Source organism: Biomphalaria glabrata, chromosome 12 (genome assembly GCF_947242115.1).
Source record: "Biomphalaria glabrata chromosome 12, xgBioGlab47.1, whole genome shotgun sequence".
NCBI lineage: Eukaryota > Metazoa > Mollusca > Gastropoda > Planorbidae > Biomphalaria > Biomphalaria glabrata.
Window position 1 is genome coordinate 25,018,397 of NC_074722.1, and position 228,817 is coordinate 25,247,213.

General features: G+C 37.8%; 2 protein-coding genes and 1 long non-coding RNA gene across 6 annotated transcripts; all 3 read left to right on the forward strand.

The window, feature by feature from the left end:
- Nucleotides 1-16,980: 16,980 nt before the first annotated feature.
- Nucleotides 16,981-20,109, forward strand: LOC129921930 (uncharacterized). The gene has a single exon (XM_056005299.1). The coding sequence runs from the start codon at nt 16,981-16,983 to the stop codon at nt 20,107-20,109; it is 3,129 nt and encodes a 1,042-aa protein (XP_055861274.1).
- An 8,455-nt stretch (nt 20,110-28,564) lies between these two features.
- Nucleotides 28,565-157,039, forward strand: LOC106071842 (mediator of RNA polymerase II transcription subunit 15-like). Of its 4 annotated transcripts, none has more exons than XM_056007140.1 (18): nt 28,565-28,695; nt 35,616-35,703; nt 37,008-37,059; nt 37,935-38,120; nt 40,021-40,053; nt 42,385-42,545; nt 43,198-43,275; nt 43,389-43,460; nt 44,354-44,403; nt 44,867-44,970; nt 45,230-45,373; nt 46,606-46,669; nt 46,794-46,842; nt 48,799-48,971; nt 49,566-49,735; nt 78,982-79,083; nt 139,434-139,531; nt 156,862-157,039. In XM_056007140.1, exons 1-18 carry the CDS (start codon nt 28,625-28,627, stop codon nt 156,931-156,933), a joined length of 1,767 nt encoding a protein of 588 aa, XP_055863115.1. In that variant the 5' UTR covers nt 28,565-28,624; the 3' UTR covers nt 156,934-157,039. The 4 variants fall into 4 exon arrangements, with proteins under 4 accessions (XP_055863115.1, XP_055863117.1, XP_055863116.1 ...); XM_056007142.1 differs by having other exon boundaries at nt 28,610-28,695; nt 48,817-48,971; XM_056007141.1 differs by having other exon boundaries at nt 28,610-28,695; nt 37,941-38,120.
- Nucleotides 157,040-210,675: 53,636 nt separating this feature from the next.
- Nucleotides 210,676-218,724, forward strand: LOC129922092 (uncharacterized). Its single transcript, XR_008774098.1, has 2 exons — nt 210,676-212,920; nt 218,231-218,724. It is a non-coding gene; the product is annotated as an uncharacterized LOC129922092 (long non-coding RNA).
- The last annotated feature ends 10,093 nt before the right edge of the window (nt 218,725-228,817 follow it).

Sequence of the window (228,817 nt, forward strand, 5' to 3'; positions counted from 1 at the left end):
TTTCTCCTGCTACTATTAAACCAAAATAATGATTACCAGTAATTAATTGTCTTATTTGTTACTTTGTTTTTTTTTAATTAATATTTTGTCTATGTCAATGAATAATTGTGCGAAGTTTCAGCTTGATCCCAGAATGAGTGTGGGAGAAATAACGTGTACACTATTTTACCAGACAGACCGCGTGAGTAGATATAAGCTTTGTAAGTAAAAAAAAACACGCCCTCCTTAGTCCAAAGCTCACAATGAAGTATTTTTAATTGTCTAGATATAATTACTATTTTTTGTTGAACATCAATTGTTCAACATTTGGAACAAAACCAATGCTCTACCGGAGCCGTCTCATTGTTACACAGTTACATTTATAGAGACGAACAATAGTAAGGCTTCTATTAACTACAATGTATATTTAAAGGGCTACTTTTCAACCCTATTTAACAGTCATACAAAGGGAGATTAATTATCAATTTTTTTTAAAGAAAGAGATGCATTCATTATTTAGAAGGAGAAAACATGAACTAGTAAACTTGAGTGCAAGATAGAATAAATGTTTGAAAGTAACTTTCTAAGAATAAATACTTATAAGAGGCGAAATGATTTTTAAAATTTAGACTACTCATCAAATAAGTTCAATTATTAAACCTCTTTAAGGATGTTTTCTTAAACATATAATAGTTCTTAACTTTGCATTTGTAGCAGCCACCATATCCACAGACATATATATCTAAGAAAGGTAAATGCTTAAACAATTTATTATGATATAACTTTAATGGAGCGTGCAGCAACGGTGCAAATAATCCACCTTGGTAACCTACCTGGTGTCAAGGCTTCCACTCCATAGTGGTACTGATCTCAAGCCTCACCCACAGCTTGCCATGAACTGGTTGATTTCGTGAAACACGGACTTGTTATGATGGCATAGGGATAAATGTATCTTTGAAGTTTCAGAAACCTTGTCTGCATACACTGCCACTCCTACCACTACTATGTTGTCACCACCATCTATAATGGTGTTTTAAAGAAATTTAGAAGAAAAAAAATATATTTTAACCTCATTGTCGACCTACTACGAAAGAGTATTCTGAATTGCTTTAAAATTTTGCTGCTGTTACCTTCAGACAGTTTGACCCACTAAGTAAACAAAATGTTTCTGCATCTTTTAGATTGTGGAATACATGTGGCTGCTATCAACTAAATAAAATTATTTCTTTTACTAACGCATATTAATATTTTAAAATAGGTTTCCTTGTGTTTGATTATTCGAAAATTGAAATTGAAATTTCTATATTAACAAAAATGTGTTTTAGTCTTCAGGTGTCCTGTTGTTAATTGTGTGTGTGTGTGTGTTTATTTATCTTTTTTTTATTATAAATATCTTTCTAGAAAATTTTGAAAAGACATTTTTGTCTTTCCTAACGTAGAACTTGTTATTCTATGGAGTGTCAATGCATTCTCTTCAATGCATCGGACAGTTATCTATATTGGAAAGAAGCTGGCACATATGGCATGACACTACCGAATATTTATTTGTCCTTGATGAGTTTGGCTTTAAAAATAACACAAGAAATCTATATATAAGCACAAGGGCCATGACTGATTCACTCCCCTATTGCTAATTCTCCCAATTACTGTGGTCGAAAAAATACGAAAACTTAAAACCTGTTATTAACTTCCCAGGCATATAGAACAACTAAGCTATTTTCACGATCGATATCACAGAAGTTAAATGTACCAAAAACGATTTTTTATTCTTGATACTAAATATTCCTAAATATGAAAAAGGGCCCGGAGGTATGCACTCGTAATTATAAGTAGCTCAAATCTCGCTGGTCCTTAATCATTTCCAGCCTGCTTTAAGTTTGGACCACAATGTCTTTTGTCTACAAAGAAAGTCTCCAGCCTATTAAAAAAAATTAAAGCTCGTGACTGTTATTGACAATGCTTTTTAAAAAAAAAAAGACTGATGTATTGTTCACTAATGACTTACAGGAGATCTTCTAACTCGACACCCCTCCTTTTTTCAATATTTATCAAAATGGACTCGTCCATTCTATCTCAAAGAAAATAAATTAAAGAAGCAATTTAGTGGCCCATTCAACGGTATCCACACCTCAAGTAATGATTTAATCAATAAGTCTAGATAAGAGTTGTTTATTAGTTCAAGCACGATTAGCTGAAGTGTAAGAAATAAAAAGGGACAGAATTTTTGTTTAAAGATGAAGTTATGGTTCCTTGACAATCCTCTCAGGTGCTGTTATATAAAAGCACAAAGAAATGGCCACCTAACTTTAAAGGAGGCTAAACAGTGACCAGGCAAACCCTCGTTAAATATAAAGTGCACCTTGGCATAAATAATAATTTGTTTCCCTTACAAATCCTAGACAACAAAAATAAGCGAGAAAATTAACACGCTTGGCTTCCGAACAGAAGGGTCCCTGTTCAAATCCTGGTGAATTGGGATTTTTAAGGCACCACCACCCAGCTCTAATGGGTTTCTTGACAAAGATCTCAAAGTTTAGGATAGGAACTTTAATTAATTGCCCATTGATGGAATAAACTAGACTAATAAGTGATCAGGAAAGTAAAAGTTATTTTATAATTAGAAACTTTAGTAAAAGAGATTGATAATGCAGACATACCGTGAAGACATTCAGTTTCAATGTGCTAAGATTATAGCTCTGTATACAAAAGATAATACATAAAATTTTGTAAGTAGCTAGATCTTATCTTTTAGACCAGTGATTCCTAAAGTGGTCTATATAGACCCCTATGAGATGTCCACGGGGTCTACGATAACAGATTTCATTTAAGTTGGTCGTGATTTTAATTTTTACATTTCATTATTGTAATTCTGTCATACACCAATATATGATTTGCACCTTAGTTAATCCTTTAAATATTTATCCTGCTATTCAAACGAAAAATTGTATTTAATTTCAATACTTATTTCAATAGCTTAATTTTGTCTATATGTAACTAATGTTTAACAAAATGAAATTTAGTCTGTACAGCGATGATTGGGATTCATTCCTTCCGAGTCAAAGAAGCGGTTGCCAAGTGACTGTTTTAAAGATACGATATGAAACCAATTACGCTGGAGGATCATCTGAGACAATGTGACCCTTACAAAAATAAATAAAGATTTGAAAAACTTTAGAACACTCAAATATAAAGTTCAGAATCGTTCCAAAAAATCTCTCTTTTACGTCATAATATAGAGAAGATGTTGGTTTGTTGGCGTCTTACAATATCTCTTTACTTATATATTTAGCTGCTTTGCAGCAGCACCAGAGTTTCCTCTCCGGGACGCATTCCTGGGCCTTAGATAAAGGGGTCATGGGTAGCCTCTGCGTCAAGATCCCTCTCTCGACCTTGCTGATGAGATCCAAAGGAACGCTTGCGTTACATTTGGCACCAACTCAGTTGCAGAAGCTGCCGGAGGGAATGTTATAGTTGCTATTCCCAACACCTATGGGGCTTCACTCCTGATATTTCCTCGAGGTTGTCTCCTGAAGCCTCAGTACCGCAAGGTGAGCTCCATCTGCCCGAAGCTCCTGGTTTTGTGGCGCCAGGTATCCGCCTTCACCCATTCACCTGTTAGTAATAATATCTAAGCAACACGAGCAGGCCCGGTGCTGGACTTAGTTGTCAGAGGCTATCTGAGACGCATGCCTTTAGGAGTATTTTATAGACAATGGGAAATTATCCCAATTGTCACCCCTGGCCATGACAACCTTTTTGTACCAGCCCTTTTACACAAACCTACATCTGATATAATAAAACAAATTTCTGTAAGCAATAATACAGTTCAATGGCACATCCATGGCATGAGTTACAAAATTAAAAGCTTCTTATGTAATTCTTTGCAAACGAAATATATACAGTTAGGAATCAACGGCGTCACAGGTGTAGCGCTGTGTGCCTAATGGTCGTCGTCTCCTTATTGTTCCACACAGTGACCCACGAAACCTTTACCATGTTTGGGTAGGCCCCTAGAGCTGCAAGGCATCAAAGGTTTGAGTTATGTTGTCCTTCTGCTAGGTGGTTAGCAAGCCAAGGTTAATGAAAACAGTTCCGCAGATTCAATATTTGTTCCACGCGTAAAAATCAAGAAATACAATATTTAACAATGATACTTATTACTTAAGGCAAGTTTATTAATTAATATTTAATGTTGGAAGGACTACTTCATTGAACAACAAAATCCTATATGAAACATAATATTCATAGCAACCTGCAAAAAAAAAAAAAATTAAACATTTCCAGTGCGTTTTGTGATTCCAGCAATACTTATTAATTGTTATTTTAACTGGTTTAAATTTGAATTTTTTTCAATAAAAAAGTTAAATCTCTATAACTTAAAATATGTAGTTTTAAATTACTTTTTCACTCTTCAACTCACTACAGTTAGAAATGTGTTGTTGTTTTTTTAAAATGTTTATGAATTTGCAAAACTTTGCACGTTAAGCAGGAGGTCTACCGAAAACCAGAAAACATGGCAAGGGATCTACGAGACAAAAAAGTTTGGGAGCCAATGTTATAGACGTTACTTCAAAAAAGAAGATGATTAAGTCATACACAAATTTATAATAATAAACGCTATAATGACGATTCTTAATGCTTCATAATGATTTATTATTTGAAGTCAATTCAAAAGAGAACTTTCTATATCTTTTGTTTTCTATTAATGAATAAACAAAATAAACACAATTTTAAAAAGCAACTAGTGTTGGATAGGATTTGCTGGTGGGAGGGGAGGGGTAAGAGTTGTCTAAAGAAGGAGCCGTTGGACTGACACCACCACAAATCAGATGTCGATAGAAATCGGTCACGTGCTTTGAAGAGGCAACCGGGCCCGCCAAGACAAACACATCGCAGCCAAGATGGCGGAGCCACAACCGGAAATTAACCCTATAGATCCCAGTCCCGACAGACATGTTTTATAAGATCACCCCCCCCCCCCACACTACCTCTCCCAAAAGCATCGTATACATGCGTATCACGCTGGTCTTGATTTCCCAAGCGGGGAGGGGGGAGAGACTTGGGGGGAGGGGAGTGGGGGGGGGGGCTTCATAGGAGGGGGTATATTTCAGCAATGAAGATCATGGAAGGAGATTTGGATGAATGATGAAAATGCAAAGAAGAAGATAAAAAAAAAAAAAGACGAGATAAATGACATCTTCCTAGTTTTGGATTTGAAAACATCAACACTTGAGTTCAGAGACAGAACGGGCTCAAAATCTAGACACAGAACAACAACAAAAAATTGAGCCTCAAATTTTAATGTACTTCAAGAGGTTTTAAATTCCAGCGAAAAATTAAATTCTTAAAAAAAAAAAAGACAACGTTTTAAACAAATTAATTTTTGTTGCCTCCGTGAAGATTTATGAGAAATAGAAAACAAAATTTAGGAATGAGAGAATTTTCTTTTGACAAAAAAAAAGGATTGTTTTATGTATTGAAATTGAAAATTTATTTAAATTTAAACATAAATCAAGAACTGATTTTTTTTGTTTTACTCCGTTATATTGCTTGCGCATGAAACACGTACACACGAACATAGAAACACATACACAATGACGAAAAGATACAGAGAAATGAATGGAAAGTTTGAAATTGTGTGTTCACATTGAGGCGTTGTGATCGAAGGATTAGGCTTCCGTACCCTAGAAAAGGACGCGAGTTTGAATCCTGGTGAAAACTGAGACTTCTAAACTCGTACGTCCTTGAACCTATTCAACCCCAATGGGGAAATGAAAGGCGATTGGTCGCTTTGTTGGGTACATGACATTCCCGTTCACCAATAGCATTGAAACACGAGCTGTGCACCAGTGGCTCCATTAACTACCGGGGGCACCACTCTTAAGTCTTTCTTGTTTGCCCCCTTAGTTTGTAGTTTATGTTTCCGTTGTGTCTTTGACAATTTTATTTTATTGACAAAATCTCAAAATATATTTATTAATCTGTTCCAACAGATACCTGGTATGAGCAGATAGAATTAAGTCCTGGTACAAGTTCACAGCTCAGAAGCAAGCACCAGGTCGATGAACTAGTTAGTCATTTTTTTGTTAGTCTGTCTGTCTGGCAGGATTATTTTACACGTTTTGTTCTCCCACTTCCCATTCTCGGATTAAGTTAAAAATTTGCAAAATTATTTAATGTCGATGGCAACAATTGAATCAATCAAAACATCAACTAATTAGTTAAGTTATTTGTGGTAATTAAATGATTTTTTTATATAGAAAAGGGGAATAAACCTAGCAGTATTGAGAGAAATTGCAGCAATATAACTTTTGTTTTCACCTAAATAAGCTTTTTGTTTTGTTTTTTTTTTTTTAAAGTATCTTTTTAAAATACTTTTGCTTGTTCAACAGTTTGGAAACTTTTGAGTCTGTGGTCAATGTTCTTCCAGGTTATAGCGCACCTAATCAGAACCAAGAGGATCGTCAGGAGAGATCAGCCGATTGTGATACGAGATGGACATGCCCCCTCCCCCTCCATGCGATTATTTACCTTGAATATCTAAATTCAGCTATTAAACCAAGTACTTAGCCAATGAAACAGTATAGGTTACATTTAAAGGTTAGTGGTTACATTTATAGGTTATAGGTTATATTTGTAAGTCATAGGTTACATTTATAGGTTATAGGTTACATTTACAATGGTAGCACAAGGTACAATACTTTTTATGAGAGAAAATATCGGAACAACGGATATTCCTGAACAGGTCACGACGAACCATCTGTAGAAATCACAGCTTAGGGGCAGAATCAGTTTGACATAACTAAAACTTGTTATTCATATTTTAACCGATATATATAATATGTCATTCCCCTGTTAGCCGATTGGTGTGGCGGGGGGGGGGGGGCGAATACATCTACTGCCCTTCCCACCTAAACCCTTTGAGTGGGGGTGGGGGACGGTCCTACTTTTATTTAGAAATCATAATTTGTGAATACAATTAGTTGAATTACTATATAATTTTTATATTATGTCGCTACATGTCTGGTATCTTAGCCGATTCGGTGAGGTGGGGGGGGGGGGTGGCGATTGCTTTTACTGCCTTCCCAACTCTAGCCCTCTGAGAGGGAGGGGCGGTCCTATTTTTATGGAGAATTCATAGTTTGTGAACAAAATTAGTTGAATATCTATATAATATAAGGTACATATTGATGTTTTAGCCCATTTGTATATTTGGTCGCACACAGACTTTCTTATCTCAAATTTTTTCATTAGTATATATATATATGCTGTACGCGCGTTTATCCTTATGGTTAGGGTTTACTGGGCGTTAGGCTTAGGGTTTAAAAAAAAATCGCCCCCCCCCCCACCAATTCCAAAGTTCTGGATCCGCTACTATCTGCCGGATAGTTTGTCTGCAGAGACACATGACCTGTATGGGAGCTTAAAGACACTACGCATAACAGCAGAGTTTCTCGCCAAGGCTCTACGGGAGGACTGATCCTTCCAGCCTTGCCACCAATTTGAGTTCATCTCAGGATCCGATAGTGGGGCCTGGCAAAACAGACCACAAGACTATTATAAGTACTTTAAGCTTTTAGCGCCTTTACTTAACAATTTCTCTTGACGTGATCTATTTAGCTAACACTAATAACATCCTTCATTTAGGCGTCCTGTCTAGGAATATCTTAAGTATCCATGAACATACTCTGTTATTATATTAAAACTAACAAATATGTTTAGTTGTCAAAAACTCTCTGTGACTCAACAATCAATGGCGGATTTGAACCAATTTCAGTATTTCCTTGCATTCAGAAGCTAACGACTTGACTCACTTCTAAGTTCATAATGTTCATGTTTTTTTAATAAAACTTTTTTTTATCTCATCGATTTTCACAAAGTATTAAAAACATAACTTATAATTTACAGTTTCAAGATACGAATCTTTTAATTTAAAATACCATTTAGGATTTCATCATATCACAAATGAACCAAATAATTGTAATTGTTTACTTGCCTTAAACTGAGAACTGAATCAATGGCATCATACCAGCAAGGAGTTATGCAAATTCTTATGATTTAATCAAAGACCTTGGATTTGAAGTAAATACAGGAAAGGTATATAAATATTCTTTAAAAAAATAAACTTAAAAAATATATAGTTTTAAAAAATATACTTTAAAAATTATACTTTTAAGAAATATACTTTTAAAATTTTACTTTTAAAAAATTCTATATTAAAGTGTGTCTAATATTTTTTTTTACAAATAACAACTAACTAACTAATCATGCAAGTCTAACATAATGTGTATATTACTTAATTTACTCTGAATTGACCAACGTTCTTGGGTCGCTTTCTCAGATAACTTGCACATAGATCGACTACTTCTTCAGTATTATTATTTGTTACATTGTTACAAAGAAGCCTTATCCCTAAAGTGAGTGTGTGTGTGTGTGTGCATACATCGAACATGTGACTGTTGTTCGTGTTTGGTTCTCTATTGTTCTTGTTATACTTAGCAATACTGAGGTGCGCCAGTGTAGTCAGACTGAATTTCCATTTAATGATCTAATCCTATCTTATTTTTTTTTTGTACAGTATGTCTACACCAGGTCCCAGCATTGTCAGTTTAAGCTCTTGCTTAACTCGTAAATCTCTTTGGTCTTAGTAAGAGGGTCTTGGGTGTTAGGTTAGTAATAAAGTCAGTGATCAGTCAAAAACCTAGATCCAGTTGGGTTTTTAATTTACTACCGGGTTTTTAATTTACTACAGGGTTTTTTTTCGGGGGGGGGGGGAGATGGAGGTAACGTAGGGAACTAGCCAGATATTGAAGAAGCAGCAGCACTGGTCCCCCACTAATTATCTCCCCGGGACATGCTCCAGTCTTTTAAGTTTGGCTCCTATTTAAAATCTAGTATTGGTTTAATTTCTTAAATCTGAATGCTAGCACGTTTAATTACACTAATTAAGGCATTCATTCCAGTGGAACAATGCTGTAACAAATCAATAATTCCTCTCTTAAATGTATTATTGGAATGCTAAGATTGTTAATATTTCGAATACAACAATAACTAAGAAAAAAGATTTTTTTTTAAATTTTAAAATAGACTGTTTCATATTTAAAAAAACATAAAAATACAAAAGATAGCAAAAAAAACAAACTTGTGAATTATTTCAATAATGAAATCAGTTAATTATTTTTTTTTAATTACATTGGAAAGGAAACAAAAAAAAAGCCACACATCTTACTCCATTTTAAGTGTTATTTAGCAGGCACGCTTATACATTAAATGAGTGAGAGAGAGAAAGCAAGAGATAAAGAGAGAGAGAGAAAGAGAGAGAGAGAAAGAGAGAGAAAGAAAGAGAGAAAGAGACAGAGACAGAGAGAAAGAGAGACAGAGAGAAAGGGAACGATAGAGAGATGGAAAGAGAGAGAAAAAAAGAGAGACAGAGAGAAATAGAGAGAGAAAGAGAAAGAGAGAAAGAGAGGGGAAGAGAAATAGAGAGAGAAAGAGACAGAAAAAGAACGAGAGAAAGAGAGAAAGAAAGAGAAAGAGAGAGAGATTTCATATTATTGAGGTGGTTTGACTTCACCGTGGTATGGACCCGAACAACACTGCTGCCTACTTATATCCACACATCAAAGGGAACAAGAAAACCACGCCTGAATACGGCATGCACAAACAATCCTGATCTTTGCAAAGAAATTAGAGGAAGCTTTTAAAAACTTCTCTGTGACTGAGGTAGAAAAAAGCTGGACGTTTATACGTGATGCTATGTACCAAACATCATCACTGGTCTTTGGGAACAAAACAAAGAAAAATGAAGACTGGTTTGAAGCAAGTCTGTCAGAAATGGAAACTGCCACTAGAAACAAAAAGAGTAGCCATGCTAAACTACAAGAAGGAGCCCATCCCAAGTAACTTACAAGCGCTCAGATCTACACGAAACAATGTCCAAAGAATAGCAAGACAATGCACTAACAAATACTGGCAGGACCTATATGAAAACATCCAATCTTGTGCCGACTGTGGTAATATCAGAGGACTATACGAGGGCATGAAAAAAGCTTTTGGACCTCACACCAGCAAGTGTGCCCCGCTGAAGTCAAAAGATGGCTCAATCGTCAGTGAACTTGCACTACAAACGGAGAGATGGGTAGAGCACTATGCAGAACTTTACCAGATTGAAAACGTCATCTCGCCAACTGCTTTGTCTAACTTCCCACCACTTTCAGTTTTGAACGAAATAGACGAAACACCCTCGGTAAAGGAACTGAGCACAGCCAGTGACATGTTTGCAGACGGGAAAGCACCCGTAGGAGGTGGCATTTCTGCAGAAACCATTCAGGCTGGAAAGCATGCCCTAATCAAGCCCACTCCATGAACTGCTATGTCTGTGCTGGGATCAAGGAATGGTCCCTCAGGAATGGAAGGATTCCAACAAATAACAATCTACAAAAATAAAGGTGACCGCTCCTATTGTAACAGTTACAGAGGCACTTCACTTATTAGCATAGTTGGAACGGCTTATACTAGAGTAATACTAAAGTGGCTGCAGATCTTGGCAGAACGAGTGTGCCCAGAATCGCAGTGTGGCTTTAGGGCCGGTAGATCAACAAAAGATATGATTTTCTCCCTGCGGCAGCTACAGAAAAGCAGAGAACAAAAGCAGTCCCTTTTTATATCTTTTATTGAATTAATCAAGGCGTTTGACCTTGTCAGCAGAACCGGCCTGTTTGCCGTATTAGAGAGAATTAGCTGTCCAAACAAGCTACGGAAGCTAGTGTCAGCTTTTCATGAAAATATGCATGGCACTGTACAGTTTGACAGTTCCGCCTCTAGGCCATTCATGAGCGGAGTAAAACAAGGATGTGTTCTGGCTCCAACACTATTCGGCATCTTGTTTTCAGTTGTACTCACAAGCGCTTTTAAATTCCTGGAAAATGGAGTATACATCCACAGTAGATCAGAAGGAAAGTTAATTAACCTGGCACGCCTTAAAGCCAAAACGAAGAGACGGCGTAACTTGATTAGGGAACTGCTGTTCGCCGATGATGCGGCACTCAAATCTCATTTACAAGAAGGATTGCAGAGGCTTGTGAATGCTCTAGCAGCTGCTTGTCAAGAGTTTAGACTTACAATAAGCCTCTCCAAGACTGAAATCCTGGCACAAGATGTCGCAGAAATACCAGTGATAGATTTAGGAAATCACGCATTTACGATGGTCCAGGAATTCACATATTTGGGGATGACAATAGCCAGCAACCTAGATCTAGACACTGAGCAAACAAAGAGAATAGGAAAGGCTTCTGCAGCAATGACAAAACTCTCCAAGCGTGTGTGGGAAAATACCAAATTGACTACGGCAACAAAAATCCTGGTCTACAATGCCTGCGTTCTGAGCACACTTCTTTAATGGCAGGGAGAGCTTGGCAACTTACATGCGCCTAGAACGCAGATTAAATAGCTTTTACCTACGCTGCCTGTGAAGCATAATGTGCATCTCCTGGAGGGATCATGTCACCAACCAGGACGTTTTGAAACGGGACAATATTCACAGCATCTATACTCTTCTTACACAGAGAAGACTACGCTGGCTTGGGCATGTCACTCGATTGCCAGATGAAAGAATCCCTAAAGACATCCTATACGCTGACATTGCAGAGAAAGTCAGACCCAAGGGCCGCCCAAGACTAACATACAGAGATGTCTTCAAGCGAGACATGAGAACCACGGGCATCGACCAAAGTATGTGGGAGGAGATAGCCCAAGACCGGACAGCATAGAGACAGAGTGTACGTGCTGGTACGAACTTCGCCGAGTGCAAAAGAAACAAAGCTGCATCAGCCAAGAGAAAGAAAAAGAAAGCTGCCCTGTCAGCTAGTCCTAGGACAGATGCATATCCATGAATGAGCTGTGGAAACTCTGCTGCTCCAGAATTGGCTTCATCAGTCACTCTAGATTCTGCCCCGTCTCACGACGAAACCAAAGCCAGTGGCTCATCTGGGCGCATCCATTGTTTTCCGAGACAGAAGGGGGTAGGGACCCGGCATAGGCTCTCAATAGTCAATGAAGTCTTACTCAGCCTTAGATTTACCAAATATCTTCCAGGCCTTAATGCTTAGAAAAGTCATTAAACAGTGAACAAATAGACAAACACATATTTTCTTATGAACCTAGTACCGTGTGAATTGCATGTGAAAAACTTTTAAATCCATGAAGACGTTCTTCATTCATCTTCTTTACAAAGCTTATATCAACTCACTCTGTCTGTCTGTCTGTCTATCTGTCCGGTAAAAAGTTAGTTCACGTTATCTCTTCCTCACCTAATCTCTAATCAAGCTGAAATTTTGCACTAGTATTTCTTGTACCTGACAAAACAAGAATCAAAATTTTAAAAATTAACCAATTAGTCTATGAACTATTGGTAATTAATTATTTTATTACCAAATTTGGTATTGAACAAGGGGAAAATATTGTACTTGTGACAAATGTGATGATATAAGTTAATTAGTCCCCTTTAACCTTTGTGCAGAGAATTAGGTCGCCCCTTAAAAGTTTGAAATTAACAATGCATAATTCCTTCTATTTTTTATGAGCATTTCTATGGCACAGTGCTTTTTGTATTTGCCTTAGGAGGCTCATTCCTCAAGTTCTTATTCAAGTAGTTCAAATTAAAAGAAAACGCATTTTAAAAAGCGATCATGGTAACATTTACACTCTTTCTCCACTCCCAATTTCCCAACTGGTCCAGAGTCCAGACAGATGATAGGATCATAGCGCAAGGACAAAGCTAAAAGCATGAAATTGTTATACAAAACAGTTGGTAAAATTGTTTCTAATTACACAGGTTTATCATTTGTTTATCTACAAATTACTCTACATCTATTACAAATTTAATTACATGACGTCCAAACTAATTAATTCTACATATCCTTAGTATATGCCAAGATTCACCACAGTTTCAACAACGAACCCTGGTCACACGATGACCTCCGTGTGACCGGTTCGGCTTATACTCTTCGAGGACCTCCGTCATCCGTCTGAGCACCTGTGTTAGATTATTCTTCCTGGACTTCCAGTCTCCAACCATGATGCATGTTGTAGGATGCAATCATAGGACAGAGCGCACACAAGGGCTTTGCTGGCCTTACGCTAATTACGTTAATTCTAATAACTTTCTTTAGTTCTGGGTCTCAAACGGCATCGATGAAGGCATCAGTGACGATTACTTCAAGGAACTCCTGTTCAGCTATGGGGTATGCCATATAGGCAAGGCGTTCTATGTTCGTTTTTAGCTCTGAAGGGTTTCACCGACCCGCTGTTGTCTGGTCTTCAGCTGGACTCTATAAACTTTTTGTAAGTGCTTGTTTCAGTATCGAAGCTCCATAGACTGAACGAGAGCAGCGTATACCTGCTGGTTTGGAATGGATTGAAGTACTTCTGAATCCTTTCCGTTGAGGGCCAATACCAGGGCGTTCGCTTTCTCCGCCTCGCTGCCCAACTTGTTGACCTTAGCAGATGCCTCAAACTGTCTTCTGTATACTGACCAGGAGACGGACCCATCAAACACAGGGGGTTTCATCTTTCCGAGCACTTCGGGTAACATTGATCATGTATTAGTCACCGGCGCCATGCTGAGCCCTTCTCTAACTTGAACCTTTACTTCTCCTATGTCTTTTTCTACTACATTGACTCTCTGGTTCATCTTGACCTCCATTGTGGTTATTTTCTGGTTCATCTTGACCTCCATTGTGGTTATTTTCTGGTTCATCTTGACCTCCATTGTGGTTATTTTCTGGTTCATCTTGACCTCCATTGTGGTTATTTTCTGGTTCACCTTGACCTCCATTGTGGTTATTTTCTGGTTCACCTTGACCTCCATTGTGGTTATTTTCTGGTTCACCTTGACCTCCATTGTGGTTATTTTCTGGTTCACCTTGACCTCCATTGTGGTTATTTTCTGGTTCATCTTGACCTCCATTGTGGTTATTTTCTGGTTCACCGATACCAATTCAGTCCTGATCCCTGTGTCTAGTGTGTCCGTTTTGCCCTGCATTGTTCTAATGTTCTAATCCCTATATCAAGTGTGTCCATCTATTACTGCATCTTACCAAGGAGCTCAGTTATATCTGGCCCTACTTCGAATTGATAACTGTCCGGGTCTTCTTCCTCGTCAATCAGGGCCTGCCAGAGACGAGCTGTAAGCGTCTCCTTGCTACCACTCCAAAAAGCAACAGTCTATAGATAAAGCATTAAAATCAGAGTACGAAAATTGTTTAAGTTTATTCTTTTTTTCCCTATGTGTACTTATTTTTAGCATACCTTGCATCGTTCCGCTTTCTTTTAGACTCTATAAAAAAACAAAACCAATCCTAATAGCCTAGCATTAATAAGGTAGAACTAAGGTCTTCTCTTTTTTTTTCGAGAGAGAGAGAGAGAGAAAGAGAGAGGGAGGGATAAAGCAAGGATGGTACTTTGTAACACTGTAAAAAAATAAAAACCTCCCGGAGACGACCTGTAAGCGTCTACTTGCTACCACCAAGCTTCAGACTTCGGTACCGAAGCTCTTGTTTTAGCTCTTTAATCAAGAGTTTATCTAATTGTTTCATAATAGGGGAAGACATAACAAAACTACCTCCCTTCCGTTAGGTCGCCTATGATCCCAGTTTTGACACCTATGTAATTTCCTTTAAAGGAAGCAACTCTACCCCCCCCCCCGGAAAAAAATCCTGGCTACACTCATGATATATAATATATATATAGATAGATTAGATTACATACTCGACTGTGATAACCAAAGGTAAGTAACTGTTAAATTAAAGAAGATATATATATTTAAAAATCACCTCCCTTATTATAATACCAATTTTATGATTGCCTCTGAAGGTGGAAAAAGCCACTAGTAATGCGTTCATTTGTCCCGTTTTGGTCTCAAAAACTAAACAAGAGTTAAAATCACTTTTCGATTTCAAAAATCAGAAAACAGATTAGATACTAGAGTCTGATTTCATGCTATTTTGCAGCTTGCAAAATTCTAGTGGAACGACTATTTTATATTTACAAAGCTTACATCAAATCACTCAGTATTTCTGTTTGTCTGTCTGTCTTTTAAATGTTTGTGCACGTTATTTATCCGACACCCAATCTTGAATCAAGCTGAAATTATGCTAATTATTTCTTTTACCTGACAACACAACAACAAAAAATGACCAATTTATTTTATTAATTAAGTTACTATTGGTAGTTAGTTATTTTGTTTCGTATCTCGAAAAAAGGGAAGGAAATTGTATTTGACTAAAGTTTTTTTTTTTAATGTTTGTTATACATGTTTCGGATGTTCCTTCAGAGTTGAAGAAAATTTACTTCCTAGTCCAGTGATGCCCAACCTAAATCAATCTGCGGGCCATTTTAATTTCCAACACTACTGTCGCGGGCCAGAGGAGGGAAAAGATACAGAAAGTTAATAAAATTGACCTGAAACTATTTTTATTTCAAACCCGGGATCTAGTAGGCCTACTTACATTGAATAATTGGGTTATTTAAAATTTTGTTTTTACACTTACAAAAATGGCTTAATTCTGTTTTGTTGTTCTTGTTCTACAAAAAGTAAAGATCCGTTCACTTTTCCTTGTAGATTCTATAGTTCTGTTTCATTAACGCACACATGTTAAATGTCTTGGTAGTAATCCATTAGACAAAACCATATAGTCCTTGTCACGTCCCTAGTGACACCTCATTGTTTACAAATGAGGACATTGTACCTATCTCAAATCAGGTCAGCGTACCCACGCTTAAATGCCAGAAAGATGCCGATTAAAACTTAGCTCAAGACTACAGCAGGGAAACAAAATTAGCATAGCTTAAGTTACAAACACAGTTCCTAGCGACACCTCATTGTTCACAAAATGAGGACATTGTACCTATTTCAAATCAGGTCAGCGCACTCACGCTTTAATGCCAGAAAGACGCCGATTAAAGCTTAGTTCAAGGCTACAGCAGGGAGACATTAACGTAGGTTAAATTACAAAAACAATTAAAAGGAAAATTAAATGTAAACGGGTCAAGGAGTCAAGGATGGGTATTGAATTGTCACTGTTCTTTATCCTAAAGAAAGATATAAAAGGCGGACTGTTAGCTTGTGACGGGAGAGAGAGCTAGAAAGTTAGACTTAGTAGTCGCTAGTTTTTAAAGTAAATATTTACTCATTTTATTCAACATTTCACTGAATCCTGTATCTGTTATATATATCTTTGTACATACATTTATTGTTTCAAGTTCAAGTTTTAAATAATTAAAACTAAAGAAAACATATCAGCACTTTGTTACTTCATTACTTGTTAAAGTGTTTGAACTATAATCAAGGCACCTCCGAACCCGCATATGTCACAAGTTTATAGCATCAAGATCTGCCATTTAAATAAACGTAACAAACACGTGACATAAATTGACACCTCCGACGGCTGTATGTACAACGAATTTATTCATCAACGTGATAACTACTACAGGATCAATACTTTCATCTGGCAACCTTTGACGTCTGCCACGATAACCAACCTGCAACTATCGAAACAACTCTTTGACAGTTGTGTTGCAACACACCAGAACTACAGACGATAGTTCTACGTCACAACTCAGCCTCTCACTACGAAGAAAACTTCACGTTCAAGTCTACTACATGTCTTTATGACAAGGTCAGTACAACCTTACGTCATTTTACAGGCTTGATCTATCAACTTAGATCGCCTTGTATATTTACTTACTAGCGACAAGTAATTGTTTTTCATATTGCCTAATCAAGCGGCAACTATTATTTACTGTCACTCACAAGTGATCAGAAATCATCTTATAACGACGATTTATAAGGTGAAACATTGAACTAGTGTGTATCTTCTAAATAAAAAAATAACCTAAAAACATTTCAATTGAAGTATATTCAAGTCTACTTTTGAGTAACGACAATCATTTAGACTCAACCAACAATTTAACAAGTACAAGACTACTTGCAACTGAATTACCATGGCAGCTAAAATGTTGACACTACAAGATTTTCTCGAGATGGCCAAAGAATTAGCCATGCCTAAACCAGAAAGACTACAATGGGCAAAGCAAGAACTTGAAGAACATGAAAAGAAAGTATTAGCCCAACGAAAAGAAGAGATGGAACATGAACGCCTAATGAAAGAAGAAGAACGCCTTATAAAAGAAAGAGACATCCAATTAGCTCAGGCACAAAAAGAAGCAGCGAATGCCCAACAAAGGTCTGCAGGTTTTGACAAATATAAACAAATGTCAAAAATGGCAAATTTTCAAGAATCGAAAGACAATATTGATTCTTATCTGATGCGTTTTGAAGAACTAGCAAAAGCATCAGGTCTACCTGAAGAACAATACTCTAGAACTCTCATGAGCCTTCTTACGGGTAAAGCCATAGACATTTGCATTCAACTTCCAGCGCACGAACTAGACAACTATAGCAATGTCAAAGAAGCACTCCTGAGACAGTATGGCGCTACACAAGATGCATACAGAAAAAAGTTCTATACAGAAAGGCCTCGCCAAGAAGATGATCCATTAATATTTGTATCAAACATGACAATGTGGTTTGATAGGTGGATCTCCTTGTCAAAAATAGAAAATTCATACGAAAATCTGAGAGAGCATGTCATCATAGATGCCATCACACATGCACACTCAGAAGATATTCAATCCTTTATCATTGAAAGACAACCAAAAGACATTTTGACTCAAATAGTACGACAATACAGGGCAGCATATCCAAACAAACCTATTAAACAGTCTGCAGAAGAGAATTTCATCTGTTATACCAAAGAAACCAGAACACCACGATTCTCAAGACCAGAAAAAACGCCAATATGTACAAACTGTAATTTCAAAGGACATTATGCTTCACAATGTAAAACCAGAGACATAGAATGCAGTTACTGTCATCTTAAAGGTCACTACGCAAACGAATGTAGAAAGAAACTAAACAACTTAAGTGACAGATCCAAAGAAAAACAAGCAGCCAGGTACCAGCCACAATCTACAAGAAATCAAAACTATGGTAATCAAAACTATGGTAATCAAAACAAATTCTACAACAGAAAACCTAGATCTGAACACGCAACAATGACTATAGTTACAAAGTCTAAAGGTCTAGAATACTATCCAGGCTTAGTTGGAAACCAGAAAGTGGAAGTGATCAGAGACACAGGTTCGACATCCGTGGTCGTACATTCAAAATTCGTCAAGACTCATCAATACACAGGCAAATATGTTGCGGCTACAGCTTTCAATGGTACAGTCAGCAATCTACCTGTAGCAGAAATTAACATTACAACACCTTTCTACAGTGGTGATGTAGAAGCACTAGTATCAGACAATTTACCTGTAAATCTGTTGATTGGCAACATTAAAGGAGTTCGTGATTGCACTCAACGAGACCTACAAGACTGGTCGAAAGCCATAAAAGTAAGCCAAGAATGTAATGCAGTCATTACAAGATCAATGACAAAAGAAAACATTGAATCAGAAAATCTACAGAATGAATCAAACTCAAATCAACAAAATGACAACGCAACCAAAGAAACTACAGATCAAGAAACCACTAATCAAAATGAAATGACTAGCAATTCAAACATCCCACCTGAATTCAACAATGAAGAATTTAAAGAAGAACAAAAGAAAGATCCTACTCTATCAAGACTATACAAAAAAGCACAGACCAATATAAATCCAGAAACAAACAATGAACCATATCTTGACAACGGAATGCTTATGAAACGAAGCAAAAACAAAAATGAAATCATTGAACAAATAGTCGTACCACAAACATACAGAAAGACAATAATTGAATCAGGACACAGCAAACCTTTTTCTGGACATATGGCTGTATCCAGAACAAAGAAAAGAATTCTACAACATTTCTATTGGCCAAGCATAACGAAAGATGTAAAGAAGTTCGTCAGTACATGTCATATTTGTCAAATGAAAGGACCTAAAGGTAGACACACTCAAGCACCAATTCAAACTGTAGAACTCACAGACAAACCATTCCAGAAAGTCGCCATTGACATTATTGGACCCATACCAATTGAATCAGCAAGAAAGCATAAATACATACTTACTTTAGTTGATACATGTACAAGATGGCCAGAAGCAATACCATTAGTCAACATAACAGCTATTGACATTACCAGAGCTTTGTCAGAAATTTTCTCCAGAACCGGACTACCAGAGGTGATACTAAGTGACCGAGGGGGACAATTTACAGCGGAAATCACGAAAGCATTCATGGACATGTACAAAATAAAGATGAAATTTACAACGGCCTACCACCCACAGAGTAACGGGCTCTGCGAACGTATGAATTCTAGTTTGAAGCAAATCATATCAAAAATAGCAAATGACAACCCACAAAATTGGGATCTTTTAATACCAGCAGCACTTTTTGCTTACCGAGAAAGTCAACAAGAAACTACAGGTTTTTCTCCATTTGAAATGCTCTACGGCGCAAATCCGAGAGGACCTATGGCAGCACTAAAAGAATCATTAATGGCACCAAGACAGAATGCAACAGCAACAAAAGCAGCATTTCAACATGTCATAGACACTCGAAATATGGTCATTCAAGCATGTCAAAAAGCTAAACAAGAAACAGCAAAAGCCAACATAGCTACCCAAAGACGAGTAAACGAAAGCAGAACTTTGAGAAAATTAGAACCAGGAGATAAAGTGAGACTATTATTGCCAGATAAAAAGAACAAGTTTTTTATTCAATGGCAAGGACCATTTTTAGTTACCAAGAAAGTCACAGACGTAGACTATGAAATTGAAATAAACAAGAAAAAGAAAGTCTATCACATCAATATGCTACATAAATATAATGAAGAAATGCAAGAAAATGAAACAGTGCAAGACACAATTACATGTTTGACTATTCTTCAAGAAAGTGATTCAAATGATACACAAGAACTCATACTCCCGAATCCAATATCAACACAAACAGAATCATGGAAAGACATAAAATTGAACAATTTATCATGTCAAAGAAAGCAAGACGTATCAGAAATACTAAAGAATTACTCAGCAATTTTTACCGACGTTCCAGGCAAACATCAGTTATCGAACATGAGATCAATTTGACTAGCGACAAACCAACAAAACAAAGACCATATCCAGTTCCAATACATTATAGAGACTTTCTACAAAAAGAAATCAACCAATTACTACAACAAGGCATAATTGAACATTCAAATTCGCCCTACGCAGCACCTATCGTACTTGTGAAACGACACAATGCTACAACACCTAGAATGTGTGTAGACTTTAGGCAACTCAACAAAATTACTTGCCTAGACTCTTACCCTATGCCAAATCCAGAAGATCTCATGACACAGTTTGCTGAAGCAAAATTTTTTACAAAAATAGATCTTTCAAGGGGATATTACCAAATTCCAATGAAGGAACAAACAATGTAAACTATACACAGCCTTCACTACTGCATGCGGACTATTCCAATTGAACTACATGCCATTTGGTTTAGTCAATGCAAGTAGCACATTCAACAGAGCAATACACCGACTATTCGGACAAAGAAAAGATACTGTTTCATATATAGACGACATATGTATCTTTCACAAATCTTGGGAAGAACATTTGCAAGGACTAAAAGAAATCTTTCATGAACTAAGACAGCATGGCTTCACTATCAAACCAAGCAAAATGGAACTAGCCATGAATGAAGTAACATTTTTAGGTTACAAAGTAAGCTACAACTCTTTAAAACCTCAAGATGAAATCATCAAGAGAATATTAGACATTCAAGTGCCTAAGACAAAGAAACAAATCAGGAGTATACTAGGACTATGCAATTTCTACCGATGTTTCATACCTAATTACACGACTCTCACATCACCCTTGACAAACCTTACCAAGAAAGGTCAACCAAACAAAGTACTTCATTCACAAGAACTGGAAGACACTATAACGAGAATCAAGGACACCTTTCCACACGAGTCCATTCTCAAGTTACCAGACCAAAACAAAACATTTCACCTTGCGACGGACGCGTCCTCCGAAGCGATCGGAGCCTGTTTAATGCAAGAGCACAATGGAACACTGCATCCCGTGTTCTATATTAGCAGGAAATTGTTACCAGCAGAAACCAGATACTCTACAATTGAAAGAGAGTGTTTAGCGATAGTTTGGTCCATAAATCGCTTTACCAAGTATCTGTTAGGATAACCATTCAACCTACTTACAGACCATTTTCCTCTCCAATTTCTAAACACTAGAAAACTGGCTAACAGCAGACTAACACGATGGAGTTTAATGTTAACAGACTACCAGTTTACTGTAAAAACCATACCAGGGAAGATGAACGTCTTAGCAGACACCCTGTCGAGATGTACTTAGATTACAGCTACCAGAAACAAAACTTGGACATTTTTGTTTTTGTTTGATTCATACATTGACTAAAAATGATTATATATGAAATGTATATGTCATTCACTTTATTACTATAATAATTTTTTTCTTGATTTTTTTTTCTGCATTTGCCATGCTTACATGTTATTATTGTGAAGAATTTTAAAACTAGAATACTGTATTTTATTGAATATTATAACTGATTTTTATACACGGAAGAAGTATCTGTAATATCATTGTACGTTAGTAACATTATTATATATAAGATTGAGCGGTTGCAGTTCCGTTTTACTCAACATGCGTCCCGCTTAGGAAGAGGGGGGTATATGTCACGTCCCTAGTGACACCTCATTGTTTACAAATGAGGACATTGTACCTATCTCAAATCAGGTCAGCGTACCCACGCTTAAATGCCAGAAAGATGCCGATTAAAACTTAGCTCAAGACTACAGCAGGGAAACAAAATTAGCATAGCTTAAGTTACAAACACAGTTCCTAGCGACACCTCATTGTTCACAAAATGAGGACATTGTACCTATTTCAAATCAGGTCAGCGCACTCACGCTTTAATGCCAGAAAGACACCGATTAAAGCTTAGTTCAAGGCTACAGCAGGGAAACAAAATTAGCATAGCTTAAGTTACAAACACAGTTCCTAGCGACACCTCATTGTTCACAAAATGAGGACATTGTACCTATTTCAAATCAGGTCAGCGCACTCACGCTTTAATGCCAGAAAGACGCCGATTAAAACTTAGTTCAAGGCTACAGCAGGGAAACAAAATTAGCATAGCTTAAGTTACAAACACAGTTCCTAGTGACACCTCATTATTCACAAAATGAGGACATTGTACCTATTTCAAATCAGGTCAGCGCACTCACGCTTTAATGCCAGAAAGACGCCGATTAAAGCTTAGTTCAAGGCTACAGCAGGGAGACATAATTAACGTAGGTTAAATTACAAAAACAATTAAAAGGAAAATTAAATGTAAACGGGTCAAGGAGTCAAGGATGGGTATTGAATTGTCATTGTTCTTTATCCTAAAGAAAGATATAAAAGGCGGACTGTTAGCTTGTGACGGGAGAGAGAGCTAGAAAGTTAGACTTAGTAGTCGCTAGTCTTTAAAGTAAATATTTACTCATTTTATTCAACATTTCACTGAATCCTGTATCTGTTATATATATCTTTGTACATACATTTATTGTTTCAAGTTCAAGTTTTAAATAATTAAAACTAAAGAAAACATATCAGCACTTTGTTACTTCATTACTTGTTAAAGTGTTTGAACTATAATCAAGGCACCTCCGAACCCGCATATGTCACAAGTTTATAGCATCAAGATCTGCCATTTAAATAAACGTAACAAACACGTGACAGTCCTAACGTAGGTAAAGATACATTTTGAACTTTTTTTTTTTTTGGGGGGGGGGGGAATTTTCTATTATTTGGGAGGACGTTTCGGCGGGCCGGATGGAAGCACGTCGCGGGCTGTATCTGGCCCGCGGGCCGTATTTCGGGCATCACTGTCCTAGTCATATGGAACGACGGGAGGTGGCAGGGCAGGGCAGGGTATGAACCCAGTCCAAACGGCAGTACAATGCGCATACCTAGCGACCAGACAGCCATCCAGCCAGCCTGGTAGTATAAGCTCTCGGCGTTCCAGTATCACCTCATCGTGGTCGCCGGGTGAACACCCTGCTCTCTTAGGTAGCCAAGGGTACTGGTTGCTCGCTACTGATGGATAAGCAGTCAGCGAGTGTAAAATGACATCAAAGGGGTTATGTCCAGCTCCCCCCCCCCGGTGGGGCTCCGGGGCAACGGTGAGTAAGAGACCTAACGGAATCTCCGAAAAGCGGACAGCGCTGGACACCAACTCGAGGGTTGGCTGGGATCTCCTGAGTCACGACTGATTCGCGGGTCTCTCTTTGGGCAAAGACTCTACTGACTGGCGCGGCCTTCGCGGGCTGTGTCGGGCTCTAACTAGATGCCATTTTCTGCTATACCGATGGGTCGGTATTGAGGGATTCCGATAGATCTGGGTATGGGGCCCTTATAGTCTACCCAGACCTGACAGAACCATATCGGCTCTCTCATCCAGGCGGTTTCGCTGCATGTTCCATGTACGCTGAACTAACAGGGATAACTCGGGCATTCGAGGATATTAGAGCCCAAATGACCCTATATGAAACTAGCGCAACTACTGTAGTGCTAGTCACCGACTCTCGCTTCAGTCTCCTGGCTATGGGTGGCGGCGAGAGGGTCGCCCGTAATAGAAGAGGCAGTCGGCGCCGCAGATAACATCCTCCAAGCCATTGGAGCTGTTGTTTTTATGCAAAGGGCACCTTCACATTGCGGCGTGAGGAGCAATGAAACGGCAGACACACTTGCACGAGAGGGAGCTTTGGCAGACACTCACCTCGAAGAACCAAGCATGTTTTTACTAGGAACGGCAGAAATCCGATCACTCATTCATGAGAAGTGGTTAAGGTCCTGGAAGGAATCCTACAGAGCACCTAGTGTCTGGCAGCATATGAGTCACCCAGATCGCGACGATCCGTGGTGGCGGTTGAGGATATCAGAACAAGCAATCATTGAACAGTGTAGGACGGAACACTGTCCTGTTGGGGCATACCTTACCCAGTTCCGCCTACGACTACGACTCCCGATGCCGTCACTGTGGAGAGAGCGTCGAAACAGTGTCGCATATCTTGTACGTGTTTCCCCAGCTCAGTGAGCTAAGGGGAGGGGGGCGTGTCTGAGCAGTTACTCGACTTATATGGTAGCTACGAGGTATCGCCGAACGGCCCAGTTTCTTGCCAGAGCACTACGGGATGGATTGAGTCCTTCCTGTTCTGATTTTTCAATAGCATCTGTGTCTGGTAGTATAAGCAGAATTAATCCCTATTAATATACTATATTATACTAATACTAATTTATAGGTAACCGCTTTGAAACAAACAATAGGTAACTATACAATCTTCTATTTTCATATTCATAGCAGAGTGGTTAGTATGTGGTCCATGGGAAGCGTGAGCCATGAGCTAGAATTCAGGTCCGGATTTAGACTTGATAAGGCACTCAGCTATGTGAGATAGTGGGCCCTTGTAAAGAACAATTTATTACTTTGTTTTTTCTAGGAAACAACGTATAGGCGCCCCAGGCAAGTTGAGGCCCTAATCAATTAAATTTTCTTTTCGTCACCTGCGCCTGTCTTCAACAAAGCTCGAGAATAAGTGAATATATATATATATATATATATATATATATATATATATATATATATATATATATATATATATATATATATATATATATATATATATATATTGACTTTACTTTCATTAAAAACAATGCAGGTCTACAATACACCAGAGACGATAGGTTACTAGAAAATAATTTACATTTAATCATTTTCACAATGATATACTAATTAGGCACCATTTTCCCTCTCTGGAAACTGGCAGCAGAATGCCTCTGGCTAATTTTTTGTTTTGTTTTATAATGGGGGGTTTAACTGCAAAAACACCTGACAGGGGGTTTTAAACTCAAAACCCCTTTAAAACCCCTTTGCTGCGCTGGGAAAAGTGATGGTTTAGTATTAAAATCTCACCTAAAATAAACAAAATCAAAGCAAAAAATCAGTCTCTAAATTCTGTTCCCTCCCGTTCCGGGGGGTGATATTTCATTTCGGGGGTGGGGTGGGGTGAACCCCAAACCCCCCTCTCCCTGGCTACGCCCATGAAATAAGTATATATAGGCCTATGGGCGTAGCCATATATCCTCCAGTCTGCTTAAAATAATGCACCTCAACGCCCAGTCATGCAGTAACAAAACCCTTGAGCTGGCAGACACCATCACTGATGATAGCTACGACATCGTTTTCCTTAGTGAGACATGGTTTAAAGAAGTTGGTGATGAGCCAAGAACCATTGAGCTAACGCCCCCAGGCTTTATTTTAAAGAGTCTACCTCGAAAAACAGGCAGCGGAGGGGGCTTAGCAATACTGTACAGAGATAGTCTAGCCAAGTATGTAACAATAAGACCTGAAAGCTCAACGTACACGACCTTTAAGATGTGCGAGTTTCGCCTTTCCCACCACAGTAGAACACTGACTTTTATTTTCCTGTACCGCCCACCACCAAGCAAGAGAAATAAACTGACAACAAAAGTTTTCATCGAAGAATTTCAAGACCTCCTTGACAGTCACATATCAACAAAAGATCTATTTGTCATAGGCGATGTGAACTTGCATTTTGACAGTGAAAATGAGACATACGCGATGTCGCTGAAAAATGCGCTAAAGGATCGCAACTTAGACCAACTGATAAATGTTCCGACACACGTCAAAGGCCATACTCTTGACTGGATTGTTACAAATGCAAGTGAGCTTGTAGCCAAACTCAATGTCTCAGACCGCGGCTTGTCAGATCATTTTCTCGTAAACTTTGAAATGCGCCTATCAAAAGCAAAAAGGCCAAAGAAAAACGTGACTTCCCGTAAACTTAAAGCCATAGATATTGCCTCCTTCAAAATGGACGTGACCTCTTTGCTGTTGCAACAGAGCAACACAGACGTTCTCAGCAATTACAATTCTTGCTTGAAAAAGTTGCTGGACAGCCATGCACCTCTTGTCACTCGTACAGTCTCAGTTAGGCCATCTGCACCCTGGTTGACGGAAGACATAAAGACTGCCAAACTTATTCGCCGACGTGCCGAACGTACATTTCAAAAGACAGGTCTGACGATACATCGACAAATATACATACGAGAAAAAAACAAGGTTAACCGTATGATTAGAGACGCAAAAGCTAGTCATATTCGACAAAAAATCGAAAATTCTGATTCTTCAAAGGAGCTATTCAGGATCACCGCTGAAATGTTAGGGGGAGCAAATAACGAACGTTTGCCGTCATCTATCCCATTATCTGAACTTCCTGATTCCTTCAATAGATTCTTCATTGGGAAGATTGAGCAGATTAGAAATGACATGCCATCCCTCTCATCACAGCTTGACCACTCTCCAATTTTTCAAAATACTCCTTTTTGCGAGTTTCAGCGTGTATCTGAAGATTATGTCAAAAGTACTATTTTGAAGATGCCAAATAAGTCATGTGACCTTGATCCCATTCCAACCTCCTTGCTCCTTGAATGTTTAGATGAGCTTGTACCTACAATTACCAACATTGTGAACTCTTCACTGACTTCAGGCATTGTACCACAGCAATTTAAGCATGCACTTGTCAGGCCCTTATTAAAGAAATCCAGTCTTGACCCGGAATGTCTAAAAAACTATCGCCCGGTATCAAATCTTCCCTTCCTGTCAAAGCTTCTGGAGCGCATCGTGTTAGTGCAAATTCTTTCTCATCTTGAACAGTACTGTCTCTTGGAAGAATTTCAATCTGCATATAGGAAGTGCCGTAGCACAGAGACAGCAGTGGTCAGGGTACTAAACGACTTACTTCACAATTCCGACAAAGGCCACATATCAATTCTTTCTATGCTGGACTTGTCCGCAGCCTTTGATACGCTAGACCATGAAATTATGATGGCCAGATTCTCTGCAACTTTTGGTTTAGCAGGAGTCGTCCTAAAGTGGCTTGGATCCTACCTGACGGAACGCACCCAAAGTGTCGTTGTTAGCGGGACGGAATCAACAAGCTTACTTTTGAAGTACGGAGTACCCCAAGGATCAGTTCTAGGCCCAGTACTGTTCACTATGTACACATATCCACTCAGCGGTGTCATACGGCCAACCGGCATCTTATACCATTTCTTTGCCGATGACTCACAGTTATACGATTCATCAGTACCCTCAGAGGTGTCCCATCTGGCAGAGAATATCAGTGGTACCGTTGCAAGGGTGAGCGATTGGATGGTTGAAAATAAACTCAAGATGAACGAAGACAAGACAGAAATAATTAAGATTGGCACTAGGAACAATGTCTCAAAAGTTGAAAGCACAGATTCTCTCTTTATCACGAACTGCCATGTTCCTTTTGTCCATGTAGTGCGGAATCTTGGAGTTTTCTTCGACTCAACACTATCTTTCGACCCACACATAAATCAGCTCTGCAAAGGTCTTTATCTGCAGCTGCGCAGATTAGGCCAGATCCGACCATATTTAACAACGGAGTCAACAAAAACGCTAGCTGTGGCATTCATACTCTCCCGCCTTGACTACTGCAACGCCGTGCTAGCAGGTATACCTGATGACAAAATAGCCAAGCTGCAACGTATACAGAACAACGCCGCTCGAATAGTCCTTAAAAAAACTAGACAAGATTCTGCTACTACGCTCTTGCGCACGCTCCATTGGCTTCCCGTGAAAGCGAGAATCGATTACAAGGTCGCCACACTTTGTCATCAGTGTATATATAACAATGAGATGCCCTTGTACCTTAGCGAACTGATTACTCCATATGTCCCCCAGAGAACCCTGCGCTCAATGGACTCAACGCTTTTAGTAGTGCCACGCTTCTCCCTCAAAAGCTACGGTCTGCGTGCTTTTTCAGTTCACGGACCAAAGGTTTGGAACTCACTCCCCATTGATCTCAGACAGACAACATGCTATACCACTTTTAAGAAGAACATTAAGACCTACTTGTTTAAAACTTTTTTAGATTAACTGTTATTTCGGCAGTTGTGTTTATGTTTGTAATGTTGTTACAGCGCCTTGAGCCTACATTTTGTTTGTTAACAGCGCTTTATAAATAAAATCATTAATTAATTAATTAATTATTAATATATATATATATATTAAACTGGTTGTAAAATAGGCCTATATGTTACGTTATGATCAAAAATTATTTAAAAAAAAAAAACAACAACTCGCATTTATCCAACAAGTTTCAGACACTTAATTGAAATTCAAGACAACGTTTTTTTTAAAATTATGTCTAGATCTATTCTAGACCTCTATTCTATATCTGTATATAAATCAAAGTCTTATTGAAGAGTAAGATGAAACTAGAAAAGTTGCAAAAATGAGATCCTCATAACTTCCTAAGAATTTAATGTGTGAAGCAGCCGTCGCTTAGGTCACAATTTAAAAAAAAAACATTAATTACAGGTCAATTTATGCTTTATTTACGACTTGACTTATGTTTTCTTCTCTCGTTTTCCTTCTCTCAGACATTTTAGCATACAATTTAAAAGTTAGGATTGTAATAATTTTTCAGTTGGCAGTTCAGAAAAACTAAAAATATTAACTTGTTTTCATTTAAAAAGAAAAATGTCGGATCCAAACAGAATGCAGGAAGATTATCCTGCGGCTTCATTTCGAATGAAAATAGTTAATAGGCTGTAAGATATAAAAATTCAGTAATTTAGTATAGATCTAGATCTTTATCTCTTAAGATCTTACTAGTTCTAGTCTACCAGTGGTACTTTCATTTCAACTTAGATCTCTCATCTAAAAAAATATTTCTAAGAGTCTAAGTAGTAAGAGTTAGAGTACTAAGAGTTAGACTTAGAGTAGGAGTAGGAGTCGTAGGACTCAGTAGGAGTCTCAGTCTAGACTCTAGACTCTGTCTCTATCACTATCATCCTATGAAACTCTATCTAATAGATCTATTAGATTCTTATATTACTAGATCTAGGTCAAATTTTTATTTCATTTTTTCATTTGGTGAAGGTTTAACTTACAAAAAAACTGAAAGCAGATTCTTATTCTGCAACTAAAGAAAGGACTATAAATTAAAAATAGCGGTGTTTCTTTGAATTACCACTCATAATCATAATGAAGATTTTATTTTAAAATAAATTGGGTCACTTCATTGTCTTCATGCTCCTATATAGGCTATAATAAAAAGGCAGTTTTTGTGCTTTCTCCTTTACGCCTATAGCGCACATTGAGCTCTGTTAAGAAACACCACTATGTTATTGCTAATAAATTATATATCTGTGTTAATTAAAAATTATTTAGATTGTATTAAAAGAAGTAGAGATTCACTTCTGCAATATGTATTTATAGTATATTGCCCATCTCCCTCTCTCTCTCTATATATATATATATATATATTGTTATAAACCTGGTGGTGCCGACGCAAATCGCCCCAGGACAGCGCTAGACGAGCAGTCAACCATGACGAGTTACGACATGGTGGTTCGGGAAGGATCGACGTCGTGAACAGAGCTCAGAAGCGTCACGAGAGTTGTAGTCATCTGACCACCTAAAAACGTCGAGCGGCGTTCTGTCCGGTTCGAGAAGGCCAGCAGGGACCGTATATAAGAGCGGAGGTGTAGCAGTCAAGACGGTCGAGAAAAAGGGCTCAATACAGCAAGGTTCACGAGAGACGGTTCACGACAGGGGCTCAGAACATGGTCAACTACAGCACAGTTCAACGGTGTGGTTCTGTACAGAGCATTACGACGGTTCAGTGCGGAATACTGTCAAGTACAGTTGAGACGACTGGCGCCTTGATCTTGGTCTGCGATCGAGTCCGACACAACGAGCCTAGTGTGTGAAGTCAGTCCTGAACTGTTGAACCCAGTGCAAGCCCCGAACGAGACGGAGAGGCCAGTGCAAGAGTTGATACAGCGGTACGGTGTTATCGGAGAGATATTTGTACAGTGTACATGTTGCCAATTGTACAGTATTGGCTGTTATTTATTCAACTATTAAAGTGTTACGTTACTTTGGAGCCCTGAGTTGTTAAGTTTTTTAAGTTGGTGGTGTATGGTGCAGTTTGCAGAGAGCCTGGATAGTGAGATTCGTAACAATATATATTGTTATAAACTTGGTGGTTGCACAGATGGGGGTAGTGGTGTGAGTGTAGTCAGCCGACGCAAATCGCACCAGGCCAGCGCTAGACGAGCGGTCAACCGTGACGAGTTACGACGGTCAGCCGAGACGAGTGTCAACACGGCGGTCCGGGAAGGATCGACGTCGTGAACAGAACTCAGGAGTGTCACGAGAGTTGTAGTCATCTGACCACCTAGAAACGTCGAGCGGCGTTCTGTCCGGTTCGAGAAGGCCAGTAGGGACCCTATATAAGAGCGGAGGTGTCGCAGTCAAGACGGTTCACGGCAGGGGTTCAGAGCCCGGTTCACTACAGTCCGGTCGACTACAGCACAGTTCAGCGGTGTGGTTCTGTACGGAGCATTACGACGGTTCAGTGCGGAGTACTGTCAAGTACAGTTGAGACGGCTGGCGTCTTGATCTTGGTCTGCAATCTAGTCCGACACAACGAGCCTAGTGTGTGAAGTCAGTCCTGAACTGTTGAACCCAGTGTAAGCCCGGAACGAGACGGAGAGGCCAGTGCAAGAGTTGATACTGCGGAACAGTGTTATCGGAGAGATATTTGTACAGTGTACGTGTTGCCAATTGTACAGTATTGGCTGTTATGGACATTAAACCTTTACGTTATTTTGGAGCCCTGACTTGTCAAGTTCTTTGAGTTGGTGGTGTATGGTGCAGTTTGCAGAGAGCCTGGATAGTGAGATTCGTAACAACTGGTGTCAGAAGTGGGATCGGAATCGGATTGGATCGGATCTACTATGGCTCGTCTGAAACTGCTGTACGAACTTGAATTTAGAGAACTGAAGGAAGAACTCCGTGGACGAAGGCTGAAGGCATATGGAAACAAGGAAACTTTACAAGCACGCCTCCGAGAAGACATGTTGGAAGAAAATGAAGATCCGGACACATATCTTTTTGAAGTCGAACCGGACTTGCTGGAACAGCTCACCAGTAGTATGCAGCAACAGATCACCAGTACCATGCAGGAACAGATGGCAGCTATGAACTCGGGGCTGGAAAACACCAATTCCAAGATAGATGCCATGAACACCAAGATAGCCGCCATGAACCAACGCATACCTGCTGTGGAGGAGAGAATCAACAACTCAGACATTCGTTCAGATGCTAAAGCCAGAGAGAGGAGCCTTGGTGGTGATCATGATGACCCATTGAAACCTGACGAAGCCGTTGAGAGACATATGCAAGTTGAGAGATACCAGCCAGGTCCGAACCTAACAGACGTTGGTCCAGCTGCCAAGACTGGAGAGGAAAGTCCTGATGGTGGTAAAGAGAATCCAAGGCAGTCTGACGTTGACATTGATGGACATTTGAAAGACGAAAGTCATCGACAAGGTCTGAAACCAACAAGTGATTGGCCCGATACTGAGACGAAAGAGAGAGGTCCTGATGGTGGTAAAGAAAGCCGAATGGAGCCTGAAGCCGAAGACGAGGGATCTTTGCACGAGGAGTGTTGCCAACCTGCCCCACGAGCATGCCCTCCAGACAAGGCTGGAGATGATGACCTGTCCCACAATTCCCTGTCCTGTGGATTTGAAGCCCATCCCAGTCCTTCTTCGCAAAGCCCTATGAAGCCACCTCTTTTGCCAACAATCTTGGTATCCCCAGCCCTTACATCCGATACCTTTCCATGTGCCAAACGGCTGCCCTCAATACCGAACGACAAGAGAGCGACGCGACCACGACATCACTGCAGTCACATGAAGACCAACTGGCGAAGAAGAAGAAGGCTACTTTTGTTGAATGCAAGATGGATGACGATGCAACCTCAATATCACTGCAGCCACATGAAGACCAACTGGCGGAGAAGAAGAAGAAGGCGACTTTTGCTGAGTGCAGTATGGATGACGATGCGATCACGACGTCGATACACCCAGATGAAGGCTAACTGGAGGAGAAGAAAACGTCTTCTGAATTCCACGTGGATGGCAATGAAAGCACGACGGCGGGGCAACCAGGTCAAGGCAAACTGGAGGAGAAGAAGGAAGCTGACTGCAACATGGATGGCTCCATCAAGCTCAAGAGGCAAGCCAACTGCCACCGATCGACCCCCACCTACAGCGATGAAACTTCACAGCCAATGCCATGATGTTGATTCTGTCCGGGACGGACAGATCTAAGGAGGGGGCAGTGTTATAAACTTGGTGGTTGCACAGATGGGGGTAGTGGTGTGAGTGTAATCAGCCGACGCAAATCGCACCAGGCCAGCGCTAGACGAGCGGTCAACCGTGACGAGTTACGACGGTCAGCCGAGACGAGTGTCAACACGGCGGTTCGGGAAGGATCGACGGCGGTCCGGGAAGGATCGACGTCGTGAACAGAACTCAGGAGTGTCACGAGAGTTGTAGTCATCTGACCACCTAGAAACGTCGAGCGGCGTTCTGTCCGGTTCGAGAAGGCCAGTAGGGACCCTATATAAGAGCGGAGGTGTCACAGTCAAGACGGTTCACGGCAGGGGTTCAGAGCCCGGTTCACTACAGTCCGGTCGACTACAGCACAGTTCAGCGGTGTGGTTCTGTACGGAGCATTGCGACGGTTCAGTGCGGAGTACTGTCAAGTACAGTTGAGACGGCTGGCGTCTTGATCTTGGTCTGCGATCTAGTCCGACACAACGAGCCTAGTGTGTGAGGTCAGTCCTGAACTGTTGAACCCAGTGCAAGCCCGGAACGAGACGGAGAGGCCAGTGCAAGAGTTGATACTGCGGAACAGTGTTATCGGAGAGATATTTGTACAGTGTACGTGTTGCCAATTGTACAGTATTGGCTGTTATGGACATTAAACCTTTACGTTATTTTGGAGCCCTGACTTGTCAAGTTCTTTGAGTTGGTGGTGTATGGTGCAGTTTGCAGAGAGCCTGGATAGTGAGATTCGTAACAATATATATATATATTGTTTATAGTTTATTTATTTATATATGCCTACCTATATAATCTATATGTAGAAACAGACAGAAATTTAAAAAATCTATATAAATTATAGATCTATAAATTAATTATTATAATTTAATAAACATGATATTTTCAACTAGGCTACATGTATTCTCTTTCTTTTAATTCCCATCCAAGGACCCTCTTCTTTTCATAATTTGGATGTTCGTTTTGTTACACCTTAACATCCCCTCCCTCCCATAGATGCTTTTCTTTGTTTTTTCATGACTCTCTCCCACTTCCCTCCACTGCCTGTATGATAGGTTGTGACACTACACGTTTAGTGTATACCTCTCCTCACCACCAGCGCTCGCCTGGCGTGATCACCTGCAGTGGGCATGGTCTCTGGCTTCAAATTAGCAGCCCGCACTTTTTCTTTCATTCATAAATTAAATATTCTAGATATCTCGATCTAGGTCACATTTATTCATTGAAAAAATCATAGATTTATTAATCCCAATAATATTTCTTATTACGATTTTGCCTTGTGCACTATAGGAGAATGTGTTAAATTAATTATTATCGTTGAAACACCTCCTTTTTTAATTTAGATCTGACGGCAGTGACAATCTCTGTTATTAATTATTTAGTAATATTAGTATTATCATCTATAAAAAAATTATTTAAAATATATTTAATATTAGTATTATAAGTCTAATTTCTTTTATATAGGGAGGTGAAATTCCGGAACTTCCGGTGTCCAAAAAATGACATAAAACTTGAGACAAGAGTTTTCCTTACTGCTACATAGTTCTTTGTTTGAAATCGATTATGCTCACTATATATAAAGATATCATTGCTAAAAAGAGTGAATTCGATTACTTTTGATGATGGAGAACATTTTTGTCTTTAACAACTTTTTGAAAAAGAAAACTTTCAATTTAAATATTTTGCATTGAAAGTATATACATTTTTATTTTTGCTGATACTCATCACAGAAAAGTCGTACCCTGTTGATTTTTTTCCTGCTAATAGTACATGTTTCTGGCTATATTCCTACCAATTTTCAGATCGATCTATTGTCAACATCGAACAAACTTGAAAAAAAAAAAAATAACATTGACCTCAATGGACTTTTCAGGTTTTATTTTTTTTTTATAGAAGATATTGTTTGTCACCAACAAATGAAATTATAATCTTGTAGCAGATATTATTAGCTACAGATCTAGATACTTTTGAAAGATTTTTTACCTTGCAATTTTTTTAAAAACGCATTTGAAAAAAAATTGTTTCCTGCGATTTTGATCCCAATTTTAAAATATTTTGCTATTTTCTGCCATCACAATTTCGCCATTTTGTCCCGCCTCTCTGACATTTCTTGTAGATCTAGACCCGATAATTTGTTTATTTCATCAATATTTACATTTTAAACAACTGACGTTCATAATTATAAATGAAATCAGAATTGTGAGCTAGAAATTTACTACGAATACTAGATCTACTATTAAATTTCTTATTTAATAAGTAGATCTATTGTCTATGAAACTCAATTCCAACTTTTTAACTTTTGACCTTGGGGGTGTGTCTCGCCGGCTGAGCCAGCGACAAGCTCTCACTTCACTTTTTCCATGTCAACCAATGTTAGGTCAAAACGGCACAAAAAAAATCATAACTTTCTTAATGTTAAACATACAGTCATAATTTATACACCATTAGAAAGTTCTTTTAAAGTATCTTAATGATGTACTAACGAAAAATTGTTTTTTCAAAGATTTTTTTTTTTTCGCCTCCCTATTCTATATAATAGTAGTAACATCTAGTAGAATTTGCATACTGCTCTAACCATCGCTCCATTTGCATTGTACAATCACTCTGAATATTCTGATGACTCTGATGTCTGGGTAATTACTAAACTGACAATGGCAAACAAAATGCTTTTATGGTGAATCTCTTCTTTATGATAGTGAGAGCTTATCAACATGCATGCACCAAGATAATAAATTAAACAGTTTTCACTTGCGCTACCTGTGGCTCATAATGTGCATCTCCTGGAGGCATCTTGTTTCTAAATAAGTTTTGAAACTGACCATACACACATCATCTATGCTCTTTTGACATGCAGAAGACTATGATGGCTCGAATTTGTCACAGGTATGCTAAATGGAAGAATTCCTTTTAACATCCTCAATGCTGAGCTTGCTGAGGGAGTCAGACCCAAGAGATTCCAAGGCTAACCTACAGAGATGTCTGCAAGTGATATCTGAGGACTACAGGCATGAAAGAAAACATGTGGTAGGAAACCACACAAGATCAGACAAAATGGAGGCATACTGTACATCTGGTACGAACATCACCAAGCTCAAAATGGATGAACCAGTCATTGCTAAGAGAATGAGAAAGAAATCAGCTCATTTCTTGTCCGCAGTTCTGGAAAGAAAGTGTTGTTGAACAAGTTGTTGTTTTGCTGGCCTTGATATATTTTAATAAATGAAGGTGCATAATAAAATGTTCATAGTTAATGAGCGCACAGCTTTATGTAAAACAAATGATGCACACTTTTTTTTTTTAAATAACTTATTTTGAATCTATTATTTCAGGGAAGAAGTTATGAGAAATAGTCAGACCCAGATGCCCAAAACTAGTTCTGAAATGGAAGATTATGTGTTCAACAAAGCTCGTACAAGAGTAAGTACATTCTAACCAAGACATGTGGCAAAAACTGCTTGGCTATCTATAAAGTTTGAATCTTGATTCAAGCTTAGCTGTGTTGATTGAATGTCTAAAGGCATCAGAAAAAAAACATTTACCATATACCCCTTCTCTCCAATGGTCGATAAAAGATATTGGACCATAGTGGGCTTAGCATGCTTTAAAAATGAAAGGGCGTTATACAAAAACATAAAAAAAAAAACACAAAAAAAACTTATTTAAACCTATAACCAGAGTTTTAAATTTTCTTGATTTTGTTATTTACGTTTTAAATTTTATTTTTTAATAAAATATTTTGAAAAGAGAAATGGCTATAATATTGTAAAAGAAAAAAAAGGAAACAGTTTTCTATAGAGTCTAAGCTAGAAACTAAGTCACACCCCATTTTGGGGGTTCAATTAAAAAATTGACATGAACTGAAGCTGCACCTTTTCCATTGCTTGTCGCACAGATAGAAAAACAAAATGAGGGCTGATGAAGAGCAAGGGAGCAGTTAATACCCTTCCTTGTGCTTGTGAATATGCTCACCTAATTAAATAATATCTAATTGTGTCCTTTGCCCCATTTCTTTTGTTTTGTCCATCAGTTGGGTTTGCTACAAGTGTCTATAAAATCACTAATACCTGCATATCAATATTGTGGACAAAGGAAAGGGAAAAATGAAATTCAAGCAGATTGGGATGCTGCTTGCAAAAAAGCACCAGTGAAATTAGATCTTGATGTTTATCAGGCAATGGCAGAAACATGAGGCAGATACATTCCAGTTTGAGTCTATGGAAGAATGTTGCAGTACGAGGTCTGTGAAATTCCCCCAGGTAGCCTTGACCTTCCAAAGTGTCAACCATCCACAAAACATAAGTCATGAAAGTAAATAGAATGCCACAATAAAGTTAGCAGATGTGGCGTGGCAATAAGTTTACAAGTCTTAAATTTCGAACCATGATTGTAAACCACAGTCTGAATGTAAGACACTCAGATTTCTACCCTTTGAAATTTGCAATATGGCGCTTCTTAGGTTTGATAGAATAACCTAAGACAGACCTATTACCACAACAAACCAGCATAACTAAAACTTTGTATGCCAGTCTGCAGCAGCTGAAAAAACAGCATGCTTCTTTTCCTTGGCAGTAATTGCTTTGCAACAAAAAGCTGTCTGGTTGAAGAAAAAGAAAGTCTTATAGAAAACATAAATGATATAATTTTAAAATATTTAACTTAATAAAGAAATTAAGAAGTACAATAAAAACATTAATGTATTCAAACATTTTTTGTTTGTTTAGGAAGAGTATTTGGATCTTGTGGCTCGTCTCTTGCTTACAGTTTCAGACCAAAGTATGTAAACTAGTTTGTCAGTCTAGTAGTCTAATGTAAAAGAGAGATTTTAGTTATTTAGTCACTTATAATTGATAGTTGAAATGCAATGTTTATCATATGGGGAGTCGATTACAGTTGATGTAATATTTTTTGTCAATTTTAATATTACTTAGATCCAGTGCTTTTTTTTTTTTTTTTTTTTTTGTAAAAAAATAGGTGCCTTTACTCAGTGATGGATTGCCTAACTTTTAATTGTGTAATATATTATTTAGAAGGGTGCTGTAGAGTTCTCACAGTGGCCAACTGCTTTTATATTCCACTCTAGTTCTGGTTACACTTTGTAGAGTTCTCACAGTGGCCAACTGATTTTATATTCCACTCTAGTTCTGTTTACATTTTGTAGAGTTCTGATAACAAGTACAGAACTCAACTTCTTCCTAACTGACCATCCAAAATCTGTATAAAGTGTTTTAAGTGTTGGGGCAATGACCAAAAGCCTGCAGAATCTGAGCAAACACAAGGTGCCCTGATTAGTCCTCCCTATGGTGAAGGCTATCCTGACCAAACAAACTAAAATGCAGGTCACTTTGTTCCTATTTTGCATAACCTCACTATAGAGGGAAGAAGAGGAAACAGTGTAACATAATCTTTATGCCTGTTCCAGGCTTACCTCATTCAGATTTAACTAGTGCTTGTACATTCAACCTCTGGGTTCTAAAGTCTGATTCAAACTTAAAGTTTCACTACCAGTAATTGAGCGAGGGCTAGATGACAGCTTGACCATTCAACCCTCCTTTCAAGTGTTCAAAAGTCATAGAGGTTATTATCTCAATTGAGCTTTTGTTGTGTTCATATTAATTTTTTTTTTTTTTTTTTGCATGGTTTCTTTTGAGATAAAGATAAAAAAATGAACCTTAACATGGGTCCAAACATGGGTCAGCCAGGAGGTCCAATGAGACCACAGGTTTCAGTGTCAGGACAAGACCAGGACCCTATGAATGCACTTCAGAGCCTAGCTGGACCATCCATGGGGCGCCAACAGCATGGAGAAATGTTTGGCGGGTCGTATGAGCAAACTGGTAAGATAAGATTTTGTTCCAACATTAAATTCGTCTCTATAGATTTCATACCTTTCAATCTTAATAATTGCAATAATCATGTTTTGCAATTCGGTTAAATAACTGCTTAAAAATTATTTTATTAAATTGTGAGCAATTTTTAAAAAATCTTAACACTACCATGCACATTTCTTAAAAGGCCACTTTCATTGATTTCCAATGTTTTGATTATTTAGTTTCTGCTACTTTGCTAAATTGATAACTAGAGAAACAGACAATAAACTTGGTTTGATGTATAATTTTCTTTTCTTGATTTATCATTACTATTTGACATCCCCAAAGGTCAGTTCTAGCAGCTCCTAGTTGCTGGGACAAAGTGTATAAGTTGAGGCGATACAAAAGGTCAACTTTATAACAAAAAAAACAAAACAAATGTTTTTCATAAAAGTGGACGACCTTTAGATGGATAATTTTTCTTTATGAAACCCCCACACCTCTCTAGACTTTTTCGTCCACTTCAATTGCTAAAATTCTGTCAGCACATATAATTTCTGGCATAAATTAGGTCTACGTGCTAGAGGCTTGTTGCTGCTAGCTGCCCAATAACAAAATAAGTTTTAAGATTAGGTAATGGGGTAACATTGAAAATACTTTATGATTATAACAGTTAAGCCTATGCCATGACTAGCTTTTGGAGCTGCAGTGGCTGAGCGGTAAAGCACTTGGCTTCTAAACGGGGGTCCCAAGTAGGAATCCTGTTGAAGACTTGGATTTTTAATTTTGGGATCTTTGGGCTACTCTGAGTCCACCCAGCTCTAATGGATACCTTACATTAGTTGGGGAAAAGTAAAGGCGTAGGCCACAGAATCAGATGACTTTTTCATCATCTGCCCCATAGACCACAAGGTCTGAAAGGGGAACTTTGACTAACTTTAGAGTTGCACTAGTAAGTGTTCTTGTTTTGAATGACCATTAATTGTTGTTTTTATTTGGGTTGAGTAAAGTGTTTAGTGAAATTAATTGAAAAAGTTTTGCATAGATATCCTAATGAAATTTTTCTTCAGCATGATCTAGCTTTCTCTGACACGATGTCCCTATTTCAATGACACCCTTGTGTAATAGAAAGAAAGATTTCATTGAAAGTCTACAACACCCTCATGTTACTGTGCAACTTTATTTCTTAGTCATTTGAAGCATTCTTTCTGTATCAGCACTCTCCTGTCAACTAGCCCCTACACAGTCATTCTTGAAACACACTTCAAACACTTGATCAGTTCACTCAGCCAAACAATAACAAAGTCTGTCAATACACACACAATACCAAGTCACTCAAAACAAGCACACTTACTGACTCAGTAATTTGTGATTCTTGTAGCCTGTGGTAAGACTAGCTTTGTGATCTTTTAAATGGCTTTCAAATTATGACATTTGTAGCCTGTGAGATCATGCTTTTATCTTGAACTTTATTAAAGGAACTATTGGCAGTTTTTAACTAGTGTTTGGTTAAGACATTTTTTTACTGCCTTCAAATTGTTTTTTTTTTTTTGTTTCTTTTGTTTCTTTTTATATTTTCCGCTTGTTTAGAAAAATATATTTATACATGGGTTTGAATGTGATCAACAGTATTCTTATTTCCTTGTTTAGAAAAATATATTTACACATGGGTTTTAATTTGATCAACAGTATTCTTATTCTTTCTTACATGTACCCCTAACAGGTTATAGTTTTTTCCCCTTGTGAACCACATCCTCATCTAAGTACCCTAACTCGAAAATACAACCCCTGCCCTCTTTTATTTTTACCAAGATTTGAACCAAAGTTTTGAAGCTAAGGATTTTACCCCTCAGCTACTTTATCCACTTGTATAATTATAGTTTCATGCTTTTTTATTTGATTTTTTTTTCTTGTTTTGTGGGCCTAGGTGACCAGTTCGTAAACCAGTTTGATTCTTTAGGTAACCTTTGAATGTTTAAACTGTTTGACCCCTCCAGTCTTGCTGTATGCATGCTATCTGGTTGCTGGTTTATTCCTGTTATTCCTGATTTACCATTACTTTGGTAATAGTGTATACTGTCTGCATTTTACATAGCTCTATTACAGCATGCTCTGAGCTGTTTTGTTTGCTTTTACCATCAACTCAGTGTCAACTGTCCTTGTATTGCTTTAGTGAATACAAACCTGACCAAGTTCTGCTGGGAAAGTTAATATTAAATAACCTCTGTATTTGCTTGTTTGTTCATGGTTCTCACTCTGTCTTGCCCACTTGTAGTCTTTGGGGGGAAAAAAAACCCTTAAGCAATGATAATGTTTAACTAACATAAAATCTGATGCCTATTATATTGATATTATGTTCTGGGTTTTTTCAAAATAACTTTTCTCACTATCTAATAATGTTTGTTTGAAATTTCTCCTATACTGTATGCTCTCATTTTATTCAATAAGCTATTAATGAGCGTAATCTGGTAATAATGCACACTTTTTTTTTTTCTTTGCTTTGAAATGTACATGCTTTTTTTTTTTGCTTCATTTTTGGTTGCTTTCAGTATGATGAAATAAATGTTGGTTTTAATTTCTTCATCTTTGAAGATACAATTATTAGATTTTTAGAAAATATTTATTACAGTATCAGTTTTGATATTTACTTCATAGATTTTTCTCTGCTAAAATGGTGTACTATTAAACAGACAGTTGTAATGATAAATTGCTATTGCATTTTATTTGTCTTTGTGAAAATGTAATATTACGCCTGTAAAGTATTTGTAACATTTTCCACCAGGTAACATAATGACATTGAAAATCCTACACTACTTTACTTCTAGTTATGTATGAGCATGGTGACGTTGTCTGCCCTATGGCATTGTCTGAAGTTAGTTCACTAGCACACAACAGTCAAACCTTATTATAATTTAGACATTTATTCCTAAAGACTCTGTCCCTTTACAATTTTAACTCCTAGCAAATCCTGAAAGCAAATGGAATTGTCTTTAGTTTTTGAAATCAGCTGTTTGGAACATGACTGACCTAAGTTTGGATAATATTTGTTTATATAAAAATATAAAAATTTAGGTTGCAGAATGATCTTAAATCAATAAACTCTAAATTGTCATTTATGAGCACTGAATATAGTTGTGTTGTGTATCTTCTTCTGATGAGGCATGAAATATAGTTGACATAAAGCTTGAGGTCTTGTAACAATATTATCTGTTCTGCATGTTTTGCTATTTGATGAAACTTTTTTTCTTTATATTATTGTTGCCACATGATTTGCAGGCCTATACATTTATTAGCATTGAAATGGTGTAAAAGTGATTTATAAAGTCTGTCAATGAGCAGGGTCTTTTGGGATTCTCAAGAAACAATGTTATCTATTTTTTAGGTTTTATAAAAGATCTGACATTAGTGCTTTTACATTTGTACACTTATCTTCCACTGTTGTTCAAGACTTGAGTCCATCTGACTCACAATATCTCCAAATAATGTATTAACACAGTGGAACTCAGCACTTTATTAAATTTAATATTTGAAAATATATTCCTTTGCCAATTTTCAATAGATGGAAAATGGAAATATACAATCACTCTCTTGGATAAATGACACAATAAGTAAGCTCAACTTTATCTGACTGCCTATTAAAAGGATGGCTATTGATATTGTAAGGTTCCTCACTTCTTCCTTGTCATCTGTTTTCTTTTTAATTTTCAATACAATTGGTGTCCATTTTATTAAAAGGTTTCTCAAATTATAAATTAACATTATGAACTAGATGTAAATTGTTATAAGTTTTAATTGTGATAATTACAATAAAATGTAATTTAAGCCAAACATTACACAGAAAGCTCTATAATATATTTCTTAAAGCAAAGCTATTTTATATGCTTAGTAGCATTCTTGAGAAGACCTACTTATATACTTCTTTATGGTAAATTGATTCAAGCAGTTGACAGAATAGACTAAGACATTGCCATACAAAACAAAACTTCAGACATTCTCTTGAATTTTATTATGACAAATTTTAGAATCTATCAAGCTTGTTTATCTTCATTCACATACAATTGTTTAAATAGAATCTTTGTTTGAATTCAGTGTTTAAAATGCTGAACACAGATAACTAGCTTGTTTTAGTTCTAGTAAGATGTGTCTAGTCAGTATAATATTATTCATTGTATATCAAGTAAGGTATATATTTTAAAAAAGCTACGTATTCATCATTACAGCTTTGTTATGGTAGAATTTAATGGTTAATAGCTCACACTCCATTAAATAAAAGTTACACATTGATCCACAGGTGGAATGATGCAAGGAATGGGAGGCCCTATGGTCAACCAGCAGCAAATGGCCAACCAGCAGTCACAGCAGCAGCGGATGATGGACATGAGGCAACAGCAGCAACAGCAAATGCAGCAGCAGCAACAGAGAATGATGATGAATAGGATGCCCCAGTTGCAGGTATATGTATCCAATACTGCAGCTGTTGTTAGGCAAAGGAAATAGACTAGCTCAAGTAACAGTATCAACTCATTTCAAACTGAATGGAAACTTTGTGACCAGGGTGGAGGGGAAAAGTATATTATTGGTTATATGCAAAAGGGGCCTGCCATTGAAAGCGGTTCTATCCCAGGCAAAAGACAAAGAGGAATGAAGAAAGGTGGTCAACAGATCTTGTGTGGTGCCACAAGGGTCCAACAGATTAAGGGACAGGTTTAGGTCAGGAAGTGAATCATTTGGAACTGAAATATTAGAAAGATAAGGACCACAAAACACTAAGCTGTATCCTAAATAAGTGGTTTGATATGGTAGTTTTTCATTGGTTTCTATTGGATATCTATGATTCTACATCAAATAGTTCTGATAAGCTTATTCTTTTTGGTTTTATGTAGATAGAAAATAAAAAATTTAAACTAGCAGCAATTAAACATTAGAAATTTTTTTTTTTTTTTTCATTAACCTCTATGATCCAATGACTAGATGATACAAGATTAGTATTCGCCTATGATTATATGATTTTCCAAGAGAGCACCCAACACATATTTCACCTGATGACATTTCATGAAGTTGGTCATTAATACAATTGTATATGTATTTTTTTTTTTCATTTCAGCGACAAGATGCCTTTTTAGTGACCTCTCCTCAGGGTATGGCTGGTGTGCAGGGACAACCTATACCATCATCAACTGGGGTGAGTCTTTTATGTGGTGGAGAGGGGGGAGATGTTACCCTTTAAATCTTACAAGTCACTTTAGTTGGTGAGATGTAGTAGCAATGTGTTGACATTATATTTTACATCGTCAGATATCTTACCAAGGACCTGGTGGACCCATCAGAAATATGGGACCTATTGGTTTGTCTGGACACTACATGCAGGTTAGTAGAATAACTTGGTTGTTTAATTTTTTTTTTTTTTAAATGGAGCAAAACAGGACAATGAAAATTAAATTGTATTTAAAAGACAATCATTCAGACCATCTTTATATTTAACTGGGTCTTAAAGGCTATATTTAAGTCTTAAAGGTTAATGTCTTAAAGTTTAAATAAAAATCTTAAAGGTTATATTAAAGTGTATATTAAAGCCTTGATTATGTTGAGCAATATCTTGTTCTTACTTCCATTCCATCTATAATGGATTGTAAAAATTATAAAATAAAATGGATGTTGTGTCATTTTGGTGCCATATGCTGTTTACATTGTGGACTGTAATACCAATTGGTTGTGATGTTCTACTCATCATGTGCACTGCAGTATCAACATAGTAAATATTATATCCTTAATAAGTAATGCAATATTAATTTGGTGTTATGTAGTATCTTCTTTAAATAAGAAATACTAGCATGCTATACACTATCCCGCTGTTTACATTGTATTACCAACTACCTCATTTTGAATCCTGCAATGTCCTATATGCTATGTGCAATCAAATGGCAAAGTGATCTGATGTACTAATATTAAGTTAACCCAGAAAATGCTCTTCAACCTCCTCCCTCACTCAAAAAAAAAAAAAAGTATCATTTAGCTTTGAACAGCCACACTTAGATCTAAATGTTTTCAATTGAGAATCAATTCTTTATGAAAGAGTAGAGCCTTTAGACAGTTACCATTGAAACAACTGCTCTAGCATCCAATCTTTCCTTACCAAGAAATGTAATTGTTGAATCGTTTTATTACCCCCAATTTCATTTTTACTTTAGTCACTTTAAGAATTACTGACAACTGATCACTTTGAAGTAAATAGTTATGTATAATTTTGCTTGTTACTGTAGGGTAGAGACATGGGGTTGCAAGGTATGCCAGTACAATCACCAGCTCAGAAGTAAGTAACCACTGATTTGAGACAGTAATTATTTTATGGTATTGGCAAATAAATGAACTTACTTCTGTAGTTTAACCTAAATTTGATTAAATAATTGTCCTTATCTTTATCACCATGGATTCAGATTCATTCAATTTAGACTTTTAAAAATATTATATAATGTTCCTACAATATCTTTCACACTAAAAATAAATTATATAATTTATTCTGCTTGTTTGTTTTTTTATGTTGCTTCAATAATTAATATTAACAAGAATATTTAAATGTGCTTATTTAATGTCTGATTTTGTTTGACTTTAAAGTAATTTTATTGAATTCCTTATTTTGGAAAGGAATTACCTATGAAATTCATTAGATCTAAATATAATAGGCCATCTTTGAGTTATCTCCTTTTTTTTAAACTTTGCAATGCCAATTTTACTACAAGAAAGACCAAAACATTTTTCCCTGTGTTTTGATTCAGCTCCCCTCTGACAATGCTTCCATCCCCCCATGGAATGATGCCATCACCAGGTATGCGACCACAGATGGGCGTGGCATCTCCCAGTACTGTGTTGCACACTCCAGGTTAGTAATTTACACATATTTCCTGTCTAATCCTTTGGGCTGTGAGATTTTTTACTATCTTCTAAAGCACCTAGTAGGTTTGAGGAATAGTTTCCAGATAGATCCTTTTCATTTGTTTTGCTTTGATTAAAAAATGACATGATCATTTTTTATGCTATTTAGTATCTCTTCCCTCTTTCTGGTGTCATAGCATGTGTCCATTGTATGGTACCATTCATATCCTGTACTCTGATATTTAAATGATTGTTTTATAAAACAGGCACTGCTGTGTCTGACCCAAGTCCAGGACCCCCCAGCACCTCCTTGGAAGAGCAGGAGTACATCAGGAAACTTGAGAAGCTTTCTTGCTACATTGAGCCTCTGAGAAAGTTTGTGCTAGAGTCAGAGAAGAAAACAGATGAAGGTAAGTGATATTCACTTAAACTTTGTAACATTCAAGGTACAGTAAATGACAAAATATTCAAGGTAAGTAGCGTTCAGTCAGACATGAAGCCTAATTTTGTATGCTGATGTCTTGGACAGAACCTAGTTCTCTTTTCACTTGTTTGAGACAGCCAGAGTTAAACATTTTATTTGAGTGTCCTTCAGTTTATCTCACCCCATCAGAGTGCAATCATTTTGGTCCTAATAACTGGCTGGTCCAATGAAATGAACATAAATGAACATGTCATATTTAATTGTGCATTATCAAAAAAATTATAAAATAAAACGTGAAGCAAAATAGCTAGTGTTTCTTTCCAACTTTGCTCATCAAAAACAAATGTAAAAGCAAGTTTCTCAAAACAATCTATCTGTAGGTAAAAAAAAGTTATACCTAAATTCCAATCATTTGAAGTACACACCCAGTGTGATCTGATACATTCTCTTGAAGGAATGCACTTGAACAAAATCACCACAAACAATAGATCTTCATTTCCTTTCTTCTTGAAATAGCCGCACACCAGAGGTTAAAAAATATAGAATTTCTAGAGATAGTGACAAGAACACATAAAATTTCTCCTGCTAGATCTAAAGCAGGCAGATGCAGTCTTTTTTCTTACCTACCTTGGGTTTTGGGCTCCTGTATGAAATAAAATGACCTACAAGTCTACCTTCAAAAAACAAAAATTGTCGATTTGACTGCTCACTCAAACTGGAAACATAAAAGACATTATTTACTACTAGTCAGCAAGGCATTAAATTTATTCTGAATTAGCAAAACTTTAACAAGTAAACGTTATTTTGGAGAAGGAAAAAAAAAGTTTTTTTTTGCAGGGCATCATGAGGTGCTGCTGCATCGAGCATTATATACCATAGCTACTTTACAACTTTCAAAAACATTTTTTTTTTTTTAAAGTAGATACTTTATATGAAATAAACATAAGACTAAGACTGCTTTATTGATCCTTACGGAATTTTGTTGTGATTACAAGGACTCGTTTCTCATATAAAGACAACACAGTAGAAAAATACACATAAATACAATACATATAATAAAACATAAGACTAAGACTGCTTTATTGATCCTTACGGAATTTTGTTGTGATTACAAGGACTCGTTTCTCATATAAAGACAACACAGTAGAAAAATACACATAAATACAATACATATAATTTGTATGAAGCTGGTACTAATATAATATCATATGTTCACAGACAGCAAGAAGAATCACAAGAAAATGAAAAGTCTTCTGGACATTTTGTCCAACCCAAAGAAAAGGTGAGTAGCAAGCTGTCAGCCACATGATGTTTGTCCTAAAATCTGTTGGATTCTGAAAGGTGAACTCAATCACAAGGCTATGAACAATCTTGTGAGCTAATTTCTATTTTTTTTTTCTCAACAGAGTGCCCATCAATGTCCTTGAGAAATGTCAACAAGTCCTAGAAAAACTGGTGAATAATTTTTTTTTATTTTACTGTGTTTTGTTTTTTTGTCCTTAACATTTATTTATTGTTTACCCTTTAATGTAAATCATGTCTCAAAACCAATATTTGAAATGTAATGGAAAACTTTTCTAACCATCATGTTAAATTGGAGGTGATGATCTAAGACAGTATTTCTTAAACTTATTGTTGCTACACCACTTGCCCACAACCCCCCATACACACACACACCATTGAAAGATGTACTTCCCCACTCCCCCCTTTTTTTTTTTAGCAAGCTACGCATTCTGGTGTAGTCCTGAGATTTCCTCCTGCAAGCTCCAGGATAGAGCTTTAACATTTTCCTGTGTTCTTAGTAGCTAAAATGCATATTGCTGGCTAAAACATACTATTCATCCTAGGTAGAAATAAATGCAGGAAATTAAGTTGAATAAAGAAGCAGCATTGGCCAATACTATAATACAAGTTACATCATCATCGTAAGATCTTTGTGTTATTCCAGATGTCTTGTAGCAGGTCTGTTTTTATTACCAGCCTTCAACAAAATAGTGTAGGATATTCTGAAAATGGGCCATTCTGACTCGAGTAAGAGGAGACATATTGCAATGTCTTCCTAAATAAAAACAGTATGACTCTATCTTATTGCAGATGCATCTTGCAAAAACAGTGTACATTCTAAAAAGATCCTATTTAGAAAACAAAATGATGTCTATCAATAAATTATTTTAATTTTAGAAAATTGGAAGAGTGTCATTTTTACAAAGCTTAAATTAACTCACTCTGTCTTGGTAAAAAGTTTGTCAATCCAATCACAGATCAAGTTGAAATTTTGCACAATTATTTCTTGTACCTGTCAACACAAGAATCAATTTTAAAAAATTGCCAATTAGTTAATTAACTATTAACACAATAATCAATTTTAAAAAATTGCCAATTAGTTAATTAACTATTTGTTATTAATTACTTTGTTTGGTATCAAACAAGGTAAAGAAATTATACTTGACAAATGTGGTGGTTTAAGTTGAATTTGTCCCCTTTATACTTTTTTGCAGAGAATAAGTTTAAATAACAATAGATGACTGTAAAACATTCTATTTTCATATGCACTTCACTTGCTCAGTGATTAGTGTTTTGGTTTGAGGGGTTGAGCCAATGAGTTTGAATTCAAGTCATACAACCTTTTTGGTTATTTATATTAAATGCATTTAAGAAGCAATCACAGTGACATTCACTGTCTTCTTTTTCTCCTCCCCCTTCTTTTTCCAACTGGTCCAGACTAGTGATAGGATCATAGCGTATTGAGAAAGCTAAAAGCCTGAAATTGCACTAAACTAAAACAATTGGTAAAAATATTTCTCGTCTCACAGATGTATTATATTTAGTCTGCATCTATGAAAATTGTATTTACGTGACTTATCCAATATCATTGTTAAAGTTACACTTAACATAAGCTTTGTTTTTTTTAAAAAAGAGAAACATTATGTATGTTTTTCTTGTTACTTGATTTCTATTAAAATATGAGTTTATAAAATTGTGTACATCTGTTTCTTCATTATGGCAATTATCAATCATAAATCAAAAGTTTTTAAATAAAAGTTATTTTCCATACCCCCAAATACAATTGTGAATTCCCATTGGAATGGATTGAATTTTTCAGGCTAGTCTTCAAACATAAAATTTTTAGATTTAAAATGCTTTGAAATCATTTTAAATAATTCTTTTTCCGACAAAAAAAACCAACAAAAGAATGTTTAGGCGATGAGGCAATTGTAAAAATTAGAAATCTTGAAAGTCCTTCCCCTATTCATGTATTGGTCTGCGTTTAAAAGTACATATGTGTTGGGTAGAGAGTCACATATAATTGAAAATTAAAAACAAAATGATTGCATTTATACAGTTTTGTTTTAAAATTTTCAATGTTTTAATGTAATGAAGGAACCTTTTAATCATCCGTGTAAAAAATAGCTTAACAATTTATTACAGACTACCAGTTTCAATGTGCCAATAACCCAGGGTCACATGTGTCAGCCCCTGTTGGATGCTGTTGCCCATTTCTCCACTGCCACTATGCTGAACCACTCTCTCCACCGGACATTTGGACCAGCTCTTGAGGCTTACAAAGGAGCATCTCTTATCAAGTATGCTGCTTTCAATATTCTATGCTATGACCAATCGTTATACAAGGCCTGAACTCTGACCTGCAACGTCACAACCTGTGGGTAGTTGAGACCCTCATTGCCACGTCGTACAGACCTATGATATGGCAACGAGCTATTGGTCTAAATTACCCACAGGTTTTGATGTTGCATTTCAGTATTGAGGCCTTCTATAATGAATGGTCATGAGCTGTCTCTCCTGATGTCAACATGTTTCATTAAATTTCATTATAAAGTATTAACAAAAGTGTAGGTTAGTGCACAAAATAATTCTGGGTGCTTCCTCGTTATATTTTTTCTTAACTTCTCTTTTACATGTCAGTAGAAGTGGCCTTTTCAAACTCCTAGGATGCTCAAACTACATTTTTCTACTCATCAGAAATACCTCTCAATGGGCAGAGTAGAGCGTTTATATGTCTTCGCTTGATTGCTTGGGCTTGCCTGAAAATTATCCTTAAAAAAGAAAGCATATGCAGTGTTCCATATGATTGAGGATGTATACAGAGATTCATTACATAACGTTATTTTGACATCTTTTTAAAACTGATATATTTCAATATGAACTTCTTGTGTCAGAGCTCCCAGCCCACCTGTCAGCAGAAAGAGAAAGTTAGAGAAAGAGAAAACTGAGGAGCTGCCAGACATTCTGCAAGGGGAGATAGCTCGGCTGGGACGTCGGTTCATTGTGTCTGTGGACCCAAGACACCACCCTGGATCTGAGTCCCACCACCTGGTTTGCAAACTTGGTGAGTACTTGTACAGTGTTGTCTACTGCTGTTGTTTTCATGTCTTTAAAATAAAATATTGGAATATTAATAGTTTATTCAATTCCATCAGCTTAATCATAAGGTAATTTTCTATCACATTGCAAGCATAAAAAAATTATTTATATTCAATTTGTTAAAGATAGTATCAATATTAAGTTGTTAGGCACCTCAGTGCTGTCTTGTGTGGCTAACTCCAAATAGAGGTAACACTCAAATAATGAAATAACACAAGTGAAAGGCCAACAATACAAAGTGCTAGATGCTGATGAACGATGTCGATGAACAAGTTAAATACTATGAAGGGAACCGCCGAATGTCGTCTAGCTAAACCTCTACGTCCATAAAACCTGTCTCTCTCTAAAGCCGTCAAAAGTAGTCTGTCAAAATCCTATTCTTGTTTTTAATGTCACAGTCTCTTAGTCAAAACTTTCCCTTTTAATGAAACCAATAATGTTTTGGGTCTAATTCCTAATCCTGCCATAACACTGTGTATTGTGTTCCAGGGTAAAGATGTCATTTTGTATTGTCTAAGACCTGATTACCAAATCTAAATTATATCCTTTCATAAAGATTTTTAATCATGATTTGGTCATACTTACATGAGAACCATAGCTTTTGAATGACTTGTATATACCACTAAAGCTGAACTTAAAATATCACCTACAGAATTGTTTGTAGAAAACCAGAGTAGGTGGTCAAAAGTTCAGTATAGACTACACATCATTGGTCTTATGATTACATACTTGCTGGTTTTTTAATCCAGGCTTTGAGGATGCCTCTGAGTTTGCCTGATTTATACTGAATATCTATTAAGAATGGTAATGTTGATGGTCTATTTTGTTGATGAGTATATATATGTTACTGGTGCATGCGAGTAATATCTATTAAGAATGGTAATGTTGATGGTCTATTTTGTTGATGAGTATATATATGTTACTGGTGCATGCGAGTCCATATGACACAACAACAGAATGAATCAAGAATATACTTAATAACGCAGGCTGATAACTTCAACAATTTAATAAACAATAAAAAGGGCACAGTCCTCTGTCGTCGCTAGCCTAGCGTCGTCCTCTTAGGCGTCTTGTCCGTTATTCTTCTTGTTCATTATCCTACTCTGTTCTTACTCGTCACATTACTTAGGAAAAACCCGATTCACATTAACTTCTACGCATCTTGTGTCATTACATATTTCCTCCCCCCTTTATCAAAAAAAAAATTTTGTCAATTTTTTTTTTTCAGTCTAAAACACTATCCCTACTGTCATGTCTGTACAATATACATGGCCAAAATTTTGGGGAAAGACAAAACAAACATATATCTTGATCTTGATGGACATCATCATGTTTCCCATCTTCATCAGTTCCTGGTAAAATTGTCCATGTTCCTATGTCACAAAGTTCACACTGTAGTTGAATGTTGACACCAAGAAAACAATATGTACAGTTCCAATACAGTTATTGGTAAGAAAATATCCGGTATACAGTGTTCTAATCATCACTCATGTCATTGACGATGAAATAGTATAGTACAGTGTAATAGTTTCACCAACTAATAGTACTAAGTCCATCAAGACATGTATACAGTCCCCATACGACGATGCCTTTGTCGATTCCACAGACATAAAACAGTTTTTCAGAGTAAATACACATGTATATAGTCCACATACGAAGATGCCTTTGCTGACTCCATAGGCATAAATCAGAGTTTTTCAGAGTAAATACTGTCATTGGCTATATGTTCATGGCTGGTCGCCTCACATCACACCAAACCCTACCTGTCAGACAAAATGTAATATTTGTGTCAAAACAGCTTTCCAAATTATTCTACTTAACTTTTTTGTTGGGTACCAATAAGTATATTTTCTCTCCACTTACCATTTCCAAACTGACCTAGCCTTTTACTAATGGATGATAATGATTATATAAAAAAAATAATGACTGTAGATGATCATACTTACTTTAATTTACACCTTTGACTTCAATTATTGAAATTTTATAATTATCTCCCTTGATTTAATAAAATTCCCAATTTATATTTTACTGAGTTATCTTCCTTTAAAGGAAATAAAATATATATAGTCCATATATAAACAACTTATTCATACCCATTGACTAGAACATATACATATATATACATGCATAAACAAATCAAAATGAATAATCATTATTTACAACAGTTTATCTCACTGTAACTCTTGACAACATGTCAGCTACAATATTAATTTCTCCCCTAATAGCCTCCAATTGAAAATTATATTCTTGTAAAATTAGAAACCACCTGTATAATCTACCATTTTTAATACTTTTTTCTTGCATAAACTTAAGAGGCCTGTGATCAGATAACAATATGAATTTGTTTCCCAGTAAATAGCTTTCCAACTTAGTTACAACCCAAACAACAGCTAAAGCCTCCTTCTCTATGACACTGTATCTCTTCTCAGTATCAGATAATTTCCTACTTACATAAATTATTGGGTGTAATTTATCATACTGTTGCATCAAACAACCTCCTATAGCACTACCAGAAGCATCAGTAGTGACATAGAATATTTTAGAAACATCCGGTAATCTCAATATCAAATTTGTAGAAAAAATATGCTTAACTTTCTCTATAGCTTCTACACACTTTCTATTACAAGTCACTTTTCTAGGCTGTCCTTTCTTTAATAACTGGTTTAATGGATCAACTATCTCTGCTAAATTTGGTATGTATTTTCTATAATAGTTTATCATCCCTAGTATTGATTTAATCTGTTTTTGTGTTGTTGGTATTTCTATTTCTAATATCTTCTTTACATTATCTTCAATGGGACTGATAGTATTATTTTTTAACTCTATGTCCTAAAAATGTGATTTCTTCTAAGCCTATCTCTACCTTTTCTGCTTGAACTGTTAGACCATTTTGTTTAATTAACTCAAAAATCTCCCTAATTCCTTTTAAATGTTCTTTCCAATCCTCATGAAAAATGCATATATCATCTAAGTAACAGATTACATTTTTTCTATGACCTATAACCGACATCATCATCCTATTAAAGGTAGCTGGAGCATTTATAAGCCCAAAGCTCATAAAGTTCCATTGGAATATTCCATAAGGAGTGATAAATGCAGTATAAGGTTTAGCTCTATTGGTTAAAGGAATTTGCCAATATCCTTTTGTCAGATCCAATTTTGTAAATACTTTAGCATTGGACAATTTGTGTAATATGTCATCAATGTTAGGCATAGGGTAAGGATCAAATTCAGTTATCTTATTTAACTGTCTATAATCTATGCATAACCTTATATCCCCATTCTTTTTCTTTGCTATAACTATTGGTGAAGCATAAGCTGAATTGGATGGTTCTATTATTCCTAGTTTTAATAAGTTGTCTATTTCATCTTTAACTTTTCCCTGTAAGTGTAATGGAATCCTATAAGGCTTCATGAAAATAGGTTTGTCACTAGTTAACTTTATGTCATGCTTTATGATATTTGTTTTTCCTGGCAAACTGGAAAAAATTTCTTTAAAATCATTGATTACATTTATTATGTCTTTTGTTTTTTCTGGAGATAAATTTTCTAAATTCAGTTTTTCCCATGTTTGGTTATCTTTAGTTTCTAGTATAGGAATATTTTTAATATCATTTTCATTAGTTTCCTCATTGATTAAAACAATTAAACATTCATCTACTTGATTTTCATTTTCCACAGTTTCTGTATCTAACTTTTGAGTTTGATTTTCATTGTTTACTTCTGTATCCAAATTTTGAAATTGATTTTCATTTCTCTCATTGTATAACTTCAAATTATTTATATGATATGTTTTTATTTTTCCATTCATATTAATCTTATAGTTTACTTCACTTGTTTTATTTGTAACAACAAATGGACCCTTCCACTGTTTTCCTAATTTGTTTTTTAAGTCAATTACCAAAAGTAATACCTTGTCTCCTACCTCCAATGTTCTTAATTTTCTTTTTTCATTTAAGTTCTCATGTACTGTTTCTTTATATTTCATGTTATTCTCAAAAGCTTCCGCCCATATTTGTTTTAAATCTAAAGCTGTTTCATTGTCATTTTCCTTTTCTATTTTATTTAAGATCAAACTTTCTTTAAAAATTTGTATTTCATCCCTAGGTTTCCTTCCATGTACTAACTCATATGGTGAAAATTGAGTTGCCTCATGAATATTATTTCTAATAGAAAATAGAACAAAATTAATATATTGATCCCAGTTTTTCTGATTATTTTCTACAATTTTAGCTAAGGATCTTTTTATAACACCGTTAAGGCGTTCACAAAGCCCGTTGGCTTCCGGGTGGAATGGCGATGATTTAATGTGTTCTATACCATATTTTAATATCCATCTTTTAAATAACTCAGATGTAAACATAGAAGCATTGTCTGATAGTAATGTTTTTGGTATCCCATGTCTGACTATGAACTTTTGATCTAAAGCATTAATAATATTTTCTGTGTCTATATTGGATAATACCACTGCTTCAGGATATCTACTGAACATGTCTACTATTGTCAATATGTACTTATTATTATGTTCTGTTTTAGTTAAAGGTCCTATGATGTCTATTGCTATTTTTTGAAATGGTTTATTTGGTTCATCCATTGACTGTAATGGAGCTTTACCTAATTTACCCTTAAGTCCCCTTCTTTGACACATATCACATGATCTTATGTATTTTGATATGGTTCCTTTCATTTTAGGCCAAAATACTTGAGTTGCTAAATTTCTAAAACATTTCTTTATACCCCTATGTCCACTTAAATTACTGTCATGTGACAAAATCATGACATCCTTCCAATACTTTTGTGGTAAGACTAATTGTTTTATTTCTCTATCATTTATTTTTGTTTTCCTAAATAGTATTCCTTCTTCTATGACATATTTCTCCATTGGGTTATTATTTCTCCTGTCACTAATTCTGTCATATGTTTTCCCAATGATGTTATCTTGTTTTTGTTCTTGAGCCAATTTGTTTATTCCTTTCAATTCTTCTGTTTTCATTTCTTCAGTTCCATCTTTCTGTTTTTCTGCTTGCGTTTCGTCTTGTTTTTGACCTTGTATTTCAACTTCTTTCTCTTTATCTTCTTCACCATTAACTATTTCATCATTCATATCAATAAGTTCCTGAGTTTCTTGTTTTGGCTTGTTCTTAGATCTGGTTATTACCATATTACTAATGTAATTATCTGTTTCAGTATTCCTATTCTGCTGTAACCTTTCATATTTCTTTTCCCATGCTTCAATTTCCTGTCTTGAACATTCCTTCAAACCTGTTAAGTTTCCAATTAACATATCATGTCTCATGTTAGGTATGGCTACTCCCTCACAATGGCCAGTGTAAAAAGGTGTCTCAATAAACACTTTAAATACTTTAAATTCCTTTATACTGCCATCTGCCAACTCCACTTTCCTTGTATATCCCCTATAATATTGCGCCTCAATGAGATCAGCCCGAACCACGAGTGTGTTACAGCCACTATCTCGGATTGCCTTTATTGGAACATTGTTAATAAAAGCTGGGTAGAAAGCAAAATTGTTTTTATTTTCCCTAACAAAAAACACTCTGTCAGAATCTCTATTTTTATATTCCCTGCTTTTACTCCTATTGTATGTGTTATTATTGTAATTGTTGTTGTAATTGCTGTACCTATTCCTACTGTCTGCTCTGTAATTATTTCTACTATCTGTCCTATTGTAATTATGTGTACTACTTGATCTATTATAATTATTCCTACTGTTTGACCTGTTTTGTGTTCCCCTGCATCTCATAGCCATATGTCCTTTTTTCCCACATCTATAACATGTAACATCCCTGTTGTTTGACCTATCTCTACTATTGCTATATCTAAAATGTTGGCTATCCCTACTTCTATTTCTACTTCTTTCATTGTTTTCCTGTGTATATCCCACTAGATCAATATTCTTTTTATCTTTACATGAAAAAAGGTTGTTGGGATAGGCATTTTTATATGTTCTTATTATCTCAGTAACATCATCCAAAACTTTGGGATTCCTTTCTTTGATAAATGATTGTAATTGCGGGTCACACTTAGCTACAAAATTATCAAGTAATATAAAATTTTTTAATCCCTCAAAGGTACTGTCAATCTTCTCAAATCCCAGCCATTTATTAAAATAGTCTTTTTCCAAATTTATAGTGGTTTGTGGTTCTATCTGATTGGAAGGTGTGTTTTCAAAATATTTTTTTCTGAATGTGCTGGCATTGTGTCCATATGCATTCAGCAATTCCTTTTTTAAAATTTGGTAGCTATTTTGTACAGTATGATTATGGTTTTGACAAATTGTAAGAGCTTGCCCTTGTACAAAGTCTAACAAAATTTGAGACCACTCTTCCTCCCTTATATTACAATTAACCATTTTAATTTCATATCTCTTTAGGTAATCTGAAATGCAATCTCTAGCCTCCTGAAAGGGTTGTAGTTTTTTCCTCAACCAATGGTTGTTATCACTTGAAATATTAGTGTTGTTTGTGTGATTATTACTATTATTGGTTTCAATGTGATTGTCTGGGGCATTGGTAGTATTAGTATTAGATCTATCATTAGTATTATTGCTATTAACTTTTTGTTTATTTTGTTCAGCTTCAATTCTCAATTTCTCAAGATCATATTGTAATTTCCTATCTGCTTCTTCTTTTATTAATTGTGCTTCCCTATCTTTTTCTTTCTCCCTTATCTGATCAATTCTATCTCTCTCTATTGTCACCATTTGCTGTACATAGCTAGTTAGGTCCTTCCCTTTAAGTTCTAATTGTTTAGCCTCAGCAATAATTTGCTGGCGAAAAGTCTCCATATAATCAAAGTTTGGAGCTGTTGCCATTATGCTTATTTTATTTTAAACAATGTCTCAATATAGTTTTGATATGGCCTCCCTATTGGCCTAAATTTAGTCACAATTTAGTTTTCACAAAAACTCACTTTCAAATACTTCTTGTAATATATATATATTTATATATTTAAATACCTTTGCTCAGTGTTATATCAACAAATATTACCTCAGTGGACTTACTCACAACCACAATACTTGAATACAACTCAAAATTTTATATCACCTTAATTCAGTGGACTTACTTTAGACCACATAAACAAATATCATATTATATACTTTTATCAATACCTCAATACTTAATTCAATGGACTTACTTCTTGCCAATAAATACCCCTAGGACTATTCTAGTCACTAGTCTAGATTCAATACAACTTCAATACAACTTCAAATAGATAAATCAATATTATACCTCCAACAGTAAATCACAATCCAGTGATACTGACAAAAAATTTTATTCTGACCAATTAGACTGTGTTTAAACACATCTATAAAATAATGTCAACCGATTAATCGGGACAAAAGATCTATATATAAATAATTACTCCTTAGACTCAGTTGTCTTCAGGATAAAATAGATCTAAGGCTCTCATAGGTATAACAATTTAGTTAATACCTGGAAACAATCTAGAATTTATAATCTAGATTAAACGTGGCTTACCTTATCTACTTAAGATAAAATTACTAATATATAATAAGAATAGTGTAAAATAAACGTAATAAGACACAAAAAAAATAAATCTATTCTAATGAGATGAGACTTTTTAGAGGAAGTATACACTGAAAGAGACAAATAAAGATAACTTCACTTGACTTCTAAAAAAAAATAAAATGTACGTGGATACGAACAAAACAAGACAATCTAAACAATCATTGAGACTTTATTAAATGGAGCAGGTCCACTTTCTAATGTGTCCTATAATGACGCCCTTATCAGGCAACCTGCTCTTAACAAAGATCTACTGTCCCTAATAGACTTAATTTAATAATAATGGAGAGAAAAAATAAACTTATCTTTAGTTAGATCCCCTTTGTTCAGTCCACGGAGCTACAACGGTCAGTTCCACACAAGTTCCCCACTGTCTTAGTCTTAGGCAAGGCAAGGTGTGCTCCCACAGGCTACTCGACAGGCAGTACTGAGTTAGGCCAATCTCTCCTGTTGCTGCCACAGTATGGTACGGTTCTCAGATAAAGTCCTCTGGTAGGGTTCCAAGGTTCCGGTTCCACTTGATGATCTGTTGGTGCTGGCTTCTGTCTTCAGGTCAGGAACATAAGTCAATACTGAGACAAGCTGGTGGTGCTGTCTCAAGAGAGGTAAAAAAAAATGACTAAGTCTAACTCTCTCTTTTGATGAATATAAATTAGTCAACTTTACAAGTTGATTAGATGGTCACGCAGTGTGGTAGTAGGGTATACCATCACTCGTGTGTAGATTAGATTGTAAGCTCAGCAACACTGCAACAGTCAATTAATAGCTTGAAAAACAAACCTGACAAGGTGACTCGATCCAACGGTCAGCTTGTAGATACTAGATATGTAGACTCAGATGACTTTCCGTACTCCCAATAAACAGATAAACCTGACAAAATGAGGTATCTTCACTCTTGAGGTATATAGGTAGAGGTATACTGACGACGGACTGCCCTAAATCACTTCAACGGACGAAATAGTTCTGGATTCAGACACAATAGATATAGATCTAGTCAATATAGATCCAAGTTCAATCTAAAAATATCCAACATGGCTGACAAAGCTAGACGCTGGTAACGGTTTCGAATTTTCTCTAATAGAAAGTCTAGATCCACTGGAACAAAGATGCCAAAATCCAGCTGCAGTCCAGATAATTAGCACAGACGTAGGGTAGATCTAGTAGAAATAAACGAATGTTAATCCAGTACTTCTCCAGTGTACTTCGCCAAGTGTAGAATTGTAGATAGATATATCCAGAACACGAAGTTAACTAGATTGTAGATCAAAATGACGCCCTGGCCGTCGTGGGTCGCCACATCTGTTGATGGTCTATTTTGTTGATGAGTATATATATGTTACTGGTGCATGCGAGTCCATATGACACAACAACAGAATGAATCAAGAATATACTTAATAACGCAGGCTGATAACTTCAACAATTTAATAAACAATAAAAAGGGCACAGTCCTCTGTCGTCGCTAGCCTAGCGTCGTCCTCTTAGGCGTCTTGTCCGTTATTCTTCTTGTTCATTATCCTACTCTGTTCTTACTCGTCACATTACTTAGGAAAAACCCGATTCACATTAACTTCTACGCATCTTGTGTCATTACAGTAAACACATATATAGTGCTGGCCATGTGGCATTTTCTTAACTGTTTGCAGCAAAAAGTGAAGAACCTTGCACCAACCATCCCATTGAGCAGAACCAGCATTATGAACCATGGGGCCCGATTGAAAGGATGTTTGCCAGGGCCCTCTTCTGAATGTTTTTACAATAAGAACTATTACTTTAAATTACAACATTATTTCAACATTTCTTAGACATGATGCATAGGAAACAACTCAGACGCAATAGGCATCAGTGGGTTAATTGAAGTAATACGATACACTAAATATTTTAACCCTTTAAGTCCTACATCTTTAAAAGGCCATGACAAGAGCCATGACTGATAGTGATATACTTAATGTAAATGGTGGGACCATTGCCAGGGACACTGCCCAATTCAGAGCATTCGGTAAAATCAGTCTATGGCTTGTCAGAGAAGCAAAGAGAGCCCTAAATCATGCGGTGTCAGGAACCCAAATTCCCTGCTCGGACCTGAGACAAGGTATTGCCTCTGCCACCTATCAAGAGTGGCAGGACCGATGAGAGGCTGAGACTCACAATAAACTCAGGCAGATTGTGGTGGATGTCAGGTGGCGGTCCACATCTAAGGGTCTGACAAGGCGTGGTAGCACGACCATGTCCAGACTTAGGATTGGCCACACCTACATCACGCACTCTTTTGTGCTGAAGAGAGAGGAGCCCCCACTTTGTGAGTACTGTGACTCTCGCCTCACCATGGAACATATCCTCATCGACTGCCCCAGATACCAGGATGTCAGGGAGAAATATTTTAGAGCCACTAATTTAAAAACACTATTCAATAATGTCGACCCTGAGAAGGTACTGGGCTTTATCCGGGAAGTGGGGTTGTCTACGAAGATCTGATTTATGAATTTGTAAACATGTACAATTTACATTAGATTTTTACCAAATTATTAAATTTTTACTACCTCTACTATTTTAACTGTGAATAGACCTTGATTTTAATGATTTGACTGTATGGAATTTGGCACTTGTTGTGTGGAGGGAGAGTGGCCCTTGAGGGACTGCAGGCACGACATGGCCTAAAGTGTGCCATTGTGCCCAAAATCAAATCAAATCTATGGCTTGCCATCCCAAAGAAGCACAAGAGCTGAAAGGAAACTATAGATTCTTATTTAATGATTAATAGTTTGAGATCAAAGATTCAGGAGGTGTATTTTAAATTCAAGCTCACTGATATAACATGCACACACACAGACACACACACACTTGTTTTCCATTGTGCACCATGGCATAGCATTACTTTCTTATATATGTCCTGTAAATTAATTAAGGAGTGGGGATTGTTAGGGAATCCATGAGGAATCTTTTACATCACTGCATTATATGCCTTGATTTTCTGCTGTTCTCTACAAGTCTTTGATGTTTACTACTAGATCCCAAAGCCATCTGTTCAGAGTACATAAGCCTCCATATATGTGTAGAGCTACATGATAAACTAAAGACTTTGTCTTCAAGTGCAATAGTACATTAAAAGTTACTGTAAAAAAAAGTCTTAAACTACTTCTCTTTTTCATTGATAAAGTTTGGAAAAGCTAGGAATGGGGGCCGCACACACATATAATATGTATTTACAACTTCGAAAACATACATGTACCGGTATACTGTATTAAACATTTACATCTTTTTTTTTACACTACCAATTGAAGAATTACAACAAGATTTAGCGACTTCTGAAACTAATTTTACGTTTTTAAAATTTTGTTATTGCCTTTTTACATCACAAAAATTCATCACAACAATTCGGTTGTGCTGTTGTACTTAATGTAAAATATTTAATTTTACACTCGTGCATAATGTTCTAGAACTGTGGTGGAACTAGCTAACTAGTTGTTATCCTTGTGACTGCTGTCAAATTACAGTCTGTCAGCATCGAGTTGTTCTTACACTTGTTTTTTTTAAACAAAAAAGGCTTGTTCACGATTTATGAGAACCCAAATAATGTAAAAATTTAGCATCAGGTTTTTTTAAAGTGTGGAAATACAGCTTTTGGCAACCTTAAAACTCCGGTGGAAGGTCATAATTTGCTTAGAGGTATTTCGTCTGGAGCTGAATTAGCTTCTGCACTAAATGGTGAAGTGAGGATATTGAAAACTGGTTTCAAGATCTTGATGTCTTAAAATTTGCATTGCAAATTCAACAAGTCTTGTACTTTTCAACCATTTTACTAGAAACGTTTCAGCAAAGGAAAATGATTAAACATGTTTTCATTTGCTTGCTGGAGAAATGGAAAAGTTTTGTTTGAAAAGATGTACATACATTTCATGAGCAAGCAACCCATTGATATGATGACGATGAAAAACATTAAGTCCGTCTTCCACTCCTCATTAGAAATATTAGTAACAAAGTCACAGTCGATGTCCCTCAAAGAACATAACAATTTCTTCCTTGAGATCCCATAATCTTCTCAATACCTTGCCCATGCTGACCCAGTGGTTACTACTGTGGTACCGAACATCAGAATGTTTTGTTTTCACACCTTTAAGTAGCCTACTTCTCGGAACTGCGTATAAAGTCCCCTAGCTCTGATACGTTTGATACTGATACTGATACTCTGATACTGGGTCAATAACATGTTTGTCATTCAAGTCAGTTTTGTGCAAACTTTCCTGTTTATAGTTGGGATATTGTTCTTTTCTTTAATGTATTTTTTTTTAAAACCGCTTCAAAGCAGTTACGCTAGTTGTTACGCTTGCCATCTTGTTCCAAGCCAACCCAATAATTTCAACCCAGTTCTTCTTAGCATTGAATAAATACTGGCCTGAGTTTTTGTCTTTGACTAAATTGCTGGAAATATTGCAAACAAAAGCATAATCTTCATTTGTTTTAAACTTTTTAGAATTACACGCAAGGGGAATGTTTTTCTTATCTTCATCATAAGAGATAAGAATATATTTAAAATTATTTTTATTATATGTTTAATCTGTGGGCACACCTAAATTCTGTAAAACACTCTGGCATGTGGCCCGCAGGCCATAATTTGCCCACCCCTGATGTAAGGTAATAAAAAGAGATTATGACCTTTTTTGCTACTTTTTAATTTTATTGTATACTACCTTCAGTTATCAACAATACATGTCTCATTCAGTACATATCTTCCAGTTCAGGAATTACTAGTGTTCTTTCCCTTTGATCATGTTATAGACTGCTGGTGTTTTCCTGCTAACCACCAGCTTTCACTTTAAAGACAATCCCTATATATTATTCCTGTATCTAAGTATGGTTATTTGTTGGATGGTCTGAATTAGAGTTGTCTCCTTTGCAGAATTTCAAGCTTGAACATGCCCATTTTTTTTTCATTTTCAGCTCTGCCCTAATTGGGTGAAGCCTGTGTTCTTGTTGTGCTGGCTAGGTTTTACATCTTGATCTCAGACACTAAAACATACTCTTTTGTTTGTTCAAATTGATGTATACATATTTTGTTTCACATACCTCTTAGATTTACAATCTTCTTTTTATATTTACAATTGTCCACACCTCTATTATTTGATCTAAAACAGCGGTTCTCAACCTTTTAAGCTCGGCGACCTTTTTTTTTACAATCCCCCACTCTGACTTGACCCACACACACACATACAGCAATAGAAGAGTAGACAATAACAATCCATATTTTCGATGGTCTTAGGCGACCCCTGGCAAATTGTCAATCGACCCCCAAGGGGGTCACGACCCACAGGTTGAGAACCCCTAATCTAAAATGATTTTACCAAGTGCCTGGTTTTAGCCTACTTCTGTTCCATTGTTCGACCAAGTGCCTGTCTGTTGCCCACTTATTAGATTTACAATTGTTAGACCTAATCCTTATCTTCCATATTTAATTCTATAGTATTATGAGATAGGGAATATTAAGTTTAAAATCAGTACCAGAACCACACCATGTGAAAATATACCCCCCCCCCCACAACTACACACTCAAAAGTTTGCAACTTTCTCATAATTGCCAAAAAAACTACAGGAGCCCTATAGTGATTGTTGTGGAGTCCTACCATCTGTCTGATCCTGAGATGCATTTTTTTTTTGTTTATCTGGAGCAAGCATGTCTGTGATACTTTCTTACTACACATAAAGCTTTACTGCTAATAACACAGTATAAGCAGACACCAAACTACTTCTAAATGAGACACTTCTCTGAGTTTGAAGGGTTCACCAAAGTTTGCATGCACCCACTCGCCCATGCTTCAGAGAGCAGGCAATTATTCTAGTCTATTACTTTCATTTCATAGATCTTCAATTTGAACAAATGACCTCATCTCTTTTTTTTTTTTTTTTTTTTTTTTTTTTTTTTTTACACCAAGGTTTTGACTTTATTGTACTTGTGGAGGAAATAGATTATAGTTTCCAACATTTGTTGTCATCACATATCCCAACAACTACTCTTTTTTTCTTTGCTGTTCTTTTTTTTTTTTTTTTTTTAATAATCCAATTTCTTTGGATTTTTCTGATCCATTGTGTTTTTGTGACAGACTTCTTGGACTTCTTTTCTTTGATGTTTTCTAGTTGTAGTTAAAGAAATCTTCAGAACTGTTAAGTGAAAACTTTTTTATTTAGCTTCTCCGAAAGAGAGGCCACTATTGGTTTAGTGTTTTCTGTCTGTTCATTCAAGTTCACCATTTAGATCTGAAAAACTATGTAAAAGCAGTATTAACAAGCAAAATGAAAAAAAAATAATAATAATACTTTAAAAAAAAAAAAACAAAGCCTGCATTAACTCTTAAAGTGCTGAGCTGTTTTACAATGAGTGCATACAATATGGAATTACAGTTCTGATGATTAGAGGCTAAACTACCAAACGAGTCTTAAGGGTTAAGTGTTGCATCAATCAGTTTGGATCAGTCATAGATCTATACATCTGTGTGATAAGAAATGTTTTTACCTATTGTTTTTCAAATTTTCTTTTTAGCCCAATTTTCTGCTTTTAGCTTTCCCAATACACACTGATCCTATCACTTGCCTGGACCAGTTGGATAGAAGTGAGGGGAGAAAGAATGGGATATCTGGGTGATCACTTTTTAAATGTATTTTTTTTTTTAAAGTGAGCAAGCTGAATTCAAACTCATAGGCTGAAGGCTTCTCAAGCCAACACAGTAACCACTCTGCTAGTGAAGAGCTTATGAACAGGGAAGATTGTATAGCTATCTATTGTCCAATGTCATCTTTGTGTTCACTAAGCCTCAGACGACAACATATAAAGGGGACTAATTCAGCTTATACAACCACTTTGATCAAGTACAATTTATTTCCCTTGTGTGAGATACCAAACAAAATAATGTATTACCAATAGTTAATTAAATTAAATTAAATAATAGCTGACTTTTGTATCTAACATCAAGTTTTAGATTTGGATACAATTCCTAGAACCTTATTCTGTCTTACAGACAAATAATAATTCAGAATGAACTTTTTTTTTTTTCGGTTTGATTTTGTTACATTAATACTTGATTTTTAGATTTACACACACGTAGAAATTCAATATTGACTATATACATGTTACATCAGAAAAAAAAATTATGGACAAAGAACGGCCTAGATATTTTGTCACACCTGACACCGACGAAGCCGTTGATTGTGATTAATCGATTAAGTTCACTTTTCGTCTGCGCTTTTCTGTGAAAGTAATTTGACTTGAGGTCTCGATTGTAAGGCCATCTGTCTTTGTACGAGTTTTTTTTTTTCCATCTGGAAGACAATTGTCAATGGGTGCCAATGGCATAGCTGGGTTATTTGATGCCCCGTGCGGCCCGCGGCATCCGCACATGGCTAGCTACGCCTCTGCTGGGTGTTCTCGCTTTTTGCTCTTAAGCTGGCATCTAAATGGTCATCACAGCAGACTCAAGCATCCTTGTTATTGCCAAGTTTATCGTTACAATCTCCCAACTCTATTGTGTGTTCAAGACTTCTGCTCATTTACTTTTTATTGTTCGCTCCATTTCTCTTCCCTTGAGACGTCCCTTGTGTATTCGTACATTCTATGACCTATATCTCTAGTTCTTTGCCTGTTCGCAATGGTTTATCCCTTACTCGTGCTGACAGTGTTAGTCACGTGGTTCAACAATTGCAATGCTAGTTACAGAAGTGGGCAACAGGCAACGTTATAGCTTTTTGTTTTAATGTGTTGCCTGAATCTCCTCTTGACCTGGCACCTGGAGACTCACCACTAGTTGTACTTCATAAAGAACGCCTAAAAAAGCTCGCGTGGCTCCAGGTGCATGCCTGTGCCATGTTTGCGGGGAGTATTGAAGGATTCAAGGGAAGTTTAACACAAATGTACTTGTCTAAAAACAATTCACGATTTTGATTTTCCAGATCCTCAAACTTCATGCATTCGCTGTCTTTATGGAGAGACAAGAGGGGCAACTTACACAAAGCGTGGTTCACCTTTGTACCTAACTAAAGGATCGTGTATACGTCTGCACTATGACCTGATACAACTTCAATAAGCTTTTCTCCACCTAACACCCCAGCTCTAGTTTTTCGAGTTTATCTCGTCCTTTCTAAGCCAACCGATGACCATAATGTTAAATGATTCTGGATCTGTTGAGACATCACTTTGTGTTTTTGGTTTTTCAGTTATCCAGGTTTGAACTGCATGCTGATGTTCGTAGTCTCCCACCAAACTCGCGTCATCATTTGAAGTAACAACAACACATACATACATTCATCTCAACATCTTAATGTCTCAGATAACAACTCAAAGACCTTAGTAATATAATTTCTCTTTCTCTGTCTTTTTCTCTTTCCATCTCTCTCTCTCTCTCTCTCTATCTCTCTCTCTCTCTCTCTCTTTTTGTTAGTCTCACTCTGTCTCTCTTTGCTATATCTCCATTTCTTTGTCTATAAGAATTTTATTTGTCATGATAGATGAACAGGCAAACAGTAGCTTTGTCCTAAAAAAAAGAGGAGGGGAAGCCCAAATTGGAGTCAAACCCAACCGTTAATGCTCAATACAATACTCATTACAAAGTTAGCATACCGCAAAAGGGAAACCTATTTGGGGGGAAAAAACTTAGGATTATGTTTTATTACCTAGCTTACTTTCTCGTTCGTTCTTTCTAGACATGCAAGTAGGAAACAAAGAACGATCCGCCAGTACCTTATATTTTTGTTCCCAAATGAGAAAAACAAATGAAGTGCAGTGTGCACATAAACTAATGACGTCAAAGAACGATGTGATAATTGTATCTCATCTGTGTTGATTGGCGGACTAAGAAAATTATTATAAACCCAACAACCTCTTCGAGGGGAACCTGACGGAAAAAAAAGTAGTGCAATACCTGCCGAGATAGTATAAAGGGAAGAAAGAAGAAAACTGAGAATTAAGTCTGCCCAGATTTAGTATCTCACAATTTTGACGGCATGTTCTTTTGAACTGGATGTCGGCAGAGAAAACTGGCAGGTCACCTTGGCCAGAAGAACAGGGTCATGATAAGTTTCTTTATTGCAGACAACATGTTTTCTGGAAGTGCTCTCACTTAGTGTGTTAAAGTACACCGCGTTATCACTGAAGAGACGGCTAGAGTGCGAGCCCTTGTTTTACAAAAGGAATTAATATAGCTAGGAGAGTTCAATGAAATGAATACTTAGAGCCGGGTTTGGGGTTACGGGAAATAGTGGAGGAATTGATTGGAATAATTATTTGTCGTATCCCGTTTCTGCTTAAAAATATTTAGAACATTGTTTTTGACATTCATCGCGAGAAATTTAAAAACAAATTTAGAGATCCCCGCCCCCCACACCCCCCCCACCACCTCCAAACAAGGAAAGAGATTGACCAAAATATAGTGCATTAGAAATTTAGTCTGATAAATATAGAGTGAAGTATTAGATAAGTCTACCAATAAAGATCGCGTCTAGTATTAGAAATGTGTACCGTTAGAGATTGAGTCTAGTATTAGAAATGTTTACCGTTAGAGATTGAGTCTAGTATTAGAAATGTGTACCGTTAGAGATTGAGTCTAGTATTAGAAATGTGTACCGTTAGAGATTGAGTCTAGTATTAGAAATGTGTACCGTTAGAGATTGAGTCTAAATTCTTAGAAGAATGAGATCGAGATGACAGAAGCTGTGCGAGACTGCTGTATGAACTGTGTATGTAAATATGAAGTGAAGTTTTGAGCTCTTCATTTCTGCACAAACACGCCTTCGTTCTCCAGGATTTTATAGCAGAGTTTTTACACTAATACACTCTTCATCTCCATTCTCTGTCTCTCTGATCTCTCTCTCTCTCTCTCTCGTTGTGTTCTGTTATTTCGTCTTACTTCTCCCCCCCCCCCTGTACCCCCCTCCAGTCCCTCAAAAAACAAAACTGTGGAACATATACTGGAATTTGCCGACCTATCTAATTTTTTTTTGTTTAGCCGCATGGTTTACCTGTGGGTACCTCACCTTTCCTACCTCGCTCCCTGTAACTCACCTTCATAGTTAAGTCTCAGTAACTTTGACCTAGTGGCAAGATGGGAAGCAGTGTCGAGAGAGAGAAAAAAAAAAGACTGCCAGGTTACGCCGCTAACCTTTTGCTTTTGGGGGTGTGGGGGGCAGAACACACTATCACGCACCTTGCCTTGTTGCCCTCCCGTCTTTCTCCATTTTCCTCCTTTGGCGTGTCTTCAGACTTCCCCCACACCCTCAGAGCCGCTCAAGGTGAAACATGCACGCTGTCTTAAGGTGAGTGCTTGCGTGTGCAGCAAGAGAGGGTGAAACTTGATGGGCAGCTGATAAATAAATGGAAAGCTATTTTGTAATGACAGCAGCAAAGACCAAATACATATACATTGAACGCGATGAGAATAAATAGACATTAACCACGTCTTTTTTTTTTTCTTCCGTTCTTGCTTGTACTCTTGGGACTGCGAATACATGACTGTCTACATTTATCACAATGGGAAAATGGGTTCACTTGAAACATTTATAAGTAACACAAAAGTTTTTTTTTTTTTTTTAAAGACAAAATCTCCATTATACAACTGACCAACCTTTGTTAGAGCGATTATTTTGCTCTTAATAACTAATGAATGATAGATTTTTTTAAAGAATGGAACATTTTTACCCCCCCCCCCCAACCGAAAAAAGTGAATGTATAAATATATCAATTCTACTGATAGGCCTATCGATCCAGACTCACAAAGTGTCCAAAATGTTCCTGGAGGTCTATTTATTTATTTAACTCTTTAATGAGGACAGCTGGAGTACTCTCTCTGTCTGTTCAAGATAAAGATTGTCTAGACCAAATTTATTTTTAGAAGATATTTCGAAACATATAACGGTCAAACTAGAGTTTTTCACATTCTGGTTAATTAGCTGGTAATTCTTTTCCCGAAGATATACACCCAAACTGTCAAAATTCCAGAAAAATCGTTAGAGCCAATTTCGAGAACGTATCTAGTTTTTTTCCAGTGAAGAATTTGATAGCTGTACAGAGGATTAGTAAACAAAATAAATCAGTCTTTTTTTTATGTCCAAAGGACATTAAATCTGTTAACATTCGTTTTAGGCCCGGTGGTGTCCAATACGGTACATTGTTTGCCTGATGGTCTCAAGACATGTTTATGGTGTCCAATACGGTACATTGTTTGCCTGATGGTCTCAAGACATGTTTATGATGTCCAATACGGTACATTGTTTGCCTGATGGTCTCAAGACATGTTTGTGGTGTCCAATACGGTACATTGTTTGCCTGATGGTCTCAAGACATGTTTGTGATGTCCAATACGGTACATTGTTTGCCTCGTGATTAAAGGATACAAAAAAAGGTGCTGTATAAATATTATATATAGCTCCTCCTTCGTGGTCGAAGATGAGCACATTTCTCATTTCCTATGGACTCGAAGATGGCTGTAAAGTCCAATCCACGCTTTAAAAAGCCTGCCGCGTATGTGGCATGGGTGGGTTAGGTCAGTTGCAGATAGAGCTGCATCTTCTCTCAGCTTTTTGTTGGTTCGGCGCTCTTTCGCCCAGGCCACTCTTCTTGTTTCAAATCTTGAGACTCCGAGACCCACAGCATCACGCCATCAGGAGCGATCGAGAGCTAGTGCTTACCAGCCATGAATTTTGATATCGCATTCCTTGAAGGAGCTCTTGAGAATGTCTTTATAGCGCTTGTATTGGCCTCCTTGAGAGCGCTTTCCTGCATACAACTCCCCGTACAGAAGTCGCTTGGGAAGGCGATTGTCTGGCATGCGGACTAATATGTCCCGTCCATCGAAGTTTGGACCTTTTTACTGTCGCATTGATACTGTGCATGTTTGACAGCTTTAAGATTTCTGTGTCTGGTATTTGGTCGGACCAACGCACCTTATGGATACTCCTTAGCGTAGATGGAAGGAGTTTAGCTTTTTGGTGTTGCGGGAGTATAGGGTCCAGGACTTTGATGCATATAAGAGTGACGGGAGAACTACAGCACTGTAGACTTTCAGTTTTGTGGATATGCTGAGTCCTCTCCGTTGCTACACTTGTCCTTGAAGTCTGCCTAAAGCAGCACTGGCACGAGCAATACGGAAGTCAAACTCATCATCTAGATTGTCATTTGCTGGTATGTTGCTTCCCAGATAGACAAACTTTTTGAAATTTGCTAATTTCTGGCCATCTTTGAGAATGTCTGGTTCTGTGACAGCTTTATTTGGAGGAGATTGGTGCAGCACTTCTTTTTTACATTTATGGTGAGGTCAAAATGTTTGCAGGCATTAGCGAAGAGGGACAGGCACTTTTGAAGGTCTTCTTCGTTTGCGGCGTTTAGGGCACAGTCATCTGCAAATAGCAGGTCTCTGATGCAATCGTAGTTTACCTTGGTCTTGCCTTGAGTCTCTGAGCATTAGATTAACTTTTTTTTTTTTGCCTCGGTGCGATATCGTATGCCAACTCCAGTGCTTTCTGTGCGAAAGGCATCTTTCAGCATGGCGGTGAACATTATGCTGAAAAGCGTTGGAGCTAGTACACAGCCCTGCTTCACGCCATTTGAGACAGGAAAAAGAGTAGTCTTCGTTGTCTTGGACTCTTGCTTGCATGTTATCATGGAATTGGCGCACCATTGCTATGAATTGTTCCGGCAGCCGAATTCGGACGTCCGATTTGCCAAAGGCCTTCACGACTGACATTATCAAAAGCTTTAGTCAAATCTATGAATGCAGTATAGAGATTTGAATTTTGCTCTTTACATTTCTCTTGGAGTTGGCAGACTGTAAGATCATGTCAACCGTGCCTTTATCCTGCTTGAAGCTACATTGACTCTTGGAAGTAGGCCAGTTTCTAGGTGGTGTTATAGTCTGGTTAATAGCACGCTTGCCAGCAATGCATAGGATGGATATAACACGATGGCAAAACTGAAAAGTGTAGGGTTAAGGGTCGATCTATCGGAGGATGCTAACAAAGTTTAGGATTTTCATTGGAATAAAATAAAGGTCGGAAAACTGTGAAAGTGGGTGTGTGTGTATGTTGGAGGGGTGAGGGTTAGGGTCGATAAGCAACATTGGGTATATTAAATATTGAATTGAAGCTGAGTAAAAGTATACATTGTATGTAAGGCTAGCTTTTTTTGTTGTGGTCCGGAGAGCTGGGGGGGGGTATGGACAAGTAAAAGTGACACTACTATTCACGGACCAAAACCATATGTTCATGCGAATGGCGTTATAAAGCGGGTCTTTTGACATCAATTCAAAATTCATATGTCGGCAAAAATTACGATGCGCAGATAATTTTTTTTTTACAAAAAACGGGCTTTAGGGGAGAGGGAGAGAGAAAGAGAGCGTGTCTTTTAACATCATTGTAACAGATACACTTAATCACGGGCTAGAAGTATGTTAGGCTTTAAGTGGATCGTGTAACAGATACACTTAATCACGGGCTTAAAGTATGTTAGGCTTTAAGTGGATCGTGTAACAGATACACTTAATCACGGGCTTAAAGTATGTTAGGCTTTAAGTGGATCGTGTAACAGATACACTTAATCACGGGCTTAAAGTATGTTAGGCTTTAAGTGGATCGTTCAAATGTGGCCCGTTTATTGAACATTCTAAAAACAAAAAGGAGGGGATGTGTGGCCATTATAAACACTATAAAACAAATCAACGGGAGTAGCCGGTGTGTACTGCTAGTAACTACTATGTGCAACTAGTCTACAAGGTGTCAGCATGTTGACAGCCCAATGAATCTCGTTGTTTTCCTGCTCACTCTTTGTGAGTTGTAGGATTTCTAGTCTGTCTGATGCTCTGCTCTTAGGCTAAGAATTGAAAGGACGTGGGATTAAAAGTGACACCTCTGGTGTTCAGTGTGTTTTATAAAGGATAGAAAGGGGGAGGTGGGAGTGTAGATGTGGATGATGACCTTTATGGTGAAGGCAGATGACTTAAGTGGCAGATGATCCTCTGGAGAATATCTCTTATTCTCTCTGTTTCTCTACTTTGTCTCCTTACTTCTTTTTTTCTTCTTCTTTTGTTGAATACAAAAGCGCCCTGTTTATTTGTCACATTCTAACCTGAGATGTTGAGATTAATTCCTTTCTTTTCTTAACAAAGTAGCTGGAGCTATATTTAGCTTCTATCCACGAAGTCTGGGTGGATTCTTGTGCACGTTATTTCTCTCTCTCTTCCCATTCTCTGAGCAAGTGGAAACTTTGCACAGTTATGTCGATACAAAGACCTTGCGCTAAACAAAAACATTTTGATACAAATATTTCCAATCGCTCACATATATTATTGTTAGTGTAAATCATTTAAAAATTAATGACATGACTGATTCCAAATAATTGCAGCAATGTTGTTGCTTTTGTGCTGTTGTTTTTTTAAGTATTGTTTTATATTTTACTTTTTTTTTTTAATTTTAGTTAGTTCTTTTGATAATTTTTCTAAATAAAAAAATGAAATACTCACGGCGTCTCACATGGAACAAATAAACGTGCCCTTTTTTAAAATTATTCCACTGCACAAGAAAGGCGAGTTGAGATAAGTCTGATCAGCCATCCCAGCAAGAATAATAGCATAGAAAAGCCGAGGAACATGTAGGCTTCAGAGCAGGCAGAAGCTCTGTTGAACAAAGATTTAACAGACAATTAAATGAAAAATGTCTTCAACGCCAAAAGAAACTAGGACACAACTTCATAGACTTCAAAAAAAAAACAAAAACGTTTGACCGGGCTCTGCATGCTGGTTTGTGATAAGGGAGTTTAACATTGACAAAAACATTATCGAAGCTATCAAAGTCTTGTATCAAAATACGAATAGCTCAGTACTTCTGAGCAACCGAATCGGAGAAAGTTTTAATGCATCGATAGAAAGGCGGTAAGGATGCATTCTCTCTAGCTCTTTTTAACATAGCGTATTTCTGGAGCATAGTATGATGGGAACTCTAGGAGAATTTACTTCTAGCTTGACCATGAATTTCCCATATCAGGTGTGCAGACGATATAGACCTGATTGAAGATAATGCAGACCAGGTACAAGATTTTACTACAGAACTGGATGCTGCAGCTAGATAAGTTGGGATGGAGATCAATGCTGAGAAGAGCCAAATACAAGTTTGTGGTGGAGATAGTACTAGATGTTGCATGCTGTTGAATGGCCAGACATCACGAGCTGACTCATTGAAATATCTGGCACTGAACCTTGAGGCTGAAAGAAGAATTCCAGACTTTGAGAGTAAATGCTACAAAAAAGAAATTGCTGGGTAAAAGAATTGAACTCTGTCTGGCAAAAAGGAAGAACTCATTACTGTGAAAAGTCGAAATCTGATGCTGGTTTGGTCCTAGTGTAAGACATGACTACCTTCAAGGTACAGTGGAGAGCGCACGAAGAATGGGTCGCCCCCCCCCCCCCCCCCAAAAAAAAAAGATGGCTGGATAACTTAAAAGAATGGACTCTTGATATACCGGTACTATTATAAACAGCTGCTGACCGAGCAACGTAGAGGGATTTGGTTACGCGAGCTGTCACAGCACCCACAGGACAAAGGTTAAGAGATAATTGATTATAAATCACATATATTTATATTATCTATTGAGAGATAAGGGGAGGGATGGGCAGATAGATTTTTGTTGTTACAACTGTCGTGTCAGTATCCTTCGTCCTATCACTCGCTTGTTATTCTTGATTAAGTCTTACCTCTTGAATTGTTCTGAGTGTGTCTCGTGTGTTCTCTCTTCACCTCTCTCTGCTTCATGTTTCCCATTGTGTTCCTGTTTGTCTCAGCCTCAAGATTCTCTAAGTCTTGTTCTCTGTCACACTTTCTTTGTCTTTCTCCCTCTGCCCCTTTTTGTCTCCGGACTTTAGTATTCACTACGGATGTAACCAGGTCTGCTCTTTTCTTTGTACCGATGGGATCTCTCCCTCCCCTTCCCATGTGTCTAGAGGAGGGCGGAGTATGTATAGAAAGGTGAGGATGAAAGTAATGTACTTCTAAGAAAGAAAGAAGAGAAACACACACAAGAGCGCATGCGCACAAAGGAAGTGCAATATTGTGCTCACCTGGTACCCTCTGTGCACGTGACGTCACTGGGGTAACAATCTCTTTCTCCACCTTTCCTCTACCTTCAGATGCCCCGACCAGTTTTCACTCTCTCTCTCACACACACACACTCCTCCTTCTTCTCATTTTCTCCTTCTTTTCTCTCCTCCTTTTTGCTTTTTCTCACTTCCTCTTTCTTCTCTATCTCTTCTTTTTTCTCTCTTTCTCTTTTTCTCTATCTCTGTCTCTCTCTCTCTCTCTCTCTTATCAGCGACCTTTTATTATTTCTTGCATTGCAAGAGAGTTTGATGAGGAATAGCAAAGGAATGAGTTAGTGCCCTTAAAGATAGCGGCCTTTTTTTTTGGTCTCCTCTGAAAAACTGAACCAAATCTATTGGTTTATATGAAACATAGCTTTTTGTTTTCTTGGATGTTTCACTTTCTAAAAAAAAAAAAAAGGTTTACGTCCGTGTATAATGGGATCATTTCTTTGACATATTTGAGTCATTTGAAGGCTGTTTGTATTAGCAGAAAACGTGTACACTGTTGTTTGATACACGTCCACTCTGAAGCTGGAAGGTTTAATAACGGAGTGTAAACCCCCCGAGCCTCTTAACATTCTTTCTTGCTCCAGTTGAATTCTTGTTTTCCTAGATTGTTCTATGGAATCTTTTGACCTAAACACTTTGTGACATCAAACGCTCTTTGAACGTCTTCATTCTATTACAATGTTGGGAGGGCCGATACACAAGTAATGGCCAAGTGGACGAGATCAACATAAGGATTTCGGGCACAGGGAAGATGGCTGCTACTTTACCACATGATTAATGTATTACCCAACGACATATACTATTATTAGGCCCCATACTGAGAAGCCTATAGCGTCCGACACTCAGGACAAGGAAGTGGAAGGCCTAGAAAAATATGGAGACTACCGAGTATTATAATAATACTAATTAATACCCTTTCTGGTAATTGAAATTGAAGGTATCGAGCACTCATAATTTCTATATAGAATGAGTTTAGAAGACTTCTTGTTCCAGCTGCAAATTAAAATTTCGCCGTTTTGATTTTTTTCGCTCTGACCATACATACTTACAGATCTAGTTACAGCGTCGGAACTGTCAGCTTGAGCGCCATCAGCTTGATCTGTTGGTGTGGTGGCGCTTATGACGGATATACTCAGCATCTATCGCATTTTTTGTTACGTAGGTCTGACTGTGGGCCGACTCTGTCATTATAGTTTCCATGCTTCGGATCGCTTTGTATTAGCCATCTTTTATTTCTCAATCCTGTAGATTCAGCCTTTCAGAGTTATGCTCTTGGTTTGCCCTTGCCGAGCACGTGTTCACTGCACTACCTGCTGCCCCAAACCCTGTCATCAGAACTTATCCTTCTGTTTCTTCCCTGGCAAGAGATATTTTGTAACCCTCGTCTTGTTGTGAATTAAGTTATTTGTTTTGATTCCTCCCGACTGAATCACGTGTTTTCACAGATCGCGGGATAAGATCGAGGGTAGGGGAATGTGAGGTAGACCGCAGAACCACTTGAAGGAGAAATGTTTGTTTGAATACGCACACACACACACACAGATATTAAACATCTTGGCTTGTGAAATGAGAGAGTCAGATAGCGACCTAGCGGGCTATGCACTCTGGGGGCCCGTTTGAACCTACAGCGTACTGTTTAAAAACACGCTTCAGAGAAAACGTGAAACGGTTGTAATTAGATCTAAGTGAACTTATGATTGTAACATTAAATGCTTCCGTGGAGCCCAAAGTTGACGATTATCGTGCTGGGATGAGACGATTGTAATTATTTTAATTATACTGAAATTAAAAAAATGCTTTTGAAAGGATATCTATAATTTAAAAAAATAATTTTAACATCTTCATGGTTATAGTTTAAGTAATTTGTCAGCAGGCCAAATTTGTAAAATAACAGACTTAAGCTACTGATTAAAAGGCCAAAGTCGTAGATTAACAGACCGAAGTTATTGATTAACAGACCGAAGTTATTGATTAAGAGTTTGAAGTTATTGATTAACAGACTGAAGTTATTGATTAGCAGTTTGAATTTATTGATTAACAGTTTGATGTTATTGATTAGCAGACTGAAGTTATTGATTAGCAGACTGAAGTTATTGATTAACAGACTGAAGGTATTGATTAATAGACTGAAATTATTGATTGACAGACTGAAGTTATTGATTAACCAATTAAACTCATTAACTGAATAAATTGATTGATTAAATTCGTAAATAAGTAGAAGTCATTGATTAACAGAGGACATTCAGTGATTAAAAGGCTGAAATAACTCATTAGTAGACTAATGCCATTTATTATCAGACTTAATTATTTGATTAGTGGACTAAAATAATTAATCTCAGCAGACGCATTGTCATTGATTTGTAGACAATCTCACGTTAGATGTAGACCTACTGTCAAAACTCTGTAATCCTTCATACAGATACCTTTCTGCTATTAATAACAAGTAGAACTCAGCATTGACAAGTGATTGGCGTTCTTGTATATTGTATTTGGGTTATGAAGTTATTTAAAAATAAACTGTTCCTTGTTAAAGTATTAGTTCTAAATAGTCAGATTCTCTCACTCTATTGGTAGCATACTAAACCAGGGGAGCTAATGCAATATTGGAGTTGCATCCATTTTTTTCTCAGCCTCTTGTTCATATAGTTTATTTAACTTTACCCCCCCCCCTTTTTTTTTCTCTCTCTCTCTCTCACACACACACAAACTTAAACACAGATCACAAATACTGTACTAATTCTAGCTAGTCAAGAACTAGTGCTAATGTACATCATCAGTGATGGTTGTGGCCTATAGATTTCCTTATTACCCTATTCTTAGTTTAATTAGACTATTGATTGGACTCAGAGCCAATCTTTTATGTTTTTACATCTAACAGATATCACCATGCACATCTTTTCCAGTCTTTTTTTTGTTTGTTTACAAAGCTTATATCAATTCACTCTGTCTATCTGTCTGGTAAAAAGTGTGTGCACCCATCCTAGGATCAAGTTGAAACTTCACACAATTATTCATTGACATAAACAAGACATAAATCTTTTTTTGGTTTTAAAGTAACCAATTAGTCCATTAGTTACTGGTAATTAATTATTTTGTTTGATACCTGCAAGGAAAATTAATCCTTCAGTATTCATATATATATATATACAGTGCTTTTTTTTTGTAAAATAATAGGTGCCGGTACTCAGCGATGAATTGCCTAACTTTTAACTACAAATATATTAATACTAAACGTTACAATACATGAAAAGTATTACTTTTTTTCCCACCGGTGCGTACAAAAAAAAAAAAATATATATATTTGTTTGGTTTAGTCCATTAAATAACTTTTAACGCTATTTCTCCCTCACAAATTCTCCGATCATGTTGATACTTAATCAATTATTTATTCTACCTAACAAAACATGAATCAATAAAAAAAACAATTAGTCAATTAATAATCGGTAATTAATATTTTGTTTGATATTGATTAAGGGAAATAGCTTGTACATTATTAATATATTTTAAGGGAGGAGTTCTTCCTCTTTAGGGAAGTTTTTTTTAAAATAGTTTAGTAGTATTGTGATCACAGCATTGCTCTACAACTTGATCTATCAGTCTACTGACTTTGCTCTAAGTAGTACTTAAAGATCATTGCCCTCGCCGATATCGGCCGCCCTAGAATAAATCTACCTACCTTGTGTACTGACGCATGTAGTCTCCTCGGCAGGTGTTTCGAATGTCATATGAGCATGTACCTTAAAGTCGCTCTTCCAGTCTGGTAGTCTCTTGAAGTTCCCTATATTTTGTGTGTGTGTTAAGTTTGTTTTCTCCCTTGGCTGTCCTCCATACTGCTCAACTGATTGACCTGGAGAATCTCTTCTCCTTTCTTCAGGTAACGAGAGGCATATGCCGGGTCTAACCGAGCACAGGTCTAATGAGAGGTCTTGGAATAAAGGTCACTTGTACAAAAAGAAATATCTTAAAAGTTGTTTTTTTTTTCCTCATGCATTATTATTATTACCTCCCTGGATAGTTTATAGCACCTCTTAGCTTATGTCATACAAAACTGGTTACCAGAACTTTGATTATTTGCTTTGAACGTGATGCCTTCAAAAGAATCCACTAATAATAGATCATTATACACTGTTAGTGTGGGCTGTTTATCGCTTGATCTCTGCCATCAGTATTTTTTCTTTCGTGTTGTAGATGTTTCGTGTTCGTTGTTGTGTTTGTATAATAAATGCAGGTGGCATAAGTTTACTTTAGGTCTTAAGAACTACATCTAGCATTTATAGATATAGATATATATGAAATATTATTATCTATGTTTTAACGTAGACTTGTATCTTTTCTATATTTATGGACCTCCCGGGCTTGAGGAAGTGCAGAATAGGAGTTTTCTGTTGACAAAATTTTCGCTTGTTTTATATTGACCCATCTCAGGCTAATAGTGAAATCGGTCTTTTTTTTTTTCAGAGGTGAAAATTAAAATGGAAATATTCGATGGGCTTTTGTTCATTTTTATTTTGTTTTCTCAGCGCTTAGGGGCACGCGGCTCTTCTTTCAAAGCGTAAATGTGATGTGTAATTAGCACTTATAAAATATTAGTTAGCCTCGAAGCTGAACTTATGTGTAGTGCTCACAAAATCATAAGTTAGCCTTCGAGTTAAAGTCATGTTTAGTGCTAATATAATCGTAAAATAGCCTTTGAGCTAAAGCCATGTTTAGTGCTAATGCAATCATAAGGTAGCCTCTGAACTAAAGTCACACAATATAACGTAATGTCGATTAGACTCTTAAAAAATGGACTTCACATGAAGTTTGAAACGTTCCCCCCCCCCCTAGTAATTGTCAATTATCCTCTCTAAACTGTGCTGCTCCTTCCTACACATGAAAGAACATAAAGTCATGTTTAGTGCTAATACAATCATAAGGTAGCCTCTGAACCAAAGTCATGTTTAGTGCTAATACTATCATAAGATAACCTCTGAGCTCAAGTCATGTTTAGTGCTAATGCAATCATAAGGTAGCCTCTGAACTAAAGTCATGTTTAGTGCTACTACAATCATAAGGTAGCCTCTGAGCTCAAGTCATGTTTAGTGCTAATACAATCATAAGGTAGCCTCTGAACTAAAGTCATGTTTAGTGCTAATACAATCATAAGTTATTTCAATGTCTACTACTGAAGCTATAAATCTATCACGTCCTTGCAAAAAAAAAACAACTAGCCTTATTATCTCTCACTTATCTGTTTATAATTTAACTCCTTGATACCAGTTTAGTCACACCTTAAGATGTGTTAGTTTAGAGGGAGAAACGTGTGTCTATAATGTATTGATCTTTGTAGCAATTTGGCGGCATTTGATTTTTTTGTTACTTCATTAAAAGTAAGAGCTTAGTCTGACAATCGATAAAGAGTTGAGTAATGAGACTTTTGCATTTGTTGTATCTGATACCCAAAGTAACGCTCATGAACATTTTGACTGCCCCACTGTTTTAATATTTGACCTGAGTATAGGACATAGCACAAATGCTTTATGACTATATCTATTAATAATACTTTTGTTTATTTACAGAGGACATCAACCTACCCAGCGTCCCTCCTCTGATGGTAACTATCCCGAAAACGTACCCCAAGTCTAGTCCAAGATGCGACCCCACCGGCTGTCCAGGATATGGTAAGTGATTCTATCTCGTCAAAGTCTAGTGGTAGCTTTTAAAGGAAAGCTCTGGCAATGAAGACTGTTATTTACTAACATCTCTTTGGCTATGCACACTCTCTCATTAAATATAAGGAGGTGCAGTGGCTGAGTGGTAAAGCACTTGGCTTCCAAACCAGGGGTCCTGGGTTCGAGTCCTTGGTAAAGACTGAAATTTTGAATTTCGGGATCTTTGGGCGCCTCTGACATTAGTTGGGGAAAAGTAAAGGCAGTTGGTTGTTGTACTGGCCACATGATACCCTCGATAACCTTAGGCCACAGAAACGGATAACCTTTACATTATCTGCCCTGAAGACCACAAGGTATGAAAGGGGAACTTTACACTATTACCGTTTTTTTTTTAATAAGGATTTGCCTCCATATATATATATGAACTGTAGGAAGCACTTTGTCTTGCACTATACTGACTATACGAATGATATATACATCTATTTATTTAGACTACGTTTTTGCTTTTCGTATTTTTAACAAAACATTTTTAAATCTTAATTGGTCAAATTAAATTTGTTTACAAAGCTTATATCAACTCACTCTGTGTCTGTCTGTCTGGTAAAAGGTTTATACACGTTATCTCTTCCACATCCAATCTCGGATTAAGCTGAAGTTTTGCACTATTGTTTCTTTTACCTGACAACACTCGAATTAATTTTTAAAAAATAACCAATTAGTTAATTTAATCATCTTTTGGTAACTTATTATTTTGTTTGGTAACATAGTAAGGGAAATAAATCATACTTGACAGATTTGGTGGTATAAGTTGAATTAGTCCCCTTGAGGAATCTTGAGCCCTGGGTGAACATTTTTTGAGCATTAAAAAACAATCATTCCCCAAGATGCCCCCTTTTTCCTTCCCCTTTTCCCAACTGTTCCAGACAAGTGATAGGATCATAGAGCATTGTGAAAACCTAAAGCTGATAAACAAAAACAATTGGTAAAAATATTTCAATGCACAGATTAAATACAATTGCATGACTGATCCAAACTAATTAATACAATTACACTTAGTAAAAGATTTGTTTTTTTTTTAAAAGTAATTTTTCTTGTTTTTCTGTACAAACTTTCAACGACTTATAACTATCAACAGATCAAATGCTAGTACAAATACAAGTATATTTACATATTCATTGGAGTCATGCAGAGTTAAGTGAGACATGATCTTTCCTAGGAACTTATTTGGAACTACAAAACACATTTTTTCCTTTGTTTGTACAAAGTTTAATATCAACTCACTCTGTCTTTCTGTCTGGTCAAAAAGTTTTTACACATTATTTATTCCACATTCAATCTCGGATCTAGCTGAAATTTCGCTCAACTATTTCTTTTACCTGAAAATACAAGAATCTATAATTTAAAACAACTTATCAATTAATTAAATAACTATTGGTAGTTGATTATTTTGTTTGGTATAGAACTAGGGAAAGAAATAGTATTTGACAGATGTAGTGGTATAAGTTGAATTAGCCCCCTTTATACTTTGTGTAGAGAATTATGCCGCCTAAATGTTTGAAACTAACAAGTGCGCTTGAACTTGGCTTGGCTACCTAGAGGTTCGACACCCGACTCGGGCAGAGTTGTGTTTACTGAGCGCCTAAAGGCAGCACGGAAAACCGACTCCTAGATACCCCCCCCCCCCCCCCACACTGGTCCACAGATGAGATTGGACCAAAAGCGCTCTCAGCATGCTATAAGCATGAAAGTAGCGCTATATAAAAAGCTATAATAATAACTATATAACCCTCTATTTTCATAAGCGCTTCCCTGGCACAGTGGTTAGTGCATTGTATTGAGGACGCTTGAGCCCTTGAGTTCGAACTGAAGTCGTACACCTTTGTTATGTATTTAAAAACGGTAACATCCACTCAGATACAGTCTTTCTTTCCCACCCACCCCCTTTCCCAACTGGAGAACTCAAGTGATAGGATCATAGCGCTTCGAGAAAGCTAAACAAAAACGATTGGTACAAATATTTCTAATTGCACAGATTTATCATTATTAATCCCTGCAGTGGTGAGTGTCAAGCGCAAAGATACTATGGGACAGCACGGCACTGTTTCCAACAGATACAACACAATTATGGTGCATGGCGCTAACTGTAGTGTATTTCATTGAATGGAGAAGGTTATTGTTATTGAATTGAGCTGTCATCACGTCTTGGTATGGTATCTCGTAAATTAGACCTACAATCTTAACCCAATGGCTCGAATTCGACTGTTATTTAGTCGGGGAATGTTTTGTTTAGGCGTAGAAATAACACACACACACACACACAATCCTCTTTTCAAAATAAAACATTTCCATTCTTAAGTCGATATTTTAAAGAGATTGAACCCTCACTATAAACACACAATATAACGTAATGTCGATTAGACTCTTACAAAATGGACTTCCCATGAAGTTTGAAACGTCCCCCCCCCCTAGTAATTGTCAATTATCCTCTCTAAACTGTGCTGCTCCTGCCTACACATGAAAGAACATAAAACTGTATTGGGAAGATTCTTGTTTATTTTTAACTCTGTGTACTATTTTAGCTCTATGGGAAATTTGCTGATGTTTATCGAAGTGTAAACATTTTGTTTATTGTTTGTGCAACTTGACCTTGGCGCGTATTATTACGGGAGCGCTATACACAAAGTGGCAACATGAGAAACTAAACATTTGGAACTGTTCTGCAGAGTGTGATAAGTTCAACCCTATATTCACACTTGCGAATTAGAAACTAAGCCAAGTCTCTTGGCCATCATTCTATGATTACACTAGAATGTTATATTTGAGGAGGTAACGTTTGATAAGCGGGAGAGAAACTTTCACTAACTAGAGCTATGAACGTGACATCTTCATTCACTTCAGAAACTCTAGTTCAACTAATCTCTTGTGGCACATCAAATGCGTCATTAAATTTGTGTCACTTCTAGGTCTCGCGATCCGTGCGTAGACTCGGCCATTTTAGGAGTTGGTTGATGTCTAGATGAAACTACTCTAGTACCGGTATTATCGATAGCTCTTCTATTTGTCGTCTTTAAGAAGTCTTGTAAATAAGTGTCGCTACAAATAGGCGAACAAAACACTGGCTAAACTAGTCACATTAAAGTTTAAGCAACAAGTAACCTTCGGGCAAAAGAAACGACCAGGACAATAGTTGTCTTAAATAATGTCATTTTAATTGAGCTGTCAAGTTAAATTGATCTTCCGCTCTTAGCCCATTTAGAACAGGGGAAGGGGGGGGGGTTCAGTGATCAAATGTAGACTTTCATTATCGGCTGGAATTTCAGGACGCAATCACTTGACCAGCCTCTTCGTCACTCTCATGCCTCCTCTTGTCCATCCATCCGCCTACCTCAGGTCCATTGACATAACTTCAAGTCCTCTCTCTCTCTCTCTCTCCTGAAGTAAACTAAATAAGACAAGAATCACCACGAAAACACAAAATGTGGAACTAGTTTGACAGTCTTTTTTAATTCTGCTCTCTTGTTTACGCCGCCATTTTCTTTGAAACACGCCCCTTCAATCAAGTCCACGCAATCCACGTCTTCGAAATTTAAGGAAAAATGGGGTTTGGTGGTGGGAGTTCAACTGCCTGTCTTTACAAAAAAAAAAACTATTTTAAATTTTTCAGTCTGAGAATAGACTCACAATGAAGGTGGAAAAAATCTTGTTATGTCATTTGGAGCATAGGAAAGTTGAGCTATTTGTGGTTATTGAGGTCATTAATTTCGAATGTGTATTTTCTAATGGGGAAGGCGGTAGAATACAATTTTACGTCTGTCACAGTGTTTGTTTTTGTTTGTTTTTTTCGGTGCTCAGGATAGAGGGTGAATTCATGTGTAATTCTCTGGCCTATCCTGCTTTTGATAAATACCCAGAAAAGTTTTTCTCAAACAGCTTGGTTTTTTGTATATACCAATGACTTAGCAGCAACATTTAGGATTGTATAAAGTTTATTTCTTAATGTTCATATTGCCGTAACAGGACATCTAAGTAATCGTAATCTTTGCTGCCCCTTTTTAGCTGATATAATCAGTATTTGGAGTAAAACTTACTTTATTGTCTAAGACAGTACCAAGATATTTAAAGGTTTTCACTATTTTAATGTTCTCTGTAGCTACAGAAACAATCTTATTTTCCTTCTTTTCCCGACGAAAATCGATTATCATTTCTTAAGAATTTAATTTAGACTAGTGGTCTTCTGGAAACTTTTTGTTTTGAGAATTTATATTGTATGCACATACGTATGAACCATTTTAAAAACAATTTAAATGTGCAGTTCATTTTATTCCAAAGCTGAATAATATCCTAATTTCATATTTGTAACACAACTACACAAGTCGACAATCATCCTAGTTTACCTCTCTAACGTTTTCCTAATCCTAACAATAAACTTCTATTGGTTGATTCAATTTCAATTTTGGGAATACGATTTTTCTGTGTAATAATGTATAGATGTCGGGTCCACCTACACGTTATCGTATCACAACTCCCCTTGTCAACTCATTTCTGCTCATGGCTGCGTTGTGATATTGTCAAAATGTGTTGCTCACAGCCGATAACGGTCCTTTCAGCGACCCGTCTTTGAAGCTACCAGCCCAGGCGTGCCTGAACCGAATCACCTGTTTAAATTTACTTAGCGGAAAAAAAGTGTTTACGTATTTTTCTTTTTTTATTTTTTTTTTACATACAAATGTGGACTTTAAAAGGAAATTGACCCTAAAGTGCTACCATCAACAGACAGCCCAGTGTATATAAACACCAGCCTTCTAATCTATCCCAAAGAATGCCGCCTCGTGTAATTAATTTAGACGATCCCGGCGCCTGCCTGGAAGAATAGAGCAATGCTCTGGGTATTTTTTTTATCACGTGGAGGGGTTTTCTTAAAGCAGTGCTGCTTGCACTCCTCCTGTGTAAATGACCAATAAAAACACACTCTTCTTAAAGCGTTTGAAGGAATATTGTGAGGGTCAAAGGCTGAATGTGTGGGCATTGGTTCGGCGCTGGGGTCAGGTACAAAGTAAAGGATAAGGACACTGCCCATACCTGTGCGCTCACGTTGTTTTACGTTGTGTGAGACGCTGCTGGCTGTCATGGATACTGGCTGTGTTTGTAAACACTGTGTGTTTATCTGACTATTGTGTGCGTGTGTTGGATGCGTTGCTCGCTTTCTGCGGAGATGATGTAATGACGTCACTTTGCCTCATGGCAGTACACATGCACTGAACTAAGTTCCAGTTCTTCCTACTTGCCTACTGCGCCCTAACCCAAGCAGCTAAACCTGTTTCTTTTCAATTGTAGGCTTTCAATGGCTAAACTAATCTGAAAATGTTATATTTTTTTAAGGAAATGTGTGCTTGATAGTAATGTACATATGTTCCCGTATACACGCTCATTAATCATCCATTCAACTCCAGTCTGCTATATAATCCTACTATACGATATACTCATACCACAAACAACGGTATTAGTTATAAGATTTTTCTACGAAAGAATAATGCCGTATTTTACTTGGATGCGAAGAACCTGTGACCTACATATTAGTCACGCGGATACATAGACAAAGCCTTGTCCTTCTTGGTTGTTTTATCGTGTACTTTTCTTGGGCTAAAGATTGTCTTATCGTTCTCACCTTTAGGCTCTGTGTGTCGCTATGTAACAGTTCTCTTGCAGCAGTCAGCTGCTTCCAGGTTCTTGGAGTCATCTCTTCGATCAGACATGGAGTCTTCCAAAAGCAGATCGAGCACGTGCAACATGGAAACCTCGTGTCATCGAGAGTTGCATGTATCGAAATTCTTCCCAAGATAAATTGTTTCACTTTTGCTAGATTCCGGCCATGTCAACTATTCCGGCTCCAAGAGCAAGGAGACTACAGTTCTACGTTACGTCAGACGATAATGGAACAGACTACACCTTTCTTCTCTCACTTCTATAGGCTTCATAGTCATGGACGTATATCCCCGCCACATCAAATAGCTTAAATACACCACATGAATTGCTTTGATTTCACGCCGGACTGTCAGGCTTATTACATGTTGCAGATGGATAGCATTCAGAAGAAAGAAAAAGGTTTCATTGGGGCTGGAAATGTTGCCTGTGTATCTATTTTACGAAAAACTGAGCGATGGAAAATTTTCTGAAGAGCTCCCACGAGGAATTTAGAAACAAACCCATGAATTGAAAAATGAGCCTTTGGTCGCTCATCATCTTGCCTCCATACACATCCATGCCGCTTTATAAAACTTTGCCAGACTTAACACATAATCCTGTTGACTTCTTGAATATAATTAGGTTATGAAATATCTGCAGAAGTCTTGAACTGTTTGTTGTTGTTTTTTAAACTAACAACGTACAAAATGTCAGAATGTAATACACGTTTTTTTTTCTTATTTACAAAACTTACGTTATACATTTTAACCAGTACTTATGTATTTGATGAGAGATAATACGCCTTCTGTTAATTGCAGGTTTTTTTTGTTCGCCCACATCCTTCGTTCAGGGGCATATGTTTTTAATGGCGAACTATAGAGTGAACAGCAGATATTGATTAGTTTTCACAACATCCCTGGGAGTGAAGATCGAAAGAAATAGTTTGTTCCTTGAGTCAAAGAAAATGAAGAACTCTTTAGTTTTCACTTAGAGTAGGGAGAAGCGCCCACTGGTTTTGTAATGTCAGAATGTTCCTTAGCTGTGTCTGGATTTACAAGTATGATCCTTCTAATCTAATTATAATCATTTTTTTTCGCACATCAATGCAACAATATATTTACATTGTGTACCCGTGTGTTTACGTCTGTGTGTAAGAACGGGTTAATCTAAGATTAGCTCGGGATTCAATCCTTAAGAAAATCAGGAGCTTGTGACCCTTAGGCAGTTTGCAGTACAGAGTGCTACACCCTGGCAGAGCTGAATCGGTATTTGCTGTTCCTTTGATACTTCGGCTGCGTGGAGAGGTGGATACTGCTGTGTCTGCGACATCTTTCCGACCATAGCTAATGCCCAGGCATTAGTCCTATTTCTATATTATCCATAGTAGCTTTTAGATTGAAGGACATAGTAATGTGAAATAGACGAGAGCCACCAAGAATGGAATGAAATCAATAAAATGGGTACAAACGAAAATTCCTTGCATTGACCGGAGAGTTAAAAAAGAAATGCATGCGTTGATTGAACATTGACTGTTTTTTTTCATTCTTTTTTAGCTCTTAATGATGGAGTGCAGTCAGAGTGGAAAAAAAGGTTTAAAGATGATGATTGTGTGCGAATATCCTGTGTGATTTGCAGAGGCTAAATTATTTTGGGTTGAATTGACTTGAATATATTCAGGGCTTGCCAATCTCGCATTCTAACTGCAGAATTAAAAAAAAAAAAAGGATCCTAACATGGGCATTGAGATGCTGTAGAATACTACAAGGTATCACCCGCAAAGATCGCATCACAAATGAGGAGATTTAAGATCACAATGATATTTGGCCTCACGATGACCTGCTGACCTCTGTCAGAAACGCAAACTTAAACTTTTTGGCCATATCATAGGGCCTTCAGGACTCGCAAAGACCTTCCTTCAGGGAACAGGACCAGGAAAAAGAAGAATCAGAGAAAGTTAAGGAAGAAAACATTAAAGAATGAACCAGCCATTGGAAGAGATTCCATTCAAGGCGAAAGACAAAGGAATTGAACAAGACGGTGGACAGACCACGTGTGGCGCCCCATGGGTTCAACAGACTTAGGGACACAAGGTTATTGTATGTTTGAGGGCACATACGGTAACTACTTTGTCATGTCCTTTCCCTATTGACATTGAATGTTTGGTTGTAAGTTAGGGGTTAGAAGTAGACGATAGTAATTGTAAACACATTGATATGACTCCACCCAGTGTTAATGATAAGTTTACATCCTCTAGTATAGAGATGTTCTAAGTAGTGAGGACAATGGGTTACCACAAGGGTTTCTATCAACATTGGTTTAGTTTGTGTCCCTAGCACAGCTTTGCATGTGCCGCGGTTAATATGTGATGGAACATTTCTGAAATCAACTCTAGATCTGCCTACGTCTTAGGTGAACATTATGTATTTATTTTAAATTGACTGAATCTCTGGGAAACAAACAAAAAAATGATGTTGTTATTGGAAGTTCGTGATCCGCTGAGCTTATGCAATGAATGAAACGTAACAAAATCAACTGTGCACTTTAACTAACCCATCTATCTCCTGGGTTTACCCTGTCGATAGAAGAGCTCATCCATTTATGGCGTTCTATTGTGAAGGATGGGAGAATGGGTTGTCAAAGGGTTGGGTATATGGTGTGAACAATGGTGGTTGGAAGGATCGTTAATGACGTTATTTCTTAATGTATTTGATTTGTAATTTTATAGAATACAAATAACTTGTATGTTGAATTTTGTTATTGTTTTCTGTATTATATTATAGTTGCTTTTATTAGTATTAAATATCAGGTGACCGAGCCTCGCTCGGATTAATAATTTGTTAAGGAAGGATATATACCCGAAGTCATTTTGAGAATATTTTTGTACCAGGTGGCCGAACCTCGCTCTGTTAAATAATTTCGGAAGGATATATACCCGAAGTTATTTTGAGAATATTTTTGTACTAGGTGGCCGAACCTCGCTCTGTTAAATAATTTCGGAAGGATATATACCCGAAGTCATTTTTAGAATATTCTTGTAATTACGAAAATGAACGATCGGATAAAGACTACTAATCTGAAGAGTTGTTTTAGTGTTCTGTTAGTTCTAATTGTAGGCCTAATTGAACATGTCGATTAAATTTAAAGTCTTTTAAGTCCTCCTACAGTCTAGACAAACTACAGCTCAAGTCCGTCTTAAAGTTTTGCAATCCATCTTTTGCGTAATTGTATTGTAGGCTTACTATTATTGGCTTGGAAGAAAGTCTTTGCAGTGTAACTTCTCTACGTTATAGGGTAAAACATGCACTTAGTGACAAAGTAAAATGGCTCATTTTTTCTTATTAGACTTAAATCATTGCATTAGTTTTCTAAAGAAACGTTTCCGTAGGGCACCTCTGTTACGCCGAATAATATGCTCGTTACCCATACGGAATACGTGCCCTGCCCAGCCTGACTGTCGGACTATAAGAAGTTCATTCCGGCTTTTGCCATCCATCCATCCCAGTGGTGCTATGACCTGCTTTTACACATCCCTCCATTCAGATCTCTCCTGGGCTTTCCGTCAACACGCCCTAACTCCAAGCTTTTTACCGAGGTTTATAGTTAAATCAAAAGAGGCTGCAGCGTACGCAAACTCGTTGACCGCTAGATGGATATCATGTTTAGTGTGAGCAAGTAAGGCGTAGAGAAGCTGTGTTATGACCATTTCCTTTGTTTTGGTACAGGACAGTAGACACCGAAGCATGAACACATGGTAATAACTCACCAGCAAAATAATAATAATAATAAGGCTTGTCTTAGAGTCCGAAAATTAATGAGTATTGCAGCTGTGACCTACATATCTTGCCACATCCAAGGCAAGCATAACCATTATCCGCGGTGCTCGATTAAGATTTTTTTTTAGCGTCTGCGTCTGTCCTCGGCAGCAAATTTTCTTTTGGTCTCAAATGTGTATCCGCGGCCTCTGTATAGTGGGAATTCTTTAAGTCCGACAGTTACGCTGGACAGAGCAGTATCCTGTATGGGAGACGAATCTCAGACGAACGCATGCCAAAGGCAGTCTTTTTTGGTGAGCTAAAAAGTGGTCGACGTAACACCGAAACGCTTAAAACACCAGCTTATGGCGCAAACTTGACTTAGCTGACATAGAAGAGAGCACATGGTTGCAAGCAACCTCAGAACGAGACAGCTGGAGGGCACCAGCTAAATAAACAACAAAGTAAAAGGTATCCACACCGCTCTACACAATTAAAGTGTAAACAACTTATTAAGCACTTAAAACACAATAACTAATCATACATCGGCACAAGTGGCGTAGCTAGAGTATATGATGCCTGGTGCGGTACCTCATCTTGATGCCCCCCCCCCCCTAAAAAAAACACAAAACAACTAACTAATTAATAACATTGCAAAACCTTACTTTTTTTTCAAAAATAATATGTAGGCCTATTCATTAATCAAATATTGTTAATTCTTTCATGACCTTAATGACCTTTCATGACCGCAGCATTATCATAGCCTTTGTGTCGATGAAGTCAACAAAAGACTCACGAACCTGCACCCTGTCATTCTCCATGACAACATACCGTAAAATTTGGGAAATTTGATCCAGCTTTGCCTTTGAGATGTCAGGTGTACTGTCAAAAATAATAGAGAAATATTTGGCTTGTTTTACTTGCTGTATGATTTGTTTTTTTTAGCGTGATCCCCCAATATTGTAATAAATTCATTTTGTATTTGTGGAGACATGTATATATTCGATATGGAACAAAGCTTAGTTCGAAGCACATGCTCCCTCAAGAGTGGATCGTACTTTGATAGTAATTTTACTAACTCTCCAGGTTTTCGTCTCTTGTATAATCAAATCTTGGGCCTTGTTGTCAATATTGTTCCCTACTCTCAGGCAAACTTCAAGTTCCCTCCAAGCAAGCGATGACTGAATGTGAGCTCTGCTGGTCTCATGTTTTTCTATTTTCGGGGATAACCTCCACCACTCATTGAATCCATCTTTGGATTTAAATGAAGATTTGGTACTTGATCTTGTTGAGAAGAGCATGCAGGAGAAGCAAAATAATAATTTTTTTTTTTGGCGAATAACACATCCACTTTCTAAGAACTTTCTCGCCGTTTGACATTTGCCGGAAAAACCAAGCCTTTGAAAGCTTTCTAGCCTTTCCTTTTGCTGATTCTTGATGTCTATACGCCTCTCTGAATTGACTGTCCATACGCTGAACTGTTTCAGATCTTTGAGTGAAAAGGTGTATGCGAATATTATCTGTGATGACATCAGGCCAATCCCCAATGTCGTTCAGTCTAGAGTTTATTATCCTGCTTTCTGTATTGTTTACACTGTCTGATGGTTCAGCTTCTTGAAATTGTCTCGATGCTTCTTTAGACTTAAGAAATTTAAGAAACGCACCTCACTGCGGTCAAAGAAACTGCTTTATGCGGATGACATTGTTCTCTGGTCAACCGGCAAGAAAGCCGACCAAATACAGGCGGCATTACAAGCAGACCTCCAAACCATCTTCTCGTATTGCGACAAATTACAGATTCAGATAAACATTGCCAAAACGACCTGGTCCCTGTTCAGCCTATGGATCGACATTCTTAAGGCTCCATTCGAGCTTCAACTTAGTGGGCTGCGACTCCAACGTGAAAACACGCCAAAATATCTAGGGGTGACCCTGGATAGAAAGTTGTCAATGCTCCAGCACGTCCAGGAAGTTGAAAGAAAAGCCTCGGAGAAGTTAGTGTTACTAAGAAAGCTGGCCAGCACAAAGTGGGGTGCCAAAGCTTACATGCTACGCACATTGTACTTAGGGGCAGTCAGATCACACATTGAGTACAGCTCAAGTATATGCTTGTAAAACTGCCCTCGAATCACTCGACCGAGTACAATCACAGGCACTAAGGTTCATTTGTGGCACCTTTCGGACAAGCCCAACAAACGCTGCTGAAATCTTAATAAACGAGGCCCCTTTACATTTAAAGAGTGAGAGGGCGGTACTTACAGCCTATGAGCGCTATAAAAGGGGCGACAACATGTACCGTGTGTCCGAAATAAATCTAGTAAATTAGAGTCGAACTGTTCTATAGCTTACATTGTATGGAAGAAATAGTCAAGGAGATGAAACAAAATAGCGACATGACTTGTTTATAAATCGTTAGTTCATGTTTAAAATACAGTAGTTTAAGTTTGTTCGTGTCCATACAATTAGTCGTTTTTACTGAAAAGCTCACGGAAATAGGAAATTAATACACACTGGGGGAGTCTTGGTGCCCCTCTCCACTTGGTGCCCTGTGCGGCCCGCACCACCCGCACATTGGTAGCTACGCCACTGATCGGCACATTTAATTTCATTACTTTTATTTCATATTTCTATAATAAATCAATCTACAGTAAGATGGTGCGCAAATGTTTAATTAGGTCTATTGATTCTTTAAAACTCGTTCTTGTTTGCAAAGAAATAATTTAGTGTACTGCGGTAAGCCTAGTGACGTAAGCAACGTTTTTCCCGTTTACGTCATGGAAAATTTTCATTCATAAAACATTCTAGCCAAAATTAATTTTTCGATAATGAGGCATTTTCAAACCGATATAACGGTCGATCTCGAGTTTTCCCGATGTGGCCAATGAGTTGAGAATTTTTTTCTCACTATTATGCACATACCGTGAACTTTTAAAGAAAATCGTTAGAGCCGTTTTCGAAATAAAATTTATAAATATATATACATACATACATACATACAAGAATTGCTCGCTCAAGAGTATAGGAATATCAGGTGACCGAGCCTCGCTCGGATGAATAATTTGTTAAGGAAGGATATATACCCGAAGTCATTTTGGGAATATTTTTGTAATTACGAAAATGAACGATCGGATAAAGACTACTAATCTGAAGAGTTGATTTAGTGTTCTGTTAGTTCTAAATGTAATTGTACATGGCGATTAAATGTAAAGTCTCTTAAGTCCTCCTACAGTCTAGACAAACCATAGCTCACGTCCGTCTTATAGTTTTACAATCCATATTTTGCATAAAACTATTGTAGGCCTACTATTATTGGCTTGGAAAAAAGTCTTTGTAGTGTAACTTCTCAGATGATTATTTCAGACATTTAATTATGGAATTAGTATATTCATTATGGCTTTAGTACGAAACATCAAGTGACGCAAATCTCTACGTTATAGGGTAAAACAGGCACTTTGTGACAAAGTAAAATGGCACATTTTTTTAATAGACTTAAATCATTGCATTAGTATCCTTAAGAAACGTTTCCGTGGGGCACCCCTGTTACGCCGAACAATATGTTCGTCCCCCATACGGGATACGTGCCCTGCCCAGCCTGACTGTCGGACTATAAGAAGTTCATACCGGCTTTTGCCATCCATCCATCCCAGTGGTGCTACACCCCGTGGAGTGATATGGCCTGCTTTTACACATTCAGATCTCTCCTGGGCATTCCGTCTCCACGCCCTAACCCCAAGCTTTCTACCGAGGTTTAGAGTTAAATTAAAAGAGGGTGCAGCTTGCGCAAAATCGTTGACCGATGGCTAGATATCATCTTTAGTGTGAGCAAGTAAAGCGTAGAGAAGCTGTTTTATGACCATTTCCTTTGTTTTTGGTACGGGACAGTAGACACCGAAGCATGAACACATATAATAATTCACCAGCAAAAAAATAATAATAATAAGGTTTGTCTTCGAGTCCGAAGATTAATGAGGATTGCAGTATTTCCCGTTGCTACGCAGCCCCAGCTGTGACTTACATATTTTACCACCTCCAGGGCAAGCATAACCATTGTCCGCCGGTGGTCGATTAAGACAGTAGTATCCTGTATGGGTGACGAATCTCAGACGAACGCATGCCAAAGGCAGTCTTTTTTTTTTTTTTTTGTGAGTTAAAAAAGTGGTCGACGTAACACCGAAACGCTTAAAAGACCTGCTTAGGCGCCAACTTGCCTTAGCTTACATAGAAGAGAGCACCTGGTTGCATGCGGCCTCAGAACGAGACAGCTGTTGGTCACCAGCAAAATAAACAACAGAGTAAAAGGTATCTACACCACTCTAAGCAATTAAAGTGTAAACAATTTATTAAGCACTTAAAACACAATAACTAAACTTACATTTGTACATTTAATTTCATTACTTCTCTTTTATATTTCTATAATAAATCAATCTACAATAAGATGGTGCGCAATTGTTTAATTAGGTCTATTGATTCTTTTAAACTCGTTCTTGTTTGCAAAGAAATATTTTAGTGTACTGCACTGCTGTAAGCCTAGTGACGTAAGCAGCGTTTTTCCCGTTCACGTCATGGAAAATTTTCATTCATAAAAGATTCTAGCCAAAATTAATTTTTCGATAATGAGGCATTTTTAAACCGATTTAACGGTCGAACTCGAGTTTTCCCGATGTGGCCAATGAGTTGAGAATTTTTTTCTCACTATTGTGCACATACCGTGAAATTTTAAGGAAAATCGTTAGAGCCGTTTTCGAAATAAAATTTATATATATATATATATATATATATATATATATATAAATATATATACATACATACAAGAATTGCTCGCTTAAGAGTATAGGATATGATTAGACTAGCAGTACACATCGGCTACGTCCGTTGATTTTTTCCCAGGCTTTAGAACCGAACATCCCTTCTTTTATAACTTCCAATAAACGAGCCACATTTTAACGGTCCCCCTAACATAAACATGTGACATAAAGTTTGGATTTCTTTTGAAACGCCTTGCTTTATAAGTCCAGCTCCTTGAAGCACACACACACACACACACACACAATGTTGGCCAGTGAACTCTAATATCACTTTTACGCTCCCACCGCCTTCCCGCCCACAACCAAAAACGTTAGTTCTAATGACCAGTCTTTGATTTGGTTTCTCAATTTACTATCAAAATATTTTATATACTCTATGTTGCTTTTCGACCGGCCCCACCCATACACACACACACACACACACTCACGCTTTCACACTTTTCGGCCCTTTTAATGACAAGATTGACAGCAAATATTTTCTTGCTTTTCTTGACAAACTCAATCGTATCTCTGCTATAGAGAATAGTTCTAACAAATCCTGTTAGGGGCGGTCTACAATACAGATTTTTACTTATCGATACGTCTAAATCTAGATCTAAATACTAAAAGCTCGCAAGGAGGAAAAAGTGGGATAGAAAGAGACAGTGTTATCCAATTCTAATTAAGTTTGCTTTTGTCCTTCGTTCAGGATTAAGCACTTTTGTTTTTGGTTTCCATTTGTTCTCTGTTTTCCATTTGTTTTCTGGTTTGATGTAGAAGCTTACATTCTTTGTTTTTCGGCACTCTTGCGGGTTTGTTTTTTTCCTTTGTTTATTGGTGACTCGTCTTCAGCACCCACATAATTGAGATCACCTCCACGCTTGGAGTCATTAGACGCTATGCATTACTTCTAGATGTCCATGCGGAGTGTGACATGTATTCATCACATTCAGATTTTAACTTCAGAAAAACTCCTATTTGATTAGCTCGCCTACATCCACACATTGTACAGGCTTTGAAACAAAAAACGTAGTGTTCTTCGTGTTGCGTCAGTCTGTCCCGCGTGGGCTAGACTCGGTAGCAGGGGTTAATCTTCATAAATGGATGATCCTCAACGGATTTTTTTTTCTTCGGCACACTGATTTTGTTACAGATTTGTAGGGTCGTTGAACGGCGCTTCTTTTGTTATAGCCATCAGTGATTTAACACTAAACACATCAAGTCTACAGGCGTCCCGAGACATGACGCTAAACTGCGCTCCTCTTTCCTTAGCACTTTTGGAGCTCAAAAGTGCCCTACTTCTTTTCTATCATTGTGTCTGCCTCCTCTTTTCCTAAGTCTGCCTTCATTGATCATCACACTGTCTCCTTAACTTTAAATTCTCACTACGTCCTAGACCAGTCCGTTTGCCGTGGACTGCGACGGGTAAGGGGGGATAAAGAGATCCTGGTGTTTGAGTGGTGGCTATCTGAGGATAAACCACAACAACACAATACTTTGGCTCCAAGTTCCCCTAGACCTGAGACCCAGATGGCCCGCTCTGGGTCAACCGGATGGTCATGCCGAGCTACCAGCATAGGTCGACGACCTATGCTGGAGGGCGGTGGCTGGAGGGTCAATCAGGGAGCTACTGTATCGGACACTTGTCCGATGTAGCAGCTGACTGAGTATAGCACCTGTGTAGCCCTGGACATCCGAATGGCCCGTCCCCTTGTTGGACTCGATGGCGGGTGGGGAGCACAGGTGCCGAATTAACCAAAATATATATGGACAAAAAAACACACACAAAACTACTTGCCCCAGACCTATGTCTGGGCAAGAAACGTCGAATTGACGATAAAAAAGAGGAGGTCCCAAAAAGCTGTGCCACCTGGCCATCATTTCTGGTGGTTAGATGCACAGAGGAGGGAAAAAGCCTGACCAAGTTGAGCCCTTTTATTATCTATAAGGGACTCAAGTCAGTAGTGGGAGAGCCCAAGAGTGTGTCTAAGCTTCACAAAACAATGGAACTCCTTGTAGAAGTAGACAGCAAGACACACTCTGATGGGCTTTTAAGATGCAGAAGACTCTGTGATCTCCAAGTGGAAGTCATGCCACACAAGAGTCTGAACACCAGCAGAGGTGTAATCAGCTCTAGGGACCTACTGGAATGTTCCGAGAAGGAAATAGTGGAGGGCATTGAAGGAGTCACCCATGCCCGGCGCATTACCAGGCGCAGGGAGGGTGAGGAGGTCAAAACCGCCACTATTATCCTCACATTCGGAACTAGGACACCGCCAGAGTATGTGAAGGCAGGATACCTACGAGTTCCAGTGAGGCCCTACATACCTAACCCCATGAGGTGCTTCAAGTGCCAGGGTTATGGACACGGCGCGGCAGTCTGCAAGAGGAACACTGTGTGTGCCAGATGTGCTGGAGAGGGTCATGAGGACAAGGGCTGCACAGCCCAGTTCAAATGCCCAAACTGTCAAGCTGGCCACTCAGCCTACTCCAAGGACTGCCCTGTGTGGAAACATGAGGTTGCCGTGCAGGAGTACAAGGCAAGAAACGGATGTACCTTTAGCCAGGCGAAATCGGCTGTACTGGCCCTACCCAAGGGCCAATTCGGCTTGACAAAGACCTACGCCCAGGCTGTTGCTAAGAAAGGAAGATCCATAGCCACACAGACGGACACATTGACCCCACCACCCCCTCCTCCTCCCCCAACTCAGAAGAAAACACCGCCAAAGAACACACCTCTGAAGAAACAAGAAAGCCCTGTTGTCATGCTAAAGAACAGGTTCTCTGTGCTCGCTGATGAGAGCATGGAGACTGAGCAGCATGTCAAAACCAATACTCCGGGAGAACCCGGAGACATCATGTCTGACACAGGTTCTCCTCAGAGAACCCAGCCAGACACCCCAACCTCTACCGAGTTAGAGGTTGACCAACTCCCTAAGGGGAGAAATCAAAGCGGAGAGGATGCCCGAGGTGAGAGAGGAGGAAATAACCTCCGCTCTAACCAGAGGGATCTCCCCTCTCCAGAGAGAAAGACTTCCCCCAAAAGGGGGTTGTCCTCCTCTCCATCCAAACCCAAGAATAAAAATACCAAGGTCACTGGAATAAAGGGAAACCCCTCCGGGGGCCTCCCAAGGCCAAATAGCTCCAAGTAGGTCATCTAGAATAAGCCATGGATTCCAGAATTGTACAGTGGAATTGTAGAGGCCTCAAGGCCAATTACGAGGAAATGCAGCTACTGATGGACTCTGAGACTCCTGTAGCTGTCTGCTTACAGGAAACATTTCTGAAAGATTGCATCAGCTTCCGAAGCTACCGTGCTTACACCAAGAATGTTGGGGATGCAGAGAGAGCATCAGGTGGAGTCTGTATCCTTGTGAAGGATAGCATCCCCCATGAGAGGGTAGAACTACAGACCACACTACAGGCCGTAGCAGCTAGGATAACCCTTCACAAGGTTATCACTTGCTGCAGCCTGTATCTACCACCAGGCGCTCCATTAAACCGAACAGACATGGAGGACCTATTGAAACAACTCCCCCGGCCTTATTTAATCCTTGGGGATTTCAATGCCCATAACACCATGTGGGGATCCAACAATACCGACACAAGAGGTCGTATGCTGGAGGATATCTTCCTCCAACATGATTTATGCATACTTAATGATGCATCACCGACCTACTTGCACCCAGGAACTGGATCATTCACATGCATTGACCTCACCGTATCCGTCCCCGGACTTCTGGACGATTTTAAATGGTCAGTTAGCAATGATCTACGGGGAAGTGATCACTTCCCAATCATCATTACTAACAATCTCCCTTCATTGGGACGACCTCAGCGGTGGAAACTGAATAAGGCCGATTGGGAACAATTCCAAAAAAGATGCTCTGAGGATATCACAGAAAATATCCTCCATGAACAGAACCCAGCTGATACCTTTGCTAGCAAGCTACTAAGTATAGCCAGGAAAGTTGTACCCCTAACCTCTGCAAATCCAAAACGGCCTAGCAAACCATGGTTTGATACAGCTTGCAAAAGTGCTATTGGTGATAGGAAAAAACGACTGGCTGCATTTATAAAGAATCCTTCCCAGGAAAACCTAAAGCTATTCAGGATAGCTAGAGCAAAGGCTAGACAAACCATACGGTCAGCCAAAAGGAATTCCTGGAGAAGTTTTGTCGGCAGTCTGGATGCCAAAACTTCTGCTAGAGCGGTTTGGAAGGCAATAAGGCGAATCAAAGGGAAAGAATCAAATGCAATAGGGCATTTGAAAAAACAAGGATGAACTGTCACGTCCCCCAGAGAAATAGCTGACTGCCTTGCATCCTCAATAGCAGAAAAATCATCCACTGCACACTACACGCCAGAGTTCCAGAAAGTCAAAACCAGGGAGGAAAGACACCCCATTGATTTCAGGTCAGAGAACAATGAAGACTACAACAAACCGTTCTCGCTTGAGGAACTGAGGGAATCGCTGGACAAGTCACATGACACAGCGCCTGGAGAAGACGAAATCCATTACCAGTTCCTCAAGCACCTTCCCGAACCCTCATTGGCAGTCCTACTAGGGGTCTATAACTGTGTGTGGCAAACAGGCGCTTTCCCAAACAGCTGGAGGAAAGCCACAGTTATACCGATACCTAAACCGGGAAGAGACGGCTCTGACCCAGCTAACTATCGACCAATAGCACTAACAAGCTGCATCTGCAAAACCATGGAAAGAATGATTAACAGTAGGCTGGTCTGGTACCTGGAGAAAGCCTCGGAGAAGTTAGCGTTATTAAGAAAGCTGGCTAGCACAAAGTGGGGTGCCAAAGCTGACATGCTACGCACATTGTACTTAGGGGCAGTCAGATCACAAATAGAGTACAGCTATACAGTTCAAGTATATTCTAGTAAAACTGCCCTCGAATCACTCGACCGAGTACAAGCACAGGCCCTACGGTTCATCAGTGGCACCTTTCGGACAAGCCCAACAAACGCTGCTGAAATTCTTACAAACGTGGCACCCTTACATTTTAGGAGGGAGAGGGCAGTACTCATGGCCTATGAGCGCTATAAAAGGGGCGACTCTAGGCTACCCACCTCAATACTAGTGCGACAGTGGAGAGAGAGAGGAACCGCATTAAGATGCGATCATTCCTCCACATAGCGGCCAATTTGTCAATTTGTCAAAAATAACTGGGCTCTCCACTGATAGAATACCTATTAGAAGAATTAGTACGTGCCCTCCGTGGAGGAGATTGCTGGCCCCACAAATAAACCTGTCCCTGTTAGGACAAGAGGGAGCCACCTGCCATCCTACAAAACTTGGCATCCATAACAATAAAAACCTTCCCATCAGATGCCATCTTCTGCTATACCGATGGGTCGGTAATGAGGGACCCCGATAGATCGGGTTATGGGGCCCTTATAGACTACCCCGACCGGACTGAACCAGATAGGCTCTCTGGTCCATGCGGCTACGCCGCATGCTCCATGGACGCTGAACTTACAGTGATAACTCGGGCGTTCGAGGCCATTAGGGCCCGAATGCTCCAACGCGAGACTAGCGCCACTACGGTGGTGTTGGTCACTGACTCTCGCTCCAGTCTCCAAGCTATGGGTGGCGGCGGGGGAGGGTCGCCCGTAATAGAAGAGGCAATCGGCGCCGCAGATAACATCCGCCGAGCTATTGAAGCTGTCGTTTTCATGCAGTGGGCGCCTTCACATTGCGGCGTGAGGGGCAATGAAACGGCAGACGCCCTCGCAAGGGAGAGTGCAATGTCAGCCACACACCTCGAAGCACCAAGCACGTACTTACAAGCAACGGCACAAATCCGAGCACTCATTCATGAGAAGTGGTTAAAGTCCTGGGAGGAATCCGACAGAGCACGTGGTGTCTGGCAGCGCATGCGTCACCCAGATCGCGACGATCCATGGTGGCGACTGAGGAGGTCAGAGCAGTCAATAGTTGCGCAGTGCAGGACGGAACACTGTCCTATTGGGGCATACTTTGCCCGGTTTCGCACTAACTTTGACTCCCGATGCCGTCACTGTGGAGAGAGCGTCGAAACAGTGTCGTATGTCTTGTACGAGTGTCCCCAGCTCTGTGGGGGGACTTGCCTGTGCAGTCACTCGACTTGTATGGTAGCTATGAGGCACTACGCCGGACGGCTAAGTTTCTTGCCAGAGCACTACAGGAGGACTAGTCCTTCCTGCTCTGATTTTTCAATAGGAGTTCATCTCAGGTACCTACTACCAACTACCAGTGCGGATTTCGGCAGGGGTGGACAACAACTGACCACCTGGTAAGGCTGGAAGCTTATATTAGAAATGCATTACTCAGAAGAGAACATCTAGTAGCTGTATTCTTCGATATAGAAAAGGCCTATGACACAACCTGGAAACATAGCATTCTACGTGGCCTGGAGCTTATGGGGCTTAAGGGACACCTTCCCCGCTTTGTGGGGGAATTCCTGAAAGACCGAAAATTTCAGGTTCTGACACTCATGACCAGGAAATGGGTGTACCCCAGGGCAGCATTCTGTCAGTCACCCTGTACAACATTAAAATAAATAGCATCATAAATGCTCTGTCCCCTGGCATAGAGTGCTCTTTGTATGTTGATGACTTTGTCATTTTTACTTATGGGAAAAACATGAACACCTTAGAATGAAAATTACAGTTTTGTTTAAACAAAATTCAAAATTGGGCAAACGATACTGGTTTTAAATTTTCAGACTCCAAAACAGTTAGTATGCATTTTTGTAATTTAAGGGGACTCCACCCAGACCCTGAACTATTTATACACAAAAAGAAGATCCCTGTCGTGAAAACTACAAAATTTTTAGGCCTCACCCTAGATTCCAAATTTAATTTTCTCCCCCACATTAAGGAACTTAAAGAAGAAATGCCCAAAGTCATTAAACATACTTAGAGTACTCAGCCATACGGACTGGGGAGCTGACAGAGATACCTTGCTGCTGCTATATCGGAGTCTAATTCGATCCAAGCTAGACTACGGATCCATAATATATGGAGCAGCAAGGAAGTCTTATCTAAAAAATACTGGAACCAATACAAAATGCTGCCCTGCGTCTCTGTCTCGGCGCGTTTCGTACATCACCTATCCCAAGTCTCCATGAGGAGGCTAGAGAAATCCCCATGGATATAAGAATGAAAAAGCTTGCAATGCAGTATATTTATATAGTCAAGCTAAAATCCAACCCCACGAACCCTGCTTTCGACTCCATATTTAACCCCACAGAAGTAGAATTATGCAATCGAAGGCCTAACGTCATACAGCAGTTGGGCCTTCGAATGAGAGAACCCATCCAAAATTTAACCCCACCCATTGATCAAATAGAAACCCCTCAGAATCCTCCTTGGCTAATGAATAAAAAGAAAATACAGACCCAAGCATACTACAAGTCCACTTTTGGGAACTGCAGGAGAGCTACGGAGATTGTGGCACCATCTACACAGACGGATCCAAAATGGATGGAAAGGTCGCGTGTGCCTGCTCCTTTCGGAACAAAACAATCTCCCGTAGACTCCTCGATGGCTGCTCCATCTTTACGGCCGAATTACATGCAATATCGCTTGCACTTATGGCCGTCAAAGCATCAGAAAGGAGGAAATTTATAATCTGCTCCGACTCCAAATCTGCATTGCAAGCTTTGGGGCGGATGAAGACTGACATTCCATTGGTACATTAGAACCTGAAACTGTTGGACCAAATAACAGCTGACCATAGGGATGTCACCTTCATCTGGGTACCCTCCCATGTTGGCATTGAGGGAAACGAAGCCGCAGACAGAGAAGCAAAGAGAGCCCTAAATCATGCGGTGTCAGGAACCCAAATTCCCTGCTCGGACCTGAGACAAAGTATTGCCTCTGCCACGAGAGTGGCAGGACCGATGGGAGGCTGAGACTCACAATAAACTCAGGCAGATTGTGGCGGATGTCAGGTGGCGGCCCACATCTAAGGGTCTGACAAGGCGTGGTAGCACGACCATGTCCAGACTTAGGATTGGCCACACCTACATCACGCACTCTTTTGTGCTGAAGAGAGAGGAGCCCCCACTTTGTGAGTACTATGACTTTCGCCTCACCGTGGCACATATCCTCGTTGATTGCCCCAGATACCAGGATATCAGGGAGAAATATTTTAGAGTCACTAACTTAAAAACACTATTCGACAATGTCGACCCTGGGAAGATACTGGGCTTTATCCGGGAAGTAGGGTTGTCTACGAAGATCTGATTTATGAATTTGTGAAAATGCACTATTTACATTAGATTTTTACCAAATTATTAAATTTTTACTACCTTTACTATTTTAACTGTGAATAGACCTTGATTTTAATGATTTAACTGTATAGAATTTAGCCCTTGTTATGTAGAGAGAGAGAGTAGTCCTTAAGGGAATGCAGGCACGACATTGCCTAAATTGTGCCGATGTGCCTAAAATCAAAATCAAATCAAATCATCTCTTTTCTCAGAAATGTTTTTGTTCTACAAATGATAAATATTTGTTTTGTGTCCCGTGCCCCGTCTTTGGGCTTAGTTCAAATTGATCTCTGATCGTTAACATAAGAAAGGAAGTTTGAAGTGAAAAACAAACAAATTTAGTTGGTGGACATGACAACAACTTCCATACTTTCATAATCAATCCATTGCGCAATTTTCAGAAAGGTCACGGGCGTCAGATTCATTTAAAGATGTCAGATGGTTAAGTATCAAAAACTTAAATGGACTCAATATATACAAGTTTGGTGACACAAGCTACATAACTAGTGAGTTGATGCAAGCTTATTCAAATGACTAGAACCCAATTTTTGTTCCACAAAGTTCGAAGTACAAAACATACATGAAAATATCAGATATACCCTTATCAGTATTTCCTTAGAGTTCCAATGTTCCTCTGTGTCTCAGTTAACTCAGATTATTGTTTCGGCTCATTGTCAGTTCCACTAGATGTTCCGCTAAGAATTCTTAGTTACCTTTTCCTTCTTTGATTTCTGAATGTTCAAAGTAAACTTGGGACTGTGTTTCAATGCATAAAGTAATCACTTCTGGTAGGTAGTGGCTAGTACTGAGCCATGCAGAAAAAAAACACCTAACTATCTCATAACCAGAGAGCCATCCAATCAAAAAAAAAAACTTGACAAGCCTCTTTATTTCTTTGTTTCTTTCACTTTTTTTAATCCGCATTTCTCTCCTTTCCTCTTTTTTTCTCTTTGGTGACTCTTTTCTCTTTCTATCTTCTCTCCCTCTCTCTCTCTGCTCTCTCTTTCTCTCTCTCTTCTTTCCTCTGTCAGCCTGCCAACTGTAGCAGTCTTAACTGGCAGTTAATAGAAGCAGGTGTTGATGACAGATACTTAATTAATCGTTTTCATGGCTGGAATATGAATCCATTTTGGATAATACTTTTCCAAAGACATCCTATAAGATTCTATGAAGAAAAAAAAAGCTGTTTTTCGCCTATCGGCATCATCGAGGTTATCTTTCACCTTGACCTTCAGTCTCGTTCCTAATCCCCCCCCCCCCCCCCCGAGCTGTTCCTGATGAGCTGAGCTTGTTGGCAGAACTTCTGTTGAGAATATCACGAAAAATAGGTCCAAGCAAAGCACTGCTAAATATATCCAGCATCAGCTTGATATGTTGGGAGAACGCGGAGTTGCACAGGCGCCCTTTAAAACTCCGTCCTGTGGGCCCCCTTCCAGCAGGAAAGGCCACGCGTGACGCATATTTTTTTTCTTCTTTGCAGCAGTAAATGAAGAAAAGTTGCCCCCATCTATTTATCTAGCTCAACGTAAGACAGAAATAAACGACCCCTTCTATTTATCTACCTCAGCGTAAGACAGAAATAATGTAGAGCATTCAAAAAAATAATTATAAAAAGCGAGAAGGAAAGTGTTAAAAAAAAAAAAAAAAAGGAAATCTTGGGGTGACTGTGAGGAAACGTGAAATGGCTCGAGAGAAAGTAACAGCACGGAAGATTGTAAGCCTATTTTTTTTTTTTTTTTGTCATTTTGAATTGAGAACCACTGCGATACAGAATCAAGAATGCTAAATGCCATGTTGGGCAAGGATATACTAAATGCTTCCGTGAATTATTTCAATAGGAAAACAACGAAAGAGAGTACTCTAACAGACCCCGACATAATTGTGTGTGGCCAGTCCAGGTACTGGCCTCCCATCATTTTTCCTTTATGTGGAATTAAGAGTCCTTGAGACATTAAATTAAGTCCCGAGCGTTGAGTAGACATCCCAGTCTTCGAATCTCAGTCCTTTGCCCATGAAGCGCATCTACTAGTAGAGGAAGGGCATTCTTGCTGTTTCAAGTTTGAAAATCTTGATCTTTTAATGTTCTTTGTCTCTATGCCCTCATTCAGTCAACTCACTGTATAGTGTATAGAGGAAATGTTCATAGAGGCAAATACACATTGGAGGCGCGGTGGCTGAGTGATAAAGCACGTGGCTTTCGAACCGAGGGGACTCGGGTTCGAATCCCGGTGAATTTTTTTTTCCTTTTTAATTTCGAGATCTTTTTTGTGAGTTCCCTTATTAAAGGTGGTTGGTCGTTGATCTGGCCACATAAAATCCTCGCTAATCATGGGCCATAGAAACATAACTTTTACATCATGGAAAGGTCTGAAAGAGGAACTCTTTCACAAGCGTTGTCTTCTCTGTCTTATATTAAATGAGTTTCAACTGAACTCTTCTTATTGTTCGCTCTACTTATTTTTAACTTTTCTTTGAACAGATTTAATACATTTTTTTTAAATGCTGATTTCCATTTGCTTTATCCACAAACTGCTTTCAGTCACGTATTAATTTGAGCTGAAACCTCTTATGCTTCTGTCTGCCCCGTGTGACAAGGTAAACAATGGCATTTCATGTCACTATGTACATGTTGTTCTTGTCTGCGCCAATAAAATGTTGCCTGGCGAACACTTGTTTCCCACACAGTAATGTGGTTAAGCTGAATGTTATTAGCAGCTTCGGTCTTACTCTGGCCAATAATAGCTTTTATGGTGTTCGCCTCGAGCCTTGGAAAAAAAAAAAGAGTTTTTGTGATTTTCTAAGAGACAGACGGAAATAGATAAATGGAGAATGTTTGAAACAGAACGCGAGAGTAACAAATCCAAGTATTTTATTTCATTTGAAATGTGACAAGTATTGTAGTCAAATAGACGAGTATATGCTTGTGTGCACTAAAAATGAGTTAAACTGACCCGCAGGGACCACCTATGAGTTTTTGCGTGTAATTCAACACAAACTCCCTTTTTTATTTGTTTCTCTACATTAGACATAGTTCATAGATCTCGACGCTAAGTACAATTTCTCCTCGGAACTTGGAAGTCTTCATGGACGTCATACAAGGAAGAAAATGTTAATTGGATTGGGGTTTAAAACTTTCTCCAGTGGGCACGTTGTTGTTAATGTTTTATTTCCTTGATACAATTATTCTTATTGGCTCAGAATGAAGTGCGACTAGTTGCATGTAGATATACATTCGAGCACGTAATGGCTTACTTGAACTGAACAAGGATCAGAATCCAACAACAATCCTGTAAATGACAATTTAATTTGAAGAGAATATGAACAATCGGCTTTGAGAGCGACGTGACATTTCTCTTCACACGTCTGTACTAACGTGAGATCGTTGTGTTTTCTAGCCCCTACGGAGACAAGAGCTGCAATGAGGAAACAAAACAAAACGCTCTAGACAATTCAATTTCACCGTCGAATGTATCGCGCTTAAATAGGTGCCTCGGTAATCTCTGGTCTTCTGGGGGTTTTTTTAACAAGATTCTACAGAAAGTTAAAGTGTTTTGAAAAGAAAATTGAAAGTTTACTATACGTTACAGTACTTTCTACGTTGCAGTGATGGTAGCTTCCTTATCGGAATTGACATTTGTTTTTGTTTTTTTTTAGAGATAGCAAAAGCTACCTATGTTTAGAGGTAGCAATAGCTACTTCGGTTTAGAGGTAGCAATAGCTACTTGTGTTTAGATATAGCAATAGCTACTTCTGTTTAGAGATAGCAATAGCTACTTCTGTTTAGAGATAGCAATAGCTACCTATGTTTAGAGATAGCAATAGCTACTTCTGTTTAGAGATAGCAATAGCTACCTATGTTTAGAGATAGCAATAGCTACTTCTGTTTAGAGATAGCAATAGCTACCTATGTTTAGAGATAGTAATAGCTACTTTCGTTTAGAGATAGCAATAACTACTTCCGTTTAGAGATAGCAATAGCTACCTATGTTTAGAGATAGCAATAGCTACCTATGTTTAGAGATAGCAATAGCTACTTCTGTTTAGAGATAGCAATAGCTACCTATGTTTAGAGATAGCAATAGCTACCTATGTTTAGAGATAGCAATAGCTACTTCTGTTTAGAGATAGCAATAGCTACCTATGTTTAGAGATAGCGATAGCTGCCTATGTTTAGAGATAGCAATAGCTACCTATGTTTAGAGATAGCAATAGCTACTTCTGTTTAGAGATAGCAATAGCTACCTATGTTTAGAGATAGCAATAACTACTTCTGTTTAGAGATAGCAATAGCTACTTCCGTTTAGAGATAGCAATAGCTACTTCCGTTTAGAGATAGCAATAGCTACCTCTGTTTAGAGATAGCAATAGCTACCTATGTTTAGAGATAGCAATAGCTACTTCTGTTTAGAGATAGCAATAGCTACCTATGTTTAGAGATAGCAATAGCTGCCTATGTTTAGAGATAGCAATAGCTACCTATGTTTAGAGATAGCAATAACTACTTCTGTTTAGAGATAGCAATAGCTACTTCCGTTTAGAGATAGCAATAGCTACCTATGTTTAGAGATAGTAATAGCTACTTCTGTTTAGAGATAGCAATATCTACTTCCGTTTAGAGATAGCAATAGCTACTTCCGTTTAGAGATAGCAATAGCTACTTTCGTTTAGAGGTAGCAATAGCTACTTCGGTTTAGAGGTAGCAATAGCTACTTCGGTTTAGAGGTAGCAATAGCTACTTGTGTTTAGATATAGCAATAGCTACTTCTGTTTAGAGATAGCAATAGCTACTTCTGTTTAGAGATAGCAATAGCTACTTCTGTTTAGAGATAGCAATAGCTACTTCTGTTTAGAGATAGCAATAGCTACCTATGTTTAGAGATAGCAATAGCTACTTCTGTTTAGAGATAGCAATAGCTACCTATGTTTAGAGATAGCAATAGCTACTTCTGTTTAGAGATAGCAATAGCTACCTATGTTTAGAGATAGCAATAGCTACTTCTGTTTAGAGATAGCAATAGCTACTTCCGTTTAGAGATAGCAATAGCTACCTATGTTTAGAGATAGCAATAGCTACTTCTGTTTAGAGATAGCAATAGCTACCTATGTTTAGAGATAGCAATAGCTACTTCTGTTTAGAGATAGCAATAGCTACCTATGTTTAGAGATAGCAATAGCTGCCTATGTTTAGAGATAGCAATAGCTACCTATGTTTAGAGATAGCAATAACTACTTCTGTTTAGAGATAGCAATAGCTACCTATGTTTAGAGATAGCAATAGCTGCCTATGTTTAGAGATAGCAATAGTTACCTATGTTTAGAGATAGCAATAGCTACTTCTGTTTAGAGATAGCAATAGCTACCTATGTTTAGAGATAGCAATAGCTACTTCTGTTTAGAGATAGCAATAGCTACCTATGTTTAGAGATAGCGATAGCTGCCTATGTTTAGAGATAGCAATAGCTACCTATGTTTAGAGATAGCAATAGCTACTTCTGTTTAGAGATAGCAATAGCTACCTATGTTTAGAGATAGCATTAACTACTTCTGTTTAGAGATAGCAATAGCTACTTCCGTTTAGAGATAGCAATAGCTACTTCCGTTTAGAGATAGCAATAGCTACTTCTGTTTAGAGATAGCAATAGCTACCTATGTTTAGAGATAGCAATAGCTACTTCTGTTTAGAGATAGCAATAGCTACTTCCGTTTAGAGATAGCAATAGCTACTTCCGTTTAGAGATAGCAATAGCTACTTCTGTTTAGAGATAGAAATAGCTACCTATGTTTAGAGATAGCAATAGCTGCCTATGTTTAGAGATAGCAATAGTTACCTATGTTTAGAGATAGCAATAGCTACTTCTGTTTAGAGATAGCAATAGCTACCTATGTTTAGAGATAGCAATAGCTACTTCTGTTTAGAGATAGCAATAGCTACCTATGTTTAGAGATAGCGATAGCTGCCTATGTTTAGAGATAGCAATAGCTACCTATGTTTAGAGATAGCAATAGCTACTTCTGTTTAGAGATAGCAATAGCTACCTATGTTTAGAGATAGCATTAACTACTTCTGTTTAGAGATAGCAATAGCTACTTCCGTTTAGAGATAGCAATAGCTACTTCCGTTTAGAGATAGCAATAGCTACCTCTGTTTAGAGATAGCAATAGCTACCTATGTTTAGAGATAGCAATAGCTACTTCTTTTTAGAGATAGCAATAGCTACCTATGTTTAGAGATAGCAATAGCTGCCTATGTTTAGAGATAGCAATAGCTACCTATGTTTAGAGATAGCAATAACTACTTCTGTTTAGAGATAGCAATAGCTACTTCCGTTTAGAGATAGCAATAGCTACCTATGTTTAGAGATAGTAATAGCTACTTTGTTTAGAGATAGCAATATCTACTTCCGTTTAGAGATAGCAATAGCTACTTCCGTTTAGAGATAGCAATAGCTACTTTCGTTTAGAGATAGCAATAGCTACCTATGTTTAGAGGTAGCAATAGCTACTTCGGTTTAGAGGTAGCAATAGCTACTTGTGTTTAGATATAGCAATAGCTACTTCTGTTTAGAGATAGCAATAGCTACTTCTGTTTAGAGATAGCAATAGCTACTTCTGTTTAGAGATAGCAATAGCTACTTCTGTTTAGAGATAGCAATAGCTACCTATGTTTAGAGATAGCAATAGCTACTTCTGTTTAGAGATAGCAATAGCTACCTATGTTTAGAGATAGCAATAGCTGCCTATGTTTAGAGATAGCAATAGCTACCTATGTTTAGAGATAGCAATAACTACTTCTGTTTAGAGATAGCAATAGCTACTTTCGTTTAGAGATAGCAATAGCTACTTTCGTTTAGAGATAGCAATAACTACTTCTGTTTAGAGATAGCAATAGCTACTTCTGTTTAGAGATAGCAATAGCTACTTCTGTTTAGAGATAGCAATAGCTACCTATGTTTAGAGATAGCAATAGCTACTTCTGTTTAGAGATAGCAATAGCTACCTATGTTTAGAGATAGCAATAGCTGCCTATGTTTAGAGATAGCAATAGCTACCTATGTTTAGAGATAGCAATAACTACTTCTGTTTAGAGATAGCAATAGCTACTTTCGTTTAGAGATAGCAATAGCTACTTTCGTTTAGAGATAGCAATAACTACTTCCGTTTAGAGATAGCAATAGCTACCTATTGTTGAGAGATAGCAATAGCTACCTATGTTTAGAGATAGCAATAGCTGCCTATGTTTAGAGATAGCAATAGCTACCTATGTTTAGAGATAGCAATAGCTACTTCTGTTTAGAGATAGCAATAGCTACCTATGTTTAGAGATAGCAATAACTACTTCTGTTTAGAGATAGCAATAGCTACTTCTGTTTAGAGATAGCAATAGCTACCTATGTTTAGAGATAGCAATAGCTGCCTATGTTTAGAGATAGCAATAGCTACCTATGTTTAGAGATAGCAATAGCTACTTCTGTTTAGAGATAGCAATAGCTACCTATGTTTAGAGATAGCAATAGCTGCCTATGTTTAGAGATAGCAATAGCTACCTATGTTTAGAGATAGCAATAACTACTTCTGTTTAGAGATAGCAATAGCTACTTCCGTTTAGAGATAGCAATAGCTACCTATGTTTAGAGATAGTAATAGCTACTTCCGTTTAGAGATAGCAATATCTACTTCCGTTTAGAGATAGCAATAGCTACTTCCGTTTAGAGATAGCAATAGCTACTTTCGTTTAGAGATAGCAATAGCTACTTTCGTTTAGAGATAGCAATAACTACTTCCGTTTAGAGATAGCAATAGCTACCTATTGTTTAGAGATAGCAATAGCTACCTATGTTTAGAGATAGCAATAGCTGCCTATGTTTAGAGATAGCAATAGCTACCTATGTTTAGAGATAGCAATAGCTACTTCTGTTTAGAGATAGCAATAGCTACCTATGTTTAGAGATAGCAATAACTACTTCTGTTTAGAGATAGCAATAGCTACTTCTGTTTAGAGATAGCAATAGCTACCTATGTTTAGAGATAGCAATAGCTGCCTATGTTTAGAGATAGCAATAGCTACCTATGTTTAGAGATAGCAATAGCTACTTCTGTTTAGAGATAGCAATAGCTACCTATGTTTAGAGATAGCAATAGCTGCCTATGTTTAGAGATAGCAATAGCTACCTATGTTTAGAGATAGCAATAACTACTTCTGTTTAGAGATAGCAATAGCTACTTCCGTTTAGAGATAGCAATAGCTACCTATGTTTAGAGATAGTAATAGCTACTTCTGTTTAGAGATAGCAATAGCTACTTCCGTTTAGAGATAGCAATAGCTACTTCCGTTTAGAGATAGCAATAGCTACTTTCGTTTAGAGATAGCAATAGCTACTTTCGTTTAGAGATAGCAACAGCTACTTTCGTTTAGAGATAGCAATAACTACTTCCGTTTAGAGATAGCAATAGCTACCTATTGTTTAGAGATAGCAATAGCTACTTCCGTTTAGAGATAGCAATAGCTACCTTTGTTTAGAGATAGCAATAGCTACTTATGGCCTTCAAGAAGCGAGCTCTTTCGTTTTGATTTTTTTAAAAGACTATTTGTTTCCTCAATCTTTCCGTATCTAATTGTGGGTGAGTTTGTGTGTTTCACTGGGGAAAAAAAGCAAGGTAAAACTGTATGGCCCAGTCACGAGGTCCTCAGGGCTCGCAAACACCTTTCTGCAGGGAACAGTACCAGGAAAAGAAGAGGGAGAGAAAGCGATGGGGAGACAGCATTAGAGTATGGACGGGCTTGTCATTGAGATGCTAGTATGGCAAAATACAGATGAATGGAGAAAGATGATCAACAGATCTTGTGTGGTTCCCTGCAAAATATCTAAGGGATAGGTGTAGCTGTGTGTATCGTTATGTGCGAGTACAAATCGCCAGCAGGGGTAACTCTTGTTTTCACCATGCTGTAGTAGAATCTGCTTTGATGTTGCCATTCATAGAAAAGCATTTATTTATTCAACGCAGAGTCGGCTTCATTCATTTTTATGATACCTCTTTTCAAATTTATAACTTCATAAAACCTGGACACGGATCTAATGGCAATAATGCTTTTCCTATAAATTTGACAATTGGCATATATCGTTGGGAAAAGAATTACTAGCTCATTAGTCACATTGGGCGGAGAATGGGTGGACGCTCATCTCAAAAACGGCTCTAACGATTTTCCTATAAATTTAACAGTTGATGTATATTGCTGAGAAAAGAATGACTAGCTCGTTGGCCACACAGGGAAAACTCTAGTTTGACCGTTAAATTTTTTCAAAGTAAACAAATAAATAAATTTGGCTAGAGAACGAGAACATATTTATCTTGAACGGGACTACAAGTCTTTGGATTTTTCCGTATGTAGGCATTATTCATTCAAGAGTTTTATAAATCCACTAGCCTGGCATTACCCGCGGCCTGCGGGTCTAAGTTTGTGTTTACTAATCTAGTGGATTGGATTTAGATGTATGTTAAACTTAGCTAATGATCCTTTCACGTTATTTCTCTTTCGCTACGAAAATAAAATTAGTTTTGCGAAAATGGGTTTACCCGAAGCCGATACATTCATATCTATTAAAAACGAAAAGAGCGATAGATTTGTTAAATGAATGGGATTATAAAGTGAACAATTAAACGAAATAATTTTTAGTACGTGATTCATGAATGAATATAGATCTAGGCCTATCTCAACCCGGCTTCGCAGCTTTCGTAAACAAATGCAGTCTATTAAAAATGCTTTAGAAAACCAAATTTGAATGTTTATTTGATCAAAATAAGAAATGAATGGACTATAATTAGTATGTTCATGTGTTAAAGTATAAAACTATCTGTGCTAAGAGAAGTTTTATCATCTTAGAGTTGAATTAGAGTTTTAGATCTAGGGATGGGATTATAAAGTAAACAATTAAACGAATTAATTTTTTGTAAGCGATTCATTACGGTATTGTCTATTGAAAGAATGTTTGTCAGGAAATCTGCAGTCACAGATATAACGAACTAATTAATTCAAAAAATGCTTTTGAAACACAAAATTGAAGGTTAATTTTATTATATATTAAAATCAATGGATCTTCTTTTGTATTTTCATGTCAAAGTAAAACACTATCTGCGCAAAGTGTATTTCTAAAAATTAGATCTAGGTCTAAATCCTTTCGATCTTTTCTATGTCAACATTGTAGACATGGCCTAGATCCATAAAATACTATAGCTGTAATAGAGTCGGACAACTTTTTTTTTTTTTTTAGGGTCTTAAGTTTGTTTTAGGGCTACAATACATACACTAAGGTCTAAGTTGGTACCTAAGAAACATTCCTGACAAGTTTTATCAAGATTGGTCGAGCGGTTTTGATGTCTATAAGTAACATACATACACCTCACATTCTACTTTATAGTATAGATGTTAAGGAAAATTTTGCGCATCGTCTTCTAAGTCTAGACCATAGACTTAAATATACTATATCTAGACTGGACATGTTTTAACACTACAAAAAATGTCATGAAAATGTTTTAGAAAGTTGGATCAAGGCGTTGTTTTGTAAAGTAGTTACAAGAAGTAAAGTCTTTTTTTTTTCAACCCTAACCTATGTAACATATAATTTAATTTTTAAATCTAGATCTAGTAATTGAACATAAAAAATAAGAGTACTTTCGTCTCATAATTATTATTTTGCAATTTTCAGATAATCTAGAAAGATCTACGTAATCAATCTATTTAAATGTACATGAGATGATTAAAATCAACATGAATTATTTTGATCTAGGCTTTTTGAAACATTATCTCAATGGAAACAAACCGGAAAAGGCTTTGTTTCATATATTTGCGTGAATATCCGAGAAATGATTTTGCATTATTTCTAAACTTTGAAAACTAAAGATCATTAGTTTTCTCAGATTTATTGGGGCGACTCCCTTTAGCGCTTAAAAAAAGAGTTTACGTACATAGAAATGTCTATATATATATATATATATAGGTCTGTGAATGGATCAGTCGCGGATAAGAATTTATTTCCGGTTTCAAGTCTAGTATACTATACAAGTCTATGGTCTCGACTTACAGGCCTATTATGGGAAATTAAAGTCTAATAGATCTATACATTCACTAAACCAGGATTCTTTCTGGAGAGACTGTGGCGGGACCAAACAAATGTTGGATTTTCTTTCAAATTTAACGTTCATTAATCGCTAGTAACTTGGAGGCATTGTTGTTTGTTTTTTTTTGTTGTTTTTTTTAAGTTTTTAAGTTTTTTGTTGTTTTTTTTTTTTTTGTTTGTTCGATACTCGTGTTACCTTTAGCTAAAATACTATTCTTTCTATAAGATTTATTACAAATACGTTAAAACGTAAAAGGGGGTTGTCGTTATTTTTAAAATGTGAACTTCAGAGCATAAACTAAAATATATTTTAAAAAACAGAGATTTGATAGAATCTTGTTTGGAGTTATTTTTATCACACCTTAGCCAAATCTTTTGATGTTTCCACTGAAGATCTGCTATTGATAGATGTTCTATTTCCTATAGATAGACGTCTTACTTCAGTCAGAAATATGTATGAATGTCATCTGTAATGTTGATCTATTGAACAAGTATAAGCTATGTTGAAGAACTACATTCTAGTCATAACGTAGACAGAAGATATTGGTGGAAGCAATAACTTAGATCTGTATCGTGCTGCTGGAATTTTCCCATCAACGTTTATTTGTAGAGATTTTTGTGAACCTGATCTATCCCTTTTTTTGTTTGGTCGTTCTTGTTGCTTGTAATGTTTGTCTGATAAGGATATAGTCCACGTGTATGGGTCTTAATTTTGTTTTTTTTTTTGTACCTCAACTCACTTATAATCAGTTGGACTTCACATATTTCAGACTTTGCGATCTATAGCGCAGATGATGTAAAGGTTTTTTTTTTTTTGTAGCATCTCAATTCCATTCTACACAAAGATTCTAGGTACCACATACAAAGACCGCATCAAAAACGAAGAGATTAGAAACAGGGTTAATACAGCAATCGGACCCCACGACGACCTGCTAACTACTGTCAAAAAAACGCAAACTTAAACTCTATGGCCTTATCACAGGGTCCTCAGGGTTCGCAAAGACCTTCCTTCATGGAACAGTACCAGTAAAAAGCAGAGGCAGACAGAGAAAGCGATGGGAAGACAACATAAAAGAATGGACAGGCTTGTCTCTGAAAGAAATTCTATTCAAGGCAAAGAAAGAATAAAGACAAATAACAGATCTTGCGTGACGGTGGTGCACCAACCGTCCAACAGACTAAGAAGATGAATGTGATGTAAAGGTCATCTGTTTCTGTGGCTCACGGCTAGCGTGGGTGTCAAGTGGCCAGCACAATGACCAACCGCCTTTCCTTTTTCCCCAACCAATATCAGATACGTATTAGAGTTGGGTGGACTCCGGTGCGTCCTATAAAATCCAGAATTATCCCAGTCTTTACCGAGAGCCAAGCGCTTACCAATCATAGACCACTCCTTACAATACATTAATTTTTCTCTAAGTGTTTTGGACTATTTTAAACTAACCTTTTACCACATTTAGATGATATAGCTAACATTTATCTTATGAGATAAAGATGAATTTGAATGTATATTGTAACATTTAGTGATTTCCAAAGTCGGATATTTCACCTTTTCCAATTTGTATCTCGCTGCCTGATACGTAAAACATGATTATCCACTGATCAATGATGCCCTAACTACGGCCCGAGGGCTTATATCTTGCCCGAGGGCTTATATCCGCCCGAGACGTGTTGCCTTTAGGCTCCTCGAAACTTTTGCCCACAGTAAGTAATGAGTCTGCAGAGGTTCAGTTCCGTTGGACTGAGTTTGCGTTGATACGACCCGTGACATGTGTTGGAAGCGTGAGTGTTCCTTAAGCCGAACAAGTTTGGGCACCACTGACTTTAAGCAACATTTGACAGATTTTCTCCCCTTCCATCTTTTTTTTACCAACATAACCTTTACTAGGAGCACCCCCATCCAGAAAGTTCTTTTTCTCCTATACTCTCTCTCTCTCTCTCTCTCTCTCTCGATATATTCTCCTGCTATCTGTTCAAGTGTGTATCTCTGTTGAGTCCTCCCCTCTTCCCATCTCGTGTAGCAAGCCTGAAAGGGCGAGTCTGTGTAGACATATCTAAACACTACTTGAGGGTGTTGGAGAACTTCCACTCTAAAGCGCCCCATCTTCTTTGGTGGGTTAAACATAACCAGAGAGTATGTACCTGAATGTTCAGGTGGGTGTGCGTCGCGTCGGTGTGCGCAGCATCGGTGTGCGCGTGGGTAGGTGGACCCCACACCGTTTAAAATTTCAGGCGTATGTGTGCGTGTCCGGATAGAAAATTTGGGGGTTGTCGTAGGGGGAGTATAACTTAGGCCCCTAGGATGATAGGTTACAAAAAGACTGCGGAAGGAAGACTGGCATGGTAACAAGAGTCATGATCAAGCCAGAATGATCTCTGCAGAAAGATTGATATTTGTATTCGGGGTTGGTGATAGAATGATAATGCAGGCGACAGACGAACGCTATCACGTATTAGCCAAGGATTGCTAGAATACAAGATTGATGCTCCTTTCAGTATATATTAGATATATTATAGACAAAGATGAGCTTGCTATCATGTATCTGAAATTGGATGATAAAGATGTGGCGCCTTGTGCTGATCTCAGCATACACGTGTGGAAACTAAATTAGCTCTTTGGCCAACCTTTTGTTCATCCAGACAATTTTGTTTCTGTATTATGATGTGCAATATGTATTCATTTATATTAATATATATATATATATATATATATATATATTGAGTCGATGACGCCAAACGTAGTTGACCTTTAAGGACTCATAACCGAAAATAGAGTATGCTCTTTTATTCAGTTTCGTCTAGATAAAAACTTGTATATTTAGAATTATAAATACTTTTTTTTCCAATGCCTACGTTGGCTCTAAAATGTACTTTAAATTACCACTCTTGCTAGCAAGAAAACTCACACATAGACACACTTGTACTACAAAATGTTGTTGTAGAATATTTTTTATCTTTCACAAGGCTTATACAAACGCACCTTGTCTGTCTGTCTGTCTGTCTGGCAGGATTTCTTTTTACGTTTTTTTTCCTACTTCGCATTTTGCGGATCAAATTGAAACTTGGCACAATTATTTGTCAAAAAAATTTTTTAAATATTTAATCAGTGGTAATTTTGTTGTGTATTGAAAAAAAAATGAAGATAAATCTTGCAATACTTAGAGATATGACGGTAAATGAGCAGCTCTTTCCCTAACATAGGCCTTTTTTTTTTTGGTAAGTCTTAATCAGTTGTCGACTACCCTTTTGATCAACTTTTTTGTAAAATTGTGTAGAATTTTTTTTTTTTTTTTTTTTACAAATTGTTGTAAAGTATTGGTATCTTAGAGTAATGTAGATAGTCATGAGGTATTCAAATTTAGAGAATTCCGGAGTGTCCTAAATAACTTTTATTTTTGAATTTTATATAATAAAGTGATTGTTGTAAATAGCTGGTATGGATACCACCAAACTAACTATTGCATTAATTGCAACTACAATTAACTTCACTCTTCTCGCCAGTACACGGGCCCTACCACCGTGTTATATCTTCTCATTTATCTGCATGGAATTCATCATTCATTAGGTTTTTCTGTCTTGTATCTGTATTTGCATACGGCACATTTGCTCACATAATTATAAGGTTTGAATTGTATAGATAAGCTTCAACGCTGGCATCACCTTAGCTATTGTAATGTGAAAAGTAATATAGTTAATTCTATCTTGAGATAGGGCATAGATTTTTGTTTTTTCTTCCAAAATGTTTCCTTGTGTAGAAAATCTGTGCACACAGATGACTTTTTTTCCTGCGAGAGACGCTCTGTTGGCAGCACGCCACGAGGCACACCAATAATGCTGTCGTCATCGCACAGACTGATTACGTAACACTTATCTTCTCCAATGTTTTGAGAAGAGCGAAAAAAAAGGGGAAAGGCGGTTGGGCTTTGCAATGGAGCCAGTACACTGCCTCTGTAACGTACTGTTACTGTAGGTTGTGATTTTGTTTTTAACATCAGAGATTCTCAGACTGGGTTGTATATAAGAATGTCTTTTGTTTCTAGAGTTTTAACTTTTAACCTAGGGTAGTGTTTTGAGATAGGTGAGAAGCCACCATGTCTTGGCCAAGGCTAACACCTTAATGTGAGAAACATTCATTTATTGTTTTCTGAAGCGCTTACTTCTTCTCTGTTGAATGTGTTACCTTCTATATGAACTAGTTGGGGAACAGAGAATGACAAGTCTGATGCTGTACTTCTTTCAAACTTATTTCTTGATAGCTTGGTTTTGAAGGCTACACATTGAGCACTCGTGGCGTTAATCTTTTGTTTCAGGCCGTTCAGATTCACAGACTAAGACTAAGACTGCTTTATTGATCCTTACGGAAATTTGTTGTGATTACAAGGACTCTTTTCTCAGCGCTGTGATAGGGCCTCTGTCCTTTATGAGAGGATGACCATTTGCCAAAGTTTTTGCGGAGCATTAAAGTACTAGGTAACTGGGACTTCTCAGCTTTAAAGGGTAACTCCGATGGTTTTGACAATTTTTGATATAATATGTGTTTTGATTTATAGATAATGAATATATTATTCTTTTTTTTTTATTTGCAAGAATAACTTAGTAATTGATGTTTTTGTGACATAATTTTTCTGCGCATCCAAAACAGTCAGATTTTCACTGAATTTCTGTGTGACGTCACGACGGTGCACTCAAATCCTATTGATACTCATTGATAGGGAGGCGAAAAAGAAATTATCTTTGATAAAAAAAAATTTTCGTTATTACATCATTAAAATACTTTAAAAGAAATTTCTAATGTGGTATTAATTATGACTGTATGTTTGACCGTAAGAAAATTATGATTTTTTTGTGCTGTTTCGACCTAACATTGGTTGACATGGAAAAAGTGATGAGAGAGCTTGACGCTGGCTCAGCCGGCGAGACACACCCCCAAGGTCAAAAGTTAAAAAGTTGGAATTGAGTTTCGTAGACGATAGATCTACTTATTAAATAAGAAATTTAATAGTAGATCTAGTATTCGTAGTAAATTTCTAGCTCACAAATCTGATTTCATTTATATTTATGAACTTCAGTTGTTTAAAATGTCTCAGTAGTATCATTAATTGAATTCTTTGGCCTGGAAATCCAATGTATTGTTGGTACTGCACCTGGTATTAACTTCAATTTTTTTTTAAAATCCCATTTCCACAGCAGTGAAGTTGCTGAAACAGCTTCTCTCAAAATGGTTTGAGCATAAACAGGAATTAGCTAATGCCTTTGTAAAATATTTGCTCTTCAGGCGAATACATTTTCCCCATTTTCCCTTTAAAACTTCATCTCTTGGAAACAAATGAAAAGAGACACTAATTTCTGTATCAGCATACTTGCTGATTTTATCTTTGTGATTGGAACTACTGCAACAAGCTGAAGAACAATATTTAATTTTCTTCAAGTAGAAATAGAGGTTTATAAACAATGACCGATTATAAATCAACGTGGAGACTAGATCTAGCTGTGAAGCGTAACAATAAATGCGATCCGATAGGTCTAGATCTAGACTAGAGAGTTTATCGGTTATATAGGTCTAGATCTATATTTAGCCAGCACCTTCGTGACGTCACGTTTTTAAAAACTAAAAACATCTCGCAGAATCCCGTTTTTTTGGGGGCGTGGAGAATTTTCTGTCTAATTTATTAAATATAAAATTTTCCGAGCATTTAAATAAAAAATGATATAATGTTTACTATTACAACTTTTTACGCAGAATTTAAATATGTCAATAACTAAAATTTGAAAAACTATCGGAGTTTCCCTTTAAAAACTAATTCGGGTGTCAGATTACTTTCATTGGCATTGGTTTTTTGAAAGAGACAGTTGAGGTACTCTTACATAGACTTTCGGACACACATATGTGACGTAGACGGACTTTCGGACACACATATGTGTCGTGGACGGACTTTCGGGCACACATATATATCGTAGACGGACTTTCGGACACACATATGTATCGTAGACGGACTTTCGGACACACTTATGTATCGTAGACGGACTCTCGGACACACATTTGTATCGTAGACGGACTCTCGGACACACATTTGTATCGTAGACGGACTCTCGGACACACATGTATCGTAGACGGACTCTCGGACACACATATGTATCGTAGACGGGCAAAGAGAAAAAGTAGTCAAAGCTATTTGATTTGCATTTCTCATTTCTTTTCTTAGAAAGTTCCAGATAGTTTTGTTAGATACGCACTTAGATCTATGTGTATACTGAAGTTAGAACTTAGATCTATGTGTATACTGAAGTTAGAACGTCTTACAAGCTAAGAATGGACGTTAAAAATAAACGTTCCATTAAGGTATGAACATTATATTAGATTCTTGGGTGATGTTTTTTTTTTTTTGGGGGGGGGTTGCGTTAGAAGTTCTGGCGATAACGAAATAAACTGAAAACTTTATAAATAATTTTTGTCGAACTTGTTCAATTTCAAATCCATTAGGTAAACACAAATTGGAAGAGGACATTCAGTCATTGTGCTCACTACATTACCCCCCCCCCCGGTTGACCATCAGATAGAAAGCTCTTGCTTCACTGCCTCATCATCGTTTGTTTGTTTTTGTAACTTAGATTAAGTCAGTTTTAAATGACATTCTAAAGGAAACATTCGTTGAATATTTGTTCACTAGAACATGACACTAAGATCGTGTGGACTGATTCTTGCATTTCCAGCAATCGGTTCTGTGAGATTTGGAGGAACGTGAAGCTGAACTTAATATAACCAACTAATGACACTTAGTTGCAAGATAGTCTAGTTACACGCGTGCCAAAACCTGTTAGCGAGCTCACATGCATTTCTCTAAGGGTGCGCGCGTGCACTCTTAAGCGACTTGTCCAAATGTTTGAGTGATTCTTTGTGTAGCTAGTCAGTGGCGTAACCCGTGATCCCAGGTTCAAAAATTCATCTACTAGACTAAAAGTTTGAGTGTGTCAAAATCGAAATCGAGCCTTGCTATATGTATCAATTACATCACAAGACATTTCAATGTGAAGCACATTTTACAAATAAAAGTGTTATTAGATTCTTTGAAGTTATGAATTACTTTAAGTACATGTATCACTTACATCACAAGACATTTCAATGTGAAGCACATTTTACAAATAAAAGTGTTATTAGATTCTTTGAAGTTATGAATTACTTTAAGTACATGTGTCCAAACACTCAATTATGTACATCTTTTTTTTTTAAGTACTAGACAACCATCTTTCAGTCTCCCCTGTAGGCCTCAATTAGTCACGGGCCCGGGCTCGACTCAAGCAACCATTGTTTAAAGTGTAACCCCTAGACTAGTCACGAGTTGAAACATCTGAAAAGCCATTTTCTCTTGTATTGTGACAAAATAGAGATAGGTGATGGTGGTGGTGCTGAACCTTGCGATTTATCTGGACCACATTGATCTGTGAATGTCTTGAAAGAATTGAAAGAATGATAGTACAGTCTTAAGACATTCAGTGGCACATTAGGGATTAGGGGATGTAAATATATTGTTTGAATTTCTGCTGGTCAGTGCTAAGACTGTACAACCATCCTTTCATTGTGTGTTTGTTAAGGCTATCATGACATTAGGTGTGAAACACTTTCACTGTGCCACTCCATACATTACACTTGGGCCTAGAGTGAAATTGAAGAGGTATCATTTCAAAGAGACCCATCGTTAAAAAAAAAAAGAAGAATAGACGTGATGGCCTATCTGACTTAAGAAACTCACCTAGCCCAGTTCCATCTCACTGACCTAAAACCGATCACTCTCCCGTGAACCTATTGACGTCACTTGTAGTTGTATATTTCAGGTATGTATGTTTGTATTGTGACTTCACACATTTTTTTTGCTATCTTCCCCTAATCTGTGTGGAGCAAGGGGGATAATACAAGCATGAAGAGTGCTTCCCTTGTATAAATATACACTGGGGTATTTACCCAGATATGGCCATGACGTCATTGTATTGAAAATGAAAGCCATCCAATTTTTAGCGGCCCCCGAAAGGGGAAAAGACGCTATTAGTTTTGTGCGAAATGTCTGTCCGTCCGTCCCGTTTAGATCTCGTAAACTACAAAAGATATTGAAAATCCGACATCACAATATTTTAGACCATTCAAAGTTCTGATGCAAAGGCTACTTTTTTTTTTCTGAAAACGAAAAATCTAATTTTTAAAATCAGTTATGCAAGCAGTTTTTTAAAGAGAAAAAGCTAATTAGTATGCATTATAAGTTAGACCTAATTTAAAACGAATCCTGAACTTTTTATTATTGCGGAAAGATTCAGCCTTTCCAAGGCGGCGCTGAAAGTCGTAAGACATCAGTTAGGCCAGGGTAGGCGCGGTGGATGAGCGGTAAAGCGCTTGGCTTCCGAACCGGGGATCCTGATGAAGACTGGGATTTTCAACTTTGGAATCTTTGGGCGCCTCTGAGTCCACTCAGCTCTAATGGGTACCTGACATTAGTTGGTGAAAAGTAAAGGCGGTTGGTTGTTGTGCTGGCTACATCACACCCTCGTTAACCGTAGGCCACAAAAACAGATGAACCTAACATCATCTGCCCTATAGACGACAAGGTCTGAAAGGGGAACTAGTTAGGCCAGGTTCACACAATTTACATTCACTTTCACCCATTCTTTGATTTGCGGGACCGTTGGGGCGCTACACAAGATCTGTTAACCTTCCTTCTCCATTCTTATCTCTCATTTGTCTTTGATATAATTTCATTCGGATGTTCTTTCTGAAAATATTGAAGCCTGCCTGGGTGGACCACTTCGGGGGCCGATTTTGAGTTTGTGTTTCCACACAAACTGTCTTTTGTAACCTTGTTTTTTTTTTTTTATTCTGATATTAAATGCAAGAAATGTGTTTTATCGGCTGTGAAATTTAGGTCTAGATCTAGGTAGTCTCTAATAGATGGATTTTTCTTGTTACGCTACGGATATGTCGTAGGCTTGATGTTCTCAATGCATTTAATTCCACGAAATCTACATTCACTGTTTCTTGGATCCCATGTTTCAAGTCTCGTCCTGTCTAGTGGGACCAGTTAGGGACAAAAATATAAAGCCAACGCTTAACACTTTTGATTTGGATGCATAATCTTATTGTCAATTCTCTTTCCAGAGTTCGAATATGTATGTTTAGTTTATAGAGCCGGAGGTGGGATAACGTTTTTATTTGTTTAGAAAAATAGGATTGACAGATATTGGGTTTCCGTTAGTGTTATTTTAAAGCAAAATTCTCATTACATGCTGTGACAAACAGCTGGAAAGGCTTGATTTGTTTTGTCTTTGTACAAACCTTATATGAACTCCCTCTGTCTGGTCAAAAGTGTTTACACGTTATGTCTCCTACAGCCATTCTCGGGTCAAGTGGAAACTTTACACAATTATTCATTGGCATAGCAGCAAAAGAAAAAAAAAGCTTATCTAAGGGGAAGAACCGCGAATTACTGACATTTATCTGAAAATGACAATGTTTAGCTGAATTTCAGACATATAAAACAAAATTAATTAATTAGTACTTATTGCTTAACTAAGCTATTTGGTTATTTTTTGGATCGATTCGTGTATTTTCATGAACTATAAATAATTGTGCAAAATTTTAACTTGATCCGAGAATGGGAAGTAGGAAAAAAGGTGTCAAAAACGTAACTAAGAAATTAAATCCATATATACTCCCACATCTCTCATTAAGTAGCAGTTATTTCCCTTTTCTATATTCAATTAATTAATGTATCACCAATTTTAAATTTATTGCTTTTTTTTATTTATTATTATTGATTCATGTTTTGTTGGGTACAGATGAATAATTTTGCAAATTTTCAACTTCCTCCGAGAATGGGAAATGGGAGAAGGAAAATATGTTCGAACGTTTTACCAGACAGACAGACAGAGAGAGTAAATTGATACAAACTTTGTAAAAATAATTAACCAATTAGTCAATTAATTATTTCTTTTATACCAACAAGGGAAATCAATCGTTCAGTATTTACATATATGGCTAAATATGTAGGATTTCATCCCCTAAGAAAATTGAACACGTTTTCTCCCACACCCTTTCTCGGATCAAATGGAAACTTTTAAGAATTACTTATTGCATTGCATTATTGTACTTTACATACAAATCAATTTTTAAAATTTACCAATTAGTCAATAATTATTGTGTTTAATATCGAATAAAGGAAATAACTTCTACGCTATTGAGAGATATAGTTGCAAGTGCGGAGTTCTTTAAATTAGATAAGCCTTGTTGTTGTTTTTGTTTTTTAGGATTTTGTATATTTTGCTTCTTTTCAAAGCTTATCAAGTTTGTGTGTGGTATAAATTTTGAATACTTATATCTCTCACTTCCCATTACCGGATCATGTTTAAACTTTGTATAATTATTTTTAGTCGAATACAACACATAAATTAATTTAAAAACTTACCAAATTGTCAATTAAATAATGTTTATTAATCAATTTATTGATTCTCAAAAGGAAATAATTCTTACAGTATTGTGAGGTTTGCTGTAACTATCGAGTTAGATAACGTTGTTTTTTTTTTTTATATTTTGCTTGTTGACAACATTGGGTTAGCGACCAAGTGCTGTATTAACACATCTGCCAGATGTAAGCCAGCTAGTTACGTGTTGGTGAAAATGTACCCACACTTTTGTTTCGGAAAGTCAAAGTCTGCTACCTTTGGTTTTATTCCTATTTGACCACAATTTTGGATTATCAGTATGTCCTTCAGCTCGGTCCTAATCTATTCCATTGTTTTTTTCTCTTGAAAATGTCAGGCATAGTAAATTATTAACGAGCTAGCAAAACACACACACACTTTTTTTTTGTCCAACATTAAATTTTTATTTCAATCTTTGTGGCACGTGACTTGGTTACAAGAAAGCTGAAACAACAAGAGGATGATGAACTACTGGTCCAGTCTTACCGATGGGTCCAGTCTTATGAAATGGCCATCTAATCAATGAAACCGTGGTCCAATCTCGAAGCTGAAAACAATGTATCGTGGCACCATGATCGAGTATTTGATAATGTTTACAACAATGCAACAGAACATTAGAACAGTTGAGTAAACAGTAGAATAAAAAAAATATAACAATATAGATATATGTAGATATATAAATATATAATGAACGGATGTAAGAGGAGGTCCGTTAAAAGCACATTAGCACTAGAAAGGCAGGGAATCGTTGAGGTTGTCTCTTCAATACAAAAAAGTAGGATGAGCGAATCAAAGCCCTTGCAAGGGCTTCGCTCTAGCACCGAGCCACGCTATACTCTGCCCCCCCCCCCCACCACTTAACATATTTTAGATATATTACCCTACATTGGGCTGTTTCTGTCAAACTGACATCTAAATAATTAGTTGGTCTAATCGGTAGAATCACTTAGATTCATGAGCCCGAACAAAACAAAACGTGCTGCTAATTGAAACATGCGCTGCTGTCTATTTGATCAGACTAATTGGCTTTGTACACTTTAAATCTTACCTACAGTTCTTATATAACTAGGCTACATTAAACCTGATTCATCGCAGTCAATCTTACTCACGCTGTCTACGTTCAACACTTAAAAACAAATGTATATGCTTTGATAGATTACTTTGATAAACGGTCTGCATAAACGATTTGTAACGGATGCTGGCATGATATACTGTATCTCTGCTTAGTAGAATGACACTACATTGGACGAGGCGCGACGGTAATGAAGGGTTAATTTCAACTCTTCTGGCTTTGTTTTCATGGGGTTTCGTTTTCCACATAGTGCGACCACTTTAGGCTAGTGATCGACCCTTCTATCAATAAAGTGATAGTATACAGTGCGGTCTCACAAGATCTAGTTATAACTGTCGTACACTATATAATATTAAGCACCCTTTTTTTTGTTTCAAGTCGAAATAAAGTCAATGGTTCACGCATCATGTGTTTGGATTTGAGTAAAAACCTTTTTTTTAATAGAATAGAACTCCTTTTCTCGACAAGAGAAATGTCCGCTAAGATTAAACCTTTGGCATATTTGTTATAGGTTTGTTTGTTGTTGTTTTTTTGTTCACATTTTTGTTCCTTTCGACATAATAAAAAATAATTTGCCACAATGAACACACACACACACACACGAAACCAGTATCTTGATATGATTTCAGTCTGGAACGTAACATACTGCCCTATGCAATAGGAAAGGTTTTGTAAAGCAAGGCCACAGTGCAGTCGTATTGCCAACGGGAGGTAACTAGTCTTCTAAATTCAACCTTAGCATACCTCGTGTTCTTCTGGTCAGCCCGCGCTTCGTAGGCTAATAAAATACATCAATTTTAATTTTAAGGTTTATGGTCTTTTTCAAAACTAGATATTATATTCTTAAGGTAGAGTTGCTGTGTGTCTGTGTGGTGAATGGTTACTAGGAAGAAAGAGACTAAATTTCCACTGTCATGCTACTTATCTGCAATTATGAAGTAGAGTTCTTATAGCTAATTACATGATTCTCTATTATGGGCTGAAGTCTCTGTTGAATGTCTACCCTTCTAACTACATTAGCTTTGGCACGAGAATTGAAATGTACATACGTTGAGGTTTGATAGTTAACAAAATATGAATTCGTTAGTTTAGGCTCAGCCCTGAGAGTTCAGTCGTTGGTTCTGGTGTTGGCACGTGACGAGTCGTCTCTGGAAATTTTAAACATGAACTCTGACCAGCGCTGCATTAGCGCCGGGATGGTGTAGATGAAAGGGTTGAGGGCTGAATTCATGGGCATGATCAACACCGCGGTCCAGGCGTAGGTCTCGATACCCAGGTGATAACCATCCAGAGCCAGCAACCCCATCACCCCGATGGGGAACCAACAGCAAAAGTTGGAAATGGCGATCAGAGACAGATGCTTGGCCACTTCAAAGTCCTGCAGGCGCCTGTAGTTGGTGTTGGTGATGGCGCTGTGCCCCATCCTCATGTTGGCCATCGTCTTGTAGATGATCAGCTGCCCTATGGCTATGATGATGAAGAGGAATAGGTTGAGGAAGATGAAGACGGTGGTGGAGAACTGCCAGCCTGGCTGGCGGGTGTTGATCAGGGGCAAGCCAAGGCACACTCCGTTGGAACGGTATATCGTCCACTCTTCAAATGGGGGCAGAAGTGGAATCAAGGCTAGGACAAAGCCCATGCACCACGCAAAACCACAACAGAATGTTATTAGGCGCCCAGACATTTTGATCTGGCCAAACGGAAATCGAATGATTAAAAATCTGTCCACAGTAATTAGAAAAATATAAAAAGTTGACACTTCACTGGAGAGAGTCGATAAAAATCCAGCAATTTTACAAACATTACTGTTCCTCCAATCCATTTCGTCCCACACATAGGTACCCCTGTAGTACGTGTCCGCCCCTGCAACTATTAGCAAATAAACACCCATACACATGTCTGAAACGCTCAGGTGCATCACGAAATGACCATACGCCATTTTTAGAATGTTTCGCTCGTACATCATCCTGTAGAAAATGACCACGATGTTTCCTATAATGGCCAGGCAGCCGAAAACCCAGAGAAGTACACGCAGTATGGATTCACCCATGAGATCGGAGCAGGAGGAGAAAGGATCAGGAGGGGCGTCGCAGACGTAGCTGGGCGTCTTGCCGTTGTGAAGCTGTGGGCAGCAGAGTTTGAACGTGTCTGTGTACAAGTGAGAATAGACAGTCACTGAACTAAATATGTGCGCGGTCAAAGTTTTGACCTCCAGCTGTCTTAAATCCAGCACCTGCAGTTTGTACTCTTCTGGGAACATGTCCGAAGTCATTTCTGTTAACTGCGTGGCTTTAAGGCTTAGCTCTTGGAGATTGAGCAACGGACTAAGTAAAGTGTAATGAAGTGAGCTTATGGCAGTGAAAGAAAGGTCCAGTACGATCAGCTGGGAGACAAAGCCGTAAGTGTTGAATGAGTCTGGGTGTAAGAAGCTCAAATCAGTGTTGTGACTTAGGTTGAGCACTTTGAGATTAACCATATATCTAAAGATGCTTGTCACGCCAATGTTGGTGACTTGATTATAGCTGAAATCTGCGCGGACTACGGACCATAAATCATTCTGGGAGTAGGAAACAGCATCCAAGTGCGTTATACCACAGTTAGCCATGTACATTTCCAGTACATTGTACAAACGACCTTTAGGGAACTCTGGGAAAGCACTAGAAATGTTGACGCCTGATAAGTCTAGATATCGAGTCCTCGGGTCGATGAAGCTTAAATCATTCAATGGCACGGACACATCGTACCCTTTGACTGTCACCACGCCGGTGATGCACTGAAAGCCTGGTTTACACGATATCCCACAGTTAAGCTCGTCATCTCCTTTTGGGCAGTGTGGATGCCCATCGCAAACATTGTCGGGGTGAAGGCATATATCAGAAGAAGAGCATTGGAAGTTTCCGGCACAGTTGAGAGGTCCCGATTCATCTTCTCCTAGAGGGCAGTCGTAGACGCCGTTGGCGACATAGTGGATGGGAATGCAGTAGCTTTTAACACATTTGATGTAACCCTCCGGACAGACGAAGTTGTCACAGTTTTGAAGATGAACAAGATTGCGGCACCCTAACAAGCCCTCGTATCGATCTTTAATGTACACGCATCTGGGCGCCCAGTTGTTGTAGATATTCGTAACATTATCCTCTTGTGCGTAACATTTAGATGTCTCAAATGTCCCAATTGTTTCATCCAATGGACCTTCAGGACCTGCACAGTCCACGATCCCGTCTCCAAGCATGAACGTGTACGTACACTGAGTTCTGTTACATGTGAAGGCACACTCGGCTATGTTGTCATCGGGAACAGATGCCATTTCAGCTTTCACGTTCCCGCGAGACGTACAGGCGTTGCAGTCCACCTCACCGTCGGCGAACCAATGCTTGGGCAGGCATCGTCCGTCGTGACAGAGCCCGTTGCGACATTTGATGCATTTTCCTTCGTCGCTCTCGTCAACACAGTCTGAAAAGAGGTCGCACTGGGCTTCTAGCGATATGCATTGTCCATTGCTGCAGGTGAATTCCGTCAGACTATCACACTTTCGGTAGTTGCAGATCTGTTCGTCTCTTTTATTTTCACAATGAGCTACGAAATCGCAAACTAGTGAGTATGGAATTCTCGTCCGAGACGCATCCTCACAGGAGAAGAGAATGAGATTTTCTACAGGGAACCTGTTGTTGTAGACATGGTTGTCTATAACGCTGACTGACGAAACTTTTTGCGCAGTCTGGATTACGCTGGCTATCGACACCAATGTAACAATCGTCCCGAAAGTTTCCGACACTTTTGTCAGTAGTGCTAGCTCCCCTCTGGCTACAGCCGCCTTGATGCTCTTATCGTTGGCCTTAGTAATGTTCGGCATGTGGCTTTCACGAAATGAAGGTGGCTTCTTAGACTCGCACAGATAATATCGTGCGTTTTTGTATCCGCATCCGATGCTGTACCAACCGTCGTTCACGTTCTGATATTCTGTTCTGTTGCGGATATCGCTCCAAGCATTGACAATAGTTTCTGGGAGAACATAATCGCTGTAAACAGTAACATTGAAATTCCAAAGTGCACAGCCTTGAATGTGCCCTCCCAAGGGCTCCCCGCCTTCCCAAGCAGTGTATCCGAGAGGAAGGCTGTTAATCCAAATGAAACGCTGCCCGTAACTTGAGATGTCTCTCTTTAGTCCTATAATAATATCGACAGAGTCATTGGAGTCGCCTGTTCGGTTCATGATCTCATGTATCTTCGACGGTAATGTCTCTCTTAAAAAACTGAGTTCTTCTTTCGTCTCTATAGACACTAGGTCCGACTCCACGGCCAGACAGCTCTCCCCCGCCTGTACCCAGTTGAGGTCAAAGAAGCTGTAGAAAACTCTGTAGCAAGAAATGTTGGCAATGATGTCCTCGTCTTCTGAAGCTTTAAAGCGAAACCAATTGTCGTAGCACTTCAAGCACAGCATGATGGGCACCATCTGGTTCTGCATCAGGTCGCTGAATGAGGTCACTTGCACCAGGTTGTTGCTGGGGAATATCGACATGATGTGCACGCCCGACTCTGAACCCACGAGAACCACCAGCAGCTTCACCGAAGTCGAGTTGAACGCCCTCATGTCGTCGCTGGGGTTAATCTGAAGGGGCTTCGCCCCGTTCACCATTAAAATGAGTACTCTCTGAGCCTCCGCACGGGCGCCCAGCGTGGACTCGTTGAATACGTCTTGCATGGCGTACAGGGCGGCGGATATGGGAAACGAGATGGGCACCGGGCTGATGACGTCGTTTTCCAAAAACTTTTTGAATTCTGTTTTGCTGGTGTAGGAGTTGAAGCTGGCCCTTGATCTCATCTGGGGTTTATAAAATGGCGCCGTGCCCTCGGCCATGGAGGCAATAACAGCTATCCTGACCCTAGATAAGGTTTTCTCTGCCGGGGGGACAAAGACGTCGACTAGCTGAGAGAAGAACAGCATCTGTTTCCTGTAGTTCTCTATGCCAACTGTGCTGGCTGCAGAGGTGCCTCCGTCCACCACAAACAGAAGGTCTATGTCCGCAGTGTGACAGTCCATCAAGGGGAAGTCTTCAGTCTTACGACGTACTGTTAGCCCTAGAGGGAAGATACACAAAATACAAAGATTGACAAGTCGTGCCTTTTTTTATAACAAAGTTTGTATCAACTCTGTCTAGTATACATTTTGAACAGTTTTTCCCTACTTCCCAGTATAGGATGAAGTTGAAACTGTGCACAATTATCCACTGTTCCTAAACAAAACATTAATCAATCTAGAAATTAACTAAAAAGCTAATTAAATAGTGATACTTAATTTATTTTGTTTGATATCAAAAAGAGTATAGATCTTACAGTATTGAGATATATAGTTGTAAATGTTCATCTATGTAAAACGCTCAAGTTGGACGATGCGCGAGTGAAAGATGTCAATGATGGAGGTGTAAACATAAATAGTATGATATTTACCCAACAAATAACATTATTTGCTTAAAATAAATTTCAAAACTTTTTATCCCAAGGTATGTAACAATAAAGAAAAACCGACAAAAAAAAATCGGCATTTTAGCTACTAATCTAATTCTCTGGTCTTCTGGTCATTTGTCGTCCCAGAATATGTATATACATATACATATATTACTTAAGATGCAAACTTTTTTTTTTCTCGATTTTTTCGAGAATCTTGTTGATGAAACAATTCAATTTTTTTTTTACTTCTGAGTGATAAAATGAACGTTACCATCTAACATATCGAATGGTTGGTTTTGATAAGTTTGCCATGCTGCTGATTTTACATTGGGGGTCAAAATATATACAATAACTACAGCATCTCTGCTTTTACTAAATTGTGATTTACTAATTAAAAAAAAAATATATAAAAAAAACTTATTACAAAATGTCACTTTGAAACCAATGTATTTTATTTTGTTAGATCTAAGACTTTGTTCTCGAAACAAGGCGGCAATTATTGTGAGACTTTTTGGATGGTTTTTATCAGTGTTCATTGAAAACAAGAAAGTATTGGTGATCTAAATGTCAGACAAAACACAACTGAGAATAGTGCGACATTTTGTCATTTGTTTTAATTTTTTTTTTTTTTTGAAGAACTTATTTGAAAGGTGCGTATGAAATTTTAATGATTTACAAACTTTTTGAAAGGTGCGTATGAAATCGAAATGAATAACGAATTTTTTGAAAGGTGCGTATGAAATCGGAATGAATAACAAGCTTTTTGAAAGGTGCGTATGAAATTTTAATGATATACAAACTTTTTGAAAGGTGCGTATGAAATCGGAATGAATAACAAACTTTTTGAAAGGTGCGTATGAAATTGGAATGAATAACAAACTTTTTGAAAGGTGCGTATGAAATTTTAATGATTAACGAATTTTTTGAAAGGTGCGTATGAAATTTTAATGATTAAAAAACTTTTTGAAAGGTGCGTATGAAATTTTAATGATTAACAAACTTTTTGAAAGGTGCGTATGAAATTGGAATGATTAACAAACTTTTTGAAAGGTGCGTATGAAATTGTAATGATTAACAAACTTTTTGAAAGTTGCGTATAAAATTGGAATGAATAACGAGCAGACAACTAAGTAGTCCACGCGCAATGATACACAATGCACATAAAAAAAAAAAGAACAACTGGCCCTTGATTGTACCTCTGAAAGATAAGTTCTACTTCAAGTGGAAAGAAATGTTTCGACTCACCTTGTGTAATGGACAACAACGCCGTCAGTGTCAGGGCGTATTTCTTCAAAGCCGCTTTCGAAAATGTGTTTCTCCGCATGACTGTTTAGTCTTTCTCAACGTGTCTGGCTGAACAAGTCTAGAGCAGCAATGAATCCTTTATGTAGCGATCAAAGCACTTAGTTCGAATACAATCACTTACGAAGGAGACACAAACTCCTTGAAAAGCACCAACTGTGAAATGATGGGGGTTAAATTTCAGGTTATTGGGTCAGTAGCCCGGTTGTGATTAAAGGTGAATCACTTAAACCCTTAATTAACTTTGTAGACTTCATGGCTAATCCACAAACACACTTTCAACCGACTTTTTAATCCATGGAGTAATTTTTGCTCAACTACAGCACTCTTGTCAACTGAGCCTATTGTGAGAGCGTATTGAAACATCTTGTTAACTCGCGCAGTAAAATTTCTTCTAATGGCATGGCTCGTTTAGGCTAATTTTGTTTGTATTGGTCTACGGCCATTAAATCATTAGCTGTCTCTCGCACGGTTCCTCTCTGTCATAGAAACAAATGAAATTTTTTTGTTCCTGCTATGTTCATAGCAAGTGATCACGCCTGTTAAAAAGTCATGATTTATTCTGTGCTCTCTTGGTGCCTACTTTTTTCTTTCACTTAAAGAGTGAGCAGTTTTAACTCCGTTCTTGTTTTTCATGCGGTCGTCTTGAGTGAGCGGTGGTCGTCATTCTCCACTGTGACACGAAGTACTCATCTACGGCAGCTCTGTCGCGCCCACAGACGACACACCACCTCCCCGCCATCGCCCACTCTCTACTGTCTCGTCTTTGTCACAGTTTGATGGAAAGTTGAACAAAGTCAATGAAATGTTTGTCATGGTCACAGTTTGATGGAAAGTTGAACAAAGTCAATGAAATGTTTGTCATGGTCACAGTTTGGTGTAAAGTTGAACAAAGTCATTGAAATGTTTGTCATGGTCACAGTTTGATGGAAAGTTGATCAAAGTCAATGAAATGTTTGTCCTCGTCAAAGTTTCGTGTAAAGTTGAACAAAGTCATTGAAATGTTTGTCATGGTCACAGTTTGATGGAAAGTTGAACAAAGTCAATGAAATGTTTGTCCTCGTCAAAGTTTCTTGTAAAGTTGAACAAAGTCATTGAAATGTTTGTCATGGTCACAGTTTGATGGAAAGTTGAACAAAGTCAATGAAATGTTTGTCATGGTCACAGTTTGGTGTAAAGTTGAACAAAGTCAATGAAATGTTTGTCATGGTCACAGTTTGATGGAAAGTTGAACAAAGTCAATGAAATGTTTGTCATGGTCACAGTTTGATGTAAAGTTGAACAAAGTCATTGAAATGTTTGTCATGGTCACAGTTTGATGGAAAGTTGAACAAAGTCAATGAAATGTTTGTCCTCGTCAAAGTTTCGTGTAAAGTTGAACAAAGTCATTGAAATGTTTGTCATGGTCACAGTTTGATGGAAAGTTGAACAAAGTCAATGAAATGTTTGTCCTCGTCAAAGTTTCTTGTAAAGTTGAACAAAGTCATTGAAATGTTTGTCATGGTCACAGTTTGATGGAAAGTTGAACAAAGTCAATGAAATGTTTGTCCTCGTCAAAGTTTCGTGTAAAGTTGAACAAAGTCAATGAAATGTTTGTTACAGTGGCGTTAATTCGATATTTTCATTGTTCGGTCGAGACGAACAATTCATTAGAGAAATCTGACAGCCCGGTTTGCGGAACACACTCTATGGACTGAAAGTAAGGGAAATGTTTTTAAAAATCTCTCTAGTAGTGTTGGGTCAGACTGTGTACATATTTTTGTCTTTTGCCAGTAAAATGTTTCGAATGTTCCTTCGGAGTTGAAGATAATCTTCTCAATAGTCCCAACCTATCGCAGGACTACGGGAGATGGCAGCGGGCAGAGTATGGTCCCGGGACCACCGAGACGACGGAATGACAGCCCAGCGCGCATCTCAGAGCCCAAACGTATCTTAGTGTATTGTATCTACATACAATGAGATGAAAACATATTCTAATGTTTGCTTGCATCTAGATACATGATACTGTCTCGTAATGCGCCAAGCGTGGTGCCAACGTGTTACCCTGACTGTGGGTATTAACTTTTCGTTGCGTCCATAAATCTCACAATTGATCAGATAGTATTCTCCTTATGGAGATTTTGATTCCGCCCAAGACTCTTAGTCTATACAAGACCTTAGACTCTTAACTCTACTTGGGACTCAAGTCACTCTACCATCACTGGAGTATCTCTAATGGTATTGGTTTTCTCAATAAAAAAATTAAGGAATAAAATTTATTTGATTTCTTAGTTGCGGAATTTTGTTTTTTAATTAACTAGCGTTAGCGAACGTATCGTTAGAATAATATAAATAACTCAAAGTTGTCACTATGGGTCCTCGCTTTGCTAAGCAAGGCTGGTTAAGATATTTTGAAATCGATGAACGCGAGAGTGAAATTAAATTACAATAGCGCTTTTTTTTTTTTTACAAAGCTTATATTTACTCCCTCTGTCTGTCTGGTAAAAAGTGTGTACAAATGATTTCTCTCACACCGAATCTCACATTCAGCTGAACATTTTGCACGGTTCTTTTTTTTACCTGACAATATAAGAATCAATTTAAAAAAAAAAAACTAACCAATTAGTTAATTAACTATTTGTAATTCATTATTTTGTTTGGTATTATTAACAAGGAAAAGAAGGCTTACTTGACAGATGTTGAATTAGTCAATTTGAGGATTCTTGAGCCTTAAGTGAACATTTTTTTATGCGTTAAAAAAAACGATCATGTAAACATTCACCAAGATGCCCCCTTCTTCCTTCCCTCCTTTCACAACTGGTCCAGACAAGTGATAGGTTCACTAAGTGTAAACTAAACAAAAACAATTGGAAAAAATATTTCTAATCGCACAGCTTTATTAAGTCTAGGTCAGTCGTGTACATAATGACATGACTGATCCAAACCAATTGATACAATTACACTTAAATATAAGCTTTGTTGTTGTTTTTTAATTATTTTAAAAAATGATTTTCTTGTTTTTTTCTTTTCCTTCTTTCTTGATTTTTGGTGCGGTAGACGTACGTCACGTGTGACCTATTTTGATAGCTCATGTTATTATAAAGAACACAAAAAGTCATTGGAAGCCTTCTAGTGTGGATACCAGAAACTATGAACAATGAACTAACCATAATCCTGTCTTGCTCCATTCATTGTATACCTCCGGAGTATGATCACACATATCTAATGAAGGAATATAGACATGCATGCTTTTCCAAGTGTCAACAATTAGTTGGTCATTTGTTATGTGATCTTCAGTAAAGTCCACATGTGTACTACTACTGCTCATTTAATCTTATTTTAAAAATGGTATATAAGTATATGTATCATGGGCGTAACCAGGAGGGAAAGTTGGGAGTCAGTTATAGAGATCGGGTCTCAATCAAAGAAATTTTATGCCGAACTTGGAGTCGACCCCTTAGTAAGATTGTGACAGAGCGTCGCATGAGGTTTGCGGGACATGTTCTCCGACAAAATGAATTACGCATAATAAGAGTTGCGATGACATGGAGGCCATTACGAGAAAAGCGCAAACAGGGACATCCTAGTACAACTTGGCGCCACACTTTCATGGTTGGAAGAGGCTTAGAGACATTGGCAGTGACAGATTTTTGTGGAAGCAGCTTACCGCCCAATGCGCCGATCGACGCGGGAGGATCTAAGGCAGTAAGCATAGCATATAAGGTTTTCAAAATAAAACTTTTAATAGCAGGATAATTCACTGTAGATACTTCAGAATATGTATTTTGTTGGCTTTCAATACCGGAAATAATGTTTGGGGGCGGGGCTCCGCCTGTAATCGGAGAGCTCACAGCGCTTCCTCAGACCCCCTTGCTGGCAATGGCTGGGAGTCAACAATTTTTTCACTAACTCCAGGAAGAACCTATTGTAGGGTACAATAAACGTCTTCCGAAAGAATGAAGGATCAGAATGTAATAAAGATTAATTATGTACACACACACACACATATATATATATTTGCCCTGGGGGGGAGACCCCCCCCCCCCGAAAAAAAATCCTGGTTACGCCCATGATATGCTTTGGGTGTCTTTAAACATAAATATTTTCGATAATAATGATAATAATTATTATTATTATTATCTTTATTATCTATAACGAAATTTGTGCATGTGTGATAAACGATACATATATGTGTGTGTTTCAGTGGAGAGGAAATAATTATTTGAATTTCTTTCATTACTTACCTTAGGATTCTTAGCACATATGTATAGGTCTCTTTAGTATTGTTTTAAAATTAGTGTATTTCAATCTATAAAAATAAAAAAGGTTTGAAAATGTAATTTAAAAAAAAAACAAAAGGCTTGCTTTCAAAAGACTAAAAGTAGTCATTGCTTGCTGCTATTTGTAGCACGTCTCATAATATGGGGAAAGTAGATTTTCAATAGCGCTTTAAATTTTTCAGATCCAAACTTGACAGACGGACAGACAGAGCACACAAAACTAATAGCGACTTTTCCTCTTTTGGAGACCGATGAAAAGACTCACACAAAAAAAAAAACAAAAAACCTGATAAGATAAAGTATAAGATCATAAAGATTTCTTAGATTTTGTTACCTTCAAACTATACAAACGGTTGGCCATAGTTGTCTTTGAGGTTGGAATTGTTGATCAAATCTCTTTGAAATAGGAAAAGATGACCATGTCTGTCTTAGAGGCAGGCATGTTTGACCTTATCTTAGAGGTAGATACTAACAAGGTCTTTCTTTCAAGCGAAATCTGTATCTGAATAGACGCCATCAAGTCGAAGATAAAGTTGACGGATATGTTTACAAGTTTGCTCAAAATCTGTTTTTCTGACTTGGTCATCCCTACATTCGACAATTGATGTATCGCCTGTATTACGCAATTGGACTTCTCTTTTTTCCCTATATCTGTTTCTCTTTCCCAATGTGTCTTGTCTCTCCCCCCCCCCCCCTTCCCTTCTCGGGCCAGTCACTTCTCTTAATTAAAATAAATGCATCCGACACAAGATCCTGTCAAAAAAACATTTTTTCAATTCAATGATTTTCTCCAGAGACAGACGTAAAGTAGTACAAGGTAACGGCTCGCCCTTGTGGTGGCGTGTGACTGGGTGGTGGCGTGTGACTGGGTGGTGGCGTGTGACTGGGTGGTGGCGTGTGACTGGGTGGTGGCGTGTGACTGGGTGGTGGCGTGTGACTGGGTGGTGGCGTGTGACTGGGTGGTGGCGTGTGACTGGGTGGTGGCGTGTGACTGGGTGGTGGCGTGTGACTGGGTGCTGGTGTCTGTGGGTGAGTCTGTGGGTTTGACGAAGCCGTGACTTTTGTGGAAGTCTTCGTTAACACAATAACGCTGTCTTCTCGTCCTCTTCAAAATAAATTAGACCCCGAACAAATCACGATGTTTTGTTGAAGTCATTTTTCCTAGCTGTTTTAGCGGTCCCCGTAAAAGGAAAAGTAGCCTGTCTGTCCGTCTGTCATGTTTAAACCTCAAAAACAGCAAGGGCTATGGTTGTTCTGTTTTCACCATATTTTGGCTACTTTTTGTCTTCCTGAAAGCGAACCGTTTTATTTTTAAAATGAATGATGTCTGCGTATGTAAGGGAGACTATAGTCTAACAGATAACACAAACTTTCTTGATAATATTCTTGGTTGTTGTGTTTTTTTTAATGACCCGCTCCTTTTTTTTTGGGGGGGGGGTGGTTTGGTTGTTGTTTTTTTCTATTTTTGTTAATATGTCTCTTAGCCCTAGGTAAGTGAATGGTGACAAAGGAATGACTTGGACTTTGCAATAGATCACCAATAGCGCTTGGCCAAACGTTAGATGATGTTCTTTGAGCTCATTCAATAGTTTGAAATTGTTTTAACTTTCTATGTTTAGATAATAGATTTACACCTAGGAACGTCGTAGAAAGAAAATTATAGGAGTGTCACGTAATGTACACGTCAGAGTCATGTGGTCTCTACAACTCTACCTAAACTGTGTTCAGGGCCAGACTTAGGCCACTGCAAATTATGCGGTCGCAGTGGGCCCCGCACTTTCATAGGCCTCGCGCTAATTCTAGATGTAAAATATTACATTTAAAACATTATAACTTATATATAATAACAGGTTTTACACATCTTCCTGATTTTCCAGGGGCTAGTGGAAATCTCTTGTAATTGCAATATAGACCAAAAAACTCTGGAAATCTCCTGAAATTAAAAATCTCCTGAAAAGTAGACAACATTGTCATTTTGGGGTGCCAATCCCGCGCGCGGTTAAAAAAAAAACGGCATTGTCAGCTTTCATTTAATAAACATTTATTGTAAAGACGAATGTATTTTCTAATACAAAATCATATTGTTGACATTATGCTTATTCCTACCGCGCAATCCGTTTCGCATAGGGCCCGCAATTGCTAGGACCGGCCCTGACTGTCTTCATGCATGTTACTAAGCCATAACGGACCAAACTAAAATAGTCTAGTGCCTTAAAGAAAATAATATTTCCAACTGGTATGACTAAATACAAATAGCACCAATGTTCATGTGAAACCAAAGTGTAAGTACAGCAAGGTACGTGCTGTCACAATGCTTCCAAATAATAAGATCATGAGTTTCAAAACGACAGGAATGGCTTTCACTACCGGTCTTCAAATTCTCAAATATCATTGAAGATTCGCACAGTCTCGCAGTCCTCAACGGTGATTGGATAGTTGTTCTAATCGAGTGAACTGTATGTCGAGGGTACTCTTTAGGGTAATAATTCACTGATCTCATTAGTGTCTGTGTGGACTGAGTGGGAGCTGATTAGGGGGATACTGCTCCGTGATACGCCTCGAGTGGGCGCTAGGAATAGTGCAGGGTGGCGTCTAAATGAGCCTCACTCTAATGCCGAGTTACTTTTGTTGACAGTTTTGTGGGCAAGTGTCACAAGAGAGAACCAGGTAGCTTACGTTGTAGCACTTCTTGTGCACACGTCCTACAGAGTGTCTGGTGTGACTCTTTTAACACTCAAACTAAGGTCAATGAAACACATGACCTTTACATCACCTGCCCTATAAAAGGTCTGAAAGGGGAACTTTAACTTTTTTAAGGTCAGCGTAACGCGTTTGATATTATTTACTTAAAATGTAAGAGCTTAGTATAAATATTTTAGTGGTACCTATCCAGTGAGTAAATAAGTGCAAGATCCAGGACTGTCGAGGATAGACTAGATCGTTACGGTCACTGCATCGTATTGCTTATTAGATTAAAATGAAGTTCTGGGTGGTTACGACTATGTCTGAGTATAGACCTTGTGAATTGATTAACGCCGGCAGCAATTAAATAGCTCTTCCCGATTCTCCAATCGTCTCTCTTTGATCTTCACTGTAGACAAGCGTGCAATTAACTTGCAAAGTTTTGTGGTCGCTTTTTGTGGAAGTATGATAAACATCTCTTAGGAGGGAATCTTTGCTTGAACAATGATATCAAACGATAGTCTTATGGGACTGGATCCTTCCACTGACCTGGGATTATCTATATCAAGCCACTCACCGGCTAGTCACGGGGAGTTAACTCACGCTCTTATGCACGTGCAGTTCAGGACCGTGAGCAGCTTGAATTAGATGAGTAATATTTGTTTCAAACATAATGCCAGGAATAAAGCCATTTTGTCATTCAGTTATTTTATTGAGTAGGTCTCATGTACCCTAGATAAGTTATTGGTCTTGACCCCTGCACATAAAAACAGGTCTTAAGGACACGACAATGTTGTTCTTCATTGGTATACTAATTATAATTTATCTAAATTGAATGACCTTATTATATTTTTACAGGCCATTCTTAATGCATTGATGTGCGTTTAAAGTGCATACATTTACATTTACATGTTTTTGTGCTTAAAAGTCCTACACTATTCTTTTGATACTTTTTTAAAAGTGTTAGTGAGCGATAGATTGACATGCTTGTTGATTATGAAACTTGGAAGAGTTGTTGGTTAGTCTCCTTCAGTCCTAAGAGGGTTTACTTTGTGGGTGTGTACGTGTGTCGGTGCCAGTATTTTGATCACGTGTCGTTAAAGGCAGCTAGATGTTCTACTTTAGATAGCCAAAGGTAGATTGATGGCATGACAATCTATGTAATAAGAACTGAGAAGGGGCGGGAGGGTGGTTGATACTAATAGTTGTTATTGTTGACATTTTTTTTCTTTTATGTTATTCCAGTCACATGACCTTTACACGTGACTTTGCTTGCCTTGGACACGTTGAGAGAAGATTAGATATGTAGATTACATCCGCTAACAGATCGAATTCTTTTTGTCAAACTGCCATAAAGCAATACCATCCCTTTGTCTATCCTACCAACAACCTAAAAGTCTATAGTACTTAAACTTGTTTACGATGCTATTAAATAATTAAAATAGATAGTATAGATTGTTACACATTTTTTACAATTTATATTTTTTACTTTCTAGACATTTGTATATCACTTCAATATATATATTTCAGATGCTACCGAATTTCTACAAAATGTCCAACAGAATCTTTCAGTCCATTTGTCCAACATGCCCAATAGATTTTGTTTGACTCAGTTACTGAGCTCCTGGGTAAGTAGAAAACATGTCAATATTAAGTTTAAGCTACTAAAAAATTCTTTTTAAACTACTGGAAGCATCTTTTAAAATCTACTTGAGACATCTTTTAGAAGTAGTGGAGACAAGACTCTAAAAGAAAGACTAAGCTTTGTCTACAGAAATTGAAAGTTAATCCCTTGCTGGCAGATGAATGTAGTTCAACCAACAAAGAAATACGAATGAAAATAAAGTCGGCAAAAGAACAATGGATCAGTGATCAGTGCACCACAATCGACAGCAGCTTTAAAGTTGGCAATAGCGGAAGAAAACAAATATGAATCATTAAAAGCTTAAACCAGCACAATACAAGCGAAAAACCGAAAAACCGCAGTGGTTGAAAACTACGATGGAACTCTTCTGACTGAAGAAGCGGGTATGCTTAGAAGGTGAACCGAATATTGCAAAGATCTGTATAACTTTGAGCGCGGCGTTCCAGTACCACCTCATCGTGGTCGCCGCGTGAACACTCCGCTCTCAGGGAGTGGCCAAGGGTACTGGTTGCTTGCCGCTGATGAATGAGCAGCCGGCAAGTGTAAAAGGAATTCAAAGGGGTTATGTCCAGCCCCCCCCCCTGTGGGGCCCCGGGGCAACGGTTAGTAAGAGACCACGGGTTCTCCGAAAAGCGGATAGCGCTGGACACCAACTCGAGGGTTGGTCGGGTTCTCCTGGGACTCGGCTGATTCGCGGGTCTCTCTTTGGGCAAAGACTGGACTGACTGGCGCGGCCTTAGCGGGCTGCGTCGGGCGGACCGGTTGGCGTCCACGAGCTAGGCTCTATCTAGCACGTTCCCTGGCGCGCTAGTGGAGGAATCCGCCGCGACCAATGGCGACTCTGACACTGGGAATATCGAGAAACGCGCGCCACCCCACTCCTGCCTTGCAGGAAACTTATATGCCAATCTGTGGCGGTGATTGCTTGGGCAGGTCTCTGCCTTGCCCTTAGTGGCGACATAAGTATAGGCCATGCACGCTGCTGCATTAGAGCAGTAACTAAGGCCGCCAACGGCCTTAACCATACAACCATGATTGACACAGACACAGTAAAAAGCGGGCACGAGCAGACCCGAACAGGCTCCGTGCGCCGGGTAGTGGGCGTCAGGCCTGGACACGAAAAGTCAGCTACTAGTCGCCCCGCGACCTCGATGAGGGGGAATTTGTCAGGTCGTGAAAAGTTAGCTAAAATTCCTCCACCTAAGTCCTCTTCTCAACGAACACTGCATTCGTACCTCCTTCGGAGGTCCGATTCGAATAAGGTTGATGGAAGTCTGCCACAACCTCCTGCGGACCTAGATACACCGCAGGCAAATATGACTGGAAGTGAAATAGTGACGGGAGCCTCCGGCCCCCAAACAACCCAAATTGACACTAGTGGGATCCAACCCACTTCAGGGACTAAGCCCATAAACACAAGGTCCCTCCTGATCTTACAAATTAACATCTGCGGGGTCATCCCAAAGGTGTTAGAGCTCTCAAAACTCCTCCACGAGAGGGCAATAGACGTGGCTTTACTACAAGAGACACTAACTGGCAAACGCAATGCCAGTATCACCGGTTATACTGCATTTAAGTGCAAATGCACAGACTGCCGGGGGCTCATTACTTATGTACGCAACAATCTGGTTGCTACACAAGTCCCCGGTCCACGAGTGCATGGGCGTACCGACGCCATCACCCTCGAGATACATAAATTAGGGCGCAAACTCACGGTAACTAATCTGTATAACCCCCCCAAGCATGAAATTAGTCTCGAATATGACTGTACTAATATCAATACTCACAATGTCATCGCAGGAGACTTTAATGCTAAGTCTCAGCAGTGGGGCTATGATTCAACCGACTCATCGGGACATAAAATTCATGAACTTCTAAATAATTCTAATTTGTTCTGTCTGCAAAATAAACATACTCCCCCAACTCTATACCATACCGGAAATGGCAGCCAATCTAGACCAGACCTTACTCTAATCACAGCTAATCTAGAATCACATACTCAGTTTCAAGTCCTAGATGACATTGGAAGTGACCATAGACCCATATTAGTCACAATTGCCCTCTCAGAGGCCAGTGGTGTAACCCCAAAAGCCCCGCGTAGATGGAGTTACACCAAGGCGAACTGGCCAGCCTACGAGGCAGCAGTCAACACTGCCCTTATGAATATTGCAGTGGAGGATAGGGACGTTGACATCATATACGGCGAATTAACAGCAGCTATGTTGGGTGCGGCCAAGAGGTTTGTCCCGCGGACTTATCCTGGCGTAAGGCAGAAACGCGTGTGGTCTCAGGAATTGAATAAGCTGGTCCTGAGACGTAAGCGAGCCCGGAGGCTTGCTGAACGGAAGGGTACCCCTGAAATCCGGCGGGAGTACAATCGGCTCTGCAGAGCCACGAGTGAACTGGCCCGACGCGTCCGGTCGGACCATTGGAACGCTGCCTGCGCCGGGATGGATCTTCGGGATACCTCGAAAGCCTGGCGTCTTCTGCGAAACCTAGAGGCCAAAGACACAGCGCGAACGGCTGCCCCTCTATTGTCACCCGGAGGGCCGGTCTCGACGGTAACCAAAATGGCCGGCTTGCTGAATCGACATTTTGCTAAAATCAGCAAGCCCGAAAAGAAGTCTGCCACGTCCAAAGCCCTCAACAAAGAACGTAAGAGGCTCGAGAGGGAGCCAGATGAGCCGGAAAGCCAATCAACGTGCAACGCGCCCTTCTGTTGTGCTGAGCTGGATAGAGCGATAGCTAAGTGCAAAAATCGAAAAGCTCCGGGGCCAGACAAGGTTACCCCCGAGATGGTAAAACACCTTGGGGGCATTGCGAGAGATAAACTCCTGGAGTTTATGAATCGAACCTGGGCAGAGTCCAGACTGCCCGGGGCCTGGAAGAGTGCTGTCATTGTGCCAGTCCTTAAGAAGGGAAAAGACGCGACTAACGTGGAGTCCTACAGACCCATTTCACTAACCTCAACCCTTGGCAAAGTTGCTGAGCGAATGGTTAACGAGCGGCTAGTTTGGTGCTTTGAGAGTGCCGGTATCCTGGCGCCAGAACAGGCCGGCTTTAGGGCAGGCTTGAGCCCGATCGACCAGGTCACGACATTCGCACAGGAGGTGGCCGACGGGTTCCAGAGGTCCGAGAGCACATACGCGGTGTTCATAGACCTAAAACAGGCCTACGATCGTGTGTGGAAGCAAGGCCTCTATCTTAAGCTAAGAGCTATGGGTGTGCGGGGCAAGATATACAATTGGATACAATCCTTTCTGTCAGGGAGGAGCACACGTACAAAATACCAGCACTCCCTTAGCAAGCCAAAACGACAACTTAATGGCCTGCCTCAGGGCTCTGCCCTGTCCTGTACACTTTTCATAGCCTTTCTTAATGATTTGCCCAGCTCACTACGGTCCAAAAAACTGCTATATGCTGACGATATTGTCCTCTGGTCAACCGGGAAGAAAGCCGACCAAATTCAGGCGGCACTTCAAGCAGACCTCCATACCATCTCCTCGTATTGCGACAAATGGCAGATTCAGATAAACGTTGCCAAAACGACCTGGTCCCTGTTCAGCCTAGGAATCGACATCCTTAAGGCTCCATTCGAGCTTCAACTCGGTGGGCTGCGACTCCAGCGTGAAAATACGCCAAAATATCTAGGGGTGACCCTAGATAGAAAACTGTCAATGCTCCAGCACGTCCAGGAAGTTGAACGAAAAGCCTCGGAGAAGTTAGCGTTATTAAGAAAGCTGGCCAGCACAAAGTGGGGTGCCAAAGCTGACATGCTACGCACATTGTATCTAGGGGCAGTCAGATCACAAATCGAATACAGCTATACAGTTCAAGTATACGCTAGTAAAACTGCCCTCGAATCACTCGACCTGGTACAAGCACAGGCTCTACGGTTCATTTGTGGCACCTTTAGGACAAGCCCAACAAACGCTGCTGAAATATTTACAAACGTGGCACCCTTACATCTTAGGAGGGAGAGGGCAGTACTTACGGCCTACGAGCGCTATAAAAGGGGCGACTCTAGGCTACCCACCTCAATTTTAGTGTGACAGTGGAGAGAGAGGAACCGCATTAAAATGCGATCGTTCCTACATATAGCGGCCAATTTGTCAAATATAGCTGGACTCTCCACTGATAGAATCCCTATTAGGAGAATTAGTACGTGCCCTCCGTGGAGATTGCCGGCCCCACAAATAAACCTGTCCCTGTTAGGGCAAGAGGGAGCCACCAAAGGCGATTAACACCTGCCATTCTCCAAAATTTGGCATCCATAACTATAAAATCTTACCCATCAGATGCCATATTCTGTTATACCGATGGGTCGGTAATGAGGGACCCCGATAGATCGGGGTATGGGGCCCTTATTGTCTACCCCGACCGGACTGAACCAGATAGGCTCTCTGGTCCATGCGGCTACGCTGCATGCTCCATGGATGCCGAACTTACAGGGATAACTAGGGCGTTCGGGGCCATTAGGGCCCGAATGCTCCAACGCGAGACTAGCGCCACTACGGTGGTGTTGGTCACTGACTCTCGCTCCAGTCTCCTAGTTATGGGTGGCGGCGGGGGAGGGTCGCCCGTAATAGAAGAGGCAATCGGCGCCGCAGATAACATCCGCCGAGCTATTGGAGCTGTCGTTTATATGCAGTGGGCGCCTTCACATTGCGGCGTGAGGGGCAATGAAACGGCAGACGCCCTCGCAAGGGAGGGTGCAATGGCAGCCACACACCTCGAAGCACCAAGCACGTACTTACAAGCAACGGCACAAATCCGAGCACTCATTCATGAGAAGTGGTTAAAGTCCTGGGAGGAATCCGACAGAGCACGTGGTGTCTGGCAGCGCATGCGTCACCCAGATCGCGACGATCCATGGTGGCGACTGAGGAGGTCAGAGCAGTCAATAGTTGCGCAGTGCAGGACGGAACATTGTCCTATTGGGGCATACTTTGCCCGGTTCCGCACTAACTTTGACTCCCGATGCCGTCACTGTGGAGAGAGCGTCGAAACAGTGTCGCATGTCTTGTACGAGTGTCCCCAGCTCCGCGAGCTAAGGGGGGACTTGCCTGTGCAGTCACTCGACTTGTATGGTAGCTATGAGGCACTACGCCGGACGGCTAAGTTTCTTGCCAGAGCACTACAGGAGGACTAGTCCTTCCTGCTCTGATTTTTCAATAGGAGTTCATCTCAGGTATAACTTTGAGATAAATCCCAACTACAATATAATCATTAAAACACCTTGGGACAACTTTTCGAGGCTCCATTCTAAGTCAGAAGTAGAGGAAGCAGTAATAAATTGTCCTACTCATGCTTCCTGTTTGTAAACTTACGTTGTTTGCGAACATGAGTAGGTTTACTCATTGTTGTTCCCAGGTCGTTGGATTGGAGATGTCAATAACTAGTACAACTAAACTCATGCAGGCGGAGTAGAGTCTTACTCTTGAGGAACTGTATGAACTTCTTTTGTGAACAGAAAACTCACTACACATTTCATGGACACAGATTCAACTTGAGATGGGATATCAATCTAGAAGTAATACTATCAGATGGTATTTGAAACAAATTTTTACTCAATACAAAACCACGTCATTACTCTCTGGCGTCTCGGTCTCTTGTTCCACTCTCACTCACGTGACTACTTAACATAAACTATGACAAACCAGCTCATGGTTTCATCATGCTACACTAGTGGTTTTCAAACGTTTTGACCCCGGGACTTCCATATACAGTCACAATTAGTCCACGTCCAAGTGAAAAAAGCTAGACTTTTTTTTTTTAAGCCAGAATTTGTTCAACCATTGGTTTAAGTTCCTCGTTTGTGGATATTTCAGCAAGGCGCTCCTGTATTAGAATGGATTTATCTGTGATTGGGATCCGAGTTTGTCCCAGTTGGGAATATCCAAGTGAAGAAAGTTTTAAAATCTTTAGTTTGTAATAGACACATTGAACAGTAGTGAGGGGCGAGTTGATTAGTATTCCGATTATCCGATCGGATCAACTGGCATTTAGCGAAGAAGTGATTTTAATTGTTTAAATTGTCATCTTTCTGCTGACCCCAACGGTCATCACTGACCCCCCTTCCCCGTAGGTCCTCTGACCATATTTTGTCAACCAATGTTCTACATATCTACACGATCCCAAAACAGAACCACCCCCCCCCCCATTACTCGTCAAAAGCTTAGAAACACACACACGTAAACTCTTATAGATTCATGATCATTAACTTATTAATTTTAATTCTTTAGTATTTTTCTATCTTTGCTCGTGTACAAGTCTTTATTGTATACAAATCTAAAAGTTTACTTTTGGTTTTTCTAGTCTGGTTTGCATAACAACGTAGTCACATCGCTATTTGTGTCTCATGCTGGTCTACATATCTCTCTAGTTAGTTGTATGGTACAATGGACCATATAGCAGTGTAAGCGTCTTTTGTGAATTTCTTTTCATTTAGGGAGTAAGGCTCTATGAAAGCTCATTATGCATGGCCATGTTGGTCACGTTTGTACTGCTGGTTCAGGCCATTCCCATTCAGCAATCCTTGTCTCTCATTGGACTTGATGTAGTTCACAAGACCCACTGGAGTCCAGTCATGTTTTCACAATGTCTCTCTTTGTTTCCCGTTTTTGACTTTTCTCGTGTCCCAGAGGGCAACATGAATACAAATCAGCTGACGTCACAATAAGATAACGTTAAAACAGAAATCAAAATAACTTTTGAACAATTAATGACTTTCAAGTGTTGAGAGTTGTTCACTAGAATGGCATTGTTTGCATCTTATCTTAGTTCCATGTTTGTTTTTGTTTTTTATGTATTTGGTAATACGGTCTACGTGGTAGATTTAGTACTTTGTGGTTAAATGGTATAGAGATGAGTTTTTGTTTTCTCTCTTGTTCCTATCCGGCAGGCTGCGTGTCCGTGTTTCATGTTTTCTTGCCTTTTCTTCTCTTCCTCTAGAAACACTGCGCAGAGAACAGTTCGGTCTGTCTCAGTTCGGTCTTTCTCAGTTCGGCTTGTCTCAGTTCGGCTTGTCTCAGTTCGGCTTGTCTCAGTTCGGCTAGTCTCAGTTCGGCTAGTCTCAGTTCGGCTAGTCTCAGTTCGGTCTGTCTCAGTTCGGTCTGTCTCAGTTCGGCTAGTCTCAGTTCGGTCTGTCTCAGTTCGGTCTGTCTCAGTTTGGTCTGTCTCAGTTCCGCTTGTCTCAGTTCGGCTTGTCTCAGTTCGGTCTGTCTCAGTTCGGCTTGTCTCAGTTCGGCCTGTTACAGTTCGGCTTGTTACAGTTCGACCTGTCTCCATGATTACTTAGCCCCCTCAGCAAATTGAAACATTTCGTTCGTTGTCTTTAAAGATCAAGTGTTCTTCCAGCAGAGACCGCCTCAGCTGTACGCGGACCTTTAGGCGAGTGTGATGATGACATGAAATGACAAGTCAAAAATATTTTTCTCAATCTCCCCCTCTCCCCAATAGCCCCTCTCATAATGGCCACCTCAGTTTCAGATGTTGTTGACTCTCTAGCAGTTTGTCCTGAGAACCTGTGTGGATCGGGCGAAAAAGTTTGTATTGTTAATGTGTCACATGATTCTTTTTACATTGCATTCAGACTTTAACACTGACAAGCGTGGTCCTGAAGTTCGTTTCTTTAGTTCCACGACTGCCTCGCCTTGTGTTGATGTTCTAAATGTTTGTTTGAAATGATTGTTTCATTTCTAGTGACATTTACGCTTGGATTCTTTTTACAGAAAGATTCATTTTTTATGAGCGTGGTTTGAACTATTTTCGCCCTCCCCGCCCCCTCCTAGACCACTTATATGTAACTGTCACTGTGTGATTTTATATGTTATGAATGTGGCTGTGGTTATTAATGTAGGCGTGGTGGTGACATTGGGTTCTTGTTACAAATCACTGAATAATGAAATGACGCTAATTGTAGCAGATACAATAAATTTAATATAACACCACATAGTGAATACACCATACAATTCGACCCAGGAATGGTCAGTATTAATCCAACAGTAATATACGAATATCACAACTTAGTACTTATTCTAGAACCAACTACTTTAAACATCTAACTCTACTGCTTATATCTTAAGTGACTCAATACAAGTGCTTGCTACAAGATCTCTATGTGGACTGACTGCCTTTAACTCTCTGGTTCACCTAAGGTCAAAAGTGTTCACCTTAGTGCAACATGGGTTGTGAATAAGATTCACAATATGGAACTAACATATACAATACAGAATTAGGGTTTCTACTCTATGGCACCAACTTTGAGGTGGTGACAGTAACCAAATTGTTTTGTTTTATTTTTATATTTTTAAACGTTAGTAATATGTTGCTGTTGTTTGTTTGTTTTTTGTTCCTGAACCTGGACCTAAACCCAAACTGTGTGACTTGTGCTCTCACTGCCATATGACGTGGGGAGGATGCAGAGGTGTACCTAGGCTGTGCTTCGTCTCAAGTGTACTGTCTCGACACACCGCAACAACAGTCTCTCAGTTCCCTACACGTGTGTGTGTGTGTGTGTAAAGTACGTGCCAGAGATGCACAGATCTGCCAAATTGGCAACTTTTTCAGAAGGGAAAAAAAAACAGCGATTCACGCAAGAAATAAATCTCTGAATTGTTCCTCTCCGTGCTTGGTCCATTGGAGAGATGTCAACAAGCCAGTCACTTGCTGGACTCGTTGGTTACAGAATGTTGGAAACAAACTGTTCGGACGCGTATCATTCATTCTGATCTGCCCCGAGTTTAGGATAGGTCTTCTGTACAAGTACGTTGAGTTACTAACTCTAGCCTGCTAAGTGGCAGGACTAGGCGCTGCAAGAACCATGATAAATGTACTTCTTGAAGCGACCTGCCAGAACGAGGCATATCTCCCTTGATGCTAGAAGTTTTCAACGGAAATTTGAGAAGACGACATTGTTGCAATACGTTGGTGACGAGGGTCACATGAGAAGTTCACACGTGCAACTTTATTGTTGTAGAAAAGAGTCAATAGATAAACTAGTAGATCTATGTACGTGTTTTCTCGATGTGCTTTTGAACCTAGCAATGGAGCTGATTGGAAGAATGATTTAGTGTCCACGTGTTCACATATTTCTCTTGATCTTAGTCTCTTGTGCACCAAGAACTGACTGAAAACAAAAGTATCTGGGTATTCCTCCAGCTTTTATGGAGGCCTAACTGATCATTGTGTGTGAAGTCTATCAATTGTTCGACAACCGAACCGAATATTCCCCTGACACATATTTCATCTTTTCCCCTACAGGAGGCCAGGCCACGACAAAGAAGTGATATGTTTGTTTAACTTTGTAGGATTCACCTGTCAAGCGTTACGTCTTTCATTAGTTAGTGTTATTCTTGTCATAGCGCTAATAAATGTAGGGGGGAAAAAAGTCAGTGGTAAAAATATAACTTGCTGACCTCTGAGTGCTAGTAACTTTTCTGGGGTCATTCTTGGGCATCTTTTCCTGAACATTTTCACCAGTTTAATATTCCAAGTTGGCGACTAGGTACCGGAAGTTGGGATAATGGCGCCGGATGACTTCCAGCTTTGTCAACGATGCCATTAGTCAAATGATTTTGTCCTGCACTGGCTCAACTTTCATAGAAAAAAAAGAAGTCAGAACTGGACTAGACATATTTTTTTTTACAACTCACTCTGTCTGGTAAAAAGTTTGTATACACGTTATTTCTCCGACACCCAATCTCGTTAATTAAGTATTGGTAATGAATTATTTTGTTTGGTACCTCCAACAAGGGAAAGAAATTATATATTTCATTGAAGTGGCGGTATAAGCTGAATTAGTCCCCTTTATAGGTCGCCGCTTTAAAGTAAGTTTAAAACAAACAATACAATACATAACTATACAATTTTCTTTGGTCATAAGCACCTTATTATCAGAGTAGTTAGTATATTGACTTGTGGAGTTGTGAGCTATGTGTTTGAATTCAGCTCGTTAAATTCCCACAGTTAACCCTTTCCCCCCAAATCTAATCGTTAACTTCTTCCACATCACGACCATCCACCGGACCCCACAGACTCATACAGGAAATGAATGATGTAGCTTTTAATTATAGGAATACTTTGTAGACGAAACCTTGTTATGGAATAACATTCAAAAGACTGTCTATTGGTGTCTAGAAGTCCACAGTCAGAAAGTTTGAAGTTCAATTCCTGAATGAGTTCCACAGCTCATTAGGGCCTGGCTCTTGCACAGCCTAATAGCCTAGGCAGCCAACACACCGACCAATCGACTCTGAGAGGAGCCCCCACTTTGCGAGTACTGTGACTCTCGCCTCACCGTGGAACATATCCTCGTTGATTGCCCCAGATACCAGGATGTCAGGGCGAAATATTTTAGAGCCACTAATCTAAAAACACTATTTAATAATGTCGACCCTGGGAAGGTACTGGGCTTTATTCGGGAAGTGGGGCTATCTACGAAGATCTGATTTCTGAATTTGTGAACATGCACTATTTACATTAGATTTTTACCAAATATTTAAATTTTTACTACCTTTACTATTTTAACTGTGAATAGACCTTGATTTTAATTATATGACTGTATAGAATCTGGCCCTTGTTGTTTAGAGAGAGAGTAGTCCTTAAGGGACTGCAGGCACGACATGGCCTAAATTGTGCCGATGTGCCTCAAATCCAAAAATCCAATCCAATCCAATCGACTCTACTTCTACCAACTATTGAACTCCCTACTGCGGGAGTTTGTGTCACGGATAAACTCTCGGGCTCCTGTGGGTCAGTCACATTCAAAGTGATAACATCGAAAAGAACAAAAAGCAGACCATAAGTACATTGACAGTTTTGTAGAAACTAATAAGAGTCCCTAAATATACGTGTTAATTAGACGTGTTATATATATATATGTTTGCATTACCATTTGGGCATTCAGGTCAGCTAATGCAGCACTGGTGATCAAAAACCGTAATAGTAAAAGCCAGCGATAAAAGAAGTAACAAAAAAGGGAAAACAGATCTGACTATAGAAATAGACAAATCGGAATGTTGAGAGCGTATTAAACAATATTGGATCTAGTGACGACCCCGAGATTTTATGAATCAGATATAACTATTGATCAAAACCAGTTTCTTTTTTTTTTTTTTTCATCTTGTTTTTAAAATAGTTTATACCTTTTTGCATACTTTGTGCGAGTGTTGTAAAACTAAAAGAAAAGGTTGTATTTGTATTGTACACGGTGAAGACGATACGGAAAGGAATTTTAGCTCAGACCTTTGGTTTGGAGGCCTCTCGTGCTGACAGAAGCCTCTCGTGCTGACAGAAGCCTTATCCTAGTCTAATGATTCATTTGATAGTGTGACTTGTGTGTGGAAGTGCAGACTTTTACCTCTCTGTGAACGAAGTGCAGTTAGTAAGTACAGGAATAGTTGACCTCATGGATTACACGACAAGTGAAGGTAGACAACCGAATCAAAGTTCAAAGGAACTCTTGAGATATGGCTTCTTTAGGAGTCTTACGTAAAGCGTTCTATTTTTAACTTTAATTTAGTAACGGAACTCCGTAAAGTTGTTTTGGTGAAAAAAAGTGAAGCATTTGAAATATTTCTGTGGAGAAGTTTAAAAATTAAGTTGTAGGTTTCTGTCACGTGGTTAATGCTCTATAATGCCACGTGGTTAATGCTCTTTGATGTCACGTAGTTAATGCTGTTTAATGCCATATGGTCAGTGCTCTTTGATGCCAAATGGTCAATGCTCTTTAATGCCACATGGTCAGTGCTCTTTAATGCCTCATGGTTAATGCTCTTTAATGCCAAATGGTTAATGCTGAGATAAAAGTATGTTATGTATAGGCTATAAGTGATGGGAACTAGAATCCTTAATGTGCTATAGACAGGTTTGGGACTGTCATGTTCACGTGCTATCATCATTGCCTAATAGTTACCGCTGTCATCTCTAGGTTTTTTTTAACGAAGACAGTTCGGAGTAGAATAAACAGGAACATACATTGTTATAATATAATACAATGATCTGTTACCAATTTTTACATAAACGTCTGCTCTGTATTTGTCCGGTGAGAAGATCCTTGAATTAGTTCTTTGTATCGGAACTAGTACAACGGCTACATTTAGATATTGCAATGTATAGATAGAATAGATGGGCGTTTTTATCAAACTAATATCTTTCTTTTTTTTATTTTTAGACCAATAAATCGCGTCAATGTTTGTTAACAAAAATAGGGAAAGGTTTGGACGAGGAATGGGCGGTCAAAAGCAAAGACAAAAGAGAGAGAGAGGCGTTTTTCTTAGTAAGCAAAGGTGTGAGGAGACATATGTCACGTCACATGTCTGTAGGAAGGGGCAACGAGCTCTTGGTCTCCACAGGCCGTGACCTCGCAGGTCAGTGTTGAGGCCTTCTGTAATGATTGGTCTCGATTCAATGCTGTGGTAGCTTGTAAGTTGATAGTGCGACATTTTGCACCTGGCGGAACTTGTTGAAGTTGAAATGTTTGCTGGCGCTTAGCTGGACAGAAGGCAGCTTTTTTACGTGGCTGGGTTTTTTTCATACGAGGTAGTTTAAAGTCAAGTGTGTACTGTATTTGACGCTATATTCACCCCCCCCCCCCCAAATAGTGAACCCTGTAATTGAAGACTCCGATATTGTCTGTACATTTTGGGGGTAATTTTAGCGCAGCCTGTTCTAGTATTTGGTTTAGAAAGGGGAAAAACATACGCAGCGATGCCTGCGATCTATATATATAGAACTGTAAATACAATTGTCTGCGTCATTTCTTCTCTCAGGTGTTAGCAATGTCTTGTCCCATCCACCCTAACCCCGCTGTGAAGTTATGTTCAACTAACAAGCCTCCTTGTGAGACCCATTGTCTTAACGGTAGAGCAGCGAAAAAACTTTTTTTTTTCTTTTCGTCATCTTTTGTTGTTTTTGTCCCCCCCCCCCGGAAAAAAAAAGCCTGTTCCTCCCTCTCCCCTGCACAAAAACAGACCGGGGGTTGGGGGGGGGGGGTAGATTTTGGCTCAGGACTTGCATACTGTGCAAAATCTAATTGCTGTAGGATGGCATTGTGCGCGTGCCATCTTCCTCCTCACAGTCAGTGTATGTGCCGCGCCTGGCCGCTGTTCGATGTGCAGCAGGGAGAGGGCGCCTCATGTACCTGGGGTGGAAGGGTGAATGCTGTGGGAGGCGGAAAGAAAGGACAAGTGGAGGAGAGAGAACCATGAATTGTTACCTGCTCCCGAGTAGAGCTCACTGCAGTACCAGAGAACGAAAAAAACTAAACTCTTATAGGATGTAACGATTTCTTCTCCCCTCCCCCCGTCTGTGGGAGGGGGGCGGCATCTTTCTAACAGACTCCCTAGCTAGTCTCTTTTGTTACATGTAAATAAGACCCACTAAAGAGTTACTACTTGGACTCGTTACACGCTGCATGGGTTACCCGTTCATGTACTGAAGAGTGACGCTTAGAGCATTCAAAGTTACATCCCCCCCCCTCCCCTCCGACCCGTTCATATTACTCAATACCTGAACTTTGTGACTCATTCTTACAAGATTCACTTTTGAATGTTATGTTTGAATTGATGACCAGATAGAAGAACAGCGGCTTTTACTCTTGTCTAGTTGGTCTGACCATCTCTCCGGTTGAAAATTACAAACTAAAAACGCTATTGAAAATACGATTTGACCATATTTTATAGCGCGCTAAAAAATAGATGCATCCACTTAGGATGTTCTGATAACGAACCCATTTTATTTTGTATTAAAATTAAATGAGTGCAAACTGTTTCCATACAAGTGCACCAGTTTAAAAACAAAACTTCAGACGTTTTTAGTATTTAGTTCACTAATTTCTGTAGTTGTGAATCTACCACATACAAGAAATTGGATGTTTGTTTTTCAACATAATATTATATAAAGTAGTGTTATTTGACAACAGCAACAGCTACTATTTTTTGTTGTTAAAACAGTCTGCATTTCCACATGAAAAAGGTTTTATTAGCAGTTCGTGGTATTTTAATATTGACAGCAGGCGTATGGCATTTTATTAACAGACTCATCTCTGTTTATACCGGTGCATACAAAACAAAATGTTCACGCACGTAGCGGCTCACCACGATTGATGTCACAATACTAACTCCTTATGTTATGTCCTTTAATGCTATTAGTAATTTTGTTAGTAGACTGTTGGGTATTTTGTTGTTTTATTTCGTTCAAAAAGTTCTGAAGTTAATGACCTTGTTCGTATTCTTTTCATTTTGAAACATGTTCAATAAATCAGTATCAGAAATAAACCGATATCACTCTTGGTAGGCAGAAATAGTTAGAAGAAGAAAAAAAAAGCATTTAACTTCACTCAAATACAAACTTGTAACGGAGTATGGTAAGTGGTCAGCTTATGATTTGTTTAAATCCTCTTTCAGCTGGTAAGAGTAGGCGTATCAATGGACGTCATAGAAACTTTTGGCATTGGTCAGATCTTACTGTCACGTGATCCATACGTCTGCTTGGGATAGTAGAGTTCAAAGCCGTACTCAGAGTTTTTTTATTCTTGCAAGTGTTCCACTGCTGTGTTAAATGTCTTCTATTTGGTTTTCTACTTCGCCATAAAGATATGGGAATGGGGAAATAAAAGATCGTATGTACTATGTTATTAGTGAAAGTTGAAGGGACAGAACTGCAGAGTCCATTTTTGTTTATGAAGTCATATTTCCTGTATTTGTTCACTTCCAATAATTTCTGGAGGGATGCGCTGGTTCGCCTCTTCCTCTTGCGCTACACTCTCGGAATTTTGTTTTTCTTTCTATGAAAAACCGACGTGTTAGAATCGGGAAACATTTTGGGAAATTCTTTCTTTGAATCGGACTCACTGTCACTTTGAGAAACTTCTATCTGGACATAAACTCTTTGCAGCTTTCTTTCATTTTGCAGAGGCAGGCTTGAAATCACTGTTGGACTTGAATCAATGTTCTCCCCCTTGCCCCTTCCCCCCTTTTTTTTTTTGAACATGTTTTCTTGTGCATTTGTAATTCGTTACGAGATTAACTGTTTAAAAATAAAACTAAACCACTTCGATACATCGTGTGCAGAAAAAAAAGCTTCGATCTATTTCCATCAGTTTTATGATTTGCCACTTGCTTTTGTAAAGGTGTCCTGCATATTACCTGAACATAAAACCCACCTTCATTCTTGTAGCAAATTTATTTCCATTGACCCGCGTTGTTTAGTTCACATTGTGTAATGAAATCACAGTAGGACACCGCCAGCACCACATAAAGTTAACAATAAAGAGGAAATATACACTTGCTAAAAAGATGTCCGAAACTCTGTTTCAGAGACCCCCAAAAGGGAAAAGACGCTATTAGTTTTGTGTGGAATGTCTGTCCGTCCGTCCGTCCCGTTTAGATCTCGTAAACTAGAAAAGATGTTGAAAATCCGACATCATATTTTAGACTTTCAAAGTTCTGATGCAAAGGCTACTTTGTTTCTTTTCTGAAAGTGAAAAATTTTAATTTTAAAATCAACTATGCAAGCAGTTTTTTCATAAAAAATACACCATTTTTTACAACTATTCACTATTAATAGTAACAAACACAGGAGGCTATTTAGTAAGGGAAATAACTATGTATGTACCATATTTTTTAACACATTTATGCAAACGGTCTTAGATTTTTTTCTCAATGTATTGCTAAGTCGTGTAAGTTTTGTCATACTAACTACTACATTTACAAAAAATGGTACTATTTTTTTCAAAGAAAGTGGAACATAATTTAAAACAACAATTAATAATTTTTTTTTCATATTATCGCGTGAACAGCAGGATGTCTGTTCTTCTATAGGATACTCAACTAAGGATTATTTTTTTTACGAAATGGTTAGTTTTTAATGACGCTTTCAATAAGAGATTGACCCTATATAAAACAATTAGATCAATAAGATAATCAATATATGAAATCAGTTAGGCCAGGTTCACATCCAACTTCACCTTCACTATCACCTATCCCCTGGTCTGCTGGACCGTTGGGGCACCAAACAAGATCTGTCAACCTTCTTTCTCCATTCTTCTCTGTCATTTGCCTTTGATAGAATTTCATTCTGATATTCTTTCTGAAAATATTGAAACCTGACTTTTTACCTGTCTGGGTGGACCACTTCGGGGGTCGATTTTGAGTTAATGTTTCCTCACAAACTGTCTTTGTAACTTTGTTCAACTTTTTATTCATGAGTGCCATGTTATTGTTTTAATTTAGCGTACCGTACATCATGGTCTTTTTTATGCTCAACTGTTGTCAGTAGCGTAGCTAGGGATTTGGAGGCCCGTGACATCATGTCGTGAGATAAGGGCGTAATATTTAATGTATAAACAGATTTTGAACACTCATTGGGGGATTTTTTTAATTTGCCCCCCCCCTCCCCACACTCTAGCTGCGCCACTGACTGTTGCCTTGTTTTAGTTGAATGCCTTTTTTCATCAATGAGATCACCTCCGCCTTGGGAAACAAATCAACAAAAATTCTGAATGCCGAATTAACAATAAATTGATCTCGTTAAGCGTCTCAATAAGTTCTTCATGTTGTGACTGTAGTCAAAAATAAAAAAATTCATTTGAAAAGCAATGGTATTTTTACAAAGCTTATATCAACTCACTCTATCTGGTAAAAAAGTGTGTACACCTTATTTCTCCCACGCCCATTCTCAGATCAAATTATTCATTGGCGTAGACAAGACTTGAATCAATACAAAACATTAACTAATTAGTCAATGAATTACTAGTGATTAATATTATTTTGTTTCGTACCAACAAGAAAGAATAACCTTTTAGTATTCACAGATATGGCTAAATTAGTAGGGTTTAGTCCCCTTAAATAATTGTTAACGCTATTTCTCCCACATGCATTCTCCGATCAAGTTGATACACAATTATTTATTGTACCTAACAAAACATGAATCAATAAACAAAAAATTACCAATCATCTAAATAACAATTGGTAATTAATTATTTCGTTTGATGTCGAAAAAGGGAAATAACTTCTACATTATTGATAGATATAGTTGTCATGGGGGAGTTCTTCCCCTTAGATAAGCTTTGTTGTTTTTTTGTTTGTTTTGTTTTTAAAAGGATTTTTTGTTTTTTTGTTGTCAATCAGATCCTTTGATAAACCCATGTAGAGAATGCGCTATTGCATGTAATGTGTAATAATACTCATTCTTTACCGATGACACCTCATTACCAACATTCTATTTCATTATCAACATGCTGTCTATTCTATATTACTTGTATATATTATTGCAAATCTTTGCTCATCAAATTGCATTCTTTCTTTCCAGGAGCTGAGTGTGAGGAAAGCCTGCGATCCGGTCAACCCTCTGATTGCCCAGCCTAGCTCCGCCTTTGTGTGAGCTGACCAATGTATTTGTTCGTGTGTCTTCTAGTCCAGTCTTGTGTTTGTCATTGCTGGCTGACGTGTGTAATTAAAATCCAATTAGATGTTGTCATTTCTTCAGATTCCTGGGTTCATTTTGTTTTCGTTGGATGTTGTGTGTATGTCTGTGTGTGAGATGTCACGAGTCGCTCGCTTGCTCAAGCCTGCGATATATAAATTGAACTGTTCAATGCTGTATAGGGGGGTAGTGTGGCCAACGTGAGAACCAGGAATATACAAGGATCAAATGCAATGTCTTTAATGAATGTTGACATTGAAATGAGTGGCGATAGTGTTCTTGGTCTTGGGAGACACAGCGGATAATTGAAATGAATAACATCATTTACTATGCGATATCATGTATAGAGCGCATTATCTATAGGATTGTTATTTATACAAATTAACATCATTTGACCAATCTTGATGAAGAATGATATAAATATGCTTACGATGAACAGAGGCCATACAACTCCTTTGTAATCTTCCATTATGTATCATGTAGACTAAAATAATGTGAAGCTTTTTTGTGTTATTAAACATTGTGCTTCATACTTGCTAAAAAAAGAAAATTTATAAAGACATATAAAAAAAATAACAATCTTCAGAGGTCTGAACAAGCAGCCGTTTAGAACCATCTAATGATATGGATCAATGTGTATAGCTTTAAATAATATGTTTTTCTCCATGATGTCATATGCATTAAGTCCTAAGTAGCGTTAAAAGGCAATAAGAGTCAGCTTATGACCTGAGCTCATCACATAAGTGGAGCTCATATACGCGAGCAGAGACATGGTGCTAGGTGTGTTCTCGACCAGATGGCTAGAAATAAAAAAAAATAGATGCCGTCGCATTAAACATTCTTCTACTGGAATGAGAGGACAAAATGTTTGTTTTGGACGTCGCACTGAATATACACTTTCAATGCAGAGGTACGCGGCCATTGTAGAATTAGCAATACTAGTACCTCTACATACTAGTGCCTCTACATACTAGTACCTCTACATACTAGTATGTATTCGTTACAAACATAAGAAAATATAGATCTTCTCTGTTTGCATATTTACTAGGACAATATATACAAGTATTTATCATTACTAAGCAAGAGAAAGAAGAGAGTTTGATAGAAATCTGCATTGCTCCAGGAGTGGAAGGAAAGATAAAAAAGGTTTCTCCACTAGTCACCAGCAGGATTTTACTTTGGTACTTACATGATGACGATACAATTCAGGAATTTACAATTCAATGTTTTGGTTGAAACTTTGAAAGTAATTCATTGTTTGAAATTGAAATCCTTTAGTCCGAATTGTTTTCAAATTGCCTACTTTGATATCACAAGAAAAGAGAACATTTGGAGTTGTTGCTCTTTTTCAAGAAAACAAATAAACAACTAATTCAGAACTGTAGTGTTAAGGTCTTAACATCCTTCTTTTAGAATGAAATAACTTGCAAATCCAGCAAATATTTGTACTGCAACGAAGTTCACTTCTTCATTACAAGAAAGAATTTTTCTATTTTGAATACTCGGTATCATTGAATTTCGAAAAGTGTCATTTTGGATTTCACAAGTTGAATCTCATTAGATCATTAAATGTTCAAAGTTATTCTATTTCACTTTAATCAACTCTATAGCATTTATTTCTTTTTAGACTTGGAAAAATTATAACGGTCAAACTAGAATTTTTCCTGTGTGGCCAGCAAACTAGTAATTCTTTTTTTCCATCTATATACATCAACTATCAAATTTCTAGGAAAATCGTTAGTACCTTTTTTGAGGTCCCGGTTCGAAACCTTGTGAAGACTGGGATTTTTAATGTTGGGATGTTTATTGAGACTTCTCCATCCACCCAGCTCAAATGGATACCTTACTTGAGTTTGGGAAACGTTATGGCGCATGGTCTGAAGTTAAATTTGTACAAAGCTTCTATCAACTCGATCTGTCTGTCTGGCGAAAAGTTTGTACACGTGATTTCTCCCACACCTTATATTGGATTAAGCTGAAACTTTGCACAATTTATTTCTTTTACTCGAAAACACAAATCAATAAAAAAAAAAATAATAATAACCAATTAGTTAATTAACAATTGGTAATTATTTAGTATGGTATCTTGAACAAGGGAAAGAAATCGTACTTGATAGATGTTGTGATATGTGTTGAACTAGCCCCCTTCAGGACTCTTGGACCCTTAGTGAACAGTTTCTAATGCATTTAAAAAACGATCATGTAAACCAGTGATGCCCAAAGTACGACCCGCGGGCCAGATCCGGATGGCGAAGTGGTTCTATCCGGCCCGCCGAAACGTCTATTCAAAGTTTAGAAAAATCCCCCCGCCCCCCCCCCCCCCAAAAAAAAAAAAAAAATGTTGAAAAATGAAGCTTTACCTACGTTAGGGACCTCATTTTTTTTCTAATGCATTGGTACCACAACATTGAACACTTTAATGGAAAATGTACCAGGACAAGTGAACGGATCTTTACTTATTGTGGAACATGATAATAGGCCAACATATTTGTTGTATAAAGAACGTGTGGCTGTTTAAACACAAAAACACATATGAACAGCATTATGAAACAAATATGGCGGCATTGGTGGGAACATTTAACAAAAAGACACCAGAAAATGAGTCGGTGGTGAGACTTGTTAAAATGTTGCCCACATTTGAAGTAAAAAAATGAATTTTCCGATGCCTGAAAAAAAAAACATTCCAATATCCCATTAATTAATGTAAGTACTACATCCATGGGTTTCTCATAAAATTAGTTTAAAGTCAATTTTATTTTGTTTAGTTCATTTTTCTTTTACCTTTTCGGTCATCTCGCCCTCGACACGAGTGTCGGAAATTAAAATGGCCCGCTGGTCGAATTAGGTTGGGCATCACTGATGTAAACATTCACCAAAATACCCCCTTCTTCCCTCCCCCTTTGCCAACTGGTCCAGCCAAGTGACAGGATCATAGTGCACTGAGAAAGCCATATGTTAAGGTCGTCGCAACTATATTTATAAGACTGATACAATTACACTTCATTTAAGCTTTATTTATTTTTTGAATAGTATTTTGTAATATTTCTCTTGTTTACTTTTTATTGGATCTATATTACAAATGGATATATAAAGACAATATAACGCAAAAGAATTTGTGTCCCTATTAAAAAAAAAACAAAGAAATTTCCTGTCACCCTTCTGACGCCCCTAATAGTTGAGAAACCTTCCTTTTAATTTCCAGCCCCCTTCCCCGCCTTCTGACGCCCCTACAAGTTGAGAAACGCTGCGTTAAATTTACTGAATTTGTGAAGTGATTCATTGTGGGGGGAAAAAAACGTTATGGAAACTAGAAAAAATATTTTTCACAGTTTATAGACAGGGGAGCTAATTAAATTACAGAATTTTAATCGTTGATGATTCTCTGACCAAAAGCTGAGAAAGAATATTTCTAGAGTTCATGTCCATGGAACATCACTCAAATGTGATTAGTCGAGAACTAATGTATTCTGCATCTTCAAGGCTTAAAAAGATAAGATAATATCATAGGATAATAAGCCTCAGTCTTGAAAACTGATTCCACAAGGCAGATAGAGAGCAGATGTCTGAGGAGAAGGCGCGGATGTTAGTTCAAACTGGACCGTTCTATTGTTTACCGATTGCCCGAAAATAGCAGAGGACGGATTGCGTGGGAGTGTGATAAGTTTGGCAGATATGCCAAAAAGCCTATTAGTAAAATTGTAAGATAATAGCTTTTTTTTTATAATTAACCATAATCTTCCGGCATGTTTATCCATGTGAGCCATAAAGCTTAGATAATTGCCTGTAGATATTCTTTTTATCTTTCGCTATTTAAACTGAGTTGTGTAATGTGTTTTACTCTCTGACTTTTAAAGTTCTTAAAGTTTGAGGTGACATTAAATATCTTGTATCTCGGATGTATAAGACCTTTTTTTATGAAATCTTGCTGTGGTCAAAACTCAAGTCTATCCACACACACTCTTACTTTCTGTCTCAGTAAATGTTTCAAGAAGTTGAGTTGGAGTTATCCCTTTAAGTAGAAAAAAAACAAACAAAGAAGGGTTAAATAAGGAGACTGTCGAAATACACCCAGGCGTTACCACACAATACTGACCCGCACTAATTAGGAGATCCTACGAAACCAAAGCGTTACATTGGTAACATTGTTACTGAGCGACTATCAATTGATGTAAAAGTAAAGTTCCCCATTCAGACCATGCGATCTATAGGGCAGATGATCTTCTCAACCATCTGTATCTTTGGCCAACGGTTAACGAGCAGTGTGTTATGTGGCCAGCACAACGACCAACCGCCTTTACTTTCCCCCACTAAAGTCAGGAACCATTAGAGTTGGGTGGACTCAGGGGCGCCCTAAAAATCCCGAAATTCCTAATCCCAGTCTTCACCGAGATTAAAAACCCACTCAGCCACCGCGGCCCCTTATAGATCCATCTGAGCATGTGCTTACTCTAACCCTAACCCCAACCTCTGCTAGAAACAATAACGTTTTAACTTGTCGAAAAAAAATTGAGACGGAAACATTGGTGCTGCCATTTCAAGATGCTAATTCGGCGGGTTACCAACCAGCTCCTTGTGTGCTATTGCCTGTTCGTCCAGTTCGCCCCTGATTATGTGATTAAACCTTATCTATGTGATGCGATTATTTTTCAGTTCAAATTAAAATCAGATTAACTTACCATCTCGTAGTCAATGGGATAAATAGGGATAAATAGAGATCCCTGTACACTAGTGCCTTCCTTCCAACCTTCTTTTGTATTCGCTCTCTGGTCATGGCCACATTCTTATATGCTTGCGAGTCCTGGGCGCTGACTGTAGAGCTAGAAAGGAGAAATTGAGATGCTACAGAAGGATCCTAGGTATCACATTTAAAGAGACAGGTTTACAGCAGCGATTGGACCCCACGATAACCTGCTAACTATCGTAAAAAAAAAAACGCAAGCTTAAAATCTATGGCTATATTACAAGGTCTTCGGGGTTCCCAAAGACCTTCTTTCAGGGAACAGTACCAGGAAAAAGAAGAAGAGGCAGACAGAGAAAACGATAGAAAGACAACATAAAAGAAAGGATGGGCCTGTCACTGAACGAGATTCTATCTAAGGAAAAAGAGAGAGAGGAATGGAGAAAGACGATCGACAAATCTTGCTTGGAGTTCCAACGGTCCAACAGACTAAGGGATAAGTAAAGGTAAAAAAGTTCCAACTTTATTAATTTCATCGTTAAGGTTGTTTGACGTTTTTTTTTTAGTGTCACAGGTCAAGAAAAGTGGCTTATGGTTTTGTGTTAACTGTCCATTTGTCTCTCAATTACGTTGACATATTTCAGTCAAATGAAGCGCTATTGAAATGTAACTCCCCCCCCCCTTTTATGATCATCGTGTTCGAAACGATCAAAACGTGGATTTCACCCTACAATGCTTATCGAACATCAGACCTATTTGGGTCTACTATGAGTTTTTATGAAAACACAAACTCCTTTTGTAAACGTTTCAAAATGTTATTATGTAGAATTTTTAAGCTACCACATTCATTGAAAGCAGAACATGACCAAAGATGTCTCTAGTAGTTTTAGGATTTATAATGCTACAGAGAAACAATCATTTCTTGGTTACTTAATTAACCGGCCTATGCAAATAAACAGAAAGTTGGTCTTAATAACGATGGGTTCATTGCGATTAAGCGAACAATGTCATTTCGCTCCATGCAACTAAGCTGTACACAATCAGATCTCACTTCTCCCTAGCGCACTGGTTCTAAAAGTGTGCCATGCGATGTTCTCGGTTGCCGCAATTATCAGACAAATTGAAATAATAACTTTCACGTTTTCATTAAGTATAAAGTTAGGTGTATTGGAAACAGGGCCGGCCCTAACAATTGCGTGCCCTTTGAGAAACGGATTTCGCGGGGCCCAGTCTGGGTAGGGATAAAAATAATAAGTGAAAATTAAAAATTTGTATTAGAAAATAAATTTGTCTTTACATTGTATTCATTTTTTAATATTTACTAAGTATAAAATCCCAAACTAATTTACTGTACTTTACGAGCCAAGCGTGCAACGATACCATAAATAGATCATGCTCAATAGCAAGAATAGGCATTCGGTAGAATATGCCTTAAAGATGACAATTTTGTCTATTTTTCTGGAGATTTTAATAATTTCAGTTATAATGGTTTAATTTAATAATTTACACCTACAATTAGCGCGGGGCCTATAAAAGTGAGGGGTCCACTACGGCCGCATAGGTTGCAGTGGACTAAGGCCGGCCCTGATAGGAAACAGGCATGAGTGTGACATGGAAAGTAGGGAGGTATGCATGTATTCAACTAATACTCATTGAGTCACAGGATCAAAAACTTGAAGAGAGGGTTTTGTACGTTTCTACAAGTTTGATTCTCTTATGTTGAATTCATGCACGCCTCCCTCTTGAAACTCTACGCGTTACGTCTGATGAGCTGTCGACACATCGAGTAGGTCATTAGGACGCTTATGACGTCCCCTTGTTAGAAGTTGGCATGATGTAGGAGGAACATGAGCTGCTTGTACATCTTGATGTCTCTACCATCATTATAACATCAATGATTACGAAGTCACTCTCGAATGTCTCCTAGTCTTAATGAGGAGAAGGAGGATCGACTGGCAAGAGTTGGAGGCTGCTTGAACCTTTCACTTGAAATCTGGTCGCAGTCATAAGTGAACACTATTTTAACGATTATATGACAATGTGACTACATCAGGGGCGAAGCCAGGAATTTTCCATCGTTTGTGGGCCCGGTGGGCTTGACCTCTTTCGGGGCCTCTGCATTTGTGTAATATTTAATTTTTAATTTAAAAAACACTCATTTGGGGGTCCCCCTCAAGTGGAAGCCCGGGGGGGGGATTTTCAAATCTCCCCCTCCTGCCCCCACCCTAGCTACGCCACTGGACTACATGCATATATATATTCATTACTATTAAATAGTGATTTAATGAATAAACATGGAATGTAATATATTATTGTAAATCTAAGGCAGAAAACTCAACGAAGTTCTACAGGAAATAAATTACGTATGTTTATTTACCAGGACAAACGCATAACAACCTTCTACATTTAAAAAGTCTTGTTCCTAATTCTACCAGTCCTTTCTCCACCAAACCTGAATACGGACCAACGACAGCCTTCCCTGCTTCGCTCCAGGTCCCTACGACAGTCTTCAGGCAGCTTGTTCAATAGTTCGCTCGTACGCACCACAAGCACTGGTGCAAGGCAGGGTTACGACAATATTATAGCAGCACGAAGGTTTTTGAGACAACAAGGTAAAGAAAGTATGTTGAAATATAAGCTCCGAGAAGGACTGGAACTACGGTCCTCCGATCCGGCCCATGTCCAAGCAGCGACTAGGTATCAGTCTTTACTAGACCATCCAATTCATATCAATATTGTTATATGTTCTACTAATCGCTTAGAGCAGTGATGCCCAAAATACGGCCCGCGGGCCACATCCGGCCCGCGACGTGGTTCCATCCGGCCCGCCGAAACGTCGGCACAAAATTTAGAAAATCCACCCTCCAGTTAACAAAAATATTTGCCTACGTTAGACGTTGGGGTAAATATGTTGTTACCAATAAGCCAACATATTTGTTTTATAAAGGAAGAGTTGCTTTTTTAAAAAAACGTAGCCTTAAACAGCTTTATGAAACCAAACACATAAACTAATGAGGCGGCATTCTTGGTTGGAGCCGCGATTGTTAAATTACACCTAGAATGGAGGATGGATGAGACATGAAGCCATTTTCCGAGAATAATACAAAAAAAAATACTTCCTAGCTATGGTGGAAGAAATGTGTCCTGAAAAGAAAAATGTTGTTGGAGCCGTCCGCCTTTCTCATGACGATTAGAAGTCGATTGAAAGATATGGGTAAAAAATCTCCTTTCATTCAAAACCATCAGAAAAATCATCTTTCGAAATGTTTACTTTTGATTGACGAGTCTACCGACACATCTGATACCGCGCAAAATCTAGGTATTTATTCGCGGTACAAATAGTAGTTTTTAAATAAAAGAAGTTAGTAGCTGTGTGGAGCATGAATAGGACCACCACTGGCGAAGTCCTGTCCAAGAAGTTTCAACCATCACAGAGGATCTTTCTCTTCATTAGAGAAATTAGTTGTCATGACTACCGAAAGTATAATGAAGTATAAAGGGATGTGATGAATCATCCGGAATCATCTAAAATTCAAGATTAAGTGCCGTGACTTGGCGTCTCATCTATTCAGACGTATATTTAAACATTGGTTTAGAATAAACCTCTTATGAATTAAGGTAAGCACTAGATTCAGGGGCTCGTAATAAAAATGGGTTATTGTCGTTTTTTCTTTTTTAAAAAAACTTTTTGTAGATATGGCCCGCGACACGACTGTCGGAAATTAAAATGGCCCGCCGGCCGAATAAGGTTGAGCATCACTGGCTTAGAGTCACATGATTAAGTGCCCCTACCACAGCCTGCCTCTACATTTCTTCCGCATTTTTCCTCACAAAAAAAAAATAAAAAAATTAGGGCCTACACATACTGGAGCCAGATGATTCTTCCATAGACAAAGTTCTTAATTGAAATTGCATCTCTCTCTTTCTCTTTAACAATGCAAGAAGACATTAATATATAATCTAAATCTAATGATGCTTGGTAATAATAGATACTTTATGCTAGATGTAGCCGCTAAGGCCTAAACAGGTTGAGAATCCCTGACTTAGGAAAAACTTTATTCCATACATTTATTTGTTTTTCTTTTCGTTAATTAGTTCCCTAGGATCTGTGTTCCCTCCCAATTTACTTACCGCAATGACGTCATAAACGCTACACTATACTCTTGGCTCCAGAACGCTCTGAGCTCACTTCTGCCGTGTGAAGTTATCGGCAAACGTAAGACAGATGTCAAAAGGTAAAGAAAGAATTACACTGGCACAAGCAGACGTCAGCAACAACAGCAGGACAAAAAAAATGGGATATAAAAAAAAAAAAGCTTTATGTTGGCGAATAAATAAAGTAGATGTGTTTGAATTGGATAATAAAAAAATAAAAGAATGTTTGAGAAAGGAAGAACTGGAGAAAACTTGTTGGGGTATTTAATCTCTTGGCTTTCGTTACATTGTCTTGTTATGTTTGCAGTTGATGCTTTGTCTTGTACAGTGTTTTTTTTATTGTGTTGTTTATTTTTGTTTTATCGGAGCCAAAGTTGAATAATGTTTTACATCTACAGAAAAAAAAATATATATATAAACATTTTAATTCATTTAAGTAGACAAAATAATTTACTTCTTAACTGTTTTCTTTTTTTGAAAAATAAAGTTCTCCTTTCACACCTTACGATCTATAGGGCAGATGATGTTAAGGTCATCTGTTTCTTTGGCCAACGGTTAATGAGCAGGGTGTCATGTGGCCAGCACAACGAACAACCGCCTTTACTTTCCCCCAACTAAAGTCAGAGTTGGGTAAACTCAGGGGCACCTTAAAAATCCCGAACTTCAAAATCCTACTTTCACCGAGAATGGAACCCAGGACTCCAAGTTCGGAAGCCAAGCGCTTAACCACTCAGCCACTCTTTTTAGTCAGTCATGAAGATCATTTGTTTAAGAAGATTATAAATCTCTAATTAATATTCAGTAATGAATAACACTTAGATAGGTGTCTGTGACGAGATGTTAATTAGTTAATATATGGCTTGTTTTTTTATGTCTAGGGGAAATTGTATTAATTTTATCCCTCTCACATATAAGATTTTGTACAGGCACACCGCAACTAACAGTAAGAACAGACCAATATTATACGTTTATAAATAAAATAATTTAATAAATGAAAGCTTACAAGAGATAAATGATTAAATAAAATTATAATTAAGAAAATAAAAGAAGTAAAGGTGCTAATATCTAAAATAACTGTTCATCATGGATTGCTAATTATTGAGTGATTGGAGGAGAAGAATGTTCCTATGTCTGCTACTTATTTTTCTTAGCTGCTAGCCCTTGGGTCGTCTTCTGGCGGTCGTAGGACTGGCACTCAGAAGGATGAGTCATCCGGCTCTGTCTTAGGACGTCGGCTTGGGATATTCTCTATGCTGTAGGCAAGCTGGCTCTAGGGTGAGGCCGCTGCCTGTTTAGCAATAGAGATGGTTGGTGCTGCAGACTAAGTTGTAGTGGGACGATCTCTCAGCTGTGATCTCTAGCTCGTAGAGAGCCGTGCTAACTCAACACCAGTTTATCTTCTGCTGCGAAGGTTGCTCTAATCTGTCGGCATTAGGCAATAACTATTGGGCAGTGGACAGTTTGGGCCGGGTACTGGGCAGATGATACTGGGCAGTATAGGGCACTGTGGACACTGGGCAATATGTTAGGGCAAAGGACAGTAGGCAATGCCTTCTTGCTAACAGGTATGTAATGGGGGGGGGTGTATCTGGTGTGGTCTGCCTCGGTTACAGCTTTCTATGGAGATCTGGTAGTTGTAGCAATCGTGTGTAGTAACCAGGGGTAGCAATCAGGGGTAGCAACCAGGGGTAGCGATCAGGGGTAGCAATCAGGTGTAGCAATCAGGGGTAGCAACCAGGCTGGGGATAAGATAGACAATTAGGAACCTCCTAAAGGCATTGAGTGGGGATTCCCATATGCCTTGCAATCAATCAGATGTAGGCATTGGTATCAATCCCAATAAGGCATTTAAGACAATTAGTTATAAGATCTTAAAGCATGCGTATATAACTCAATAACAAAAGGATATAAGTAAGATAACCACAATAAATGTGCTATTGTACAATGTAGGATGATACTAGTCAAGATTCATCCATTAAATTTGATTACGACGATAAGTAATAAGTTACAGTAAAATGGGGAATGAGCACATTATATACTGAAGGATAAGATGAAAATAAAATATTAGGGATATGGCTACATTAATAAGGGTTTGATATAGTTAATCAAAATTACATTCATCCAAGGAACTATAAGTTCACAACGGTGTGAGACATGATAATATGTATGAGGGATATACAACAGAAATGTGAAATAAGTAATTTCACATGGGCTCTGTAAGTTTAGAGCATTGCGATCTAAGTTCTTAGACAGTACTTAGATTCACTAAAGGGTATTGTTTACATCAATCACTAAAATACAGGAATGGATGAAACATACCAAATTAAATATAATGACTATAGTTTCAAATGTAGACAACCATAGCGGCATTAATAATACTATATGAAGATATAGCATTGACATAAAATAGTACAAGATACATACATAATCAAGTCATAATGTAATGACGGGGAACGTGGTTGTGTACTCACACATTCCTATAATATAAAATAAGCATAGTAAAATGTCAACTGTCAATTTTCAAGGAAAATAGAGCCGTTTTCTCTCGTTTTCTGTTTTGATCCCTGAAAGGTTTAGGTTTTAGTTTCCACGATGATACGTGTTGAATAAAGATATTGTTTTTAGAAAACACTTTAAAAACATTTTCTTAGGGGAAAAACTCCACATTTACAACTATATCTCTCAATAATGTAGAATTTATTTTTCATACTTTGATGTGATAGTAATATCTATTTAGTTGAAGCAACATTTTCAAGTATCTAGATTTACATTCGTTGTCAACCAGCACATCAACCAGGCGTCATTTTGGTGACTTCGTGGCACTAGAGAAATGTGCAACACAGAGACTTTAGCATGGAGGGCTGGGCGGAGGAGTGGACTGAGCAGATGAGTGGGCGGAGGAGTGGACTGAGCAGATGAGTGGGCGGAGGAGTGGACTGAGCAGATGAGTGGGCGGAGGAGTGGACTGAGCAGATGAGTGGGCGGAGGAGTGGACTGAGCAGATGAGTGGGCGGAGGAGTGGACTGAGCAGATGAGTGGGCGGAGGAGTGGACTGAGCAGATGAGTGGGCGGAGGAGTGGACTGAGGACTGGGCAGATGAGTGGGTGGAGGAGTGGACGGAGAAGTGGGTGGAGGAGTGGACTGAGGACTGGGCGGAGGAGTGCACGACATTTGGTAAAAGCATCGAACAATGCAACACATAAATAAATTTGAATTCAAGTTTTTTTCACATTATTTTTTTTTAAATAATGGGATATGGCTTTTTTTTATTTTTCGTGAGACGGGTGTGTAAGGATACATTTTGTCATTGAATTCTTAGCATGTCATTGAAGATAATAACCATAATGAATACGAGCATTGTATCGATTCTACCTTTCCCTGAAAGTTGATTTGTGTCTCATAATGACATTGAGACCAAAAGTACTTATGTCCTGGCAAGAGGCCCAAGACATGTAGCCAGGTAAGTGAGGAATCTAGAATGTAGTTTTCTTATCAAATGCAATTATTCTCTCTCTCTCTCACTTTCTTATTTCTCTTCCTCCTGTTCTTCTCTTTATTTCGTTGTTTGTCTCTTATTTTTGTCTACCACTTGAGTTCTTATTTCTGTTTTATTCACGTTTTTCTCTCTCTCTCTCTCTCTCCATATAAATTTATGCTTGACATATCCAACGATCCAACGATAACAGGGCGTAATACAAAACTATTATTAGACCTGTTGTTGTGATGCATAGATCTCATAGCAACAGGAAGCATCACTCTCAACCTAAAAATGTACCCGTATAGGTATACGCAAGAGTTGCTTATTTTAATCTATAAATTATAAATAAAGCCATCAAACATTAGGCATATAGATTATTACACATAGATTTGGATGTTCTGGTCAATGCCAATATTGACAGCTTAGTTGCCAGGCTTATAGTACGGCTGCTCTGCTGTGAGATTGGCATCAATAATGTAAGGATGTTTGACCACAAAACAGAAAATCTCTCTCTCTCTCTCTCATCTCTCTCTCTCTCTTTCATCTCTCTCTCTCTCTATCTCTCTTTCTCTCGCTCTCTCCTAGTTCAAAGATGGAACGCTCAAAAAAGTTGCTCTCCTGAAGCACTACCAAGATTTTAGTCAGTGTCCATTACAGGGTTGAACCCAAAGCCCTTAGTATTCTTGACCAAAGTTAAAAGTCCAGGAATGAAAGTTTGTCTATTCGCCGACTCCGATTCGTTCGTATTTCTACACTATTGACTGTACGATCACTCGAGTTTAACCCCGAGTCTCATCCCCCCCCCACCCCGCAGACAAAACGGTGTATGCGATGTGTACACCGTTCATTCAGGCCGCTAGAGGGAGCTCTTGTTCACTTTTTCTGGCCTCAGGGTTCCAAGTGCTAAGCACAACTCTACATGACAATTTCTAATGGTACCATCACTTAGCTTGAGAAAGCCTCCCCCATATATGCGACCCACGCGAGGAAGGGCGGAAGTGACAGGCTTGCTGAATCTTTCTTGCTTCCTCACCACGTGCCTGGAAGTCACGTGTTTTTTTCGTTGTTGAGAACCGCCAAGAGGAGGCTGGAAAAGTGTGCACAAGTGGGAAAAAAGAGTCCTCGGCTTCAAACTCGAGATGAGCTTAGAAATCACTTCTACTGGCCGCACCTATTAGTATTATTATTATTATTTTAAAGTTTTTGAAATCATTAGACGCTGCCAGGTTCCGAGTTCATTAAAAGGGAAACAAACTCATTCTAGTTCCCTTGAATGTCCCTTGAAATGATATGACAGGTCAGCAGAAGTAGCGCTCTCTGACATGTAAAGAGAATCTTCCTAAGTATGTGCAGGATCACCGGCTGACAGCAACAATTAGAGACAATGTAAGTGTAGCTTCACTCCCACAGTCACTTCTCTCCGAGCCAAGGTTCTCATATATTGTCATTGTCATTAACATGCATTATTAAAATTAAGCTTCTACTATTGTTATATAAGTCACACTGCGCCAGACTGTCTGTATAAATAAAACTATTATCCAGCCACACCCTGTAACTAATAATAAATAAAGGAAACAGGTGAACGTCTTTACGGGCATTACAGAAAATTAACTTACTGGTTAACCTCCCCTTGACTTTAAAAAAAAACAACGACTCTTTCTTCCCTGTTTTATTCAATGGCTGGACATTATCTAACTGAATGGATTGATTCACTCAATAAACTTGAGGTTTTATAACATTTGGTTCATCAGATCTCAAATGCCCGCAGCTCCACTTCCTGTTTCAAGCTATTGATGAGATTGTTTTTTTTTACTTTCTTGGAAATAAGAAACAAAAACACAAAAATGTTTTATCGTCAACGCTCCAGGTTATTTTTTGGTCCAATTTGAATATAATCTCCTTGATATATTATCACCAGCGTAGCATTTATAAAATATTTCAAATTGCATTCTGCTTTTGTCACGTGACTTGACTGACGGTGATTTGACTGACTGTTACGTAGGAAAAGTCATTAGTACATACCAAAATTGGGGATTTTAAATTTCAGGATCTTTGAGCGCCTCTGAGTCAGACTGAGTCCACCCAGCTCTAATGGGTACTTGACATTAGTCGGGGAAACGTAAAGGCGGTTGGCCGTTGTGTTGGCCACCTGACCCCCTCGTTAACCGTAGGCCACAGAAACAGATGACCTTTACATCATCTGCCCTATAGACCACAAGGTTTGAAAGCCGAGCTTTACTTTAACTTTTAAAATTATAATCAATCAGTCTGACAAACTGAAGCATATTAATTGACAAATTCTGTCCCAAAGTTGTAGTTCTATCAGAATTTCAAATCATTGAAGAATGTCTGTAACGGAGGCCACTGCATAAAACGTAAGCTGTTTGGTGCATCTCTAGTGCAGAGTACGTCAGTAGTGAGACACTTTTTGTTCAAAGCCTTTAAGAATGTGTCTGCCCTTTGTACAATTCCTCTCTTAAGTGTGTGTAGTGTCCGTGGCCTGTGGACACTGATTGGGTGGACCCAGAGCTTGACAAAGGTACGATTGTTCCTTCAAATTGAACAGTATATATATATATATATATATATATATATATATAAGGCTTTTCTTGTGACGGTACGCAAAGGTACGGCGTAACGGCACCATTTTGAATGTGGGGATATATAGATATATATATTTATACAGTTCTTTTTTTTTTTTGTTAAAAAAACTGGTGCCGGTACTCGGTGATTAGGTGCCGGTATTCAGTAGTTGATTGCCTAAATACTAAAAATTAATAATAAACGTTAAAATACAAGAAAAGTAATACTTTTTTCAAAAAGGTGCCGGTACAGGTGCGTACCGTCACAAAAAAACCCTATTATATATATCATGGGCGTAACCAGGATTTTTTTTCGGGTGGGGGGGGGGGGGGTTTGGGGCGGGGGAATTCCCCCCCCGACCCTCCCCTCGCAAAAAAAAAAATATATATGTATTTATGTGTGTGTGTGTGTGTGTACATAATCTTTATTACATTCTGACCCTTCGTTTTTTCGGAAGACGTTTATTGTGCCCTAGAATAGGTTCTTCCACGAGTTAGTGGAAAAATTGTAGATTCCCCGACATTACTAGCAAAGGGATCTGGAGGAGCGCTAGGAGCTCCCCCAGCGCGGGGCGAAGCCCCGCCGCCAAGCACTATTTTTGATATTGAAAACCAACAAAATGCATATTCTGAGGTATCTACAGTGCATTTTCCTGCTATTAAAAAGTTCTATTTCAAAAACCTAATGTGCTATTCTTACTGACTTAGACCCTCCCTCGTCGTTCGGCGCATTGGCCATCTAGCTGTTTCCATAAAATTGTAGACTCCCCGCCATTACTAGCAAAGGGGTCTGGGGGAGCGCTAGGAGCTCCCCAGCGCTTCGCCCCGCCGCCAAGCACTATTTCTGGTATTGAAAGCCAACAAAATGCATATTCTGAGGTATCTACACTGCATTTTCCTGCTATTAAAAAGTTTTATTTCAAAAACCTAATGTGCTATTCTTACTGACTTAGACCCTCCCACGCCGTTCGGAGCATTTGACGTCAAGCTGTTTCCATAAAAATCTGTCACTGGTAATGTCTGAAGCCTCTTTCCACCTACCATGAGAACCTCCATGAATGAGTGGCGTCAAGTTGTACTAGAATATCATTGCAACTCTTCTTATGCGTAATTTTGTCGGAGAACATGTCCCGCAAACCTCATGCGTCGTTCTCTCACAATCTTACTAAGGGGTCGACTCCCAGTTCGGCATAGGATTCCATGATTTAGACCCGATCTCTATAACTGAATCCTAAAATCTGTCTTAGCCATCTTTGTTGAGCTACATTTAGTGTTTTTCGATTTCGGTAGATGACTATTCACTGCAGTTTATTAATGGAGCCCTGCCACTGGTAAAAATGTGTAACATCTCTTGAATACGCTCTTGGAATTAAGTGACTGTAGTTTGCTTTAGATTTTATATCGTAAAGAGAAGTTTTATCGTCAAAATCATCTGTTGGGGGTTTTCCAACTCAAAATGCTCTGTAGGGGGATCTTAAATTCAAAACCAGTTGGAGGGGTTTTAAACTTTTTAAAAAAAGCCATCTGTAGAAGAGGGGTTTAAACTCAAAACCCCCGATTGGATTGGCTACGCTCAAATAATTTTAGTATGTAATTTGCTTTTTTTTTCTATTGATGAGGTATTTTTAGCACCAAACCCCTCTGAATGGGGGTTTAAACTCAAAACCCCTTTTGGCAACGCTCATAGCATTTTGAGTGCGTAATTTGCTTTTTTTCTTACACTGAAGATGTATTCTTTATCCTCAAACCCCCCTGGCGGGGGGTTTAAACTCAAAACCCCTTTGGCTACGCTCATAGATTTTAGAGTGAATAATTTGCTTTTATTTATATTGAAGAGGTACTTTTTAGCTTCAAACTCCACTGGAGGGGAGTTTAAACTGAAAACCCCTTTGACTACACTCATTACATGTTGAGTGTATAATTTGCTTTGTTTTTATTATTAAAGAGGTATTTTTTACCTTCAAACCCCGCTGAAGTGGGGTTTAAACTCAAATCTGAGTAAAAACCCATTTAGCTACGCTCATAACATTTTGAGTGCGTAATTAGCTTTTTTTATATTGAAGAGGGAGTTTATCGTAAATTTTAGACGGGGTTTTAAAATCAAAATCTTCCTGAACTGTGCTCTTGGATATGGGGCAATTTTCGATTGCATTTTTGTTTGTTTTGTTTTATAGAAGAGAGGGGGGTTAACTGCAAAAACCCCAGGTAGAGGGTTTAAAACTCAAATCCCCTGGTAGGGGGTTTTAAACTCAAAACCCCTGGTATGGGTTTTTAAACTCCAACCCCTCTGGTAGGGGTTTTAAACTCGAACCCCCCTGGTAGGGGTTTTTAAACTCGAACCCCCTGGTTGGGGGTTTTAAACTCAAAACCCCTTTGGTTGTGCTGGGGCAAGTGATGGTTTAGTATTAAAAACTCACCTAAAATAAACAAAATTAAAGCAAAAAATCAGTCATTAAATTCCGACTCCCCCCCCCCTGCGGGGGAATTCATTTCCGGGGGGGGTGAACCCCAACCTCCCCCCTGGCTACGCCCATGGTATGTAGGCCTACTGTATGTATTTTGTGTGTATATGTAGGCCTACTGTATGTATTTTGTGTGTATATGTAGGCCTACTGTATGTATTTTGTGTGTATATGTAGGCCTACTGTATGTATTTTGTGTGTATATGTAGGCCTACTGTATGTATTTTCAATTTATTTTGTGTATATTGGCCTACTGTATGTATTTTGTGTGTATATGTAGGCCTACTGTATGTATTTTGTGTGTATATGTAGGCCTACTGTATGTATTTTGTGTGTATATGTAGGCCTACTGTATGTATTTTGTGTGTGTATGTAGGCCTACTGTATGTATCGTGTGTGTATGTAGGCCTACTGTGAGTATCGTGTGTGTATGTAGGCCTACTGTATGTATTTTGTGTGTATGTAGGCCTACTGTATGTATTTTGTGTGTATGTAGGCCTACTGTATGTATTTTGTTGTGTCTGTTAGTCTATGTGTCCATTACAATAGATATTACAAGGAATGAACACAAACGGAGAAGAAGTCCAACAATGGGTGCAAGACCACAGTACAATGAAATCAGAACAATAAACTTTGGTGAGAATGTACAGAGTCTATCTAACTATCATCTATCTCTATCTCTGTCTCTAGCTATCTATCTATCTATGTAATTGTCTATCTATCTATGTAATTGTCTATCTATCTATCTATCTATCTATCTATCTATTTATCTATCTATCTATCTATCTATCTATCTATCTATCTATCTATCTATCTATCTATCTATCTATCTATCTATCTATGTAAATGTCTATATTAGTATCTATCTATCTATCTATCTATCTATCTATCTATCTATCTATCTATCTATCTATCTATCTATCTATCTATCTATGTAAATGTCTATATTAGTATCTATCCATGTATCTATGTATCTATATGACTATCTATCTATCTATCTATCTATCTATCTATCTATCTATCTATCTATCTATCTATCTATCTATCTATCTATCTATCTATCTATCTATCTATGTAAATGTCTATCTATCTATCTATCTATCTATCTATCTATCTATCTATCTATCTATCTATCTATCTATCTATCTATCTATCTATCTATCTATCTATCTATCTATTTATCTATCTATCTATGTAAATGTCTGTCTATCTAACTATCTATTTATGTAAATGTCTATCTATCTATCTATCTATCTATCTATCTATCTATCTATCTATCTATCTATCTATCTATCTATCTATCTATCTATCTATCTATCTATCTATCTATCTATCTATCTAATCTGTCTATCTATCTATGTAAATGTCTATCTATCTATCTATGTAAATGTCTATCTATCTATCTATCTATCTATCTAACTATCTATCTATCTATCTATCTATCTATCTATCTATCTATCTATCTATCTATCTATCTATCTATCTATCTATCTAATCTGTCTATCTATCTATGTAAATGTCTATCTATCTATCTATCTATCTATCTATCTATCTATCTATCTATCTATCTATCTATCTATCTATCTATCTATCTATCTATCTATCTATCTATCTATCTATTTATCTATCTATCTATCTATGTAAATGTCTATCTATCTATCTATCTATGTATCTATCTATCTATGTAAATGTCTATCTATCTATTTCTCTATTCTCTTTTTTTTTCTATTAATCCGAAAAAAAAACGAATGTATAATTTTAAGTAAATATTTCATTTCAACAAATGGTGATTACAGTCCTAAACGTTCAAAAAATGTTGACCAATAAAACATCCAAAGTTTCTTTCAGTCCATTATAAAATGTTGCAACAATGGAACAAGAAATGCAGATTTTAAATATTCGCAATTATTGCATGTGACCACACCCTGATCTTTGATTGAAAAAACTTGGCTTCCAAACCAGAAGGTCCTTGGTTCTAATTTCGTGAAGACTGTTATTTCGAAATTCTGGACTTTTGGGACGCCCCTGAGTCCACCTAACTCTACTTGGAGAACGTAAAGACGGTTAGTCGTTGTGCTGGCCACATTACACTCTCGTAACTGTCAGAAACATAGGACATACACATCATCTGCCTTCCAGTACGTAAGGTTTGAAAGGAATACTTAATTTACATTTTACATTTCAAAAAGAATGGAAACATTTTGTTTGCCTCCAAAATAATACTTGTTTTGAATGGATGTCTTTTGACGGTGTCTACTCTGTAGAACTTGAAAGCTATACAATTCTATGGTATTGAGTTTCGAGGTTCGTTTTAAGCTTTAAAAGTCCATTAATTCAGTTTGTGGATGCGCTGCAGAAGCTGGCAACATGTTGAGTGAATATTGCTAAGAGAAATACATCATAATACCTACACCTCACACTACACCTCACACTACACCTCACACTACATCTCACACTTCACCTCACACTTCACCTCACACTAAACCTCACACTAAACCTCACACTAAACTTCACATAAAACCCACACTAAACCTCACACTCAAGCACACTCAACCTCACACTGAAGCACACTAAACTTCACACTTAACCTCTCACTCAAGCACACTAAACCTCACACTCAAGCACACTAAACCTCACACTCAAGCACACTAAACCTCACACTCAAGCACACTCAACCTCACACTCAAGCACACTAAACCTTATACTCAAGCACACTAAACTTCACACTAAACCTCACACTCAAGCACACTAAACCTCACACTCAAGCACACTAAACCTTATACTCAAGCACACTAAACTTCACACTCAACCTCACACTGAAGCACACTAAACTTCACACTAAACCTCTCACTCAAGCACACTAAACCTTATACTCAAGCACACTAAACCTCACACTCAAGCACACTAAACCTCACACTCAAGCACACTAAACCTTATACTCAAGCACACTAAACTTCACACTAAACCTCACACTCAAGCACACTAAACCTCACACTCAAGCACACTAAACCTTATACTCAAGCACACTAAACTTCACACTAAACCTCACACTCAAGCACACTAAACCTCACACTCAAGCACACTAAACCTTATACTCAAGCACACTAAACTTCACACTAAACCTCACACTCAAGCACACTAAACCTCACACTCAAACACACTAAACCTCACACTCAAGCACACTAAACCTCACACTCAAGCACACTAAACCTCACACTCAAGCACACTAAACCTTATACTCAAGCACACTAAACTTCACACTAAACCTCACACTCAAGCACACTAAACCTCACACTCAAGCACACTAAACCTTATACTCAAGCACACTAAACTTCACACTAAACCTCACACTCAAGCACACTAAACCTCACACTCAAGCACACTAAACCTTATACTCAAGCACACTAAACTTCACACTCAACCTCACACTGAAGCACACTAAACTTCACACTAAACCTCTCACTCAAGCACACTAAACCTTATACTCAAGCACACTAAACCTCACACTCAAGCACACTAAACCTCACACTCAAGCACACTAAACCTTATACTCAAGCACACTAAACTTCACACTAAACCTCACACTCAAGCACACTAAACCTCACACTCAAGCACACTAAACCTTATACTCAAGCACACTAAACTTCACACTAAACCTCACACTCAAGCACACTAAACCTCACACTCAAGCACACTAAACCTTACACTCAAGCACACTAAACTTCACACTAAACCTCACACTCAAGCACACTAAACCTCACACTCAAGCACACTAAACCTCACACTCAAGCACACTAAACCTCACACTCAAGCACACTAAACCTCACACTCAAGCACACTAAACCTTATACTCAAGCACACTAAACTTCACACTAAACCTCACACTCAAGCACACTAAACCTCACACTCAAGCACACGAAACTTCACACTAAACCTCACACTCAAGCACACTAAACCTCACACTCAAGCACACTAAACCTCACACTCAAGCACACTAAACTTCACACTAAACCTCACACTCAAGCACACTAAACCTCACACTAAACCTCACACTAAACCTCACACTAAACCTCACACTAAAGCACACTAAACCTCACACTAAACCTCACACTCAAGCACTTTAAACTTCAGACTAAACCTCACACTTAAGCCCTCTAAACTTCACACTAAACCTCACACTAAAGCACACTAAACCTCACACTAAACCTCACACTTAAGCACTCTAAACTTCACACTAAACCTCACACTAAAGCACACTAAACCTCACACTCAAGCACACTAAACCTCACACTCAAGCACACTAAACCTCACACTCAAGCACACTAAACCTCACACTCAAGCACACTAAACCTTATACTCAAGCACACTAAACTTCACACTAAACCTCACACTCAAGCACACTAAACCTTATACTCAAGCACACTAAACTTCACACTAAACCTCACACTCAAGCACACTAAACCTCACACTCAAGCACACTAAACCTTATACTCAAGCACACTAAACTTCACACTCAACCTCACACTGAAGCACACTAAACTTCACACTAAACCTCTCACTCAAGCACACTAAACCTTATACTCAAGCACACTAAACCTCACACTCAAGCACACTAAACCTCACACTCAAGCACACTAAACCTTATACTCAAGTACACTAAACTTCACACTAAGCCTCACACTCAAGCACACTAAACCTCACACTCAAGCACACTAAACCTTATACTCAAGCACACTAAACTTCACACTAAACCTCACACTCAAGCACACTAAACCTCACACTCAAGCACACTAAACCTTATACTCAAGCACACTAAACTTCACACTAAACCTCACACTCAAGCACACTAAACCTCACACTCAAGCACACTAAACCTCACACTCAAGCACACTAAACCTCACACTCAAGCACACTAAACCTCACACTCAAGCACACTAAACCTTATACTCAAGCACACTAAACTTCACACTAAACCTCACACTCAAGCACACTAAACTTCACACTAAACCTCACACTCAAGCACACTAAACCTCACACTCAAGCACACTAAACCTCACACTCAAGCACACTAAACTTCACACTAAACCTCACACTCAAGCACACTAAACCTCACACTAAACCTCACACTAAACCTCACACTAAACCTCACACTAAAGCACACTAAACCTCACACTAAACCTCACACTCAAGCACACTAAACTTCACACTAAACCTCACACTAAAGCACACTAAACCTCACACTAAACCTCACACTTAAGCACTCTAAACTTCACACTAAACCTCACACTAAAGCACACTAAACCTCACACTCAAGCACACTAAACCTCACACTCAAGCAAACTAAACTTCACACTAAACCTCACACTCAAGCACACTAAACCTCACACTCAAGCACACTAAACCTCACACTAAACCTCACACTAAACTTCACACTTAACCTCACACTCAAGCACACTAAACTTCACACTTAACCTCACACTAAACTTCACACTAAACCTCACACTCAAGCACACTAAACCTCACACTCAAGCACACTAAACCTCACACTAAACCTCACACTCAAGCACACTTAACCTCACACTCAAGCACACTAAACCTCACAGTCAAGCACACTAAACCTCACACTCAAGCACACTAAACCTCACACTCAAGCACACTAAACCTTACACTCAAACACACTAAACCTTACACTCAAGCACACTAAACATTACACTCAAGCACACTAAACCTCACACTCAAGCACACTAAACCTCACACTCAAGCACACTAAACCTCACACTCAAGCACACTAAACCTCACACTCAAGCACACTAAACCTCACACTCAAGCACACTAAACGTTACACTCAAGCACACTAAACATTACACTAAAGCACACTAAACCTCACACTCAAGCACACTAAACATTACACTAAAGCACACTAAACCTCACACTCAAGCACACTAAACCTCACACTCAAGCACACTAAACCTTACACTCAAGCACACTAAACCTTACACTCAAGCACACTTAACCTCACACTCAAGCACACTAAACCTCACACTCAAGCACACTAAACCTTACACTCAAGCACACTAAACCTTACACTCAAGCACACTAAACCTTGCACTCAAGCACACTAAACCTTACACTTAAGCACACTAAACGTTACACTCAAGCACAATAAACATTACACTCAAGCACACTAAACCTTGCACTCAAGCACGATAAACCTCACACTCAAGCACAATAAACATTACACTCAAGCACACTAAACCTTGCACTCAAGCACGATAAACCTCACACTCAAGCACACTAAACGTTACACTCAAGCACTATAGACCTCACACTCAAGCACACTAAACCTCACACTCAAGCACACTGTAATGCCTATGTTGTTGTTATACAAAATGTAAACGTTTACATAACATCTTTTATTCAATCTGGTAATGACTTTATTTTACCAACCTGTTCGTGTCAATGTTCAGATCTTCTGTTCTTTGACTTTGATTCGCTGGCCACCTGTTTCTGCTGCCATGCCAAGAAGTGGAGGTAAAACATGATACAGAGTGCAGCACTTTTCAGCCACACTATCTCCGAGGTGCTCACATTCTTCCCCCCTAGCCCCCATGTTCTCACTATTTGTCATTTCCTCAACACGGCTGGTGCGATTTGTTTCCCTTTATTCACATACATATTTGATTTTATTTAGTTGTTTGGAATATTCCTTCAAAGGTGAAGATCATTACGTCCTAGGCCTGCCCTCTACCAGAATGGCATGAGATGGCAGCGAGCAGGGTTTGAACTAGGGACCATCCTGATGACAGTTCGACCATATTACCAGGGAGCCATCGCTAGAACATAGAAGATAATGTATTTTTTTTTAAATTTTTACATTACTTTAATTGTTGGTTGCCGGTCACAAAATGATTTCATTTGCATAAATTACACACCATCGTAGGGGACAGTTTGCAAGTAGGCCTAATAGGTCACCATTCAATTACTGGTAAGGAAATAGGGCAGGTTTTAGACTGGCTTAATTTCATAAATTCTTTTTATTTATTTTTATTAGTGAAAACGTTAGTTTTTTTGTTTTTTTTTTGTTTCGTAAATGTATAGCTTAAACTGGCCTAATGAAGGAATGGGCTTACAAACGAGAACTAGGAAATGAACACTAACCCAGGCACTCAAAGTTGGCTACTTTTTGATATTTTCATAAATGGTGGCAAATTTACCAATGGATATTTTGTGTGTGTGTGTTTTGTTCTGCTCATAATACGGAAGTATTGACAAACGCTACAGTTCTGTTTGATAGGTCCTACCAATTAGTGTGCACCTTTTAACATGATCATGGCGACACTGAACTGTTCTAAACGGTGCACGCGTTGGCCTGTTTGAGAATCTAGTCACTTCCGATAAACATATGTTGGAGGTAGGGGGAGAAGCTCCAATTATCTTCCCCTGACTAGACACTGGCGGCGCTTCCGTTGTACGAAAAGACATCAGACAATGACGTCACTAGGGCATTGACTGATTGGAAGAGGAGCCGAAGGAAGGGACAGTCGAAAGATTACAAAGGTGCATATGACGTAAGGGTCTGCGTTGACGTTCGTCTTCGTCATGGCCTTACGAGCATACAGGTCAGTGTAGTCTACAGACATAAGAGTTGAAGTTATTGGGTCAGTTGACTAACAAAAAAGGCGTCAGACACCCACCAAAAATAAAAAAATGTTTGTAAAAAATGTTTTACAAGTTTCGGATGTTCCTTCAGAGTTGAAGATAGTTTACTTCCTAGTCCAAACCTCCCGCAGGACGACGGGGGATGGGAGCGGGCAGGATTTGAACCCTCGACCATCGATAAATCCGAACGACAGTCCAGCGCGCAAACCTCACGACCAGGCAGCCATCCTGGACGGAAATGGATCTTTTGGAATGCGCAGACAGAAACACATAGTGTAGGAGAGAAGAGATTTTGTTATGGTTTAGAAGAGAAGAGATTGTCCTTATGGTTTAGGAGAGAAGAGATTGTCCTTATGGTTTAGGAGAGAAGAGATTGTCCTTATGGTTTAGGAGAGAAGAGATTGTCCTTATGGTTTAGGAGAGAAGAGATTGTCCTTATGGTTTAGGAGAGAAGAGATTGTCCTTATGGTTTAGAAGAGAAGATATTGTCCTTATGGTTTAGGAGTGAAGAGATTGTCCTTCTGGTTTAGAAGAGAAGAGATTGTACTTATGGTTTAGAAGAGAAGATATTGTCCTTATGGTTTAGAAGAGAAGAGATTGTCCTTCTGGTTTAGAAGAGAAGAGATTGTACTTATGGTTTAGAAGAGAAGAGATTGTCCTTCTGGTTTAGAAGAGAAGATATTGTCCTTCTGGTTTAGAAGAGAAGAGATTGTCCTTCTGGTTTAGAAGAGAAGATATTGTCCTTATGGTTTAGGAGTGAAGAGATTGTCCTTCTGGTTTAGAAGAGAAGAGATTGTACTTATGGTTTAGAAGAGAAGATATTGTCCTTCTGGTTTAGAAGAGAAGAGATTGTCCTTCTGGTTTAGAAGAGAAGAGATTGTACTTATGGTTTAGAAGAGAAGATATTGTCCTTCTGGTTTAGAAGAGAAGAGATTGTCCTTCTGGTTTAGAAGAGAAGATATTGTCCTTATGGTTTAGGAGTGAAGAGATTGTCCTTCTGGTTTAGAAGAGAAGAGATTGTACTTATGGTTTAGAAGAGAAGAGATTGTCCTTCTGGTTTAGAAGAGAAGATATTGTCCTTATGGTTTAGGAGTGAAGAGATTGTCCTTCTGGTTTAGAAGAGAAGAGATTGTACTTATGGTTTAGAAGAGAAGAGATTTTCCTTCTGGTTTAGAAGAGAAGAAATTGTCCTTCTGGTTTAGAAGAGAAGGGATTGTCGTTATGGTTTAGGAGTGAAGAGATTGTCCTTATGTTTTAAGAGATTATTGTTCTGGTGGAACCAAGTTGAGGTGAGAAATGACCAAGTAGACCTGCCGGTACTTTCACTTTAAGCAGACGTAGTTAAACACAAAAAACAAAATAGTAAAGTATAACAAAGTTTAAAAAACGCCAACAATTTCTTTTTTAATAGAATACATATTCCAGAATCCATTGGATAGAAAACGACACAACGACAACACACAAAGTCCACAAGCTTCTCATCGATGACCTCAAGAGGGATGTCCTGAGACTGAGAATCACTGAAAGCTAATCCTGATCCGTCAACTTTCAGGGGCTGCTACACTTGCGTCAAACAAATATTCGTAATACACGAGGCTGACATGGGATTTTTAGCTGGTATATATGTTTATGTATTATAACAGTTTCTTTTTTTTTTTTTTTTTTGTTTAAGTTGTCTATTGTTCTATGTTGTAGGTTGTTTTGTTTTTTTTTTTGTTCTTTTTATTCACTTTCCTAAAGATTACATTGCAAAAACTAACAACAAATGTAAAAACTTTGTTCAGAAATTGTTCATAGTTCTTGCGTTCATTTGCTTGTCCTATTTTCCCGCTCTAGACACGTGAAAGTCCGCTTACATCCCACATGGGCTTACATCTCACATGGGCTTACATCTCACATGGGCTTACATCCCGCATGGGCTTACATCTCACATGAAATGCATGATCTTTGGAGTTTTGAAGGGCAATGTCTTTACATACTTTCCAAAAGATTACATTGCAAAAAAAAAAAAAAACGAATTTCATGGTATCACAACAACAAATGTAAAAACTGTAAAGCCATAGTACGCTATGATACTATCACTTGTCTCAGTACGCTATGATACTATCACTTGTCTCAATGCGCTATGATCCTGTCACTTGTCTCACTACACTATGATGCTATCACTTGTCTCACTACGCTATAATCCTATCACTTGTCTGGTCCAGTTGGAAAAAAATGTGAGTAGAAAGAAGGTGGTATCTGGGTGATCGCTTTTTAAATACATTTTAAAAAAAAGGTGAACGACCTGAATTAGAACTAGAGGTCTAAAGCCTCCTCAAGCTAGTACACTAACCACTGTGCCAGTGAAGTGCTTATGAACTTAGTAGGTTTTATAGTTATCTATTGTTAGTTTCAAACTTTTTTCTCTACAAAGTATAAAGGGGACTTATTCAACTTATACCACATTATCAGTCAAGTAGAATTTCTTTCACGTGTTTGAGATACTAAACAAAATAATTAATTACCAATAGTTAATTAACTAATTGGTTGTTTTTTTTTTGATTCTCGTTTAGTCAGGTACACGAAATAAGTGTGCAAAATTTCAGCTCGATCCGAGCTTGGGTGTGGGAGAAATAACGTGAACAAACTTTTGACCAGACAGAGTTAATGTAAGCTTTGTAAAAAGCATATTTTAAAACTAAGTCATAGAGTTACCATTCTAAAGCAGAAACCCTGCGACATCCTGACAGTGCTTCCTGTACACTTAGATATTATCGTAAAATATAAAACATGGCAAACTAAAGGGAATATAAACATCATCCGAAGGTTAAAACAAGCGCATAGGATAAAACTAAGAGTGACATTTGGTGTCAAGGAATGTTGATAAAATATAGATAAACATATTAATGCGAAGTGAACTGTTAAGCCAACCCACAATTACTGGTATGTGCATAAATGTAAAAAAAAACAAAAACAAAAAGGCATACGAACAATTAAAATATGCATCCAATAAAATATCTAGCCTACCTCTGTTATGTTTTATTTTTATATTTAACTTTTTTTTTTTTTTCAAATACTAAATTTGATGTTTTGGCTTGAATTCGTCAAAATTGACAGCAGTCAGTAGACTCTGCCAACATGCCAACTTTTCAATATATCGTGTTCAGTTTTATACAAATCTCGTACTCCCATTCCCTCCCTCTCCTCACACACACACACACTCTCTCTCTCTAACTCTCTCTCTCTCTCACACACACTCTAACTCTCTCTCTCTCACACACACACTCTCTCTCTCTCTCACTCTCTCACCCTCTCTCTCTCTCTCTCTCACATACACACTCACTCTCTCACCCTCTCTCTCTCTCACACACACACTCTCTCTCACACACGTTGTATTTCTCTCTTTCACACAGATACATATTTCTCCTTTCTACTGCTGCTCAAAATGTTTCGAACATTTTTTTTTCAGACATTTGATTTACAAAATAATAAAATCTGTTGTTTTTTTTTTTAACTGTTAATTACTTTTACCAGACGCGATATTTTTTTCTCGTTTTTCTCGGAGCATTGATCGACATGGGAGGTAATTTCGACGCCGCTGATTTTTATTTACTTACTTAAAGTAAAGATGAGTTAGAAAATAGGTTGGTTTATCAGAATTATATTCTAGTCTAGACAAACCAATAATCTCTCAAATTTAAACATTTGAAATTGAAATCACAACATGGCATTTTGGCTTCTAGCGGAGGCAATATATCTACCAATAAAGCTTTGTAAATTCATTCTTTCCACATGGTTAAGTTTATGGGAATACCAGTTGCACTAGTGCTATACCACTGAATGCTCAACTTGCACTTTGAATATGAAAAGACTGCAAGAATGCCTATGCATTTGTTATTGAATTTGGAAAAAGAAATTTGATTTTTCTAGCTTTTTAATTTCATAAGACTTTGTTTTCAAAAGTTTTGACCAATAGATTTACTTTTAATTCCTAGCTTTTGTTTTCTTAGTTTATTGATTTCACTAATGGACCCTGAGAGTAAATATAACTATCACGTTATAGGTCTGGAGGCGGGCAATTTTTTTAAAAAAGGTGTACGTTTTTTGTTTGAAAACTAAGTATCCCTATGACTGCGTACTATGATGTAGTATATTCATTGAAAGTGGAAAATACAAAAAATTCTAAAAAAAAAAAGCTTACATAAAGTGTATCAATTAGTTTGGATCAGTCTTGTCATTAAATTTGTAATAGATATAGACTAACAATAGTTTTTGTTTAGCGCAATTACATGCTTTTAGCGTTCTCACTACGCTATGAACCTATCACTTGTCTGGACCAGGCGGGAAGAGGAAGGAGGACAAAGAACGGGGTACATAGGCGATTGCTTTTTAAATTCATGTTAAAAAAAGGGAACGACCTGAATTCGAACTTCACTAGAATCTCATGCTATGGTGGTAACCACTCTGCTAGCGAAGAGTCTATGAACATGGAAGATTTATAGTTATCTATTGTTTCTATTTCATGTTTGTGCTCACTAAGCCTCAAATGACAACATAATATAAAGAGTACTAATTTAGCTTATACCACCTCTTCATTCAAGTACAATTTCGTTCCCTTGTTTGAGATACCAAACAAAGTAATATATTACCAGTAGTTAAATAACTAATTGGTTAATTTTTTTTATTGATTCTTATGTAAAAGAAATAATTTTGCGAAATTTCAGCTTGATCCAAGATTGGGTGTCGGAGAAACAACGTGTACTAACTTTTGGCCAGACAGACAGACAGACAGAGAGTGAGTTGACATAAGCTTTATAATAAATATCTTTTTATTGTTTTGTTTTCTCTTCAAATTTTAACCTTCATTTGTTTTTAATGTTTTTATTGGTTTTTTTTTGTTTTTTTTTTGGGTGGGGGTCGGGGAAACGATAGATAAAAAAAAAAATTCCTTCGTTCAAGCCAAAAAGTTTAGAAACTGATGTCACTGACATGAATAGTTTGAAACGTAGATATTTATGGCATCTATACTTAGTAAATATTTAAACAATGATATACAGCTGCTATGACAATGTATTTTGGTCCATTTAGAAATAAACAGAATGCCTTCGAAACTCCTTATGAGCAAGAGAACTAGCGCCCTGCAGTCTTAGAAAAGCTGAGTTACACATAGGACTAGGGTCTAAATTGCAGTATAGTTTGCAGGTAATGACAGCTGAATTTCCAATCTTCGTTTACAAAATGTTTATACGTTTGTGTATATATTATTCATACTTAAACTTAAAAAATAACAAGGTTACAAAGAGAGTTTGTTTGGAAACAGAAACTCAAAATCGGCCCCCGAAGTGGTCCACCCAGACAGATAAATAAGGCAGGTTTCAATATTTTCAGAAAGAACATCAAAGACAAATGACAGAGAAGAATGGAGAAAGAAGGTTGACAGATCTTGTATGGTGCCCCAGCGGTCCAGCAGATCAATGGATCGGTGAAAGTGAATGTGAAGTTAGATGTGAACCTGGTCAAACTGATGTCTTATAATGAATATCTAATTGATCTAATTGTTTTGTAAAGGGTCAATCTCTTATTCAAAGCCTCAAGAGAAAAACATTTCTGTAAAAAAAAAAAAAAATTCCCTTTAGTTAGGTGTTCTATAGCTTTAGTGCGGCGCTGCAATTCACGCGATAATATGAAAAACTACTTATTAATTGTTGTTTTAAATTACGTCCAACTTATATACATGCTAAATAGATTTTTTATCTTTTTGTGTAAATGTATGACAGAACTTACTTAACTTAGCAATACAAATAAATGTTTAAAAAATTATATATTTTTGACCAAATATCTAAAACCATTTACATACAAATATTGTGAATGTATTGTGCCCCTTTAAGAGACTCCTGTGTTTGTTACTATTAATAGTGAATAGTTGTAAATGTGGTGTGTTTTTATTAAAAAGCTGCTTGCATAAGTGATTTAAAAAATTAGTTTTTTCGCTTTTAGAGAAGAAAAAGGTAGCCGTTGCATCAGAACTTTGAATGGTCTAACTCTAAAATATTATGATGACGGATTTTCACTATCTTTTCTAGTTTACGATATCTAAACGGGAAGGACAGACAGACATTCCACACAAAACTAATAGCGTCTATTCCCCTTTCGTGAGCCGCTAAAAAAACAAAGATTTACAGCTGCAGGGGTGAATGACTGTATGGAAAATACAGTAAACATGCAAATGTGTGACCCTGCCGGACCAAATAAAATAAAAGACTTTTTTAAGAACAATATCGGACAGATAAGTTCACTTAAGCCTATTTTGTGTTAATTGTTTGCCTTTTTTTTTCCATTTTTGTAGCTAATGAAGGCCTCGTGGCCCAAACGCCATTTGTTTTACATGGTCTGGCTGGGTCACATATAAACATGTTTATTGTACTAACTTAAAAAAACAATAGTTCACGATATCGGATGTTCAGTTGTGTCTCTTACAAATACCTATACATAATGTTTAACACATGTATTCGAAAATGATAGCGAAAACACACACACAAACTCATATTATCTATGTGTTTATGTATTTGATAGAGAAAAATGAAACAAATTATTTTGTTTACTGCCATAAAGCAGTATTATACAAGTCACTTTAATTCCTGTAAAATAATGTAGATGTAAGAATCTATATAAACAGCTTGCATAATTAATAATATTTCAAGCAAATTAGAAGAACAAAAGTTCACGTCGCACTTCTGTGGAGCACTGCGTGGGAGAGTAAAAGGGGAGGGGGGAATAGATTTCCGATAGCACTTTTAGTTTTTCAGACCTGAACTTTTCAGCCGGTCATCACAAAATCAATCGCGACTTTTTTTTTTAAAGGGGGTCGCTAAATGTACCTCGTTTTGGTGTCTTTTTTTTTTTTCATAGGTATTTTGTTAATTAAAGAAGATGAGAACAATAATTTTCTATTTAAAATATGTCTACCACTGATGCTCAAACTAATCCCGCGGGCCATGTCCGGCCCATGTCGCTGTGCTAACTGACCCCACCTCAAAATCTATGTAACATTGGACTCGACCATTTATCTTGAGCTGGGGACGCGGGGCATGCATGGTCTAACGTTGATATGATCCTCAGACCGAAGAAAGTTGGGGTGAAATGATTAATAACATTGGGACACTTCAACTTACAAAACTAGAATGAAACCATGTACCCCATTCATCCTGCCTCCTCTCTTGCCAGATGCTTTGAGAGTAATAACAATGATAAAATCACGTCACGATAGAAGACTCAAAAGTGAAGTAGCAATGGTACATAAAACACTCAATGGTAAATTAGAAATATAAAACTAGAGCGTAATAAAGAATGGAGCACATAGATTAGATAGAAAAAAAAAATTGAGTATTTGATGAGTTCAGTAAATGGGCCCTGTTAAGCCAATGACTTTCAATACTTGATTAGCATGATATGAATATGCATTCTTCTTCTTCTTACCTCTTGCCCTAAGAGTTGAGTTCAAGTCTCTTGTAACTCTAGGCCTATGGAAGCTTGAATGTCTACCTGTATGAACACATTTCTGTCTGGGAAAGATTTAAACAGGTGTAACTTATTACATTCTTATTACCGATGGCTTGTATTCCAGGACGCTCGGATTAAATTGAGGCCAAAGGCCAAGCACACCGAGGAAAATCCCCTATATTCCTTCTCTGTACCACATCCGTGATTCTTTCGTTCTCGTTCTAACTTTTTGAGTTTCTCTTCATCAGAAAACGAAAGAAGACATTTATTTCCCAAGCTCTGTGACGACATCAGCATCCCCTTGGAGTTATGTGTTTATCTCCCCTGGTTAGGAGCACCATTAACTATTAGCGTTTCATTAGCTTGATTAACTTCTTTGTGTCTTTAATTAATTCATTACCAGTTCTCTTTTCTTGAAGTGCTCGTAACATTCTCCAAGCGTGGGGAAACATTTCCTGTGCAATTTGAAAGTGAACAAATTATGCATCTTGATACTGAACATGTTTAGTTTGAAAATGAGCATGTACAACTTAAATCTCTGCATGCATTTAAGTCTCAAACTAATACATAGTCAAAGTTTAATATCTACCCTTTTTTTTCTAAACAATTAAGTCCATTGTCAAATGGTAAGAAAAGAATGTGTCTATGCAAGGGAGTTTAAGCAAGATAGGTTTGTACTTAACAAAGTTTGTGGGAAACATTACGAAACTCATTTGTTAGAACACAGAGCCTGTTACTAGAAGTGAGTCTACTAAACTTTCGGCCAAGAAACTGTAGTTCACCTTCACTTCGACTATAGACAAACAGAATATGATGTAAGGTATGTGCACTTAGCAGTCTGGTTAATATATATTTAAAAAAAAAAATATAATAGAAAAGTAAAGTTCCCCTTTCAGACCTTGCGATCTATAGGGCAGCTGATGTTAAGGTCATCTGTTTCTTTGGCCAACGGTTAACGAGCAGGGTGTCACTTGGCCAGCACAACGACCAACCGCCTTTACTTTCCCCAACTAATGTCAGGTACCCATTAGAGGGTCTAATTCAGTAAGAATAGCACATTAGGTTTTTGAAATAAAACATTTTAATAGCAAGATAATGCACTGTAGATACCTCAGACTGTAGATACCTCAGACTGTAGATACCTCAGACTGTAGATACCTCAGACTGTAGATACCTCAGACTGTAGATACCTCAGACTGTAGATACCTCAGACTGTAGATACCTCAGACTGTAGATACCTCAGACTGTAGATACCTCAGACTGTAGATACCTCAGACTGTAGATACCTCAGACTGTAGATACCTCAGACTGTAGATACCTCAGACTGTAGATACCTCAGACTGTAGATACCTCAGACTGTAGATACCTCAGACTGTAGATACCTCAGACTGTAGATACCTCAGACTGTAGATACCTCAGACTGTAGATACCTCAGACTGTAGATACCTCAGACTGTAGATACCTCAGACTGTAGATGCCTCAGACTGTAGATGCCTCAGACTGTAGATGCCTCAGACTGTAGATGCCTCAGACTGTAGATGCCTCAGACTGTAGATACCTCAGACTGTAGATACCTCAGACTGTAGATACCTCAGACTGTAGATACCTCAGACTGTAGATACCTCAGACTGTAGATACCTCAGACTGTAGATACCTCAGACTGTAGATACCTCAGACTGTAGATACCTCAGACTGTAGATACCTCAGACTGTAGATACCTCAGACTGTAGATACCTCAGACTGTAGATACCTCAGACTGTAGATACCTCAGACTGTAGATACCTCAGACTGTAGATACCTCAGACTGTAGATACCTCAGACTGTAGATGCCTCAGACTGTAGATACCTCAGACTGTAGATACCTCAGACTGTAGATGCCTCAGACTGTAGATGCCTCAGACTGTAGATACCTCAGACTGTAGATACCTCAGACTGTAGATACCTCAGACTGTAGATACCTCAGACTGTAGATACCTCAGACTGTAGATACCTCAGACTGTAGATACCTCAGACTGTAGATGCCTCAGACTGTAGATGCCTCAGACTGTAGATACCTCAGACTGTAGATACCTCAGACTGTAGATACCTCAGACTGTAGATGCCTCAGACTGTAGATACCTCAGACTGTAGATGCCTCAGACTGTAGATACCTCAGACTGTAGATGCCTCAGACTGTAGATGCCTCAGACTGTAGATACCTCAGACTGTAGATACCTCAGACTGTAGATACCTCAGACTGTAGATACCTCAGACTGTAGATACCTCAGACTGTAGATACCTCAGACTGTAGATACCTCAGACTGTAGATACCTCAGACTGTAGATACCTCAGACTGTAGATACCTCAGACTGTAGATACCTCAGACTGTAGATACCTCAGACTGTAGATACCTCAGACTGTAGATACCTCAGACTGTAGATACCTCAGACTGTAGATACCTCAGACTGTAGATACCTCAGACTGTAGATACCTCAGACTGTAGATGCCTCAGACTGTAGATGCCTCAGACTGTAGATGCCTCAGACTGTAGATGCCTCAGACTGTAGATGCCTCAGACTGTAGATGCCTCAGACTGTAGATGCCTCAGACTGTAGATGCCTCAGACTGTAGATGCCTCAGACTGTAGATACCTCAGACTGTAGATGCCTCAGACTGTAGATGCCTCAGACTGTAGATGCCTCAGACTGTAGATACCTCAGACTGTAGATACCTCAGACTGTAGATACCTCAGACTGTAGATACCTCAGACTGTAGATGCCTCAGACTGTAGATACCTCAGACTGTAGATACCTCAGACTGTAGATGCCTCAGACTGTAGATGCCTCAGACTGTAGATACCTCAGACTGTAGATACCTCAGACTGTAGATACCTCAGACTGTAGATACCTCAGACTGTAGATACCTCAGACTGTAGATACCTCAGACTGTAGATACCTCAGACTGTAGATACCTCAGACTGTAGATACCTCAGACTGTAGATACCTCAGACTGTAGATACCTCAGACTGTAGATACCTCAGACTGTAGATACCTCAGACTGTAGATACCTCAGACTGTAGATACCTCAGACTGTAGATACCTCAGACTGTAGATACCTCAGACTGTAGATACCTCAGACTGTAGATACCTCAGACTGTAGATACCTCAGACTGTAGATACCTCAGACTGTAGATACCTCAGACTGTAGATACCTCAGACTGTAGATACCTCAGACTGTAGATACCTCAGACTGTAGATACCTCAGACTGTAGATACCTCAGACTGTAGATACCTCAGACTGTAGATACCTCAGACTGTAGATACCTCAGACTGTAGATGCCTCAGACTGTAGATGCCTCAGACTGTAGATGCCTCAGACTGTAGATACCTCAGACTGTAGATACCTCAGACTGTAGATACCTCAGACTGTAGATACCTCAGACTGTAGATACCTCAGACTGTAGATACCTCAGACTGTAGATACCTCAGACTGTAGATACCTCAGACTGTAGATACCTCAGACTGTAGATACCTCAGACTGTAGATGCCTCAGACTGTAGATGCCTCAGACTGTAGATACCTCAGACTGTAGATACCTCAGACTGTAGATACCTCAGACTGTAGATACCTCAGACTGTAGATACCTCAGACTGTAGATACCTCAGACTGTAGATACCTCAGACTGTAGATACCTCAGACTGTAGATACCTCAGACTGTAGATACCTCAGACTGTAGATACCTCAGACTGTAGATACCTCAGACTGTAGATACCTCAGACTGTAGATACCTCAGACTGTAGATACCTCAGACTGTAGATACCTCAGACTGTAGATACCTCAGACTGTAGATACTCAGAATATACATTTTGTTGACGTTCAATACTGGAAATAATGCTTGGCGGCGGGGCTGGCAAGGGGGGGGGGGAAGTCTTTTATTTTTTTCCACTAACTCCAGGAAGAACCTATTCTAATGCACAATAAATGTCTTCCGAAAGAATGAAGGGTCAGAATGTAATAAAGATTAATTATGTACACACACACATACGTATATGTATTATTATTTTGGAAAAAAAAATCCCCCCCCCCCGAAAAAAAAATGTTTTTTTCATTTCCCTTGAACATTCTAAATGACAGCAGAAGTTGTCGTACAAACATAGATTTAGATTACATCCGGGCTTTCCAATATGCAAATATCGAACCACATCCGCTCGGGAATCAATTGTTTTTTACTTAAGTCAAAAAAAATTATCTGAAAATATTCAAATATTGTAACCTAAAGGTATTAATGAAGAAAATGTATTTTTACTCTCATTTTACTAAATGAAATTGGAGTTCGGGCCTACATGCATTCATTTTTCCATTAATGTATTTTGCAAACATTTAATTTTTTTTCAAAGTTAATGAATAACTTAATAAATAAAGCCAATCTAAAATATGTAAGATTGACATCTAATTATATGAATGAAAACAAACTACAGAATGATAATGCAGAGAACTTCCTGCAGTACAAAGTGTTGATAAGATATGTATTTTCAAACTATATGCTAATTTTTTAAAATTTTTAGCACTGTAAAATTTAATTTCTAAGCTCTATCATTTGTAATACAAACTAGGGTGCTGGATTTACCTATAGACAACATAAGATATAGTTTAGGGCTACCACTCCCTGAAAAAAAGTTTTGAAGAAAAAGCGGAGGAATAAATTGCCTTATGTTGATTACAAGTGACCCCATGTCCCAAATCGCTTGGGCCTTATTAAGATTTAATCCGGCCCTGCTAACGGCTTTATTTAGCAGTGATCCTTTGATATAGCGTCCTTCGCATTGTTTAGAATAGAAAATGTATTGTGAAGATCTCCAATGAAATGGCACATGCGGTGCATTCATCCATTACAAGACAGATTCTCTAATCAATACTAATGTATAGTATCTACTGTTTGAAATATTGGAAATCCTCATCTGTAACTAAGAGCTATAAATAGCCATCTAATTGGTATTTCTGTTGTACATAATATAGAAAGTGTTAATGAGCTATTTGTTTTAAAATATATGTTGAATTTACTTTTTTAAAATCTTTTTTTTTAGCAATGTTGAATTAAATTTATATGTTCTTTCCCTTTCAATTTAAAGTCCTTGACATTGTTTAATTTATCCATTTATTTCAAAGTCTCTCCCGAGCTTTCTCTTTTTTAATTTCTTTACCTTTCTCTCTTTTGGTTACGCCCCACGATTGTCCATATAGCTTTCTCTTCTTTTCATATGTTATAGTATTTTATTGCTTGAATATTTTTTTTTAAAATTAGATTAGTGTGTCTAAACTTTGGCGTACAAATCTCTACAATGATTTAATAAAATATGTTGAAACAAATTGCGCTTGAGATTCATCTCGCGAACATGTTTTTTTTTTTTGGTCAAACCTTTTCTAACTAGTACGTACATTGGCTAGAAGTGATTGTGGGTTGTCTCTAGAAACCAGACTTTCATGTCTTAGTCTTAATCAATGTTTGGGCAACAAGGTGTGAGATCTTTGTCAAATATTAAGCAAATAAATACGTACATCTACAGCGCCTATCGCAACTGATCGCTAGGTGAACCCCTTCTCCTTTTGGAGTTAATTCCACTCGAACAGATGTTGGGAGTCGTTCTTTCCTCATTATACTTGGACTGTAGGTAGGTATTTGGGGGATAAACTTTGGGAAACGGACTGCGAAGTCAGCGGGGCGCCAGAAAGAATGAGGGAAAAGTAGCTGTGTCAAATGTCATCTAGCAGGTCATCAAATGCCACAGTTCACCTTTACTTCCTTTCAAATGCCAGTAAAATATTTCTCTCTCTCTCTCTCTCTTTCTTTCTCTCTCTTTCTTTCTCTATCTCTTTATCTCTGTCTCTTTGTCTCTTCTTGTGTTCTATAGACAAATTATTCAGTACCACTAAGGGATATAATGAACACGTGCATGTTAGTTGCTTGTTAATAATAAGTTAACGGCGCCCTTTAGTCCAGCCTACGCCACCAGCTCCCAATGGGCCACAGTTTCACCTCGTGATCTTACGTCTTGTTTGACTTATTCGGCGCAAGCAGCGATTACCTACTAAATAGTCAGAGAAAAGCACGAAAGAAGCTCGAAGAAGAGAAACAGAGAGAAAAGAAGCAGTGTGTTTGTGTCTTAGGTGTATGTGTGTGTTAGACCCTAGAGAGAGAGAGAGAGAGAGAGAGAGAGACCATAAATAGATTCAGGTGGGGGAAAAAATCGGTCAAAAGTCATTGTAAGAAGGTCGTCAGTATTGTTCCAGACATATTTATTGCTAGACAAGAAAGGGGGGCAGAGGTCTGAGATGTCTGATTTATTTGGTTCCTAAGATAACTTTGGCATTTGTAATAGATCTAGACGCAGAGGAAGCGTAACAAGCGATTGTTAAATACATCCATTGATTCTGAATCATGTCGACTCGCAGTGACATCAAAGGATTTCTCAGAATCCTAAAGAATATTGGAGTCAAGAATTTTGCGAAACAAGTCAACACCGTGAAAAAGGCCAAAATAATGTATTATTACATGTATTATTATTACCTTGAAAAATTTACATGGGTGGATGACAGTGGCTGGGTGGACACTGATTTTGAAAACGGCTCCAACGATTTTCATAGAAATATGACAGTTTATATATCTTTGAAAAAAAAATCCTAATTGGCCATACAGTAAAAACTCTGGTTTGACCATTATAATTTTTCAAAATGTAATTTTATTTATATTTAAATTGTGTCTATTTTGAACACGCTTCACTGGGAGTTCCCGCGCTCACCTTCAATGTTTCTTTGTATTTTAATACGCCACGGTGGGTATTCCCGAACTTGACTCAAATGTTTCGTTGTATTCAGTGAATAATTGAAAAATAATTAGACGTTCAAGAACATTTTCTGCACCATCTTATGCAGAAATCAGTAGCCCACCCCATCCCCAATCACACTTTCCAGAAATAAAAATTCCCCCCCCCCCAAAAAAAAAAACTTTAATTATTAGTAAAAAGCGCGTTTGTATTTCTTATATATATATACATAAATATTTTAACAAAAATTGTGTTTTTTCTTACTAAAATTATCTTTTATTCATTTTAACATCACCATTTAATGATTGTCAATTGGTACGATCCGCATAGCTCGCACACTTTTGTGACACCACTGGACAGTTAGTCGAAGAAAAACAAAAACATATGCAGTAGGTTATTGAATGACCTCAAAATGGACATATGTAAAACTAATGTAGCCTGCTAGCTCGATCATTTAGCCAAGAATGTCTATTGAAAGATTGACTTTGAATTAATGGATCTTTCTCAAACCAGAAAGCAAACTACAATGTTACAAACAATGTTGATCGGTTTCTGCAACTTTTGTAAACATTGGTCAAACATAAGGCAAATATTGTTTTTTAAGAAGTCGCAGGCATGACCGTTATTAAGGAAATCCAAGATAACTGACCGAAATTAAATGCAGCGCAAAGCGAGTCATAGGTTTGAATGTGGCACTGTTTAGGATTTGTTTCTTTATTAACACTACACTCTCTACGAGATTATGACTATAACATCTTAAGCGCTTCAGTATCTATGACTATTACGTTTATTAGTTAATTGTTTCGTGTTTCTGGTTAAAGTTTTTCAAAGAAATAAAGTAAAATAGGTCAGTAGGTCAGGTTTGTTTATTCTCACGGTTCGTTTGCTTTTTTTCTGGCACATTCTTGTTTTGTTTTATCCACTGAGCTTTTTGAGACCATTGAGTGCATCTCTTTTTTTTTTTTTCGTTTATCTACAACGTTAGAGGTAAAATGTTTGTTATCTTGGCTCCATCATATCCAACGATGTTCTACTGGATAAAGACACCAACATCAGGATAGTCAAGGCAATGGCATCATTTCGCGCCTTCAGAAAAGAGTGTGGGACAATACCATGCTGGGTAGCATTGTAACAATACCAAAGCCTTAGTCTACCTGACCTGTGTGATGATGAGCACTCTAAAAAAAAAAGCTAAATATCTTCCACCTCCGTTGCCTAAGGCAGATCTTTAAAATAAGGTGGCAAGATAAAAATAACCAATGAGGAAGTACTGCTTGGAGTAGGGGGGGGGGGTAATGGGAGACCTTGGCTGATTTGGTCACGTTCATAGAATGCCACAAGGTCGACTTTCATAAGACATTCTTTATGGCGATCTAACAGATCTAACCGATTGCAGATGCCATACACAACAATAGTAGACAGAAGGGTGAAAGTGCAACAGCTCCCGGTGATTACAGCTGCCCAACCTGTGACTGCATCTGTGTATCAAAGATTGGCTTCTTTAGTCTCATAAGAAGTTGCAAAGGGAAAACACCGTCTCTCGAGACGTCAAATGCCACAGAGAGGTAAAATTGTTTAAGATAAGTAGATCTATGAGAAGGATACACTTGGGAATACATTTTTAATATTAAGCGTGGGTATTATGGCCTGAGGGCAGCCACGTTGTGAATCAAGTATGTACCTCAAACAGCTCCGTTTATTGTTATGGATCCTTTCCCATCCTTCATTCTGCCTGGTCATGTGCTATGTCATGTGCTATGTTATGTGCTAGATCATGTGCTATGTCATGTGCTAGATCTTGTGCTAGATCATGTGCAAGATCATGTGCTACGTCATGTGCTAGATCATGTGCTATGTCATGTGCTATGTCATGTGCTACGTCATGGTCTAGATCATGTGCTAGATCATGTGCTAAATCATGTGCTCAGTCATGTGCTAGATCATGTGCTATGTCATGTGCTAGATCATGTGCTATGTCATGTGCTCTGTCATGTGCTAGCACATGTGCTATGTCATGTGCTATGTCATGTGCTACGTCATGTGCTAGATCATGTGCTGTGTCATGTGCTAAATCATGTGCTCAGTCATGTGCTAGATCATGTGCTCAGTCATGTGCTCAATCATGTGCTATGTCATGTGCTAGATCATGGGCTATGTCATGTGCTAGATCATGTGCTCAGTCATGTGCTAGATCATGTGCTACGTCATGTGCTAGATCATGTGCTACGTCATGTGCTAGATCATGTGCTATGTCATGTGCTACGTCATGTGCTAGATCATGTGCTAGATCATGTGCTCAGTCATGTGCTAGATCATGTGCTATGTCATGTGCTAGATCATGTGCTATGTCATGTGCTAGATCATGTGCTCAGTCATGTGCTAGATCATGTGCTACGTCATGTGCTAGATCATGTGCTATGTCATCTGGAAAGTTATTTCGTTGTTAACGGGCTCGAATCCTGCCCTCCGTCGCCCTGTGCTAGGTTTTGGCTTGGATGTAATAATCTTCAGTTCTAAAGAAACACCTGAAACATGTAAAGCCAACAAATGGAACATTTCCTTTAGACCACAGTGAGTCCCAAATTGGTTTGTATGGACCTCATGGGTCCGCGGTATCACTTAATGGGTACATGGAAGTTATTAACAAATTGTGTGGGGGTGCATATTAAACATGAGAAATCAGGAAAAGATAATACAATAAAATTATGATATTCGAGGTTGGTTTGTGGGGTTAAGTCGTTTCTAGGTAAAAGGGAGAGAATGCTGGAATGCGTGCTTGTTATAACATTTCTTAATTCATTGAAAATCCAGACAACTGTACACTACTATACTGTAAGCAAATGAAGTAATAATGCCCTACACACCGTGTTGCACAAACAAGTTTTCAACATTATATAAAGAATTCCACTCATTAAAATCAAAGAAGGAATGATGAAATGGTTCATTGCTAGAAAATTCTTTGAGTTCTGGTGCATACAAGCCTCTGAGTTTTGTAGACAGCATGTCCGTGCCGTGCTAGCGTGAAACAAAGTTATTGGGTTGTTGTTTTTTTCAGCATATGTACGATTTTCAAAGAGAAACAATTTTGTCACTAATTGTTATTTGCTATAGGTTTGGAAACCGACAAGAGAGGGCAAAGGTTATTTACTGTATTGAAAAGATTTTTCCATGTAAAATCTTCAACCTTGACTAATTTCATTTCTAATGCTTGAAAAAAGTAAAAGTAATATTCCCCTTTCAGACCTTGTTATCTTTAATGCAGATGATGGATCATCGGTTTCAGCGCCCGCAGTTAACAAGGGTGTCATGTGGCCAGCACAACGACCAATCACCTTTACTTTTCCACAGCTAATGTCAGGTACCCATTAGAGCTGGATGAACTCAGAGGCGCCCTAAGGATGCCGAAATTAAAAATCCCAGACGAGATTCGAACCCGAAATTCCGGTTCAAAAGCCAAGCTCTTTACCACTCGGCCACCGCGCCACCTTCTGATGCTACATTAGGAGATTATTTGTTCAATCTTGTTTGGTAAATGACGAATCGTTTACTACAGACAGAAGTATCTTGGTTATCTAAAAGTGCATGTTGAAATCGATTTTTGCTCTCCTTTAATTAGTGTTCTAATTTATAAAAAGCAAAGACAATGATTTGAAACACAATTCCATTAACTCAAAAGTGACATCTTATCTTAAATTATAAAATACAAACGTAAAATCAACAAGATTACAAATAGAGTGTGTTATCACACGAACTCAGAGGCGGGCCCCATCGTCTTGTTTTGATCGTTCAAAGTAACAAAATTTTAAAATCATTTGGCACGAAAATAATAATAATAAAATTATATTACATTTTTATCTTTGAATATTACAATTGTCAAAATGAATTTTTATCAAACATAAGTCCTTTTTCAATTACAAAATTTTGTTTTTATATATTCATTACGTAAAGTTCCCCTGGTGATCTATGGGGCAGATGATATAAAGATCATCTTTTTCTATGGACCACGGTTAACGAGCATAACGACCAACTACCTTTACTATCCCCAACTTTTGTCAGGTACCCATTAAAGCTGGTTGGACTCAGAGGCGCCCTTAAGATCCCGAATGTAAAAATCCCAGTCTTCCCTAGGCTTCAAACCCAGGACTCCCAGTTGGGAAGCCAAGAACTTTACCACTCAGCCACCACGCATCTATATATTCATTTAGCGTACACTTATATTTTTTGAAATAATAATTATTAACCTTATCTATACATTCAAAATTAATAAAATGTTACACGTAATAAAAAGGAACTAAAAAGATTTATTCTTCTTACAAAAGTAGATACATTGGCACCACGAAAAAAAATATTCTTGACCTACTTTAGGCTTAGGTAGTGAGTTAGAAATGACTGATCAAACTTTTCCCTTCGCAAATAAAAATGAATATCTCCCTTCCATTTGTCAAACAAACTAGATCTAGAACTAGGATCTAGCTAGATCTAGATCTATAACTAGGTCTAGATCTAGAACTAGAACTTGATCTATAGCCTATCTAGAACTAGAACTAGATCTAGCACTATAACTTGTTCTACAACTAGATCTAGCTCTATACCTAGATCTAGATCTTTATCTAGAACTAGATTCTAGAACTTGAACTAGATCTAGAAATAGATTGCCCTATGCTGTTCGTATCCTATTTACCTCTTAATGTAATACTACTGTTAACATAATAAATAAACCTGCACTCCTAAGCTGTCGGAAGATAAGCTATTGCCTTAATAATTAAAATTGTGTTCAAATTATTAATACATTTATAATATATATATATATATATATATATATATATATATATATATATATATATATATATATATATATATATATATATATATATCATGGGCGTAGCCAGGGGGGGGGGTTCTTGGGGTTCAAACCCCCCCCCCCCCGAAATGAAAAATTGGGGGGGGGGGGGGGGAAGTCGGAATTTAATGACTGATTCTTCGCTTTGATTTTGTTTATTTTAGGTGAGATTTTAATACTAAACCATCACTTGCCCTAGCACAACCAAAGGGGTTTTGAGTTTAAAACCCCCTACCAGGGGGGTTCGAGTTTAAAAACCCCTACCAGGGGGGTTCGAGTTTAAAACGCCTACCAGAGCGGTTCGAGTTTGAGTTTAAAACCCCCTACCAGGGGTTTTGAGTTTTAAACCCCCTACCTGGGGTTTTTGCAGTTAACTACTCCTCTTCTATAAAACCAAACAAAAAAAAATGCAAACGAAAATCCCCTAATTCCAAGAGCAAAGTTAAGGATGATTTTGATTTTAAAATCCCGTCTAAAATTTACGATAAACCCCCTCTTTAATATAAAAAAAAGCTAATTACGCACTCAAAATGTTATGAGCGTAGCTAAATGGGTTTTGACTCAGTTTTGAGTTTAAACCCCACTTCAGTGGGGTTTGAAGGTAAAAAATACCTCTTTTTAATAATAAAAAAAAGCAAATTATTCACTAAAAATGTTATGAGTGTAGTCTATGGGGTTTTGAATTTAAACTCCCCTCCAGTGGAGTTTGAAGCTAAAAAGTACCTCTTCAATTTAAATAAAAGAAAATTACTCACTCTAAAATCTATGAGCGTAGTCAGAGGGATTATGAATTTAAACCCCCCGCCATCTTCAGTGTAAGAAAAAAAGCAAATTACGCACTCAAAATGCTATGAGCGTTGCCGAAAGGGGTTTTGAGTTTAAACCCCCATTCAGAGGGGTTTGGTGCTAAAAATACATCTTCAATATAAAAAAAAAACCAAATTACAAACTAAAATTATTTGAGCGTAGCCAAGCCAATCGGGGGTTTTGAGTTTCTTCTACAGATGGCTTTTTTTTAAAGTTTAAAACCCCTCCAGATGGTTTTGAGTTTAAGATCCCCCTACAGAGCATTTGAGGTGAAAAACCCCCAACAGAAGATTTTGACGATAAAACTTCTCTTTTCGATATAAAATCTAAAGCAAACTACAGTTACTTAATTCCAAGAGCGTATTCAAGAGAGGTTACTTATTTTTACCAGTGGCAGGGCTCCATTAATAAACTGCAGTGAATAGTCATCTACCGGAATCGAAAAACACTAAATGTAGCTCAACAAAGATGGCTAATACAGATTTCAGGAGTCAGTTATAGAGATCGGATCTAAATCAAGGAAATCCTATGCCGAACTGGGAGTCGACCCCTTAGTAAGATTGTGAGAGAACGACGCATGAGGTTTGCGGGACATATTCTCCGACAAAATGAATTACGCATAAGAAGAGTTGCAATGCTATCCTAGTACAACTTGACGCCACTCATTCATGGAGGTCCTCATGGTAGGTGGGAAGAGGCTTCAGACATTACCAGTGACAGATTTTTATGGAAACTGCTTGACGTCAAATGCTCCGAACGGCGTGGGAGGGTCTAAGTCAGTAAGAATAGCACATTAGGTTTTCGAAATAAAACTTTTTAATAGCATTAAAATGGACTGTAGATACCTCAGAATATGCATTTTGTTGGCTTTCAATACCAGAAATAGTGCTTGGCGGCGGGGCTTCGCCCCGCGCTGGGGAGCTCCTGGCACTCCCCCAGAACCCCTTGCTAGTAATGGCGGGAGGTCCACAATTTTATGGAAACAGCTTGATGGCAAATGCGTCGAACGACGAGGGAGGGTCTAAGTCAGTAAGAATAACACATTAGGTTTTTGAAATAGAACTTTTTAATAGCAGGAAAATGCACTGTAGATACCTCAGAATATGCATTTTGTTGGTTTTCAATATCAGAAATAGTGCTTGGCGGCGGGGCTTCGCCCCGCGCTGGTGGAGCTCCCAGCGCTCCCCCAGACCCCTTTGCTAGTAATGTCGGGGAATCTACAATTTTTTCACTAACTCATGGAAGAACCTTTTCTAGGGCACAATAAACGTCTTCCGAAAGAATGAAGAGTCAGAATGTAATAAAGATTATGTACACACACACACATAAATACATATAATTTTTTTCCCGGGGGGGGGGGTCGGGGGGGGGGGGGAAATTCACCCCCCAAAACCCCCCCGAAAAAAAATCCTGGCTACGCTCATGATATATATATATATATATATATATATATATATATATATATATATATATATATATATATATCATAAATAAATCTAGATCTGGGCTCTATTTAGTCTTATTTAGACTGTTCAGTGTATAACGAGGATATGTCAAAACTGCGCGCTATAAAAGTAGTTTTTTTTTTTTTATTTTTAAACTTACAATTAAAGCGAAGTTATTATCAAATTTCTTTTTTAAAAACAACATTTCAATCAGTATTTCATTCCATGAGTTTGTCAATAAATGGAAAATATATTTCATAATAATACATTGATACTTTTTCCTTTGTGACCTTAGATGCAATTTGTTTTGTACAATTTTTTGTACAAATCTATGAATGAAGCTTGAGTTATTAATGAAGAAGTCTGTGACCTTTTTAAAAAACTTACTTCCCCTGAGGTTACATTGAAAAGTGTTGTTTTTTTTTTTTTTATCTGCTTGCATATGTAGTTTTAAAAATTAAATTGTTCATTTTCGGAAAAGAAAAAGTAACCGTTGCATCAGAACTTTGAATGATCTAAAACAGTGATGCCCAAAGTACGGCCCGCGGGCCAGAACCGGCCCGCGACGTGGTTTCATCCGGCCCGCCGAAACGTCGGCACAAACGTAGAAAATCCTCAGCCCTTCAAAAATGTTAGGGCCTTCACTTTTTCTCTGATGAATTGGTACCATGACCTTTAACGATTGTGCGTTTATGAGTTTTTGAAATGGGACTCTGAATGTAGAATCTACCAAGAAAAGTGAACGGATCTTTTTTGTGGAACATGATAATAAGCCAACATATTTGTTTTGTAAAGAAAGTCTGGCTGTTTTAAAAACAACAACGCATACAGCGGCATTATAAAACAAATATGAAGACCTTTTTAGTTTGAGCCGAGTATAAAAGCTTGGTCAAACTACGCCTAGAGATTGGACGATCTATGGGAATATCAACCAAAAAGAGACAAGAAAATAAGATGTTGGTAAAGGTAGCTACAATGTCGCTCACATTTTAAGTAGAGAAATGAAACCATTTTTAGACGCATAAAAAATAATAGACTTTAAATATCTCATTAATTAATACTAGATCCAATTTTTCAAATAGTTTCAGGTGAATTTGGATTTCATTTTTTTATATTTTTGTTGATGTGGCCCGCGACACGCGTGTCGAAAGTTAAAATGGCCCACAGATCGAATTCGGTTGAGCATCACTGATCTAAAATATCATTCTCTCCGATTTGCATTTTCTCTTCTAGTTACTGAGATCTAATCGCGACGATGGACGAACGGACAGACAGACCACACAAAACCAATAGCATCTATTCCCCTTTCGGTGACCGCTAAAAAAAAGTAGATGTATACGTCCTATACGTGTCACTAGGTCAGTATAGTCATGCATGTCAATCAATTTCTTAACTTTGCCAAGTGGTTGGTTTTCCTGGCTGATTCAGGCAACCATTCCATGTTCTAATAGCGCTAGGGAAGAAGGAGTATTTGTACACATTTTTCCTAGCATATGGAACAAGAAACATGTCTTTCTGAGTAATATGATAGGGTTTTATTTTTATATATGAAGATTATGGTTAAGAATGTTTTGTATCATTGCTACTTTACATTTTAGTTTTCTATCCTGAAGTGTCTTAATGATTTTGTAAAGGTGTTACTCTAATCAAGTGTGAATATTCGTTTGTTATGAAGCTCACGGCTCTTTTTTTCTGTCTGTTCTACTTTCTTAATGTTTTCTTGAGTTGACATAGCCTATATAACTGATTTACTTGGCAAACTTAATGCAACTAACTTGAAACTACAAGGTGAAAATCTAGAATCTTCTATACCATTTATCTAGATCCAGTCTTCTAGTCTGCACTACTGTATTTTAATGTTGTCATATTCAGAGCAAAGTAATCGTTCTTACATAGAGCCTCGTACAGCAGTCCAGTTTACTTAACAACTGATCAATGCCTGGACCTGAAGCTTCGCTGGACATCTAGAAAAAAATATCTTATACTAATCTGACCCACTATCTAGTTTACTGGACTCAATGTGTTGTCAACCGTGACTACCTAATTAGTTATTTTGTGTGTGTTAAAAAGGGAGAATGTTGAAAGGGTCTGTTGAGCAACATGGATTGTCACTATATAGGTTTATGTATGTGTCTTCTGACTTTGGGGAGCGAAGCACCTTAGTTGCGCGCATTCATTCGGCACATCCTTGTTGCAATCAAGGGCTGAGGAATATTACGAATTACGTACAGCTTATGTATTCATACGCTTAAAAAAAAGTCAATGCTAGATTTAGCCATAACTTTTATCCCTTTTTTTTTTTAAAGAACCCTGAATAAAAGTAAAGGCGAAAGGGTTAGGGTTTGTATCTTTTTTGCAGGTTGGCTTATCTAGGTCGGTGCACCGTGTCAGTGTACCATACAATGACGTCACTGAATTCTTGAAACATACAACGTGAAGGTGATGGAGTGGAGGCTTTAAACAAAAAAAAAAAGATCTGTAGTGTAAAATAAACAGCTGTTACAGACGTAGGCTCTTTTATTACCAATACTTCGGTAACTGGTTAACTTTTGGTATCAATAACTGTTTTAACGTCATACTTGTGTTTATGTTGTGCCTGTCCCACCAAGAAACGTTCTCTCTACCGTACTTGATGCTTCAAACTTGTCTGTTCTTCTTCACTTTCTTCTACTTTCTGACTTTCTTTAATGGGTTTTAGATCTGTGTTCATGTCAACATAAAAACTTCAGGTAAGGTTTGTGCAGCAGGGATTCTAAAACTGGTAGATATTAGCAACAAATATATATTACATCAACTATTTTGAATCTATGATTTTATTAGATCTAGTTATTCTAGACTAATAATAAATGCGTGCTTTTGGAAATATTTTTATGAATTGTTTTTTAACTTATATCATACTCAGTGCAATCAGTTTTGTGGACCAAGGGGGGAGGGAGGGGTTAAAGGGATCTGCGAGAAGGTTTCCGTGCTGCAGTTTCCAAATATATTTTTTTTAAAGTAGCTCGAGTCTGAATTCGAATTCAAACATTCACGATGGAAGACCGACTTGTTAGCCACTTAGCTACCCAAGTACTTTTAAAAGTACAATGTTTTATACGCTGTTATTAGTATAAAAATTTTAGCGAACGAACTAATTCTCTACACAAGGCATGTTAGGCCCTACTTAGCATGTCTTTATATAAAACAAAATTAATTAATTACGACTAAATGATGAAGTAATTGTTCTTTTTTCCCATTTATTCGTGTGTTGACATCGACAATGAATAATTGTGAAAAATTTCAACCTGATCCGAGAATGGGAAGTAGGTGAAACAACGTGTACAAAATTCCACTCATACAGACAGACAGAGAGAGAGCATAAAAACTTTGTAAAAGACGTATATATAGTATATATATATAGTTTATTTATTTTTTTTAAATAACATAAAGTTTATCGATTGTATTTTCCTGACACTATCTGACAACGTTGTAGCATGAACTCGGGAGGAATTATTGTTAATATTCAATGAGATGTACAATGTATTAGTGTATTGAACAAACAGTGTCACATAGTTTAGCAAGACTTGAAAACAAAATACAAATACATCATTACAATTGATGTGTGAGAAATCAAAAGATCAAGTATAAAAACAATGGACATCTTTAAACAAACGTGTCCTGAAACTTAGCGACAATAATTTGTAATGTCTGCACATTAGATACTAGGTGACCATCTGAAGAAGAAATTAAGGCAATTGACACTAAAATTCAACATCCAGAATCACTTAAAAAGAACATCCAGAATTACTTAAAAAGCTCTCATGAGCTTACAGGGGAAAAAAGCACACACAAAGGAAAAATCGTGCTGGAAATTCTTTAAAATCCATGCATCCAAATAAAACTTTTCTTGAGAATTTTCGTCACTATTTTGGCAGACAATGATCAGCAGACGATAGTCCTCTCATGGACCACTCAGCAAATACACTGAATGTTTGTACGGAATCATCTCCTCTTTTTCAATCATTTTAAGAGGCAACATCTATAATCTGTAGTGGTATACTCACTTATAAATTTACAAACACTCACTTAAAACCAAAATTTAAGAATGTTCGCATACAATAATACTGCTTAAAGCTGAGCCAATTCGAAAACGTTTCTAACTGAAATGCTTTGCTCCCACAATAAGGAGACGCTTTTATTGACCACAGCCCAAACATTAATGGAAACGAAACGACCAAGGAAAAAAGTATTAAAGCTTCAGACGACCAGCTCAATCAATTACAGCGAAGTTAATGCTGCAATAAAGACAAAAGTAAAGAAGACATAAAAAGATGATCATAGAGATTTAATGCAATCTAAACTGGATAACTTTTTTGTCTAAGTAGCCTCATGATGATCCTTCGTTTGATTACCAGTGCGACTTTGATTGGGGTGCTAGAGAAATAAAAGGAAATATAGAACATTGCCCTGCAGTGCAAACATTATGTGAGCTGTCGCTCCTAAGTGTTATTTTTAATGCCTTATGTTTATAAGCCAGCGCCATATTTAAAACCTGCACTTCCGTCTACCTCTATGTTAGATTTATATGGGTTAGGGCCAGGTGCTATAAATAGAGCAGATGCTGCGGCTCCTGGCCTTTTCCTGTTGATCAGAAGTCAGTTTTCTCTGTGCGACCGTGACGGCGTGAAAGTGATGGTTGTGACCTGTGGTCTTTTGAAACTTGTTGGCTCTTGATAATGGTTCTGTATATCGGACCGCCTGCTAGAATTACAGCTGCCGTGATTTGTAGCTGCTGCTTTTTTTCTGTTGTTTTTGCGGCTGTAGTAAAGCGTGTTACTGTTGCATTTAGGTGTAGATCTAGACTTAAGATATTGTTGGAGTGTTAATGAAGGTTTAGTGTAGTAAGTTGGTGCAATTTGATTGGATAGTTGGTTTCGTTAGGTTCGTAGTGTTGATAGTAGAATAGATCTAAGCTACTTTGGTTGGTTGTTTGCGTTCAATGGTTAGTGTACAAATATTTTAATGCTGATTTATTTGTGCTCATTTAAATATATTTAATAAAGTATCGTTTTTGTATTTATTCTCAATTAAATTTGCAGTGACCCGGGGGGGGGGATTTTCAAATTTTGACCCCCACCCAAGCTAAGCCACTGTAAATTTGTTATATTGATTTTTTAATTTGTATAAGCTACTTAGTTGAGATAAGCGTAGTCCGGTTGCTTAGGCGACTTTAGGCCCTTTCTTAAGCCGGCTTAAGGGCTGAGGTGCACAGTAACGTTATCATCTGAATACTTTAACTTCTTGTTAGCCTGGGTCAGACCGACTCAGACCTGACCTAAACCCCGCCGACTAACAATTAACTCCCAAAACATCAAAAACAAATCGAGGTTTACTGATAGCTTACACTCTTTTAATGGAGAAAGGACCAAAGTTGGAAGATGGTCAAGGTGCGCTACGTGTGTGAATGTGTAATGGTGCGAACACGTGTTGGATAACAAAAAAAAAAGGAAGGAAGTTGACACCACAGACCTATACATGGGCCTATACATAAAATCCCCCTCAAAGGGGATGGGGGGGGGTTGTCGAAAATTAGTGACTGATTTTTTTGCTTTGATTTTGTTTATTTTAGGTAAGATTTTAATACTAAATCATCACATGCCTCAACACAGCCAAGGGGGTTTTGCAGTTAACTCACCCTCTTCTATAAAACAAAACGAAAAAAATGCAAACGACAATCCCCAAATTCAAAGAATCCCCCCAATCCCCCCCCCCCGAAAAAATTCTTGCTACGCCGATGATAAATATATATATATATATATATATATATATATATATATATATATATATATATATATATATATATATGTGTGTGTGTGTGTGTGTGTGTTTGTGTGTGTGTGGTTGACACATTATGGATTTTTAAGCATTTTTTTAATATAATGGAGATATACAAAAATTAGAGTAATGACAATTCTAGACCTTATTTGTGATAACTCGAATGTAGCGGGCCCGGTCCCCATACAGAATAATATTTTTTTTTTAACATATAAAATATGATGTTTATTTTACAATATTATTTTAACATAAAGCAGGAATGAATTTAAAAAAAAAATATTATTAGTTTCATACTATCCTGATCCTCTCTTGACCACTCTAATCAAACTCCTCGGTTTAAAAAAAATGGATGCATTCATTTATTTTATCGCGAATACATTTTTTTGTACATGCCATTGTCAACTGTCACCAAATGTCAAGGGAAGTAACACTCGCGACAGGACAACTTACAGATGTCATCCTAGGTTACCTCCAGTTGACAAATTGATGAGGTCTTATTGTAGCGGGATGACATTTTTTTAGTGGTATTTTAGGTATTTTAAATGTGTGTATGAACAGATACATGTATGAATAAATAGATTGATAGAATATGACAGACATCTAATATATAAAGCAGAATGTAAGGCGTGTATGTATGTATGTATGCAGTGGCGTCACTAGTGGGGTGCGGTCCGCACCGGGTGACACCCGTTGAGGGGTGCCACCCAAGTGAAAAAAAATGCACATTTTGAATAACTGACAATTTAAAAAAAAATAATTGTTATTGGCTAAATATTGAAACATGGTATTCACATTTGATAAATAGATCTTTATATATTTTAAAAAATATTTCGGCAAAATCTATTTAAATTTTTTAAATGAAATTTTACAAATAGTCCAAAACGTTACATCATACTTTATATTAAAAACAGATGTGAAACCTTACTTTCTATCTGTCTGCGTTTATATAAACACTGCTTTGATTTTTAACAAGGTTTTTATCGAATCTATTGAGATAGTAGCTAGCATAGTAATATCAGGATGCCAACCAATACTCATTATTTAACAAATGATGACATTCTCGAGGCATATGTAAATTTTATAGAATAAGAAAGTAAATAAGCGACATTTGAGATTTTTGAAGATGATCATATACTTTCAGAAGTTGAATGTAAAAGAAACTCTAGCCAAGGTGAAGGCAATGTTACAAAGAATCAGTTGAGTAATAAAGACTTCAATAGTTTAGGAGATACTTTCTTCATGTCATGTGCCAATTTCCCATTAATTGCGCAGAAGATTATCACGAGCAAAAGGAAAAATACACCAGTTGTTAAAATAATGGTACTGCTGCTTCCTGTTGAGGATGATTTAGTCACTTAATAGTAAGAAATTATGTGTATTTTGTTGTCAACTATTTTAAACTAATTCTATACAAATGAAGTACAAATTAGTTACTTTCTAAGTGGTGGATATAAAGTCCAAAATTGGAATATCAAAAGACGTATGATGAATAGTGTTAGACACCTTATTTATATAGGTTAGTTATTTAGCGACGCACCATAGATGACGCATATTGAACGGGACTAGTGACGTTTGGGATATGTTGGGTTAGAGACCGGAAAATCAGTTAGCGATAGAACATTCCAGGGTAACGACGTGTTTAGTGACAGAGACTTCTACTGTGGCCTTTTATCAGAATAAATCCATGTACAATTGTTCATCATCGTTTGACTACATCTCTTCACTCGTTACAATCGATGTGCCAGTTCTTGTTTGTGTTGTCGTTCAACTGCACGTAATACACCCGAACAATTACACCCAAACGATTGCAGAGTAATTGGTTGACTTCAAGACAGCCTGAACTAGCAACATCACAGTGGCGACCCCGAACCTCGAAGCCGGACCCCTGATGAAGCCGAACATCGAACCGGACCTCGAAGCAGAACGTTTACTCAGGTGAGGGTCGTGCACTTGAAGATATAAGATTTCATCGGAGTACGGCTGAACACAGAATCATCGCAGAGTGACTTTGTTCTAGATCTACATGTTCTTGATCGTACGTTCAACGAGCCGTTAACTCAGGGTGACCTTCGTCAGGACAGTAATCATCGCAACGTCTGGTCTACTTAACCAGTATATTATCAACGCCTGATCTTCATATGCTGAATCGACCTACAGCCAGAGAAACCGTTCATTCATAACGGGTGAGAGATCGTTAGTGAACCTGTTGGACATATTTTTTCTTCGTCATAGGAGCCACATCGAGTATCAAGTTTTACCTCGTCAGTTTCGAGAAGGACAGTTTGCCCGCTGTCAGAAGTATTGTGAGTACTACAAGTTTAGTAGCTAACTAAATCGCTCTGTCGTCTTACCCTTGGAGAGATTCTTGTGGAGCAGTTTGCTCATTGAACCGGTTGCTTACCACGTTTATAACGGTCACTGTGTTTAACCTTTGGAAGGTTAGTGAAGTAATATTTATCAGTACTAAACATTGATCTATGTAGTATTCGTTGGTCTAGACGATATCTAGACGTGCTGATAGTGAAGTTGTGGAAACAGCTACATCCACTTAATTTCGTTGAAAACCGTTAGTCGTATAACGGAACGTCGTCGGAGGTGACCTTGGTTTCACCCAGTCTACATTGGACAGTTTGGTCTAGTGAAGCAACGTACAACAGCGAACTTCGTCGTACTACCAGAGTAGCAGCAGAAGCAGTGAACTATTTTAGAGAACCGTTATTCGTCAGCCCAGATCAAGTCATCGTCAAGAAAGTCGTTATTCGTCAGCCCAGATCAAGTCATCGTCAAGAAAGCCGTTATTCGTCAGCCCAGATCAAGTCATCGTCAAGAAATTCGTTATTCGTCAGTCGTCCAGATCAAGTTGCCGTCAAGAGACTGTTATTTGTCAGTAGTCGTCTACACAAGTCAAGTCGTCGCCAGAAGAACCGTTAACCTATTCGTCAGTAACTGTGTACACAAAGTCGTCGGAACTACACATACGGTCATCAACAGTCGTCGAAGAAACTGGAACATTTTGCTGTGGCATATCAGGACATCTGTGGCATTACGTGGGATACTGGTAGCACCGGAGAACAGAGTCAGAACTGGAAGAGAGGCAGTGGAATTTGTTGTGATCTAGCATATTCGGGAGTCCGAACAAAGGGATCTTTCTTATCAAAAGCTAAGTGCCATTTTTCTTATTAGTATATGTTTAGATTGCCCTTAGAAATAGATTTTGTCTAAATTTGGTATGTTAGCCTGAGTAAAATCAGGTGGTGCTGAAGCCTTAAACCCGTTCGGGGTAAAGACATAATTTAGATGAAAAACTATATTATACGTTTAGGGTTGTAATTTGTTTTGTTTGTGTAAACGTCATATCCGTTGTTGCCTAGTTACTTCGTGACGTTATCATTGTGTGCCATATTGTCATATCCCAACCCATAGCGATAGTCTCATTTAATTATTTCATTTGTTTATATTATTTTAAATTATTTATTTTTATTAATTTAATTAGATCTGTATTTTTTTTTCACTTAATGATAGAAAGTGCGGGTAGGATTCTTTTACTGTGAATCAGACTAAAATAATTTTAGTTTGAGCGGTTAAAATCAAATATGATTTTGCCATGAGAATAATGCCGAAACTGGCTATGTAGTCAAACACTGTCGTCTGGCTAAATTTAGATCTACAAATTGTACATCTCTTTGGTACATTTGATTATCTAGACTCTAATTTGAAATATTATGAATTGAAAAATGAATGAAGGTAGTACATTCTAGATATATATATCTTGTTGAAGATATATTTGACATTGTATACACATATTTGTTTCGTATGGTTAAATAGAACCATAATCTACTCTAGATCTAGATCTAGACTCTAGACAGTCTTTGAATTTACTCTAAACACTTCACTGTAACTTCAGTCATACCAGGTTTTAAAAGTGATCATAGTTATTCATACTAGATCTAAAAGTTATAGTGCTCTTGATAACTAGATCTAAAAGGTATTATTATACATACTATAATATACTAAATTTAAATTTGTGTGATACTAGATCTAATATGCAGATTTGAATATAACTCAGACTAGATTTACTCATTTACTAAATCTATAGATAGAGACTTAAACTTATATAAAAGTTTGTAAAAACTTAAATATAAAATAAGTACAAAGTATAGCCATAACCAATATAGGCTAAGTAAAAATATATATAAAATATAAAACACAATGGCTACATCATCATATGTGGACCTTAAGGAGGTTAAGGAAGCAGCTATGCAGGATGGAAAGGCCATGGAGTTAAAAGGAAAGGACTTAGCAGCTTATGTACAGCAAGTGGTGAAGGAAGAAATGGAGAGACAGAAAGAAGAAAAAAGACAAGAGATAGAGAGACAGAAAGAAGAAAAAAGACAAGAGATAGAGAGACAGAAAGAAGAAATAGAAAGGCAAGACAAAGAAAGAGAAAAAATTAGAGAGCATGAAGCTAAAATGGAGAAGATGAGATTGGACGCAGCACAAGCCAGAGCCCAAACTGAACAAGGAAATAACACAAATAACTCAAATAATTATACCACTCAAAGAGACAACCCTAATTCGCAGACATGGCTAAAGAGAAAGATACAAAGTTTTGATGAACAGAAGGATGACATTGGTGATTTTCTAAAAAGATATGAGGCAAAAATGTCTACATTTAATATGCCTGAAGAAGAATGGTCTGAAATACTGATAGACTTTGTTCATGGTCAAGCTCTAACAATATGCCAAAATCATGACCATCATATTGATGATAGCTATCAGGTTTTAAAAAGAGAGTTATTGAATGCTTATGGTCATAATGCTACAACTTTCAGAAAGAAATACTTTGACAATATACCATCATTAGGAATAGAACCCCAAACTACTATTAATATGGAAAAGGATTTTTTCAATAAGTGGGTAACATTAGAAAAAGTGACAAACTCTTATGAAGGATTAAAAAATTTTATTCTAGTGGACAACTTTGTAAATAAATGTGATCCTCAATTACAATCTTTTATTAGAGAAAGAAATCCAAAAACTATAGATGAAATAACAGAAATAATGAGAGTATACAAAAATGCCTATCCAAATAAACCATTTTCTGATAGAGATAAGAGCAAAGTAGATTTAATAGGATACACCAAAGAAAATGTTGATAGAAGTAGAAATAGAAACAGATCAAATAGTGGAAATAGAAAATATAGTGAAATAACCTGTTTTAAATGTCAAGGAAAAGGTCATATAGCAGCTAACTGTAGAAGAGGGAATAGTAGGTCTGGAAGTAGAAATAGATACAATGAACAAAATAACAGTAGATATAGGAGTAGAGATAGGAATGACAGGGGAAATTATAGAAATAGGAGTTACAGTAGGGAATACAAAAATAAAGGTGCAGATAGGGTATATTTCATGGAAGGAAATAGGAACAATTTTGCAGTGTACCCAGGGTTTGTAGATAGAATTCCGGTGGAATTAATCAGGGATTCAGGTTGTAACACTTTGGCAGTAAAAACTAAATTTGTCAAACATCATTGGTATAAAGGGTTTACTAGGAAAGTAGAATTAGCAGATGGCACTGTAAGGGAATTTAAAGCTATAAGGGTGTACATTGAAACTCCATTTTTCACTGGTTATTGTGATGGCATTGCAATACCAGAAATGAGATATGATATGTTAGTAGGAAACATAAAAGGAGTTAAAGAATGTTCAAGAAAAGAATTAGAAGACTGGCAAAACAAATACAAAAACATAAGACAAAATCATGAAAGCATAGAAACACAAAATATAACAAGTATGATAATAACAAGATCAATGGATAAACAAGATGAGAAACAGGAAAATACAATAAATGTTATAAGTAATGATAAAGGAAAAGAAACCAGTAATGTAATACAAATAGAAAATACAGATATTAAGGAAAGAGAGATAGAAAATGAAACACAAAATAGTCTTGAAACACAAATATCTCAAAGTGAAAAAGAAACAATACCCAAATTTGCATTAGAACAAATGAATGACAATATTATTGGGAAAATTTATTCAAGAATATCAGATAAAAACAATAATAACCCAATGGAGAAATTTTGTATAGAGAATAAAATATTATTTAGACAAACAAGTAATGATAACAAGAAAATAAAACAACTTGTCTTACCACAGAAATATTGGAAAGATGTTTTAATCATGACACATGATAATAATTTAGCAGCACATAGGGGAGTAAAGAAATGTTATAGGAATTTGTCAAAACAAGTATTTTGGCCCAAAATGAAAGCAACAATCAATAAATACATAAACTCATGTGACATATGTCAAAAGAGATCTAACAAAAGCCTAGTGAATAAAGCACCTATTCAAGAAATGGATGAACCTACAGCACCATTTCAGAAAGTATCTATTGATTTAATAGGACCTTTAATTCAAACTGAAAATAATAACAAATACATTCTAACAGTAATAGACATGTTTAGTAGATACCCAGAGGCAATCCCATTATCAAATACAAGTGCAGAGAATATCATTAATGCCATAACTCAAAAAGTAATTACAAGACATGGTATACCTAAAATTATATTGAGTGATCAGGGATCTCAGTTTAAGTCAGAACAATTTAAGAAATGGACTAAACAATACAATATACAACACATATACTCTTCGGTTTACCACCCAGAGAGTAATGGTTTATGTGAACGATATGGTGGTTCATTAAAAAGATCACTAACAAAGATAATTCAGAATAATCAGAACAAGTGGGATCATTACATTAACTATGTACTATTTACTCATAGAAACAACATCCATGAAGCAACACAATTTTCACCATATGAAGTAATACATGGAAGAAAACCTAGAGATGAATTAGATGTTTTCAAAGAAAATCTAATAGACAATGAGAATAAATTAAATAATGACAGTGAAACAACAATCACAACAGAATTGAAAGAAATATGGACTCAAGCATATAACAACAATAAGAAATACAAACAAAGTGCTCATGAGAATATAAATAAGAAAAGACAATTGAAAACACTAGAAGTAGGAAACAATGTATTAATATTGATAAATGACCTGAAAAATAAAATTGGTAAACAATGGAAAGGTCCATTTAAGGTGATAAAACAAATTAGTGATGTGAATTATCAAATTGAAATAAATGGGAAAATTAAAACATATCACATAAATAATTTGAAACTGTATCATGATAGAGAAGACGAGTTGATACAAAACATTCAGGAGGAAATAGAAAATACATTTTCAGAAAGAGAAGAATGTTTGATGATAATAACAAATGAAAATCATAATGAAAATGATATTAAGGAAATACCTGTAATAGAAACAAAAGAGAATCAAACTTGGCAAAAGATTAATCTTAATAATTTACATAAGGAAAAGTCAAAAGACATAACTAAAATAATACAGGAATACAAAGAAATTTTTTCCAGCATACCAGGAAAAACTAATATTATTAAACATGACATTAAAGTAACAGATCCAAAACCTATCAAGCTTAAGCCATATAGAATACCGCTACATTTACAAGACAAAGTAAAGAAAGAAATAGACAATTTACTAGAATCAGGTATAATTGAACCATCAACATCTCCTTATGCTTCACCAATTGTGATAGCCAAAAAGAAGAATGGAGATATAAGGTTATGTATTGATTATAGGAAACTTAACAACATCACAGAATTTGACCCATATCCAATGCCAAATATAGAGGATATTTTACATAAATTAAATGGAGCAAAATTTTTTACTAAATTGGATTTAACTAAAGGTTATTGGCAAATACCTTTAACAGAAAATGCAAAACCTTACACAGCATTTGTAACACCATATGGTATTTTTCAATGGAATTATATGAGTTTTGGATTAGTAAATGCACCTGCCACATTTAATAGAATGATGAACATGATAACTGGAAACAAAGAAAATGTTATTTGCTATTTGGATGACATATGTATTTTTAATAATAGTTGGGAGGAACATTTGGTAGATGTAAAAGAAGTGTTCAAAATAATAAAAGAAAGTGGACTTACAATTCAAGCAGAAAAAGTAGAAATAGGATTGGAAGAAATAATTTTCTTAGGACATAAAGTAAATAACAACATGATTAGCCCTATTGAAGATAACATAAAGAAAGTACTTAATATTGAAATACCTACAACAAAAAGACAAATTAAAAGTATATTGGGAATAGTAAATTATTACAGAAAGTTTATAAAGAACTTAGCAGAAATAGTGAATCCATTAAATGACTTACTTAAAAAAGGAAAACCTCAAAAAGTAGTTTGTAATGAGGAATGTGTGAAAGCTATTGACAGAATTAAAGATGTTTTTAGTCATGAATTAATATTAAGACTACCTGATAAAGACAAAATATTTTATGTCACAACTGATGCATCTGGTAATGCTATTGGTGGTTGTTTAATGCAGAACTATGATAACTTACATCCTATATTATATGTAAGCAGAAAATTGTCAGAGGCAGAGAAAAAATATAGTGTCATTGAAAGAGAAGCCTTAGCTGTAATATGGGTAATTACTAAGCTAGAGAGCTATCTAATAGGAAGGAAATTCATATTATTAACTGATCATAAACCTATTCAGTATATACAACAAAAGAGCATGAAAAACAGTCGTGTTTATAGATGGTTCTTAGCACTACAGGAATATAAATTTGAAGTGAAAGCTATTAGTGGATCTGTGAATATTGTAGCTGATCTATTGTCTAGAATGACATTGAAGTGAAATAATTTTGTAAATAAACTATGATTATATTGAGTATGTAATATATATTAATATATTGACACCATTTATATGTTATGGAAAAGGGAGATAAGTAAATTTGATGTTAAGCATTTAAAAGTAAGTATGGATATTTTTTTTTGTGTGAATCATTTCATATATCATTGACGAAAGTTAGTTCTATGGAAAAGGGTGAGTATAAAAGAAAAATGGACAAAAGCGTATAAAAGGGTGGTAAGAAAAAATTTATTGAATGTGTAAATAAAGTCTATAATTGTTTTTTGAAATATTGTATTTTATCAGATTACTGCCAGTGAAGAACATTTGTGAGTGTATGAAGTACCCATAAGATGCCACATTTTCCTCCATGATGAACTGTGTACTAATGAAGATGATTCTGGAATGTTATGAACAATTGACATTGAATATGAAGAACTGTCAAGTCAAGATGAAAATGTCAAGATGAAGAAGTCAAGATGAAGATGTCAAGATTTTATGTTTGTGGTCTTCCCCTTAAATTGAAAATGCCCTTGTAAGACTTGACAGTAGTGGAAAAATATTGACATATTTTTTTTTCAAGGGGGGGAGGAATCTGTTAGACACCTTATTTATATAGGTTAGTTATTTAGCGACGCACCATAGATGACGCATATTGAACGGGACTAGTGACGATTGGGATATGTTGGGTTAGAGACCGGAAAATCAGTTAGCGATAGAACATTCCAGGGTAACGACGTGTTTAGTGACAGAGACTTCTACTGTGGCCTTTTATCAGAATAAATCCATGTACAATTGTTCATCATCGTTTGACTACATCTCTTCACTCGTTACAATCGATGTGCCAGTCCAAAAATTGGAATATCAAAAGACGTATGATGAATAGTCATCAGCATTGGAAAATCGTAAAACAAGGGCATCCGGCTACTAATACAATTGACAAGGAAGTCGTTGCTATGATTGATGTAAAGATGAAAAACAATGGAAGAATATATTGCACGGACTGTTTCTATAAAATCCGAATATTTGACATTTCTTGATCATATTAACAACAAGCCTTTATTGAATATAGAATTTCCATAAGATGATGTAACTGTTGTGTAGATAAAACCCATAACCGAAAGTGTATCTATAATGTTGAACAGTTTTTTAATGTTTTAAAAAACCACGTAAAAGATATACTTATAAGAGTCAGAATTACTCTAAGCATCTTTGTCTTTCCTTTGAAAGCACACACGACATAGTATACTGATCATAACTGATCAGATTCATAAATTATACGATTTTAAGGGAGAAAAAAAGCTGATCAGATCTACTTAATATCTTAAAATGTCTAGAAAGGGGGTTAGCTTGAATTTATGATATGTCGAGCTCAGGAATATACAAAAATGCAGCATCGGTGTATGGAGCCTTAAAGGAGGAAATTTTAAGAACCAACAGAAAAGCTATTTAATACATATGTATAAAAGTTCCCCTTTCAGACCTTGTGGTCTATAGGGCAGACGATGTAAATATCATCTATTTCTGTGGCCTACAGTTAACGAGTTAACGAGGGTGTCAAGTGGCCAGCACATCGACCAACCGCCTTTACTTTTCCCCAACTAATGTCAGGTACCCATGAAAGCTGGGTGGACTCAGAGGCTCCCAAAGATCCCGAAATTAAAAATCCCAGCCTTCACCAGGATTCAAACCTGGGACCCACGGTTCGGAAGCGAAGCGCTTTACCCCTCATCCACCGCGCCTACATTAGATGTGTATAACATTTACTTAATCTATGTAGTCAACATTCTTTTTCAGAAAATGTTTCTTGCCTAAAATTTTTGGTACAATGGAAATAATTTTTTCGTTCTAAAATTATTGCCTTTAGTGGTGTAGCTTAAGATCTATTGCCAGAAGTCTTTTGTTTTACCTATCTGTGCTTAAGAGTACATAAGAGTAGACCTAGCTTTAAACTATTGACAAAGTGGTGGCTAATTAAACTTTTTCCCTACCAAAAGCATAACATGTTCGGAAAAGGATCAGACGACACTTTTATAACGGGAAGATTTATTAAAAACGAAATATTTAAAGAAATTAATTTTTATAATTGATACGTGTTCAAGTTTGAAATCCAGAAAAGAAAAAAAAACATTGTAATTTACTTAAAGTTGCATTGTTGCACAATTCAACTATAGATAAATTGTACAAACTGAATTTTAAAATTTAATTGACACTCATTTTCTAGTTGTTTAACAATCAATTAATGTAGTTAACTATAAAGCATGTGTATTATGGCTAAACAAACAAACAAATAAACAAAAAACATGAAATTTTTCGGGGGGGGGGGGGGGGTGACCGCACCGGGTGACACCCACCCTAGTGACGCCACTGTATGTATGTATGTATGTATGTATGTATGTATGTATGTATGTATGTATGTATGTATGTATGTATGTATGTATGTATGTATGTATGTCCCTCATACAAATCAAAATCGTTTGACCAATCTTGATAAAACTTGGCATAAATGTTCCTTAGATCACGGTGGTGACACTCAGTAGTGTATGCTCAATGTCGTCCCCCCCCCCCCCTTTTAACTGGAAGAGGGGTTAAAAATGAAATACCTAAATTTAGAAGTTATCTCTTTTAAAGAGCAAAACTCTTTTACAAATATTCGGCTATATAGATAGATAGATAGATAGATAGATAGATAGATAGATAGATAGATAGATACGTGGACTCATGCATTGTAGAGCCATATTAGTGATGCCCCTTTTTGAAGCCTACTGTGTGGGGTAGAGGTGCTTAATGACATGGGAAAAAGGGATAAAAACATTATAATAGTGAGACAAGAAACAGAGAATGAGAGAGAAATACAGAGAGAGCGAAAGAGAGAGAGACAGACAGACAGAGAGAGAGAGAGAGAAGATGTGGAAAGAAGAAAAACATTTAAAAATACATTTTTTAAAGACAATATCTACATTATTAAACTTAAAATATAATAAAGTAATAAAAAAAATAATTATAATAGTATTTGTTTTAAACCGGGTATAGAGCCCACGAGACCGTCCGCTGCTTGAACGTACGAGGTTTCTGATTCGGCCAGTGGGCAATGTATGCTGGTGCGATTATTTATTGGTAGACTTATGCTCATTCTACGGACATCTCGATCTAACACTAGACCTAAACTTCTGATTTAGAACTCTTAGGATCAGGTCAACATCGAGATCTAGAATCTAGATGTAATTTATATTAGATTTACGTAAAAAATATTTTTAAAAAAAGCTTAGATAATCATTAAACTTTAAATTTACTCAGTTATCGCATAATATCGGTACACTATGGCTAACTACGCAATGTTTTTTTTTATTATTATTATTATTGAATAATTCCAATGGTAGGGCTAGACTGAAAAAAAGGGAAACCAATTCTTATCCGATAATGATCAGATCACAGACCTATATATAGAGATTGTTATGTGCGTAACTCTTTTTCAAGCTGTAAGGGAAGTCGCCCCGAATCTAGGAAAATCGATCTTTTCTGTCTTAGAAAAGTAATGATCTCTAGTTTTCAAAGTTTAGAAATAATGCTATATAACTGGGCGAATTTTTTTTATAGAATGGGCTACTAATCACAGAACTATATATTCACGCAAATCTAAGAAAAAAAAAACCACCTCTTCCTGTTAGATTTCATTGAGAAAATATTTCGAAAATCCTAGATCGAAATAATTCACGTGTGCTGATTTTAATCATCTTATGTACATTTAAATAGATTGATTACCTAGATCTTTCTAGATAATGTATCTAAAAATTGCAAAATATTAATTATGAGACGAGAGTGCTCTTAAGTCAATGTTCAATTACTAGATCTAGAACTAAACATTAAATTAAATGTTACATAGGTTAGGGTTGAAAAAAAACTTTACTTCTTATAACTACTTTACAAAACAACGCCTTATTTTTAGCTTTTTTAAAAAATAATTCTTTCACATTTTATGTTATGTTAAAAGATCTCCATGTCCAGTCTAGATATAGTATATAAATAGGTCTGTGGATAGGCCTTTATCTAGACTTAGATGACGATGGCGCAAAATTTTCCTGAACATTAATTTACATGCGGAAATTCCCGAACGCGATAGTCATTTCAAGAACGCGATAGTCCATTTAAAACCAATGTTGGCTCAGATCTAGTGTAGTTGTTGGACAAATTTATATTTATTTATTTTATTTCTTACTTTAATAATAATAACGTTCAAACTAGAGTTTTCCCCATGTAAACAACAAGCTAATAATTCGTTTCTCAGCGATATACATCAACTGTTAAATTTCTATGAAAACATTAGATCCATTATTTAGATCAGCTGTCCATGCAGGTTCCTGGCTGGTTCCAGCTTCCATAAAAAAAAGAAAGAAAAAGATGTTATATCAAATAAAAGACTCCTTCTGAAAATGGTACTTAACCCTTAACGTGCTGAGCAGTTTTACAATGAGTACATACAAAATGGAATTGCAATTCTAATGTTTGGAGGCTAAACTACCACACGCGCCTAAAGGGTTAAAGCTCATGGAAAAATTATTCCTAACACATCTTTACTTTCTTTACCTCCCCTTACAAGTTGTTTCCCTTAGGGAAGAAGGGTATATATAGTCTTACTTTATAAAAGAAACAAAACACCTTAGGTTTACGTTGAGAGAGACAAAAACTCGTCAGGAGATACAGATCCCTAGATATCTTTAAGTCTGTACGCCTCAGGCGAGTATCTTGTTCACCTATGCCACCCAAGTCTACATTGGGTCTTTGAGTTACAATACCTCTATTTACAATACATCTATTTAACTCGTGGAAATTAAAACCTTGGTGGGTGGGCCCAAAAACGGATCTTGAAAACGGCTCTAACGATTTTCCTAGAAAGTTGACAGTTTAGATCTATATCGTTGGGAAAAGAATTACTAGCTCGTTGGCTACACACATGGGCGCTCGCAGGGGGTGCAAGGTGGTGCACTTGCACCGCCCTGGATTCTGAGTAGCCAAATTCTAGCCCTTGTTTTTGCACCATCAGATTAATTGGAATCTAATTAGCAATTGAGCAAGTAATTCTGCAACTGGTGACTGAATTACAGTTATAGTAGACAGGCTTAGGTTTATCAAGAACTTATGGCTGACCATGTAAGTGCACGCCTCTGAATTCTGAGTAGCCAAATTTTAGCCATTTTTTTACACCTTAAATCAATTAACTTTTGCTATCGAGCAAATTAGCATGTAGTGCTTTTATTGTGTGAAAATAGAATATGCTAATCTGTAGTATATTTCCGACCATGCAAGCTTTATTATAGGCTTGCAATTCAATATTCTATAGCACGTTAGTCGTGAAGATTTGTTTTCATTGGCACATAGTTATAGTTACCATTATATTTAGTTAAGGCCTAGTGCTGTAAACTCCTGGCAAGGCTTCTACATGGACTCGTAAACCTAGGTCTTTCAATAATTCAAAAGACGCCAGGGATCAATTAATAGCAGAAATATAAATTTAATAAAAAGCAATCAGAATAACTGTAGTTGTAGACAGCGGCATCTAATATTAAACTATTAAATATACACAACTATGAAAACTGACTTCTATAGTACTTATACGGTCAGACTCAGGCCTCTGATAACATAGACAATCTCTTAAGGGTCGTAACTCTATTTAAACTATAGACCGATGAAACCATAACCTAGAATTCCTTATATCTTACAAGCAAGATTCTATCAAGTGCTATTTACAACCACTATGTACAAATACAATCATCACACCTAGAATATGATCAAAGTTGTTTGTTTGTTGTGTTTTTTTTTCTGCCTTGGAGGACAAATCCTTGCTAGCTGTCTTTCTGTGTTTCTTCGAACAAGATTAAAGAGTGCAGTGATCTTGGTACAGGGCCTAGTCTGGGTAGGGATACGGATAATAAGTGAAAATTAAGATTTTATATTAGAAAATGAATTCGTCTTTGCCTTTTTTTTATATTTTACTTTTACTAAGTACAAAATCACTGTTAAATGAACTTTACGAGCCATTTACAGTAGATTGTAGTTTTCCAACTAAAAGCAGATAAATATTCAGACCTGCCTTTTTAGATTTAGCCTACTAACGTCTAGCAAAATATCGCTTTTTTTAAAAGAGGTCGAGATAGATTTAGATCTATATTTATATGCCGGTCGCTATTAAAGTAAATTAAGTATTTGAACTTCTTGTTTTGGTTAAAATTCGCCTCATTATTAAATTTTTATTAAATGAAACCTGACAATGATGTTTTTTTTAACCGCGTTTAGGATTGGCGTTGTTCATATAGAATGACACCCCGAAATGACAATTTTGTCTGTTTTAAAGAAGATTTGCATGAGTTTTCACAAGATTTTAATAATTTCAGATTTTCATGACTTTTTCGTATCTTTTGCAACTTCAGGAGAATTCCAGGAACCCTTTAATAATAAGTTAAAATGGTTTAATTTAATAATTTACACCTAGAATTCGCGAGGGACCTATGAAAGTGCGGGCCCCACTGCGGCGCACATGTTGCAGTGGCCTAAGACCGGATGGCTCCAAATGAACGTCTATCAGCAACTCCTACAGAAGTACTGTATACCTTGAAGTGGATGGAGACATATTTCTTTACGTTGGAGAAGAACTAACTGTAAATATGCTAGTATGACTCACCACCACGGTGCTGGAAAAACAACAAGAATATCCGAAACGACGTTCCGAATGTTTTTCTTTTGTGTGTTTGTGTTGTGGGGGGGGGGGCGAGGTATTTGCACCTTCACATTTTTATCAACATCTTGAAGACAATGGCACAGGGTTGGTTTACTTTGGTTGAAGTACAAAAGAGGAGTCAGAGGTCACTGTAGAAAACACCAAAAGGGCAGGAATAAAATCATCCTTCTCGATGATCTCCTTGTTCTCATTAGGTCAGTACCCGAGCTTCTTGGTTTTGTCCGCTCGGACACATGAATAGGCTTACCATAAGTCCGGAAAAGGACGAGAAGTCCTCCCTCGCAGTGATATGTCTGTAATCATCGTAATGCCATATTATCCAGAAATCAAATTCCATCTTTAATATCGTATGGTCTGAAAGCACACACTCAATAATTGTCTTGCATAAATATCTGTGGCATTTTACATCTCGAAAGACAATCTTTTCCCTTTGCAACTTCTTGTGTGACTAAAGAGGCCAATAATTGATACACAGCTGCGGTCGAATGTTGGGCATATGTAATCACCGGAGGCTGTTGAACTTTCACCCTACTACTGTTGTGTATGGTATATGCAATCCAGGACCCTTCCTTAATGCTCGCTCTCCGTGTGAATCTATTCAGTGCAAATTTTTCCCAACTTTTATGGTCGATTTTGAAGAGCTTCAAGTCACGTTTGCATACATCAATATACCTTGGAAGTGGACGACCAGCGGCTCTCCAGCCGTTAGTTCACCAAACAGAATGTCTTGTGGAAGTCAACCTTGTGGCATTCTATGAACGTGGCCAAGCCAGCCGAGGCGTCTGCTGCTGATAACATAGTGGATGTCCTGGCATCCTGCTCTTCGTAGCACTTCCTCATTGGTTATTTTATCTTGCCACCTTATTTTAAAGATCCGCCTTAGGCGTCGGAGGTGGAAGACATTTAGCTTTTTTTTTTCTGCCATGAGTAGGATGACCATGTTTCACCTCCGTATAGCAAAGTGCTTATCACACAGGTCCGGTAAACTAAAGCTTTGGTATTGTTACCAACGTATTGTCCCACACTCTTTCCTGCATAAGTATCAAAATGTAGGAAATAACGTCCAGTTGTTGACCCTTGCCGCAACTTTGTATCTTTTGCAGGACAAGATTCTTCTCGAACAGTAGTGTTCAGTAATGTTCATGAATTCAAGTTGAGCAAGGCAGTTCATGTGAAACCTATAACCCAGAGCGCTGTGATATATATATATATATATATTTATTATTTGGGGGGGGGGGATTATAGGTAAGTAATATAAAATAAAATTCCTAACAATTTCAATTCCATTTTTCTGTTCAAATCTTATAGTAAACAAAACGTTCATATTTTATTTGACATAGAAAAAATGAAGAGTCCGTATGGGTCTGGAGCCCACGACTTTCGCATTATTAACGCGCGCTCTATCATGGCATACCACTGCGTGCGAAATTTTGATAAGTGATTCAACTCTTTACTTGTGCATTTACAACTTTCCAACTTTAAAGCATTGTTATCTTGGAGCGTTCAGATGACTAGACCAATACACGAGATGAACTGTGCAGTGGTTTACAAATCAGACAGTTCTCCATATAGTTTTTTTTTATATGTATATGGGTGTTTTGGGGCCAGTGGATGTTCCTTCAGATTTGAAAATAAATACGGAGATAGTGGACAGGATTCGAAGCATGGACCATTGTGACTTATCTCCACATTTATAATAACTGTAATGTAGAATTTCTTTCCCTTATTCGTTATCAGGTACTACCGGTGATTGCCAATACTTAATTGACTAATTACTTAATTATTTAATTAATTCGAGTTTTTTTTTTTTTAGGTATAATAAATGTTTTAAGTTTTAACTTGATCCGATCCGAGTGTGGGAGAAATAACGTGTACAATTATTTAAGGGGACCCCCACCACACACACACACACTTTTAGCCATATCTGTGAATACTGAAGGATTAATTTCCTTTGTTGATATCATACAAAATAATTAATTACCAGAAATATTTTTCTATTGATTTATTTTGTTAGTTCCACTTTATATAGGGCAGATGATGTAAAGGTCATCTGTTTCTGTGGCCTACAGTAACGAGGGTATTATGTGACCAGCACAACGACCAACCGCCTTTACTTTTCCCCAACTAATGTTATGTACCCAGGAGCTGAGTGGACTCAGAGGCGCTCAAGGATCTGGAGATTAAAAATCCCAGCCTTCACTAGGATTCGAACCCGGGACCCTCAGTTCGGAAACCAAGCGCTTTACCGCTCATCCACCGCGCCTCCGATGTTTCGTTAGGTGCAATTAACAATTATGTAAAGTTTCAACCTTATCTGAGAATGGGTGTGGGAGAAATAACGTGTTGAAACTGTTACCAGTCCGGCAGACTGAGTGATTTGATAGAAGCGAGGTATATTATATATGTGTGTGCGTTAGGGTTAGGGTTTTGAAAAAATTCGCCCCCCCCCCCAAAGTTCTGGATCCGTTAGTGCTTAACCCCCCTCTCTCCCTCTGTGATAACTACATCCTTAAGGGTACGTGCCACTAGTTCAAAAAAACTTTGATGTATAGTTTAAAAAGAAAACAATTTTCAGACACAGCGAATTTGCATTAGGTTTATAAGGCAACGTCTTCGATTCTGACGATTAAGACATTATAAATAGCATTACAAATGTCAACTAAATTTGGGGTTAACAACCAAGTAGAGATACACTTAAAGCAAGAAACACATTTAGGAAACTATCAAAAGACATTTTGCTTATTAGATTTGTTCCTTGAAGTTTTGCCAGCAGAATTTATTACTGTTTTTTTTTTGTTATCGTGTTGATATCTTATTATCAGATTGTAAAGGTGGGGGTGGGGGGGAGAGAGGGTGAGCGAGAGAGAGAGAGAGACAGAGAGAGAGAAAAAGAGAGAGAAAGATATAGAGAAAGAGAGAGAGAAAGAGAGACACATAGAGAGTGTGTGTGTGTCTGTGTGTGTGTGAGAGAGAGAGACACACACACATAGAGAGTGTGTGTGTGTGTGTCTGTGTGTGTGTGTGAGAGAGAGAGAGAGACACAGAGTGTGTGTGTGTGTGTGTGCCTGTGTGTGTGTGTGAGAGAGAGAAGCAATAACCCAAATCTAATTCTGACACTGTGTTGTCTTCACCTCATAGAACAAAAGCCCTCTGCCTTTTTTTTTCTTCCTCTTTTATACTCTTAAGACACAATATTTTTTTATTTAAAGAGTATGAAGACAATGTTTCAGTTTTTTTTTTTTTTTTGCATAAACATGAATCACTAACCACAGATAAGAATGAAATATGGATGGTGGAGGCAGTGGTTGATGACTTGACTTGGCGAGTTCAAGACCAAGTGAAGAGCTGCGAATATAAAATCATCATTTTACGACATCCGTAAGTCAACATTATTCTACCAGACACGATTTAGTTGTCATTTTTTTTTTGAAAATACACAACTACGTGCTTATCAACTGTTAACCACACAAATAAAGCAGATAACCTCTACATCATTAGCCCACGCAAAACGTAATTTTTACTCACTAATGAATTATCTCTAAGATAAAATTGCACAGCATAAATATACAAATATATTTTTTAAGTTCCAGAGTTCACCAAACTTTAATAGGTACCTAACATACGGTGGGAAAATAAAAGCGGTTGGTTGGGGGTGGGGGGGGGTCTGTTTCTTTGGACACTCTACCAACCTTCCTCTTTCCTTTTTCTTGCGTTTTTCTTTAGGTTTAATTACATCGCCAACACATTTGTTCAAATCACTTTCTTTTCTTTTTCATTTAAATAACGTAAACGGAATCCTAAACAAGCAAAATATTTATGATAACTACCTATTTATAAAATATTAATATTCCATATGAATCGACTGTTTCGTCACAGAATTCATTGGGGTGGGGGAAGGTTGAACCAGCAATCCCCTTCCAGGGCTACGCCCATGATTTTATCTTATTTTCTAAATTACAGACGTTCCCTCTCAATAGAAGATAAATAGACTAATAGACTGTACGTCATACTCTTATACAAAGATTTGAAGAAATAATGAATAGGCAGTCAATAATACCTCTCTATCTGGAGAGTTGAAGAAATAATGAATAGGCAGTCAATAATACCTCTCTATCTGGAGAGTTGAAAAAAGAATGAGCAGGCAGTCAATGATACCTCTC

Bases quoted from the DNA above. Each gene is read 5' to 3' on its own strand.
- LOC106071842 (XM_056007140.1), top strand. From the start codon at position 28,625: ATGTCGGATCCAAACAGAATGCAGGAAGATTATCCTGCGGCTTCATTT. The intron at 45,374-46,605 runs GTAAGTGATATT...ATATGTTCACAG, and splicing joins AGAGAAGAAAACAGATGAAG to ACAGCAAGAAGAATCACAAG. The intron at 49,736-78,981 runs GTGAGTACTTGT...GTTTATTTACAG, and splicing joins CCACCTGGTTTGCAAACTTG to AGGACATCAACCTACCCAGC.
- LOC129921930 (XM_056005299.1), top strand. From the start codon at position 16,981: ATGGCAGCTAAAATGTTGACACTACAAGATTTTCTCGAGATGGCCAAA.